The following is a 266,481-nucleotide window of genomic DNA, read 5'->3' as shown; positions in this document are numbered from 1 at the left end:
TTTTATTTATTTTACTTGTTTTTCTTTTTCCTTTATTGTGTGATGGCTAAGGCTGAATGACTGATAGCACTCTGATAATTTTTGATTTTAATTTAATTTTTTAATTTTTGATTTTTGATAATTTTATTTATTTATTTATTTTACTGATGACCTCGATGACCTCCTGCTAAAGGCTGACAGACAATGGGTCATCAGCAAACTCTCAAAATGTTCTTTTTTTATATAGTCTCTGGTAATCAACACATGTAGAAATCTGCTTACTCTCCATCTGACGGAGAAATAACCCCAGATAAGAAGGCTGACGTCATTCTGCTGTCTCCCCCTGCTTTCAATCTTGTCGCTATCTGCAGTATTACATTTAAAGAACAAATGTGAGCAGAATATGGCGTTCAACTCCTCATCTAACTAAGCATATTTACAGAAATGTTTAACCGCTGGAGGAGTGTTGCACTTTACAGTGAAAACTAAAAACACACTATAGTTGTAAAGGTGGTCCAATCAGATTTGAAATCATACTAAAAAAGAGAAATATGTCTGGCAGCAAGAACATTTGGCCAAATGCTGAGAAGACGAGATGTGTTTTAACCAATATCAGGTAAGTATCCTCCACCACTCTATTCATAACTCTAATAATAATGATGATGATATCTAAAAATATGGGTGAAGATTCATTGTGGTTTATCATAGCTGACTAAAGATTATTTGAAATACCTAAAAAAAAAGAGAGAGAGAGAGAGAGAGAGAGAGAGAGAGAGAGAGAGAGATACACACAGTCATCTGTGAATGTGTAAAAACTCATTACATGATAGATACATTTGTTTTTCTGCTCTTTCCCAACCTTCTCACGTCTTACGTCTTTGACCAGGCGCTTGGGAGTTTTGTGGTTCTTTTGATGTGGAAAAATTCCACCAGCCATCGTAGAATCGCTAGTTGTTTAGAGTTGCACAACAGCGGCTAAATCTGATATTTCCTAACTTCCCTGTGATGCAAGGAGAAGCTACGTCACCTACACCGCTTTGGCTGGATCCAACTTACTATCAGTTGACGCTGTCTGGAGAGGGAGGGGCCGGAGTAACAAGCACCGTCTGTGATTTCTATCCCACACGCTAAATGTGTATAGTATGATAAAGTACAGTCGAGGTGTTTTAAAAAAAATGTTTTTAAGAGTCTGAACTCCAAACGTGAGCAACCTTCACCTGAACAACCTTCAGTGTAATATATAAGCTTTTTATAGTCATTGTAGATTGAATCACATTAAATTTACTTACACAGTATCAACACTGCTTTGATGGGAGACATCTTGTATCCACCAGTTAAAGTCTTGAAACAAAAAAAAATCTATATTTCCAAAGTTTTCCAAAGGGACAAGGTACAGATGCAATTTTAAGAGTTTTAAACAAGGTTGTTGAACCTTTTTGTGGAAACATCACAGCAGACACAAATTGTTATTTAAAGAGAGTACAGTGTTGTTGTTGATTTTCCCTTTTTTTTTCAATTATATAATTATGTAAAAAGTAGCACATAGGCTGAAGACAACATGAAACATTATCAAAAACACTTCTAGATATTTTTTCTCAAAATATACTTGATTGGTATTAAGTGTAAACCAGGAAACCAAAATAAAAGAGTGACATTTTCACAGCAACATCCATTAAACCTAAATTTGAGATTGGTCAAACATAAACAAAAAAACAAGTCTCTTTATTTCTCTCAATACCTTCACAGGAAAGACACCAGGCACAAGAAACAACTGGTGTTGGGAGACAGAGACAGAGAGAGTAATGTAATCTTGAAAGAATTCAAGCAAAAGTCTTGACATTTTGGTAAATGCACTAACATACTTAAACAGTGACCTAGATTTAATCAGGCTACTCTTCTATTCTTTCTAAATGTTAATGGACCAAATAACTCATGATAGTGATACGGGTCATATTGTGAGGATTGTGACGCTCAAAAGAATGTATCCACTGCTGGTGTTTTCTGTTCTGTTACAACAGTTTCCGGCGCTGTCCTGATGTGAAACGTGATGTATTGCTTCAGATGCACATCACAGACGGGCTGCCTTGCCTGGGAAGTGCGAATGGGGTCAACTGGCAATTTTTAGCAGGTTGACCCACGTTTTAAAAACCTGTGTAGACCCACTTATTGTGGTGGAAAAGCAGTGGTACTAATGCTTTGGTAATGTAAGACAGGTCGGCCAGCTTTTCCCCAGTGTTTATTTATTACAAAAACAAACCTTTCTGAGCTTGAATGTCATTGCTTTGAATTTTGTTTTGTTTTTTTTTGTTTTTTTTCATTTTTTGGCATTAAGAAGAGAAGTAAGCTTTGAACCAGATCCAAATGTCCTTAAGGCAAGGCCATTTGTTTGTTCACTACTTTTCAAGAAATGACTTGTGAATATAATAGTTAGGGTGTGTTGTAACAACACGTTGTTGCTCTACCTCTGCGTGAGTCACTCTCCTCTAGATGCTGGCTTCAGCCGGATAGATTCAGAGTCGGAGCAGGACTTTCACATCCCATTAACGCCTTTGTTTTTTTCCATTTAACTTGAGGAAGTGCGCAAAAGTATAAAATGACACAACTGAGCTACAGAAATCAAAAAATCTATGAAGTTGTGTTATTCTAAAGTGCAAAGAAATGGTTTTGCTTTTATTGGCAAAACTCAGAATCCACCTCCACGAATAAGCGTAAACTGTCAGCATTCACACTGACTAGACTGGTGTAGTGTTGCTGCTTTTAATTTGCCTTCAGTTTAATGTTAGACTGAGAGGAGGCAGATCTATGTGGTCCCTTTAACGTGAGAGGAATATTAACATCAAAGTTTAAAAACTTTACATTTCCAAATTAGACTATGCAGTATGTTTTAAATAACACATCTGAAGCTTGACATATACTCAGTTTGTTGTAATTTATACTTTATTCAGATGTGAATGTAATTGGGCTGTGATTGAGTATTGTGACTTTCTTCTACTTCTACTCAACCATGTTCTAAAGAGAAATATTGTACTTTCCTGATCCTTGACATTGATATGATAACTGAACAATGATCATTTTACTTCCAAAATATATTAAACATGATTTATTACAATCATTGATAATTTACTGTATTGATAATAATACAAGAATATAACACTTTGACAAAGTGTGAGGACTTTACACATGGTGCTTCATGTGCATTTTACTTATATATAAGTTTGATTTTGCACTGAGGTGTTGCCCAATATTTCTTCCACAACTGCTCAGCTATCCTGCTAAGCCCCCTGTGGGAGTAATGGTGGATGTTATTTAATACAATAAGAAGAATGTGATGAGAGATTTCCAACCAACAAAACACTCCTCCTGACTTCCAGCAGGTTTCTACACTGAACACCACCCAGTTTAATAGACAGAAGAACATTTCATCAGATCCGGTGTAATTAGACACTATTGTTGTGCATGTTGTGTCTTTATCTTTTTTCCTTCAGCTGTGTCCACTTGACACCTGCGGAACATGTTTGACAAACAACATGCCCAGTGATGCAACCGGATAGGAGCAGCAGTTCTGGGAATTCTCAAGCACCAGGTTCAACTCACTTCCCCAACTGGCTGAATCTCACTTCCTTGTCCACTCCCATCACATATGAGTCCTAACCTGTTACACTGGCAGCATTGACAATAAGGACACATTTCATCATCATTTATTGTATGTATGTTAATGTGTCAAAGTGAATACTGCTTCAAAGAATTACACATACCAACAAGGCAGGAGGAAGGCAAAATGCCAGTGAATGACACAATTAGCTTAACACAAATTGTTTTATATCTCAAAAAGAAGGGTTCAAATGGTTCATTTAACACAAAATCAAGCTAATGGAGACTTATAGAGGTCGATAAGAGCAAAAATCCTACGAACCTGCCGCACCTTAAACAAATTAAACATTTCCCACCAACATGAGTCATTTGTGCTACTATAATTAAAATGTAAGCTAGGATAGGATTGAATATAGGATTCAGTTAATGTAAATGCCAATGAATCACTTAAAATTATTAGCAGGGAAACAATGTGTGAATCGAAACTTATGGAGGCCCGAAATGGACAAAATCAAATTAAAGATTTCAGCCATCAATAAATAATACAGAAAAAATGTACTTTTACTTTATGTTTGATAATAGGTCAGGGTGACATATATATCTTATTTTATATTTAATTGTCATTTTGAAGAGCAAAACACAATACAGTTAATCAAACGGAAAAATATCAAACGCTAAGAATGTCAAAGAATTCATCACTCTCGAAATGTTAATAAAATAATAATGGGTATTTTTTTTTTACTGAATATTCAGCGTGTTTGCTTGTTCATGTGTATATGTAGTCATTTGTTCATCATTCATTAATTTATATAGTATTTGTCCATTATCAGGCAACAGATGTTTTTGATGACCTTGTGTTTGGAATCATCGTGGAAGAGAGAAAAGTCCTCAGAAGAAACCAGAACAATCACAAAGGTCCATAGAGAAATATATCTCAGGTTTATTAATAACTTTCTTCATCTTCAAAACTCATTAAGACAGAATTATAAAACAGTATTTACACCTTGTTTCTCTGTTGTTGTTGTTTTTCTTTTTTAAGTTACAGCATGCCAGAGAGAATGAAGGACAATCAGTTTATTTCTTCACCCGACACCGGTCGCTCCATTCCCAGATTAACTTCAATGACCAAAAAAAAAAAAAAAAAAAGGTATGTTTTTTACCACAATTACTGACAGTGTTCTGAGGTACAAAATATAACCAGACTTGATTTACAGGCATTCACACACACACACACACATACATGAACCCCTAAGCACAATTTAAAACAGGTGGGGGCAGACAGGCACACACATAAACAAAAACACCAACAAAAACAATTTAACAACAATCTCTGCCATAAAAATCCACAAGATGAACAAAAAAAAACAGTCCTTTGAAATGGGAGTGTGTGTGTGTGTGTGTGTTTGTCAAAAACAATTCAGGAATGAGCACAAAAAAATAAGAAAAAGAAATCAGCACAGTCATTAAAAGATGAAGGCATCAGAACGGTGAGTCAGCGAGTTCCATAAGCTTTCAGTTTCTGAAGACATCAGACAGCTAAATTATTAGAAAAGCAGTGTCAGTGAAGAGATGATTATGAAATCCTGGTCAGTAACAGTATTGCGACAAAGCTACTGAGCCGGCAACTTTGGCAAATTTGTGGCCTTTGGGAAAATACTGCATTCCTCTGCTAAAGTGCTTCTATTTTTAGTCAAAGAGTCCAGACTGTTATAATTTTCTTTATTCCCAAGGAGAACAATGAGTTGTTGCTGTTTGAACGATATAAGCAGAAACTCATTTATCTTATGAGTATGGATATTTAACCACAGAAAAAAGCTGGCACTTTTGAAAATGAAAGGATCGCTATTTTAGTCATCAGGTGAGCTATCATGAACTCCACAGTCACCAGTGCATGAAAAAGGGAATCATGTTTTTTAAAAATATATCTAGAATAGATTTTTTTAATCTGTCACCATTTCCCATTTCAAAGAAAGTTTAATTTCGATTAAAAAAAAAGAAAAAGAAAACTGTATGGCTTTGCCCACTGAGGCTCAATCAATCAATCAATCAATCAGTATCACTAAAAGTTCAGCCTGCTGTGATTGTTGTATTGTGAAGCTCCACGCTGAAACATGTGTAACTGGTGACATTTCCCAGTCAAAAAAAACAATTGGACAGTACCACAATATAATAAACGATCAGGTTACCTGGACACCAGACTCAAACTGAAGGGTTTGTTAAGGCAGTGTGAGGCACACTGTTTTACATCGTAGTGTGAGTCAAGCTGGGAGAGACCCACGGCCTCCAAGGTTTAGGTTAAATACGCTGAATACAATATTGTTGGCATACTCTTGAAAACACCAGGACACTTCAGACACAATATGCATCATTCCAGAAAAACAACTTGCCTAACACATTTCTTAAAAGATCAAAGATTTCTAATAGTCTTTATAGTACTATCCATTCAGGACACGGGCTGCCTGCTTCAAATGCTATTCAAGTGTTGGTTTGTTTTTTTGGCAAAAACTCGTATCTCGTAATGTATATCTACTTTCATTCTGACATTCACTGACTCAAAAGAGCAGTGAGTTAGTCTTCTGTTTTTCCAAAGCACTTGTGACATTTAGGTTTCCAAAGTAATAACCACAAAATAACAAGGCATTCCAATTATTCAGAAAAAAAAACATAAATGAGATCACTTTGTAAAGTTTTAGTTTCAGATACACACTGAAAATGGAAATAAAAGTGCTCCATTATTCCTCTTTTAGGACAGGAGGAGTTTCTCTTGGAGAATGACTAATGCCACATGAACAGCTGTGAGTTTCACTGGCTTTACTTTAACATAACGTCACACTGCTTGTTCAGCGACAGAAAGGTAATATAGTGTTCTGGATATGTGTATCCTGATGCTGTTGATCTCAGGGGAGCAGCAACATTAAAGAAAAAAAAACAGAAATCTTCCATTTGTGAAGATCCGTTGAAATTATATTGTTTTTAGTGTACCCACCTCCCTTTAGTCCGTATCATCTACTCTTAACTCCAGATGTCCTACATTTCCCAGAATCCCTTTTTGTTTAGTGAGTAGATGAGAAGTGGTGGGATTCACCTGTGATTTATGTGTATTAAGTAGGGGGAAAAAACAATACGACAAGATGAGAGAAACAAGAGAGCAGTGCTGACTAAAAACACAGCTTTTCATGTGGTTGCTTTGCATTCTGGTACATGTATTTATTAATCAAGAAGTCAATCTCCACCTGTGTGAACGCTGAACATCTTTGCAGAAAAATCAAGACTAGAAGAGGCCCTTTCTCTTTGGTTTTCAAAACAAAAGCGTGACGTGTGATTTACTTACAAAATACCACTGTGGCTCTGACAGAATAAAAAAAGAAAGGAAAATCTGTCACATGACACAAAATTTGAGTTTGGCATACGTTTTTTTTTTTCCTTTAAAATCACCTCAAAATGTAGAGTTAAATATAACTGGAGTGTGTACATTGTGATAATCAGAAAATATACAACATTGTTTCCCATAAAATGAAAATTTGGCTGAAGACAGGGCTGAGCGGTGTGTTTGGCTGCAGAAAAACAAAAAACAGTAAATGTTATGGTCTGATGTTCACTATGAGAGAGCGACCCCCTTCCCCAGATCTGATTTACAATAAAGGAAACCCAAACATAACCACTGAACGCAAAGAAACACTAAACGTGTAAAAATCTCACAATGAAGCAAAATAAAAATCACATTTCCCTTCCCCCCATTGACAATGATATATACACATAAACAGACACACATTGAACTCAATAAATAAAGTCTCAGAAGTATTTTCTAGTCAGAATGTGATCAAGCTTCCCTCTTTTGGTTTCTGTTCCCATCTAGTCTGGTGATGGCCTTTTTGGTCGCACAAACGCACACAAACGCACATACGCACAGTCAACTCACCCTCGCTGAGAAGGCAGGAAAGGACTCGCCTCGTCTCATTGATCTCAAACACCTTCCACCTTTGTGAAGGCTGATTAATACACGACCGGATTCATCTGAAACTTCCCATCACGCGTTGTTTCAGATCTGTCGTTTGACAGCGAGGAGGGCTGTTTGAAGAGCGGGGCGGAGACAGTTAACGTACCCTACACATTTAATTTAACACATTCATTATAATCATATTGATTGTCTTACTCACGATACAGACTGGCTGTCTATCGCATCTAAATCTCTTAACAACTCTGGAATAAAGGCTCTGGGCAACTTACTGCTTCTATCAAGGAAACAAGAAGGAAAATTATATATATATATATATATATATATATATATATATATATATATATATATATATATATATATATATATATATATATATATATATATATATATATATATATATACACACATATTTTTTTATACATATGTATATAGAAATCCACCCCAAACCCTCCCGAAGAAAAGAGTTTTGTGTGTCCGTCTCACACTGAATCCATCAATAAATATCTTGCTATAAATTTCTACGGAACATATATTACTTTGTTTGAACTCTGCTGACATGCTCGGGTCGTCTTTGTCTTCTAGCTGTATGGATGGTGAGGAGGGGATGCAGGCTGCTACACATGCGGCGGTGGGTTGGTTCACGGCTTTCGAAACCACACACGTATGTACATCGGCAGGGGAGGGGGGGCAGGGGAGGGGGGGCCGGGACGGGGGGGCAGGGAGGGGAGGGGTTAGGGGAGGGCGGAGTCTCCCTGAGTCTCTGATTGGGAACAGTGAATTGGGAGCAACTCTCACGCACACACATTTAAAAACACACACACAGAGGAAGAAACTCGCCTCTGATCGCCAATAACCCAGACGGGCGAGAGAGGAAGAGCTCTCTGGTCCAGACAAGCAGGTCCTTCAGATCTTTGTTGTCAGTTAATCCACTAAGGAGAATGAATGAATGAATACACACACACACACACAGACACACACACACATTTCTGTCGATTAACTATGGTTTGGTATGCCTGCACTTGTGTGTTTCGTTTGCATATCTACACAATATGCATGCACATGGCTTGTCTCTTTATGCCTCGTCAGCTGTGCAAAGGCATGTGTCTGCATACCCACTCACTCACACACACACAAAAACAGATACAAACGTGCGCGCGCGCACACACACACACACACACACACACACACACTCCTCCCATCCTCAGCATACATTCGAGCGTAGTAGTGCATGCGTGCAAACGTAAGAGTTATAGAGGGGGTGTCAAATGCTGTTTTCCAATTGGCTGTGGTGGTTGGCTGTGTGTGGCGAGTTCTGCTCGTTGAGGAGGAGGAGCGTTGTTTCATCCGGCCCGTTCTCCGTAGGGGTGGAGTCCGCTCCCAGGTCCGTGATGGTGGTGTTGGCGGTGGCGGGGGGAGTGTTCTGATCCATGCGAACCATGTTGTGTCCGCTCTCTGGGGACTGGGGTGTGCTGTCCAGACGAGATGCCATCAGGCCGTTCTGGTACTGGGCCCGAGTGATCTAAAACAAAAGGCAGACGAAGGTGAAATTCAAACCGATGAGCTCAGAGTACAGCTTAAAGGAACAGATTACAATCAAAGTGCGCTTGCTTTTTTGCTGAATGCCAAACTTATGTCTGAACGAATATGATGTTAGTTGTCTCCATCTCCATCTCTCTGTCTGAGAATAAAAGATCCCCCAAAATGTCAACCAATTCCTTCCAAAGGGATGAATAATTACTGCCATAACAATGTCAGTGAGCATTTATTTTATAAACTGAAAAAAGACAGATGGATTGTTACACAGACAAACAGCAAAGTCATCCTTGAAAACAGTTTGAAAGGCCCTTTAAAAAAAAAACAAAACTTGGCAGTTGATTGGACGACTACCACCGTCTAACTTATCTTTATTATACTTTGTGATCTTCAATATAATGCTGGTTTAACTGTTAGTATGAGCTGTGATATAAATTCTTTCCCTTCTGAATATACTATGACTGTCTGGTTTACACACTACAACCAACCTTGACAAACTGCAGGTCGCTGAGCGCTCGGACGTAGAAGTCTGGCGTGTACTGCTGCAAGGGGATGCTGTTGTTGAGCTGGCTGTTGCTGCCGCTGATGGAAAGTGAGTCATTCCGGTCGGCTCCGCTCAGAGAGGCCGTACGGTTCAACCCACTGAGGTGGGATGGCGAACGAAACTCTGCACGCGCACACACAGACACACACACACACAAAGAGGGGGGAAAGGTTATTAACAGTCTCTGTTATTAATTAAAAAGAAAGAACTGTGCAAAAAAGATGTCGTCCTGCATACATACATAAAACAGGAGACAGTGTTTATCACTACTGAGAGCCGCGGTGTCGGCTTCACTCTACCATCTCAAAGCCATTCATGAATTAGAGGCTCTATGATGCAAATATAAAGTGGTAGTAGTAGACCTCGAGAGGACAAGATGCAATGTACGTTCAAATGCAGGTTAATATTGATGATATGAATGTATAACACTAACTAGTGACACACAAGGTATGACAAACGTACAATACGATAACGGACAATGGAATCAGAGGGGGCTAAAACAATGGGTTATGGTTCAGTTATGTCACACAAACTCATGACTGTCTCTACTGTACATACCCTTTGTTTCACTATTACGGCAGCAAAATTGGGCCTATCTCACACCCAAAGGCAATGACACACAAAATTTTCCAGTAGCATAACAAGCAGTGACTCAATTTGTGTTTGTAAGGATGCCTCACACCGGCCAAATTTGTCATCCACTCAGATATAAGAAAATGACTGAATACTAGGAAGTGCAGGATGCAGACTAACGTGGCTTATCAAAGGAGACATATTGTGCATTTTAAATTTGTTCTTCCCCCTCAGTGTATTATATATGTTCTTGTTAATGTAAAGGATCTTGGCTGTTAACAAGGAAGATGTCCACACCAACAGAAGCTCCCCTCTCCCACAGAAAACACTGCTCCTGAAACGCCTCGCCAGAATTCCCGCCTTTAATTCTGTGACTTTGTGACATCAGACTAAGTCACACATTCACATTATTCCTGCCTAGCAGCGAATTTGGCTTGTGATAATTGATTTGGCATGGCTGCTCTGTTGCGGTGCTGGCTCAGGCATGTGTCAGCTGACCAATCAGAGCAGACAGGAGCTAAAACAGAGTGTTTCAGACAGAGAGGGGCTACAGTGCTACTGCACTGGACAGTGCGAGAGAACAGATGTGTTTTATTAAGTTTTAAGCTTGTAAAATGATTCTCAAAGTAGCCCAAAATAAAATGATGAACCTGAAAATGAGCATCATATGTCTCCTTTAAAAGATGTGGAATTCAATCCTGTAATTCCTCTAAAGGAAGGAAAGGAGCACCGCTATTTAGCATTTATCAGCAGAACGTTTGATAAATGACACACTTATAACACACTAGAATGTAGTTGTCAGCAGATCTAAGTGTTTATCAATATATTTAACATAGATTACAACTCCTCCTGTGGGCTGATGTATAAATAGATAATTAATAATAACACAGTTGTAATAGTATTAATAGGAGATGTTACAATTTCTGAGGAATATTTTATATCAATAAACACTTAAAAATGTACTTTTATCTGCTTATAACTATAATATTGTGTGTTATAAACCATTTTTTTAATGTTTACAGAGTGCTTATAAAAGTTACAGCTAAGTGTTACCATAAGTACTCATGAGTTAACTTATTTCATTCAGGTTCTTGCAGGAGTGATTAATTAATTTTGCAAGTGCAAACATGTATATCTGTCAAATTTAGATCCACTTGAGAGGAGAGCATTAATAAGAATTAATACTGAACCAAATACAGATCAAGGCAACAAAAGGTCAATTTTTCAGTCAGCTCTAAGCAACTGGAACTACTTCCAGCTGGTTAGGTCCGTTACTGTACAACTCTTAGTCATAGTCATTTGGTTTCTTAACAATACCATTTAATAACCAGGGAAAGACTTCCTTTGGTTTGTTAATTTCCACTCCCTGGTGACTCACACCATGTGTGTCATCCTGCAGACAGTTTAGATTTCGTGGGGCATGCTGGTTTCATCCAAACAAAGCTATGGCCTCCAATTTGTCACACACACTTCACACGCATGCTCTTTACCAGCTGTGTATTATTACCAGTAGCAGTGAGTCTTCCAGCGGGGGGCCTCAGTGAGTCATAGGAAACTGTTTTACCTGGACACGTCAACTGCATTAGTGTTCAGGGAATTAGGCTAGCTAGTTAATCTTGGATATCTACAGCTAATGTTCAGGTTAGTGGTTAGATTTCACTTAGTCAAGAGACGGTCTTTATTATGTGAATACACAAGACAGTCGCTTTTAAGATCCAGAAGGCAACTTTTCTTTGTTTACATCTTCCCGATAGGCTTGAAGGCTTTTAGCATTCCTGTGACAAAATGACTGTGTCTTATCCTGTAAACGTTAGATAAATAAGATGTAGGAGAATCTAAATATTTATATATTATTTATAGTGGAATTTGCCATTGACGTCACTCTGACAGTAAAGTTGTTTACATCGTGCAAAAACACGACGTAGGCTTTCTTGATTATCCATTTTCTAAGCTAAAGTCACATTGTCATGCAATACAAGCTGATGTAGCTGAAGGTTTATTACTAACAGACATTTCATGATGGCTACAGCTGCACCATGTCCATTTCAAAGGCACACAATTCAGTTTTTATTTGGAAACACGGACAACGCACTCTCAGCATCGAGCTCAGAGAGCTCCCAAAATATCTGTATGAAATTGCTTTGAACTCTTAACACTCACAGAAAAAAAAGTGACCTACTGGATCTTCAACACTTTCTAAAAATCAGTCAAGGTTTTACAGCAACCAAACGTCTACATGTGACCTGGTGATGGCAGAATGAGTTAGTGTTTAAAATTAAAGTGGACCAGTGATGGACCCAGTTCCACATGACCATCCTCAGCCCTGTTCTAATCCCACATCTCATTAAGAGGCAATGATCTAAATACTTTCATTCATAATTACAAGACTGAGCAAGTACTGGGATTACATTTGGAAGTGGGCATTTGTGATTAATTCAAAGATACTTAATCAAAGAGAAGACAATGGCTGCAGGTTTAATGAGTTTACTAAAAACTCAGTGATGTTCACTAAAGACTGTCTATTAATGCTCTTTAGTCTTGAAAACTACAGTTTGAACTACAGCACAAAAGTGAGGGATAGGACAACAATAACCAAATAAAACAAAAGAAAAAAAACATGTATTTAAAAATCCTAGGCTGCATCTCAATAGCTTCACATTCTCCTCTTCATTCAGTGATCTTACACGTCTGTGCTGACAGGAAACAAACGGAGTAAGAAACCATCTGAAGCTATTAAGATGCATCCAGAACAGCTTTAGCGCTCCAGGGGCTCAAGTCCCATCTGGCCATCTTGTGATGTTGTCCTATCCGTCTCCATTTTGTCTTAGGATGTGCCGTGTGATCATGGCCTGTCCCCAAGTGTCCTGTCAATTCAACGGCTGTGCTGACATTTTGGCAGATGTGCTCTTTGATCAACTTTCGCACTTACCAGAGAGTGCATCTTTAAATACAGGCGGAAGTTTCAATTTAATTCACAATAACAGAATCAAGTCTTTCTCAGTCTGGAATCTTCTCAACCTGTCTCCGCAGAATCACATTTTTTGTCACGATTTACTCTAATGTTCTTTCGTACAACTAATGCCTACTCCATTTCCTCAAATGTTTTATCTCTGATGCCTGCATACACATTCGTAGCTCTGGAATTTTCAAAAAGCTGTTACCAATCCTTGTTGGTGATTGAATATGATCAGGTATCTAAATATCTTATGCGTGCATTGACTGATTGAGTGGAGACAAACAACAGAAAATGTCTCCACAATAGTCAGAAATGGCAACACATTTAAATTATATTGTTTTTTGTTTTTAAAAAAAATATTTTTAAATATATTTTACATAAATACATCAAATACAAAAAGTCTTTAAAATAAAATATCCTAATTGATTTTTTGGGGTGTTACATTTTGTGACATCATGACATTATGTACTCAGGCTGCAAGATTATATGGACTTGGGCATGCCTATACTTTTACGTTTGTTGTTTGTTAATGGCCAACATATTAACTATGCTGTATGAAGCAACATTATTAAATATAAACATTCAATACAAAATGGGAGAAACCAAAAAGCAGAGCATTTTCGCTTACTTTCCTAGAGTTTGCGCAAACGAACATCTTCGTGACAACGCAAACTTTGATCCGTGCTGCAGGGTGACATGAACGCTGACCTACACCTACATGTGTTATCTACGAATAGATGAACTCATCACCTCCTCACTGCCTCCCACTCCTAGTCACGCAGCTAAAAAGGTAACTGAATAAAACTAGGTCTAAATGAGATTGTTTGGATTAAACAAAGAGCTGATTTGCCAAAGAAGTAGCTGTCATTCTGTAAACTGTGTGCAAGCCTTAAAAGGGTGCATCTACGTTAAATCACACAGGCAAGAAAACTGCTGCAAGACTGAGTGAGTCATGGCAGTTATTTTGATATTATAAACATCACTGATTGGGGTGTATACAGGACTGCATCCCATGATTTATTGTTTCGACCCTTAAAGAGCTGCGCGAGAGCAATTTTCTGCCCTTTGTGATCAGGTGTTAATTCACCCATCAACATATTTTCTGAAGGTAATGTACAAAAATTTCAAATCCACACCTGGCGAAACATGAGCCAGGTCAGCCCACCCACCCCTAAGCCCCATTCTCGGTGTTAAAGGACCCAGACATGCCGGAGTTTACCTGGCAACCGAGAGAACAGAGAAAACCTCTTAAAGGAGAGGAGGCGGGGACGAGGTGCAGCCACTGAGAGGAGAGACAGGAGGGAGGAGGTGATCGATGGGACAGAGGGAGGAGGGGGGGGGATGTAGGGGAGGGAGGGAGAGTGAGTGAGACAGTGGGAGACAGAGAGACAGATCTGCGTCCAGACGTGACAAGGAGCATGCAAAACCACAGAGAAACTCTACTCCGGGAACATCAAACGTCAGAATTTGGGGCTGAGGATTGCTGAAAATGGGTGAAAGAGGCTGACGCTGATGAAAAGGAAGGAAGGAAGGTTGCAAAATTAGGAAATGATGCCTCACAAATGCTGCCATTATGTCCCACATGACATGTACAGGTGGTCAGGGCCCCTTTTCTCTTCCACCATGTTTAAATTTGCGCACCAGCTAACTCATGCTGTTATTTATCAGCATCATTTGGGTTTAAAATCAATAAATCATAATAAGGAATCAATAACTTCCAGTATGTGATAGCTGGCAGTGCTAAAGAGAAATGTCAGTCTGCCCCATATAAGTATTTCACTTTGAAACCCTTTTAGTCAGAGGTCGTCAAACACAGGAGAAAGAAAGCTGTAAGACTCTTGACATGCTCCGTCTTTTTGCGTGAGGATAGAAAAGACTGTAAGAAGAGTAACAGACAGTGGTTTGGAGGGAAAAGGGGAAACGGAACACTAGACAGAAACATGAATGGAAAGATGAAACTGACAAGTACACAGGAAAAGCTGAACAACAGAAACATGAAAAAAACAGCCCAACTGGCAGAGGGATGACAGGTAAAAGTGACATTTTGTTATTAAGGGAGTGAAAAGTCATGACAGGTGTTGCCTCTTGCATTACTTGCATTTTTTGGGTAAACTGCAATTATTTCTTATAATGGATTATTCATTATGTACTGCTTATAATTAAAATGATTATTGAGGCTCCTAAAATAGAAGAAACAAGGTTAATACAAATGTCTTCATCAACTATAAATTTAACTCTCCACTTCACATTTATGCCACAAAAACAAGTTCTCGTATCTCACCACCAGGTGGCAGTAGAGGCATTTAAACTGGAGGAGAGGAGAGGAGAGGAGAGGAGAGGAGAGGAGAGGTTTGGGACTCACCCAGTGTTGGAGCACTGAGTGCCATGACGCCATAGAATGAGAAAGGTCCCGTCTCAAACTTCATGTTCTCGTTGCCAGCCTCAACCTCCACTCGTCCCTGTGTGGAGACACAGTAAGAACAAACACAGATGATGTGAGAGAATTACAGATGTGATGTCAACAATTACTCTGCAAACTGCAGCTCGTCATTACTGTCTCAGCTATTTTTAGTTAGTATTTGGATGTTTGCACCACATTATCTCAGTTAGTTTGCAAAATCTCAGAAGTACTGACAGACGTGGTAGTACGAAACATTGGTGGGTTTTTGTGCTACAAATTTATTTAAAAGTTGATCTTTTTCAAAGGTGCAAACATTTTCCTGGACTATTACACTGTTATTCTTTCTGAAAGGGAAAGACCACTGAAACATCATGTGACGCCACAAAAACAAGTGACTGAAAAGTCATGTGAATTTTTTACATTTTTTGGCAGCTTATCAGCTCCTTAGGATTCCAGAAGCTGTTGACTGATCACATTATACCTCCACTTCCATCATACCAGAACTAAGGCTGCAACAAATGTTTATTTCCATGAGTAACTGATTAGCAGTTGTATATCCTGTCAGTGAAGCTATCCTTTCCTTGTTGATGTTTTGTTGAACAACCACTAGTTAAAAAATCCTACAGGATATTCACTTTATGATCATGTATGACAAAGAAAATTGTTGATGTCTGACATTTCAGAATCTGAAACCAGCAATATTTGGGGTAATTTTACTTGAAAAAAGAAGATCCCACACACTGAAGAGCGTTAGTTGTTATTGAACAGGAAAAAGGTCCAGAGGTGCTGAAAGGTGCAGGATAATACTGTTAATTGAAAATGATTATGAAGACTTGCACTGCCTTGTCACCCTGACTTTCAGTTTCATGAAATTACAGTTTTTGGCCTCTAGAGGGCGTTGCGATCACAGGTTAAAAAACAAAACAAAAGGCAGTATACAGTAATTACTGGTGACTGTCCTCCGGAGAGGCTCTGGAGTCTCATTTGTGGGGAAGAAACCCTGTTTTCTCTGTCGTTGATTACACACTCGTACGCAATCTACGGATCAGGATTCACAAACTTGAAAAGAGATGTGACCGGAGGGAGAGGATGTGATGCTAATGAGGAGGGGACGGGAGGAGGCCGAGCTGCAAGGGTGTCTTAGTCGAATTAAAATCAAGGTTGCACAGATGTGGGATGAAGACATTAGCTCCAGAGGGGGAGACGAGGAGGTGAGTGAGAGAGCAGAGGGGTGTTAAGGAGGCCTCTGTGTTGGTACAGTGAGTTGGCTTGAATCGGCCGGCTGGAATGTGTGAACTGCAGCAACAACACAGCACAGTTAATCCACACTGTCATCCCTCCTTCCCTCCATCCCTCCGTCACCCCATCCCCCCACACAGCGACCGGGCTGATGAAAGCAGAACAGGTGGTGAAATAAAAGGGAGACCGAGAGAAAGGACAAACAAGACAGTGCGGAGCGCTCGCTGTGAGTAGCAGCGACGACTCAATTCGGAAAGCCAGTTTAAGAACTTTTATTCGGAGGTACAATTCCATTTCAGCAAGAGGTATTTCTCTGCAGAGATCTGACGTGTGGAGTATAAAACTACGGTTGGGGTCAGTTTTACAGTACCTTGTGCTGCCAAGCATTTCCCCGAACCAAAATCTGACTTCAACTGAAAAGCTCGACTGGATTTTCCAAATGTCAAATATGTCCGAATGATCCTTGGTGGTTTAAACTTAAAGCGATGTGCAAAACATTAACAAGAGTCATTTCTTTTTGAGCTTACAGCACAGCTATAAAAATCACATTTTAGGGTTAATGATTCACTCAGTCTGAGCGTCGCTGGAATAAGCATGAATAGAATACAACTTTAATGGTCTGATGTCCCAGGGCGCAAAATGTTTTAAGTTTAAGGGAGAAATGAGGTGTACAAGGTTGGGTTCGTTTGACTCAACTGTACATAACATAACTGACCCACAGATGAGCAGCAAACCAAAAGTCCTCCAACTTAACATCAACAAGAAGTAAGTGTAATAAACATAAACGGGACAGTCAACTCAAACCCTGATTCAATTCAGCGTCCATTTTCTATTTAAAGCCTCCTGGAATGAGCTGCTGTGACAGTGAGCGACCATTAACAAACATAAACAATCTGATATAACCATCGCTCGTGCTATTTTAGGGTGCATGCCAATTTAGAAACCGGGCTCTGGGTATTAGAGGAGAGGCTGGTGCTGAAGTTAACAGGTCGTCTGCTCCCGTAACAAACGCAACTGATGTCAGCGTCCTTCCTTACTCTCTCTAGGCATGCAACATATATTATATGTTACACGTTATTATAACTTAAGACATTCACTGATAGCAGTGGCCGATGTTTATCTATTGTGTTGCATCAGCCTGTATAGCTCACTTGGTCCCATGTGTGCAGCGGCCTGGGCTTGATTCCGGTCTGTGGCCCTTCATGTCCTCGCCCCTCACTCACCTGCTATCCTGTCTAATTCAATGAGGTGTACCATCTGAAATAAAGGCCAATAGTGTCATGATTGTTTTTATATTGAAGACTGCTTTGTCTCCCTGGCAAAAGAAGGGTAATAAATGGCAAAAAAAGGTAAACTGTCAAAATCAACCAAGTTCTCTATCTAGTGGAGCAAAAGAGCGAGGTAGTCCTCAAGTAACTGATATTATAATAAAAATAAAACAAACGAGAAGTTAAAATACTGGGTGCAAACTGGACATGTTTGAGTGTCCAATCGTGTGTGTCTAAGCAAAAAAATGTGGACTGTTATACCTTTAGGCTGGTATTTAATCAAGCATGCACATGCCTCACAACGCTGTTTGTTCACATGTCTTCTTTGCGTTTCATGAACACGCTTCAAAGTTCAAAAACAGATTTGATCCTTCAGCTGCACTTTGTGCAGAAGGTGAAGACAAAGCTCCGTAATGAGGACAATCCCTCCAGCTGTCAACACTCAGCTCGTGGTGTGTGGGGATGCTCGTTTTTTTTTCCCCCTTTCATTTTGGAAAGGTAAATTCACTGGGCATGAATGTCTTTGCCGCGACGCACTGACCTGAATTCGTCCAGTCACACCTGCTCCGTGTGACCACAGGCTTCTACCTTTTGGCTGCTGAATAATCGGAGGTCAAATTCTTTGCTCAAGGACATTTACAGCCGACCTCTTCTGGCTTATTCCCTTTATTGGAATGGTAGACCGTAAAGAAGAATCAACCACCAGGGTTATTTGGCCAACTGATGTGTCTTTCATAATCCTGCGCCGCTCCACCGTCTATTACTCTGTTGTGTGACTTGTTCACTTGACACTTGATGCAAAGGTTAAACCTCGGTGGCTCCATCACCAGCTCTCTACCACTTAAAGTATATCAGCAGATTTGGAAAGATGCGAATCACCTGTCGACATACGGTCAACTTTGCGTGTATGCGACCGTCAGCTGGGGTCAAATACTTGGCCTGCGACATGTGCCCATACACAAAATAAACAGCTCGCACATGCCTCACGAGTTTGCAGAGAGGGGGCTGACTCCGGGCGATTTGCAGCCGTCCGCACTGCTGCATGGCTGGTGTTTAATTTAAAGGGAGGCACTGGGGGAGGGTGGAGGGAAAGAATAGAAACAGAGAGAGGCGGAGGACAGGAGGAGGGAGAGGTGTAAAGCCTGCCGGTGCTCCTGTCAAACCAGTTTTCCTAGATCTGCGCAGACAGCACAGCCTGTCAACACTTAGAATAATGTACCGCATCTACATTGGGCAGTTATTTAAAAAAAAAAAAACAGGCCTTGAGCAGGTCACTGTGGTCCACAGAGAACCAACCCAGGTCAGCCCATTTCTCTGATAGGAGTAATAAATGTGGAGTCTCTGTTTGTAACAGGTTCAATAAAACTTGCTGCAGAATCCAATTAAAAAGGCTGATAAAACCAATTTAACTTCCATGTGTCAAAGGGCAGACTAATGAAGTCTGACGCACGTTTGACGATGTAAGACGATAAACAAGCGTGTGCAGGCAGGTGGCTGCAGAAGACAATGGATTGCGCAATAACTGCTGAGCAGCAACAATGTGGATTTTATCATTATAAGAAACAACAGACAATGTTCTGAAGCAACACTAACTGAATGTTTCACTGGATAGTATACTACATGCAAAGCTATGATAACCTTTCTCTGATATAACACAATTTTTAACACAAGTTTTATTCATCATTTTCTAAATAATTATTATTTTTTTAATTGTGTTATTTACTCATGAATATTAAATCACATAGAAAATAAACTGCTTAATTTGCCTGAATTTGAACTCAATAAAGGCCCTGAAACACAGTTTGTTTTGGCTGATGTCCGACATGAACACAAAATGATCTGCCAAAGTTGGAAATGTTCACCTGAGATTTCTGTACTCGTGTGTTTGTCCCTGTGTGTGTTCTTCACTGGTGTGAAGTGGACGAGGCTTAACCAGAGATGTCACATACTGTGCTTTCGAAATGCAAATCACGGTTAAGAAATATTTGAATGAAAATCCGATGTCAACATCATATACCTTCAGTGAAGAACTAGAACAAGATGCCACAGAATATAAACAGCACTGTCAGACAATGTAGAATAATACCATTTTTCAAAACCTTTCAGCTACTTGAAGTCTAAAAAAGGGTGGAAATCTCTGACCGCGGGGTTCATCTATGATTATCTACATGCCTTTCCAAAAAGACTTCTTTATTTTCTATGGAAAATCTGTTTTCCAGCAGCGCTTTTTAGTCCTTATCATCTGCCATCAAAGTCCACAGCTCTATCACACTGAGAATACACGCACAACCTCAACACTACTAGTTTTTAAAGGGAACAATAAAAAAAATTCCATGCATGAGTTTGATAATAAACCTCAGAGGACATGACACTTTGACTTCATTACACAATGTCTCATTTTTAACTCTGAGCGGCTTCAGCTTAAAGTTCAACAGGAGTGAGAGTTCCTGGTTGTGTGTTTTTGCTCAGACATGTGCAGGAGCTGCTCTGTAGGTGGGTCTTGGCCAAAGTTCAAGTCGGCGCATTATGACTAATCGACAACGTGAGCGAGAACTTTGTGTCTCCATCCATCAAACTGACACACATCGAGGCGCTGATGTATGTTATCCCAACAAGTCTCAGACACAGCCCGCTTTGTGACCTTGAGTGATGGTTTATTACCGGTCTGTGGCGGCTAAACAGCAGGCGGGCGCCCAAGGAGTTTTCTATTTCAGGGATGAACCCAAAACAAGGTCAGCGAAAGCAGAGAGGTTAAGTCACGAAAAAGGTAGAGACAGCGGAAGAATTATAACAGAGTGGTTATAGTGACTACAAGGTATCTAAACAATTACAGAAATCTGAGATGCCACTATGACGCTGTTCATCCAGAGCCCCCGCAACACACAAACAAAAAACTCAAACGGAGAAATCAGATGATAAGACACATTGTAAACAAGCTGACAGTGCAGACAGATACTCTAAACCTCTGAGGCAAAACAGACAGTTGTTCTGTAAACTACTATCTACACACTCACAACACAACACAGCAAAACGTGGTCGTTTTAACAATAAATCTTACAAGTGCTGTGGAATAACACCAGGCTGTGATGATGCCCCCAGAAGAGGTCTAATGAATCACTGCTCTTGGTTTGTTAATTAAAAAAAAAAACAGTATGTGGCCCCCTGAAACCACACACACACACACATGCGCACACACACGTGGGCACACACACTTGCTCACATACACACGTACCTCCTGACAGTGTTGGTGAGATTGTGGTAGTGTGTGTGCTATCAGCCCTTGTGTTTAGTGGTTTGTGGCCGTGTGTTTGTCATAAAATGAACCACTGACTTCAGTTTACAGCTGATGTCCAACTGAACAGTTTCCTCCAACAGTCTTTGCAAAGTCACTGAGTCATTTATTCTATGACACACGCGCGCGCATGGATTTCTTCACCGACAAGTAACTGTGTGAGTCACTGTAAACGTACATCGTCTCCACAGCTCAGATTCTCGAGCACCAAGGGTGTGATGTCACTGTCACACACACATACACACACACACACACACACACAAACACACACACACTGCTTTTTAAGTCTGGGAATATTTCTTATTCTCACAGGACAGACATTTTTCCAGCGCTCGTCCACAACAGGAAGAGTTGCTCACAAATATGTTGTGACCAAATTATCCTGGAATGTGAAGTACAACAACAACAGAGTTTAGCTGATCGACCAGTTACAGTGATTATGTTCATCTCTTATTCTAAAAGAGGAAAACTTTAGGGTTCTTTTTCTATTGACGTCCACTGTTTCAGAGCACTCAGTCACTCCAGACAATAAAGCTTATGGTTGAACTGTATAATATTGGCCGATATAACAACACTAGGCTTCCCTCAGTGTTCCTCGTGCTACATGGTGGTCGGGCACACACTGAATGTGTTACTTGCCCAATGCCTCCACTGTCGTTTTGCTATTTCAACAAATAAATATTAGTCAGATGGCAGATGCTGCAATTAGAAAACAGAGTTGCAGGAGTCACATTTCTCCCATTAAGAAAAAAATAATCAAATAAAAAATGTCATTAGCTGGAGCACTGCACAACATCAGAACAACATAGTGATAAAAAGGAAAATGATCCTGACTTTTACCTGCATACAGGTCCACTAATAAACTCACTTCAGACCTTTAATTTGCAGATTTGACTTGTCTACACAATATATTGAGCTTGGTACTGAAATGGAAATGTGATGTTAATGTCACCCAGGAGACTTACAACAACAACAACAACAACAACAAGTTAAGAAGTGTAGCGAAGGCTGATAACCTAAAAATAACGTATTTCCTGTGTAAGACTAAATAACAACAACAACACAGCCAGTTCCAGACGTAGGCTAAACATCACTCCTTCCTTTCATTCAGACTTTGTTTAATCAAAACATTTTTCAAGGTCTTGAAATGCCCAACTTCGAACGTCGACACTTCTCCAGAAGGCTGAATGAACCTCGTGAACACAGCAGTGACCTGACTCTGCCCATTCAGACTGACTCTGTTCTGTGAGAATCACAGAGCGTCTTCATAGACACATGAATCATGCTGCTCATAAACAAGCAGCTCGTCTGCTGACACAGAGGAACACTGCCACACACACACACACAAACAAACAAACGTACACATGCTATAAAAGGAGTGGAACAAGGACAGTGAATTATCTGTGTCTGAGGTTTTTAGTTCTCATGAGTCTAGCGGACTCCCACACATCACACGTACATACTAATGTTATTATCAGCATCGATGTGGTTTCTAAGAAGCACATAGGCCTGGCCAGTATATAAGATATCTATCATTCTTGTGATACGAGACTATGTACCATCTCAGATTTTGCATATTGTTGTATCTTGAAATGGTGTAGGTTTAACTTCTTTAACAACATGTGAGAGTTTTAGCTGAAAAGATTTAAGAAACTAAAGTGATCAAGAAAATGTGAAAATCAGCAGTTTTATCACAGAGATATCTAATGAGGCTAGCAAACTAACAAAGCTAGCCTTGAGCTGTCTGGTCTGAAGCACCTGTGCTAACACCAACTCTCCCCTGGTGCCCTCAGTCCCCACTGCTAGACGCACGGCTCACCAAGCTGAATCGCTAACAGCAACAATAGCTATCAGCAGTTAGCGGTTACTCTGTCAACATGCTGCCCCCTAGTATGAATTCTATAGGTGGACAATTCTTACATATTGCCCCTTTAAAGGCTACATGATAACAAAGTGGTGTAACTGTCTAAATCTGGCAGACCTTTTACTTGTTCTTGTTGATAGCACTCTTGTTCATTATAACATTTCCAGATGTATGTTATGTATCCTGATATAGCCTAAAATATAGTCATGTTATTGTTAGGGCCATATCAAGCCAATCTTAGGAGTACATCATACTTTTTCTTGCTCTCAAACTTGAACAAATTTGCAGGTACTCCCTTCAAACTACCACTTTATCAAAGAAATGTTGTTTTTTTTTATTTTTTTTAATTCAATAAATTGTTGTCACACACTCAAAATAACTAGCGTTGAATTAAAATAATCTCTCTCCATCTTTCTCTCCATTCTCTCTCTATAATCGCCAGAAATAAGTGCTGGTGGAATGCGAGAGAATAATTTTGTTTACAGGACAAACACCAACCGCACCAACTCACACACAAGCTATTCCCAGACTCCTCAGAGGAACTAGGTATTAATAATTCATTAAATAGTCTGCAGTGCATCTGTAATTACCGAAATAAAATATTCATCAGCACAGGATCTAATTAAAATTGTCCTTTATCTATTCTAGGTTGAGTCATTAAATAGTTGTACAGGACCCTGAACTTAATATTGTTTTACCTGCATTTGACATTAACTGAGAAACACTTCTGATTGAGAGACAAATAAAAAAATAGCAAAAACAGTATTCTGAGTAAAGACAGAAGACATCAGAGGAGTGAAATATTCTTTTCTACAGAGTCACCCTCATCATCCAGAACTGTTTACCACTCCTGGCTCCAGCTGTATTTTTTTCTATCCAGAAGGCGACGGTGGAAAATTCCCTCGCTGGCATGCTGGCACTAAATGCCGCCCTCTCTAAATGGGTCTCAGCGGATTATTCCACATGTGGGGTCTATCCACAACAACCTTGATATCCGGCCTCCCACGGGGGAAAATCTCACCGAGACGAGCGGTGGGGAGAAAGTCAAAGTGATCCCCTGGCTTACTGGACCCGGCTAATGACTGTTTAGGGACAATGACATTACCGAGGTGTGGGAAATAAATGTGTGTGAAAGAGTGAGATTAAGACAACGAAGCATCGTTTTCCCACCCTGTGGGATCTGAGTGCGCGTGTACATGTACACAGAGTGGAAACAGCAGAAGAGCAAAAGCTGTGGAGTTTTTTGCGTGTGTTTACAGAGTGCAAGCAGGCAGATGGAGGCACAGATTCTCATGCTGTAGAGTGTTTGTGCGTCGACCGCGGACTGACAACAGGTGAAAATGGCGTCCTCCCCCCAGAACTACCATCTTATATAACGCGGATCAATTAGTGAAGAGCATGTCCTTTGGGACCAGCGACACCGCTCTCCTCTCGTCTCTCGTCTGTCCAAGGTCACAGCTGCCTGATCCCTCATTTACCTTTTTTTAACTTCCTACTGGCTTCACTTGAGGCCTTGATGCAGCATGGCTGGCTTCATCTACATGTAGAAGTGATGCCATTCAGGTCGCCCCATTCAGACAAGACAACACATTTATGAAAAGAGCTGCTTTCAAACAGCAGTGAGTCAGGCTCCATCACTGATGGATTCTTTCACACTTGACACCGATTTTGTTCATGCAAGAGATGCTCACAGTGTCAGACCAAGATACATCACTGTAGCGACTGTTATGTAAAAACAACCCTGGTTGTTATTCAGACTGGAGACCACATACGGTAATGGGTGCAGGTCTGAAACAAGCTTTTTAATGTTGCATATCATAAATTGAAAGCGAGTCAAAGTGATGATTATTTCTATCATAGATGAATCTGTCATCTGACTACTTTCTATTACATAATTATTACTGCATATTTCTAATTACCCAAAGCTAAAAGTCATGTTTATCTTTCTGTATGAATTCTTCTGTATTGTTAATCAACCAGTTAGTTGTTGGTGAATCTTTTTGAGAAGTTACATTAAAGCGAAACTCTCGCCCAAATGCAACCTATGCCAGGTGGACCGCTCCTAAAGCTTAGTTCCATATAAATGCACGGATAATTCATTGTTTTGTCAATAGCAAAAAACAATATTGTCCTTCATGCTATTGTAAAAGTGCCCATAGCACACCATCGAAAATGAGTTTGACCTTAAAACAAAAATACGGTAAATTTTAAAAGTGCCTCTTCCATCGTAATTATGCTTTGACACAAAGGTTGGACTCGGGTACATTCACAAAGAAAGCCTAGGTTGCATTTTGTCGAGAGTTGGGCTTTAAAAATAAGTTAGTATTTTGTTACCAGATATCCTGATCATCCCTGAGCAGAATAGTACAGAGTCTCTTCGTCTGATACAAACAGTATGTGAGCCAGAGCACACCGTAATGTCCCTGGTTTGATTTACCCTTTTCAAAGCTGTACTTCACCTAAAATCAGCTCTTTTTCACTATTCTCCATGACGGACGGAATTACGAATATTTCTAAAGCCATCACTGAGGTCTAGAGTTGGTGAGTGTTTGTGTAGACCTCCTGCAGCCTGGCACTCTGCCAAATCGGGCCCTTAAAACCCTTAAACAGAACCTTAGACAGAACTAATCTCCTTGTAGAGTTAATTGACTTTGGAGCAGTTGTGACTGCCACACTGTTGCTGTTGTCATAACAACACGTGGGTTTGCACAGATTTTTTGATATTTGTTTCAATGTCTCTCTCTACTCTCCATCACTACAGTTAAATGAAACTGTCACTTCTGCCGTGTGCTTTCTTGTGCCTAATTGCTGTCAGCAGTACTCTGTGTCTTGACAACCCAAAATCAAATACTCAAATCCACTGCCTGGGGAACAGAAGGGCTCAGAAGCTTTAGCAGGGATCCAGTCATAAATTAACAATATTATTTCCTTTACTGTTTTTATTTAACAGCAACTACCTGGCAAAGAAGAGGCAAACATTAAAAAGGACAGATTTAGGAGGGAAAAACAAACTATAACTCAAGACGTGGTGAAAGATTCTGGGCCCGTTTCTTCAAATTACAACAAATCTACGGTGGAATGTTCCGTCATACTTGTTCAGTGACTCGTCTTAACTTTGAGTGCTTTTAAACGTGCAAACAAAAAAAACCTAGGCAAACACCAACACACTCTGCTTTATCAACAGTTTCGGGACCCCTGTCGGGTCGGGGCTGCGTGCGACGCCTACTGCCATCTGTCGCAAGCTGGAGCTTACAGACACGCTTAACAGGAAGGCGGATCGTTCAACGCAGCCAAGCTAAAGATGCACTAAGAGATGGGAGGACACGACAGGTGGAGAGAAGAAGAGAAGGAGGACGACATAAGGGTCCAGGAAAGAAAGAGTAAGAGCATGTGCGGAAGGTCAGTCTCATAATCCAAACTGCACCACTTTCATCTGGGCACTCGGCAGCGCGACATTTAGAGGCGGGATGTGTTCATTACTGTGAGTCACAGGGCTGTTACCCACACAGTGTGTATGCGGTCTTTTAAAGGAAATGCATATTAAGACGGCATCATCTAAATTATCATCTTATTTTCAAGTTCAAACTTCGCAAAATTACATTAAGACTGTAGTCTGATTTTGTTAAAGGACTCTCTAAATTAAAAGGAGGTTTAGATTTATCTCACTTCTTGTACTGGTTGATGAGAAAGCAGCCATGTGGAATTATGGACACAACACATTGAGAATTATTGACAGGTAAATCATAATCGAAAGACTCACACATTCAATAACGATGCATAATACGTGATGCTTAAAAAACAAAATGTGACTCTCATGGGGGCGCTGGAGAATAATTCACTATTAGACCACAACCATGAATGCCTGAACTTAATTTCAAGACAAGGTATTTCTGCCCTTACTTACACGTACGACAAGCCTTTTAACTGATCAGTAACAATGCCCGTTTGAAAATGTACATTTCCATTACAACTAAGCAAACTCCATCTACTGAAGGTGATCATGTGATAGGATGAAAAATTCCAGGAGGCGGTCCTGCGCTCATGTGACCACATTCATTCAGCAGTGTGCACTGATGTGTCCTGGGCCACCTCAGGCTACAACCATCCTCCACATTACAATAAGCAGAAGCCGCAACCATAGTGGATCCAGTGATGTCTGATTTCAGTGTAATTCACTGTGATGCAATCCCGTGTTTGGGCTCTCTTATCCAGCCAATGTTAGCAGCAGATGTCTGTTTCAACTGATCCAACCACTGAACTAGCAACGGCAATATCACCGGAGTCCTTTACAAATCGTGTGATTTCTAAGAGTTACCGCATGAGGAGAAAGTAACGCTTAGAGATGGCTACAGTAAATTCTAAATGATTTGGACCCTTCGCCTAGATTTAAGTGAGCTGCGGCTTCATTGGTAAAGGATTAATTAAAATGTAGATGCTGTGTACATTCAATATCCAACAACGTTCACATTTGCACGTGACAAAACAACACAACAACCCAAAATGCCGAACAAATACTACAGTTGAATCTGACTGTCGAAACAGAGTTATGCGAGAGCTGAAATGAAACTAGATATTGTGTGTGGGAGAACACATGAGTGTGGGAGGATGTGAAGATAAAAGATTTCGAAAAGAGCAAGAACTCCTATCGAACTGCCTGTGAAGGTCAGGCAGCAGTGTGAGCAACTTCTCGACGTCAGACCGGCTATTTCACCCACACTGAAGCAACAAGCAGCAACAGACCCAAGTCACACTTCACCCCCTCTTCCCTGGATCACCGTTTACCTGCAGGATGAGAACAAAGTAGTCGACGGGCTTGCCCCTCTGGTAGACGTAGTGATGGGGCGAGCGCTTCTCGCTTTCGCTGAACTTGATCTCCTGGATCACGTCGGGGTGGCGCAGGATTCGTAGCAGCACCTTGTCCGAGATCTGAGATGGGCTGAACAAGCTCACCTCTGCAGAGGGAATGGAGGAGAAGTAAAGACAGATTTATGATGAGGATGTTGATTTACTTTGACCATGACACATATCTGGACATCTATTTAGCTCAAGACGTGCACATGTAAGACTCTAAATAAATTCTAGAGATGCGCTGACAGAAATGAGCAGACGTTAACTCCCTCGTGTGAACCAATCTGTTGACATCGCTGATCCAAGTGCTTATTAAATTAGACACACATGCTTTTGTACTGTTTGGGTGTGCCAAGTACAGTGCAGTAAACAGTAACTAATACAGGCTACTTCTTTGTCGCCTGTGGAGAAAATCCCCAGACTCCCTTTAATAAAATGCTCAATTTTGAGTCTTTATAAACTCAAATTTGGCAAATGTAATACATGAAGATAAAGCAAGTAACACATTTACAGCCATAAACTTTGCTCTGACATACTGAAATAATCAAAAGGCTCACAAGGACCGAGTATCAAGTGATCAAACAAGTGATGAATTAGTATCAGTTAGAGCATCCAAATGCAATCACATGACGATCAGCTCCCCGTCAGGCATATTCAAACACAATGAACTATGTAATGGTTTGCTCTGATGCAAGGGAAGGATTGTTCTTTTACAGGATGCTAGCATTTGAGCATTTATTGATTGCAGATTTGTTTATTGCAGATTTGTCAATTACTCAATTAGTCGACTGACAGGAAAATAAATCAGCAGCTACTTTGAGAATTTCATGATGGTTTTAGTCATTTATTTGATAGTAACAAGTGAAGAGGCAGACTCTAAACAGCAAGAGAGAGGGATGTGGCTGGATGAGAACTGGTGATAGTTGGGCTCAAGTAACCAACGTGACGCTCTGCTGCCAAGGAGGTCCCAATGCCAAATACATGCTGGTTGTAGCTTCTAAAATGTAAGGATTTTCTTGTGTGCATTGTTCCAACACCGCATTGTGAATATCTTCAACAAATCTGAGGATCATTCTTATTCAAAATTAATTGTTTCATGTTGCATATGTTTATACCTTTTAATGCATTACATAAAGCACTTTGAATTGCCTTTATGTAAGAAATTGATTATATTATATATATAAAAAACTTCCTCTTAGTTTTATTGGCATATCTGTGATTTTGTTTTCATAGATATAAAATAATGGGCAGAATATTCACTTATTATTTGCAGCCCCAAAAACATTTGATTATTTTACAATTTAGCATCACTACCAGTGGTGAACTTCACAAGCCCTCTGGCTAACACTAGCACATTCACAGTGATGTTGGTTAATGTGCATTGTCCTTGTTATAAAAGAAATAACTGGTGAAAAGCATTCGGTTTCCCTGTCATTTTTCAACTGTCGTTGGACAGTCTGTTGCAATCACAGCTCCACCAAGTACCTTCGACCCCACCCAAAGAGTGAACAAAGAAACAGCCCGCCCTGCAAACAAAGTCAGTGCTATACACAGTGAGAGGTGAGGCATATATGACCAACGTTGGCATTCATCTTCTAAAAGGCAAACAAACTCCTTCCACTCTGGTTTACATATTAAGTTAACAAGTTCATCTGGTTTCCCTGCTGGGGCTCAGATTAAATGTTCCATGACTTTTCAATGATTTTCAAGTCAGAACACTTTCACAGCCCGTTAATTTTATATCTTCCTGGTTTGTTAATTTTGTTTTTTTTCTCCGCTCCCAATAAACCAAAGACTGGCTGTTGCAAAACACAGAAGCTCTTAAAGTTATGTAATAAAGCATTGCATTAGTTTGTTATAACGCACTCATAAACTCTGTGATAATCCCTGACTTTCCCTGTGTGGAATACATCTTTCAAGTCGCACTCCAGATATCCAATGTCAGGTAACGATAGCAATGGAGATCAGACACAATCTTAAAAGAGCTGGTTAATGATCGCTGATGTGATCAAGAAAAAAGGAGGAAAAGAAAACAAAAACAGAACCTCTCGAGAAATTAATAAGCTAAATTCTGTGCACTGAATCGAGAAAGAAAAATGAAACCAACGTCCCGAGTGGACAGCAAACACCAAACAGAGCCAGCACACACTGACATTATGCCTGCAGAGGAGCAGACTCTGGCATGCTCCTGCACCACAGTGTCTGTGAGATGAGGAAGTGCTACGTCATGCTAGCAGCAGCTACTGCTAACTGCTTCTGGCAGAGCCCATCGACTAACGCTGGCTAACCAGACACATTGCAACATGTTCTCAAGTGATTTGTAGCAGCAGTGAGGCATCGCATCCAGCTGGCCAAAGTCCAGAGTCTTCTTGTGGTGGTAAGCAGAGGAAGGCACACCGCTTGGATCATAAATAGATCCTCCAAGTAAATAAACACATTAAACCTCCTCCAAGCATGTGCTGACCTGCCTCGCTTGTCAGATGGCAAGATGACAGAATTAGCCTTCTAAGGATAATCACACTGTGGCTACATATTAAAAACACATGTTCACATGTACGTTTGTTCACAAGTTATAAATGATCTACACGCTGTGTCTTAGTAACATTGTGATAAGTGACTGTTCACGTCTCTGATGTGTGCATGTTCGCATTAGTTCCTTCCCCACCTGTAGCCAAGAAGCGATGGGCAGCTAGCAGCAGCTGAGGAGAGACCTTCACTTTTGATTCGCTCTCATGTTTGAAGGCGGAGAAGTCTCTCTTATTCTTATTGGGCGCCACCTTTTTCCTAGTGCGGTTATCAGCTGAGAAGAGAGAAAAAGTTAAACAATGTAAAAAGTCAAAGGACAAAAGGGCAAAAATCATCTTAGCCGCTAAATGCTTATTTGTGTAAAACTAAATCAAAGTCTAAATATCTGAAAATAGTCTGCTTACATTTATGTCAAAGATAGAAGAATAAAGTAGTGAACTAAGTTAGATCTGACTGCACTGACAGTAACAGAGTGGTAGCAAATCAAAGAGCGAAGCTGAACTCACTGTAAAGGTCTGATTCATCCAGAATCTCAGATTTTATTATCTCCTCGATCACGTCTTCAAGAGTGACCAACCCCAACACCTCGTAGAAAGGATCCCCCTCGCCCTCGTTGTTCACCTTCTGGACAATGGCCAGGTGGGATTTTCCTGAATGGTAGAAAGAAAATTAACATTAGCGGAATTTACAGATGAACATCACATCCATTTATCAAATCCCTCTGATCAACTACACAGGAAGTAGAGCTGCAAGACGAGGGCCAAAATGTTTTCCCTGATTATTTTCTAGGTGCTGTGAGCGAGACAATTTGCATCAACACCCAGAGAAGCAACACAGCTGTTAACTAAGGAATTCACATCATATCGGACACATTCAGATCTGACTTCTACACATATCCATGCCACACACAATACGGTGATGTGACGTACATCTCTGCTGAGTGCAGATGGCACTGTGTGACAGCTGGTCGAAGTAATGCACCATGAAAGTGAGCAACGCATTATTAAACAGCAGAACGGGACAAGCAAGTCATTAAACAATGCAGCACCCTTAAGACGCTTTCTGAAATTGAAATCTTGTGGCTTGGAGTCAATGTGCAGGCGCTGATGCAGCTTATTTAACAGCCTTGCACCTACGTAACAGGCACATTTAAAAGAACCGAGGAGGATTTTTGGTATGACTTTTGTATCAACATGCTGAAATACTTAACTGGGTTAACTGAAAATAGATATTTCATTCATTCATTTCATTGTTGACGTGCTATTAATTCATCATTCACGCACACAGCTCAATTATCTCTTTAATTTCTCCTCTTCAGCACTCCGCTGCAGCAGTCTGTATTACTACAGTAACCTGACATGGCGTCGGCAGAGGCACACACAGGACAAGCGGGGAGGAGGATCAGGAAAAAGATCAGCCAGCATACTTGGAGGAATCAGAGCCAGATGGTGTCACCCGAAAGAAAAAATAACACCGAAGAATGTCCCGGTGGCGAGGGCGAGAGTGCTATTACCTCAGTGACATTTCTGATCAATAATCGTCAGTAACATAGATATAATGACTAAGTAGGTGAAGGCAGTATGAGAACAAACAGAACAGTAACAAACAGAACAGTAAACTAAAACAGAAAAGTGGTTATAGATTCTCATTGTTTCTGTTATAACTGTAGAAAACTATATGATACTGTGAAAACAGTCACGTCTTGCTCATTTCGAGCTGTCAGCCTTGTCTTGTCTTCATCCTACATCCAATTCAAAATAAAACAGCATGCAACTTGAGCAGAAAGAATATAATTACATTCCTATCATGATTTGAGTTTGATAGCGGCTCTGCTTCAACATTAACCCATCAGCCAACTCCCTCTGCTTGCATCACAAATAGCCTGACAATGTGTACATGTCGTTACAGCAGGGGTTGGGCCTGGACTTTGGCCAGGAGCGTTACCATACAACACAAAGCCCCACAGGTACACCAAAAGACACACACACACACACACACACCCTGCTGAACTCTTCACATAACAAACTGTTAAAAGTGCATACAATCTTCCGGAGACAACCCCAGTGATGCTCTGAATTATTAATGACACTGCCAAAGTGAAGCACTCAGAGGATATCTTGGGGTCTGGTCCCGGATGGATAATTTCCCCCAGCCAGTCAAATATATGAGGGTACACATGTAAGCAGCTGGTTTAAACTACCTTCTGTCTCACACACTAACGCGCACACAGACACACCGTTAAGTGACTGGAGTGATTCAGGAGGCTGAGGGCGAGTGAGACAATTTGATCCCTAAATATAGGAGGATTTTATTCTCACTCTCCCCAAAACCTCCAAGTTATGATGTCACTGTAAAGGATAAAAGGGAGGGAGGGAAGAGGTCGAGACAGCGAGAAATCACAAAGGCCAAACGACTGTCTCCTGTTCTTAAAAAGAGTGCCGCAGATCAATGGGATTTACAAAGAGCTCATATGACCAGCAATTAAAAGAGGACCAAAGACTGGAAGTGTTTTTGTCTGTGTGTGTGTGTGTCCTTGATGTCTGCCTGCATGTCCTGGCAAAGTGGGCGCTGCTGGCACAACGACATCAACACACTCACACACATTCTCAGCTTTGACCTTGCCTGGTTTTACTATGTGAATAGAGCTGCGGGACTTTGAGGAATCCATTTCCAGCAAGGCCAGCTTTGCTGCGGGGGGCGGGGAGGGTCTGTGATGTCAAGACATGAGATGGCGGGGTGGGCGGGTGATGTACTGTATATTTAGTCTGGACACTGGACAGTCATCGTTGGCTGAGTTACAAGGTACAGACAGTCAAAACAGTTTGTATGACAACGTGAAGACTGATGGGATGATTTCAGGTTCATGTATCCCGGAACACAAGATCCCGGAACAAACTAAATGTTTTCAAGCTGCTGATTTTGTCTCACAAAATGGTGTTACATTTTCAAGAAAAGAAGAAAACCAGATTTGAGGTAGAGAAGCTGTGAGCAGCAACATTTGTTACTAAATGAATGACTTGTGGGTCAATGACATGAAGCTAATTTTGTCTTGTCCAAATGGTTTAGTTTAATTTAAAAGGCTTGAAATCTGTAAATGAACCTACAAATTACTTGTGTACATTAGTTTTTTGAGGACTTAGTCTAAAAACCTGCTTTAAAAAGGTAAGATTCTCAATAAAACATCCTATATAGTAGTTGGGCGTGAGATTATATTACAGCTATGTAATACAAAAAAAAGTTGAATATTAATTGCTGCGTATTGTTAAACATGGGGTTCAGTTTGCTTGCTCAAGCACACTTCCTCAATCCCTTGACATATGTTTGAGTCAGCCATCCATTTACACATTTCACAACTGCCACATTGATGCAGTTTTTGGATATAAGACATAGAAAATTGAAAAGTTGAAAATTGAAAGTTGAAAAAATGAGCATCTTTCTGACAATTTAGAAACTAACACAATGATGTGAGAACTAATTGGTGAAATAGAGCCTCTGCTGATCACTCTAAATTCATTTTACACAACTTACAGAGTGATCAGCAGAGGCTCTTTTTCACTAAACTGTCCAGAGTCTGTCCTGGGGAACTGTTTCGGATTTGGATTTGATCTGTATTACCAGATCAAATGCAGATCCTCCCTTGTTGTACACTTCTGTATACGTTTCGTCCACTTAAGCATGCTATTGCATTATGCCTGTGAAAATCAGATGGTGGGGATGGCCAAAGGTTATTTACTCTGAAAGCCAAATAAGCTGTTATCTCTCTTCTTTCTATCATATTAGCAAAGAACACTGAATATTTTCAGCCGCTGCAAACCGTCACTTTCAACGATTACAAACTCTGGTCACATCAGATGTTGCTAACTGACGCTAAGGAGTCAAATTCTCCCAGTTAAACTTCATGTGAATAATTTAAGATGATCAGTTTTGAAACAGAACTTTCAGTATCTAGATTAAGTTGCTCCTAAATCATAATGAGCACAATTACAACTAAAGTTGTTATTAATTTATTTGAAGCCGAGCTCACATAACTGGATTTTCTACTCTCCCACAGTTTTTGATGATCTCCACAAAAAGCCCCCCGGATCATACAAATCGGCACTCGCAAATTTTAGATTTGGATTTAAAATGTCTGATTATAAGAAAGAAAGCCTGTGAACACAACAGCAATCTGATGACTCTGAAAGTCATGTAATGTGGCCGAGGCATAAGGTGCGATTTGGTCAGGATGGAGAGCATTAGTCAACAGTGTCCCACGGTAAGAAAGCCTCAGAGTACATTCATTAGCTGATCGTTGTTCATTCCACACGATATCACTGTAGCAACGAAAATAGAGACATCATGTAATGGAAAAGGCACTCTGTGTGTGTGTGTGTGTGTGTGTGTGTGTGTGTGTGTGTGTGTGTGTGTGTGTGTGTGTGTGTGTGACCTCTCCCTGTGGTGCTGAGTCAATATTTCAGAGGAAGTAGGACCCCGGGGGACATACTTACCCCCAGTTACTGGAGAGTCACTTGAGCGTCTTCTCCAGAACACACACACACAAACACACACAATCACACACACACACACAGTGTACAAGGGAGTTCAGCCAAGCACAGACTGCTTCATGCGTTCAGTGTCTGACCTGTGTCAGCTGAGTCTACAATTAAAAAAACCCACAAAGTCTCCGAGCTCCTGTGTGTCTGCAGCTGCTGATTTTCTGGCGAGATGTGTGTTTGTCAGTGCAGCACGCTCACCTCAGGCTGGCACAGAAATACAAACAGCTGTCACTTATCAAATGAGAATATAACATGACAGGAGGGTGTTTTTTTTTTGGTAGGAAAAAAAAAATCCAGCCCTCCAGTGCTCATCCTCACTATAGACTATAAACTGAGGTGATACTGATTGCTATCGTTGCCCTTTAACTTTGTAAAATGTTGAGACTGGTCAGCTCGGAAGTCACTCAAAACTCACTTTTTCACATTGAACTGGCTTCAGTGTACTAATCCTTTATTAACTCCTCTCAGTGTGTGTTTTCCAGCTCAAATTGGCTCGGAACTCAACTTGAGGTGAATTTGAAAGTCAACTTAAAGACAGAAATTGCCATGGACTCAATGTTATTGTTTTGCAATGTGCCTTTCATTCAGCCTCCATACATATCTACAAAACAAACGCAAGGAGCTGACTTAACCATCCGGAGTGACTGGAGTATAGTGCATGTCATAGATTTGATTATTGTACGATGCCCAATCTGCTGAGCCACATATGTGACAAAATCAGGTCATTTCAGACTGAAAAACTGTGATTCAAACTGAAACTACAAGAAAAATAACTGATTATCATCTGTTGTTATCATCTGACCAACAGTCTAAACCCAAAGATATTCAGTTCACCAGCGTGTATGACAAATATGTCACAAATCAAAATTGAGAGGGTCGGACTAGGAAATGTTTGCTTGATTCTAAATCCACCCATCTACTTTACTGTCACAATTATTATAACTATTCTATTACCTTTTACATTTCCTGTTCTTAAGGTTGTTCATGACTGTCGCAGGTAAACTGTGCTATAAAAAAAAAAGATTTTCTCAAAATTGAAGACACAGCAGATTACGTGAGAGCAGAGGGAGAAGAACAATTCACCAAAACAGGAACTGAGAAACAAATTGACCTTTGTCACAAACGCTAAACTGTGCTGAGCGACAGGCTGCAGCTTCTTGTTTTTTTTTGACTGAACATTTCACAACATTAGCAAGACAGTGAACATCTTTCCACACATACGCCTCAGCATGTGAGGGTTCAGTTTTCTGAGTGACGAGCAGTCTTTAGCAGCCTTCATTGTGTGAAGATTTTTTGTTTTTGTTTTTTGCTGTTCTCAGTTTTACTTTGTCGTTAATTGAACTGAATCCGGTCATCACTGAACATCTTTTGCGCACATAGATATTCCCAGCAGGGCGGACGACCTTCCAGTCCGTTTCTCTGCCCTCTGGCTCTTCCGTCACCAGCCTGCGAACTGGCCTGCTTGTTGACATGAAACACCGGCTACAAAAGGACACGGGGGGAGCGCGATGTGTCTGTATGGGAAAGGAATGCCACACGCATACCGCCCACGCACAAAACACGACCGGCCGGCCACATATCAGCCGCACTGACCACCGCTACCGACTGCAAAACATGCACGCTGTGAGGGCATGAAACAAAAATGCATGGCTGCAAATACGCGTGCAGATACAGAAACACACACTTCTGTAAATACAGTACACACTCTCTCTCTCCCTCTCACACACACACACACAAAGGCTTGTTGTGCTGGACAGGTCAAGCTCTTCTAACCTGTTTTTCCAGCTTACACTGTGCAGACAGATCTTCTCTGATGTTAAGGGACAGTAGGGCCGCAAAGCAACGACTGAAATTGATGGATTTTTGTTTTTTTAGATTAGTTGTATTGCTGATTGTTTTGGAAACAAAACCACCTCAGTGCATCTCATCACGAGACGCAAACCACTTTTGGCTACAACAGAGACGGTGCCATGTTAACGTGGAATTCCGGTGTTTTAGACCTCGGCACTGTGTTTACAGGTTTTGGTGTGTAAATGATCACAGCTGTTGCGTCATCCAGATTGCTGAAATCTGATAAATATTCAGCCATGCTTTTAGAACTAAATTCTAAACAATACTAACTATAACCATAATATGCCCATTCAATCTCAAACTAAAACACCTCCAGCCCAATCTGTTCATCCAAAATAGTTTTTAGAATGAGAGGAGTCCTACTACTAAGTACGTAATAGGTTCTGTGTTACGTAATGTGATGTGTAGCAAAACCTCAGCTCAAACAAGCCGACACGAAGCGGTGTGTGTCGTGTTTGGGAGATCCAGTCATTTCTGCTGAGCTGCTCCTTCTTCACGCTGACTGATATCATTATGGCGCACGGTCTGGAAGTGGTGAAGTGACACACACACTAAGTTGAAGTAGAGAGGACTGCAACTGCACCGTCAGCACTTCAAGTTGCAACAGTGACACAGGAAGAGAGAGAGAGAGCGAAGCAGCAGGCGGCTGATAAGGACGTAGAGAGAATCAGAGAGACAACTGGCTGCTACCGATTACCAGCTGCTGTTCGCACTGAGCGTTGATGAAGGATTGTGTAGTCCAGCTCCACACACATCTGATGTCTGCACCAGTTCCACAAAGCACTGATACATCCGAGGCTGCGCGTGATGACCATTGCGGTGTAATATAGACATGATTATCATCTTAAGGGTACAAATGCTTTTTAAGCCGGCGTGCTCAAGAAGTCCTTAAAGAGAATCTCCATCGCTGAGAACTCCATCAGGTGAATAATCAACATAATCATTGTCACTGTATTATTTATTATAAAAAAAATATATACATTGTTATATATTTGTTTTATAATTGTCTTCAACATTTTAGGAGTTTTAAATCAGAACCATGTAAAAGTTAGAAAGAATACGCTATGATAAAAACACACTTCTTGTAGAAAGAAACATATTCTTTGTCGCCTAAAAATAGTAACAACGAGGGAGTATACAGTATGTTCTGGGCTGGCACTTAATCATTTCAAAAGATTAAAAAAAAAAAAAAAAGATCAGTCTGTTTAGCTGACACAGAGAGATTCAGCATATTTTTAAGAGACGTGTTTCTAGTTTTGGCATACGCAAGTGTGAGAAAATGAAACCTAATCAATCATCCAGTTTTTATCTCCCGCAAAAAAAAAAAAATCAGAGCACTACAGGCAGTAAAGTCAGCTGACGAGGGTGTGTTAACACTGTGTGACACCTGAGGTGTTGTCTCTTAAAAATAGAAAGTCAAATATTCATTCGCACTCATAACTTCCTGCAGAGAAAAAGAGATGGCAGAGGATTCTTTCGAGAGCTGGCTGGCAGGTGAGTTGGCAGGTAAGTATTCTGGAAAAAAAAGGCAGCAGCTAGTTCTTCTAACCCAAACACAACAATCAAGTTCATTTCAGTTCAAGATCAACACCACTTTAGCCATTTTAGACTGATAGACTTCATTTCCTTTACTGATGCCAATTTGACCTAAAGCTAATGTTTTAAAGACAAACAGAGGCACAACAAAAAAAAAAAAAAGATACCACACCCACCTCTACACTTCTCCATCTCTGTTTGTGTCCAACACAGCACTTAAGATCCTGTTGTTTGAAATGATAACCCTCACCTTAAAGTCAAAGTTGTATTATTTATATTATTATAAATTCAATTCCTCAACAAAGCACACATGCACAGATAGCACAGGTGTCCAGATCAGACTGTGTTCAACACATTTGATGAGTTTCAAGTCAAAACTGAAAACAATGTCCCTTGTATCATGGTTCTCACATTGAAAACATCTCATCTCCCAGCAGGAATTTAGCTGTTAAAATAAAATTACTGCCAAATAGGGTTGTTTGGTTTGTATGACAATGACAATGAAGATGGGGAATAACAAGTAAAACAAAATGGAAAGACTGAAAGGCTTCTGATGTTTGCCTGCTGGAGAGGCTACCATCGGTGTTCCCCTGCCAGAGAAGCTTACATCGATGTAAGCCTTAAATTTCCCAGATCATGTTTTAATAATCTTTAATAATATGTATCCTCTCTTCCAACAATACAATTAATGCCTCTGACTCATCAGAGCTAAGTGAGCCAGCCGTCTTCTAGGACACAGGCAGTCTCCTGCACCTATTCCTGTTCAAAAAGCCAGTGTATACTTGAACTGAATGCTGAATGCATGGCGAAGACTCTACGTAGGCAAGCCATTGTATGAGATATTCACAGCAAAACACCCATTTCAGAAAATATAATGTTACAAAAATTAGGAATATCAGTTATAATGTCCCTTAAACGGAATGAAAATGGAGGATTTTCTTGGTTGAACAAACACGGTGCGCCTTGAAACAAGTGTACCACTGCAACCCGAGTCATGACTTAGACATGATCTTTCCTGTCTTTGAAATTTTAACCTCTGTAATAAGGCCCATACCCATTTTGTTGAAAGTCATAAACACAATAACATTAACACAGCCTCATACAGAGCCAATGAGCAAATATGGGGAGTGGATAAGAGCTCTCTGAACTCCTGAACTTAACAACAAAACAAAGCAAGGTGGACTGTCAGTATTTCATCGCATTCGATCAGAGCTAATGAAATTGCTCTGTTCTAGAGAGTCAAAACAAAAAGGGAAGAACGAGGACAGATGGCTGCAGAGAAACAGGATATCTGGGGGCAAAGATGGAAGAGAAAAGGAGAGAAAGAGAGACACACCCATTACACAAAAGGAGGAGTGGACATTCAGGTCTGCCCTGTGACAACCTCCTTATCAGACTGAGATTGGGTAATCTAATACTCAACGTTGTAAAACTATGTTCTTTTAACAAAACGGAGGCAGCCAGAATAAATATTGGTGGTCTTAAAGCTCTTAGGGGTCAGATTCACCGATAAAACTGAGATTTGGTTTAGGTTAGAGTTCAGGCAAGGGTCTGAGTAAGGAATGTGGTGAACAAATGCGTTCAGATGTATGTACAGGTGGAGTGTCACAAGAATGAGTGCAGAGGTGTGCTTGAATGTGTGTGTGTGTTGTACTTGACACATAGTGAGGACTGAAAGTTTTTAACCACAGAGAGAACACAATTGGAAAAGTGAGGACATTTTTTTACTTACATTAAGGGTATTCAGCAGACGCTTTTGTCCAAAGCGATTTATGGTAAATTAAACATACATTCATATCCTAACCAGCAGTGACTGCCATGCAAGGTGCTGACCAGCACATCAGGAGCAGTTTGGGGTTCAGTAACTTGCCAAAGGACACGTCGACATGCAGATCAGGGGAATCGAACCATGTATAATCCTATATCTTCCTTTGTCTCTGTTGAAGGGCTGACAAATAACAAGGACGTTCAATCAACCCTATATGGGTTAGGTTCAGGTGATAGGTCATTGTGATGCAAAGGTATCTACTTAAGTTAAGCATGCATCCCAGGTCCAAAGTTCCTTCAATAGCAGTGTAAACACCGACACTCCCCTGGTCCCTGAGGGATATACAGCACCATATATTGCACCTTTAAGGTAAAAGTATGGGGCGAGGCATCCGTTACGTGCATGAGGGTCCTCACAAGTGAAGAAGTACAAGTACGTACAAAGGTTTGTGAGGCCAGCCTGTGAGAACACGTGAAAAAGTGCCCACTTAAGACTTGCTTAAATAAAGACTAAACTGAAGTCAAAGCTGTTCTTCCATCGGCTCTACGGTGCAGTATTTCACTGCATATGAGTTCTGACACAACGGTGGGTATTCACTAAACTCCTCTGTCTTTCTAATTAGCAAAGCGCTGTGTACAAAACATCTAACGTAGCAGCTTGACATTTTTAGCCACCGCTGACAGTCAAGGTCACCTGTTAAAATGACAAAAGTTGCTGGCAGTGGGTCGGTTCAACCCGTGAGGAAGTTGATGACTGGCCGAATTACACTTGGCTGAAGCACAGCTAAGGTGCTCACTGCAAGTGTCTGCGTTCAGAATGGTTGGAAGAATGGTTGACAATCTTTCCCATGATAAATGACAACTACTTGACTGTCCACATTTTTGCCAGTACACTTTCTGTTTAATCAGTGTCCCTACAGCTGTCACTTCACGGTGTCTGGAAGGGCTGCTGTGAATTCCTCGATCTGCACTGAAAAGTCGAATCACTTGCTGGCTTGCTAAATTTCACTGAAACCTGTTGAGACGTTTTGTTTTAAGACATAACTGCTACCTCACAGAAAAACGGTCATTGCACACACAATCGGCTCTTAAAGGCTGGGTGGGGAGGTCAGATAAGTGCCCCAACACTGATAAACAAGCAGACAATGCAGACGGTCCGGTCCTGACAACCACAAACAAAACACGAGCTGGTTAATTTCCTGAGAGGCCCAAAGTGTTTGAGGTTCAACTGGAATGTTGTCTTTACCCTTAAAGTTCTAAATCTTGCCTCCGGACACACATCCAATATTTTGTAGCATCACAAATTATGATAGTAGTGCAGAAAAGTGCAGGAATTACTAAATTACAAGTGAAATCCCTCCCAAAATAATTCATTGTTTTCTGTCTTTTTCGGTTTTGATATTACATTACAAGTAAGACATTCAAGTCTTGTTACTTAAATAATATTATTTCTCCCTTACAAGAAGAAAATAAGCATTTACATCATGTCAAATCTCATAGTGGTATAAACAAAACAGCCCAGGTGCCACGTGAGTGTGTATTATGGTTACATGACCAGGTGTAGTGGAATAGTGGAAAGCAGCTGATTGTATACCTAATCAGACTTCATCCAGCTAAGGAGTGAGACATCTCACCTCTATCTCATCTCTGTTGAGAGCTGCACATGCACAGTACCTGGGCTTTTATTAGTAAGACGGGAGGCAATAAGAATAGTTACTTTTTTACTTCAGTCTTCTGTCAAATTGTCATTTGACACGTCAGGTAATGCCGATTGCACCCGTTCAAAGTGAAGCACAAAGCCAGATATTAGTGGGTGTTAGTGGGTTTTTTGACCCGTGTGTAAGGACAGTTACAGACATCCATTAGCCGTGTGTTCAACCCTGATGGTAAACGATATGTCCACCATCAAGAAATATCATTTTCTCAATGAATAGAATAATCTTTTCGGTCCATAAAATGTCAGCATAGAGAAAAGAAAGCCCATCACAATCTCTCAAAGCCCCACCAGCACAATTCAAATGACTTGTTTTGTCAAAAGAAAAAAAGAGCATCCAAAAACCAGAGGCAAGTGGTTCATATGATAGAAAGCCAAGAAAACCACCAAATATTAACATTTGAGAGGCCAGAATCTGTTAATTCTAAATGACTATCATGATGATTATCACAGTAGTTGCCAAATAATTCCTTTATGTTCAGTTCAGTGTTACTTTGCAAGTTTTAAAATGGCTAAAAATAGTCTGACAAAGGAATAAAATCGAAAAGGATGTTTTCAAGAGGACTGTGTTTTATCTGTTTATAACTTATTGTCTTTCAGCGAGGCAGACTCCCTGATGCCATAATGTAGGCTAATGTAACACACTACTTGAGGGTACAACATGTGACAGTCTGTTGACAGAGTGTAATGTGCCTCCAGTGAATTCATGGTTCACTTGTGTTTGTGTGTTTTCTAAATTATGCCTGAAGTCCAGTCTGCATAGATTCAAACCTAGATGAGAGGCAAACATTGGCACCGTCAACATTTCATGATCACTTTAATTTTTCATTTAACGACGAACCAGGAATCAACTGAGTAAATCTCAGTTTGTTTTACATCTTGAACTATTATTATCCACGATCCACACCCTCTTATATAAATAAACTTTCCTGACTTGCCTCCTTTTCTTTGATGTCTGCTGTTTCTATTTCCTGCACTGACAGTCAGCCTGTCATTAAAATTTTATCTGCTCTAATAAGGTCACCTCACAGACCATCGGAAAGGTCACATCTTGTTGACTGAAAAGGCTGCTGCACACTGTGAAGGAGAATGTCAGCGTAAACAGCATTGATAACATCCTTTGCTATCAATTCTGAAGGAAACTTGAGCTTAAATCTTTGGCTGACAGAATGCATTTGATTATACAAACCCGTGGGTACACACACCAACTCTGCTGGATGCCATCGCCATGGTAACCGATGCCAAGCGGCAAGTGAGAGGAACTTGAGATGTGAGCGGGGAGTCAGGTCAGCGAGGAAACGGGTCAGGCAAGCTGGAGGCTGAGCTGGTTGAAAGGAAGTGTTTGACAATCTCTGCGAATCAAGTACTCGTTACTGTCTTTTTAGCACTACTTGGAAGATTATCTGTCACTCATTCAGTGTCAGGAGAGCGATTACATTATATTTCCTGTGGATGTTCTTGTCTTTGCCTGTTTGCTAACAGACGTTGCTGCTAATCATTACAGTTTTATTTTGAAAAAATTAAATGATCATGATATCTCAATTTTAAGGTCTACAGGATGCTTGTTGATTATGTAGATGACAAATAGCGAGAAATAGACAAGATCCGCTTTCACATGCAACCAGCTAAGAGAGACTTCAAAGAGCCTCCACAGCTGCATATCAACCCTGTAATTCTTTACTCAATACTTTGCGCAGGCTCTCGTCTGTAAATAAAGTGCCACTCAAACTTGGAGGGATTCATTTCCACTGTTTCTGGGAGCGAGAACTAAAGTACAGATTCTGGATCTCTCCCCTCTTCCTCATTTCCAATCATTACGTATACTTAAAACGATCAAAGATTCTCTACCCATTCTTCTGATACGGAGAAATCTCCGGTACACTCATTCTTGAACAAATTCATTCTGCTTTAGAAGGAAAAGCCACGTTGTTCACAGCTTGGTCAGCCTCCTGGAGTACTGACCTGCAGATCTGAACATTTTACTTTTAAGGCGTCAGATTTCTTTGGAGTAGAAGCCACTTCACATGAAACATACAGTACTGGCTCTAAGTCTACCTGTAATTATTATTATCTGTTAAACTGGCAGAGACATTTAAAAAAAAAAAAAAAAATAGTGTAAAAGATTCCATAAACTGACTTCAAGTCAGGATGCTGACTAGATGGACTGCACTGATCCAACTGAAATTAACTGCTTGATTTTAGAGCGACTTCATTTTCTATCAGGCCTTATAAGAGAGGAGACTAAACACTTAGAGCATTTTGAATAAGAGGGTCCACAACGCCAGAGATGTTTGTTATATGACACCTATCCAGCCAATTTATACCAGGCAAACTGAATAAACATGTCGGCCAACTGTGTTGTTGCAGTGATGCAAGACCACAGTTGAGATTCAAGACTGTTTCAGACAATTTGATGTGGCTGCAGACAGACTATGCACAGTAAAGGAGGGTATCACACCAATGCACAGGAATACCAGGGAAGGTGAGGTTACTCATATCTTCAACATTAAACTCTCACATCTGTTATAGTGTTCTGGTGGGATGGGTTGATGACGTCACGTCAGGATCGAGCTTTTTGGGCTTTTTTTCTTAAATCATCACACTGGTGGTTGATGCAGTTTTATGTCCTGGCGACCACTGAAAGTGAAGTAACAGCTCTTTCCTGCCTGCTCCACACAGCACAGAAACAGAATAAGATGCTTCCAACACGTGATGTCACATCATCAGACTTTTCCCGCGATATTAAGCCTCGAGGTTAATTTTTCTGTCCTGTCTCACTGTTTATCTATGTGACAAGCTATGACAGTTCCGCTTGAGGGGAGTCCGTATGTCATGAAGCAGTTGCCCAAAGCTTTGTAAAATGCTGCAACAACTATGACAACTGCAGAGTCATTTGACCCGGGAATTGTGCCGATTGTTGCCTTTCATACTGATGACAAAAGCCAGATGTTAGTGGGGTTTTTGTCCAGTGTAAAAGGGGTATGTGTGTCATAACCACTTGCAGTAAATCTCTCTGCAAAGCTCTGAGCCATGTGGACTGGTTTCAACTCTGTGTGTGTGTGTGGGCACTACAGTTTGTTGCCAAACCCTCCCACCAAGCCTACGAAGACAAGCCGCAGAGCAGTTCCCTGGCCAAAAATGTCACAACGTACTGCGCGCCACCACTACAGTAACTCGAAAGTCAATTTACAGCGGCTGATCATAGATACTTTACAGTAACAGTGACAGAAGTGAATTAAGAGACTGGTGTTCTGTTCAGATGCATTTAGAGAGACAAAATCGTACTGGCTCAAACATGGTGCTGGTAGTACAAAGTTTAGTGAAGTTCTAACGTCTTACGGTCTAATACGTATGCTACTACGGACAGAAAGACAATCAGCCATTCCTCACTGTGCTGAGGTAGAGACACAGCAAGTGTGTGTGTGTGTGTCTACTGTCTGTGACCTTGAGACGAGATGCCTGTGAAAGGAAAAATACATCCCCGCAGGGGATGGCGTCAGTGTGTGTGCGTCCTCCTGAGAGCGGGAGTGAGTAAATGTGTGCGTATTTGTGTCCTGTGTGTGTGTGTGTGTGTGTGTGTGTGTGTGTGTGCGTGTATGGGCTGTAAGAGGAAACGCAGAAAGAGAGAAGCAAAACGGGGAAGTGTTTTTGATATCACCAATCAGAAATCTGACAGACGGTTACATCTGATTCCTAAAAAAGCCTCGTCATCATCATCAGCAGAGTACGGCTGCACGATGTGGTGCATGATGCTGTTATCTTGACAGATCCTGCGATATGATTCATGGGGGAATGACTAAAATGTCCACTAAAGAAACTAATAAAATCAAGATGATGTGACATTTGTTGAGGTTTGTGTCAAACAAGCATTTGGGGACAATCTAAGTTTCGTCACATATTTTCTCATCAAAAAGTTCTTCTGCGATTTGGATATTGCACTTCACCATAACGCATATTCAAAGTCGATAAACTGGACGGCCCCACAGCAGAGTCACTTGCACTGTGTTTCCTTACATTGTTAAGTGTAAATGGACTTTAGACTGTGAGAAACAAACATACCATCTCTGTGCTAACACTTGCCAGGGATGTCGATAGGCTAACAACGGCTTCAAACCAAAAACTAACACATCTTAGACATCAAGTATGTAACAACAACTAGGAGTCATCTAATGTTCGGAGATTCACTGCAGGACAGTCGACTTCATCCTGACACTCTGGATAACGGCATCAGCAGAATAACACAGGTTTCCCTTACTCATCCACTAACAATAGTAAACATTGAAGATGGACATGCTTTTTTATTGCTTGGCCTGCTACACAAAAGGAGTCAAAGGTCAAGCCCAGCTGCAGCCTCCTTGTTTGAACACAGCCTGACTGCTCACTATATCAGGAAAACAGGAGCAGCAGTTGTAACACACACACACACACACACACACACACACCACGACAAACTAAAGCCTCGAAAATCACCATCAAGTTCAGACAAAACCTCTGACAGTCTCATAAACAAACCAGCACTGTGAGCTCAGTAAGAAACATGTGAGACCGACTCTCTGGGCCACAGATCTCTGCTGCCTGTGTTGGACTTGTATCGTCATCATCAGCTCCCCACAAACCTTTCTTGAACTCCTCCAGCATGGAGTCCAGCTTGGTGTCGTGGAAGACAAAGTGCACCGGGTGGTTGTAGAACTTGGTGATGGTCTTGAGGGTGGTGCAGTCGTCCGGGTCCACGAAGGCCAGGTCCTTGACGAAGAGGATGTCCACGATGTTGGACCGCTCGTCCTCGTACACGGGGATCCTGGTGTATCCGCTCTCCATGATCTCGGACATGGTGTTGAAGTCCAGCACGGCGTCGCTGTGGATCATGAAGCAGTTGGAGATGGGGGTCATGACGTCCTCCACGGTTTTGCTGCGGAGCTCCAGCGCGCCTTGGATCATGTTGAGCTCCTCTTTCACCAGGTCGTTGTACGGCTCGGTGACTTTCAGCATCTCCACCAGCTTCTCCCGGTTGTACACGGTGCCGATCTCCTGGCCCAGGACGCAGTCGAGGATCTTGCTGATGGGCCACGACAGGGGGAAGGTTATCAGCATGAACAGCTTGGTGGCCAGGACGGTGTTCGCCCCGACAGCCAGGCCGTGCCGGGAGCACAGCGCCTGCGGGACGATCTCGCCGAAAATGACGATGCCGACGGTGGAGGCGATCACAGCGCCGACCCCGGACTTGGTGAGGTCGTCCAGGAGGGTGGTGAGGGTGGTGTTCACCAGGACGTTGCCGAGGAGCAGCGAGCACAGCAGGTAGTTACCCTTCCTGCGGATGGGCTCGATCTTCCGCGCGTACTTCTTCTCCTTCTCGGTGCCGCAGCTCTGCACGATGCGGAGCTCCATCGGGTCCAGCGCCATCAGCCCCAGGTTGAGCCCGCTGAACATGCCGGACAGCACAAGCAGGAAGGCGATGATGATCGCCTGCAGCCAGATGGGCAGCAGGGACTTCTCCTCCTCCACCACCCGCAGCCTGCCGTCAATGTCGTCCAGCATGGACCACACCGGCTCCCTGTCATCCTTGCCGCGGACGCACAAGCCGAACACCTTCACCACCTCGCTCTTTCGGAGCTGCTTGATCCTGACCTGGAGCAGCCCGGAGGTGTTCTCGTTGCTTACGTTCATGGACCCCGACACCACTATATCCTTCGTGAGCTCGGAGCAAGTCCTATTGACGTGGACCATGATTGCGCCGTACGTATCGTTCTCTATAACACTGGTGTAAAGTTCCGTGAAGCCGATGAGCTTGGAGCTGTCCGGGAACAAGTGGAGCCCGTAGAACCTGAGGAGGGTGTTGCTGCCCTCGGTCACCTGAATAACCCCTCTCTCGGTGGTCTCGGCCGGCAGGTCGCTCTTCTCCAGCCTCATGCCGAGTATCCGAGTGTTGCCCCTTGACTCCGGGGCCGCCGCTTCGGCCTGCCTGCCCGCGAAAACACAGGAAAGGACGAATAAAGTTAGCGTAAACCCCCGTCCACTCGACTCTATCGCCATGTTTGTTTCGCTCTCTGTGAACGGGGGAACTGACGTCACCTACTCGTTACCACGAGCCCGCCCTCTCATTTGCATGCCCGCATACCTCGAACATTCAGCCAATCAGCGGCGGAGACGTCACTCGACCGAGCCCCCTCAGTTTTAATTTTTAAGGTCGACTGGTATTGTCTTCTGTTAAGGTCGACTACGTGGAGGGATTTTATTCTGCAGGATCCTTTTTTTGTAAAACTTTTAAACAGAGGAGATCTTTGTTAACTGATGTTTAAATAAAAACAAACTCTTTTCACCCTCATGACTGAATGAAACAGAATAAACAAAATGACCTTAAAGGAAAATCCAATTTCATATTGTTTTACTTTGTCTGTATTTGGTGGACCCTGCCATCTGTCTAAAAAATACAGTGTGTTTATTTAGTTATGAAAAAAACGTCTTCTCATTGATATTGTAAATATCAAAATTCTGAGTTTGAATACCTTGAATTTTTTTCGTATTTCAAATTGAGAAGAAAACAAATAAAATAATGCAGTCTCTTGCTGTCACTTAAAAGATTCTTGTTATGGTGAAATGTCCAAGTGAGGTAGCCTGCTGAGGGAGACAATAACAATTACCTTCACAGTTAGTAAGATTACACTGGTCATATGACTATTTTACATCATTCATTATTGTTCAAATTAATTACATCCAAAATTAAATTGAAATACCTCTCTGTCAACTGTTTTTTATCATGGTCCCTCTTCTAACATGTCAGATCTGGATACAACTACAAACCACTGAAGACAAAGCACCACAAATATAACCTGGTAATCACTCCACTATTGTATGGTTCAGTGAATGAAGGATGCTCTGAGGTGAAGGCTTGTAAGTTACAAACAAGTGAGGAAGTACCTTTTCTTGCAGCTTTATTTGTGTGTTGTTGTTTGTTTGTTTTTTTATTATTATTATTTTCTCTGTACATTTCTGACCATGCTTTTAGATGTGACTGCCCTGTGGTGAAACATATGGGACTATATGAACCTGATACACAACCAAAGTGTGTATCAGCCAAAAATTAAGCAGAAACGCACAGAAAGGCTGACATGGAGGAAACAATCAGACATTGTGTAAACTCTTCTCTATGGCCCACACTCTGTCAGATAGGAAAGTCATTCAACCATTTTCCTTCGATGAGGACTGAACAGAAGATGGTAGTGGACAGACTGAACACCCACCTGCTCCATCTACATGGCCTTTGGCCATGCTGGCATCAAATGGAAACATACTCAATTGAGAAGCACTACAGCAAAGAATTTAAAAAAAAAAAAAAAAAAAACTGTCAGAGTGAAGAAGAATCACAGGAGTCACACTGCTGTGATTTAACACTCAAAGATCCTATGTTTTTTTCCTGTTGGGGCAACGTTGTACAGCAATTTGTCTTTACTGAGAAAAGAGCTCCATCTTGTGGTCACATCACTTTCAGTGCGGCCTGATGAGCAGCTGTGGAAACTGAAATAGGTGATTTCACATCTGCTTCCCCAAATACTAATATGAAGGTTCAAAATTGTTCTATATCCGGCGGATGCAGACCCAAACATGCAGTTGTCAGTTTGTTTTTTCTGAAAATAAAACCTGTCGCATAAAGGAAAATCTCCAAAAGACGATCCTGGGCTCAACTCGTCTCTGCGGGAACTGTCTGTCTCCTTTGCTGGGAGACAGAAATCTGGACCATTTAAAATGTTGTTGTTTTTTTTCTCATTTGCTTACATGTTTGTAAAATGCACGTCAGATGGATGCTGCGTCAAATAAATCATCAACAGTTTTGATTCAGAATGTTGTCTGAATGGTTGTTTCCTGTTTCTTTACATGCATCTATCATATTGTCAGGTAAATTAATGGACTTTAAAGGAAGACAAATAAAAAAAATACAATGAACGCAAAAACACTTAAACAACAAGCTAAAACAAATGATGAATTATCTAACAAATCCTAATCTAAAGTCTTTTATTTTTAACACATACGGGAAAACTGTTCAGTAACTTTTCCTTTTGTAAAGTCACTTGATCACTTAAACACTTGTATATTAAGCAAAGAGAATAAATCAATTAGAGGAGAGTTGTGCAGCTTCTTGTTTTTCTCACACTTTGTTCTTAAATAGAAATACAAACAAAGCTTTGCAGTTGTTGATCAACATCATCACCTCTTACCAGGAAAATATGTTGCTATGAATTGAGGGAAATATTCAACTGATTGACATCCTGACAGCTCCATCTGCTGGTGACAACACGACACGACATCATTTATTATGGTAATAATTTCACCCCGTGACAGAGGTGAAATGAAACGAAAGTAGATTTGACATTGTTGAACAGAGCTGAGACGCCATTACAGGGTGTGAGATCTCTGCTGGAAAACACACCGCTGGAGTATCTGAAGCAATAAAGACAAGAGACAGAAACTTGGTGAGTCCTGCTGTGAAAACTAACTTCAGGAACAAATGGCTGAGAAAATTACTCTTGTGGAAAGTTTCCTGAGCTGCCATGTGTGTTCAGAAACTTTCAGAGATCCTGTGTCTCTGAGCTGCAACCACAACTTCTGTTCAAGCTGCCTGAAAAAATTCTGGGAACAAGCTAAAAATAAAAACTGTCCCATTTGTAAAAGAAAATCCTCAAAGGATCATCCAAATGTGAACTTTGCACTGAAGGAACTGGCTGACTCCTTTGCTGGCAGACAGAAATCTGGATCATCTGAGGCAGAAAAAGAAGTGAAGAAGGTGGAGGTGGTGTGTAGTAAACATCCAGAAGAGACTAAATTGTTCTGTGAGGACGAGCAGAGAGCTGTGTGTCCTGTCTGTGAGTTTTCTCTCCACCAGAGTCACAAGGTGGATCCTGTAGAACAAACAGTCAGTGAGCTGAAGGAGCAGCTGAAATCTGACTTAAAGTCTCTACAGGACAAGAGGAACAAATACAAACAAGTGGAGAAAACATACAATGAAGTGATTCAACACTCCAAGAAGCAGCTGTTGTCCACAGAGAGGCAGATCAGAGCAGAGTTCAACAAGCTCCACCAGTTCCTGAAAGAGGAAGAGGAGTCCAGACTGGCAGCTCTGAGGGAGGAAGAGGAGCAGAAGGGGAAGACTGTCAGCAGAGAGATGAAGATGATTGAGGAGCAGCTCTCCTCTCTGTCAGACAGTATCTGTGCTGTTGAAGAAGAGCTGCAGAAGCACAACGTGCCATTCCTCAGCAGTTATAAAGCCACTCAGACCAGAGCCAGAGTCCAGTGCTCACTGTCAGATCCACAGCTGGTCTCAGGAGCGCTGATAGATGTGGCCAAACACCTGGGCAACCTGTCCTTCAGAGTCTGGGAGAAGATGAAGGACCAGGTCCACTTCAGTCCTGTCATTCTGGACCCAAACACTGCAAACCGCCGTCTCTATCTGTCTGATGATCTGACCAGTGTGAGACGTGGAGACACATATCAGCAGCTTCCTGACAATCCAGAGAGAAACACTAAGTATGCAGATGTTCATGGCTCTGAGGGCTTCAGCTCAGGGAAACACAGCTGGGAGGTGGAGGTGGGAGATCATCCTGACTGGGATGTAGGTTTAGTTAAAGAGTCAGTTGACAGGAATGGAAAGTTATTTGCTTCACCAAAATATGGAATCTGGTGTTTACGGCATGGTGATGGAAAATACAGTAATGGTGTTGGTGAGACTGTCAGAGTAGAGAAGAGTCTCCAGAGGATCAGAGTCCAGCTGGACTATGACAGGGGGGAGGTGTCCTTCTACGACCCTGAAGACATGACTCACATCTACACTCACAGAGACACTTTCACTGAGAAACTCTTCCCATATTTCAGTATTGGACAGGCTGGTGATGCTAAAACTGCTGATATCAAAATCTGCCAGACTGATATTTCTCTGTCATGTTCTGGAATGTGAATTAATTGTTTAGACTTGTACCTTTAATGTCACTGTATCATGATTAAAATCATCATCACACTTATTATTAAGTCTGAAAGAGGTCGGATTTGATGTTGACGGTCACAGAAATGTTTTTTTCTCACTGTTTCTGTCATCTGACATGAAAGATCCAAAGTGGTTTTCATGACCAGAACTGAAAAAATGTAAACCTCACTGCTTTCAGTAACTTCAACTTTTTAAAGAAAGTTAAGATGCGACCTAGATGTTAAAAAATGTTTAGGTTACAGTTTTATCTTATCCATTCTTAAACATGATATAAATAACTTATTTTATATTATAACTGAATATCCTGCTCAGAAGCATCTTGCCTTTAATCAGACCACAATAAAACATAAACTGTATCCAATGAACCAAATATGTTGTGTGATGCTTTAACATTTTTTATCATCAGACATCAGTTTTTATTTGTCAGATTTTTTGATCTTCTGATGATTCTTTTAGTTTTCATCATGTTTAATTTCAGTTTTTACTCTTTACACTCAGAGTCTCAGTGGTTCAGAGGATCAACACACATTCTGACTCTGACTTATTGTTGAGAGCCACAGAAATGTTTTTTTTCCAGTGTCTCTTCTTGAGTGTCTTTTATATTCTTGTATTGTTTTCATAAAAAACTCACTGCAAAAATGTTTACTTAAATCACCTGTTTCTGAGTCATCAAGTGTTTAATTATATCATTCATCCATCAAAGGTGTGAACTGGTTTTGATATTCTCTTAACTTTTTCATGGATGTCAACAAAATATTTGTTTATGTTGTTTTGTAAATACATTGATTGCACTGATGATGTTTTCTTTTAATTTATAACAAATACATTTATGATGTAAGTTCTTCCACCTCTTAAAACTTTCTGTCAACGAGAAAATTTGTCAAAATACTGAGAGTGGACGAGATGATTCTTTTCAAATCACAGCTTACATGTTTATTAAATGTACGTCATGTGGATGCTGCATCAATTAAATCATTAACAGTTTTGATTCAGAATTTTGTCTGAATGGTTGTTTCCTGTTTCTTTACATACATCTGTCAGATAGTCAGGTAAATTTATGGACTTTAGAGGAAGACAAAAAAAAAAAGTAATACAATGAACACAAATCTTTAAAAACAATTATACAACAAGCTAAAACAAATTAAGTATTATCTAACAAATCCTCATCTAAAGTATTTTATTTCTAACACCTATGGGCAAACTGTTCATTAACTTTTCCTTTTCTAAAGTCACATGATCACTTAAACACATGTATATTAAGCAAATACATCATATTGGAGGAGAGTTGTGCAACTTCTTGTTTTTTTCATAATTAAACTTTGTTCTTAAAAAGAAACACAAACAGAAGCTTTGCAGTTGTTTATCAACAGCATCACCTCTTACCAGTCTACCAGTTTCTGGCAGATTTGAACAGAGTTACAGCCTTTTTTCTTTGTTTAGTGAAACAAAACATGATCATTATTTTCAGATGATACCCTTACTTTGTTGTATGAAAACACTGCCAATACAAGGAAAATGTTGCTATGAATTGAGGGAAAATATTCAATTCTGAATGACACCCTGACAGCTCCATCTGCTGGTGACAACATGACATGACAGTATTTATTATGGTAATAATTTAACCCTGTGTCAGAGGTGAAAGGAAATTGAAAGCAGATTTGATGTTGTTGAGCAGCACTGAGACGCCATTACAGAGTGTGAGCTCTCTGCTGGAAAACAATCAATTGGAGTGTTTAAAGCAATCAAGAGAAGAGACGGAAACTTGGTGAGTCCTGCAATGAAAAATAACTTCAATAACAAATGGCTGAGAAAAGTTCTACTCCTCTTGAAAGTTACCTGAGCTGCCATGTGTGTTCAGAGACTTTCAGAGATCCTGTGTCTCTGAGCTGCAACCACAGCTTCTGTTCAAGCTGCCTGAAAAAGTTCTGGGAACAAGCTGAAAACAAAAACTGTCCCATTTATAAAAGAAATGTGAATTTTACTCTGAAGGAACTGGATGACTTGTTTACTAGGAGACAGAAATCTGGATCATCTGAGGCAGAAAAAGGAGAGAAGAAGGTGGAGGTGGCGTGTAGTAAACATCCAGAAGACACACACACACACACACACACACACACACACACACACACACACACACACACACAAAAAAAAAACCTGTGTCCTGGATGATCCCACCACTGCCACCAATTGTCAGGCACCAAGCAGTAAGGAACAGAACACAGGAACAGTTTCAAAGATAAGGTGGGCTTTTGTTTTACCCCAAACAAACGGCAAAATCAAACTTACAACTCAACTCGAGATGTGAGCCCCTAAAAAACGTCAACTCAATATAACTACAAATGAACTGGCAAACAATAAGGTGCAACTGAATCAACAGACCTCTGCAAATGAGAGGCAGAGGGAACTTAGATAAGGGCTCAGGCAAATTAAATAAACCACCAAGGGATGAACAAAATGGGCAACACACTGAACTCATACAAACATCACATCAGGAGGTTTGGTCCCGTTGAGCTGATGGTGGTATACAGGTGCTGCTTGCCATTGGCCACGCCCCCTTTGCTCTCAGCAAGTCACCACCCCACCAGCCAGGTAACTCAGAAAGAACAAATGATAATTAACACAATGTTTAAATCCTACAGTATTGATGTGTGCACTTAATTCAAACAATGTAAGATTAAACAAAATAAACTTTTACAAATCCCAGTGATGCAAATTGGTTTAACTGAAACCAAATCAACTTAAAGAGAATGATTCATTGACTGAGGGTGTGGGCAGACATTACCCTGTGTGGATGCTGCTATCACAAAAGATCAGGCAGTAAAAAATGGCAACACCAGCTCCAAAGATAGTGAGAGCTGTAATCAGCAATAAACTGGAGCACTGACCAAATAAAAGTTTCTGAAAATGTCTTTATTTATAAAAACTGATCCAATCGAACCTGACTACACACAGAGACACACGGTTTATAATAATATCAAACAGGAGAGATCAGAGATCTTTTCATCAACAGTGTTTCCATCAGTGTTTATTTGTCTTCATTGTAACAAAATGTAGTTTTAATGTTATACATGAAACATCACACACAACTTCTTGATGAGCTCAAACTCTTCAACTTCCTGTTGGTGTTTGAAACTTAAGATTTCTCACACTGGTCAGATCATCACACAGAGAGAAACAGAGGTTTAAACATGTTTGACTCCAGGATGAACTTGGAAGTCTTCCAGGTGCTGAAGGGCAGCTTGTCAAGTATCCTGTTCTATCTGCTGGTGATAAAATGGCTGCATTTACTGCCAGTAATGATTAACTGATAAAAGACGTTGGTGACATTGAAAGAAATTCTGACATTGTTGAACGGAGCAACGAGGACAGCACACTGTGAGAGATCTCTACTGAACAATGAACATTCTGGGACTGAAAGAGTCAAACTGAGCAAAAGTTGGTGAGTCTTTGATTTATAAACAGTTTGGGAGTAAAGAAAGACATTTGAACTCTTTCTGTCATTTACTGACATGAATATTATGGATTTGAACAGATTTAAAAATCTGACATCCTCCTGAGAATGATCAGTCCTCACTGGAGGACTAAAGAAAAAAAGCTCCTCCTGTTTGTGGCGCAGATTTGAGGACTTGAGACTTACTTGACTAACACTGCTGAAAGACTCGACTTGACTTTGACTTGGCACTCATAGTTTGAGACTTGACTTAGACTTGACACAGATGACTCGAAAGTCTTGGTTTTTCTTTCTTTCTTTCTTTCTTTGCGCATATTGAGCCCTCAGCCACTGTTTGACGCGGTGCATGCAAGCCTGGGTGATTTTGGCCGCCTCCTCGGTTAAAGCGTCTTCAGTCCGCACAAAGCCAATAGTTTCAATGTAGGCGCTCACAACCCAACACCACACCGTACCGGAACACATTTGGTGCGACGCACTTGTTTTTTCGTGCACGTCTGTGACGGACGTGCTTCTCTCTCAGGTGTTGTGTCTGTGTCTCTCCTGCTGTTTCTCACGGAGCTCTGCCCCGTTTGGAAGCAGAAGGGCCCGTCTGTGTAAAGACGTCGTCTCCGGGGCTGATATTCATGTAATCTTATTCTTGTGTTCATGGGTTTGAAAAATGGGTTTGAAAAAAATATATAAAATTGATCAACTATGCAATTACATCATGTTATTGACTAACCACCCTCTTCTGTTTGCTGTGTCTACAGATATGAAGAATACATTCATACAAACTTCTTGTGACTTGTTTGACCTTAGCAGTGACTTGACTTGCTTGATTTTGATCACAGGAACTTGGGACTTGCTTGAGACTTGAAGGTTAAGACTTGAGACTTGCTCATGAGTTGCACGTATGTGACTTACTCCCACCTCTGGTTTGTATTCTTTGTTTTCTGAAGCAAAACACGAGGTCATCATTTTTTCACGTTACTTTTATTTTGTTGTAGGATAACAACTTCCAGGACAAGGAAATGTTCAGCTCTGAATGACATCCTGACAGCTCCATCTGCTGGTGACAGCCTGACACGACATCATTTATTATGGTAATAATTTCACCTGTGACAGCAGAGGTGAAAGGAAACGAAAGTAGATTTGACATTGTTGAACAGAGCTGAGACGCCATTACAGGGTGTGAGGTCTCTGCTGGAAAACACACTGCTGAAGTATTTGAAGCAATAAAGAAAAGAGACAGAAACTTGGTGAGTCCTGCTGTGAAAACTAACTTCAGGAACAAATGGCTGAGAAAATTACTCTTGTGGAAAGTTTCCTGAGCTGCCATGTGTGTTCAGAGACTTTCAGAGATCCTGTGTCGCTGAGCTGCAACCACAGCTTCTGTTCAAGCTGCCTGAAAAAATTCTGGGAACAAGCTAAAAATAAAAACTGTCCCATTTGTAAAAGAAAATCCTCAAAGGATGATCCAAATGTGAACTTTGCACTGAAGGAACTGGCGGACTCCTTTGCTGGCAGACAGAAATCTGGATCATCTGAGGCAGAAAAAGAAGTGAAGAAGGTGGAGGTGGTGTGTAGTAAACATCCAGAAGAGACTAAATTGTTCTGTGAGGACGAGCAGAGAGCTGTGTGTCCTGTCTGTGAGTTTTCTCTCCACCAGAGTCACAAGGTGGTTCCTGTAGAACAAGCAGTCAGTGAGCTGAAGGAGCAGCTGAAATCTGACTTAAAGTCTCTACAGGACAAGAGAAACAAATACAAACAAGTGGAGAAAACATACAATGAAGTGATTCAACACTCCAAGAAGCAGCTGTTGTCCACAGAGAGGCAGATCAGAGCAGAGTTCAACAAGCTCCACCAGTTCCTGAAAGAGGAAGAGGAGTCCAGACTGGCAGCTCTGAGGGAGGAAGAGGAGCAGAAGGGGAAGACTGTCAGCAGAGAGATGAAGATGATTGAGGAGCAGCTCTCCTCTCTGTCAGACAGTATCTGTGCTGTTGAAGAAGAGCTGCAGAAGCACAACGTGCCACTCCTCAGCAGTTATAAAGCCACTCAGACCAGAGCCAGAGTCCAGTGCTCACTGTCAGATCCACAGCTGGTCTCAGGAGCGCTGATAGATGTGGCCAAACACCTGGGCAACCTGTCCTTCAGAGTCTGGGAGAAGATGAAGGACCAGGTCCAATTCAGTCCTGTCATTCTGGACCCAAACACTGCAAACCGCTGTCTCTATCTGTCTGATGATCTGACCAGTGTGAGACAGGAAGACACAGACCAGCAGCTTCCTGACAATCCAGAGAGACACACTAAGTATGCCAATGTTTTTGGCTCTGAGGGCTTCAGCTCAGGGAAACACAGCTGGGAGGTGGAGGTGGGAGATCATCCTAGCTGGAATATAGGTTTGGTTAAAGAGTCAGTCGACAGGAAGGGAAAGACATTTGCTTCACCAAAATATGGAATCTGGTATTTATGGCATGGTGAGGGAAAATACACTAATGGTGATGATGAGACTGTCAGAGTAGAGAAGAGTCTCCAGAGGATCAGAGTCCAGCTGGACTATGACAGGGGGGAGGTGTCCTTCTACAACCCTGAAGACATGACTCACATCTGCACTTATAGAGACACTTTCACTGAGAAACTCTTCCCATATTTCAGTATTGGAAAGGCTGGTGATGCCAAAACTGCTGATATCAAAATCTGTCAGACTGATATTTCTCTGTCATGTTCAGGAATGTGAATTAATTGTTTAGACTTGTAACTTTAATGTCACTGTATCATGATTCAAATCATCATCACACTTATTATTAAGTCTGAAACAGATCTGATTTGATGTTGACGGTCACAGAAATGTTTTTTTCTCACTGTTTCTGTCATCGGACATTAAACCTCACTGCTTTCAGTAACTTCAACTTTTGAAAGAAAGTTAAGATTTTATGCCGACCTAGATGTTAAAAAATGTTTGGGTTACAGTTTTATATTATCCATTCTTCAACATGATATAAATTAATAAATCAATTATTTGAAATTATAACTGAATATCCTGCTCAGAAGCATCTTTTCTTTAATCAGACCACAATAAAACATAAACTGTATCCAATGAACCAAATATGTCGTGTGATGCTTTAACGTTTTTCATCATCAGACATCAGTTTTTATTTGTTGGATTTCTGGATCTTCTGTTGATTCTTTTAGTTTTCATCATGTTTAATTTCAGTTTTTACTCTTTACACTCAGAGTCTCAGTGGTTCAGAGGATCAACACACATTCTGACCACGACTTTTTTTTTTTTATTATTTATTGTTGAGAGCCACAGAAAGGTTTTGTTTCAGTGTCTCTTCTTGAGCGTCTTTTATATTCTTGTATTGCTTTCATAAAAAACTCACTGCAAAAATGTTTGCTTAAATCACCTGTTTCTGAGTCATCAACTGTTTAATTATATGTCATTCATCCATCAAAGGTGTGAACTGGTTTTGATATTCTCTTAACTTTTTCATGGATGTCAACAAATATTTGTTCATGTTGTTTTGTAAATACATTGATTGCACTGATGATGTTTTCTTTTAATTTATAACAAATAGATTTATGATGTAAGTTCTCTCACCTCTTAAAAGTTCTGTCAACAAGAAAATTAGTCAAAATACTGAGTGGACGAGACGATTCTTTTCAAATCACAGCTTACATGTTTATTAAATGTACGTCATGTGGATGCTGCATCAATTAAATCATCAACAGTTTTGATTTAGAATTTTGTCTGAATGGTTGTTTCTTGTTTCTTTACATACATCTGTCAGATAGTCAGGTAAATATATGGACTTTACAGGAAGACAAAAAAAAGAAATACAATGAACACAAATCTTTCAAAACAATTATACATCAAGCTAAAACAAATTAAGTATTATCTAACAAATCCTCATCTAAAGTATTTTATTTCTAACACCTATGGGCAAACTGTTCATTAACTTTTCCTTTTCTAAAGTCACATGATCACTTAAACACATGTATATTAAGCAAATAAATTATATTGGAGGAGAGTTGTGCAACTTCTTGTTTTTCTCATAATTAAACTTTGTTCTTAAAAAGAAACACAAACAGAAGCTTTGCAGTTGTTTATCAACAGCATCACCTCTTACCAGTTTACCAGTTTCTGGCAGATTTGAACAGAGTTAAAGCCTTTTTTCTTTGTTTAGTGAAACAAAACATGATCATTATTTTCAGATGATACCCTTACTTTGTTGTATGAAAACACTGCCAATACAAGGAAAATGTTGCTATGAATTGAGGGAAAATATTCAATTCTGAATGACACCCTGACAGCTCCATCTGCTGGTGACAACATGACATGACAGTATTTATTATGGTAATAATTTAACCCTGTGTCAGAGGTGAAAGGAAATTGAAAGCAGATTTGACGTTGTTGAGCAGCACTGAGACGCCATTACAGAGTGTGAGCTCTCTGCTGGAAAACAATCCATTGGAGTGTTTAAAGCAATCAAGAGAAAAGACAGAAACTTGGTGAGTCCTGCAATGAAAAATAACTTCAATAACAAATGGCTGAGAAAAGTTCTACTCCTCTTGAAAGTTTCCTGAGCTGCCATGTGTGTTCAGAGACTTTCAGAGATCCTGTGTCTCTGAGCTGCAACCACAGCTTCTGTTCAAGCTGCCTGAAAAAGTTCTGGGAACAAGCTGAAAACAAAAACTGTCCCATTTATAAAAGAAATGTGAACTTTACTCTGAAGGAATTGGATGACTTGTTTGCTGGGAGACAGAAATCTGGATCGTCTGAGGCAGAAAAAGGAGAGAAGAAGGTGGAAGTGGCGTGTAGTAAACATCCAGAAGACACACACACACACACACACACACACACACATACACAAAAAAAAAAAAACCTGTGTCCTGGATGATCCCACCACTGCCACCAATTGTCAGGCACCAAGCAGTAAGGAACAGAACACAGGAACAGTTTCAAAGATAAGGTGGGCTTTTGTTTTAACCCAAACAAACGGCAAAATCAAACTTACAACTCAACTCAAGATGTGAGCCCCTAAAAAACGTCAACTCAATATAACTACAAATGAACTGGCAAACAATAAGGTGCAACTGAATCAACAGACCTCTGTAAATGAGAGGCAGAGGGAACTTAGATAAGGGCTCGGGCAAATTAAATAAACCACCAAGGGATGAACAAAATGGGCAACACACTGAACTAATACAAACATCACTTCAGGAGGTTTGGTCCCCTTCAGCTGATGGTGGTATACAGGTGCTGCTTGCCATTGGCCACGCCCCCTTTGTTCTCAGCGAGTCACCACCCCACCAGCCAGGTAACTCAGAGAGAACAAATGATAATTAACACAATGTTTAAATCCTACAGTATTGATGTGTGCACTTAATTCAAACAATGTAAGATTAAACAAAATAAACTATTACAAATCCCAGTGATGCAAATTGGTTTAACTGAAACCAAATCAACTTAAAGAGAATGATTCATTGACTGAGGGTGTGGGCAGACATTACCCTGTGTGGATGCTGCTATCACAAAAGATCAGGCAATGAAAAACTGCAACACCAGCTCCAAAGATAGTGAGAGCTGTAATCAGCAATAAACTGGAGCACTGACCAAATAAAAGTTTCTGAAAATGTCTTCATTTATAAAAACTGATCCAATCGAACCTGACTACACACAGAGACACACGGTTTATAATAATATCAAACAGAAGAGATCAGAGATCTTTTCATCAACAGTGTTTCCGTCTGTGTTTATTTGTCTTCATTGTAACAAAATATAGTATATAGTTATATAGTATATAGTTTTAATGTTATACATGAAACATCACACACAACTTCTTGATGAGATCAAACTCTGCAACTTCCTGTTGGTGTTTGAAACTTAAGATTTCTCACACTGGTCAGATCATCACACAGAGAGAAACAGAGGTTTAAACATGTTTGACTCCAGGATGAACTTGGAAGTCTTCCAGGTGCTGAAGGGCAGCTTGTCAAGTATCCTGTTCTATCTGCTGGTGATAAAATGGCTGCATTTACTGCCAGTAATGATTAACTAATAAAAGATGTTGGTGACATTGAAAGAAATTCTGACAGTGTTGAACGGAGCAACGAGGACAGCACACTGTGAGAGATCTCTACTGAACAATGAACATTTCTGGGACTGAAAGAGTCAAACTGAGCAAAAGTTGGTAAGTCTTTGATTTATAAACAGTTTGGGAGTAAAGAAAGACATTTGAACTCTTTCTGTCATTTATTGACATGAATATTATGGATTTGAACAGATTTAAAAAATCTGACATCCTCCTGAGAATGATCAGTCCTCACTGGAGGACTAAAGAAAAAAAGCTCCTCCTGTTTGTGGCGCAGATTTGAGGACTTGAGACTTACTTGACTAACACTGCTGAAAGACTCGACTTGACTTTGACTTGGCACTCATAGTTTGAGACTTGACTTAGACTTGACACAGATGACTCGAAAGTCTTGGTTTTTCTTTCTTTCTTTCTTTCTTTGCGCATATTGAGTCCTCAGCCACTGTTTGACGCGGTGCATGCAAGCCTGGGAGATTTTGGCCGCCGCCTCGGTTAAAGCGTCTTCAGTCCGCACAAAGCCAATAGTTTCAATGTAGGCGCTCACAACCCAACACCACACCGTACCGGAACACATTCGGTGCGACGCACTTGTTTTTTCGTGCACGTCTGTGACGGACGTGCTTCTCTCTCAGGTGTTGTGTCCGTGTGTCTCCTGCTGTTTCTCACGGAGCTCTGCCCCGTTTGGAAGCAGAAGGGCCCGTCTGTGTAAAGCTGTCGCTTCCGGGGCTGATATTCATGTAATCTTATTCTTGTGTTCATGGGTTTGAAAAATGGGTTTGAAAAAAATATATAAAATTGATCAACTATGCAATTACATCATGTTATTGACTAACCACCCTCTTCTGTTTACTGTGTCTACAGATATGAAGAATACATTCATACAAACTTCTTGTGACTTGTTTGACCTTAGCAGTGACTTGACTTGCTTGATTTTGATCACAGGAACTTGGGACTTGCTTGAGACTTGAAGGTTAAGACTTGAGACTTGCTCATGAGTTGCACGTATGTGACTTACTCCCACCTCTGGTTTGTATTCTTTGTTTTGTGAAGCAAAACACGAGGTCATCATTTTTTCACGTTACTTTTATTTTGTTGTAGGATAACAACTTCCAGGACGAGGAAATGTTCAGCTCTGAATGACATCCTGACAGCTCCACCTGCTGGTGACAGCCTGACATGACATAATTTATTATGGTAATAATTTCACCCCGTGACAGAGGTGAAAGGAAACGAAAGTAGATTTGACATTGTTGAACAGAACTGAGACGCCATTACAGAGTGTGAGATCTCTGCTGGAAAACACACCGCTGGAGTATTTGAAGCAATAAGAAAAGAGACAGAAACTTGGTGAGTCCTGCTGTGAAAACTAACTTCAGGAACAAATGGCTGAGAAAATTACTCTTGTGGAAAGTTTCCTGAGCTGCCATGTGTGTTCAGAGACTTTCAGAGATCCTGTGTCTCTGAGCTGCAGCCACAGCTTCTGTTCAAGCTGCCTGAAAAAATTCTGGGAACAAGCTAAAAATAAAAACTGTCCCATTTGTAAAAGAAAATCCTCAAAGGATTCTCCACCAGTGAACTATTCTCTGAAGGAACTGGCTGACTCCTTTGCTGGCAGACAGAAATCTGTATCATCTGATGCAGAAAAAGGAGAGAAGAAGGTGGAGGTGGTGTGTAGTAAACATCAAGAGGAGCCTAAATTGTATTGTGAGGATGAGCAGAGAGCTGTGTGTCCTGTCTGTGAGTTTTCTCTCCATCAGAGTCACAAGGTGGTTCCTGTAGAACAAGCAGTCAGTGAGCTGAAGGAGCAGCTGAAATCTGACTTAAAGTCTCTACAGGACAAGAGAAACAAATACAAACAAGTGGAGAAAACATACAATGAAGTGATTCAACACTCCAAGAAGCAGCTGTTGTCCACAGAGAGGCAGATCAGAGCAGAGTTCAACAAGCTCCACCAGTTCCTGAAAGAGGAAGAGGAGTCCAGACTGGCAGCTCTGAGGGAGGAAGAGGAGCAGAAGGGGAAGACTGTCAGCAGAGAGATGAAGATGATTGAGGAGCAGCTCTCCTCTCTGTCAGACAGTATCTGTGCTGTTGAAGAAGAGCTGCAGAAACACAACGTGCCATTCCTCAGCAGTTATAAAGCCACTCAGACCAGAGCCAGAGTCCAGTGCTCACTGTCAGATCCACAGCTGGTCTCAGGAGCGCTGATAGATGTGGCCAAACACCTGGGCAACCTGTCCTTCAGAGTCTGGGAGAAGATGAAGGACCAGGTCCACTTCAGTCCTGTCATTCTGGACCCAAACACTGCAAACCGCTGTCTCTATCTGTCTGATGATCTGACCAGTGTGAGACATGGAGACACAAACCAGCAGCTTCCTGACAATCCAGAGAGAAATACTATGTATTCCACTGTTTTTGGTTCTGAGGGCTTCAGCTCAGGGAAACACAGCTGGGAGGTGGAGGTGGGAGATCATCCTGACTGGATTGTAGGTTTGGCTAAAGAGTCAGCTGACAGGAAAGGAAAGAGATTTGCTTCACCAGAATATGGAATCTGGTGTTTATGGCATGGTGAAGGAAAATACACTAATGGTGCTGGTGAGACTGTCAGAGTAGAGAAGAGTCTCCAGAGGATCAGAGTCCAGCTGGACTATGACAGGGGGGAGGTGTCCTTCTACAACCCTGAAGACATGACTCACATCTACACTTACAGAGACACTTTCACTGAGAGACTCTTCCCATATTTCAGTATTGGAAAGTCTGGTGATGCTAAAACTGCTGATATCAAAATCTGTCAGACTGATATTTCTCTGTGATGTTCAGGAATGTGAATTAATTGTTTAGACTTGTACCTTTAATGTCACTGTATCATGATTCTTTGAGGTTTGATAGTCTTTAAAATCATCATCACACTTATTATTGTGTCTGAAACTGATCTGATTTGATGTTGACGGTCACAGAAATGTTTTTTTCTCACTGTTTCTGTCATCTGACATGAAAGATCCAAAGTGCTTTTCATGAACAGAACTGAAAAAATTTAAACCTTTCAGTAACTTCAACTTTTGAAAGAAAGTTAAGATTTTACGCCAACCTAGATGTTAAAAAATGTTTGGGTTACAGTTTTATTTTATCCATTCTTAAACATGATATAAATAACTTATTTTATATTATAACTGAATATCCTGCTCAGAAGCATCTTTTCTTTAATCAGACCACAATAAAACATAAACTGTATCCAATGAACCAAATATGTTGTGTGATGCTTTAACGTTTTTCATCATCAGACATCAGTTTTTATTTGTCAGATTTCTGGATCTTCTGATGATTCTTTTAGTTTTCATCATGTTTAATTTCAGTTTTTACTCTTTACACTCAGAGTCTGAGTGGTTCAGAGGATCAACACACATTCTGACTCTGACTTATTGTTGAGAGCCACAGAAATGTTTTTTTTTTCAGTGTCTTTTCTGGAGCGTCTTTTATATTCTTGTATTGTTTTCATAAAAAACTCACTGCAGAAATGTTTACTTGAATCACCTGTTTCTGTTCGAGTCATCAAGTGTTTAATTATATTTCATTCATACAACAAAGGTGTGAACTCCTGCTTTTGATATTCTCTTAACTTTTTCATGGATGTCAACAAAATATTTGTTTATGTCGTTTTGTAAATACGTTGATTGCCCCGATGATGTTTTCTTTGGTTTATAACAAGATTTTATGATTTAAGTTCTTCCACCTCTTAAAAGTTCTGTCTATGAGAAAATTAGTCAAAATTCTGAAACTGGACGAGATGATTCTTTTCAAATCACAGCTGTTTATTTTCCTTGTTGTTATTGTCTTGTTTTGAGTCTAACAGCATCATGTCATTAGCTTAATAATTTATTTCAGTTTTGGATCAGTTGGATTTTTTTCTGAGAAAACTTTTAAATTGGTTCAGTTTTAATTCAGTCTCTAACTCTCGCAGTGCTCCTTCATGCTGTATGTGACATCTGTTGTAGTGTAAACATGATCAATAACATGAATGATAAATATCCAGTTTATGCTCAATACGGAATAAGGAAATTCCATCAGTACAGTTTAGTTTAATCTGTTATTTTATTCCTGTATGAACTTTACATTAATAAAATGTAACTCAGACAATGCAGCTTCACATGATGTGTCATTAAATCACAGCTTTGGTATAAAATTGTGTCATAAGGTTGTTTCCATTTCCTTGACACACGTCTGTCAAATGATGTGTGAAAAACTACAAATTACAATAAACACAAATCACAAAAGAAAATTATAAATCAACTATACCAAGAATCCAGTGTTACATCTGAACTAATTTAATCAGAACAACAAATTCTTCTGTGAAACTCTGCAACATCAACATTTATGGATGGACCAACTCATTTAATTCATTTCTCTCCGTAAAGTCACATGACTCATGAACTGATTGTATGTAAAGAAACCTGAATCAGACTCAAACCACCCTGATAAAGCTGAACAGCTGAAAACGTGAAGAATAAAACATGTCATAGTGGAGAAGTGTTGTGCAGCTTCTTTAATATTGATGGAGTTTTATTGATTGTCACACTAGTCTTTCATTTAATATTTTAACGAAAAAAACAGCAGTAGAAACTCCAATTTTCCAGTTGTATTAAACTGTGTCCAGTGAAGCTGTGACAGTGTGTTGGTCCTCAGCTCTGTTACAAACAGCCTCATTGAAGAGAGGAAGTACTGAGGCTTGTACAGACACAGATGTGGTGATGCTGTCTGACATTATTTGCTCTGAAGGAGAATTCAGATTGTCACTAAAGATTTGCTTATTTAAATGTGCATGTGCATGATGTCATCAACATTATTGAATGTAACGCATGTATACAGGAAGTGACTGCATGGGCACATTCCTCTTCCTGTTAACGCCACAAGATGGAGACAAAGAAGGCATTTTGTTCACAGCCTGCTCATTTTGAAGTCTGAACAGTTTTTACTCTTATTGACATGAATATTATTGTTAGCTGCACAGCTTGATCAACAGCACCACATCTTATCAGTTTCTTATGGATGTTTACATCCTTCACAAAGATCCCACTCTATGTGTTGGACATACTGTATGTCAGGCTCCCTGAGAAACTCATCACTGCTGTGTCACTTCATCTGACACCAGTTCAGTCAAACCCTCTCAAAAACATCATTCAGACTGAAATATATTTTTTTAGTTTGTGCTGTTTATTAATTCAATTTAGCACAAGTCAAGCTCAACTAGTTCTGAACGTCAACAAATACTTGACACCACGAAACGCTCCTCAGTTAGAATACAGATCAGTGACGTCATCAACAGCGTGGTAATTACCTCTAGGAACCACGTGACCCGCGTGCTATCTCTTGCTAAAACAGTTGAGTTACAACTAAAAGGAGGAGGGAGAGGTGGAGAAAAGAGACGAGGAGGGTGGGGAGCATGAGAGAGGGAGGGGAGCCGAGAGGCGGGTAGTGGGAAGCCCAGGAGGGAAACACTGGCCCTCCTCTCCTCTCGTAGTTGAGAGATTTTTCTTGTTTATCCGCAGGAGCCGCTGGCGACGCACGGCGCAGCGCACGGAGCCAGCCCGGGACGCACGGTAAGAAGACGCGCCGCCGCTCTGCGTTTTTACTGACCGTGGAGGAGTCGAGGAGGAGCGGGGAGCGGGCGTACATGCTGGGATGGATTTGTTTTGTTTTGTGGAGAGGCGGGGGAGGGAAGAGAAGAGATGGAGGAGGAAGATAGAAACAGGCAGACAGGAAGCTGAAGTGAACGGGCTCCTCACTCTCCCTGTCCCCGTCTACCGCCGCCCTCCAGGGAGCCCTGAGACCCAGAAAGTAACGGGAAGACGGAGGAGAAAAACACTCAGCTTCACTTTTATTCGCTTTGGTCGCTTTGCGTGGGTGTTTGGTTCAACAGAGCTGCTGTTCGAAACTTCAACAAAACTTCTTACACGCAACATGTTTCACCTAAACACTCATTGGCGAGATAACCAGGGTGTGTTTGGTTGTTCTTTTTTGTTGTTGTTGTTGTTCTTCACATGGAGGCACACTTGTTAGTGGGAGTGTTGACGATGATGGTGATGATTATAAACAGTGTGATCGATGGGTGTACGCACACCGCCGTTGTCCGTAAATGCTGTGATGAATGATGAGTAATCTGTGCAGCGGAAGATAGTGAAGCACTCATTCATATCCTGTCTTGGTGTTGGGGCAGACAGTTTAGAGTTCAGGGCCAGACAGTAAGGTGTGCGAGTGTGTTGGCCCTCAGCTGTAAATGTAACACATGGGCCTGGTGTAAACAAAAGAAGTCAGGGGCTCCTGAACCCTCTGAAATACTAAACATTTGATTAAACTAGGGCAGGAAGCTTGGGTGGAGGGTGAGACCCTGTAAACGTTCGGTGCCGATCCAGAAAAAGGGACGGATCCGGGATTTGTTCGCCGATGTCATTAATTTCAAGGGAATATTGTGTGAATCTTGATGACAGAAATCAGGCGCATTTAGTTGGTCAGTGTCCATGAGTCACATATGTTTTATATGTTATTGATTTAGGATTGACTGAGTGGAAAGGCACTGTTGAGCGGAGATATACGCTCTGTTATTTTAAATTATGAAATCAAGTTCCAAGCCCACAATGTTGAGGGAAATGTACACTGTAGGTGTATCACAGCAGAAAAAAGTGAACCGACTGCTTAATTGGACAGAAATAGCCTAGACATGTAAATTACTGTAGGAACTGGAATGCGACTGAACCTCAGCTGCTTCATCTAAACTGGCGCGAGCTCTAAAAGGGTCATGTGAGGTAATACCTCGAATTTGATCTCGATAACTTCTTGACGTGCACAAATTAATTTCACGCGGGCCAGAATCCAAGTTTGTGTCACAGCTTGACGGCGGTTCATTGTTGGACGACGGCGCGTCTGCCAGAGTGGCTGAGTCTGGAGCGTAGAGGAGATTATTAAATTTAAAAGGTCAATCAAAATGTCAGGGTTTTATCAGGTAAGATGAGAGGAGGAGTGGCTCCGTGGCCTGAGAGGTCAGGTGAATTATTCAGAGGTTGATTGTCCGGGTCTTCTCGATGCAGCGCTGGGGGCTCGATGCTGTATTGTGCCCTCGTGTCATAACTGCATCTCACTTTTCCGTTCTTGCTTTGTTAAATGTTTATCGCCGGTGGACAAAAAAGACTGGACGGGCGATAGGCTTTCATGTGTTCGTGCATCGTCTGTTCACACATGCAGAGTCACAAATCAGTTCAGTTTTTAACATCCTCAGAGGCGGACATCTCTACGAGCGGTGGTGTTATTTTTGCTCATGCCTCATTTTCTTCACTTTCAGACGTGAGTCAAAGAAAAATGAGAAACTCCCCCATTCCCTCTCAGTCGGATCTACTGAGGAAACTGTCATTAATTAGTAAACAAAAACACTAATCCTAAACAAAACACTGTCAGTATGTTACCTTCTATTCATTTATTCAGCCTAGGTGTCGGTCAGAGTGAGATCTGTCAGTGCCATTGACAGATAGGAGGGAAAAGGACATCTGATAAAAGGGAAATGAACAAACAGTAGTCAGGAGCAGGCGTCACTGCGGCTGCCTGGCTGTTAAGTAAAAGTACCAATTTTTATAACAATGTGAAAATACTCCATTCCAAGTAAAAGCTGTGCATTCAAAAGTAAAAGTAAATGGCCCTGTGACTGATGAATTGTCACAGATCACATCATTAGATTGATTAGTTAATATTTGTTTAGATTTTAACAACACTTAAGAATTTTTGTCCTGGGTAGGCTGACGAAAAATAACATTTCACGCCATGATTATACTGTCCAATATAATTGCGAATCACGATGTGATCGCTGTATTCATTGAAACTTCTTAAAACTTCAAAATGAAAACAAAAAAGTTCACTGAAACATGCTAGGATCACTTACATAATGTGAGAAAATGTGATCATGAAAATTCATGGCGATCAACTTATTGTGAGTGTTTTTAATCACTAACTACTATAACAAATACTTTTCCCGTCCCATCCCTAGTCCAGGGGTTCCCAGCCTAGAGGTCGCAAAGAAATCAGAAGGCTCATGAGATGACTGATGGGAGATTAAAGAAGTAAAAACGATCAACTGATCAAGATCAACTGCACAAATCGATTATTTAGAACAATGCAAGCATTTCAAATGTTAATCAGATCCTGGTGTCAAACATGTAGCCGCAGCTATCAATGAATGTTGTAGTTGAAAAAATAAAACATTTACTTCTGAGTTGTAGAGAAGTACGATGTGGCATGAAATGGAGATATTCAGATACAGTATGTGAGTAAATGTACTTAGTTGGGCTACTTAGTTGGGAAAACAGTGTATTGCTCTTCTCTGGTGGTTTTATTTACTGGTGATTTATGGATAAAAAACTAGTTAAAATATTCGCAGGCTGCAACTATAGAATTACACTGACATACATGTACATGCCACAGAGACTTCGTCTATTGGTTTTGGAAGTTGATGTGCTTTGTCTTCTGTGGTCATGGTTGCTATCTGAGGCACAGAATGAGCGGAAAACCAACAAGTAAAAACAAACATGGTCTGTGTGGTTCAGTGACACAGAAAACGGTGAAACAAAAGGGACTATGAGCGCCCACCCAGGACGCCAAAACCCAAAGCCATGCCTACGAGATGTTCACCATTTAAAACAATGTAAATGATTGGTGAAGGACAATCAGTTAAATTAAGTGCATCTTTGAATCTTGTGCACAAGTATTAGTGAAGATGTGATGACTTCCTATTTGTGGTGAGGTAGAGTCAAATTACAGCAGGTTTAGGCTCACTTCCTGAGTACAAACTTCTGACGTCTGTTAAAGTCATTGTACCATCACTTTGTGTTAAGAACTTTGTCTGAATAAAATAGTAAAAATGAATGATTGATTAGCATTAAATGCCACCTTTCGGGACTTGGTAACTTTTGTTTTTGAGCACAAAGTGTATTGAGACACATTCTGGTTGGTACGTAAAAGACCCGAGGTGTGAACTCTGGCCCTGCAACTGACCAGTATCTATTTTGGATTTGCAGGAGCCATGTGGTTTATATTTTTGTGTAGTGGAGCAGACAATCTAGCCATGTTACTGCTTCATTTAAAAATTCTGTTTTAGTGGTGTGTTCTTTAATGGGGGAAAGTTCTGACATTGAAGATATAAGAGTCTTCAGTCGAATTTCAAGCTTTTCAACTTCCAGGAAGTTAGCCTGTGAAGTTAATGCTCAGCTTGTCTTTGCTTCCAGACACAGGCCCAGTCCCAACTAAAGGTGTTTGCAGAAAGCGAAGTGAATTTCCACCTAACACCGGTCTTGACCACTGGGCTGTTTGTGTTTACTTGCTCCAAACATTCGACGTACCAGCTCTACGTTAGCAGTAAGCTAACATTAGCTAGCAGCAGATGCATCAAACAGGCTCAGCCTCTGACTGAGCTCAGTAAACTCTTCTGAATTTCACCTCACTCTAAATATATTTATACTGACAAATGAAACAGGGACTATATTATTCACCCACACAGAAGATATTCAGCAGCAGTTAGCATGCACTCTGCAAAACGTGGGCTTTGTACAAACAGTGACAACTGTACAGACCTCCACCACAGGCCCATGGCCCCGGGCTCAGGGGTCCACGAATGTAGGTTTCGATTCCACTGTGGTTCAACTGTGGGTAGGTGAAATCCAGTTCTCTCTGCAATGTCAATGTTGCACTGTACTTAATGTGAGACTTAAGGAGCCCTTAAATCACTGATCATCCTTAATGTGCCTACAGGTTGAAAAACAAATTCACATCATATGTTTGGAGTGTTTTCTGCGGCCACAAATAGCCAACATGCCGACTGTACAGACGTCATAGTAACATTCGTAACTGCACTGTCCAATGATCAATGCAATTAGATTGGCAGATTGATACGTATCAAAAGTAAACATCACTTCAGATCAGTAGCACAGTTTGACGTTCGTAATGACTGTGCGAAGGGCTTGGAGACGGAGTAGCTGCATGAAAGTTGTATGCTAGTCTAAAACATTGTTTCAGGATACCTCTGAGTTGGTTCACGGCCCTCTTAATGGAACACAGGCCTTGTTTCCTACAGAATAAGCTGTTAGGGGGAATAAGCAAGAACTTGTTATCACTGCTACTTCCTCCTATTGTTGTGTTACTGTAAAAGATTTCTGGACTGAAACCTGAAGACAGATATGGTGAAACAACAGAGACGCCCAATTTAAGTATTTGCAAAATCAACAGTTGCAGGTGTTTTTTTTCACACAGTGGGTTTCCTTGTAGAGAGTGATTGTTAAATAATTAACTTAACGACCAGTTGGAACTTGAGTTTTTGATTTGGTGCTACTGTACAACATTTCCTCCCTGGCCTTCCTTGGAATAGCGGTATTAGTTGCATTGGATAATGATCTGAAGTATTCAGTAACAATACAGGATGTTCTTTGTTATCCACAGAGAGACACTGTCCAGGACATTCTTGAATGGCTAACACAATAACGACGAAGGTGAAATAAGTCTGCCCTTCCTCTGGGCTCTTTTAATCGTTGATTTATTGATTGAATCATTGATTGATTGGTCTATAAAACATGAGAGAACAGGAAAAATGCCCTCACAGTTTCCGGGCACTCGAAGTGACTCATCAGATGTCCTGTTTTGACTGACTAACAGTCAGAATTCCAAAGACATCTCTACTTTGACAAGCTATTGTTCTGCATTTTTTACTTAGATTATCTATTGATCGTCAAAAAAAGTTGTAGATTATATTCTATCAACTGACTTTTGTTGCAGCTCTTCTTCCGTCTGCAGAGGGCTTTATTGCTCTCAGTGGATGTGCTCTGAAAAATACAGTGTGGTATGTCAGCTATTATTAGCTAGAAGCCTGATTAGACAAGTACCTGTTGACAGAGATGCAACAGAAAACTTAGGCTGCTGGGTTTTGGAATGCAGACGACTCCAAAAGAAACCAAAGCAGGACTCACTGTACGTTAGGAACAAGACCAACCTGTGTTTGAAATGACATCTCTTGTAATATGGAATATCCCAAAGCTCAGCTGAAGGAAGGGCTGTCCCAACAGATAACAAAGAGATTTCTACGGAGGGTTGCCAAACAGCCAGGTAGTATATGCAAAAGAACTAAAAAAGAAAACAAAACAGCTAGACTATAAGGTGACACAAAACAGCTTGGAAGAAGCACAAACAATGCAAAGTGACTGCAAGGAGGTGCAAAACAGCTACAAAGAGACACATCACAGCTACAAAGAAACAAAAATGATCATGAAGGGATGCAAAACAACCACAGCCTGATGAAAGCAGATGCACAGCAACTACAAAGAGACGCAAAACAGCTACAAAGACACAGAACGTCCACAAAGAGTTGCAAAACAACCACACAGCGATTACAAGGTGACACAAAATAGCTATGAAGAGACACAAAAACACAAAGCGACTACAAGGAAATGCAAATACAAAAACAGCTACAAAGAGACACATTGCAACCACAAAGACACAACAGTGACCACAAAGGCACGCACAACAACTGCCAAGTGACTGCAAGGAGACACAAAACAGCTAGGAAGAGACACAAAAAAACACAAAGTGACTACAAGGAGATGCAGAACATCTACAAAGACACAAAACATCTACAAAGGGTTGCCAAACAATTGTGCAGTGACTACAAGGCGACACAAAGCGGCTAGAAAGAGACACAAACAACCCCACAAAGAAACAAAAATGACCACAAAACACAAAACCCCCCACTCCACCACTAAGACACTCAAAACAGCTCCTATCATTTTATGTCTCTTTCAGACTGGGAGTCTTGCCCTTCTATCTGATGGGTGGGAGCCTTTAACTTGTCTGTGCCCTTAGTCTGCTCGTGCTGATGATGTTTGTAGCCTGAGAAGCTCCTAATGTTTCCCTAAAGCTCTTTGTTTATTCTGAGAGAACAAGATGTCTCGCAGCCACGAGGAGCCTCTCCGCTCTAACAACTTTCAGAAAGTTACGCCCCGTCGACTCCCCTCCTCGCGTCAAACCTGCTCGCTGTTTCTCCTCTTTGCACCTTTTTCTCTCCTCCTCCTCGAAAGTAGACCTCATTTATCCAGAGCTGTGTTTGCTGTTAGACAAAACACACACGCACACACACACACACAGGAAAACATGCTGAGGCCTCTGAAAACACACCAGCTGAGCTTGTCGGCTTATCTTTTACCGTGACCATCATCGTGTGATTGGTTGAACTGCGGAGACTATTATGCAACGACTCATATCTACTGTATATATCTTTTCCCTCATTGTTTCAAGTATTTGTGGCCTTGTTCAAGTCAGACGCAACACTCAACACTCTGTACATATTGTGGGTACAGAACAGTTTTCCTTTCTGCGGGGGACGTGTGTGTTTCACATCATTGTACAGGTGTGATTTTTGATAAGACCAGTAGTCTGGGCGTTGGTCACGATGGATTTAAACTTGGCTCTGGAGATGTGGCAGGACTGCATCATGTGTCAAGGGAGATAGAACACTTAAGTCATTAATGATGGTTACAAGGGTACCAATGTGCATCAACTACAAGGAATCGCTCAGCCTTTTCGTTTCCTTTCCAAGAGCTCATGCCTTAAGTACAGGGCTGGAGCCAGGTGGCTGTTAGCCTAAATTAGCATAAAGATAGCCAGAGTGAAGAGGCAAACATTAGCCAGGAGTTAATGTGTCAGTGAAGGAGCCACCGTCAACTGTTAGAGAGGGGATGGTGACGGCGATAGCGAAAATGTTCTACCTGTGTTTGTGTAAGAGAGAGAGAGAGAGAGAGAGAGAACACACATGCGTTGATACGAATAATGTTGGATTGTGGAGGGAACATACACTGGACCTTTTCAGGGGCCCAACCTTTTTCCGTAGGTGGGCCTGGATACTCAGGCATCTGTCTACACACACACACACACACACACATACACACACAGAGCAAACGCTTCTGTCTTTCAGCTGCAAACAAGAGTTTTTGAGAATAGTGTACTGTTCAGTTGAGAAACCAGAGATCACTAATCAGACAAGACACTCATTCATCCGTGTGACCTCTGACCTGTTGAGCCAGTCACAGGTGAATGTGACACTGGGATACTGTAACCCACTTTTGTTTGCCTGGAATAACATTAATTCTAGTGTTTGTTTCCTGCACTCAAAAAGTTAAAGGTTTCACTGAAGCCTTTGTGTGTGTGTGTCTGTGTGTGACTGTGTGTATGTGTGTGTGTGTATGTGGGTGTGTGGGAGAAAGCAGAGCGAGATAAGTAGGGCATCTCCAAGTCACCACTGCATGTCACAGGTAAAGGCGGTTTAAGCTGAACCACAGCATGCTCTGATTAAACCTCCCCCAGGCCCACATTTTTCCATTGTGGCTTTAAAGCTAAATGTTTTATTTTGCACACCTGAATAGAGCTTTGACGCAAACCCATCCACAAAATCTGCAGAATTTGAATAAATAACAGTTTGGACATTATGAAGTCTATGTATTGTGTTGCAGAGACATTTACTGAAGTTAGCATGCGAACTGGCTAGCCCCAGTCGGTCCCGGTCCCAGTCCAAAGCTCCCTTGCTGGCTATGCTTCAATTTTGACTTCATGGGAACATCAAGATATGAATTAGAGTATCACTTAAAACAATGGCAGCCTCATATAATCTGGTAAATTGTCTCCAGTGATTTCACTCGGTGGCTAAGTTGCATTGTGGGTAATGTGGGCACCAGGTTTTGAAAAGCAGTCCAGTGGTCAAGCACCGCACTCCTTTAACGCTACTGAACTGGTGATGGGCAAAAATTCACTCGACCGAACAGAGATATTACCATATCTTTTAAAATCCTGCCACCTTCATTACCCACAATGCAAGTTAGCCACTGAGTGAAATCACTGGAGGCAAGTGATGTAACTTCTTCTGGAGCCACAAAAGGCTTTGTACTACTGCCCATGCAGCCATACTCCTCAAGACCTGTAAACGCATTTTAAAGTGTAAAATTGGTGCTCACACTTCAAGAGAAATAAACTGTGGTAATGCAGTGGTCATTGTAAAAAATGTCCCAATTCAACAATGTGGCTCTTTGTTTTTGTAAGTGTTTGTATGGTAGTGGTTAAAGATTAAATTGTAGATTTAGTTCAAAGATCACAATCCTTGACTTAGATACAGGTGTTAAAAAAAAGGCTACACACAGACAAAGAATGTGATTTTAGAATAAATTTGGTTTTACTTGACAGCTGTGTTATTCTTCCCACCATCTCCTTAACTCATCCTCTGAAGCCAGTTGTGTCTCGATGGTGTGTCAGCACTGTTGCAAAGCCTGGAAAGTCAGAGTACCTCTGCCAAGAGTATGAAAATCCAAAACAACTCCCCAACATTTAACAGTCCACACCTTCTGACATTCAAAGTTAAGCCTTGTTAAATGTTCACGATGACTGCAGTGAGTTTAAATGTCACTTTTTCACATGTTTGGCTGCAGAACGAAGCAGCTGGTTAATTGAGTGGAGTGAATGAATAGGAGGACTGTTTGCTTTTTGGGGTTTTATAGTGGGATTCTGTTAAAGAGAGTGGTATGTGGTGGATGGTTACAAGTGTGTGTTTGTGTGCGTTTACTCTCCATACACAGTTGTGTTAATATTTTCACATAATGGAGGAACACGCATTAAAAAAAAAAGTTGCATGCAAACACACGTGTCGTGGCATGGGTGTGTGTGTTTTCCAGATCTTTTGGCATTCCATGTTGAAACACACACATTCCTCTACAAACACATGTGCGTGATATTTATAGCCCCAGCACTGACGTCACCTTGGCAACCTATGCCGGGGGGCGGGATCTAAAAAAAAAACACTGCTTCCTGTCTGGGAACCATCAACACACAGACTTTTTCCCCCCACTTATGGGCACATTTGCACTTCACTGAATTATTTTCTCTGGTGAGTTTTGTCATACAGTATATGGTTTTCTACTGTAGTTTTCTGTGTTTTTTGATTTTTGAGATCACATGTCTGCACAGACGCTCCCGGTTGCATATGCAAGCCTGCGGATGATTTGTTTAGGTTGTTTAATCCTGCTGGACGATGGATTTCTTCGTGAAGGACTCAGATAGTGGAGGTCAGATTTTCTAGGTGTCACTTAATGGACGTTCTCGAGTGGGCCGTCTCAGTGAGCAACAGCTAATGTTAGTTGAATCAAGACAGAGACGAGCGAACAAAACAAAGGAAATGTTTATTACAGCAGATTAAACATATAATACGATAATGAGTCTTGTCAGAACGAAGAAGCAAGCAGCAAGAAGAATCCCCCTGTTGAGTCTGGACACTGGTGGTGTTGATGGAGGATGAGTCTTATGAGACAGATAGGGCTGAAGAAACAATGAAGATGGTGAATCTGTGAAGACTGGGCAGTGACAGGGAGGCAGAGGGCGCGTGAACTAGAGTCAGGAGACAATCCTATTGAAAACGACAGCAGCGAGACGATACACTCACATTGGAAAGATGTACCATGTAAAAGATGGTATGAGAGATAAACTAAGGACGAAGCATGGAAAAGGTAGTCTTCCTGTCTGAACTTCAGCTTGAGCTTCATTTTAGAAAAGGAGTCAGCAAACATAAACCAGTAACTTTAAGCACAACATAAGTTACACACAGTCCCTTTGAAAGGTCAAATTAGATTGAGAAGCCACTCAGAATCAACTGACAGCTTCTGTTCAACATCATCATCTGATTCAGCACTGTGATTGACAGAGTCACGGTGCCAGTCATCCTACTACTACTACTACTACTACTACTAATACTAATACTGCTAAGAACTACGGTTGACTTCTTCTGGTGATTGATGGCTTGGTGTGTCAGAGCTGTAAGAAAGTAGCCACTAAAGCAACAACGGCAAGCTTTTCGGTCTCACCATCACTCGGCTGAGACGGACCACAGGGTCAGACATGGCTCTGGATTTTGAACACTTACCGGCAGAAGGAGTGGAAGTGTGGCCTGAGAGGGGAGCCTCCCTCTGAGTCACTCTGCCCTACATGGGAAAAACATTAAGAGGCTGGAGGGCTGAAGTAAGAACCTGAAGTAAGACGTTTTGGACTGAAAGGGGAAGTGAAGGCAGGACTCTCTCTCTCAAAACTGGACCCTCCTTTCTCTTCCGCACATGTAGCCCTCACCCTAATCCCTCATGTGTGTTTGTTTATCATGTTCCCTTTACACTGACCACTTCCTTACACATATACACTGATACACACAGGGTACACCTGCGACAGCAAATGTCTCTACCGTTTATATCTTCTTCACTTGGTGGCAGAACCTTTTCCAGTACAGGGAAGCCTTTTCCAGTACCGGGACACCTTGTTTAAGCTTGGTTTTTAAAAGCCGTGCGGAATGATTACCTCATAGTGCACATTATGGAAAATGCCCTGATGGCAGCTGGCGGGTACTTCGTCATTCTCACTTTTACAGCAGGGATGTTTAAACTGGAGTTTCCAGGAGAAAGCTGACGTTTGACTTGAAAAGTCTGGGGCGTATGTGTATGGAGGTTTAGTTCCTGGTAATGAAGATATTGGGGTGACTCAGATCTGTCCTTTCTTTTGTCAAAGTGTAACAGCTTTCTCTCTCTCCCCTCAGGCTGGTGTGATGGATAGATAGCAGGAGGAGGACGAGGAATAGAAGATGTCGTTCTTTGGCATGGACTGCGTCAGGAAGAAAGAGAGAGGTGAGCTCTAATCACAACCCTGGTCTTTGGCAGTTTACTTGACAAAACTACGAGGTATCTACATTGAAACATGAATTTTATAACAACATTTTTAAATAAAAAAAATTGCATGATCATACATTCTGGTATTTTAAATGAGTGAGTGTGAGTGTTAAATATATATATATATATATATATAATATTTAAGGGTTTTTATGTGATAATTAACTTTTTGTTTCTTGCAGAAACCACGTCAGACACACATTGGCGAATCATGATATATTCCTTAACACATATGTGGAACTTTAAGGCCATGATATCAGTACACACGTTTAAATTCATATAAACTAACAATCATAGTTTCGCTGTCTCTTTATGTCAGAGGTGGAGAGGAAACTCCGAGCCAACGACCGCGACTACAACCTCTCCTTCAAATATGCAGTAAGTATTAATGTGTTATTGTTGGTCAGTCTTCCACTCACATGGTTCAACAATGTGACTTGAATCCACTTAACGTTTAGACAAAACAGCCTACTTCCTTATTTTGTCAGATATTTACTCTAAAACTCCCCCGCGGGGCGTGTGTTGCTGCTTGACTGTCCGGTCTGTAAGCATTTAGCAGAATGCATTTTGGTGTTTCTGGATTTGTTCTTGGAGGGTTACAGCCTGCTACATATAGAGGACAGTTTTCATCACACAGGGGATAGGAATAAATGTAAATAAATTGCTATTTTGCTTATCAGGATGATAAGATGCCTAAAAAGTAGAAAAGAAAATTCATGAATTGATGTTGTGAGATGGGGATTTATGTAAAAAAAAAAATAAGAAACTTCTTCACTTGAAAAAAAAAGTTTTGCCTCATAAGACAATATATACTCTGAAATTTTACATATGTAAGTTTTGTACACCTACATACAAAGACACAGTTATATTGCATCTCAATCTCAATCAGTGATAAAGAACACCTAAAAAAAAACATGAAATGGAAAAGATGGAATTGAACGGAAAAATGATTCATTTTATTTTGTTCCCTCACTCTTATTTATTATACTTCTTGTTAAAAATCCCCCTCCACACAACTCTGAAGAGATAAAACTAATGGAAAATTCCAAAAATGGTGCAAAGATGAATTGCCCCTGCTTGTGTATTTAAACATTTACATTCAGAACAGAATCTGTGCTCTGTGGACGGTGTTGTTAGTAAGGAGATCCAGTGATTGAGGGAAACTCGGAGTCACCGTCCGGCTGGCCAGAACTTTCAGCCTCCTGATAAGATCCACCTGGCAGAGAGCGAAAGCCTCCCACCAGATTACACTCTCATAAAGTCAGACATCTGCAGAAGAACCCCCAAGGATCCTTCACAAATCCTGAGACCTACTCACGGGTTTAATGAACAAATATTACAACAGATTAGCAAAGCTGTAACCCAGAGATGTGTGCAATTCTTTGCTTGTGCAATGAGAGGGGAAATGTAGTTAGTTTTAGTTAGCATTAGCTAACGCTGTGTGAACAGAGTGCTGACCACACAGCTAATAATACGATTATAATACGTTGTGGGTGATAAAAGCGCAACGCTCTCCAGCAACCTTCAGGCTGCAGACAATCTCCTTACGCAAACTGACTGTTTTTGGTCTCTGTTGTAAGAGTTTCTGACTGGTAAAGCTCAGGAGAGACACACACAGCCAGAACAAGGGTGTCCTCCATTGTGTTGGTTACTGGGGGTGAAGGGTGGCGAGTTCCATCCCATTCAATACATGATTGGTTTCTTGAAAAATCGTGAAGGTGACGACACTGAAAAGTTGGGAAAAAGGAGCGGTCTGAAAAGTTGCCTCTCACTGTGTGCCATGTGGAACCCTATTTCGAAATAAAATCCAATCCAAATGTTTAAATAGATACAATAATTGTGCCATCAAAAGACAAAAACTGCTTTACAACACTTTCTGGTTATACAACAGCTGGAGGCCAAATGCAGAAATTAAAGGGGAGGAGGATTAATGACTTGATTAATGACTAAATTGTCTTATTCAGAGGGAACGTGAGTGCAAAATCCACTTTTTGTATTTTTCTACTATCCTTTTTAAGGCCGTATGTGTTTACTTGTAATGTGGCTAATTTAGCAATTTCACACCGAATAACTCAGGCTTAAAAACAAATTGTGAAGTCTTATTTTCTGAAGTGGAGGAAGCCTATAAATTTAGTATGGTTGTTTATCCTATAAGGACACCATAAGCCTGGACCATTTGGTTTAAGGAAGGCCTCTGTTTTATGGCATCTGTTCTGCCTGCAGATCGATTTGATTAGGCCTTTTGTCTTCTGTCTTCTGTTCCACCATATCTACCATCTGTCTGTCTGTACATTTTTTATGACAGTTTGGCCTTTGAGTATCCACAGGACCACAAACACAGGCAAATATCTGTTCAAGTCATGAATTTGATTACCTACCATGCATCTGTCTTACCATTCTGGATGCATAAAGTCAGATTTCCATTTTTTAAAAAAAACATAAAGGTTTTATGGATTCACGTAAATGTAGTCCGAAGAATAACACATGCTGCACACACTAAACTAACATTTTAGAGGACCAGACTTTATTTTCCCACTGGAGGTTTTTCTCAGAAAGCGTGTTGTTGTGTTTTAAGGACAAGATATCCCAGAAGATACTCTAAATGATCCTTCTGTCTTCTTCTTCTTCTTCTGACCAAATCTCATGATCGAGAAGTTTTGCTTCCCTTTTTAATGGCTGGATGACCTCATGAGTGAACCAGTGAGATGCAGCTCTTAAAGTTTCTTGGAAAAGGTCAATATGTGTATTTGATTCAAGGAATCGCTGCATTTTCTTGAAACCCTCAACCCTGTGTATTTCAGTCTTAATCCCACACTGATGTAACACTGAATCTTGTTTGGCTTTTAATTGTCCTCCTTCCCTTCACAACTCTTTCAGACGAACGCCATCAAGACCTCCAAGTACAACCCCTTCACCTTCCTACCTCTTAACCTGTTTGAGCAGTTCCAGAGGATTGCTAACGCCTACTTCCTGTTTCTGCTGGTGCTCCAGGTGAGGAAAACCAGCGCACGCATGTCGGGACACATGCAGATGAGACGACCATCCAACTGTCTAGCTAATTTTACTAGCGGTCAAGCTAAACAGTCAGTTTCATCAGGAACACTGGGGCAAAACAGAACTATACGAGCTGACAAAGAGAGAGGGGAAGACGAGGGCTTAAATACACAGAGGGCGATTCACTGATGGCACACAGGTGAACACAGAAAAGGGGCGGGAAAACAGACGAAGGGAGGAAGTGGAAAGTGAAACAAGACACAAGGATAGAACTTCAAAATTATACAGGAATTAACTGAACCACAAACCATGACAGTTACCGAACAAGCACACAGCTGCTGGTGCATGTACTAACTTTAATCCGAGAACAAATCGCTGCTTTGCCTCTGTAGAGAGCTTCTCTCTCTACATCTGTATACTTGTACTTTATAGTAGATTGATGATGTGCGACTGACCGATGATCGCTGACAGTGACAGTTACTAGGCCTGCTCTTTCTTTCAAAAATGAATGCCCCAGAATACCCTTCCATTCCCACTCCTGGACGCCAAGCCCCCAGGAACAGCGCCAGGCTTTGAATCCAGCTTTTGTAGTGGCCAAACCATGTAATTACATCCTCACGTGATGCACTGGGGCCCAAAACTACTTTTTCCCAAAAAGCTTACGTTGTGAAATAAGCGCCTGTAAAGCGGTGGAAACATTTTTTTGAGCATCACAACCCCTGCGAAATGAGTCGTTTCACCCATAATTTTAGCCATTAGGTCCAATAAAAGTTGGAGAATTGGGGCTCTACCTCCATTGCTTTGTCCAGATTTAATATAATGTCGTTGCTGGACCCCCTAACTAAAAGGTATTGAATTTAATTATGTTGGATCGGAGATTATAGTGGGGGAACTGCAACATAAAATTCATCAGTTGATATATTGATGGCTTGGATTAAGAGTTGCGTCGAGCTCACATAAGCCCTCCATACACTAACTGTGTTGTGTTAAGAGGGTAAATGTAGAAATGTTTTGATTTGCAAAGAAGATCACGCAGATCATCTTTAGATCAAAGCGAAATTAAGCAATTCATAATATTTCCGGAAGCATCTGAAACTGTCATGAGACTGCTGAGAATCCATGTGAGTCAAACGTACAGTAGCACAGAGTCGAGCGCGACACGTCCTCAGCGAGACAACCGTCCTCTCTCATAGTGAAGCTGTGTGTTAACCAAACAGGATGTGGACAAATCAAGCGCAACGAGATTAAGGAAGTGTAATATCCAGCCCAGGAAATTGCCTCATCGTGTGCAAAACAGTTGTGTTGCACCACGAGGCCGTCTGCAGTAGCTGCTCTGCTGACAGCTGATGAATAAATAAATGATGTGCAACGCTTTTTTTAATATATATATATTATCCAGTGCCTATGAATCAACGTCAGTGGGCCCTGTCCATGCGTCATACTCTGTCAGGGTTTGAGACTTCATGACGATGGCTAAAAAAAATTCCTATTTGGTTTCATCATGTACATTTACATCAGTGGCTAAATTTGCACGTCATTCCAACTGTGTGCTGTTCTTCTACTTCATTTCGACAGTACTGAAGTTTCTTTACATTCCTCTGTGTCATGCACACAGTTTTCCACTCTATGTCCTCTCACTGTTACCAGTTTTCTGCAGCTGCTGTATCCAAAACTAAACAGTTTTTCTTGTGTGTGTGTGTCCTTCAGGTGATTCCTCAGATCTCCTCCCTGTCCTGGTTCACCACAGTCGTGCCTCTGATTCTCGTGCTGTCAGTCACTGCTCTCAAGGATGCCACTGATGATATTGTGAGCGCACTTGAAAACATTTTTAGTCCTAACTATTAGTTAAGTTCAGCCTCAAAATACACATACCGGTAGAGAAAAGTCATGCATTACATGCACCAGATTTTATTTTGCAGATTTCTCTTTGCAGTCTTTACAGCCTGTGACGAGACTGTTATAACCAGGAAATATGAGTGCGCTGGAATTTTGAGATTTAAACGCAGTAACACTGATATATTTAATATGGTAATTGTTAACCCTGACGTGGATTATCCAAAGTGATCACAAGTTGAGGTGCTTCACGCTCTGTCTGTGAGCTCATTGTCTGTGACAGTGATTAAATAACTGATCTCTCTGTGTTTTCGCTGCCCTTAGAACAGCATTTTAGTCCTGTGTTTGTTTGACCCATCCATGACGAGGAAGGCTACTTGACCTCATCCTTTCCTGCATGTCCAAAAACTCATAAAATGTAGTAACAGACTGAATGTTCTTAACAACGGCGTGCTATTTACAAACTATCCCATGAGATCATGTTGTCTTCTCAGTTTGACATCCACTGGATTAAAACGTTTAACGAATCTCAAAGGAATCTCTTCTAGGATCTTTAACTAACCATGTCCAAGTGGCCTCCCAAACTAAACCACACCTTTAAAGGTTTAAGATACAAAAAGAACTTAGTCATTTACAGTAGGTATGAGTAAAATTAGTAGACTTGACTCCTCTTGTCTGTCATGTGAGAGTGAAGCGAAGATAAGATAATGAATCAGGGAGGAATTTCCACAGAATCTTAAATAAAGTTGGTGATATGTAGTTTTAATGATCCCCATCACCACATAAAATACAAACAACCTAAAGGCCCAAATCTTTTTCTCACAGGCATGGTAGTGGTTAGTGTGCTTATCTCATCCTGCTGATAATAACCGTTTACTCTCTGACTTTGGGAAAAACAGTTTCACTAACATCTGCAGTCTCATATACAAAACACTCACTGCACATAACTCGTGGTATCATTTTCCTTGCTCTCTGTCAAACATAACGCACATTTGTTCGCTGGCACAAACAGTCTGCTCAGTGTCAAATTAAGGTCGCAGCGACGACTCTGTCACCGCTTGATGTTGATCCAAGCAGACTTTGACCTCGTTTGACCTCAGGCTAACGTTTCTCTTCCATTCTTTCAGGGAGCTTCTTGGCAAATAGAAACCTCACACTTCATTCACTTTGCGATTAAAAGGATTGGGCCCTTGTTGTTAAATGATTGATCAGTAGACGGTGTCACCAGTGCAGTGTGTGAAAATGTTGTGACGTATTTCTGCATTACTGATGAAAAAGGGCGTCATATGGCGGAGGAGGTTGATTAAGCAAGAACAAAAATTCCCCTCTATCGAGTCCCACGCCCTCATCACAGCTGACCTTTTTTGGTTTTCAGTCGTCAAAATGATTTCTTTTACTGTCATTGCTGTGCGGGAACCGAAACAGGACAAAAACTTCCTCCGAGGCAAAGAAAGGAAAATTACGTCTCAGCTGTCAAGGTCAACCAAACATTTCTGTACGTGTGTGTGGCACCCTATCACCTAATGCCAAACCACCGAGAGGAAGTTAATGTTGTCATGGGTTAAATATTAGCTCCAGGAGAAAGAACAAGAGGCTTTTTGTTTGGGAAATCTTGAACAGTCCAGGCTGCCGGTACCCATCTGTTCCTATAGTGAAGTCATCGTTTTCAGGCTTGATTTGATCTTAGCACGTACACAGCAACTCCAACCTGACCATGTATGGCGAGGCAGATGACCTTGCAGAACAACTCTGAAATAACTGTTTGCAATGTTATTGCAATGTTTACCAGCCACCGCCCCTCCGAGTTGTATCAATGTTCCAATTCAGTAGATATGTATTGTGTTTTTGATGTTTTTGTTCAGATTTTAGTTTAAAAACATAAAAAGAAAAGTACCAACACAATTTAAAGAGATTACAGCTTTGTCTATATGTTGTGTTACGGGGATAGCAGGCTAACCAGCTAGCCCCAGCCAGTTCCAGTCCAATTCTCCCTTGCTAGCGCTGTAAAAACCATCATTAGATCAATGCTTTGAGCTCCAAGTACAGACTTCCAGCTGCATTGCTAACTGAGCTAAATAGCTAGAGGCATCAACAGGTAGCAGCAGTTAGCAGGTACTCTCTAACGTGATATGCTATAAATTTTTTATGAGTATGAATGAATACGAATATGAATTTAGCAGGTCGGCAATTTTTAAATATTGCACTTTTAATTATGATGATATTTTGGGGAATTTTGGACTCTCCCTGTTTGAGACCAATGACCAATCTCATTTGGTGGCTTCATATTGGTGTCATAGTAAAAGCCTTTAAATTACTAAATAGCAGGGTGTTTTTATTGTGAAGAAGTTAGGGTATATGAAATGTGTTTGTAACTGATTAAGCGGAGCCACTTTGTTAGCAGTGATTCTTCGATACTACTGCAGGGATCGGGACAAGAGCATCATTGGTTTAAGACTCACTTTCTAGCGGGCAGCCCAGTTGTGGTGGAAATGTAAAATCCTGGCCACACCAAGCCATACGAGCCAGGATAGTTGATGTGCTCGGAAACAGCACTAGTCAACCAGATTTCAAAGAAATCAAAATTTGTTTAAGAATCAACAATCAACTATCTGTCTCTGGAAATGCCTTTACAGCCTTGAAACCCCAAACAGAAATAAGTGCAAGAGCTTCTTTTATGGGAAAAATTACTTACTAGCTAACTCTGAATAGCTGACCTGTGCAATGGTGATGATTAAAACACTTTTAGTAAATTGTGTAAGGATGAAGCCTAACTTGTCCATCAAAGTTGTTTGGGCAATAACAAAAGGGAAACCACCCGTCAGCCCTGTCTGTCTCTGTAGTCGCCTCTGTGTCTCACTCACAGTAATAAATAGTGATCAGGGACTTCACCTGAAACAAAAACACAAAGGAGGTGTCATCATGGTGGAGTATAATTAGTTGTTAGAAGGGCAGTTGAAGTTTCCAGAAGGATCTAATTAAGCTGAAATCTTCAATGAAATCTCGATTGAAAGTTCCCGTACGATATTACGAAACTATATTAGACTGCGTATTTCCTCACATGCGTCGGCAGCTCTTTATTTGCATACGCCTGTTGTTGACACAAAACTTTCACAAGATTTTACATCAGAGCTCATCAGCGATTCAGTGTCGAAATTCAGTTTCCTGTAAACTTCTATGAAACAGCATTATTTCATAGTGTGTGTGTGTGTGTGTTATCTTTCCAGAATCGCCACCGGAGTGACAATCAAGTCAACAACAGAAAAGTTCAAGTCCTTATCGATAGAAAGTAAGTTAATGTGTGTGTGGATGCAAGTTTGTTCATTTGCTATGTGTGATGGGAAATACACCTGTGCTCAGGTATCCAAAGGATGAGTATGAGCGTATTTGCAGACGCACCATCACTTCTGGATGTGTTGATGGTCCTCGAGAAGCCTTCTCAGGGGCCCTGTAGCATTATTACGAAGAACTATCAGGAGAAAAAAAAGTATTTGGTTGTGTCAAGGGTTCAATAATGGCATCAGGTCTCATGAGCAAATCAAGCATTGCTCACATATTTGAAATAGCAGACGCCCGGTCAACAGGACGCAAAACAAGCACTCCTGACCATCCTGCAGCTGCTTCCTTTGGCTGTACTAGAAGGATCTTTTGAAAACAAGGAAATACAGGAATATGCAATAAAGATACAAGTTAGGTCCAAATTATCCTGTGAGTTTGTCGACAAACAGAAGAATTGAAAGTCATGCAAATGTGAAAGAATGCATTATTGGGTGACGAGGCAAGGACAAAATTGGAAATAGATATAGAATATAGGAAAATAGATTTTGTATCTGAAACACACCAGAATCATGTGCAATCTGTGCCTGTTTGTGATATGAGTGTATATGAGTGTATAGTCCCCAAATTTCAAGAAACAATACTGAGTGCATGAGCTCAGTCTCCTCAATTACGACTACAACCCCCTCTGAAGTGATGTTGAAATGCAATGGAAACAGTTACTGATTGAAAAATGTTGAAGAATCAATCAATGAATTCTGTTCAATCAGTTAATTGCCTCAGCTTTTCTGTACAGGCAGTAAAACAAAAAAAACTGCACAATGTCAACAAGTTATGAGTTGTGGATGAGCCTTTAGTCTACATAACACTGTGAGTAGTCCCCAACTTTACCCTGAATATTTGGGATATGTTTTCCACTCTAGGCGCCAACTCTGTTTTCAGATATTTATGGTGCACTGGATAGAAATATTTACATGAATTTCTGTGTCTTCCCTCCTGGGTAACCACTTCAAGATGCTCTGTGCCCACTTGTTTAGGGCGCCGCGGGAAGCAGCTGCAGAATGGCAGGAAGAGTCTGTTTTCTTCCTGATGACTCGATGTCTCAGTTTGTTTGAAAAGCTTAAAAACAACGTGCGTTTAATGTGAATACATTTTCTGAACATTGAATGAAGCAGATTTTCCAGCAGCAAAGACTGTGGATGTGAGTATTGTTACCTGCAGAAATGCAGGTTTGGCATTTAAATGGCTGATGGAGGGTTCAATTTTATTTTTCATTACAGTAATTGAAAATAGGATGGGGCTAGGAAGTGCGGTAACTTGAGCAAAGAAGACAAAATGTAAAATAAATAAATAAATAAATGAATACTCATGGACAGTCATTAACATTTAGCTATGAACGCTAAAATAAACAATGTCTACTGCTCTCATTTGAACTACTGCCAGCCTGGAAACTGGAAAACATGTAATGGAAAACGCTAAAAGGCATCAAATATTTGTATTCCTGCCAAGCCTTAAAAAACTTTCACATTGGCAGACAGATAATACAGGAAACTGGCAGGAACATGCAGTGAAGGAAAATGGCTAAAATTAGGATGACCTTGGTGTCCAACGCTTATTTTTGGACCCTCAGGCAGTTTATTTCCTGACAGTCCTCGACGAAAAGGGACAAGAATACCTTTCCCTGGAACGTCACATTCAAACCAGTCTCCACACACACACACACACACACACACACACAGTCCGAACATCCATCACCAGCCCGTTTCCTGTTCTCAGACTGCGGAGCGAGAAATGGATGGACGTCCAGGTCGGAGACATCATCAAGCTGGAAAACAACCAGTTTGTCACCGTGAGTAAACCAGTGGAACATATAATCTTCTTCTTCCATTTTATTCTGCATTCCCCAACAGCCCTCATGTTTAATATATATTTTATCCCATTCTGATGGCCGCATTCTGACAACAGTGATGAATCCCTCTGTGATTTCAGGCGGACCTCCTGTTGCTCTCCAGCAGTGAACCTCTCAACCTGGTGTACATCGAGACAGCAGAACTGGATGGGTTAGTCTCTGTTTTTGTGTAACATTGATGTGAGCTTGTTTAACGTAGAAATAGAGCATCAACAGGTGAGCACACTGTAATTCCTCCTCCATCTCATCCCTAATCCTCCCTGCTCATCTACTCTTCCTCGATGTTGTCTGTTTCCTCCCTCTCCCCTTCCTCCTCACCACTTTCTCTGCCTTCCTCTCATTGTGTCTATTCCTGTGTTTTCTTCACTTTCTCTCTTGTCTCCCCCTCAGAGAGACCAACTTGAAGGTGAGACAGGCTCTGACCGTGACAGGAGACCTGGGAGACGATATCGAAAAACTGGCAGATTTCAACGGTAAGAAGACAAACTAGAGGAAAACTGTTGGTTTCTAAAATTAGCAGCATGCGCCGTATGCAGACATTCGCACGCAGTGATGCAGTTGGTGCCTTTGCCTGGAGAAGCTGCGCAGTCACAAATATTACTGTGTCTAGCGCTTTGCACATTGAAGCAACAATTTTTGAATTGTTTCCAATGAGGAGCAAGCCTCTGCAGCAGCAGGCAGCCGCCCTAGCACTTTCTCAGAAAGGTGCTTTTGATCTCACCATTGATCTTTTTCTTTTTCCTGGCCCAGGCGATAACATTCACCACATTTGTGTCTCATGTCATGCACCAACACCCTCCTTGCTCAGATGTTCTGATAGCAAATAAAGAAAAAAAACAGATAGTAAACCACAAAGGGGCAATGTTGATCGTAGAGTGACTTTTGTGTCATAGAGACAAGGCTGTGTTTTTTTTCCCTCAGCACACAAACGCATCATCCGCTGTTTTAAGTATATTCTATGTGGTACTATAACCATCTCCCTGTCAAACCCAGGAACAGTATGATGAATAGGTTGAAAGCAACACAAAGGCACTCCGCTTTCACTAATGAAAATCAGTTTTTTATAAAATGCTTTAATGGTTGTTTGTCATTGTGAGCACGACCTCAAACCTGCCATGTCACCTCCCTCTCCCTCAAGGCGAGGTACTCTGCGAACCCCCCAACAACCGCCTGGACCGCTTCACGGGAACGCTAACCTACGCCGGTCAGAAATACCCGCTGGACAACGAGAAGATCCTGCTGCGTGGCTGCACCCTGAGGAACACGGAGTGGTGCTTTGGACTGGTGCTGTTCGGAGGTGGGAAGGACACGAATTAATGGGGAATTAGTGGAAACTGTCAACCTTGTTAACCTTGAGGGAGGGATGCGAAAAACCAATTCACAGATTTGATATGAGATCTTTTGAGGTCAACATGTTTCTGTTACTCCTCATCAGGTCCAGAGACGAAGCTGATGCAAAACTGTGGAAAGACCACATTCAAGAGGACCAGTATAGACCGTCTGATGAATTTCCTAGTCATTTGTGTGAGTTCTCAAATTATTCACCTCTCAGTCCATTATTCAACCTCCATCAGTTTTCTCAATCTGTCCAGAGCTTCAGCTCTTTATCCCCCCTCTGTCTGAAACGCTGTGTTTTATTTAGACCAGATCGAGATATAAGGTATACGAGATATAAGATATACTAGATTTGCGGGTCTAGTGTTCTATACGGACCTGTGGATTGGAAAATAATCGGATAGACCTACAGTGTATACATCACCACACCTCTCTCTCTCTCCGCACCAGTATCCCACCTTTATCTGCAGCTTTCAGTCATTCTTGAGAATGTTGTCCCTTTTCTGTATTAGCTCACCTTTTCTTACATCCTTTCCATTCAGATTTTTGCCTTCCTGGCCTTCATGTGCATCATCTTGGCAATAGGAAACTACGTCTGGGAGCTGAACGAAGGCTCACACTTCACAGTTTTCCTGCCCAGACAAGATGACAACGCTGCCGGCTTCTCCGCCTTCCTCACATTCTGGTCCTACGTCATCATCCTCAACACTGTGGTGCCCATCTCTCTCTATGTTAGGTAAGAACGGGCGATGAAGGGCTATTAGCTTAAATGGAAACAAAATGCGGGCGGTATATGAGCTTATATCTGCTTCTTGTCAATTGCTGTACCTACATCTGTCGGCAGTGTGGAGATCATCCGGCTGGGGAACAGCTTCTACATCGAATGGGACAGGAAGATGTACTACGCACGGAAAGACACCCCCGCCGAGGCGCGTACCACCACACTGAACGAGGAGCTGGGCCAAATCAAGTACATCTTCAGCGACAAAACAGGGACGCTCACCCAGAACATCATGATCTTCAACAAGTGCTCCATCAACGGCAAATCTTACGGTAAGATTGAAGACGTTAACCCGCAGCTCTGAGGCTGGTTCCAAGGACCTCTGGGTATCTGAATACAGGCAGAGACGAGGGGTTAGAGGGAGCTATCCTTATGAACGTGAGCACTCAGGGCTCATGAGCTCTCTGATGAGGAGCTCCTCTGGGAATATTCTCAAATACAAATTTAAAATATGACAGCCAGACTCCTTACAAAAAAACAGGGAAAGAGTGCACATTACTCAAATTTTAATGACTTGATTTCTTTTATTTTAAGATTTCGCTTTTTACTCTTAAAGCCTTTTATGGCCTGGCCCCAGATTACGTATCTGAGCTGCTGTCCCCTGAGATCATCAGGCAGGAACCGTGTGACTGTTTCCCATTCACGTTTAAAGCAACAAAGTGTAACCTCCTGGAGAGAGAAAGTTTTGATTGTTGAGTCTTTTTCTCAGGTCGTCCAGTGCTTATGCTTGGGGTCAGCAGCCTGGGCTGTACTCAGCTAATTTATCGTGTGTTTGAATGCGCATTCAGCACAAGTTTCATCTATTTTCTTTTTGTTCTTTTCAGGGGACGTGTATGATTACATGGGTCAAAGACTGGAAATAAATGAGGTGAGTTGAACTTGGTGGCATACATTCAGCAAGTCCTCGTTCTTGAATGGCATATTCAGTCAGGTGTAGATGCTTTTATGGTTTGCATTTCTTTCAACAGCTTCCCTTTCTGTGTGCAGCGGTGTGTCTAAATTATCTGAGAATCCATGGATTAAATCAACACTACAGTTATTCAACCAAAATTAAAGCGTCTGGGCAAAAATAAGATTTTCTGTCTCTCACTCAACAGCACACAGATACGGTGGACTTCTCCTTCAACCCGCTGGCCGACCCGCGCTTCATGTTCCACGACCACGCCCTGGTGGAGGCGGTGAAGCTGGAGAACCCAGAGGTCCACGCCTTCTTCAGGCTGCTGGCACTCTGCCACACCGTCATGGCCGAGGAGAAGAAAGAAGGTGAGGAAGCCTCCGTCTAATCAACACATGAATGCAAATCTCATGTCAGGAAAATTAAAGATTTGCAAACATATCAGTCGCGGTAATAGTAATAACAAATAAAATGACCTTTTTTTTCGCACTTTCAGGAGAGATTTTCTACCAGGCCCAGTCTCCAGATGAGGGAGCGTTGGTAACGGCGGCCAGAAACTTTGGATTTGTCTTCCGCTCGCGTACACCAGACAGCGTATCCATCGTGGAGATGGGACGGCAGCGCAGCTATGAGCTCCTCGCCATCCTGGACTTCAACAACGTCCGCAAGAGGATGTCCGTCATAGGTACCAAATCCACTGAACACAGATTGTTAAAGATTAGATTGTTAAAAGGTTCCTATTTTGTGCGAAGCGACTATTTGCTCTCATGTTCGTTCTGTGTATGTTTTTGTCTATTTGTGCGTACAGTACGGAGTCCAGAGGGGAAACTCTCTCTCTACTGTAAAGGTGCAGACACGATCATCTATGAGAGGCTGCATCAGTCCTGCAGCAAGCTGATGGACGTCACGACAGAGCACCTTAACGTCAGTCATTTTCCTGTCTGTTCATTACACAGAAAGAGAAGAAAGAATGTTTCTTTAGATTTGATTTTCGTTCCTAATGCAAGTTCTCCTGATTCTTTTTCTGCTTTTTTTTCTTTTTCCTTTTTGCTGGATCTTTGTGTGCCTGTGTGCCGGGTCTTTCATCATGTGTCAAGTGTGTTTGTGTGTGTTTATGCATAAAGATTTAATCCCCATGTGAATGTACGCCAGCAAGCTATAAACACAAAGTTGGATGAAATCCACAAAGAGGTCCTCCAAACACATTCTTGCTGTCCTGGAAGCATAAATTATTAATTTACGTGCTTGGATGTGAACTTTCATTTGTTTAGCACTTTTGAATTGCCTCAAATGTTTCATGCAATACAAAGAAAAACAGGTATGTACTTTGAAGATGATCCAAATAAGAGTTAAAATGACAGAACAGGGGAAGATTACTTGCAGAAATGAAAATGAAATTTTGAAATAAGTTTTCCTTTGGTTTAAAACAGTTACATTTGATGAATACAGACTGTCACAGTAGCAAAATGATGGGGATCCAAATGCAGATACGGGACAGACAGATTGAAAACAAAAGCAACCTTTAATGAAGCTGAAAGACAATTACAAAAGTATGAAATAAAAAAATTAAAAAGGGAAACAACAAAGACACGCAGAGAACCAGAAGTACCAAAAGGCAAAAGCAGGCAGTCAAAATCAGCAACAAAACCAGAAATCAACAAGTGGTTAATAATAAACAAACCATGGGAACACAGGGACCATGAGCTAAACTTTACAGGGCTTTAAAAGTAATGAGTATAACCTTCAAATCAACTTAATCTGAATTTACTGCAGAGATTTAAAAAAAAAAAAAGTGGATTACATTTTGATATAAGACATCTGACTGTCAGCCCTAAAATCATCGATTCCTACTGAAGACATAAATACATGTCGCAAACAGGCTCTGGGATCAACAAACGGGATAATGTAATTAGGATACACAGAAAAGGTAATAATATTCTGTTAAAGTTACAAGAAAAAGGGTACAAGTAGATTATGGATACATTCAGTGAAAAGGGGGGGGGATCACTAACAGGATTACAATTTTTAAATAAAGAATGATATACTTGCAAAATTTACACAGCTGGGCAGCTTTTCCTTCACTTTATATCTTCGGATACACTCAGCTTATGTGTCCAACCAACAGGAGTTTGCTGGCGATGGCCTTCGGACTCTGGCGCTGGCCTATAAGGATTTAGATGAGGAGTATTTCAACCAGTGGAAACAGCGCCACCATGAGGCCAGCACGGAGATGGACGACCGAGAGAGCAAACTGGACCAGCTGTACGAGGAGATAGAGAAGGATCTGCTGGTAGGAAAACAAGGGAGGGAAAAGTCATGTTTCAGTGAAGCTCACACAGTAAAAGCATAACTGAGTATTTGCCAAATGCATGACAAATGATTATGTGTCTGAATGTGTGTGTGTGTGTGTGTGTGTGTGTGTGTGTGTGTGTGTGTGTGTGTGTGTGTGTGTGTGTGTGTGTGTGTGTGTGTGTGTGTGTGTGTGTGTGTGTGTGTGCAGCTGCTTGGAGCAACAGCCATAGAAGACAAGCTGCAAGACGGAGTACCTCAGACGATTGAGCAGCTGTCCAAAGCCGACATCAAAATCTGGGTTTTGACTGGTGACAAGCAAGGTACATATCAGCTCATTCTTTGATTTTGGGTGTTTACTAGAAAATGTTTTTGTGCTTTAATGCTGAAGAAACTCAAGATTTTTCTCATGCTGCTGCAGTACCTCTATCCACATAACCTCACTGAGTAGCAGATCACAGGGTCATTTGAGAAGAAAAGGTTTTAATTAAATAGAATGTGATGTGTTTTTTTTTTTTAGATATCTACTTACTGATATTGTGTTGATGTTGTCGTGTTCCAGAAACTGCAGAAAACATTGGTTACTCATGCAACTTGTTGCGGGAGGAAATGAACGATGTCTTCATCGTTTCGGGCAACTCGTCTGAGGATGTCAGACAGGAACTGAGGTCAGAGGAAGTTTTGGTTGTGATAATTCAAATTCCAACCGAGCAATTGTCGTTTTCACACGCTGATTATGAAACCTCTCCGTGCTTCCGTCCATGTTTTATTCTCTTGTGGAGCAGGAATGCGCGGACCTCCATGAAACCGGACGTGGTGGAGGATTCAGTGTTTCTGTCAGAGAGGACGCTGGGTAAAAGTGTGAAAGTGGTGACGGACGAGGTGGCCAACGGAGAGTACGGCCTGGTGATCAACGGGCACAGCCTGGTACGATGAGAAGTTTCATCATTACAGTGCGCTGTTACAACTGCTCGCTGTATGGTTAACTAGACTAACAGCAGCTACAGTTGGCAGCAGTTAGCGGTCACTCTGAAGCTATGCTGCCTCTTTTTGTTTTCCCTTTTTAACATTTCTTACATGTTGCATCCCTTTGAGATTTTTCTTGCTTATCATTTAAATTCACGAGGGAATAAGTTATTTTTCTGATCACATGAAGAACTTCAAAAATCCACTAAGGAATATAAAATATGGAACTGTATTTTGTGTAGAAAGGTCTACAAACCCACAGCCAAGTTGTAAAATTCTCAGTTGTTGCACTCTGTTATTTCCCCCACGCTCTCTCAGGCCTACGCCCTTGAACGCAGCACGGAGCTGGAGTTCCTGAAGACAGCGTGCATGTGTAAGGCAGTGATCTGCTGCAGGGTCACTCCTCTGCAGAAGGCTCAGGTGGTCGAGCTGGTCAAGAAGTACAAGCAGGCAGTCACACTGGCCATCGGAGATGGAGCCAACGATGTCAGCATGATCAAAGGTATCAGCAGGGCGGCGGAAAGTGTTGAAGATCATGGTGTTTTTCATCCTACATAGCAAATCTGCATGGGAAGATACGCAGACAAAATACAAGGTTGCAAGTGATCTTTTAGGTCAAAAAAGCTTTGAGAAGCTGACAAGAGATGAAATGCAGAGTTGATTAGTAGAAGATCCTCATAAAGTTAATTAAAAGTTAAAAATCAATAAATGGTTTCAGACATCTTGGAAACAGAAGAGACAAACATCTGCTTTTGCAGAACCTCAGAACTGAGTATTTGCTGCTTTTTTCCTGCTGATTGTAGATTGTTGCTTTAGCAAAACAAGCAATTTGTAGAGATCACCTCAGGGATTTTCCTTTTTTTCATTTGCTCAAGAAAATAAACCACAAATTAATCGAGGATGAAAATAAGAATTAGTTACATGCCTGACACTGACTGTATGCACAACTTGAAGGCTGCCAATCTTTTTTACAAATCAAGGTTGAGTGATTAAAAAATTACAGTCAGTGTGCAGGATGTCCATGTTGCACAAGTGACAAGTTTAGTGACCAGTGGTCTGCAAACTAGAGTTGAGTGGAGCTGAGCCTGCAGCCTGCAGAGGAATTCAAACACCCCTTTCTTCTGCCTCTATTTGTCCACCCAGCGGCACATATAGGTGTGGGCATCTCAGGCCAGGAGGGGATGCAGGCCGTGCTGTCCAGCGACTACTCTTTCGCCCAGTTCCGCTTCCTTGAGCGCCTCCTGCTGGTGCACGGCCGCTGGTCCTACCTGCGCATGTGCAAGTTCCTGCGCTACTTCTTTTACAAGAACTTCACCTTCACCTTCGTTCACTTCTGGTACGCCTTCTTCTGCGGCTTCTCTGCACAGGTGAGAGAGTCAAGTAAGATGGAGGGAGGGAGGGAGGGAGGAGGGTGGACGGCTGACAGCTGTGTGTGGGTGGAGGGAGTCTGTTCTCCTGTATTTCATATGAGTTGGAGAAGTTGTTCAAAGAGTTTCTGCGTTTGATTCTGCCTTTCAGACGGTGTATGATGAGTGGTTCATAACACTCTACAACCTGATGTACACAGCACTACCTGTCCTGGGGATGAGCCTGTTTGATCAGGTAACTATGTGACGTGTGTCTGTATGAGCTCATGTGTGTTTGTGCCAGAGGATGAACGAGGTGACGGATTTGTCAATAAAGTCTGATACTGACACTTTGTGTCTCTGTCTGTTTACCAATCCAAAGTGTCAGTACGCCAATTTGACAATCTGACAACCTGAGAATGAGACTCAGCAATCAATGGTCTTTTTTCATAATTGTCTTATTTAGCTTTAACTAAAAGAATGCATGTATAATCTGGAAAACTGTTCTGTGGAAGACTGTTACACATTTCTATATAATGTCTAAACCATTATAATTAATATGATATTTTATTATTATTATTATTATTACTACAGTTGCAGGATGTTACTGTAATTGGTTAGGATGGATTTGTTATGTCCAACTCACACTTCACACCTTAAAAATATTAAAGATTAATTTAAATGATTCAAAGGAAAAGCAGCAAATTCTTTCATACGTGAAGCTGAAACGCGACAAACAACTATCAGAATCATTTTCTAAAACTCAGCTGATGGACTAATAGATTCAACTGTACATGTTTAAATTGTTGGGTTTACTATATTAATGAGGTTATGATACAAACTCAGAAATATTCATTTTTTCAATAACTGAATAAACAAGCTGTTCTCAGAGCAAAATAAGGTCCCCAGAAAACAGTTTGAAGCTAGAAAGTTGGCAGGGTCCGCCACATATAAACATACTGTGACACAGTATGACATAATGTTGTCCTTTAAGGTCAGTTTGTTTGTTCAGTCATGAAAACTTAGAGTCTGTTAGTTTGTTTGTTTGGGCAATGAAGATCTTTCTCTTCTGATTCCTCTTCTTTCCCAAAACTACATAGTGCACCTTTAATTTAATTCAAGACATCATATTTTATATGCTCTTCATACGCTCACTAGTACTTCAGGCTCAAGGTGTTTTAGCAGAGAAACAGGAAAGATGAACACACTCACACCAGGACCTCATGTCTTTATGTCTCCCTGGTGGCCAGGATGTGAACGACGTATGGAGCTTCCAGCATCCTCAACTCTACGTCCCCGGTCAACTCAACCTCTACTTCAGCAAGAAGGCCTTCTTCAAGTGTGCCCTCCACAGTGGCTACAGCTCCATGGTGCTCTTCTTCATCCCCTACGCAGCCATGTACGACACCGTGAGGGACGACGGGAAGGACGTCGCTGACTACCAGTCCTTCGCCCTCCTCACCCAGACGTGTCTGCTGTTTGCCGTCAGCATCCAGGCATGGGGAAACCTTTTCTTTTGGAATAATCTTGTCTTATACATTTTTCAAGTTTAGAATAAAAGAGTAACGTGTTTTCTCTGTGTCCGTAGTTGGGGTTCGAGATGTCTTACTGGACGGCGGTGAATACTTTCTTCGTGTTGGGCAGTCTGGCCATGTACTTCGCCGTCACGTTCACCATGTACAGTAACGGCATGTTTCTCGCGCTGCCCTCGGCCTTCCCTTTCATAGGTGACTGTTAAACTCATCAACTCACCAAACACAGTGGCTGGCTGAAGGTCACTGAATTTCTGTGAGAATTTCCAGATTTCTGTCACTGATAAGCATGTCTGCTGCGAAGGGGAAGCTTTGTTCGGTCCTTTACACAAGGCTCTTCCAGAGAAAAGGTGGCAGTATAATTCAAACGAGTTGAGTCATTCTGCCAGGTGCAGTGTCTGAACTGTGTCTGGTATGTTTGCACAGGCAAAATGTCTGGTTTACAACTAAACTCAACACCAAAACTGGCTTGGATCTCTGCAATGTGAGCAGTTGCCCAACCACTCCTGTTTTTAGTTTCATCTGAGTATTTAAGGTGCAATATGTAAGAATTTTATTTGAAAACTCTTAAATTGACTTAAATCATCAAGAGATTGAAAAGAAAAAACCATTATTACGATATGACATCTGTGTGTTGTGTTGCGGAGATATCCCCTGAAGTTAGCAGCTAGCCCTGGCTCATTCCGGTCAAAGGCTCCTTTGCTAGAACAGTTAACATTAACACACACTCCTGCACTCTTAACCCTTAGCCTGGACTGCTAGCTGCATGGCTAACTAAACTGAGCTAACTAGCTAACGGTAGCTACAGTTAGCAGCAGTCAGTTGTAAAGGTGAAACAGTGCCCCCCATTTGTTTTGAGTTTGAATGAAATTCTTACATATTGCAGCTTTTAATTCATCAAGTTAAGCAGTTAGGAGTACTGTCCATAAATGAGTCAACAGAAGATCCTGTGTGTGTGTGTGTGTGATCGTCCAGGAACAGCCCGAAACTCTCTGAACCAGCCCAACATCTGGCTGACGATCCTCCTCACCTCAATCCTGTGTGTCCTTCCTGTGGTTACCTACCGCTTCCTGTTGATTCAGCTCTGCCCCAGCATCAATGACAAGGTACAGCTGGAACTGAAGTAAACTGAAGTAAAACACTTGCATGTTGCACGATTATCCACCAAATAGAAGTAAGAGACAGCAATTGTTTGCATAAGTCCGTCTTTATCAGACATGTTGACTTTGTCGCAATTTGCCCAAACTTTCAGGTGATGTTCAAGGTGAGACAGGCCAAAGCAGCACCTCCCCCTCCAACACGACGAACCCGCATCCGCCGCACCAGCTCCCGCCGTTCAGGCTACGCCTTCTCGCACGCGCAGGGCTACGGGGACCTGGTGACGTCAGGCCGGTTCCTGCGGCGTCCCGCTGTGCGATCTTCAGGTTTCACTCACGTGGGTCGCACCACCACGGGCTTCAGTCCCATGGGACGATCGGCAGGGTACAGCCCGACAGGACGCCCCCAGACTGCCAAGGTCCCAGATGTGGAGGTGACATCGCTGCAGATGTACAGGACTATCAGAGATCCTGCCCTCTGACGGAAGGAGAAATAATGCCAACTGCACAGCTGCATGCGGCTGGCAGTCAGAGGTGTTTGAGGCTCTCATTTTTTCTTGTGTTACCATGAGGAATCGAAGATTTTTCAAGATCCATCTCTGATTTGCTCAGTAGCCTAAGGCAAGGGTTGAAAAATGCATGACGTTTGCTCTAAGCCTTGTATTTTGTAATGTAAGTTTTATCAAAGGGAACTACAGCAAAATGTGTTGCCACTTGTGATTGGATACTTCCCTCAGACTGTGAGTGTTCATGTAAAACATGCCTCATGCAGAGGTAACACAAGAGGTTTGACTAATGAAGTCTTTCTGACACTAGAAACAGTAACAGGGTGATTCATCTTCAAACAGGAGCTACCACAGAATGACAAAGTGTCATCATGTTTACAGACTACCTGGATGTTCTTCACTCTGGGAGTCCAGATGCACAGCAGGCTTTGCACAGAGGATAGAACCAGCAAAGCCATTTTGATTGAAGTACAAATTTGAAAGATTCTTAAAGTGTTTGTTTTAAAGCATTATATTTCCCTTTCTTGAAAGCTGTACCAGCAGTTAGCACTTCAGCACACGGCAGTGGGAGATCACTGAAAGTTTAGAATATCGTGATTATGTCGCTCCCAGCAGTTGTCTTCACAGTTGGTCGGGGGAGGAGAAGAGTGAGGAAACGTGTTTTTTGCAGCAGCAGCAGGATTCAGCATTCTGAGCCATCTGGCTTTTGTTAGACATTTGTATGTTGCGTTACCACTTTCTGCGTGCTTGAAGAAGTTTCTGCAACCTAAATTCATTTGGGAAAAATGAAGAAAATCCCCAGGGTCGTTATTTGGCCAAAGACGAGTCTGTGACGCAGAATATTTTTGGATTTAAACTCAGAAGACAAGGCCATTTAATTACAATCTTCAGTACCACTGTGCAATGAGACACAATTTATACTTCAAAGGGTTTATACGTTCTAAGTAATAGTGTTAGTGTTAGTCAGAACATGATGCATTTTTGCTTCACAGATAAGAAATAGGCTACCAACAAGAGCAATGTTTGGACCGACAGGTTGCGAAAAGCTCCAAGTCATGAAGCATTTTTCTCACTATGCTTTCAGACGTTAGTTTAGACAGTGATTATTAATACTAAGTAAGTATTGTTTGTAAGAGGTTGTTACACTACAGTAATCCATCAAATATGCCATCCATTGAACTACTCTTAAATTGAATTCTGGTTGTGCTGAAGGAGGATATACATTATCCATCCATCCATCATCTACACCCACTCATCCTGTCCCAGCATGCACTGGGCGGGAGGAGGGGCTCACCCCAGACAGGTTGACACTCACAACCTACAGGCAATCCAGAGTCGCCAGTCAGTCTGACTGTGGAAGGAACCCAGCCAATGTTTCACAACCTCACAACCCAAAAGTTGCTCTTCCGATGGGTTATTATTTATCTGTCTATTAGCTGTCTCTAAAGCTTGTAGTTATTACTAATAAACAATAAAGAATGCCTCATGACAATGTGGTACCAGATTTTCTACAGTGCAGCTATATAGGAGCATAACATATATAGAATAAGTCTCTGCAAGAAAATATGAGGCCAGTATTGTTCGTGGACATCAGATCACGTTTATATCCAGTGAAGAGGGATCTTTCTCCTATAGTTTGTGTCTGCGGCTGCTGGAAAAACTAAACCAACTGCACATTTTCATCTCATCAAGCAGCAACTACATGTCTTGAATACAGAATTCAAAAAGTTGTTGTTTGCTGGAGGAAAGTCGACCATATCTTTCTCTGTTGGAAGGGTTATCGTACACACGCTACAGTGTCCACATGTCCTCAGCTAGCTGGTTTTCTTTTGTGGTGCAGTTTTTGGTGCGTTCCCTCCTGGAATATTCTAATGGGCTTTTAATCATTACGATTTGTATCTCATTTTGAAATCAGTTTATAAGATATAGCACTGCAGTGACAATTCTGTATTCACTGTATAAATGTTGTTATCTGGCTTGTTTCCAACATCTCTCTCCCTCAGTCTTGTATCAGCTTACTGTGTGTATATGTATATTTACATAATAATACTTAACTTCAGAAGAAACAGAGAAGCTGCCCTTATATTTAAAGCAAAGAAAATTCCTGCATCTTGAGAAACAGAAACAGTTGTGACAAGAATATTTGCAGGAGGATAGAGATGTTCAGAAATCAGTTTTGAGCAGCTACAGTCGGGAGGTTTCTGAAATGTCATGTTTGTTATTTCAACAGGAAGATGACTTCTGTAGGTATCTGGGATCAATCTTAATTTATTATGTGGTGCGTGAAGGTTTAAAGAACCGTTCAGATGGAATTGTTTCAATACTTGTACAATCATATTATTTACCGGCTCTTTCTTTCCTGTATCTCATGGATCCATGATTGTGTTTTTTGAACTTGTATGTTTTTCGTCCGCAGTTGATTATAAACCATGAAGACGACTGATGGATGCCTTGAAATCATAAACCTGGTGAATCAAGTGTATTGTTTGTATCTGATCATCTGCTACCACAATGTGTCTCAGTCAGTTGTTTGCCCGGATTTGAATGTACTAACACGTAACCTGCTGGTGAACCAAAGACTTATTCAAGGCCTTGTCAGACCTGGTTTCCTCTAAAGTAAAATTGATGCTCATCAAAAACAAAAAAATCTGATGCTGGAGGTCAGGGTGGTGACGCTGGTTTGTGCCACTGACAGCACAGTTATTGTTTACTGTACATTTACTGTATGGAAATATTTCAAAGCTTGAATATGCAGAGGAAACATTAACGGCATGTTTGTAAAACTGTTGCTAATATTCGATCTTTGCCTCAATTAAGATCAAAGTCTCGTTCTGTTAAATCTTTTCACTCAGTGGTCTGATAGCTTGTCTAGTTTTGTGCAAGATGTGACCATTTTAGTTATACTGGGGCAATTGTCATTATACTGGGGCCAGTTTCACACAGATGTCAGTTGTTAATAGCAGATACATGTGCAGGGCTCCTGTATGCGGATGTTTGGGTGACAACTGTCTCAAAGTGAAATATCAAAGTGAAATATAGGAGCTAGAGGACATGAGCTCATGTTGCATGTTGCATTTTGCAAATTTGGAGAATTCAAACAACAGAGCTGACATTTAAATTCTGACTAAATTCATGGAGAAATCAGTCAGAACCACCCACTAATGTATTGCGTGTATTATTTTTTTTTCAGTATTTTTTCGGTACTGTAATTAAAATAAAGTGTAGCCTCAATGAAAAGTTAAGATATTTATCAATATATTACTATTAATGTATCTTCATCCCTGAAGACTGAAATTGTATCAACATAAGGGATTTTTGATCATTTCTCTTCCTCAAACTTGACTAAAGAAATCTTGCTCTTTTCTGATAAGCATTTTGTATTATTTTTTTACTTAAAAGAGTTTTTACTGCAATAAAAACGTAAAATATCAACATGTCTTACCTGTGCAGTTGTGCTTTTTTACAGTCTGAAGAAGATTTTTGTGTGTCAGTGTGATGATTTGTAACCAGTAGATTGTTGATATTGGTATAGTAGCATACTATTTTTTGAAAATGTAAACTTTGTTACTGACTAAAAAATGTTCTGTAAATGTATGTAGGTGTAGACTTTGATACTGAGTTAATTTGTATGATATCTGCAAATAGAGAATCAGTGTGGACATGCAGATGCAGGAGGCACTGGACAAGTCCTGGCCTCTCTGCATCTCCAGCATAGATAAACAACAGTAGAATAGACCAAAAAAATAGAGTGTAAAATAACAAATGACTGCATATCTTTCATGTATCAGTGTATGAGGGGCCATTTTCTCTTAATGCAACTATATGTTCCTGTCTCACTGAGTTGAACATAGAACCAGAACATCATCCTGAAGGTGAAGTTATACTACTATGTGAAATAAATTATGGACAGAGCTTTTTCTTGTCAGGCACAATCTTTGTCTGATACAGCCAGAAAAACGAGCAAAGTGACTCTGCTGTCAGAGATAAATGCTGGTCTGACCAGCAGATGGTGTAATAATCCAGTTTACATCCCTGCCGAACCACACAACACCAGCCTGATGTTTCCCTTCATTGCGCAACACTGGAAGAATATCTGGAGCGCAACAACTGCAGGAATTTATTATGGCTGAAACAGCACATGTCCTGTTTACTATTATCGTGCACTCGCAGTAATATGTGCAGTGTGTAATATAACATGATTTATGAGACAGCTCTGCGCTGCCCATCAGGCTAACAGTCCGGGCTCATGGAGGCTATTTATGATGTTGTTGCTGTAAATGAAAGCCATGTATCACTACAAAGCTCTGGCTGTGCTCTCTGTGAGGGCCAAAAGAGCACATTTATGATCATAAAGAAGATTAAAATGAAAAGAGTGTGGTGCAAAGGCGGAGCTTCATGTTTGTTGTTTGATCATGCTGTGAAATCTGAGGTGGGGACCCACACATTATAACTTCTCATGTGAAATAAAAAAGATAGAATACACGAGGAACTAAATCCCGCAGAACATAAAGGGAAGATGTTGGAGCTATAACTGTGGATGAATTCATTAAATGGATATTATCTCCCATATATGATGCCTGACGAATGCATTACTTGATGCAGCTACTGTTCCCTTTGGAGCAGCTCACTGTGTGGTTGTTACTCTGATGGTACTTGTATTTTTTTTGTCTTGTGATTTCAGTCTGGTGCTGATGGAGGGGACAAACATTTACAAGAGGTCGCAGGACTAAATTAACTTAGTCATCCAGAGACACCAAATGATCACAGAATGATGGAAAACTGACCAGACAGTGAAAGCAGAAGACGAAATAGGTTATCTCAGTCAGTACGTTTTGTCTTGTGAGGACCATGAATGTCTGTACAAAATATCACGGTAATCCACTCAGTAGTTGTTAAGGTAGTTCAGTCTGGACCTGCATGGCTGAAACCCATCTGTCCCCCCGGTTGTGATTAAAATCTGTCACCGCAGAGCTCATATCATTCACTTTCTCTTCTCTTTCGGCTTTCTTTACCAAGTGCAAAATTATGTGGATCTGCTGCTCCACTGAAGTGGATGGACAAATTATTCCAGCTCTAAAAGCCCTGTGTGAATCTCAACATCGCAGCCCATTCAGAGCCGGGTGTGTTTACTCCCCTAAACTGACAATTCTACTGGAATTAAATCACAAATGTCATTTCAAGGCAAACGCCTCTCACTTAGCACGATTTCCCCTGCTAGAGTGCTATGTGTTAACATAACTGATCAAGTCTTTGAGTTAAACAAGCAGAAAGATTGGCTGCTTTTATCACATAATATACATAATATATTTACATCAGGGGTGGAATATGTAAGTGCATTTACTCAGCACTGTACTTGAAGGGTAACTCCACCTATTTTACAGATTAACATGACAGATCTTTGGGAGTACTACAGCACATGTGAAAAAAGTTGTATAAAGCGCTTCGTGGCGCTAGAGGAAGCTACATGTAGTCTAATGTATTGCCTCTAGTGATGTCACAGCAGCCAAGTGGCTAATATTGAAAAGCAACCACTGGTCTAACTTTGCACTCCTGTAACACATTACGAGAAAGTTTAAAAAAACAAATGATCCAAATGGTCACAACAGAACCAGTGACTTCGCCTTTTTTATTTCATGCATTCTTCTTCTCCTTAAAAACCTGTCGCCGAAATTACCCACAATGCAACTTAGCCACTGAGACATCAATGGGGGCAATACATCAGATTACATGCAGCTTCCTCTGGAGCTACAAAAGGCTTTATACTACTTCTGTCATGTATGTAGTTGTACTACCCAAGACCTGTGAACACACATTAATGTATAAAATTAGTGGGGTTACCCTTTAACAACAAGTCTGAGATACTATACTTTTTCTTTTCTTGCTACTTCTCCTCCACATGTCAGAGATACATATTGTACATTTTACACCGAGTTACATCACAGATTAAGATTTCACTTACAAAACAACGTTTAAAAAATATGGTACATGGGTACAGATAACATTTTGATATAAACATTTTATATCTGTTTTCCTCCACCACCAGTCATCAAGGCTCTCAGAACTTGTGATGCAGCATTTCTATTGATATTCTGACATTTTATTGACAAATCATGAAGGATTAATGATTTAGACAAACAATAATTTGAGTGACAGCTCTCGATGCCACCATAGAGCTAATATCTTTACAGTGTGCCATCTGAAGGGGAGCAGAACCGATCAGATACGATGGTCACACAGTTTCACACTTCACCTCGACCGGGCATGTACAATACAAATCAAAGTCATAATATGTCTCAGAGAATGAGAGGTCAGCAGGGGCCTCCTGGTCTAATTGTAAAGTTTGTTTCTCAGTAAATTGACCAGGGTGTAGCCTGCCTCTTTCTCAGTGCATGCTGAGATTGGCTCCAGCCCCCCGCAGCCCTGAAGGGGGTTTATCAATGACCCAAAAGATAAACAGATTGATGGTTTCTCTGTGAGTCATTTATTCTCACAGTCTGAGATCACTGGAGTTGATGGTGATTTCTTTCCCACCAAACTATGATCATGTTTAGTCCAAGAAAGGAACACCTGGGTCGCATGTGTCTTTACAGCTTGCTTATAGTTTTGTCAGTGGAAGCCACAGAAAACGGATGTTATGGACCTCAAACTGCGGCTGGTGGACTTTGAATTTAAATCTGATAGCTTCCAGTAATGTACGATAATGATTTACTTACAAAACAGACTCAGCCTCAGAATCGTTTTACTTATTTCAAGTTGTTTTGTTGTTGTTTTTTTTTTAAATGATATGACACCTACAAAACACGCTGAAAGCACATAGATGTTCAGAGACATTGTACATTATATCCTCATAAAGATGGAGAATACTGCAGATTCCACAGACGTCTCAGCTGGTCTACATGTGAACTTGATTAACTCCTCACAACAACATCATGTTGCAACAGAGAACTCTGGATTGTTGATAGACAAAAAACACTCAAAACTCTACATCACAGCTTTTTTTCTTATCAAAAAAACGATTTCATTCAAACTTATATTTTATTGATAGAAAAGTGAAATAATCTGCTAAAATGTGATTAAAGTAAAAGTGAAAGCTCTGCTGCCCTCCTGCGAGAGAAGCGGCTACTCCAGCTTCCACACACCGATGACGCATTCAAAACACGTGAAAAATAAGGACATTACGCCTTTCTCGTTGAAAAATAGCGTTTTGCCAGCGCTTTTGGTGGCGAGCAAACTTCGGTTTTGGAGCGTTTGGATATGTCAATAAGGAGCAACAATTTGCTTTTTAAAAAACAAACAAACAAAACAAAAACGTGATTGCCTGGTGGTATTGCCGTGCCGTTTCAACTGCCGGAGCACGCGACATTCTAGGAACTCGGCACCCTCTAATGTTCATTCCCACATTTCCCACAGGCTCTGAACGCACCGCCAGTACCAGGCTGCCTTACATTGTTAACGTTGATTTCTCCTGCTCCAGTCAGCCGTTTTGTCTTCCGTGAGCCAAAAACCGGGGTCACACGCTCCCGGAAAAAAAAAAAAAAAACCGCATGAAATCTCGGCTACGTTTGGCAGCGGGACACACACACCGGCAAACTGTAAGATACTTTACAGCGTATTCATACGATTTGACTCAGTTTTAGCAGCAATGTGAAAAAAAGCCAGTGACGCTCGCTTTCAAACACACAAGCTAACGATAATGTTCACGATTCTTGAACATTTCACAATGCGGAGGAATATAACAGGGTTTTAAATTTTACTGTGCGGCTTGGGAATTCTATATATTTTTTTTTAACGGTTTTGACTTTTTAAGCACGCCGTTGGACTGGGTGAAACACCTGTCCGGGCGCCCTCGGGTCATTATTTACAGGAGATAGGCTAACGATATCACTACTCAGCAGTCATTTTTCGAGGAGGGGGAGGAGGAGGCTAGCGTGTTTCCCATGGCTACACCAAGCTTTCATAGGAGGGGGTTATTTGCATTCCTAACCAGCCGGTGGTGACACACTAATGGTTACTTCGCTATCATCTTAAAAAACAAACAAACTGGCAGCTGTTAAAGCCCGACATTTCAAACGGCTGCCCGGGAAAATGGTAGAGATAGCCGGGGCTGGGAGGACAGATCAGCTCCAGGAGTCGTGACGTCGCCCTGGAGGTGCAGGTTCATTGCTCAGTCAGTTTGGTCTCCTTTTGTTGACTGGACGCACACCCCTCTCTCTCTCTCTCTCTCTCTCTCGCTCTCTCTCTCTCTCTCCCCCACACCCCTCCTCCTCCTCCTCCTCATCAGCTGCAGTCAGGTTTCTCCGTCGAGGTCTAAATGTTTTTTTCTTTCTTGATCTTTTCACTCGGGTTGGAAGCTCTAACATGAGGAGGACCGTTGCCTGTAACCCTGCCCAGACCGGAGGCTGCTGGTAGGGATGGTGCCGCTGTGAAGAAGCCCGGAGGGGGTGGACGTTTCGGAGGACATGCCTGTGGTCGGGGGAAGAGGGAGGAAGTGCCCGGACAACATGACTGTTTTCAGCCAGGAAAACGTCGAGGAGTTTTATGAAATTGGAGACGAGCTGGGGAGGTGAGTTTTGCCGAGATCTGTGCTTATTCCTCCTGCGTATGAACTTCCTCTTCTCGTGGTGGAGTTGTGAGAGGGAGGGTGGGAAAATACCCCTGTTTTCAGTTGTGATTTTAGAAGATCTTGATATGCAGGTGCAGCATCATAACTCACCCATAGTCAAAAATGTGTGTTGCCATAACATTCTGCATTCATACATTTGCATGCATATGGGTTTAGTCAATAAACAACACACACACACTAATGCATGCACTCACTCAAGCAAGCATGCCTGCACACGTACACTGCCGGTGAGGTGTTTGCAGGACAAGCATCCCCCCACTACGAATGTGTCTGATTAATGCAGTCCATAATGCATCTGTGTCAGTGATGAAGAGGTTTGCGTCTGTTACTGCAGATTTATTGGAAGAGGGGGGCTGACAGCATCTTTGCAGTGGGAGGATTTACATTGTGGCACAGCCAGGATTCATTTCATCCGGACTGTGTTTGGTCAAAGGTGAACGCTTGATCATGGGGATACAGAGGGTGAATGCAGACGAAACAATCTGGCAAGACGGGGGTTTGTCTGGAAAGTTGTTTGAACAACAGAGAAGGATGAAGAGTGAGTGATATGCTTAAATGCTGTGCAGTCCTGTTGAATATGAAAACAGCTTAACTATACTGCTGCACAGGTCAAAAAGTACATGACGTAATGGTAAAGGTAGAAATGACACAAGCAAGGGTGCATTTACCCCCACAATGGATGATAGATGCCTTCTCAGATCTTTGTCAGAAACATGGATCACTGTGGGTTTCTGGTTATCAAAGAGACACATGCGTTTTGGTAATAATCAACCAATTGTTTTCTACTCTCAGGGGCCTGTCTGGTAACACTGCTTCTCCTTTTAGCGCTCACCTTCCCGCACTGTGGGGGAGAGCTGGAGTTACTCTTGCTGCTTTACTATGCTGCTTTGGTAATAGAGACGATTGGGGAGCTTTGTGTAATGGGATTGAGTTTCTGGCTGGAGGTAAAGAGACAGCTATGCAAGTGTGATAAGTCTCATTTTGTTGTCGCTCTACCAGCAAAGTCCATTCTTTGTTGTGTAAATATTTGAAATATGGTTGTCCACCATCATGATCATAATCATGACTTCTCGGACATTTGGAGAAATGAACATGTGAGACGTCTGCTTTTCTTGCAAAAATCATTGCCGTTCTGTAATCAAGGCATGAAAGCTTTTATTTGGAGTGTGACCCCATGGAAACAAGCTCAGATAGAGTATTGCACAAGTCTGCATTTCTTTATGAGGCAGAAGAGTTATGTCTGACTTTGGAGAAGCTCAAGGCTATTGCATAATATGAAAAAATAAATCCAGCATACTTTATTATCAGCCTGGTTAATCTATAAAACTAAATTAATGCCGACACAGTTCATAGTTAGTATCAGCCTACTTTTGAATCCACACCTGATAATATCTACTCACTTTTTGCATTGCTTGTTGCTCTCCTACCCGCAAGTCTTAATGAAACTAGTAAGACAGGCTTGGGACAAGAATACGTAAATGTTTTTGCATGAAGCCCAATAACTGTGAATACCACCCAGTGTTTTACAAACATTTTTCACATGTTTGACTTGTTGGTTTAGCCACAGTTAGTTTACGATGAAAACCACTGAATCCATCTTTTCATCGGCTAGATTGCAGCGGCATGACCTGCACTGTGATGCCTCACACACTTAAAGACAGAGAGGCTTTTGATCTGACTGTACCCAAGGCTTGACTCTGGCTTGAATTGGAATGAGGCCCATTTGGTTTGGCGAAATGGGAAATCACCCAAGCAGTGACGTTATTCTTTCACTGACACTGACACTGTCTGCTTTGGTGTGCATGCATAGCAGACCCGCATCCCGGCGAAGCCAAGCATCTAACCTTCATTAGTATCTAGGCACAGTGAGCATGCAGGCAGTATAATGAGAGGCAGCCAAATTCAGTACATACAGCCAGAGGAGATGTATAACCCTCATTTTAGGGTCAAGTGTGCTTTCTGTGTATCTAGCCACAGGGATCGCCTGCCGAAGCCTTTCAAGTCTTCACCATCCAGAATGATTTATTCATCATGTATAATTTAACCACCTTATTACCTGGACCCGTCTGTCTCAGCCTTGTCAGTTGGTGTGTATGTGTGTGGGATAACCAACTAGGGGTACCCTGCAGGGGTGTCCAGAGAGGGGTGCAAAACGATCTTTCATTCAGAGAATAGCTGAAGTCACAGAAAGTTTGCTTTAAAGCTTCCATGCAAAGAATCAGATTGTTACCCACAAAGGTGCCCAAACAACATCAAATTCACCCCTTTGAACTGGATCCAGAAGCCGTCTAGTTTGTCTGTGTGTTTTTTTTAAAGGGCCACTTATGGAAAATGCCACTGCTGCTTGTCTCCTCCAAACCCTCTCATCTAATAAGTCAAGCTCTGGCCACATCTGTGCTCAGTTGATCTCTCTAATTGCCTCACCAATTGGCAGAAAATTCTCACTTCATGCCTGAGCTCAGCAGGGGATTACTGAAGACTTTACAGCTACTGGCATCTCAAAGGATCTCCTATTTCAGACCTCCTCAAAATGATGGTTGAGTGAAGAGGGAAGCATTATTGAAGTGTTTAAGGGAGTCACAGTGGCAATTTGTGGCAGTAAACTGAAACATACTTCCTAGATTCTAATGTGGACAAGCAACTCTCAGATTACTTTCTCCTGTGTTTTTGGGGTTGGGGGAAATCTGGGACACTCTACAGCCTTTACAATCAGGAGTATTTTTCCGTTGCTGCTAACACATTTGAGGAACCCTCGTCACGTCAGTGAGAGACAACACTGACTGGCTGATATCTGATCTTTTAAACGAGGTTGGTATCAGCCTAGAATATTAGCAAACCTTTATATTGGTCTGATCAAAGTGTGCAGTCATTTAAGGCTATCTCAGCTGGATTCTTCTTCACCAAAGTCGAGCAGCATCCAAGTCTGCACGAAGAAATAAGCAGAGCAGAATTATGGTTTGGGTCATGAAAGTTGAGGTGATTCTTTTTTTCTGTCAGTTTCCATGTTGTCATTTGTTTAGAGACCCACTGACTCAGCCATTTTCTGGCTAAATGGGAGACACGCTGATGAACTAAAACATTAGCTGACTGTGGAAGGCATTTTGTGTGTGCCTTTCATCTGGTCCACAGGGCAGTTTTACACTTTGCATATTTTTGCAGTGCCCTGCCTCCGTCATTAGTCTTTATTAATGTGACCGCTGTGTGGCTGTCCACCAATTGCCCCTTTTGTGTGTGTGTGTGTGTGTGTGTGTGTGTGTGTGTGTGTGTGTGTGTGTGTGTGTGTGTGTGTGTGTGTGTGTGGTTGCCATTTACAGAAGAGGAGGGGTCCGTGTATTTCAGCAGAGATTTTGCAATGCAAATGAACATTAAAAAAAGCATTAAACTGGGTCTGCATTTGGGTTATTTTTCTGCAAAAATTCCCCCAAAGCCAAATTTCAATGAATACAAAATAAGATTATATGCAAGACATCCACTTGGGCTCCTGTATTAAATGATGTAGAATTTCTTTTTGCCTTCAGAAAACTTCCAGTCCTTATGCAGACCATTAAAAATAAATCTACTAAATATTCACTACAACAAACTGAGACATCCTTTTTTCAGACACACCAGCACCAGCTTATGCCATGCATGCACTCGGTGCAGACTGTGCCCCAGCTACTGACCTAGATTTACCCCCTACCCTGGGTTATTGGGTGGAGGGGCAGTCTGGGTAGCAGGAGTGGCCTTGATGAGGCCTGCCACTCACTCGAACCCACCCCCCAACCCACCCCTCTCGACCTGAGGGAGCGGCAGTGCTGACACATAAATGCAACGTTGACACCTTTTGGCTGAGTTTTGAGTTTTGATGTCTTTTAGGATATTATATTGTTTATTGATTACATTTATATTGACTAATGCTTACAATGCTTTTTGATCTGAGGTAGCTTTATAAAGTCAGGCACTGGAAAAGGAGGAAATACAGAGTTTACTCAGTGTGACTGAATAATGTCATGATTGTCTGTAATGATTGTCCCCTTATGTCCCACCAGATATGGATTTAATAGCAATACTATTTAACCTGTACCCACTTCATGAAAGTTTGTTGATTATATCACAATTTTAGGCATAATCTTGTAAGCTCACAGGAGGCAGTTTCCTTACGTGTTTTTCTTTATTGCATTTTAAATCAAAAGGCATGGGTGGTGATGTTACTGAATATCCAGACAAATGAGGATGTAGTGCAAAAACCTTACAACAACATATCTGCTTGTTGTTTATCGTTGGCTACAGATGTGGGGTCTAAAGGTTAAATTCATAATGAACAAGATGGAAGGATTTCTTGATAGAGAAGACACATGTTTCTTTGGTTGCCAAATTTCTGAATTTACATTTTAATCATTTAGCTGACACACTTATCTACAACACTGAGTACATTGAGTGCAAAGGCACACTAAGCTTCAGTCTGTGTTGCCAACACTATCTAGCAGTAGTACGGAGTGTATGTGTCAGAGAGGCCTGCTGATATTCCTGTGACGGAGAGATCATCATCTAAGAGAGAAGTGCCAGAAAAAGAAAAGTGAGGAGATGAGAACAGTATGTGGTTTGTTTGACTTGAAGATTGTGGTTCTGACATTATTCCTTTAGGGTTCAGGTTTGAAGTCAGACTCTCGTTGTTTTAACTGCACTCTGTCTATGTCTCCAAGGCAAGCCTGTCCATCTTTGCCCGGGTGGTTTAAGTCTTGTGACCGTTCCAGTCAGACGTCTGCAAATTGCGGTCAGCTCACCAGTCAAATTGAAATCTGACTCATTTGGAATGTCCTCGAGGAGTGTAATGAGTTATTTTCAATTAATCTCTGCAGTCAATGGAGGATAATTGGATCCCTGCCAACTGTGTTAGCGGGTGAATGGCAGGGGTGTCATGCTGTGTGTGTGTGTGTGTGTGTGTGTGTGTGTGTGTGTGTGTGTGTGTGTGTGTGCGTGTGTGTGCGTGCGTGCGTGCGTGCGTGCGTGCGTGCGCGCGCACACATGTGTGTGGGGGGTGGTGGGGGAGCAACCCCTTGTGGTCAATTAGGAGAGATTTGCAGGCAGTCACGCATGGAAACTGAGGAACTGTAATCATCAGGGAAAGTCAACTGTTCTCTTTTCTGTCTTTCATCCTCCTTGTAGTACTTTTGCATTCTTGCTTATACTGTCACAAGATGGTCTCCTCTGCAAATAACACTAATGAATCTCATGACTGTACAAAAGTAAACTGTACGTACTGTACAATAAGTCTATGACCTGTACATAATAGCCAACAACATTCGAAAATGGATTAGTTGACCAGAAGAAAAACAGTGAAAAAAGTATTATTTTCGAAAGGAGTAGTGTAAACATATATTTTATTACAGTCAAAAGATGCAGGTTTGTTATGTAATACTCCTTCCGATGAGAGATTTTTTGGAACATCTATTCTCTTATCACACATGCTCACCCACTTAAGTCCAAGACATTTCTCTGGGAGGATGCAGCACTTGTTGTTGGACTATATTCACTTGCAAACATGAAACTGTCTCAGTGATTTTTTTACTATCAAACCCAACCTACCTAAAGTTATAACTAATTAAATTATAAATGAATACAGTAGGTAATTTTCTGTTTGCTGTTGTTGATTGGTATTTTTGCTGTTAATCATTCACCCTCTGATGCATTGAGGGTTACTAGAAAGCACCATTATTTGTTTAGAATAAATACGAAAAGTTTTGGGTAGTTAGCATGAGCACTGATAGTGACTTTAGCTAAGCAAGCAAGAACACGTGTCATTAAAAAATTGACTGTAAAAGTAATCGTTCAAACTCTAGTGATGGATGTGTGCTGTGTGTGTGCTTGTCTGTATTCATGCATCAGAAAGTCCATGTGGGTTTGTTATGGGGTGTTAAATGTCAAAGCAGTGGTCATCTGTCAACAGTGTTTGTCCTGCAAGCAAATTTACCTTTCAGTTAGGACATGCAAGTACTCAAGACCACAAGACATATGCAGCTTTTAGACTAACACACAGCTGAATATACTATAACACCTCACATGTCATTGTTTGGGTGTTCACAACAGGATGATCAAGGAAGGAGTGCAGTCACATTTTCTACACATGCATTAATGTACATTCATTCCGACACACTGACCATTTCTTTGTTGGAGGACTGTGCACCATTTCTAAAAATGTGTCTTCATTTTAACACTTAGAAAAGCCTGTTTGCTGCCGCTAAACCTTGCCTCTCTGATGGATGAAATGTTCCTCTTTTTTTGCACTATTAAAATATCACCCGCCCCCAGAGAGGTTGAAGATCATTGTTGAAAAAATATTCTGGAGGCTTTTCAGTATGACTGTTGCTTGAGCCTCAGTGTGGCTGAAGATTGCCTGGCTGGAGGAGCAGTGCAGACTGAGTGACTGATTCTGCTTGATGTGTGGTTGTTTCAAAAACTACAGCAGATAAAAAGCCAGAGTTTCCAACCTGGAGCTCAGTCAAATAACAATGTCTGTACTGAGCATCAGGTTTTAGCCAAGCCTCGGGAAAAGAAAACATTCAACTGGGATTAGAATTGTAATTTTAACTTCAAAGTGTGACCTTTGCACGTGGCAATGGTCCGGTTAGCTGCCGAGAGCCTCGCTGCTTATTCAAGTAAAGGAACCAAGTTCTTTGCATTCACCATCTGTGTTTGGGGCAGGTTTTCCTAACTTTCCATCACCAATCTGTTTCTTTGTCGTCTGGCCCTGTTTGGGGCTGTTTCTTCCATTTAGTAGTCAAACAAGGCTTCATGTTGCCAGTAGTCTCTGTCTGACTTTCAATATAACATCATTAATGATAAGAAAACAAAATCAACTAGTGTGTTCAGTCAACTTGGTTGCTTAACTAACTACTTACAGTATCTACACAATATTAAGAGTTTGTTTTAAGCAATGTTTTTTTTTGTATATTCTCGTATTAAATAGTCAAAGTTTCTATTCTCATCACATATCTCTTATATCACTCAAAACCCTACCTCACTGAAGGGAGTGCCTCTCAGTTTGGGCTGGACAGTGTATCGATATTCTGTCATTATCCTCAAAACAGAGTTTATGAGGGGTCGACTGATATGGCCACACCGATATTATTAGAAATCAAGGACACAGATAATCCGTATTTGGGACCAATATTGATTTGCTGTAAAAAATGAAACTCTAAAAAAGTTTGGTGAAATTGTATAATTTACTCAAGCATTGTTCTTAAGTAAAATTTTCACTACTTTATACTTCTACATTTACTTGATAACTTTAATGATTAAATACAATGCAGATTCAATTATTCAGTGTTTAAAGGAAATTAATTGTGACTTGTGACAAATCATAGTGTTATGGCTTGGACACATGACAGGATGCTGCATCAGTGCCAAACTAGCGCATTTTTAAATTTCTTGTTTGGAAAAAAAACTTTGATATAGGGATTTGATGACTACAAGGAGTGTTTTATGTGCTGCTCAAGAGTTTTATCACTCTCACACTCTTATAGATTCATCTGGAAGTCAGATTGAATAGTACTGAATGTCAACAACACTAAATTATGTTCTAATGCGTTATATAAACAGGTATTTATCTGAAACTGGGATTTTCTGCTCCTGTTAGTCCTCAAACTCTTTTGGCCAATCGTTTTCTGTTGCTTGTTTCTAGGTGGATCATTTTTGTTGTTCCGCGTTGCCTTAGCAATATTCATACTCTTACACTCTGTAATGTTTGGTTCCCTTGAACATGCTTTCCTCAAGGATCAGCCTTTTGTGTTGTCTGTAATGTGTTTCTGCTCTGAGATCATCAAAAGAAAGGGCAGGGGCTTTCATAACTCCACTCAGTTTTTAATTAATGTCAACAAGGTCAGACTGAAGGTTAGGAAAGTCAACTCTTTTTATATCGCAGTCATTACCATAAATAAAGTGCAGTCCTCTTATGTCATTTGATTGTCATATCGTGCAGACTAGTCATTTTATAGATTTCCTCATAACACCAGGGTCACATCAGCACACAGCACAGTGCTTTGCGAAACCTACAAAACCAGTCTGCATGTCTGCTGGTTTTCCCTGAGTCATGACAGAGTTAACCATCTCGAAACCTGCTGAATGTCAGTTTCACCAGACATATAGGGGCCCTGGTTTAAAGAGCAAGCACAAAATAAAACAGGAGACGATAGATGGGCCAGCTGAAACACAGGCAGCCCCCCTCACCATCTCCTGCCACCATCTCCTTGGTTGTCAGAACAACGGTATTGCACCTCTCTCAATTTGTATGCACAGCCTGATATCAAGTTGGTTTCTGTATTTTGTCTGTGTCTTACTGAGCGCCCCTGTTCAGCTAACTGAGCACGTTGGTATCTACAGACGACAGGTAACACCAAAGCTTTTCCCAGCTCTGTGAGATCTGTCTGAGAAATCCCTAACCAGTGTGTTAAAATATCAGATTCAGTGCCAACTTGGAAGAATGTTGTTGTGGTTGGCATTGTGCTGTTCAGATGATCGAGGAAATGTTATTCAGCTAAATAGATTCAGATCAAAATATTACAATTGAGGTAAGGTAATGTAACTCAGTTTTCATCTATATTTTCATCAGACACCTTAACCTTATTTGGTTAAGACAGCCATGTCTTTACAGGATGAATTATAATGACCTTGATGCTTTTCTGACTATTTCCTTTACCATTAGGTCAAAAATATAGTTTGCTCACTACTTGGATTTTTGACCAAATACCCACAAAGCAAATGACATTCCCATCAGCTTTAACAATACACATGGTAATGTTAAACTTGCCAAACAGCTGCATGGTAGAATTGACATTGTGCGCTTTTTAACAAGCTGTTGTTAGCATTTAGCTCATTGTTTTGCCATGAAGATACAAAGATTTTGGTTCCCTATGTTCAGAGAAAAGCATTTTTCAGGAGTATCTTGCTAATGAAGAGAAACATTGGTGTCATTGTCGCACTAGTTTTTGAAAAGTGTTAAAAAATGTTTCTGGCCATATTAGAATGATATTGACCTGGCTTGTCACTGTGGTCCAGCTGTCCATGAGAAAAGGTGACTAAATGATTTCACTCTTTGACTTCATTGTCAGCAGGGTGTAAAATCTGCAGTGATGTGTGCCTCAATCTGTCTCAAATGATTCTTATCAATCCTATAGGAATATCTTCATGGGCTGCAACAAATAATTAGTTTTTACCCTAGACCTATTTTAACTATTGTCAGCCTTTGAATAAGCAGGGAGTATAATCGAGAGCTTCACAGTTCATCAACTCATTGCATTGTTTCACATTTAATGTTTAATCAGGCTTTCCCAATTATCTTCCCATGATTAGTTGATTCTCAAGGAACACTGTTTGAGGAGGTGGCACAGTTATGACTATTGTTCATTACACTTGTCCAGATCAGTCTTTCTAAAACTAGCACAGGGATCATTAGAGAGTACAAGAATGATTTTCTTCTAATACTGGCTACAGTATATTTTTAAATCCACACATGTTTCTGTAATGAATTATACCAAATCAAATATGTGGGATCAGAATAATGTTGTCCTTAGGCTTGAGGAATCTGTTCAGTTGCTCTTGGCAGTGAAAATGTTTGGGAACCATGGTGGCTGTAGATCATAACAACCCTGAAGATGGTAGAGGGAACCTTTCCCCTCTCTTTACCTCTAAGCACAATGTATCCATTGTTGGGGCTGTCTTAAAACCTTGGAGCTGGGGGAGGTGAATGACATTCCTCGACATGTTGAATGGCTTTTCACTGTGGCCACTAGACAAGGGCAAATACTGCCTGCTGCTCATTTAGCTGTCTGTCAGTGATCTGTCAGTGCTGTCGCTTATAGTTTTTGAAACTGCAACTAGCACCCCTCCCTCCTGTGTTCACATTGGCTACCAGACTGTAAAATATTCTATACACACCTGTAGAAAGATCTCAAGTGATAGAAGGTCCCAGTTCATGTCAGAGGTGTTGACAGCAATATCTATATTTCAGATTAATGACTCATTTAGATATTTGGCATAAATATTTTAAAAAATGTCAATTTTCCTGATACCTCTTAAAACTTTTGGAGCTAGAGCTTTGATGATTAGTGAGTTTCTCTAGTGAGGGTCAGCAGGTAATGTGACATAAATTACAGAGGCCCACCTGTGTTCACCTTTAGTGTTTTACAGTTTATCTTCAGCTAGTGAGCTAGTGGTGACCTGGTGGTTGATGAGTTTAAGATACTGACCATTTAATATTGAGCAAAATATTTAGCTTATAAGGAAAAAGGAAAATATGTATCACAATGATTAATTTTGTGTTTAATTTTCATGGGCTACAAACCAAAAGTAGAATGTAATTAACAGAAAGCTTAACTCTTGAGTCTCATTTGTATACATTTATATAAATCTTGCAGAACCGAGAGTCTGTCGCTCTGTTAAACTTATTCTATTGAAGCCTTCGTTTTTTTTTTAAATATGTATTTGCACCATATCTTTTACATGTACATATTTTTTGGTTGTCTTTAGGGATGTCAGACCAATACATTATCAGCATGATTCTGGGAAATGTATTTATGGGTATTGGTTTGATTAGAGCCGATAATATGAAGAACTAGAACTGAAGGAACTATGGTCTCCCAGGACAGCCTGAATGTAATTTAGCCAATCAGAGACCAGTCATGGCATTATTCATATTAAGTACCTCAAATGGGGTGTGGGCTCGGAGAAAAATCTCCATCCGGACTTCCTTGCAAAATCCATATCCGTACACTCATACACACTGTTTATGGCCAATAAGGACTATCTACCACACTCTTCCTTCCTCCAACCAGCACTAGTTCCTCTGCTCAGTCTCTGAATCCTGTTGCTGTGGTTACCCTTCCGCTGTACACAATAGCATGGTGGTTGCATAATGTTTTTCTGCTGGTGCAGTTTGTGGCCCACACTACAGCTGAGTGGGCAGGGAGCACTCTGAGGCACCCTCCCACACTTCGCTCTGTGCTAATGAAAAGCTTGGCCTCACCGGGGAGTTTTCACACTGAATCATATCGGACAGCAGAGAGCCTCAGAGCCTGCGGTTGATGCCCTGCTGCAAAGGCAACGTCCTTTTGACTTCTCTGCCATTGGTTGAACCGCATTCGAAAGTGGTTAGTTTGATGTTCTCATCTGAATTTGATGGGATGCAACTTGCTATGGAAAATAGACCTGAAATTATGTGGAAAATGTGCATGAAATGGATGAAAAAGGGTGAAACAGTGTGGAATCACACTAAAGGTCTCTGACTGAATTAGGATTGATACCCATCATTCTGCAGGAATTGGACAGATGCTTAAGGAAGATTGCAACTTGTTATTACGAAGGACCAACATCTGTAATTCCAGGACCAATATTAAAATAAGGATTCTGATGTTGCACTTTTGAAATACATTAATTATTTACTATGTGAACCCCACCAGACACACAGCAACATTCAGTAACACAGACAATGAAAAGCAGTAGAATCTCTCAACTGAGAAGCTGGAGCTAATGAATATTTGGCATTTTTAATAGAAATATAATTTCTGAGTAATGATCTGTCGATCAACTTGTCTAATTTAGTGGTAACTTTGATTTTACGGCATGTTAAATAACCTATTTTGTCAGTTGAGAGTGTTAAAAAGTTGCACTTGTCAGCAGAATGCAGTTTCTGTTCTGTTTTTATCTGCTGTGTCATCTACATATACCATTTCCTTTCACACATAAACACTCAAGAGGTATCAAATGAGCTGTTCTAAGGGAGTAGACTGAGCTGGTGAATTTGGCCACTGACAAAGGATGGTGTGTGCAGTGACCTGGGACTTTGTTCATCCCCCATGAGCCAAAGACAATTTGATTAACTAGAGAAGCAGAACTGTAATTGTAGTGACCAGGCAGCTCACACAAAAACAAAGATTGTTGATTTCTTTTCATGTGCAGATGTGGTTGGAAGATGACCCAAATTCTAATTGGGGTTTTTGGTTTAGGAATTGAACATAAAACAAAGAAGCGACCAGATATCGAAGTTAAATCAGCAAAAAAACGTAGTAAGATCTACGATGCACATTTAAGCCATTTCTCACTCTCACAGTTGTACGACTCCATTTCTCTCACTCTCACTTTGTCTCGAGTTTTTGCTCTCCTGAGCAATTTGCCAAGCAATTTGGCATTGATGCAGATCCTGTTTAAACATCAGGTTCATCATCAAATCCATTAAAGCTGGTAGCTGCTGTCTTTTCCATTATATATTTGGACAGATGACTTTGACTGTGTTGCTTCTTGTATCAGTATAGAAACACTTAGTGAGTCATTCCCTGCAAAGTGGAAAGACAACAAACTTAATGGACTGACTGGACTCATACTCTAAATGCTAATTAAAGTGGGGGTCAATTATATATTTCAGTTTACATGAATAACCTTGCAAACTGTTTCACTTATGCACGCTGATGTGTTAAAGTTGTAGCACATACTGTATGGTGACTGTTCATTATGTACATTCAGATTTGTGTTTTACATTGTTAGGGTTGTATGATAACCTTAAAACAACATCTACATTTTCTGTCCATCACCTAATGAAACAATCCTTTCAAGTAAGCACTAGTGAGTTTGCTAATTTTCTTTAGAACACACATATTGATTTGCTGAGGCTTGGGTGTTGTTGGAGTGCTGCAAACTTGGTGTGAGTGGGCACATTTAAGCACTTCAGCCTGAAATAAGTTGAATAAGGGCAGTGCAGGCAGCTGAAAGAGAGGTTAGTGCTGTATCTCTGTGTGTACTCCACTCACCTGGATCTCTAAGCTCTAATGTATACTGGGACTGATATTATTTTAAGAGAACAATTTTAACTCCTGCAGGAATGGCTTGGATCAGATGTAAAATGTGTATCCCACTCACTTAACCAGGGTTTACTTTGTGATATATTGGTCTTTTCGGGACCTACGTAAATCCTGCTGCACTTGACCGCCCTTTCCCAGACTGACATGGTGATGACTGATCCCATCATCCAATCACTGGGCTGCATAAAAGCTGCTTTGTCACAAAGCTGACATGGATCAAGACTCGTGCCAGATTACAGCACCTCTCTTTTATCAGATGGCTGCATTATCCAACCTGAGATGTAGACCTGTATTTAATGGCATCAAATCCTCTTCAGTACACCATTTCCAGAAAGTGTGTCAGATTTGAGAGGCAGATGTGAGGCAGCAGTATAGATTAGATATTTGCTGATATTACCACAGGGATAACCACAAGGTATGCAAGAAATAGCCTACCTAACCCAGTAATAAAAGGCAGTTGAGCAGACTAATAACAGTATGTTTCATTATTTTGTAAATAGTCTGTCTAATGTTGGTGAGTACTTGTTGAACAACATATCAAATATAGAGAATACTGATATTTTTCAGGGGTTAATTTTGCATCTCTACGTTTTTTACTCCTTTTTAAGAGGTAAAATCAACTATAATCAATAGTTTTCTGATAATGCTTCAAATAGCAAATGGCCAACCAATAGTGTGACTTTGTGAAAGGGGTCACCTGTGTTACCTGGATCTGTAGCTCCACTCAGCTTATGGGGAGCTTTATAGTGAGTCTCAGCTCATTATTTAGCAAGCTCACAACTTTACAGTTTAGGTTCACTTTCGCTGCGACATTGTCAGCAGCATCAGGCAGCTGTTGTCAGTGAAAAAGCAATAAAAACCCACTGTACCCAACCTGTTCAGCACCAAACAGCAGACAGACACAATCAGAGTAGATGATGAACACAGTATAGCATTTAGCAGCTAAAGAGTGAGATATTTTCCGAAGCAGTTGGTCGGATGCAAAAACAGCATTCGCCAGAAACAAGTTTCCAGATATATGGTAATGTTGCTCTGTCACTTCTGGTTGTGTGATTTTTTTATTTTTGCGAACAACTTGATGATTCACAATGATGATACATCAGTGTTATTTTCACAACTTGTTTCTGCTTCTCCCAAGTGACATCAGAATAAGTTATTGCAGATTTAACCAAAGTCATATGAGTTTACAGCCTATGACTTGCAGTTTGTGTTGCTTGGGCAGCATAAACCAAAATGAACAAAGTCTTGCAAAAACAAAAAAAAAATCAGCAAAGCAAGCTTCCTCTGTGGTTCACACCAAAGGAGACCAAACTGTAGGTGAGATCACACTGATTGTGTTCCCACTTGTTTGTCATCCTCCATCACTCGATGTGCATCAGTATCAGATTTGACAGAGAAGCTTTGTGTGTGCGATGTGTGCCTTCCCAGAGCATTGCTAGCCTGCCTGCTATTGTACTTAACACTTTTCAGCGTTTCAGCACCCTCTCCTATTTCACAGTAGTAGTACACAGAGGCAATCAATAGCTGGCTCACAGTAGTGGAAGGGAGATGATACACAATGTAATACTGGCCTCTATAGCACAAGGGCAGAGCTACTTATCCTTGGAAGCTAATTCAGATATACTGTCGGTACCTTGAAGTGCTGCTATTATTAGGAATTGTCTTGTTTTATGATGTGCGGTATTAGCCACTGTTTTTGAGATGAGTGAGGCAAAGAAATCTGCCATCACAAACCTGATGGTCAAGTAGTTCTGGAGGTTATAATTTTACCTGTGTCTATTTCTTTGTTCTGTGGTCTAACTACAATTTGGGTAGAAGATGGGTCTTGGCCCATATCAAGCTTTAATGTGGATCCAGAAAAAGGGACTGATCCAGGAAACGTTTTCTCACTTTCTTTAACACTGCGAGATAGGGCAAAGTTATGGTTTCGCAGGTGGAGAGGGTTACAAACTTAGAGTCACACAGCACCACTGAATTTGATAATAAGATGACGCTTGATTGAATTCAAGGGGACTGTTGGACATCAGCGGAGGTATGTGCTCTACTGAGTGCATTTGTAGTATTTGACAAAGATTTATTAAAGAGCAGTCAGTTGATTTGTATGTGAAATAAAGGAGATGCAAAATTTGGAGATTAAATCACGAACATGGCGGCTTCTGAGGCTTTAATCAGTGAAATGATGGATGCATGGTGATGTAGTATTCTATTAGAGTTGGTAATGGCCTTTGAAAAATCACTCATGTAATGGTTTGCACTTGACAGGCACTCTCACTGTAGGGGAAAGATAACACAAGGAAAGAGATGCATGCGTTTCATGTCATTATCTCACAGAAACAGTGTCTATGCACTGTGTTTAATATTGTGCAGTTGATCTGTTGCAAGTAAGGCTTATATTTTATCCCTATACAGCATGAGGGTTATGTTTTTGGGGTGTGTGGGCATAGCAGTCTTAAAATGTCATGATATACATGACATTATACTCCCACGAGTGTAGGCTGTATTTAGCAGGCTGTGATGTATAGATGGATTAAGGCAGGATTGAGACTAAAGATTAGAAGGATGAGTAACATAGTTCCCTTTTTACAGTTAAATCTCCCTAGGAATGACTTGCATATTAGATCATTATGCAGGAAATGATTTACATTTAATACTCTCCAGACAAGCATAAGCTTGGTTTTGGAGAGAGCCTGGTCATGCACCGTCTGGCTGGGGAAAAAATGCCTCTGTTGGTGAAACACCAGGTTTATTTTGTTCATATTCGTATCCGGTGTGCAGATGCATGAAGATATCAAGCAGATTTCTCCCTGCCTCCGAGACCATAAAGCTAACTCAAGGGACTTTCAAGGCAAGTAGTGATTTTTGTGTGTGTGTGTGTGTGTGTGTGTGTGTGTGTGTGTGTGTGTGTGTAAAGTAGCTTTACGTGTGTCATCTTCAGCTGCTATCCGCCCAAGCTGTGCCAGACACCCTGCGATGATGACTTGAGCTTCAGACTGAGCCTGTTATCACCTCATTCTCACTCAGGATATTGCCTTTTCAACACAACCCTGTGTCCACTTCTAAAGTATATAAATACATATAAGATAAATAAAATGACTGATCAAAGTACACGTGTAAAATACGCAAATAATGATAATTCAGAAATTGGTGGTTGTAGATTGGTACATTTAATCATAGCCCACCAGAAATTCTGAGACACAGGTCTGCTCCCCATTGAAAAGACAGCATATGTATAACTGAACTTTTTGCAGTCTTATATTTGATTGTGACCTTGCAACTATAATAAGCTACTTTCTATTCTCTGCTTGAGGTGTCATAAATCAATGTTTCTTGGTGGAATCAGTGAATGCTGCAGAGGATACTTGGTGTAAGTGTCAACGGAAATGATAAACCATTGTAATAACATTGATTGTCATTCAGTGCTTTTTGACCCTGAGGGGAAAGTCTCTCTCAAGCTTCAGAAAACAGACTTGAAGCTATGCTGTCTTTTTTCTTATATAGTGTCAGACATATAATTAATCTATGTTTAAGTATTGGATTGAACTCTGTATTGGCAGCTACCAAATATTAAAGGGCTTGGATCGAGACATCCCTACCTCCGGGTTATTTTCCTTTTGTCTACCTTGTGATCTTTTATATTGAAATGATAAAAAGCTGCTTCTGCCTCTGGGTTTGTCTGTATTTCCCATGATGGTTCACACAATGAAAATAAACATCTACAGCTGCTTGTTTTATCCAGACTGTTTCATGCATTGCACATTACACACCGACCACACTTGGTGTTGTGTTGCCCACTCCTGCTTCACTGATTTTTGTTTACAAGGCTGTTCTGCTGCTCATTACCACCAAGCATTGTTTTTTCCAGGGCTGCCTCATCTTGACAAGGCCAGACTCCCAGTCAGAGCAGCGACCTCGAACTAACAGCAGCCAGTCACCCAGGCGAGGCTACACTGATTTGACAGCTCACTACTGTCCAGTGCTCAAGCTTCTTACTGAGTGGATACAAGACTGTGCTATCACAGCTCAATCTGTATTATTTATAGGAAAGTCTACCCTGTAAACACATTTTTTTTTAAAATTTAGTTGTCTTTTATTTCTAAAACAACATCAAAAAAGCATTGCAGTGTGTTTGACCATAAGAGATGATGATCCTGAGACAAAGAAAAGCAGCAACTCCTTGGCATTTTGGTGTTTCTGACCATTTCACAAAATACTTGGAAGTTTTTTTGTTGGTTGACTAATTCATTATTTTACTTGTCATTTTCATCTCTACATTACATTCATTTAGCGTTTATGATAAACATAACGAGTTACTTGATTTACATAGTGTGTTTCCAGCATTAGAGCAGTGTCATGAAGGCCTGTCTTCAGCTGGAGCTTTGAAGCAAGACATCTAATCAAATTTGCTGTGTTTGCTCTGGCTGAACTGATTATCTTAGCCTGGCCTCTGTGTGACTGTTTGCATGTAAATTGACTGAGATCAGGTCTGTTTTATGAGGCAGAGTCAGTTACTTTGCACTTTGTACATGCAACCATCCTCACCTGTGTGTATATTCAACAAGCAGGACTGTATATAGTAAACCATCAGGCATCAGTTGATGAATGCGGAGTACTGAATTGTCTCTGTCAAACAGACCTTCTCATTATCAAGGGTAAGGAGAAGCGTGCAGTAATACATCTGGTAACGCTCGCAGTACATTTCCACAGATAAACACTCCAGCCAGCAGTGTTGGGTAATGCAAGGCTCTGCGAGGCATTGTCACACACCCAGGCAGCTCTGATAGACACAAACAAACCTCTCCTCGTCTTTCCCAACCAGCTTCTTTCCCATTTTCCCCTCCCCTCCAGTTGCTTTAGAGAGACAAGTAGGCCAAAAGTGGGAAGCCTTGTCTCTGCTTTAAGCGCAACAAAGGGAACCAAGCAATTTGATCCTGCAGACTATCTGAGGTTTTGCACTGCACAGGGTTGAGGAGGAGAGCTGTGCTTGAAAAACAATTTCCTTGCATCTGTTTGTGAGTGATTCCCAGGAAGGATTTTTCTTCCCTGTCTGCTCATTATTTCCTCCCCATCTTTGTGCTTATTCAGCAGCAGTAGTGCAAGTCAGTGCTATCCTTCGACTTCCCTGGAGGATGAGAGGGATTTCCCATCTAGATTTTGCTAGTCAGGGAAGGGTCTTACATACAGGGGGAATCCACCACATTAACTCCTGTTACCTTAGCTCTTAGCTAGCTTTTCAAGAGCATAGTCTCGGGTCTCAGAAAGAGAAACTCTACCAGGGAAAGGGTGTTTGATTTTCACAGCAGCAGTGGGTTTTGGTTTCCCTCCACTACCTCACCAAGGGAAGAAAGCTCAGTTGAACCACTGCCATTTTCCCCTTGTTTGTATGTGCAGCTGGTGTTGTTAACAAAGGGTGGGCTCACTTTCCCCTCTCTTTATGTGTGTACAGTGGGAGCGCTATGGAAATAACAGAAGTGTGGAGTTTGATTCCCACAGGCTACATGCCATCACTGTAAATATGTAGTTGTTTTTCTGACACACTTTTTAGCTATGTTATTGTCACCTGTATTGTCTCATTTATCTAGAGAGTAAACTGTTTCTTAATGAAAGAGTCAACCAGTATTTATATTGAAATTTCTGCTCAACCATCACAGATATGGACTAATGCTGATTTACTAATGCAGATAGCAAATGCAGTTATTTAACTACACTTGTAAATAAACCAGTTTGCAGCACTGCACATTTTGATCCATTCTTGTGCTCAGTTTTTTTGCCATTAATCTGTTTTCAAGCTGGGTTTTATGTAGCACACCATAACTTGATTTGGACTTCCCGAGCCATCTTGCTGTGTAGCCGACAATAAAGACAAGAAAGTACATTACAAACATCAGTGTATTCGTTGAGTGTTGCCAAAATCTCATCACACTTGAATTGTTGTACTATCAGTCACAGCATCAAAAAGTTCCAACCTTGGAAAACTGCGACAAAATGAAGTAATTATTGTTTGAAACATTTGCTTCAATTTTATGCTGAAAGTGAACGAAAAAGGAGAGCATGAAATTATTTCTTCACTTTGTTTTGTCATTCCAAAGCTTCTATGTTCACCCCACCCCTGGCCCGTATTACTGTAACCACCCTCTTAACTAATGGCTTCCTAAGTAAATAGCATTGCTGTGTCCCAACCAGAGATGCAACTCCAGTTCATTTTCCCTTGTCATAAAGCAAATCTCTAGAGTCACTGTTATGATTTGCTGCAGTCTTTGTCAGAGCATGCTCAACCTGATACCTAACAGGTGCTTTAACACAAGAGTCCATGTAACTAAGTCTTAACTGACACAGTGTATTTATCCAACAGACATAACGTTTGTTTTTCTCCAGTGGTTTCAGTAGTTTGAGATCACTATCTAAAATTCTTCTTCTTGCTGTTGTATGAAGTCCTGGGAAATTAAAAAAGATTGATATCTACTAATCTAGGTATTCATGGAGCAAAGGAACAAGCATGACATGACCATAGCAAATCACAAAATCACTGATGTTTAACACTCTCAATTACTTTAAAGGCATTCTCTACAGATGTGAATTAAACCCTTTGTAAGGACTCAAGATCGCTGCACTGATTAGACGAGTAAATGTGAAAAGAGAATAACATTTGGAGCGTCACAGGATGTCTTCAACACTGCACAGATGGTGTATAATCAAGAACAGGAAATCAGTTGTGTTTTCCTTCTCATCCTTAACTGTATTTTCACACCAAGTCCCACGGCTTCACACTTCAGACTTTTCCTCTGCATGAACTTTCAGCATTGGAAAGTTTGACAGCTCTGGAATGGGCTGAAGGATGTCCAGTGAAAGCTGCATGCTTTTGTTGCAGTTCTGTTTACTGTTGGCATTTCAGTTGATTAATTTGCCTGTACTACTTTTCTAGTTTTGGTGGTTGAATTTGCAGTTTACTGTCTGTTCACCTGAATGTGTGAAAAACTACACACACTTTACCATTTAGGTATTACTTGTACTATTTATTGATAATGTTAATTATAAATTATTGCCAGTGAATATTAATTTAGGTACGATAGTATGCTTAGTTGTTTACTGTGGTTTTACCCTGTCAGGCAGGTGTGTTGCAGGTGGTCGGTCATTTGAATGCTGATGGTGTGAACATGTATGTGAACAGATAATATCCTGATGTTTCCATCCCCTCTGTCTACACAAAGGAAGCCTGACTGACAAGAGGTGGGACCCACAATATTGAGTGGGGGTCGAAGTGTCATTAACATGAGAAAGACATCATGCTCAGCTTTCTTTTCCTCTTCACATTATCTGCATCGTTTCTCTGGCTCAGTCACAGGACAAGTCACTTCCTTAAAGAGATATCATTCCCCCGAGTTGGTCTGTAGTTTAGTTGTCCGCAAACAATCTTTTAACTGTCAGAGGAATCGGAATCAATTTACTTTATATTAAATGTCACTGCAATTTGGTTGGAAATATACATCTTGAGCCTTGTGGGAGACAACAATTTATGACCTCCAAATCTGCCTATAATTGCTAATTTTGTGTTTCAGTAAAGTGAGTTTCACATTACAAGTGTCAGTGAAAGACATTATTGTTATTGTATAAGATATTATGTGACAAAGAAAAACAGTATGTTGTCACAAGTTAGAGGCTGGACCTAGAATTGATGTGTTTATGAAGTTGTCAATTCTTTTTCTTTTCACTGACTGGATTGTGGCAGATTTAACTGAAATTAGTTTTGACTAGCTTCAGGCTTTGTCATATTAGCATTTACAAAGGAAATCATTTATTTCAAAGGCACTTGCTGCAATTAATGGATTTACTTGTGGATGTGGTACTCTTGCATAGAGATACACCTTGTCTGGTCTTGCAAATTAGCACAATAGACCAATTGTAAACCATCTTGCTGACTTTTGAGGAAACAGAACTAGACAGTCAGAAATAGAGGAAGCTGTGTTGATGTGCAGTTTAATTTAATACCGTGTGACCCTGTTCTGCTAATTGAGCGCCGCCAATAGAACTTCCCTCACATGTAAGAAGCTGTAACTGTTGAATGTTTGACATTTTGTCTTAAAAAATATATAATAATATGTTTATATTATTCGACTAAATAGCATCATCAGATGTGTCCACATGAACGTGGACATGGCCACAGACATCACCGACCTGATGTACACCCGATGTATTCAAGTGACATACTGCAGCTACAGATCAGAGCAGGTTGCCGTTTTTTGTTACTGATAGTCTGGAGAGAATTCACTCTTGCCTTATTTCTTCTTTCTTTTAAAGCTCCTCTGCAGCTAGTAGTATTGTAGTCTCGATTTGCATTTACTCATCAAATATTGGGAGACCCATTGTGGAGAGAGGATTAAGCCGACAATATATATAGCTAAATTACTAAACTGCTTCCTGACAACAGTGCAGTCCAGTCTTGGCACTGGAGTCAGATGACAGTGCAGGGCTCTCTCTCTTTTTTTGCCAAGGCAGAGGAAGGTATTGCCAGATAGCATCCTCTCTTCCATAAAGCTGGGTGAAAATCTGGACATGGAAATTTTAAAAAATTGAGACAGAATGTGGCACTCTTCCTCTCGTTTTCTCTCACCCCCCACTCTCTTGTTCTCTTCCTCCCTCTGTGGGTGTTTGGTACACTAAGTGCCTCATGATTGCCAGGGCCGTGAGGAGGCACAATCGGCGGAGGCGTCAACAGCCCTCAGCCAAGTGTCCTTGCTTCCTCAAGTGGTTATTCTGGCAGTGTTTTGGTCAAGTGACAGTGGAGTCAGCGTTATCCAGTCAGATAACAGTGTTCAATAACAGTGCTGCATAGCAACATGGTGAAGGATTTCCATAACAACTCCTGTGTTTTTCATACATAGAGTAAATTTTCACACCAAAATGTCACACAGGCTGGCCACATTTGGTTTGCCCAGACAGTAGGTGTTTAAGTGCTTATGTGTGCATTTTAGCAATCTGGCTGGAAGGGCGCATGTTTTTTCTTTGTGTAACTTAGCTCGGAGCATGTGTGCAGCACCCTGTGAACCCTGTAAACTATAGGTGGACAACACCTGGGCTGGAAAGAGAGCTCACATGTGTGCTCAGGAACTTATTTAAAAAAAATGTAAAATATTTCTCATTTGGATCAAAATCATGGTCAAATCTGGACAAAACCTATATTTGCTGCTAAAACTGAATATCCAAGACAGGAAACATTTAGTCATATTGCTGCTTTATGTAGAGTCTCTGTTACAGTCTTAACTAATCTTATCTATAACCCCCAAAATATTCCCTTCATTTTCACAAACAATGACGATAAACCGGGAAATATTCCAATTTGAAAGAGAAATTTTGTATTTTTAATCTGAAAATACCTAAAATAATCATCTGAATGGTTGCAATTAAACTGATCTATGAAGTCATTGTTTCAGCTCTAGATTTAACCAATAGTTGTTGTAGAATGTCTGGAAAATGTAAATAATAGATGTGGTCATATGTAAGGGTTGATTGAAAAAGAATTTACACAGTTTCTGAAAGCGTGATTTTGTTTAGATCCAGGAACTAAACGTTTTATAATTGTATTTGTGGGTAAACATGCAGATGCAGCTGAAACATCATATAAACACAGCAAACTTCAGCACTCAATCTTGTATTTAATGTAAGGTCATTTGAACAGCAGAGGTACACGTTTTTATTCTGTTAGATATTAACAGCTTTAGTTCCCCCTGTACAAAATATTAATATTCTGAGACTGACATGTTTTTGTAACTCGGTTGTAGTGAATGGTGTGTTATGCAGTGAAGGTCTTTGCTTTCTTCTGAAATAAGTCTATAGTGTGTGTGGTATAGGATTACTGGTTAGATGTTTGTCAGTTGTGTTGATGTTGTGTTGAGCTGTGATTCTTATCAGTGTGCTGCTGACAGTGTGTGAGAGCTGTGCTGCCTGTCTATAATTTACACACTGTTGTCAAACTGATGATGATATGGGGTTGTGGAGGGTGAAGGCAAGTGTGTTTTTGTACTCTGTTGGGATGCACTGCACATTCAGTTGACATGTTTTCTGCTTTAAGTTAGAGATGGATCTGGGAATCAAAAGAGGAAACAAGAAAAGACAGATGGATTATCATTTTATATATTTAATGGACAAACTGATTTTGATATTGGCGTAAGTCTCTGAAACACCTCTAAACGTCTGAGCTGATCTGATGTTGGATCCAAATACAAACTGGTCTCTTTATTCAGCATTCAATTCTATTTCTGTATCCAGGCAGCTTTGGCTATGATGCACCAGCCAGTTATTAATTAAAGATTTTTCTGATCAACAGTTTTATTGCCTTATAATCCCGCCCACCCCTTTTTGGCTCAGATGTCTGTGTTTACCACTTTGAAACTGATACATATATGGCCAAAGTCTGTTTTTTAATGTATTTGTGCACGGTAGTAAACCCCTTGGGAATGAAACACTTGAGCCTCAGAGTCCTAGCAGCTGATTGATGCATTGTCTATTTCTGTTACACTTCTCTATTGTCTGTTGTTCATTTTGACAGTTTCTATTGTGTGCTCATCACTATTTGTCATCAAATTCTGCTGTCTATACATTGTATTTTGTTTCTTTGTTTGCGATCATTGTGTAGACGGGTGTTAGTCATGGTTCAGTCTTGTTTATGGTAGAAATGTAATATTAACCTGACAGTGTTTAAGGAGTAGTTTGACATTTTGGGAAATGCACTTACTAGCCTTCTTGCAGAGAGTTGGATGAGAATATTGAGACCAATCTCATCAATCAGTATGGTAATGTGTATCTCTAGCCAGAAAATAGTCAGCTTAGTTCAGCAACTGGAAACAGGGGGGAAACAGCCAGTTTGGCTCTGTACAAATGTAACAAAATCTGCCAACCAGCACCTATTGTGTTGTAGATTAAATGAGTGAGATGGAACATGTTAATTAGTGAGCTTTGGAGATGTTCTTGGGTAGTTTTTTTTTTTGGTTTTACTGTGTTAAGGCTAGATGCACCTTTGACCCCTCTGTTCTTCTCCCCTTGCTAGCGGTCAGTTTGCTGTGGTCAGAAGATGCCGGCACAGGAGTACAGGTGTGGAGTACGCCGCCAAATTCATCAAGAAGCGACGCAGCAAGTCAAGTCGACGAGGGGTGACGAGGGAGGACATCGAGCGCGAGGTGAACATCCTCAAGGAGATCCAGCACCCCAACATCATCACGCTCCATGAGGTCTTTGAAAACAAGGCAGAGGTCATCCTGATCCTGGAGCTGTGAGTTGCTTTGTCATCTTTTATTCTTCTGTGCTCATTGCAAGTGGGGAAACTGAATATATAAGTATTATAAGTAAGTTATAAGTATTATGGCCTTGAAGGTATTCAGCTTAAAAATGATTGTACCCTTTAGTCCTTTTTGCTTCCTATAAGAACAGTGACTATCATGGAATTGTTCTCTTTACAGTTCAGATTTCAAATTCAAAGGGTACTCCAGTCATTGCACTTCTAAAAAAGTCACAAAAAAGTATGGAAAACTGCAGAAGCCAAGATATCTTTTAATAACAGAATAATTTTGAATATTGTGTATGTAGTAAGCTCCAGAAAAGTTACACCCCCCTTTATACCATGATTCAGTTTTTCATCAGACCCTTGCTCCCTTCTGTTAAAGAGCTTAAGTTTCAGAATCAATAAGGGGAAATACAAGAAAGCATAAACAAACTTGTTTTTAACTATTTTTCAAACTAAATCAGTCAGGCGGTGAAGTCCTCATAGTTGCCAGTTTTCAGGGTAGCTTGTAATAAAGCCTGACTGTAACTCGTCAGAGGTGTTGTGTAAGGCCCCTTTTTCTCTGGCACCTGTTGGACCAGTTTTACCAGGTTACATGGAACTCTGCTGCAAGATCTTTTATGTTTACATTACAAGTATCCAGCTGACAACACGCTTATTCTGAACAAATGAGCACCAAAGCACGATACACTATACCTCCATTGGTAGGTCACCTTACAGCCAGCAGTAATGAGTGTAATACTGAGAGCTGCAGTTGCTGGACAGCATTCCTGACCGGTGATCATATATGATAGAATTGCAAGGAAGAAACAACGAATGCAGAATCAGTCAAGGCCCACATTACAACGCGTGTGTGAATACTGTTACAAGTCAATGGCTCATTTCCAGGTCAGCACAGTAAACTTGTTGAACACTTGACTGTGGCTGAAAATAACATCTCAGTGTTTTTAAAGCTTGATTGAATGCTTTTTAAGAGAATTTTTATTGTCAGAATCAAAATAGACACTGTGCAAACTTCAGTGAATACCACTGGCTTTTCACAGGGCAGTCCAGAAATGTGGTTATTTATCATCATTAAGCTTTTGAAATTATGTTTCGACGACAAAGAATTTATATTGACATTCAAAAAATGCAGTTACTGGATAGATGGCTGTACAGCACTGCAGCATCCAAAGCGTGTACCCATTAAAACAAGATGTTTCCGTAAGTACTTCTGTGAACTTGTTATCGTTCTTTCAAATATTTGTAGAATTGATCTAATCTTTCCTCATTCCAAAAGCTCAGAACATATGCTGTTGTTCCAAGAGACATCAACGCGAACCCTTCCTGCTAGATAAATACACTTTTCTGGTCTGTTAAGTTTTACTTTCAAACTGTAAAAACATGAATAACCGCTCCCATTTCCATATGATAACCGCTGCAGTTACCAGTCAGGGTTGAGCCTCAGAGTTTTAAGCCTTCAGGGTTTAAATTAGCGCTTCTGAGATTTGAATGGAAGGCAAGGATATAAAAATAGTCCAGAGCATCAACAACCACATGTACAGTTCAACCATATAGTGCTTTCTATTTGCAGTCGTGCCCAATGCACGTCAATGCTATCAATACTGTCTGATTAGTGACAGTAAAAAAGGAGCTTTTTTTGGTGTGGTAAGGCAATCAACTAAATATTACCCATGAATTTCATGATACATACTGTACATAACAACATATCTTGTATGAATCTCCGAACTACTGTGACGTAGGTGAATGAATCCATTTGAACACAGTTGCTTAAGAACTGACAGTTTTCAGTCCTCTGCTGAAACTGTATCTTTCATCCCCTCAGGGAGGATCCATCGATTATCTTTTCTTTTGAGTTGATCTTTGTCTTTTTTGGGTAGAATGAACCCAGATAATATAGAAATGGACTTGTGAAGGTTGCCAGTTTACAGGTTTGGGGAAATGTGGCTGAGAAAATTCCAATTACCACTGAGGTCCATTTAAAGCAAAGGCATTAAAGCCAATAGGTCCTGCAAAGAGCAAGTATTCTGAGTCACTTCTTCTACAATAAAGGTCAATGGGAACGAGAAAGCCATCACTTTACAGAGCATTGAACACTTTCTATCTATTTCATAAGGTATTTGATTGTTATTTGTGACCTTCTGTTAATGGTTTTATGTTTGGTATGAGAATTGTCCTTAAAGCAACATTATATAGAAATGTGTGCGATTTGGCACAGCCACAGTTTCTGAGTGCAACACCACTGTTGTATATGCCAGGTCTGTAACATATTTTCAGGAATAATGTTGATGCTTAAGACAAACAAAGCTCATTAAGGCATAACAGTGTTATGTCTTGTGACAACATTCACCCTGTTTCAAGACAAAAAGTTACATAATGTCAGATCATTAAAACAATAAAAGGTTGTACATTTTGAGGAAGCAGCTTGTGACTGGATGACCCAAATGACAAGGGTTGCATGCAAATCTGCAATTTTGTTTTCAAATCAGAGCTGAAAGACTAGTATTTGTGTTATTCAAGTGATCAGAACCGATTTTTGGGGCCAGACATCACAAACATATCTGTATGGGTTGCTATGACTAGGTAGTCGTCAGTAACTCTGTATGCCAGTGATGTGACTTTCCAGCATGGAAGCATGATCGACCATCTTGCTCTTAGAAACAGTCACACTGTCAAGTTGCGGTGCTGTGTATTTCAGTGTGAATCCACAGACTGTTGTTCTCTGTGTTGTCAGGACCGCCCTGCTAGTAGCATCATGGATTCTGCTAATCTGCTTCAAAGCGCATCTGTCTCTCTGAATTTGACAATGTCATCGTGTGTTGTGCTGCCAGTGACACAAAAGATACTTTGAAATCCAATTGAAATGTCCAGGGCAGCCAGACTGAGATGCATCAGTAGAAGTCCAACTTAAATCACATGTTTTGATGATTTGCAAAAAACACATTTCACATGTTTTTTTGCTATCCGGATTTCCTCAAATCAATCTGAATACAATCTTGATATGTCAAAAAAACACATTTGGGTTGGAAGTCCAAACATAGCCTGAGATTTCTGTGTGGATTGGTCTAAGTTATCACAGCTGTTTTTTGGTGTTGGGATGGTCAGACTCAAACATCTCACTAAAGTCATCAGTCTGCATGGACCATAAAGCCTGTATAATACTGGCCCATTTACGCTCCCCCTCTTCCAGCTGGCATCCATCATGTATGTTGTTTGGCTTATTTTGGCTCCATGCAACACCTCCACAGCAGCACATACTTTACCTCACATATTCAAGCTTTGTTCTCACTGATCATTCTCACTTCTACACTGCATTATTAAATTGTGTCAAGTCAAATTTAAATAAAGGGTTTTTTGTAATTAACTTCTTGCAGGACTCCCTTTCTCTTGCACTCCCTGAGCTGTTTTCTGACAAGGGACACTGGGCCTTACACAGTGGTTCATTCTCCCTTTCCCCACTGCTAATATGTTGCTTGGTTTGAAAGAGTAGAGCACACATCTGTCTTAAAGTTTTGATGGCTGCATGTCCAAAGTTGAGGCAAATATCTGAATGGTGAGGGTTTACATATAGTAATGGCATGATAATTATGATGACATTATAATCATGGCTTCTGTTCTGGGCTGTGGATACACAGTTTTATTTCCTTGGGTGTCATGGTGATTTATTACTTTAATTTAGTGTGTATTATTTGATTTATTCATTGCTATTTACTCATGAATTCCCAAATGTATCTGGGTCAAGCACTCCTTGAAATATGTACTCTGAGCCACTAACAGCCATTTGATAAGATCATCTAAGGAACTCATACAACCAGATATTTGTCATTGTTGTCAGTCATGCTTGGTTGTGTGGGCATGTTGATATGGGATACTGATAGACAATGAAATATGAACAAGGAAGTACAGTCTCAAGACACTCGCAATCCATAATTCCTTGATTGCCATGTTTGATTGAAGAACTATTTTGAAGCTGGCACAACCATAGACATAATATACATAGACGCCTCATGGCGTGCTGGAACATAATCCCGCAACGCCATCTTGGTTGGGTCCCCTCACTGTAGGCTAGCACCAGAGTCAATTGGAATCAACGGAGAGTGAGCAACTATGACCGTATTTTGTGCAGTTTATGGTTGCAATAACCGGCGCAGCGTTGTTACCAGGTCGCAGGAGATTACCTTTCACAAGAAAGATTTTTTTATTTTTTTTAATAATCTTTGTGACAGCGCCCTGTGTCATAACTAAATCTCTGCTGTTTGTAACCATGTGAAAATCCGGTAAAAATTCGGGAGGTTATGATTATTGTAGTTGTGGATACACCTTCCTCAGTAGAAATAAATGCAGGGGGGGTGTGCATTGGAGACCCATCCAAGATGGCGGCCGCGCTAATACGTCAGCTCCAATAGGCAACGTCAGTCTATGAGGCGTCTATGTATATTATGTCTATGGGCACAACAGCCTTGATTATCTCCGCTCCTTGATGCTACAAGGCCCAGGCTACAAGTCCTTCAACCTGTTATGATTTCTTACATATTTGACTGTCCAGTACAGTTCTGTGTAGAACCAGAACAGACTTTTTGGCTGGACAACGCTGTCTGTAATGGCCTGAACCCCCTACTGTGGCACCCCCCATGTACTATTATTAGCTTAAAATCAGGGTTCATGAGTTAAGGAGATTGTATTTTGTTGATCATATTTCAGCTAGCAGCTGATGACTCAGTGATGAATCCAAGCTTATATCACTAATGCTCTGTGTCTTCTGACACACAACAGACGATATTTTTTCTAATAATGGACTGAGAGTTGTGACAGGTTGTGACACTACAGCTTACAAAGAGCCAAAGCTGTGGGAATTTGTATTGAAGAGTTGATTTAAAGCTACTTCAGGGATCTACAACATTTAGTGTCAGACCACACTACTAGACTGCAGAGCAGCTTCTTTCCTCAGGTTGTGAGATTCCTCAGCTAATCCTCATCACGCTGTCATGAAAAATAGTTTTCATTTTGTGATTTATTCAATATGCATAAATCAAAATCCAACCCAGTGAAAGGCAATAAGAACAGAACAGAACAGCTCTTGTTCGCATATGTAGGTCACAGGCATCATTGTTATGTTTTTATATTACATTGTATTGTTTGAAAACCAGTTAAAGATTACTTGTAGTGTTTTTAAGGTAATCTTTTGGAGGAGAGGGTAAAGGTTGGCTTAAATAGCAAATCATTTTAATCAATTTGCACATCATGGTATAGTTGATAACACCAGAAATACGTCCCTGGTTTTGCATAAATCACAATCAGCATTCTAAGCTGGTAGGATGACAGAATACAGTGTTTTATTTTTTTCCAGCCCAGGGCAGGTAAAACAAGTTAGATGCAAATGCTAAAAATATTAGGCTTCATGTTGTGCCCCTTTGTCCTCCACATCCTTTCCTCCTGCACTCCCGGTAAATGCAACAGTGACAGCGACTGTCCTTTGGTATAACACATTGAACGACCAGTGCTAAAAGAGGCAGAGGTGGCATGTTCGGGCAGAAACCATCTTTCCTGTCTGTGAGTGTGCGTTTACACCCTGTTAACCACCGAAGCAGATGATGAAGTAAACATCAGAGATATACTGTAGAGTGGGTGTTTGGTGACAGGAGGGGTGGGGTTCCCAGCTGTGCAGCTGGTCTGGTGTTTCCTCCCTGAAGGGGAGTGTGTGTGTGTGTGTGTGTGTGTGTGTGTGTGTGTGTGTGTGTGTGTGTGTGTGTGTGTGTGTGTGTGTGTGTGTGTGTGCGCGTGTGCGTGCGTGTAATAATTCTTCACATACTATATACTGTGCAAACACGTGTTTTGATGTGTGTTTGGCTGAGTGAACGCTTGACGACTGGATAAGCATGGCTGTAATTACAATTATCTGCACATTTGCTCTTCTTCTGCTTTCTCTGTCTAAATGAGTGCTAAATGCTGAATCATGCTCTGGTTTTATTGAAAGACCTTTACTTCTGATCTGAAATTGACACGAACAGACCTTCATAAATTTTGTTAGATAAAATGGTGGTTAATGTCTTGGCAGTGATGAGCAAGCACTGATAGTGATATTAATGGGCTTAAAAAGTGGATTTTTATGAGAAGCAGTTTAATTAAATCCTTATCGGAGAAAATAGCCATGATACCAAGAACTGAATTAATATTAAATCATTTTCAGTATTTTGTTGAGTCCCACTTGTGCAAAAGAGAAAAACTGGCCTGGGTTAGCATCATTCATTAAACATCATGGATCAAAGTGATATTTAGTCCTAATATTTTGCTGTCTGTGTGTCATTATAAGCTTAATTTAGACAAACGGTGTTGATTTTGATTTGATAAACAAGTAAATGTTTTTCATGATTCAGTATAATGTTTCCTTTCTTTCTCCTGTTAATGTCATGCATACCCTGACTATCATCCTTGTGAGGTCTTTTTATTCATTTTAAGATCACATATTAGTGAGACTAAAACAAACGTTAAATGTTCCAATAAAACAATGTTAGCTGAAACTTTAAGGCATATTCATTTTTCTATATCCTCCTTTGCATTTAATGGAGAGTTTTCCTCATTTAAACAGTGCTGGTTAAAATGCACTCTGGATGTGTAAATTGGTCGCGCTCTAATGCACCGGGATGATTAGATTACATCAGCTCAGCTCCACTAAGCAGGGATTTGTAGCTGGCTCTGATCTGAGAAATCTCGCATTTTAATTCCCTCCCTCTTTCTCTCTCTCTCCTCGTCCAGTGTGGCCGGCGGTGAGCTCTTCGACTTCCTGGCAGAGAAGGAGTCGCTGAGCGAGGAGGAAGCCACTCAGTTCCTCAAGCAGATCTTGGACGGAGTCTTCTACCTGCACTGCAAACAAATCGCTCACTTTGACCTTAAGGTACTGCCGCAACTAAAGATGGAAGAAGTCATCCCTGTATCCTGTCTGGTCATGTAGTCCAAACAGGAGTTTGTTCAACTTTTTGACATATTGTCCATTTTGTCAGCTTGTATTAAATACAGTGGTATTGTAATTTACACCTACAGTGTCCCAATTCTGTATCATACTAGTGCTACAAGGATTTTGAGGATGTAGTACGTTGACAGTGAAAAAAAGAGTTTGAAGAGCTTCAGAAATAAAATAAGTAGCTGATTATTTGATGAATACACTGACTAAAATGACACTTATTTTGATAATTGATTAATTACTTCAGTCTTTCATTATCTCCAAAATTTCTCATGTCCCAGCTTCTTAAATGTGAGGATTTGCCACTTTTTTGCCTTTTGATAATGCAGATATGATAGAAAACTTAATATCTTGCTAGTCTGGACTGATGGTAAAACAAGGAATTTGGAGATGCTACCTTGGGCTCTTGGAAATAATGTTGTAATCAATACTTTCAGATATTTTATAGACAGAATGATCAGCCTAAAAAACACTCAGCAGATTAGTTGATAAAGAAAACTGAGTTAGTTGCAGCCCATTGAGTATATGCCTAAAAGACAGTGTGCATTGATTATAAGTGTGCTGTTGGAGACCCTATTGTCCGAAAAAGACATTTTGGCTTCTGATAGAAGTGACGTTCTCTTCAGGTTCCCCAGTAAACCATAAACGCGTGACAGTGAGTCAGCATGCACAATTGTAGAACCCTGAAACTGAAGCAGCTGACTGGAATTCAGACATCATTAACCTGCTCCTGCTGTGACCTGTCAAAATGTCAGCTTTGTAATTCCTAATGTAAATGAAAATAACTACTTGGAGTTGTCAAACATTGAAAGAATTTGCTCATGCAGGAGGTCTTGACATATTTCACTTTCAGTTCCATTGACAGTGGCATCCCATGGTCAAAGTTTGATTGACATCTGTTGCGTCACTGTGTTTTCATGCAAAATTATTAAACGTTGTACATCGACACTAAACTCACATGTGTCCTTCATAGACCTTCCACCAGTTCCAACAAATGAAAATTGGACTTTTGAAGTGATGAGTTGGAGCAATGTCCTCAAAATGAACCAAAACAGAAATTATGAAAAGAAGAGCTGCACTGTTGTGATGATTGTGAGGTATCCATGAAAACACTTTGGGCGCAGTCATGTTCACACGGTCAAGGTCATGTTAGGTTTAGAAAACACAGCCCAGTGTTTTCTTTGAAAAGACTCCTGTATATATGCCGGACAAAAGCCCCAAATATTTCACTCTTATCAGAGGTCACAGTAAAGTGTTGCTTGTTGTACAGCCCCCCAGAGTAGTTCACATTCATTATCCTGAAGCTCAGTGGAGAACTCGATTTGAAGCATTATATGAATGTGATTCTTTTTTTTCCATCATCCAGCCTCTTTTGGACCTCTCATTTCTATCCATGTTTTTATGTTTAAGGATAATTATCTTGACTTATTTGTTTTGGCTTATTTTTGAATTCTCTACCTTTTAATCATGGAGCGAGCGTGTAGTTTGGAGGGAGAAATGAGTAAAGGTCACGGTGAACTCACAGCACACCAGCGCAGACACTCTATATGTGAGGTTCTTGGACATTCAACTTGTATTGTTCTGATACTTGTTTACTCAAATCTCAGTCAATATCATTGATCAGTTGCCCACTTACTGCTACACACATGGCGTCTCTAGAAGAAATGGTCCAGACTGACTCCTCCACTTACACAATAATCTAACTGAAGAGTCATACATTAAGCCTTCAGGTTTGCAGAAAATAATAACCTTTGTGCCCAGCCAGCCACTTCTGATCAATGCCACAGCTTGTACCACACACTGCAGCCTCCGCTTTGGATATTAGCTGCTGTTATTCACTGTTAAGCAGTGACTCAGATTAAGGCGTCATTGGTTTAGTTGAATGACTTTACAGTCCTACAGTAATCAACTCAAAAGGGTAGAGGTTCATTGTCTTCATTTGCTATCTTCGCCCATTTTCTTCATAGCGTCTCGTCTTTGTTAACATGTTTTTTCTTGTGCTTGGCATCATTTAGAAGACATGTCATCAAGTATAGTTCAAAGCTATTTAAACAGCTTTTTATGTGGATATTGTGGAGCCATAATAAAACAATGACAGCAGGAGTAGATTCAGGGACAGAAATTAAAGCACCCCAGATGTTCTCTCTAACCTCTTTAATTGTCGTTACACCATTTAGAATGTAATTGCCTGACTGAACAAGGCAGTTTTCAGCAAATTATTTTCTTTTTAGAGTCAAATCAATTTTGCAGAGACAGTAATATTGCCAATCGATGTGCTTATTATACTCAAGAGGCCTATATGTTGGGCAGGATAGACTAATGATGTATGACTCATTGCCAGTCATCTTATATGCAATTTGTATCTGGACTGAAAGACCAAAATGATTTAAAGTCATCTCTTCTTTAATGGAAAACAGTTAGAAATACCCAGTTTGTAAATATCCCCAAACTCCAATCTTATGCTCTAATCCTTGTGATTTTCGTTGCCATGGAGAAATCTCAGGGGAATCATGTTTCTGTTTATTGCCTGCTGTAAAATTCCTATTTTGCTTATGCCTTAAGTAATGGTGGGAGATGTCTCCAGATCTGCTGATAGTAAAAGTACTAATACCATAGTGTAAAAATACTGTTACAATTAAAAGTCATGCATTGAGAATTTTACCCAAGAAAATGTCATTAAAATATAAAAAGTACTGCAGAAAAATGTGCCCTGGGACTGTAATACTATTATGTACTTATGTACTGTATTATATTGTTAGATCATTACTATTGTAATGTAAAAGCAGGAGTTTACTCTTGTAGTTGGTTGAGGTGGAGTGGAGTTTTAAAAGGACTGCAACTCATGATTATTTTCATTATGCTTAATTTCTCTATGATTTGATTGATGGCTTGGGTTGTAAAAATCTACTCTTTCATTCTAGTATTAACTTGAGCTTATGAATGTTTACAAAGCAGGGAACAAAACCACTGAGCTGAGCTGGAGTTTGATGGTATTTTCTCAGCTCCCCCTGTTGCTGCCCACAGCCAATCTGCTCCTATTCCTTCTCAAACTAAATCCTCAAGCTCGAGTCATAGTCTGGCTGAAAGGATGAGGTTTGGAGGGAAGATGGCTTCGTCTAAAAGAGGCATTGTGTCCTTAGGAATGTCCGGCTTCTGTTGTTTGGCTTTGCTTAAAGCGCATCTTTGCCGTCCTTTCCTCTCTCCCACTTCCTCGAGAGGTTTTAACTCGTGTTTTGCATGGGATTTCCATGGCTGATGAGCCTCCTTCCTGCCAGCCTGTTCCTGGTTTTGTGTCTGACTATGCTGCTCGCTCTGTTTACACAGAGTTTGAGTCATACACAGATAGTTTAGGGTACAGTTTTTCAATATTCTTCTATTAATTTCTCTCTGCGCATCATATACTGTATGTTCCTCATTTAAATCGCAATGCTTTATAAAAATGTCCAGGTTGTCATTTGACCTCTCCCTGCTTCATGTCTGTTTTACATGTCTTCATGTCTGTCTACTCTTTCCATCTCCATCTCACTTTTTTAACTGTCTGTCTTTTTATTCTTTTTCTAGCCGGAGAACATCATGCTGCTGAACCGCTCAGTGCCTCACCCTCGCATAAAGATAATTGACTTTGGACTGGCCCACAAGATTGATTTTGGCAATGATTTTAAAAACATTTTTGGAACTCCAGAATTTGTTGGTCAGTATCTCTTTGTCTTTGTGTGTTTTTGAAAATTCAAGCTCCGTTTCGTCCTTCCTGATTTTCTTGTTCTGCAAATATCTGGTGTTTTGTTGAACACATTCTGCTCCAATGAGTTTGCACAAATATCTCTCTAATGTACGCAACACACATAAGCAAACAATCACCACACCACCCTGTTTTCCTGGCTTTATCCCAGGGGTTGCGTATTGTGAGAGCAGGTGCCAACTGTGCCATAGGGACTAAGTAAGAAAGACCTGATAATAGACTGGAGATTATCAGAACTGCTCCTTTTTGCCAACACAAACACACTCACACACTCGTAGACACATCTCTGGCTCTTTCCCATCTCCCCTCACCTACCCTTCTGCCCGGAGCAGCTGCCAACACTCCCAGTCCCCCTCGGCCTGACGCCATTGCCCATCTACCAGCATCATCCAGGCCAAAGCCAGAGCTCGTTCCCAGTTCAGCAGGGTGGCAGTGAGCAAATGGTCTAAATAAAGATCATGTGGCAGAAAGCCGAAATCATGATTTGAATAGTTGCTGGAAAACCGGCCTAACCACACTGAAATTCTTCAGGTGTGACTAAAATTAAAGGATTCCGAAAATAAATCCTCATTAATGTAAATTTTGCTTTAATGAGTTCTGCTTTTCAAAATTACACTCTCTCTCCGGGTCATAATGCAAAATAAACTTATTAACATTTGTTTAGATATAGAGGCTATAAGTATCTCTATTCATTGCAAAGAACACTTTTATTTCTTTAGTGTTCTTCAGTGTCATTGTAATCCTGTGTTATTTATCTGTACAGCAATTGCTGCACTGCAAACAGGAAGTGCTGTAAGCTAATTAAGCTTACTTTTAATAGTCCCAATTTTCTGAAATGTAAACAAATACATGCTAAAGTGATTTGCCACATTATGCTTACTGTTTATATTCCCCTGAGCCCCCAACCTTATGGGAATTGTATTTTCAACACTTGGAGCTTGAATATCTCATAAAGGGAAGTAAGACAAAGAATAATCAGACTGACAGAATTAATTGATATTAACATAAAACGTATGATATGTTGATATATGTTGGTCCAGTTTGATCTGACAGGTGCATCCAGTCCTGTTTTGTTAAATTTGAGTAAAAATGAATGTACTGATTCACTGCTAATTATTCACACATCTGACAAGAAAAGAAGAAAAATAATCACAGTCCTAGCGGGTGTGATTTAAAAAAACAGTCGCTTTTGCAGTACAACAACAACACCTCTAAAGGAACAACAACAAAAAAAAATCTGTGAACCTAACAGATTGCAATAACACACTCCTCAAGAAGGCATTGCATTAAGAGAAATAAGTAAATTGATTTGTAAGGGAAAGAAATAAGAGAAATTCAAGGGAAAGGTAAAATGTGTGTGTTCTGTGTGCTGTTAGCATGTTGACCTGAATATTAATAGTGTTCTGTTTTCTGCATTTGCCTCACAGCTCCAGAAGTAGTCAACTATGAACCTTTGGGCTTAGAGGCAGACATGTGGTGAGTAAATAAAAAAACTCTATCCTGCCCATCACTGAGCATGATCTCCATATGCTGTTTGTGTTTGTTCGTATTTCTGAAGAGCAGCTGCTGTTAAATAAACTTATGTTTTGCTTGATGCTCTGCTGTCAAGCTGTTTTGAGTCGAGATGAACTGTTTGGTGTTAAGAATCTCTCCTCTTTCTCTGACTCTCCTCAGGAGTGTCGGTGTGATAACCTACATCCTGTAAGTATCTGACATGCCACCAGTGATTATAGATAAAATGAAATGTAAATCATTTATGTAGGAAATATGCGCCAGCGCAGGGTTTATACAACAGTGTCCATCATGTTTGTGTTCGCATTTATTTGCAACCCCCAGGGCGTCTTCACTCACTGACATGACAGAATGTTTGTCAGGGTTACTGGCTGTTCTTTGAACTCTGTGTCATTTAACCAGCTGAGGTGTTATGCTGCTTGTTTTGAATAACGAAGCAGCCTGTAGCAGGGACTGTCGAGCATATTCAAACAGCATTTTCAGTGCACGGATTCAACACGGATTTGTTTCAGCAGTTGCATGAATTTTGTGGGTTTCGTTTCATTTCAATAGGTCCTGTTTCACTGATTAGACTGAAATGAACGTCCTATTAAATATCCAAAATGTGTGAGTCAATATTGACTACACTATAGAGGCTCCTTCCTGACCATAATTACTGAGTTATTTGAACAGTAGTATGTTGTTTTTCTGCCTCTTGAGGCCAGCGGGGAAAGTGTATTTACAAGTATTATACTTCAGAAATAGTGTACTTTTACTACCCTTGACTACAGTGTTTTAATTTCCAAAGGAAGACCGACACAACAGATCTATCTAACACCACACCATGTCCATTACCATCAACTCAAGTAACGTCCTTGTCTACGCTCCGCTCTGTGTCTGTGTGGACCCACATTGAAACACAAACACCCACAGAGACAGGCTCACCGGCCAGTCGCCGGTCATGTCCGGTCAGGCCTAAAACCAGCCAAATCCAGTCGATAAATGCACCTCTTATATAAACCCTTTTGCTACAGATTCATCAATACAAAATATAAAGTTCAAAAACAGTATGATGTATCATTATTGATTAAAATACTCAACAGATGTTTATTATTGGCCATTTTCCTTCTTTATCAAGCTGTTTACCCTTAAAAGTTGTAACATTTCCCACTACAGCAGTTCAGTTTAGTTTTCCTCTTGCACGGTTGACGGCTGAGAATCTGCTTCTCGTAATTGAATGGGGGAAAATGTAAATGTTTCGGCTGCCTTAGGCTAGATTAACTAGTTGACTCTGGACTCTGGACTCCAAGGTCTGGTAAGTCTTCTTTGTTTTTGTCAGCATTTAATGAAGGTGTTGTGACCTCAGAACAAAAGCCCTGATAAGAAATTCCCCCTTTGAATCACAATCTGTAGATACAACTCACTGTGAACTGCAACAGCCATACTACCTCAGAGGCCGTTACAAAGTTTTACAAATGTGGCCTTGAAATGTTTCACGTGTGGCATATTTACTTATAATACAGTTAACCAATTGATCTATAAAAAAACAACTTCATCTTCTACAGCCAAGGGCTTTCATTGAACTAGTGAGTGTTCTTCAAGCAGCCATCTGCAGACATGTCAGCACAGTTTAATTCAACAGCGAGAGAAAAGTTCATGCCCTTGGCGACCCACAGCTTAACTGCTTTTGTGCTCGTGATGATGCTGTCCTCCTCTCTTTATACCCAGCTGAGCTCCCACACACCTTTATCCTTCAGAGAGACACCTACACAAGGCCAAACAGAAAAGTTGTGCACAAAACTGCACATTAGGTGCATTTGCCCACACAAACATGTGGAGAGCTCTCATCAAAACACAGTGAGGTAAATAAAGAGAAACTCAAGGTAAATGTCAGCACGAATGTTATCTAATTTTTACGTAATAAGGACCTATAAATGTTACACTCTTAATTTTAGGATAGTGATACGATGATCCATTATTTTGTCTCTATATTTCATGAACATGTATGTCTGCACACATACACCCTGTACACGTGCACACAGTCTTCCTTCATGCTGTCCACCCACACAGCTGTCACAGCTCTGCATGGCAAGGTAGAAAATAGATTGTTCAGTGCCTATTATCACAGCCGAGCAAAAGTGAGGTGCACTCACTGCTCATCTCCTATTGCAAAAGAGAAAAACAACACGAGGGGGGGAATAATTGGCTGTGAATAATTAAATAAACAATTTGGGATTTTTGGGGAGCATCTCCAAACTCTTAATGGGAGTATTCTGCATGAGTGATGACCTGTTGTTCACTGTGAAAAGAGCTGCACAAAAAGCTCCATTAGGAAACTCCAAGTAGTTGCAAAAGATGCTGCTGTACTGTTTCTGTATTTGAGTATTTCAAAGACTTCACATGTCTATGATAATGTAATCTGAAATCATTTGAGTAAATGTGGTGAATCAGCGAGCTGTGGTGTGACCTTCTGCTCTGCTGGAGCCATGATTTGGGTTGTAGATTTTAAGAAGGGCGTGACTCAGCATTAAATTGCACATACTGCCTCTTTAAATCTCATTTGGGAAGCATTTCAGAATATAGTGTTTAAAATGTTGCCCCAGAATCCTGACTTAACACTTTCTTGTTGGTTTTACTGCCTGGCTTGGTATAGAAATGTCTTAATTACTTGTTTTGTTGCGAGCAGCTGCACCTTACACAGTCGATAAATTCATACATTTCCACTCAACTTGAGCTTGACCCGCCCCACCTCCATGTCTGTCCCAGCTGGCATGTTAATTAGCGGCTGGTGCTGACGAGCTGAAGAGGTTGCAGCAGAAAAGTGAAGGCCAGGAACTGCCTCAGCATGCATGACCGCTCAGCCCTGTTTATGTGTGTCTTGAGTTGTCTATTAAGACATGTTTTTCTCTCATGCTGCTGTGCACATTATTTCCTTGTTTAATCTGCTTTCACTGATGTGTACATTCAATTAAAAGGTGTGAAGGTGGGTTAGAATATCTGCACTCAAACCCTTTGCACATTCAGTGGATCTGAGAGCCGTCCAGGTGGCATCCCTGCAGTGGTGTTTGACTAGCACACCACATACTTGAGTTTGATTGCAAGGCTTGACTAATGAGTCACCATTAGTTTCTACATGGCTCTGTAATCACATTCCACGCATTAGCAAGTAGTAAGGTCTCAGTTTCGGTTTGAGGGCCAAGGCTAATCAGCCCCGGGTGAATTAGTGTTTGAACTGAAATCCAGTGCCTTCCTTGTTCCCTTTGGTTACAAGAACCATTGGGACAAGTTAGCTGATGAGAGAGCCTCACAGTTGTTTAGAATATATTGGATTAGAGGTTTCGAAGTTGTTGCCTAAAGCATAAATGTGGTGCTTAACATTCAATTAAAATGATTTCTGTAAATTCTTTGATTATCATATATTCAAAACAAGTGTCTGACTGTATTGTCTTCCTCATCTCTTTTCTAAACGATAGTCAGTGTGTGCATCTCTAACCTTATTGTTAACCTCTGTTCTATCATCTAGTCTGAGTGGGGCCTCTCCCTTCCTGGGTGACAACAAGCAGGAGACTCTGGCTAACGTGTCGGCCGTGGACTATACGTTTGACGAGGAGTTCTTCAGCAACACCAGCGTCCTGGCCAAAGACTTCATAGCAAGGCTGCTTGTCAAAGACCCAAAGTATGTATGATCTCGCTTCCTGACATTTAAGACAGGGATGTAACCTGTTATTCTTGTCACTATAGGAAACAACAACAGCAACCAATTTTAATGACAGGGCTCGCCTTCCTGTGTGTAAAACAAGTGCCCCTGACTCTATTTAGCTGGGGCCCCTTTGCTGCATCCTGACTTTGGCCCCACCTGAGATGATTGTGATCGTCCAGAGCATTTTTTCCCCCGTAGCAGAACATTAATCGATACAGCTGGACTTTTCTGCACTGCTGTGATTATACAGTAGTTCTTGCTATGCAAAACTAGAAAAGTGTGAACTACGGATGCAAATAATGGTTGTTTTCATGATTTATTATTTTGTTGATTATTTTTCTATGATTTATTAAGTTGATGAAATGTAAAAAAAAAAAAAAAAAAGTCAAAATTGGCCATCAGAATATCCTACAGTCACTTGTTTTGTCCAGTCAGTCCTCCATAGAATGTCTGGCATTTTTGCTTGATGACTGCATTGAAGATTTTTCAAGATTTCATCTCCATTGCAAACAATCAATTTGTTGACTTTTGATCACAGAGATGTTAATCAGAGCTCTGGCAACACTCGGACATTTTTTTAGTTTGTTATTTGCATCATCTCATTGTTTTGTAAAATTTGCTTGATTGACACCTTGAATGACTGGTTGGCATTTTCTGTCAGTGGATTAGCTGGTATCAGATCATCTTTTCAGCACAATGAACCAATCAGTCAGTTCAACCCTGAGTAAAATGCCCCGATTCTCAGATTATAGATTCAGATTATTCCAAGTTTTTGATTCAAGCATCCATACATCCATTTTGGGGCATTACAATCTGAAGTTCATGTTTAAGAGTACATCTGTAAAAAGAGTGTTAATATGGGTCTTCAAATTAAAAAGACAGCAGCTGTTTGATTGATAGATTGTGATGTTATTCAGCATTAAATAGTGCATACTGTTCCTTTAAGTCTCAGTTCTTCATAGCTCCATCACCGTATAAAATCTATAGTAATTTACTATAGAATACATAATTCTGAATATTTTCTTTTGTATTTGTCACAAATTTTAAAAGTCTAAAATGCTGACAAGAAAATTTAATAGACCAGCTGCAGTCATGTATATAATATAATCAAACTCCTTTGTCACTTGAGAGGATATGGTAACTAAAACTTTGAACGTCTCTTAATTATAATAGTGTTGCTCTAGCAACAAGTGAATGTCTGCAGCTACACTTCAAAGACAGTTCATGCCATCAAAACTCTTATTCTTACTTTTTCATTAGAACAATGGAGCGAGAGTGAGGGGGCTGAATAATTATAGGTGTGGAAATGATTACATTTAGACAGGATAAAGTGAGAAAAGGCACGGGCTGACAGTGGGCGAAAGAGGAGACTGACTTTACAAACTTGAAATAATGGGGCTTTTAGAAATCCCAGAGTGAGTGAATCAAGATGGAACAGCTTTTAATTGATCTACACAGTGAGCAGGCATGAATCCACTCGGCTGGCAGGAAGATTAATGAAGACTCCCTTAAAGAAGACGCGAGTAACTGTTTAATAATGCTCACCATGACACTGAAGTGCACCAGCATAGTCACTGTGAATGTCAATCTGTAACTGTCCATTTTTTCACACTATCAACCCCCTGTCAGTGGATTGAAGGTTTGTTGATTTTTACTACGTGTGTGTTAGCACGTCGTGGCCTCGCTTAGAAACAGGGATGCGGTAGTGACGCGAGGAAGTCGTGTGTACTGGACTATAGCAGTTTCCCTAAAGGTCATGTTGACTTGGTGAAAAAAACAATGCCTTGTTGTTTTCATAGTGAGTTTAGAGCAGGTGTGATTCAGGATGTGGCAGTGAGGGACTAAAGGAAGTTGCATCTGTACTCTCAACCACACCAGTTCCCTTAAAGAGTGGCTTGACTTTTACTGAATGTCAGATAGAAATGATAAACTATTGACTTCAGAGCAGTATTAATGCAGTGTTAATTGAATAAAATATGTATGAGTCCTGACTTTACATCTTTAAAAACATATTCTAGGTTTCGTATTTGTTAAAATATTGTTTTGTTTCCATGGATGTTCCCAAGTTTGTCTCAGAACCATATTTGAGGTGTTGTACGAAGAGTTTCAAAGAGGAAATGATTTGTTTTAGGTCAACAAAGAGTGAAGATGAGTTGGGAGGAAATTAAGTAAATTACCCATTACTCTTTGCAAGGATGCAGCTGACTGATAAAATGATCTTCATTATCAAATAATATCAGAGATCAGATGTGTTTACTTGACTAACCGACAGTTTGAAACCCAAAGATTATCAGTTAGTAATGCTTAAAAACCTCTGAAGGGAGAAAAGTGAATTCTTTGGTAATTATTGCTTGAAAAATGACCTTAATGAATAATCCACTCTGAAAATGGTTGCCGTTGCCATAATTTTCTCTCACCAGCCACATAATTAATTGACCAGTCCTTTTATCTTTGTATTCTATAGATTTTCCCCATAACACATTTTCACATGTTAGGGTGGATAATGATAATTTTATACCATGGTGGGATGTTAGTACCTCACAACTGTATTATGATTACATCCTTACAGCTAAATGGGAGTGACACTGTCTTCAATCCATCTGCACACAGCTGTGTTTGCTGTCTGTGTTAATGTAATCCCCAGTTCAATTTATCCACGGCTTTTTTGGACTGTTTCAAGCAATCAGTGTCTCTGACTCAGTCAGGGAGACGGCTGCCTTCATTACAGTTTTGCAGATATTATGCACGTAGCAGTGCTTATGGTGTCTCTTACAACCACTGGTTCTATTGAAGGGGATAAGAAGAACAGTCATTTTAAAGAGACAGAAATTTGCTCTCATCCATGCGTGGGTCGTGGCATATAAAATCCAACCCTAGTTAGTTTTCAACACACAATGACTGTGTGTCAAGACACCATGAGGAACACAAGATGCTTCCTGGTGTATTTTTATCATCTACAAGTCCATGTTTATTAATGGCTTTATTTAGTTTTTACCACCCACTTCAGTGCCTGAAGGTGGATTTTTAAGCTACATATCACCTATGAATGAGGGCATGTTTTCTTCTCTTTGAAATTGAAATAGTTTACATTAATTTATGATACAGTTAAAGGTGAAGTCTGCTCATATCTCTGTGTTGCTTTGAGCATTAAAATTCTGCATCACACTAGAAAGCACTGAATGAGCCTGTTAGCCATCAACTCTGGAGCTACTAAAAACGTTACCTAAAAATGCTCAAATCTCTCTATAATCTTTATGTATATTCTCTCCACAGAAAGAGAATGACAATTCAGGACAGCCTCCAGCACCCCTGGATCAAGGTTGGACTCTTTCGCTAACAGATTTTATATAGAGCGTTTTCTGTAAAATTTCAAATGTTCTGTTTTGATTTTCTGACATGTTTTGTGCAAGCCTCAGCTAATTGATTCTGTACTAAATTTATCTTTGCCAAAAAAAATCTCATAAGATTTCTTTATCAGTACATGTGTTGTGTTTGTGAAATTAGCCAAAAGACACTCAACAAGCACTGAGCAGAAAGGAGTCAGCTGTCAACATGGAGAAGTTCAAGAAGTTTGCAGCCCGAAGAAAATGGAAGGTAAGCACCTTTCTTTAATATTGTCTTGTCTCTATAGTCAAATTTCAAGCAACAGGAAGGAGAAATTAGTGCACACTCACTACTTAACTTACCCAGTAACTCCTGAAATACTCTGAACACTGCACGTGGATAGCTTCTTGCCAAAATCCCCTCCTCAGACGTCAGTGCTGCAGGCTCTCCATAACCATCTGACTTACTGCAAGTGCTGCTTTAGTGGTCGTCTCCTTGTCTGTTTTGGTTCGTCACGGCTGACCCAGCACTGCTCCCGGCCTGCAAGAAACGCAGTGATTGTTTATCTGTGGTGGTTTGGCGGTGCTGTCATGCCATGTCTCTGTCATCTGCTCAGGCTGCCACTAAGAGTTTGGAACACTGGCAGCTTCTGGCTTTTCAGTAACCGTGATTTCACTAGAGGTCCATGTATTTCCACTCATAAAACGGACGAGGCATGTACAGTAGATACAGTTTGTGACATTATGAAATATCCCTATATGCATTTTAAAACGACTGGGAGAAAATAGAAAACAGCTAGAGTCATGTCAGATTCTGTTGATTTTAGTCCAAAAGAAAATAGAGCCTTGTAGGGACATTTTGTAATAAAAGTTGTCAGCCTAATTTCCCCTTTTTGTGTATAAATCTGTATATATTCAACTTTGCTTATTTGCTTCTTTACATTTATTTGGCAAAAGGGCAAGCCGTGGACAAGTGCCAGTAACCTCAGATCTAAAATTATTGAAAACACAGATCCCTTGCACAGTTCCATACTGAAGTCTTCACTTTTTATACTTGTCGACATAATGTGCTTTAAGGCAGTACATTTTTTTTGGCAGCCACAGATTGGCCACTGCCATTTATCCTTGTGTACATCACCATGAATTAATATTTTGTGTGGATTTTGTCTTTTTTGCTTACTTTTGCCACTCAACATGCATTTTACCAATGCATAATAGAACAGCATTAAGGACAGCAGGTTATCAGGGAGTGAATTTTGATGAGCATAATAAGTGACATTTGTTTAAAAAGAGCAGAAAATTGCTTTATGTCTACACCTTGCCTGCCTGTTCATGATCCCCTTAACGTGACAACGCACGTGGCATTAACTTGTTCTAGTTCGACTCATTCATGAACCGCCATTCTTCTCTTTTCCAGCAATCCGTCCGACTTATCTCCTTATGCAACCGTCTGTCCCGCTCCTTCCTGTCCAGAAGCAACATAAGTGTGGCACGCAGTGATGACACGTTGGTAAGTCCTGGAGATTTGATTCTGTGTTGTGCTTAGACTGATGGACAAAATGTCTGAACAAGTACAAACAGACGTTATAGCATGGGGCAGCCAAGATCCTGATTCAGATTAATTTAGTTGATTGGGTTTGCTGCTATTAACACCATCAAGACTTTCAAATTGCACTTGGGTGAAACTTCAACGATCTACAAAAGAACCATTGCTTTTGTCTCAGCAGGCCTATCCAGACTTTAATACAAGCCAACTAAATCCTACTGACAGGAGACTGGCATCTTAATGAGTTTCAGACTGCTGTTATTGAACTGCATTTTAGTATTAGGACCCCGACTCTTTTGTTACAGCTCTGGTATTTCTATCTCAACAATCTCTGTGAGAATCTTGAGCTTGTACATGTAATTGATCCTCCCTCATTTCCCCCAAGTGCCACAGGTCAGGTGTTGGTAGAATTGTTGGAATTTCGTCACGTGTAACCGTAACACCAGGTTGCGCTAACAGGAATGTGCCTCCAGAGAAGGAAACTGTTGGAAACACAATTCTGCTCGTATGAATTTGCTCACAATTAGTGATACATAAGTAAGCCTCTATGTTATTTGTGTGTCTATTGATACCGACAAGCCTGTGTGATGTAAACACTGCACCCTCGGTGAGAGAGGCTTAATCATTTACAAAGAACTGCAAGCAGGCCAAGGCCAGGTCTGTTTCCTCATCAAAGGATTACACAGCGACTTCCTTGTGTCACAGGTGAGCTGGCAGGTAGAGCTACACATTTGCTGATGTTGCGGCCCCTGCAGTCCACAAGTGGAACTGTGGCAGTTGACATTTACAGTACAAGCTTTCTAATAGGTCTTATTTGGCTGCACAGTACCAGGGTTAGGTGCTTTACTTTAAGACTCAAAGGTGGGCTTTAGCGCAGCCAGTAAAATTTCAACCAAGAAGTTGTTTTTGTTCTGTGTCAGAGGCTCTCTGTGAGGGAGAAGGTAAGTCGGTCAAGGGGGTATGAGAGGTGAGAAAGGATTAGCAGTAAGGCTGAAACTAATGATTGTTTTCATGACTGCTTTAATCTGTAAATCATTTTTGATTAATGGTTTAATCTTTAAAATGTGCCAAAGTAGATTTGTGAAGTGGGATGAGACCCTGGTTACAGAAGTAATATCATTGACACAAAAGGACTAAATCTTGTGACAAAGCTAGAGAATGTAAAACATTTGATCAGGCAAAGCACAATCAGTGACTTAAAATGTGGATTAACTGATTCAGGTTGAATTAAAGGCAAAATAGGAAATGAGTTGAGACGATTTGCGTTTGATGATAAATCATGCAATCAGTTCTGACACTTGCTGGTTATTATAAGTATGTCAGTCGACCACTCAATCAGTTGTTCCTTGCTACACATGTTAATTGCAAGGGAAACTTGGAGATAAAACACAGATAGCTGTGGCTTAAGATGTCCCAATAAAATATTTTTTGGATAGTTAGCTTGCCAAGGTAACAAGCATTTGAGGTTCATCCACCTGTACATATACCGCAGAAATAACTTTTTGAGGCACAGAAGAGCATCACTCATTTCCACTGTCATCCCCACTTTCCCCAGTGTGTCCAGGAGTTGAACATTTAGCTACATTGTCAAATTAGAGAAAAGCACAGCATATATTGTTCTTTATGTTGGAGAGCTTTTCTAGCAGCTTAAAACAGAAACTTACTGTGGAGCTGGGGGGGAAAAAAATCTAAATTCTGTGACATGACATCACAGTTTTTTTCGGAGGTAAAAATCAAAATACAACTGTGTTGAAGTAAATCCCCAGCAGGCAGTTTGCTGCTCGTGTTGGTGTAGTCATGGCTTCCCCAGCAGGGAGGTTATGTTGAGGAATGTAGCTGGAGTGTCACGCTTGGCCGAACAAACGCCACATCAGCCTCGCCTCCCTCTCTCCCCTCGCCTCCTCACCTCCCTGCCTCTCTCCTCCTCGTCTCTTTGTGCACTAGAGCATCACAGGCAGCTGATTTCTGTGCCATGCAGCTGGAGGTTATTGGGTCACATGTCACGGACAGAAAAGAAAAAGTCTTGATATATTCTAAACCATCAAATCCAGATGCAAAAGAAAAGTCTGTTTGTTTCTGTGTGTTTGTGCATGAGAGAAAGATGAAAGAGAGACTTAGGAGGGGCATGTGACAGAAGGAATTTCACAGGATCAATGTTCACAAGATCAGATCATCCTGTGAACAGCAGAGGAATAACTGTCATTCCTACCCATTTAGGATGAGGAAGACTCTTTTGTAATGAAGGCCATCATCCACGCCATAAACGATGACAACGTCCCTGGTCTGCAGCACCTGCTCGGCTCCTTGAACAGTTATGATGTCAACCAGCCCAACAAGGTGACCAACACAGACACTGTACTTTACTTACAGCTCAAGTTCTTTGAAACATGTTTTTTATATAAAATTGTATTACTTGGTTGTTGTGCATGGATGTCAATGTATTTTAAGTTTCAGTTGAATAGGTGATGGTTCTTATGCTGATGTGTTCTGATTTTTTTCGATCAGTTTTATTTAAAGCTGCAACTAGTGCACTACACACAAGGTCCACCTGGTCCAAAGTCAAAACAAACAGAACAAAACAAAAGAAAACTCCAAACAGATTTTAACATATTTAAACCCGCTCCCAGTTATTCTCAAAAATTCCGACTTCACAACTTTAGCAACACGTTTAGTGAAGAAACCATTTCGTCTATATACTGCATGAAAATAGACTTTTGGCAATGGCCATTTTAAGCGGAAAACATCTCTGAGCAGCCAAAAAGAAACAATTAGTAATTTACACCTTTGTCCATCTATCTCTCTAATAGCAAAAAAAAGACATTGAAGACTCAGAAATGAAAAAACAAATAGATGTTTGAGGTGGAGGTGGAGGACAGGGCTAAATAGGTCACAAATCTGAGTTTTCTTAAACAGTAATGTTAAAGATATGCACTGACAAGTTCAATAATGGCAGTATCCATGTATTTAGATATGTATATTTTATTCATAGAAAAAAGAAAAGAAACAAAGCAGAGCTTAAAAAGGGCCCACAGATGCATACACTTTTTGACAAACAAATAGTTTCTTTTTTCATACAACAACCTGATACTTCATATCCAGGCTTAACAACTCCCTCCCATTCTGCTTGCTTTTTCAATGGAGAAGAGATGCAGTTTGATGGGAGATGGGGGGACGTGATGTTATTAAACTCAGTGGGGTGTTGAGGAAAAGAGGAGACACTAGCGCTAGCACTACATTTTGTCTAGCATACTGTTAATTGCCAGACTTCGTTCCCTGTATGAACTCAGCTGGTTCAGAAAAGGCCATCTTGCTATTTTCTGCCATCCTCTTTCCTTCTTCACTGTTAACTCAGCTTGTATTTCCATCACAATGTGGATGTTTTAAGGCAGTTAAGAGCTCAGTGCCATCTAAAACCTGAGAAACCATCCAGTTTTATTTCCTGAATACTTACTGAACTTGAACAAAAAAAATGCGCTTCCCCCTCCATGTTCTTCACATGTCATTAATTGCCGACAGATTGAGGCTCATAGCTCCATCTGTAGCACACACTTAAGAGACATAAATCATGGATGCTGAAAACTGAAAATTGCAATTTGTGTGCATTGCAGCACGGGACTCCTCCCCTCCTGATTGCAGCCGGCTGTGGCAACATTCAGATCATTGAAGTGCTGATGAGAAAGGGTGCGGAGATCCAGACCCATGACAAGGTAAAGATTTTGCTTGCAGTAATCAGTGTGGTGCTGACAGCCAGCTGTAGAGTTTAACAGACAAGATGCAGAACGGGCGCCGGAGCTGCAGTAATGAGGAATGTGACAGACTGTCATTTGTATTATGATGGGGGCTATCTATATAAATTGTAGCCATGAACTCATTGCACTCGGCAGCACAAGGACCTGGAGAGAATGGCTATGCTATACTGATATGTTTTAGATAGACTGATAGATTTGACCCGTACATGCAGGACAGCTTCAATGCATAAAGAAAAAGAACTTACAAAACCAACCTTTTTGCACAGTCTGGTCTGCTGGCCACTGAGCAGCTACACGGGGGTGGTTGGGGATAAGTGCCTTGCTAAATGGCACTTAAGTGAAAGTAATGAGGGAGCGCTGCCTTTCACTTTCCCCACCCAGATTTGTCCTACTGAACTGGGTGGGGAAAGTAAAAGGTAGCGCTCTTTCGCTCTTTCAAGGCATCTGAACTGGCAGCTAGAGCCCTTACGTACTTTGCTGTCACTGTTTCATAGTTTTCGCTTAAGAACATGAATTCAAAATTTGGGGCTCTTAAACAATTCAGTATTATTGGCAATCACATTTGGAATCAGGCTAACTTGAGGCTAACTGCATTATCTAAAAAAAAAGCCAAACAAATGTAAACTTACATTCAAACTGATAGAACTTCAAGTCAGCATTTGTTAAACTAATTACCGGTAATCTCACACCTGTTGTACATCTGGAATTGTTTTGTGTATTGTAAAACATCTCAAAGCAGTCAGGATAAAAATCAACAGTATGTTAAATAACTGACACTATGTCAGCAGATTTCAAGTAAATCCTGTTTTAAACTGTTTAAACAGATTAGCTGACATTCAACAACAACAGGTGGGTTTTGCAGTTCCATATATCAGGAATAGTTGAACAGGCAGGATGCCAGCACATCCTCAAATAGCTCCTAGTTCTTTGTCAGAAATATTCTGTGCAGTATTTAGAAGGATGTGTTCGTATCATCTGGCTGCAGGCACAGTCCCAGAGAGCATGATTTTGTAGTAAAGGTCAGGGATAAATCCTGGAATTTTCTTCTCTTGAACTGTCAGAGTGGAGCCAACGCTATCTACTATGCAGCGAGACATGGCCATGTGGAGACCCTGAAATTCCTCCATGAAAAGAAATGCCCTCTGGATGTCCAAGATAAGGTGAAACAAGTGCCTCCTTTTCATTTCTCTGCATGCGTCTCACATACAAACATACACAAACACTCTCATGTCCACAAACACACACGTATGCACTACTACTCATCAATCTCAGTTATCTCTCAGCAATTATTGCAACAATCCTGCCCCCCCCATCGAACCTCTTGAGAAGCATTGCTTTGAGTCTCCAAAATGCCACACACACATGCACACAAATTCACACTTCCACACTTGCCAGAGTGAGCACCTGGGGAGAAAACCAGTTACTCTGACATTTTATCAGCTTATTTGCTGTTGCTATAGAAACAGGTCTTGCTGAGGAAGATTTTGTGTGTGTGCGCGCCTGTGTGTGTTTGTGTTTGATGCTGGTGTAGCCTCGATCACAGAGCTTGCTTGGGCAGCTGAAATCCCTAAAGCATTTACCAATCTCCTCCATCACCTTACCCACTGGTGTTGCCCTCTTCTGGCAGTCCTACTGCACCAGACCAGAGCTAATCTGCACTCCAGGCACTTTTCCTCATTATTATCTAGTTCCTGTCCAAAGATCATTAAAGTTTCATCTCACTTTATTACACTATAACCCTGAACTCACAAGCTGAGGTGTCTGTCTGGAACCAAGTAATTGTCTTATGAGAAAGGAGTAGTCATCAGACCTTTTCAGCGCCTTTTTAACAAGGTGAATCTTTTCTATCCTCTGTGTTTTTATGTAATTGCCCTAATTGAATGTACCTGTGAAGTTTCTTTATCTGCAGTATAAATCTCTTCCTGGCTATTTATAAGTTCACTTTCCCACCTGTAAGTGAACCTGGCATCTCAGGTGCCATTTCACATAAGCAGCTTCTCAGCTAACGAGCGTGAGCATGAAGTTAAAGCTGATGGATCGATTTTTAGTGACTCGGTTGTCTGCACATGTACAGGAAAATAAAATCTGATTGCATTGTTTAAGTGGAATTATCTGAAAGTTGCTGACTCAGCATGACTCAACAGGAATACGGGTTTCAGTTGTCGTATACTTCAGCGTATGAAGGATTCATTTGCTTTAAAATGATTTCCCTACATGAAAGTATGCGATAAACTCAGTTAATCTTTGTTATCTCTTCCAGTCCGGGGAGACTGCTCTTCATGTGGCGGCTCGTTACGGCAACGTGGATGTGGTGAGCTACCTGTGCAGCATCAGGGCCAACCCAGACCTAGCCGACAGGGTAAGCACACATGCATGGAGCAAAATGTCCCTGGTGTTTTTTTCAAGAGACCTTTCTTCAACCAATACTTTTTTCCATTCCACAACTCCGTATACAGGAGCAGGAGACTCCACTGCATTGTGCTGCGTGGCACGGATACTCTCCAGTAGCACGAGCACTCTGCCAGGCAGGCTGCCATGTGGACGCAAAGAACCGCGAGGGAGAGAGTCCACTGTTGACGGCATCTGCTCGGGGCTTTGTGGACATCGTTGAGTGCCTGGTGGAGCACAGGGCCGATCTAGAAGCAACTGACAAGGTAATCAGCTCCAAACACTTCAGCTCAGCATGGCTCCTAATGGAAGATTTATTTTGGCATAACATAACTTAACTCTTAACATTTTATTACAACACAGTGATTTATTTACAGTTTTATTCTTGAGTTTTGCATAAGAAAGAAACATGAGTTGACAGTTGAGCAGTTTATTCTTGGATATCTGTCTTACTGCTGATTTTTGTAATGTGTATAAATGCAGACAGTGCACCCCAAAAAAAAAACATATTTGTTAAAGAAGGCTGATGAAAAAATGATACATATGATGAAAACCTCAAGGTATGATTCACCTCTCAGAACATCACAGACTGATTGAATACCTACATTTCTGCATTGCTCTTACCTTGCTGTTAGCTTGCTGTTAGCCAGCTATTAGCTGGCTGCTAGTTTGAACCTGAACAGACACACAATATATGACATTTGAGGATTCACACTGTGTGTCTCTCCAGGACGGCCACACAGCCCTCCACCTGGCCGTGCGGAGGTGTCAGGTGGAGGTGGTACGCTGCCTCCTCAGACACCACTGCCACCTGGATCAGCAGGATCGCCATGGTAACACACCGCTCCACATTGCCTGCAAAGACGGAAACCTGCCTGTTGTCACGGCGATCTGCAGCGCCAAAGCCAGCCTCGACCTCCCAAACAAGGTGAGGACAATCACTTCCCACCACACTGCATGCTCTTTTAGCGTAAGAGCAGCAGCCCGGCTTCCAAAAACTGGTCTAATATCAGGGTGAAATATCAGCAGCAGGTAAAAGGTAAGTTCACTACTTAAATGTAGTGGTAAAGCTCCATAAAATAAACTTCAAACCACATTTTTATGAAGTGAAGCTTGCTTGTGGGGAATAATTTGGGATTTAGAGTCTTGCTCAAGGACATTTAGGCAAGTAGGCACGAGGAATCAGGGATCAAATCATCAACCCTTTTCTTTAGGCTTATCCAGATCGTCCCCAGCGGTCCTTGTGTGCTTCGGGCTCAGTCATAATATGCCTTGATCTAAACTGGATGAATTGATCCTTATTTTTCATGTTGTGTAAACTAGTAATTATTTGAACAAATGCTGCTCGTAGCATTGCGAATGAACAGCTATCAAGTCAAAGTGCATGTTTATGTGTGTGTTATTGGCATATTCAGATCCAGATTTTAATGTGGCGACACCAGTAACATTTCTATCTTCTGTCTTCATCAATGTTCCTGTTATACGCTATGAGTAATTTTGACATCTTACATAACCTCCAAAGACAGTGATTGTTGTACAGCTGCCAGCTGCTCACTGGCAGTGTTATGTGATCACCTCCTTGATGAGTCAGCTCAAAAATTGTTGTATGTAAGTATGTGGGCACCCCTGTACATTTCACACTACTATACATGGTTTCTGCTTCCAATGAAGGGAAATGTTGAGGTTGCAATGATTTTAGAAGCAAGTGCGCTTTCAATAGCCACATGAGGGAATGGTTTAGTCCTTGTCAGGCCTTATACATCACTGCTGGACCTCACTAATGCTCTTTTGTGTTATAGTTGTATATTCAAGTGTTATTGAAGAGTGTTTTAGCTGCATATTAATAGATTAGAAATTAGCTGTTATTAACAGATGCTCAGTTGTCCACATACTTATGGCCATGTAGTGTTGCTGTTCTATCCCCACTACCCACTACACAGAGGTTTATCACAAGCCAAACGGATAAATAAACACAGAAAGCAAACATATTATAGGGATTAAAGGGATTTCTGTGAGTATAAATGCAGGCACCCTGCGGATTTTTGCTGTGTGAGCTAAACTAATGGGCTCATAAATCTGACATTCAGTATATTACTTGTAATAATATTGCATTAAGGTCTGCTTATTGTGGTAATAGTTGACATTCAGAACTCATTTAGCATTACTTTTGTTTTATTGTGAGCATTTTGTTGCCCTAAAATGGTCTTGGTTCTGTACATTTTGGGGAAAAAAAGCTTTTATTTTATTCAAGCGACTGAAGATCCTATCCTGCTTTGCTTCTCTGCCAGGCACGACTTCCCACATACTTCTGCCTTTGGTGATTTCACATTCTATTTTGACAGCTTCCATTTTAATATATTCTGCGATGGGATTGCTTTTCCCAGACACTGGTAGCCCCCCTCTTTTTCACGTTTGGAAACATTTATTTTTTTCTCACAGTAGTTCAAGGAAGTGAGGTGCATCAAGAGCAGACAGCACTGCTGGATGTGGTGTTTTATTCATTATATTCTGTTTCTGCATTTTCTAAGAGCTTATCTAAGACAGCATACCACACATAGCTGAGTCTGTGCATGTATTTGTCTACCCTGTCAGCTTTAGACACTGGGGAGAGAAATGAGAGGGGTGGAATTGAAAATGTCTCATGTTCTGTATATAGTAGGATAGAACAGGATGATTGCTTCCTCTTTTTTCCAGTTGTGACAAACACGAATTGATTGAAATGCTGCTATTCATGATGTTTCTGCAGCAGGTATTGATATTTTCCCAAGGTTTTCTTTTATCTTCCTGCAGAGAAATCTGTTTCGGTATGTTTAGTGCAAAGATGAATGCCATTACAGGATTTCCACTTTTCTTGTACTTGTACTGTACTCTTAACCCCATTGAATCACCTTCTACTTGTCAATAAGAGGCATCTGGACCAACCAGACTCCTTATATGTTTACCTGTAGCTATCAAGGCATTTGCTTGCTATGCTAACAGTAGACAGTAAACAACTAAAGCTCAGCCATGTGAGTGTTGAGCTAAGCTGCAATGTTGCAAGAGAACAAACGAGAAATGATGCACTTTAGGAGAGAAAAGAAAAAATATTTTGGCCACGCTGCAACGATCTGTGTCACATGATATCATAACCACCCTTTAACCTATCGTCAGTGATGATTCATATTTGTGCAAGCTGCGAAATGTGAACATATCTGTGTATCAAGACAGTCACCATGTGCGCACTCAATGTTCAGTGCAAGATATAAGCCCCAAATTACCCTGTTCATATCCATATGGCCATGTCTTTGAGGATCCCTTTACACACATCTGCGCTGACATGGGCAGATGATTAAATTCCTGACACGCTGCCCCTCACAGTCATGTGGAAGCAGACAGTGTGACTTGGGCTTTCGTGTCCATACACATATGTATATCCCTCCCTTGTGGTAGTCACAGAAACTCTTCTCTCTTCTCTTCTCTCTCTCATCCTGCAGATTTATTTAGATCCACTTGTCAACAAACAAATTTAAACTTACAAAACAAAATCTTCTGCCGAGTAATGTCTGTTAAATCCAGATTTTTATAGTTTATTGAATATTAGACTGCAGATTTTAAAACCTTTGAACATTTGAAATGTTTTGTATTACATTTCTTGAGGTCAAGATTCATTATGTCCTATACATAAAGGTGTATGGGTAGTTATATTATCACATGTCACCCTGTGTTGACTGAAAACTAATCTGTGAAATTAATCTGTGTTTATCCAGTATGGCAGAACTCCACTCCACCTGGCTGCTAACAACGGGAGCCTTGAGGTGGTCCGTCACCTCTGCCTGCATGGAGCGAACATTGACGCCGTCACCAATGTAAGTCACACTCGGCTTTCTCCTTTTCACTGTTTTCTTTCACTCTTCAGTCGCTGCAGCCTCACATTGCTCATGATGCAGTGTAGCGAGAGGATATCTCAGGCACTGAAGGCAGTGCAAAAAAAATGTCACCATTTCAGTAAATTTGAGGCGAGCATTTTGGCATTTTGATTAATTATACTGTTTTATACATGAACACTGCTGCTCTCGGTAGAGCTGAATACATCAGTATGTAGAGCGCATTTGCCACGATGACAGACTGTACTGCATCTTCTGAGGGATGTTACAATAGCTCAGTGAACCAGATGGCATGTGTCACATACAAGCCTATGTAGTCCAAACTAAAGACTTCTCTGTCTCTATTTGTTTAAAATGGCTTATTTGTTCATGAGTTCTTGATATTTTGCTTGAGCTGCAGAGAAAGTCAATGCCCACCTCTTACACACATTTCTTAATAAAAGTAGAAACGGCAGCTTTTTAACCCAAAATGGATTTAATCTGTAGAAATTCGTTATTTATAGTGCTGCCCTCTTTAATACTCTGCGGCACTGCCTTTTTTCCACAATCTCTTCCTCTGTGGGCTTAAAGCTTAAAAATTTTAATTTGTTCCCTCCTTTTTATTATTGAAATGAATTAAACCCGTTGAACCCTGATACTTGACTTAAATTATTTAAGTAGCTCCAAAGTTTTGACAAAAGTTTTTCCTCACAGTTCATTAGCAGCTTTTATGCACAACACTTTCCGTCTTTCAAGGTCTATATCATTTGTCCGCTGGCAATGTTCAAACCCAATGTCTCCCAAAGTTTTAGGGCTTTGTTGGCTTGTTCGTAATTTTATTCAAATATTGAATATAGTGTAATTTAGTCAAGAATATGGGAGTGGGAGTGAAAATGAACCAATATGATGTATACCAACAAAGCTGAGATGTGTAACATGCACCTCAATAGATTTTACCACCTGTGAGAGTTAAAGGAAGGAAGATTGTAGCAGCTTGGATAAGTTGTAGATGACGAAAAATGGTTTGAATAACATCCTGACAAATGAAATGTTAAATGTAAACTTTGTTTAAAAATCAAAACTGTTAATTAGACAGTCAGTACACAGAACATTTGTATTGTGAAAATACTTTGTCGCAATATTTTTCTAAGAACTAGATATCTATTTTGAATAGATAGTTTCCTAAGAAACTGATATTTCCAGGTTAAAAATAACAGTAATTATATATTGTACAGATGTTATTCCCTCATTATTTTCTAACATTTGTTATGAAGTTTCCTGGAAAAAATGGAAATAATAATAACTATTCAAGTTTAATTTAGTTAGGTCACCAGAGCTGATTTTTAGAGGAATTTCATTGAAAGAATTACTTATCAGAGTAAATATAAATGTTATTTTAGTTAACTGTCATCTTTAGCGACAGTGAATTTTATGCTAAATTTAGTATTTTTATGTCCTGCTGAGCATTAAATGTGAATGAATGAATCAGAAGCGTTGAGGTCTCTGCCCTCTAAAATTAGTACCAACTTACAAAGTTATTTCCACTAAATGACTGGACAGTAATTACAGATCTTTACCAAAGTTACTTTTCAGGACATATATTCAGAGGATGTATTTTGATGTCAGTGCATCTGCTGTACTTATTAGTATGTGTCTCTAAATTAACTTGTATCAACCAAATTTACAATGGATTTCTCAAACTCAGGTAAACTATTGTACAAAGAAGTAGTGAATGAGATGTCAGTCATGCAAAACAGGTTAATTATTGTGCAGAAAAGAGACTTGTACTTTTCATGACTTCATTGAGTTGTTTTTGCAGTGTGTGAACAGCAGGTAAGGTGTTCGGCACCCCAACAGCCGCAGGCTGACAGCTTATCAAACTGTTCAGGATCAAATAGCGAGCATGTTGTTGCTGTAGGTGTTCTGGCCTGATTCACACATTTTATCTGGATGGGAGGGTTTAACCTCTGAGATACTGCAGGTGGGAGTTCATGTCCAATGATTTTTAGATTCTGTACATAAAATACTGTCCTTCCCTTAACCATTATCTCCCCTTACTGTGATGGTATTATATACTCATTGACAACAACAAAAAAGAATGTTGAATAACCGCACATAAAGTGTCAGAATCTGCATCAGGAGATGAAAAACAGTTGTGTCTTTATTTGCTTTCTTGACATCAATTGTTTTTTAAATGTTTAATTTGGACAATCAGATGTTAGAAGGCTTATAACTGACATTCTCTAAGAGGCTTCACTACGGGATGTTCCACTCTGAGGTTCCTTGTTCTCTCTCTCTGCATTCTCTAGCTGTTAATATTGTATAACAGCTGATGTGCTATGCATGTTTAATCTGGAAAGCACATACTGACATGTATAATTCATTGTCCAGTGGCCCGCGGTCAATGGTTTGATGTTGAGCAGCTGGGGAGAGATACAGGAAGCTCGATACTCGATTTATATGATTTTAGTCCTTTTTATTTGCCTTTGGAGAGTAAAATAATACATTTATTACTTCACACAGTCAGCTACATGGAACAATTCACATCTGACAGTTTGAGTTTGAATTAAATATTCAGCCTCTGTTGTATGTCCTCATTCTCCTCTACAGTTGCCTCTGTTGCAGACACTTCTGGACAAACCAAACAGATTTTAGTCTGAAAAAATAAATAAATAAAAATACTACAGAGGATTTTATATTCCAATTTTGGGGCAAAGATAATACCTGCAGGATCATATCCTCTACAATAGAAGCATTCATGACACCCTGAAAAGAATGAGTCCCATGAATTATCTCACAAGTAAATCCCACTAAGTGGTCAGTTTTTGCTTCGTGCTGCAGTTCATTTACATTCACATTTCTGACATTTAGCCAATCCAAGCAACTTAAAGGTCAGTGTTCTCATGTGCTCTTATGATATTATGTGACCTTATCAGAGAGGCATTATAGAGGGAAAAAAATACTCAAAGCAAGAGCTTCAGATTAAAATGGTGAGTAGTCTATATTCTTGATTAAACAATCAGTGATCAGTATATTCTCATAACAAACCCTATTGAACATCCTTTGCTCTCATGGTGTTTAGAGGTAGGAAGTGCTTTGTGGGCGTTTCACGCTTGTTAGGCAGTTTTTCCCTGCGGAGCAGCAGCCAGAGCCGGACAGTGACAGATGGCTGTGTGAAAGTGAGAGAGACGAAATTTGTCGGGACTTAGAAGCTTTTGTGTCAGTGTGTTCAAGGGAAAATAAAGAGCGTAACAAATCAGGGCAGTTCTGGAGCTGGACGGAGAGAAAGAATGAGTGCACATACTGTATGTACTCTGTGTGTGTGTGTCATTGTCGTTAATCTACTGGAATCAACTCAGTGTAGTATTCTAAGGGTAACTCACTAAACCTTAATGATTTTTGGGGGGAATATGCATATGATAAAATAAATGTCATGTAAGCGACTCAAGTGATTGTAACAGTGGTCCAAAATGTAGTGTTTTTAGTATTATGTGTGGAATAAAGACTACAGTATCAGTGGTTCTGTGCTAAGTTGGCGTACTACCTTTCAAAATGTGTGAGCATCTGAAAGAATGAGGTTGTTAGAGGTTAGTTCAGTAATTTTACTTGTAGATTAGTGTTTTAATTAAAACCTGCACTGGTGGCTTAAAATGGATTAGTCTGAACGGAACAGTCAATCTCACCTGTTTTCATGTCTCTCTTTTGTGGATGTTTTGTTGGTCTTATGTTGAAATAAGTGATCAGGATTTTCCATCATGATTTAGCAAGGATACTTGAATCTGAACAACCTGCTTGAACCACATGATTTTCAAGAGAGCTGGAGCAAACACAGTGAAAATAAAAAGATGGACAGAAGCTGTGTTGCACACTAATCGATGTGCAGTAGTAGTAGAGCCTTTTTCTAAAAATGACCGGACTTAAAATCCATGAGACGTTATGCTTCTTCCATGAAATGTCAACAAAAATAAACAAAATGTGGGGGATTATCTGTTTCTGCAAGACTGCTCATGCATATACTTATCCCTTCGTCTTTCTCTCTTCGCTTCTCTCTCAGGATGGGAAGACAGCAGAGGATTTGGCTTATGCTGATCAACATGAACTCATCGTCGCGTTGTTGGGCAAGCTTAAAAAGGTAAAAAGTGACATGCAGTGTGAGAAGTTAAGCCTGTGATGTCTTTATGACGTCGCTGTTTAGATCTAATCAAGGGGAAACTCTGCAAGATGGAAAGCCGGGTTTCAAAAACACTCCTCACACTTTCAGGTCTATTTCAGTTCAGAGGTGTGGAGAGAGACATCTCCAACAGGAAGGTGTTAGATTTTATCATCCCACCCCATCTCTTTGGCATTTTTAGACTGTGTGGCAGCACTTAACACAACACATACAGTTAGTTGTGATGGGGGGTTTTTTTTGTTGTTTTGAGCAGCTGCTTTTGACATTCACACATCTAGTAGCTTTTTGAACATCAGAGCAAAGCTTTAAAACGTTGTAATGCTTTGTTTATGTTATCATGATACAGTTTAGCCATTTTTATACAAAATGGTTTCCGCTTTTTGAATGTATTGAATGAACTGGCCGGGCATCCACACAACAAGACACAGGCCACCTTCTGTTCAGGGGAATGAGGAGTTTGGTCCAGTTTTCCCAGTCTGACGAGAGTCACATCCACCAGATCACTTTACGTTTTTTCAAAAGCTAACTGTTATCAACTTTTCCTCCAATGCATTTTTTTTTCCAAGAAACCTGCTGAGATTCAGTGCAGAGCGTGAAAACATGACAGCAGCAACTGTGAAAACAGTCATCGTCTGCATATGCTGGGCTAAATTAAGACACTTTCAAACCTGTCTTCAGTGTGTTAAAGAAAGACTGACTGCCCAAGAAAAAAAAAAACAAAAAACAGCCTGTTCCCTATAACTTCAGAAGAGCACACGACACATTCAAAATGATATATTTTTTTAAACAAGAAGTTGTATTCAGCCCAGATGTGAATCACAACTATTGAAATGAGAAGCTTTATTTATTGAATGTGTTAACATAACCTTGGTGGGTGTAGGGAGTCATTTTAAGATCCCACACAACCACTCCACTGATTTGATGTCTGACTCAGCTTTTGGATGATTAAAAAAGTGCCTTGCATGTTAACAAAAGTTGAACTGGCAGAATTACCACAGGGTACAGAGGAGCCAGCCGTCTTCGGAAATGGCTCCAGCTGTTTATTTATCGGAGTGTACAGCGTGCCCTATTTCTTTACAAATAGAGACTTTGTGTGTTAGTTGGTGGATCATTTCAACTTGAATGTCAAAAAATGCAAATAATTCATTTTGGCATTCACTCATTGCCCAAGAAAGTGTGAGACTTTACAACCTAAAAAACAAAATCCTATTCAGTTTGAATCGGCCTATTGATAATTTTTTCATCATGAAAAATGCCAAGGAGGTATTCTCCTACTTTGTCAGGTGTTTTTGTAAGAGGGGTGCATGGTATGTGGAACAAACTCTGATGAACTGAAGCCTGTCATCTGACTTTTGAGGCTCCCTGAAATGAAACCGTGTGGGAGTTGCCGTACAGTAGATGAACATTTATCTTCATGGGACCTGAACTGTCAGTTGTTTTAATGAATCCTTCCTCTCTGTGGTCATTTTTTGGGGGTCAGGACAATCACAAACTGAGCTACATCCAGCAGCTGCGGCCAACTCAGACTGTCCAGCCCAGGATCAAGCTGAAGCTGTTTGGACACACTGGAGCTGGAAAGAGCAGCCTGCTGGAGTCTCTGAAATGTGGCATCCTGCGCAGCTTCTTCAGGAGGAGGAGGACGACACGCATGACCAACACGGCCCGCCACCCCAACTCCCCCATCAACTCCAAACCCCCTGGTAGGTGACAGACTGCTCTGGTGAAGCTGGGATAATCCTTCACAAGATTAAGCTTTCACCTGCCAGGGAACAGAATGATTTATTCTCCCAAAACAGGCCAGAATAATTAGTTTGCTGTTATATTCGTTGTATAGCATAGTGATTATTTAATGCTTTGTCCTCTTCTCAGACACTTCATCATTTATCAGGTTCATCTTGAAATGCACTGCTACAGATTTGCAAAGCATGAAAACAACGATTCCAGTTTACCAAACCTTGTTTGTCTTTTTTTTTTCTCTTTGTATAAGTTTGGCCCCTCTGTTCTGTAATTTTCTACATTTAACTCACAAAATTCAGCACTCAAAATGAATAAGATGACAGATAGGGCATGTTGGTGAGTAAAGTGTTGTCATAACTAGTAGGAACGGTGACCAAAACTGGAGTTATCATTTAAGTAATCTTTAAGTATGAAAGATGTGAAGCTGGAAGAGCATCTGCAAACATTTAGCTGCTGTTGTTTGTGTCAAGCCAATATAACAAACCTGCCAATCAGAAGCCTGTTTAGAGTGATCTCCTACTTTGATCGAACCCATGTATTTATGCACTAAAGACGCACTTCACCGGCAATAACCTGAAAGAAATCTGGTGTGGATGTAAACACACTCTTCACAAAAGAAACCAAACCACACAAGTGCACTCAAACTGTAAAGCACCAACGCAAACAGTGCCCTGCTTCTCACCCCCGTTCACTAAACAATTAACCAGCGACCCCTCATCACAAGTTAAGTAACCCTTGATATTAACTCCAATAACCCCCACTGTAGTCTAACAGTAGAAGCAATCTATTTTTTTCTTTTGCTCCAGGTCTTCTGAAAAAAGCTTTTTAGTGTAGATCTGTTCTGTACACGGCGAGCGGCCTGTGGTAATGTGACATGTTCACTGTAGTGTAATAAAACGTGAGTGAGCACACACTCACCCACACTCATGTTTCTTCAGTCTCCCTGTTTGCACTCTGTCCGCCCTCACTCACACACATACTCACACACACACACACCATTGTGTTTCCTTTTAAGCGCTCTATTTTGCGGCGCTCAGAGCCATTACCTCCCAGACAGGCACGATGCTCGCTCCGATAATGGTCAGTTACGTGAGGCGTATAGTGTTACCGATCCCATCCTCTATACTATCTGGAAATCTGTAGCTTGTGTTGGACCTGAGGGGAGTTTGAAAGAGTTTTTTTTTTCTTGTTTTTTCAACTCTAGCTGAATTCAGTGACAGTCCTTATTGACTGTGTGTTATATATGCAGTGATACGTGACATGAGTCAACAGAAACACAAAGAAGCTGGACTGAGAGGGAACAAGTGCCATCATGGTGTCCATTTGTCTACTTTGTAGATTTTGTATTCAAACTAAATCAATACAATCATCCATTTTGTTCTTTTGTAAGCCTGTTTAAAGCCAAAGTGTGGCACACTAAATGTGTATTTGCCTTCGTCTAGTGTCGGTTCCTAATGATGCCATTGGCTACAAAACTCACCGTGACACCTCAAAGTATTCTGCACTCTGGCCATTCAGGTTGCTCTTGCTTCAGTTATTTGAGAGGGACTGATCTTCTTTTATTAATTCACTTTGTAAATCTTTTTTGTCATGAATAAATCATGCTTTCTTATAAGAAACTTTGTGAGAGTTGGCAACTAACACAGATTTATGAGCAGTTTTGCATCCCTGAATTCCAAATCTACAGCAGCCGTCGTTATTTCAAAAGCTGCCTGACCTAAAACCAGAAACCAAACATGGCATCAAGTCCATTTTGCATCGACTGTAACAGACTTCTTACCTTACCCGTGATTAATGCCCTCGCAAAAAACTAGTTCAGCTAATTTTACTAAAGCTGATGTGGAAACACAACAATAAATCTATGTTTTTTTTTCTCTATTATGAGGCACTCCAAATTTGAGAAAATATATCAAACAAGGAAGGAAATAATAAAAAAGCCTTTGTCATGATGGCTAAACTATTGAATGGCCAATGGCCCTGATTCTGACTTAGTGGTCAAAACATGTTAGCAAAAATGCAGCAAAAAAATAAGTATCTTTTACAGGATTCAAGACCTTAGAAAACTAACTGTAGGTGTGGTCTCATAGAGTGTCAAAGAAATCCAAATACTCTGTCTGCATAGTGGATTTATTTGCAATAAAATAGCACCACCGTGTGTTAGAAAGTGTAATTACTGGGTAAAAAGGCTACTCAATACTTAGAGTAGAGAGAAGTCAGAAACACTCGTGTTTCACTGTCGTACAGAACTAAATTGTAATAATATGAAATATTTCAATGCTCAAGTGTTCATGATTGATTGTCTTGATCATACACTTTTACTATTTATTGGTGCTTGCATTATATTGGATCAATGGAAAATGAATAATATATCTAAGCTACTTTTTCTTCAGGTTGTTTTAGTCAGACGTTGTGGTATATTGCAGTGCTTTACTCCTCCATGCAAGTTTCTTAAAATAAAAACAAGCTTTTAGAAAACAATTTTAATGATAGACACCAATGCATGTTGGTCTTACAGATTTTAAAAAGTTTTTTTTACTGTACTCTGAGCACAGTGGAAATGCCTCCAAATGAGCACTTTGCCAAAATTTGACCGTGCCGTAGGCATCAATTAACAGTTCACCTTCTTCCTGTGTCTTTTCCTCTGTGTTTAGTGTCAGTGAGCATTTCCAACTTGTACCCGGGCTGTGAGAATGTGAGCGTGCGGAGTCGGAGCATGATGTTTGAACCCAGCCTGACCAAAGGTGTCCTTGAGGTGTTCTCGCCCGTCCACAACGCCCTCTCCACAGCTGACGAGCAGGCCACAAAGGCCATCGACATCCAGCATGCCAACATTCACGGTGAGAACCCAAAATGCTTAGATTAAACTTGTTTAGTTTTTTTGGCTTTAAGGTGTGAAAGTTCATGGTTACATTTACAACCTATAACCTCTACTGACTGTCCCTTATTTTCCCTCTGTGTAGGTGTTGGAGATTTCAGCGTGTGGGAGTTTTCGGGGAACCCAGTTTATTACTGCTCCTACGACTACTTTGCAGCCAATGACGCCACAGCGATCCACCTGGTTCTGTTCAGCCTGGAGGAGCCGTACGAGACCCAGCTCAGCCACATCACCTACTGGCTGAACCTCCTGAAAGCCCTCACCCTGCCACAGGACAACATCGGTGAGGAGAAGGATGATTACATGTTTTTACCATGATTGCATCAACTGACAGATAGAAAATGTTCAACATATGCTATTTAACGTGTAATTAGTCAAAAGCAATTGAGCAAAACACCTGTTATGTCATGATTATATTAGTGCTTCTAATTGGACTTGACTATAATCTTAGTAGATCACTGTTGATTGAATGTAAAACCTTGAACAATTTGACATGTTTTTTAAAAGATGTTTTAACTTTGTGTGTGTTTGTCTGTGTCTTCCCCCCTTAATCCAGCTTTTGGAGGTCGGATTCAGCAACCTCTGATTGTTGTCCTCGTGGCGACACACGCTGACCTCGCTGACCTCCCCAGAGCTTTCTCCGGAGAGTTCAGCTACGATAAGGAGAAAGTGCTGCTCAAGGAAGTCAGGAACAGGTTGGGATTCAAACCATGTAGCACCTGATTTTCGCCCATGTCCTTCTTATCTCTCAGTACCCCTGCCCAAGAGGTTTCAGTTTGTTAAGATGTGTTGCTCTTTTTTTTTTTTTTAAAGGTTTGGGCTCGACCTGCAAATCAGTGACAAAGTGTTTGTGATGGATGCTGGAGCCTCAAACTCCAGAGACGTGAAGCTGCTGAGGAGTCACCTGCAGGAACTCCGCGCCAACATCATCTCTGTGAGCACTGCAGACAAATAACAAATTACTTTGACTTAATTTTTCCTCTAAGAGCCTGTTGGCACAATACATTTAATAGATCAAATACAGAGTTTTTTTCAATCAAAATTCTGTATTTACCTGGTGAAAGTAAAACAATTTAATAACCTTGCTTATTAATTCATTGTGTCTTTATGTACAAGAATGCTTAACATATGAACAAAAAGGATGCCGAATTCTAGCAACTAAATCTGTAACAAACCCACTTATTCACCATCCTTGCAGAGTTGTAGTCCCATGACGCTGCTGTCGGAGCGTTTGCTGACCACCCTGCCGGCCTGGAGGAAACTGAGTGGACCCAACCAGCTGACATCGTGGCAGCAGTTTGTCAGCGACGTCCAGGAGCACATCAACCCTCTGGTCAGCCAGGATCACCTCCGCTCGCTGGCCCTGCAGCTCCACAGCATGGGGGAGGTGCGTGTTTGTTTATCGGCTTCAAATAGAACTGTATGCAGCCACAGGAAAATAGAATAATGATAAAGTTCTTTAGAACAACGGACGCTTCAGCAGACTGTCAGTTCACACCACTACCACCAGGGTGCACTATTTGTTAATGAATGGATAAACACAAAAATATGCAGTCTTCTGTAAGCAATTACTCAATGACTCTCAAGTAGGAACATGTTGTTTCTGTTTGTTTATGAAAATGACTCAGTTCAGAAAGCCATGTAAAGAATCATGCTGTGATGTGTTTGTTGTTTGCGTTGTTGTTTATCTCAAATTGGGCACACTCGGCGACGTACTTTGCTGTCATTTGAATCCTTTTTTGGATGTCTATTCATCGTATTTTCTTTTAAATCTTTGTCAATACTTACTTTACTTCATTTGATTTTCTTTTCTAATTGTCCTCAATACTTTTCTGATTTTTCTATTTTTCTCATTTTATTTGTTTATTGATGCTTGGTTCCTTCTAATTACTTTCTTTCATTGTGTTTCTCTATGTGTATGTTACTGTCAATTTGTTTTCTCTGTGACCATCTCTTCTCCTCCTCTTACAGATCAACATCATGCAGAGTGAGACAGTGCAGGATGTTGTTCTGCTTGAGCCTCGTTGGCTCTGCAGCAATGTCCTCGGAAAGCTGCTCTCCGTGGAGACGCCGAAGGCCATCCACCACTACAGGGGGCGCTACAGGACAGAGGAGGTGCAGGCTCTGGCTCCTGAAAGCGACGTGGATGAGCTGCTGCAGATCCTGGACGCCATGGACGTCTGTGCCCGTGATGCCACCAACCCCTCCATGGTAGATGTTCCTGCCCTCATCAAGACAAACGGCCTCCACCGCTCCTGGACCGAGGAGGAGGAAGAGGAGTTGCTGCTCTACGGCGGGGTACGACTTGTCCCTGCGGAGCACCTTACCCCCTTCCCCTGTGGCCTGTTTCACAAACTGCAAGTGAACCTGTGTCGCTGGAGCCACCAGCACAAGCCCGAGGAGGAGAATGGGGATGATTTTGATGGAGATATCCACCTGTGGACCAACGGAGCCAAGGTGAGCCAGGCAGGCGTCGAGGCTATGATCCTGCTGGTCAACCACGGCCAGGGGGTGGAGATTCAGGTGCGTGGGCACGACTCAGAACGGGCCAAGTGCTACACCCTGTTGGACACCATCTGTAGTATAACAGAGAACCTGCTGGCCTCCACACTCCCCGGACTGCTCACAGCCAAATATTACTTGAGTCCTCAGCAGCTGCGGGAACACCACGCCCCCATCATGATCTACCAACCTAAAGATTTCTTCCGGGCCCAGGTCCAGAGGGAATCCTCACTCACTAATACCATGGGCGGCTACCGAGAGAGCTTCAGCAGCATCCTGTCTTTTGGCTGCGCTGAAGTTTACCAGCAGGGGACTCTGGGGAAAGACATCCACATATCAGATGTCCCCCTTCTGGCTCGCAGGAAACTCTGCCGCATGCTGGACCCCCCTGACGCTCTGGGGAAAGACTGGTGCCTACTAGCCATGAACCTCGGCCTCACGGAATTGGTGGCAAAACACAGCAACGGGACTCCCAACGGCACACCTCAGCTGAACACGGACCCAGACTCGCAGCAGGCCGCGCTGCAGCCCAGCCCAACAGCGGCGCTGCTGCAGGAGTGGAGCGGGCGAGCTGACAGCACAGTGGGTGTGCTGATGGCCAAACTGAGGGAGCTCGGCCGCCGAGACGCCGCCGACTTCCTGCTCAAAGCTTCTCCTGTTTTCAGGGTCAACATGGAAGCGCTGGTAGGGGCTGCCAATGGCTACCCCCCCACCTGCAACGGTGGCACATCGTATAACTCCATCAGCTCCGTCATATCCCGCTGAACAGAACGAGTTCGGCTTTCTGTCGTCGCCAACCACCACCTAGATGTGACATTTCCCCTGAAACAGGACAGTCACAGACTTGTGTGTGAATGAACATGAAGTGCAATCGTTACAAGAGTCCAGCTGCTCATTCCTCAACCTTTCCATTAAGTTGGCATATGAACCAGATGTTGTGTTTGTGCTCTCCACACCTGTTCAGCTGAGCTTTCCCTCCACGATGAATGTTGTGAAAGAGCCGCTTGTCCTGAGCTCCAAAGAGGAATCCAGTGCTTTTTTTATTCTGTTCTTAATCTTGTTGTGCTGCTTTTTAAAATCTCTCCTTAATCTACTGCAAGTCGCACTCATCTTATAGCTAAAAGACAGGAAGTTAAAAAGATGGTTGCCTCATGATTGGACCTTTTTCTCACCCATCCTCAAGTGAAAAACTGAGGGCTTAAATTTATTAGCGAACGTGTCAGAGGCTGCCATCTTTGCTCACCCAGCCATCACAGTTACAATATTCTCTTCCCTCCTTTGCTTCTGTTTTACTGATGTGACATTTGACCAGTCAGCTTGATGTCTGATAAATTGAGAGCATTTTTCAGAGTGCCTTTGTGGCCTTCTACCTCCCTAAAGAGCACAAATAGTCTTTGCAACTGAAGAACTGTGCCTTGTTGACGCTAACCGTAAAATGATATTTCAATCAAGTCTATTGAGGAAAATGCCATCATATGTGTAAGACAGGAAAAGGTTGATGAAAAAAAGAAACCGGAGAAGAAAGGCTTAGGCTCATGTAACAAGTTTTTGAAAAAAATAAATATTACTGGAAAATAAACAAACACAAAGATGAAACCAGAGATTTATTTTTCTGCTGTGTTGTTTAGTGAGTCAGGAGATAAACCTGTTTGATATTCTCTCATATTAGAGTCAGTGTGGAAGTCAAAAGGAAACAGTCATTCACATTTAATCTGTGTATTTGTTGGTTTATGCACATTTCTTCTTGATCGATCCAACGACACCTTGATCGCTTATTAATTTTTTTGGTGACACTTTATTTCACTGGTTTCCTCAGAAGATTCTTCTAAAAATATGAACTATAGGGAGACAATATCGTGAGACATTCAGTTACTTATGTTGAGTCTCTCTGCTGGAAATTCTTGAAAAGAACTGCTAAAATGTTGAGGACAAAAAAATCTAAGGAGTTGAATGGATCAGTATGTCATGATCATTTTTATCTAACTGTGGGACCTGTGGAATAAAGTGTCACTAGAATTGGTATCACTTATTAACTCATTTTCTATTCACTCAAAGGGACCTTTGGCCATTTTAACAGAAGTTGTTTTTTCCCCAAAGTACAGTGTCTTATTGAAGGGTGATTGTCCTTTCAGCTCCAGATTTTCTACAGAGGGTCACACAAGTTAAATAAAAAGTATGTGATGTTACAGGTCATCAGGGCAGACAGGGTGGAGCTCATGCTGCTGAGCTTCAGGGTCCAACTGTGACCCTCAGATTGTGTACTCACTTAATAGTGACTTTGAATAGAAAGTGGCACCAAAAATGATTAAAAAGTAACTTTAAAATGTTTACCTTTTTCTGCTAAGCTAAAAGTAAATAAATGACATCCAGAGCCATCAGTTAGAGTAAACTCTGCACCTTTTCAACGCTTCCTCAGCAGGTTCTCTGCATTAACAACCAGACGTCAACAGTCAAGTTACCGTCCACAGTGTCAGATTTTAACACAGTGGCATTGATGCAGCTTCTGTCAAGCTAAATTTGAACTGCTGTCAGTGTTGGCCGGCCACGCGTGGCTTCACCTTCTTCTTTCACTTTTTGTATTTTTATATCATGAAGCTGCCGTCCGGCTCACTCAGCAGGAGCAGGGAAGAGATGGCATGAAGTTAGTAGTGTTAGCTGAAAAAAAGGCCAAAGGCTGCTGGTGGAAGAAATGTTCCAAGAAAAAGCATTTTCACTTTGTGTAAGCTGGTACCTTATAATGTTTGCAAACCAGAAAAATTTTCTTTTTCACTACGTGTGTTGATGTTTGGAAAAGAGTCTTTGATCCCTATAAAGTTTGTCCTTTGTGGATGTAAAGGGCCTTTTTTTAAGACACAGTCTGAGAGACAAAGATGAGCTGAGTGCAGTATTTCCTGTCTGCTTTACTTCCCCAGTGTTACCTTCTGAGATAAAGATAAATAAATAAATAAATGAAAAAAATGTAATGCTCTACTTTTCTCGCTAGTTTTGTCTCAGGCTGAACTTGCCAATTGACGCAGCAGACTTCTAGCTGTGGTGTAAATACTCCTGTTGAGTCTTGTCTCCTCGACTTCATCCTCAACTTTTCTGTTAGTTTTCCGCTCACTCAAAGCTTCCTTTTTTTGCCCAAATGTTAAAAAAACTTTTGATTCCAACCAGGCAAAATGAATGTACTGCACATCTTTCCTAAGAATATGGTTACAAGTAAAAAAAAAAATCCCCCCAAAAAATCAAAGAAATGATAAAACATGATGAAATTAGATGTTCCAAACTGGTCAGAAACATCATTTTATTTTTCTTGCATTATCGAAGCTTTTGTTGAGGTCATGTAAAAGCATTGCCAATGTTGTGTGCCTACAACACACTCAGTCATTCCTCTATTATCGCCTTGTACAGTACACAAGCTGAGACGTGATGTTGCAGAAAGGGAAGTGCATATTTTGTGTCTGTTGTTGCAGAAGAAGAGGCACATTTGTTTTGTAAAAGCTGGGAATCACTGATATTATAATTATCAAGTTTGTCTCTGCTGGGTGTCTCTGTTTGTTTGTTTTTTTTCTGGACGGTCCTGACAGCGACCGAAAGAAGCGGATTTAAAGGTGTTCTCCTAAATATTTTCTGTTTGTATCTGTTTGATGAGGAAAGACATACTCAATATTACTTTTGGGTGAATTTTCTCTCTCCGAGACTCCGATCTAATCGCCACATTGCACAAGGTTTTTTTCTTTTTTTTGGTCGCTATTTATGTTACATTATTTTAGCATGTCTTGGAATGCCATGTTCTTAGTACTTCTGACACTTTATAGTGTAATACATTTTATAATAAATTCTTTACCTTATGTCACTGTCTTTGTCCTCATTGAAGGTGCAGGGTTATTTTGGATATCTTAAAGCGGCCGTTCGCCCAAGCATCAGTGTTGAGTCATCATCTGCTCACCCTCGTCATGCTGATGGGAAGTCATGTGAAGTTTTGAAGTCTGCACAACATTTCTGGAGCTTCACAGCAAAACAGCGCTGCAACATTCTCCTGAACAACTGAAGGAGACGAGAACTTGTAATAAAACATTTTTTTAAAAAAACACATCCAGGAAAAGATCCCAGATTGATTTGAAAAGACAATGGTGCCGTCGAGCTCGTGCAACCACTTCAGATGGGCTACATGCTAATGCTTTTCAGCTTAGGTGAAGATTTTCATTGTACACTAGGCAACTTTTTTACAGGCCTCTCAACGAACTGAGGCTGACCACTTAAAATGGAATAGCAGTTTGCATAAGTATCAAAATGTATTTTAAAGCCTGTAGGATCGTATATGAACTCTGTGGTGAAAAAGTTCAACACAACATCAACATGGTTCTTAATAAGCTCCTTTTACTGTTGACCGCTATGGTTGTTTTTCTGATGAAGACAGGTTGAAAAAGAAAAAAAAAAGAAATGTTGAATAACTTTACAAATCAAATTGAAAGCCATTTCAGCCATTCAAGAGAATCTCCAGAAGCTCAGGAGCTGTGGTGCCGACCGTGACACTTGACCCGACCTTCTAGCAGCCTGGAGGTGGGTGGACAATGACTGAATTTCATTCATTTTTGGGTGAACTGTTCCTTTAAAGATTCCTGAGTTGGTAAAGTCACAGAAAATAATAATTCTACAGACAATTGTAGATTTTTTGTTGTCTGTCTTTTTCCTCTGTAAATAACGCAGTTCCAAAAAAACAAGGATGAAAAAAATCCATCTTTGGTTGAGCGGGTCGCAGTACTCTGTAAAAACATATACAGCATGTATACTAAAAACTAGTGCTTTACAGCACAGAAAAAGAGGGTGTTGTTAACACGTTAATGACAGGAGGGTGAGGAGAGTGTTGGAGTGAGGAGATCTGGGTGAAATGTTGTCTGCATTTTTTGAAAATCACCACAGTTTAATTAACTTGACACAGGATTGTGTGTGTTGGAAAAGGGTGAAATTATTTAATCCTCCATTTTTCAAAATAATTTGGGATTACGTCAAATCTAAAATCATGTTGGCGTGGAAAAATAATACCCATTCCTTTACGGTCCCTTTGTGTTAAGAGTGTTACTTGAAAAAAAACACGTTAAATGGTTGAAGTTTTGACAGCAGTGTTGATTTAAAGGAAGGTCTCAACACTTATCAGACATGATGTGTTTGGTAAATCAGGGTCAGACGGGTGTCTTCTGGGTGAGTATTTGTCCTCCACCAGATTCCTGGCTGTGTTATTCACACTTCTCTGGGTTCATTGTGGAGCGGCGGAGCTGCAGCGTCCCTCCACCCACGCAGTCACATGACCTCTCTGCTGCCTGAAGCACTCCGTGTTTGTCTTAACACGTCCCAACTCCTGCTGATGGTGTTGACTGACATCAAGAATATTTATAGGGAAAGGTTGATGGAGCAGAACTCGTGATGTTAGAACCACGTGGATCTGAATCTGACACACCTGTTTTGCACATCAGGATTTAAAAGTTAGATTTGTTTTTGCAAGTTTTTTTGACTTTTAAGAATGATTCAAATTGGGTTAAACAGTTTAAATAGACAGCATGTCTGAGGTCTTCACCTTCACACTCACCTTTTGTTAATTCAACATCTCTGTAATGTGGTTTCTCACCATTTGGAGAAATGTTTTCAACAGAAATAAGTTAATAAATATACCTAAAATTAAGATGGTTAATCTCAAATAACTTCTGAAAACAAGATTATGAGAGGTAGAGTGATTCTTTCTGAAGTTTTCCCTTTAAGTTACATGACAGTCTCAGCAATTCAGTTTGCACAGTTTACGATCTAATTTTCACACATTGACTTTTAAGATGTGCCTCATAATAATTACAGGTCAACAGTATGTACATTGCATTGCATTTTTAAACAGTAGAAGAGTTATGTTAGTATATGTATGTTTGTAAAGTACATGTTCTGCCCCCCAAAATTACTCAATTACACTCTGAATTGATGAGTTAGCAAGCTTGCTAACATGCTAGCAGTTCCTGTACATAGAAGCACTGATGCTAAAATAGCTATCAAACACATGCTAAGGAGAACAATGTTGGCCTCCATGCTAACAACTAAAGCTATCTTTATAAAGCCTGTAACAATAATGGATTTTCATCAGGTGCCTGATGCTTTAACATGTGAACATTTAGTTAATGTGGCAGTTTACACAATGTGCTGAGCTAATGTTAGCTTTTGTTTGCATTAGCAGTGCTTGGAACGGAATTCCAACAGAAGACATCAAAGCACAACTGACGCTAACAAGGTCCAACGAAACCTGACGAGCTGAATCTAAGATTGTTGAGAACACACCCAAAAAAGTGGTAGATGTTTGGAGCTTTCAGTCAAATCATATGACCTTCATCAGCAGATTAAATCTGTCCATTCGTTGGGCAATCGTTGACATTTCTACTTCAGTTTCGGGGCTCACCTCTCCTCCACAATGTCCACAAGTTGAAGTTGATTGATTATTCTTTTATTTTACACAGCAGCTGAGGATTTAATCCCCTCCACACTGTCCTTTGTGTAACTGTTGGGGTAAATCTTATCAAGTTATCTTCATTATCTCCTGCATCTGTTGCCACCTTCAGAACAAACTGAGATCTGACATTTAAGTGTTCCTGTGTGTGAACAGTCGGCCTGTTAACATCCTCACGGGACCATTAACGCCTGTTGTTGCGCTACCTAATCGAAGGCTTCCTGGATCAATAATGTTAAAAAACACTTGAGACTGTAAACAACTTGTAGGAGCGTCTGCAGACGTGTTCATCACCTTGGCTCTGTTAACCTTTGTGTCTGGACGGAATGGGACGAGCAGACCAGCGGCTGATAACCGCCATGCCGTGTTGGCCGTGATGCATGCTAATCTGAGGAATGCATAAATGTTGATAATGGTTCACAGAGTACATTAACGGGACGTTTCACAACAGCCTGTTACAATGAAAATTAACTGAGCATTCATCACATTTACAGATTACAGAATCATGCGCTCACAGGCACTGGATCTCAATTCTCCACACCGTGACGGCCGTGGCCTTCAGTATAAAGACATTTAAAAGAAGTTATGAGAGGAGAAATAACAGTCATAGATTGAAGATGTCTTCTAACAATGTGAATACACCCTAACCCTTCACAAATTGTCAAACTTTTCCTTTAAAGTTAAATAACATAGAAGCAGACAGCATATTCTGTTATTTGCACAAGATAAAGTCTTTTATTTTGACGCTCAAACACATTTGGCTGGTAAAACTTTTGCGCTGTTGTGTTTTTTAGCAACAGATATGAATACTTCCTTGGCAGCAAGCAATGTTTACTCAATATGGTAAAGCCAACTGCAGTAATACTGTTTTAGATGGATATGGTAACCAACCGCGCCTGCATGCTCACACAGGATGTCAACCATTGTCACGTGTCCCTGTGCTTGAGCAACACGGTCCAGTCACACACGAGCCGCTGAGGCTGCAGTCTGCCTTCTGATTTCTGCAAATGTAGGAACATGATGCGTTTGTAAGGCGCACTGCAGGGTACGCATGATGCCATGCTAACTGTCGCACAGAGGAAATTTAGGATCATCACTCATCCCGCAGCATGTGACAACACAAAGACATGACACATGGGACAGATGTAGATGAATCACGTCACAAAATGTTGAGGATGAGGTGAATGAGTAGTTTATATTCTATATCTAAAAACAGACATATGGTGGGTACTTGATTGGTTGGCTCAAGTATTTTCAAACGCAGTTCAACATTTTGGGAAAGCGGCTAAACCCTGTTGATCACATCTGTGTACAATCTGAAGGACAGAAATTAAAGGAGGAGTCTGTAAGAACTGGCCGCCTGTCAACCTATGCAAAACAGCTTATCTCCAGATGCTAACTGTAACAGATGTTAGCAAGTTAGCTCAGTTAATGGTGAAGTTAGTGGCTGCATTAGCTGACTCTGCCTCAGAAACAATTACTATAATCTTTCGGTGCAACGTGGCTAGGGGAAAGCTAGTTAGCATGCCAAGGTCAGTAGATACCACTGTAAAACGACACAAAGACATCTTTGAAGTAACATCAAACCCATAGACATAATATACGTGAACACCTCATAGACTGACGCTGCCTATTGGAGCCGACGTGTCAGCGTGGCTGCCATCTTGGATTGGTCTCCAGTGAGCCCCCCGCATTTATTTCTGCTGAGGAAGGTGTATTCCCAACTACAATAATCATAACCTCCCGAATTTTTACCAGATTTTCACACGGTTACAAACCGTGGCGGCGACACGGCATTACGTTCCAGCACGCCATGATGCGTCTACGTATATTATGTTTATGCATCAAACCTATTACTTGTTCAGATTCTATTGAGGAAATAAGTTAGTTCTGGAATGTTTTAAAATAAAATTCTTACATATTGCACCTTTAAAGCAACATTATGTAGCTTTTCTCCCTAAAATAACAGCTAAAAGAAAAATTATTTTTTTTTAAATATTTGAACTTCTCATGCACCTCCACATCAGTGATCAAGTGCTCCTCTGTTGCAGAAACACTCCACCACCTTCAAATGTTCAAGTGTCATAAACTAACGATAAATTGACGAATACTTGATTAAATGTGCACAGTTGACTTTTACACCACTGACGTCAGACGAACAATATCACAAACTAAGCAGTGGCATAAACAACTCTACCTGTCCAGAGTTTCACAGTCTTATCAATCACATGAGCATCGACCCTGATTAACTCAGACTTTGTGCCGGCAGTTCCAGGAAGTGCTGGTGCATATTCATATCCTCCCACCGCTTTGTTGTGTCAACAGTGGCCACCACTGTTAGTATGATACATGTTTTATGTCCTTTATAGACATCTCTGGTCAACTGAACGTATCTCCGTTTAAAGATTGGACAGTGTAGACAGTGTTCTGGCAGTGTTTTAACTCCCCCGTCTCGTCGTCTACAGAGCAAACCAGAAACAAATATGCTCTCACCTGGGTGTTTCCAGAAACTGAAAAGTAAACTGAAAATGGACAGTGTGTGTTTTTCAGCAGCATTTTGCAGGTTTTGCTTCAGTTTAGAGGTAAAAATGTGTTCACGCTGGAGATGTAGATTGACAAGTAATGTTTTGGCTTACCGGGGCCATCTTGACCCTGTGTAGCTTGTGGACCTGTGCCCAGTGTGCCTGTTCAGTAAACGCATCCATCCAATGCACCTGCAACCACCGGTGGGCCCATAAATTGCATATTGTTGACCCACATTATCTTATGTGTGAAAGCCGTTCACATGCACATAAGAAACCAGGTTGCTCTTAGAATTTAAGTTAGGTCAGCCAACATGTTTACATGCCTTGCTGAACCAGGCTCACCTAAAACTGCATTTGTAGTTTTTCAAATGGGGAAATGCCGGAGGTAGAAAGCAATTTCTTTAGATTAGTAATGGCTACCTTGTACAACTTATCTCCTCGGTGCATTTAATGGTCTTTCCTTTAATCTGTGCTGTCCCAGCAGGCACTTGCAGGTGGTTACATGCTACCAGGGGCTCCCAAATTCGTATTATTTTGCACAGTCAACATCTCTTTGACCACTTAAAAAAACGGTCTATCTTCACAACACCTGTCTTTAAATCAGCTGAGCAGTACTTTCACAGCCACTGTGAATACCTTAAGGTGAGTCTTTCACATGGAACAAGTGATTTAAGTTAATTAAATGTGCCTTTTTGTGTGTTTTAGCAGCAACAATCCTGCAAAAAAAAAAACATCTTGTCCTACTTGTTGTTCCAGAGGGAGGGAATCACGTGCCTCCGTGATGAGGTCACACGCCAGGGGCGGGCCTAACCATGATAAACAAGGAGTGGACCAATCAGAGAGCTCGATGGGCCGTCACTCAGCGGCCAGTCGGGCCTTTATAAACTTTGTGTATCTCCGCACAGAGCATCTGTTTTCGCCCTCCTCGCCTTCAGCAGTGACGTTAGAGATTTACAGTAAGTCTGACTATTGCTCAACTTGTCTGCTTTCTCATGCTAAAAACCATACTTGACACCTAAATTTGGCGTTGTAAGCATAACAATGCAGGGTAATTGTGTTTCTTCGGGATTTTTTCGTCATTTAAGCCAAGAATAAACACCCAAGTGACCGTTAAAAAAACGTCTATTTGAGCGGTTTTGTTATTTTTATGGCTTTGTTAAGTTATAAATGTTCTCATTTCTCTTGTTATCCGCCAGAACTAGCCATCTTTGTTCATTCGGCTCTCTTTGTCGTCGTCTCCCCTTCTGCGGCTCAAAGCAGCCATTGCTAGTTTCTTTCCCTCGGCTTAAATTAAGAAATAAATATCCAGCTAATATCCAGCAACAGTAGCTCAGGTTGAATAGACCGCCTTTTGGTAGCAGCCGGTGAAAGTTTTGGTTTTCTTTTCGGTTTTTCCTGGTTGCAGTTTCGATGTCCAGGCCGGGTTCTTGGCTCAGCGCCGCAGATCCCGTGACCCGGGAACAAAACAACAACAGGCTCGGTGTACTGTCTGGATCTGGCTAAATGTCTGCAGCCCCACTGGCTGGAAAACAGCCTTTAACCTACAACCACCTGTCTTTTTCTGTTGGCACACATCGAACATAACATATCCATCGTCTTATTTCGCTTGTTGACCAGTCGCTGAATGACTGTACCGTCGGGAATGTGTACTGCAGCTTTGATGCGGATCCCATTTTTGCCTGAGTCACGGGAGTGAACAGGCTGTTGTTAAATGATCTGTTTGCATGACAGGCATTTTGGTTATGTCTACGCCTTTCGTAAGAAGTCCGTGTCTTCTGTGGAAAAATTGAGTCCTCACTTGTTGTCCTGTTGTTGTTTTTTCCCAGTAGGAAGCAACAATGCTGCCTCTAGCCGTAATGGCCGTGTGCCTCAGTGCCGCCCTCTCAGCCCCCAGCCTGGACCCACAGTTGGATGACCACTGGGACCTGTGGAAGAGCTGGCATACAAAGAAATATCATGAGGTGATTTGTGTTTTATTTATTTTTTTACTCCCTCTTCTGTAAGCTGCTACGGTCTGCCAAATTTGAAAAGGGGGGGAAAAAAGTCTGACTCCTGGTTTCTTTTTCTTTTCTGTTTTAGAAAGAGGAGGGCTGGAGGAGAATGGTGTGGGAGAAGAACCTGAAGAAGATTGAGCTGCACAACCTGGAGCACTCCTTGGGCAAACACACCTACCGCCTGGGCATGAATCACTTTGGAGACATGGTAAGCCCACATGACCCATATCTCACTTGGAAAATGCATATCAAGGTGTTGAAACCACAGAAGGAACAGGAGAATGGATTTGATAACTGGCAATGGGGGTGAAAGGGGTCATGACATGTACGTTCAGATTCAGCTAAAAACAGACATTAGTCCCTCACAATTGTAAACCACAGGCACTCATTGCCCCTTTTGTCTTGTCAGGTGTTGTGGGTAAAACAAGCAGTTCACATCACTCAGTCATCTTCACTTTGTCCTTCCACAGACGCACGAGGAGTTCAGGCAGGTCATGAACGGCTACAAGCGCAAAACAGAGAGGAAGTTCAGGGGATCCCTTTTCATGGAGCCCAACTTCCTGGAGGCCCCACGTTCCGTGGACTGGAGGGATAAGGGATACGTCACCCCCGTCAAGGACCAGGTAACGGCCCTTTAATGTCACATGTAGCCCCAGGCCTCCGAGACAGCCACACCCAGTGAATTACCAAGGTGTGGTTAAACGTGTTGGTAATTCCTGGTAGGACTGATGAGGTCAAATGCAGGCACAGTGGAAGGAGAAGATGTTGGTGGGGACATTTTGTATCTTTAATGATCAGGACAAGCATTTCAAATATACTTTCTAAATGCATGTAAAGCGCATAAATAACCCACTCTTAATCGTCTCAAGAAAGTTGTTTTTTTTTTTTTTTTTTTTTTTACCCCAGAAGCAGCTTTACTGTTAACACTGTATAAGACCACTAGCTCTTAATTTAGCAGCTTGGGAGATACAAAGACATGACCTTGTACCAGCTGTTGAAGAAACTTTGTAAACAAGATCACGAGCACTTTAAAGACTTGCATCGTTCCAGATGAGTTTATTCGAAGCAACAAGGGTGCTTCTAGGATCCACTGAAGTATATGTTTTACATGAACAGGAGGATAAGATGGCTGCTAGCAGGTTTCTTTGTTATCTATGTGCTACACACACACACACACACACTCTCATACACTCCTCCTCCTGCCTGGGTGCACAGTCTGTTCTCTCCACCCTCATGGCATGCTGTACATTAACGCCCTGTAAGCTGAAACCAGTCCGACCATCTCAGTGTAAACTAGGCCACAGTGCAGCAAACACTGTTGTATACATTAGGCCAAAGTCCAATGTACTTTTATTTATAGAAGCAAGGGGCTTTTCCGGAATTGGGAGGACAAAGTGCGAAAAAACAAGATACAGGATGTCATGGCAACAACCTACTTAAAGGGCTACGATAACAACTTTAAGACACAAAGAAATGAAATATTGATGGGATTTGTCAAGATAAAGGAGCCAAATACAATGACAAAAAGGTGTTAGGAAGAGAGCCAAGAGCGAGCTAGAAAAGTCCAGTATGGAAACGACAGCGTGTCGTTATGCAAACAGCATAACTACTACTGATGGTATAAAATGTATTTGAGACAGGGTTTAAAAACAAACAGTGTCAGCAGGACACATGCTGATAACGGGAACAAAATGGCCGACATTAGAAGACCATGAAAAAATAAACAATAACTTGTACAAAAATCAGCCGTTAACTGGATGGATTATGAACGTGAATAGTCACAGAACACTGGCTCTTTATTGGTTGGAAAAAAGCATTTGATAATGTCTTATTCTGCATGACCATATTCTTCAACCACTAGGCTGTTTTTTAATTCCTGCTTATTGATCGAAATACGTGTACCTAAAGTGTAACCTGCTTATCTTGCTGTAATCATTGAAAGTGATCCTACATTATGATCAAGATGAAGTGATGTTTTCAGGATCGTGATCTTGAGGAAATGCACATTTTTTAGCTCCATGATTTCTTCGTCACTCTTAACAAAACCTTCCCCTCTCTCTCTTCCTCAGGGTCAGTGTGGCTCTTGCTGGGCCTTCAGCACCACCGGAGCTATGGAGGGTCAGCAGTTCAGGAAGACGGGCAAACTGGTGTCGCTGAGCGAGCAGAACCTGGTGGACTGCTCCAGACCTGAGGGCAATGAGGGCTGCAACGGTGGGCTGATGGACCAGGCCTTCCAGTACATCAAGGACAACCAGGGCCTGGACTCTGAGGACGCTTATCCTTACCTGGGAACGGTATGTATCACAGGAAGGGGTAACTTGAAGGACTTCAGTGGGCTTGAATAAAGTAAAAGATGGTGTTTTATTTATCTTGAATCATTGATCTTATGTTGACTGTTTTGGTAGATCTCTCTACCATCTCCATCATCATTGGTATAGGCAAGGTGTTTAAAACTAAACATGCAATCGTCTTTAATGGCTCTAACATTCTGCTTATCGTCGTCTTTTTCATCATGTCGTCTTCCAGGATGACCAGCCATGTCACTATGACCCCAACTACAACTCTGCCAACGACACCGGATTCGTTGACATCCCAAGTGGCAAGGAGCGCGCTCTGATGAAGGCCGTGGCTGCCGTGGGACCCGTCTCAGTAGCCATTGACGCCGGACACGAGTCTTTCCAGTTTTACCAATCAGGTCAGTTGCTAGTTTTGTGTAGAAACGCAATTGAAGGGATGTTACCTGTTTTTAAGAGTTTATATGTAACCGAATGGCGTTTTTCAGGAATCTACTACGAGAAGGAATGCAGCAGCGAGGAGCTTGACCACGGCGTGCTGGTGGTGGGTTATGGCTTCCAGGGACAAGATGTGGACGGAAAGAAGTACTGGATCGTGAAGAACAGGTGAGTGAAGTGGAGAGCCTGTTATCTCCAGTCTGCCATGTTTTTGTAGTCCCTGAAAAGATAGTTGCTCATATTTTCAATAGAATAAAGTAGTTTTGAAGGGATTGTCAGGCCCTAAAGAGACATTAAAACCAGTTTTCTCTCCTGAAATGTCAAAATGTATCGGCCTGAAAAACGGCAGGGTGACTTTATTGAAAATAGGATTTACATTTATATTAAAGGGTTAATTCAACAAATGTTGTGTAAATGGTAAGCCAGTTTACAGGCTGGCCCTGTTTGAGCTTTCACGAAATTCTCAAACAGCAGACACCCAAATGTATAATTCATGTCCTGACCTTTTTCATTGTTTTGTCTCCTTGCAGCTGGAGTGAGAAGTGGGGAGACAAAGGCTACATCTTGATGGCTAAAGACAGGAAGAACCACTGCGGAATTGCGACAGCAGCCAGTTATCCTCTCGTCTAATGTCTGCACTGCTCCGCTCTGAAGCACCATAGTTTTTTTTTATTGCAATAGTCTGGCTGAAGACGGGAGGCGAGGCTTCAGTCAGGGCGACGCATTGACAGGAGATTCTGCAATGTTTGTTTTTAAAGAGGAGACACACTGTTGTTTTTAGGGAAATGCCGCCATTTTGTTTTGGCTGATTTTGGGCCACTTTATGAAAATATTTTAGTTTAGTGTTTTATTCTCTGTAAATACGTGTATGCTGCTTGGTGAGTGGAACGTAACACTTGCTTCGGTCATTGTAAATGATTTTTTTTCTACTTTTACTGTGATCAATTAAAGTTGTGAAACACTAGTTTGGTGTTACGGGGTATTTTTGACCACTTGACTCTTGTGAAAACTACAATCTCAAATGTCAACTTTTTCATGAGCAAAGAGCAACATTGTTATTTCTGTGAGGGAGTATTTTTCTGGCAGTGTTAAGATTTTTTATTTATATTTTGATGTTTTTTAATCACCAAATACGGAGATGCAAGTTTTTCACTTAACAGTGAAGGTATACATTACATGAAATATTCTAACAATTGTTTAATAATCACATTATGATGTACAAATAAATCTTTATTGCATTATTTCATGGCAAAGTGCTGTTTTTGATAGCTGTGAAACAACTTGACAGACTTGACAGAGCGTTATTGATTAAGGGTTGTTTGTTTCATAGGATTAAATTTGTTTCTTCAGCTCCTCATTGAGACATCTTATGGAATCACTATCCGTGTATAACAGCTGCTATAGATGAACACACTTGATAAATCACATCTGTTTTTATTTCTTAAAGGGGATGAAACTCAACATTTCATGATAACTTTTGGTACTCGGAGCACTAAATGAGGCTTTAATTGTAATATCACATGCTGGTTTGACATGCAGAGTAAAGACTGGGTCATGTGATGTCACGTACAAGCAGCTGTACTTCCCGACGTCTGGTACTGAGCTCTTACAGGATTATTGATCGCTTTAACAATGCTGCTGATTCATAAGGAAACAGTCGGCCCTTTACTGCACTTGTCAATTCACATGAGATCCAAAGGTTTAAGGTGTTAGAACTAAGAATGTAATGTATGTTACTTCTATTGTTGATTAATTTAGGTTTGCATAAACTTAATGAACATTCTGTAAAATGTCAAAATGGTGAAAAAAAGTTCTCGGAGTCAGAGTGAACAAGCTGAGGGGACACGTTTTATCTGACAATCCAAAGCCAATGTAAACAATTTAACGTAATTGATGAAAAATTATGAAATGTAGCATGTTTTTTAAAATTTATATACGTTTGTTGTTTGTCCATCTACAAAACATTGCTGCACTGTGATTTCTGCCAAATCAATCATAATTAAAGGTTGGTTTAGAAAAACAATAAAAGGAAATGCTACTTTTTTTGTATGGATGAGTTAAGAACAAATTCAGTGACTATATTTTAGCAAAAGCTGTATATTATACTTTAAAGTAACATCACATCTCATCTGAACATAGTTTCCCACTTTATTTTGATTCAAATGTATTGATATTTACAACGTGACACTACCAGTGTATACATTCAGGTCATTTGTTTTTCAAAGTAAAATGTAGCACAGATTGTCGCATTTGTGTGTGAGTCTTGTTTACTTACACAGGAGAAACATGTTAAAGGTTTAATATGAGTTATGATGAGTTTATAGCAAGATTTGAATATTAACACATCATGTATCTGAATGCAAAGTTCCAGTTTGCCTCTTTGAAGATGTATTAAAGTATCAGTCAGCTTCTATTTTCTACTTTTTCCCCTTGGTTTTCTGCTATTTCAATGTCTTTTTTTTCTTTTTTCTTAATTCATGTTAAACAGAATAAATTAACAATTTTGAGTGCAGCCCAATGAAGCTTTCTTTTTCAGCAAGTTATTTCCGGTCAGTTGCGGCATGCTGACTGACCCAAATACCCATGATATTAAAAATGTCCTGTTTAACAGTAAAGCCCGTCAGGTTTGGGGTGCGTACGTTTGTTTCTGTAACATATTGACGTCACCTCAGAGTTCAGTCTGGGCTGATACACAGAGCCAACAGTAAGAGCAGTTAGAGGAATGTGTTGTGAAACCTGAAAAAAAGGAAACAGAGGCAAAGTTATTAAAGGGTCAGTTCACCTAATCACAGCAAAAACAGAAACATATTTCCAAATTACCCTTAGTAGTGTTAGATATGTTGTGTTCACAGCAGTGAAAAACAACAAACTGGATTCTTCCTCTTTCTTCTGATGGTAAACACTTATCATAGACTGGTTGCAAAAAAAAAAAACGCCACAAGTCAAGGAATCCAGAAACATTTACCAGTTTCTTTTACAACAATATATTGTCATCATGTTGTTGCACTTTGAAAAATATCAAAACAACAATCATTTGTTTTTGAAAAATGTTCTTTTAATGACTTTGAAATGTTGACCTTAATGAAACGCTGTGCGTCTAATTCAGCTCTAACAAAGACAAGCTGAAATGTACAGGAAGCTGAGGAGGACAGACTTGTCATGACTGTATTTTTGAGGTTTTGTTTGCCTATCAGTGATAAATAACATCTTTTTTTCTGTGTAGTATAATTTTTCCTGAGATCTTACCAAAATTTCAGTAATCTTTAAGTGTTGACAACTCAAACATTCATAGTAGTTGCAAAACAATTATCCTCTGAGCTCTTCATTTCACAACTATTACACAAAGATTCAAAGACAACTACAAATATATAGAAATATCCGGAGAATCCTGATGTAGCTGCTGCAGCTTTACTGGTACTTCTTGACAAAGGACAGGTACTCATTGATGTCATCAGGGGAGCCGACCACGAAGGGAACCCGCTGGTGGAGCGCTTCAGGCTGAACGTCCAGTATCCTCTGAGTGCCGGTGGTGGCGAGGCCTCCCGCCTGCTCGATGAGGAAAGCGATGGGGTTGCACTCGTAGAGCAACCTCAGCTTTATGGGAAAGGATTTAAAGAAAAAAGGCATTGTTATGTTTTGTTTTGTTCAAAGGGGCACTATGTAGTCTTGGGGAATACAATTCAAAATCAGAATTCAAATATTTACAATATTAATGAGGTAATAATACAACTAAGATTTGTTTTCCATTCCATAACTGAATAAAGAAGCTCAATGCCTGTGTTGGACAAACACCACAAACACTACATGTCTTTTGCAGTTTTGCAGAAGCTGGAGATAATATCAGAATGTCAATTAACTGCTGAATACCACATCTTTACTATGCTTCAGCATCGAGACGTCACCAAAGATACACAGTATACATTTAATACAGTAAATAGTGAAAACATTTATGGCAGTCCTGTAAGGAAATGAGACCTGGTTGTGGAGGAGCTTTGGTTGTTTTGCTTCCTAAAAACATGTTGTCAAGTTAGCCGCGTTTGAACAGTTTCTCTTCCCAGTAAGCTGATTGACATTCGTGTTGAAACTGGAGCTAAATGTGGCTGAAATGTGAAAGTTTGGGGGTTTTACAGGCAACAGTTTCATGTCAGAGACTGCACTTTACCAGTAACTAATCCCATTTCAATGCTCTAAATGTGTGTTTTCATTCTGTTTTAGTGATTATTTGCAGCTAATAGATTATTTTGAACATCCACTGTGTTTAAAACGGGCTGTAAACATAAACTGCCTTGTCTTACTTACAGTGCGTGTCTAATATTTAACACAGACGTTGAAAGGTTAGTAATTATGATCTGGATCATAATTCCTGTAATGTTGTTTTCAGGAGCATTGAGGTCAGAGATAACTCGGCATCGGAGGCTGTGGATCGAGCTGTTATTCATTTGAATGTTTTGTAATTTGAGCACGTTAATAATAAAACACTGCAGAGAGATGTAAATAGTAACAGAGTGTCATGTGTCACAGAGTCGAGCTGCCCTGGAAGAAAATGAGTGAGAGGTTGTCATTTGTTCTTATGTCCAGCCTCTACTGTCTCTGAGCTTTATATATCACAGGAGGAGGAAAACACCTCCAACCTCAGGTCACACTGAGACCCACTGTACAGTTTGTCATTGAGACTGTGAGTAAACAAGAACCAGCACTTTGTTTTGTAGAGGTTTGGAATCAGGCTGGTGATCTGGACTTGGATTGTGCTAGTATCAAGTCAAAAGTTTGCCTCAAATCTGTTGGTTTTCATGTATTTTTCTTCATGCGGTGGAATTGCATCATGAAGTAGTTGTAGTCTAGAAGGCTTACTCTGTTGATTGTTTTTTAAGCACTATTCGTCCCACAAAAACATATTTTCTGCGTCAAAATATTGTGTTTTTTCTTTTTTTGTTGCTGTTGGAGGAAATCACAACGTCTGACAATCTTGTGATGATTTGGTCAGAATCAATCTGTACCTTTCCTTTGGGGCTCTTCTCGTTGGCGGGGTACATGAAGATCCCTCCGTAGGCGATGGTGCGGTGAACATCTGACACCATGGAGCCCACATAACGAGCTCCGTAGGGGGAGCTGCCATCCTGCAGGAGGCGAGAGGCACAGTTTACATATTAACACGTGACTGTGGCAAAGGTCTGGTCTGCCCCCCTGTTGAACAATCTTCCAAGAGCTGGACTGGTTCGTGATCTCATTCAAAGGTTTAACTTGAGATTTCTTTAAAGCAGCGTCAGGGTACTTTTACTCATGAGTTGAATTTATTCCCAAATTAAAAACTTCACCATATGTCAATCCTGATCCAGTCAAAGCCTTTTCAGTGATCATGATACTTAGACCAGTGATTATTTAAAGGCACTTGTTATTTACAGTTATGCTTAAATTCCCGCAGATTAACATTGTCAAATGTTCTTTCTGGAGCTCACCAGAGACAAACAAGGGAGGACACTACACGAAAACTATCTTTCTGTCGAGAGCGCTTTGATAACTTGCTTTTCATTTGCCTTTGTAATTTCCATTAAAGTGGATTAATCATAGGCTTTAAGACTCTTTGAGATACGCCAGAAGGTATAAAACACCCACTAATTATTTAAAAGAAAAAAAAGAGCCCCATCCCACAGGTCAGAGTCCCGGCCTCAAAGCTTTGCTGATACCGCTCTCTCATTTTTTTGAGTTACAAAGTATAGTTTTGGAAATGTCGTGACTTTTACCACAAACATTTCTGAATGGTTAAAATCCATCTGCAGGACATGAAACATAGGGGTTTTTTTTTTTGTTTTAAAGTTTCCAATGTCTTCCCATACAGTTACACTACAGTATAATTTAAAGTGTAATATATGAACAGGTCAGTCAGGCAGCTCAACAGATCTGCTTCATCCAGAGATCTGAAAACTAAACAACAAACAGCAGGCAGGTCAAAGTCCACCTGCAGTAGACTGACAATACATGACTGCATTTACACACACTGACTAGAACGGGCTGTTTCAACATCACATTTTGGTTCAACAAGTGGGCTCACAAAGTGTGAACAGTCCAGTTTGTGGAAGTTTTATTTGTGAAAGTGTACCTTTAATTTACTGCAATACATCAAGTGCGACACTTTAAATTTCAGCGCACCACAAATGAAAACAGCACGCTGTTGCCCTGACAAGAGCTTCACGCTAAGACCGGCACAATGTGATGCAGAGTCATGTGGCTGCTGAGTCACATCCCAGTCATCATGAGGGTGTGTGTGTGTGTGTGTGTGTATATGCATAGTATTTCCCAAAAACAGACCAACTCACAATGCGTAACCCTCGCAAACACACACTCTCATGGAACACATCCAGCTGGCCTCAGCTGAGGCGACGTGAAACCTCCTAAAATAAGTGAAGAGAAAATGAAAAAGACAAGAGGAAGTAGTGAGGGAGCGTGGGAAAGTTTTTGAGGGTAAAAACGATCTTCAAAATTAAGATGGTGTTCAGGTGGTGTTAGCCCGACTTTGCGAGCAGAGTTTTCCCCCTGACATTTGGATAAGTGTGTCTGCTTAAATGACATCTGTGTCATGTCTGCGGTAGATGGTTTAGGAAGTTATTTGTGGACTTGAAAGAAAACACCTATTCCAGACATCGTAACGACTAGTACTGCAGACGTCAAATTTGAAATCATTGTGCACTTGAACCCTGTGATCCTGAGTTACCTCCAGAGTTTTGTTTCAACAGCTGACAAGATGTCAGAGTCCCTGCTTTAGAGCACACCTGGTTTACAAGGGCAAGTGATCGATACCAATACAGAGAAATTTCTAAAAAATTACAGGAGACTGAAACTTCCCTGTGCATGTTTCCGACAACATTTGCAGTTTTTGCTGTTTCGTCATGCAACGCACACACATCAGTGAGGAACGGCGCGGTCACTGCTGCATTGTGCTGGGTCATGATGGTTATGTGAAGTGTGGTATGATGATAAGAGTTCAGATAATCAAGGGTTTCAGCTTGGTGACAATACGCTGTGGCACAACTGATGTTCAATCCTAAAATATTCGTTTCTAAAAAAAAAAACAACACAGACCACTACATTTTTTACCAGCCGTGACGATGTGTGTGTCGTCATGACAAGATGCGGGCACGGAGACACCTTTCATCTTCAGCAAAGTGATTCTGAGGACTTTTTGAATTGATCACCTCGATAGTGTCACAACTGTGAAAAAGAGCAGTCAGACAAACTCCACAGGTGTGCAGCAGAGACTGAAATGAAGGCAGAGTTGGTAGATAAGTGTGGTCTGAGCAAGAGGGCCAGAAGAAGAAATCCCCTCCGACCTACATTTGTTTTGCATTGCAGGTCACTGAATCCCAGTTGCAATCATTCCCATCCGGTCTAAGATCATAGGCTTAAAAAGACACCATCCTATACAATATATTGGGGTCTATGGTGGACTTTGACGAAACAGGTGAATCGCACTCTTCCTTGTATCAGACGAGGGAATATTTCAGAAAAGCAACACTAACATAGGTTGAAAGTTGACCATGCAAGGATGGGTTGGCATCTTACGTAAAACTGGCAACTTGATATTTCGTAAAAGTGCAGATTATCAACGAACCTGTCGCTGCTGAAAGAATGCTGATGTCCAAACAGACTTTGCACTCATGTTTGTGACCGTGCTGGAGAAGTGCTGAGTTCGCGTGTGTGGAGATCAGAGTTTCCAGATGACACGCTGCAGCTTCCTGAGGAACAACATGTTTCCTGCAGTAACTCTGTCAGCATCCTGCAGCTCAGCTGACCGCGCTGCCGCCCTTCATCCTGCCTAATCGAAGTGTCACACTCCACTGACTGTCAATCACATGTTTGCGTCGAGATGACAGCTCTTGCCTACTCTGCCTGTGGTGGCTGGTTGCATGAAGCATTTTTATTGTAATGATTTAAACTCAAGATTTTCGCATTTGATTCTCTTAAACTGACACACACATATGTCCAATTGGTTTGTTCCAGCAATAAAGCTGTAAGACACACTTCAACTGTGTCCTTATTAAGCATTTCATTTCAATGTCTAATTGTAAAGTATATGATCAGTTATTAATCTACCTGTCACACAGTCTATTTGAGCTACAGCGAACCATGAGATCATTCAGGGCAAATGACTTCACCTGATTTTTCTTTTGTACAATAAAATGATGTGAAAGTAAAAGAGGCAAACTCCAAGGAGGAAAAGGTGTAAAAAAAAAAAAGTCGCTTTTCCTCTTTAGGCTTAGATACTTTGCAAATGTTTATTATTTCTGCAATTCTGAAAAATTAATTAAAAAAAAAAAAATGGACTGATCTGCTGATGCCCTTTGAAACACACAGATTTTCTTGTGCTGCCAAGCAAAAAGACCTCATGTAAAGTCATTCTACCAGAGCAAACGCTGGGTCAGGATTCACATGATGAGCGCGAGAGGCCGCTGGTGTTTGAAATCCGGCCTCCGGCCTGAGCATGAGTGTAGCTGCGCGTCAGCAAAATAACTGATCTGAGAGGAAACATTTTTGTTGTGCAGCTTCGGTTAGAGGTGTCACATTCAACACAACAAACACAAAGTGGAACTGATCCATGTCAAAACTTTGGCTCAAATTTAAAGGGAGGTTGTGAATGTTTTAATGTTTCAGTAAGCTCTCACCTCTGGGTACTTCTTGTGCTTGAGGTACTCGTTGATGGAGGGGTGGAAGTACTTGGCGTAGCCCTCGTTAAGACTGTAGATCTTCCCCTTCTGCTTGATCTTCACGTTCCTCTCAATCAGGATGAACTCACCGACGGCCTGAGGGACACGAACATAACATTAAAGTGGGATAATCCCCGCTGGAGCATGCCACAAGACTGCATTCACTGAAATAGCTCATTGGGCAGAGAATTTAAATTTAATTAATTACAGCTGGATTTGATTTAAATGAAAATGGAGCGAAAGAGAGGATTGTAAAAGATGTTAAAAGGACGCCAGAGGAGTCAAACTAACAGGGCAAAACATTGCCATTATTTTAATCTGCATATCAAGACATTAAAATGCTAAAATCATTATCTAAATTTACAGGGAAAGAACAACCCAGATCTACTTTGGAGAGAGTTCAGTCTGCAAAATACATGTTCCTCACTATCACATGAGTTCCTGGTTGGTGAACTGTCTGCTTGAAAAACAGTACAGTGTTACAGGTGACACAGATCTGGTTTTCTTAGGTTCCTGGATTCATAACAACAAATACGCTCACTTACAAAGCACATTAATCCCTTTTATGCTATAATAAATAAAGCTGCTTTTCCAAAGGCAAATCCCTGATGATCTGTTGTTGCCTCTGAGCCAAAAAAGAATGTTGTTTTCTCCTTGTAGATTTCCATGTGTGGATACAATAACTTTATACTATAATGAGTTATCCACTTTCTAATGGGTTTATACAAGGGTAGTTAAGATGGCTCACTTTCTGCCAAATAAAAAAGGATTTATGTGTGTTTACAGTCCCCCTACACCCCTGATTGCTCGGTGGAGGAGCTCTGTTCTGCACAGATAAATGGCTGACGGGATAATGTGTTTACCCAAATAAAAGCAGCTCTATGGAGCAATAAAAACATATACCAGTAAAGCGTTTAAGCAAGTGCAGAATTCTGAATGAGGAAAACAGCAGTGGACGTCTGAGACTATCTCACCTCCTGTCAGTTCCTCACAACAGACTGCCCTTACGGGAGATCTATAATTGAAGTGAGTGTGATGTACTCACTGGGTCCAGCATGAAGAAGTTGAGGCCGGCGCCGGTGCTGAGGGCCACCAGGGTGGCGCTGCCATACAGGGCGTAGCCTGCACAAACAATATTCTTCCCTGGCTGCAGCGCATCTTTCTCGACGGGCTCCCCCTCTGATTCCTGAAATACCCGATGGGAGAAATAACACCATCAAAGAAGAAATCAGTGGTATCCTACAGACTTCAGTACCTCAGACTGCTATGACCCGGTAGTGGACTGTTTTAAAGACTGTATGCAAAACCTTAGAGCAAAGAGGGTTCAATCATCAGCAATAGAGAGAGTGATACATGAGAACAATAATATTAAGAGCTATAACTTAATTACACTTGTGTACTGTTTCAACCTGTCTGAGAAAGTTGCATTTGTTGCATGGTGTCTCTGCTTCTCAGGCCAACAAAACTCTATAACTCTGCAAGTGATTAAATGACTCCCTCTGGATGCAGTTCAGTGACCAGTATCTGGATTAGCTAGACAACAGTGACCCCTCGTGTCCTCAGAGCATTACTGCATATTCAAACTGAATCCGTCAAATTAAGTGTGACGGATGCAGTTATGAGTCATGATTGTTTCTAAATAACAGTCAGGGCTGGGCGATATGGCCTTATTGCAATATTTTTAGGGGATATCACGACTCACAATACATATCTTGATATTTTGAAATCTACTCGAAAGCCCTTCATGAAAGCTAGGACTGGCCGGTGCTACAACTTTTTAAACTGAGATGTCGAAAATCGAAGGCGTATAGAGCTCTCATCATCATAACAATATAATAACATATTTCCCAGTGATGAACACAAAATATTTGTTTGATGCTTGTTTTTCTAAATGTATTGACAATTTTAGTTTGAAGTGTCAAACTGCATAACATGTGACTAATCCTTCTTAATGAAATTAAAAAATAACAATCCTAAAATCAGTTCACAAGCAACATTAAAAACAGTCAAGTACATGACTCATTTGTGTCTCAGTTTTTCTGCAGGGTTTTTGTATATCTTCCTTTTTACAATACATGCTTTACCCGATCATTACAGTTAATATGAACACACTGTGGTTTCCGAATATTCCCTCCAATCCCTGCCTGGTTTGTGTATGTTCGCAGAGGTCAGACTCACCCGTTTGTAGATGGCAAATATGGTGCCGATTGAAGCCAAGCAGTCGATGTTACTGGAGCCGTCCAGAGGGTCGAAACAGACCACGTACTTCCCCTGTGACAAAACAAAATCAAGAACTAAATTGAGAACTGGTTTAGAAAAAAGAACACTCTCTCCATTTGAACTGAAAAATGAAACAAGGTACTGGAAATATCCTCTTACAAGAGTCTGTCTCAGATCTTTATAATCCAACATTTATCATGTCCTTTTATTGACAATGGAAATCATCATCACTGTCAGGCTCTACACAGAGATAGATGGCTGGCAAGAAGAATTTACACTGCTTCCAGTTATTAGTTGTGGCTGTGGATCAGATACTAATTTACAAGACTCAAGTCTGAATAATTTATGGGCTGTCTAGTCCACAAGCAGCCAGGAGTGTCATTCAGTATGCAATATTTATTTAAAAGCAACAAGAGGGCAGTGTGATGACATATCAGGGCAGAAATCAAGTCTAAGTAAACTGTTTGATACAACAGAATTGAAAAAGAGTTTGGTAATAAATTAAACAATCACAGATTGGGGCAGAACTGAGGTAACATGGCTGCACTGATTAAACAGACAGAAAACAGGTGTGGGGGGAAAAATCAGGAAACACACACAGGAGACACACACAGACATGCATTGAAACTAAAATGACAGGACCGTGGTGGAGATCGTGTCGTGTGTTAATCTGTTTGTGGGTTCTTTCAGCAGCATCGTGAACTCACAGTTTGGTGGCATCATGGGAGAAAAAAGATTGAACTGTTTCAAATTCTGAAGGTCTTTAGGACTTCGTTACCTAGAGATCATCAGTAAATTGAGCTTTCGACACCCTTTATCTTCTCAGCAGATTTAGTTAAAGGCACAGTTCATCGATAAAATCAAAATTCAGTCCTTATCTACTCACTCTCATGCTGAGGAAAAAATCAGCAACACAGAACACTGTTTTGCTGCACTACAAAACTTACGCCCGACTTTCCATTGGCACGAGGTTGAGTAGATCAGCTGGTGAATTAAAGGTGTTTTCCTACACAAATTCCTGCCTGATGCCACATGAAACATGAAATAAAAACCCAGCATCCATCATCCTGCAGTGCTGTTGTCTTCCTCAGCACACGACCGCTGTGCACCACTCACCCTCTTGTCTTTGGGAGTGATGATGAGCTCCTTGTTCTCCTCGGACACCATGCAGCAGGTGCCGTAGGAGGCCTGCAGCATGTTGATGACCAGGTCATTGGACAGCACATCCAGCTTCTTCACATCGTCTCCTGTCACGTTCACCGCGCCTGCCAAGCCCTGCCTGTGTGGACCAATCAGTCAGCAGCACACACACATAAATCTTTGATTGGAGACATTGATAGCTACCATTGCGAGGATGTCTGCAGCCACTTGTGACCATCAGTTACCTTCATTTAGTCCCAAACAACGCTGACAATGCTGATGTTCCCTTATTTAGCGTTAACATATAAAACATACTTTATAACACTATAAGGCGGTCGTGTGTAAAGTGTAGTGGCACTACATGGTCTTTAAAGGGACAGTTCAGCCCAAACTCAAAGACACATATTTTTCTTAACTCTCTTAGCTGTAGTGGTACTAATCCATCTAGTTTGTTTTGGTCTGAGTTGTTTTGGTCGTTTAAATATCTGCCTTCCCTCGAGGATAATCCACTGACCTTTTTATGAGGAGTTTCGTGAAGCAACTATTTTCTACAAGGCCTAAACGTATCACCGCTCAGAGGGAATCGTGCATCTACTCACAGACGAGGGGCTCGTTCTCGTGACAGCAAAAGGGATGTAAATATTAAAAGCGTCCTGTTCGGCTGATCTGTAATGTAGATGTAGATGTACATAGCTTGGTTAGCTTAGTTAGCTAGCCTCTTGTCCATGAGTAGGTGTAGTAAACAGTGTGTGGGTTTAATTCAGCAGAAAGAAAATACACTTACATGAAATTCCACAAGTAGAGTGCCATCTAGGTGCATCATATGTAGGAGAAGGCAGGCAAAATCTTCAAAATTTGGCAACTATCATCATAGTAATATAGACGGATAAACAGCACTACAGATAAGAGGGGAAATATTTATTTATAGTTTCAGGATGATGTCCCTTTAAGGGCTGGTGCCTTCCACTTTTTTCATTCACCTCAACAGCAGAATTTACTTACTGTATTTCCAGTGTTTTGTTGTGCAAGACTCAATTTTGGTACAGGGCTGTGCAAAGATATCAAGATTTGTATGCAGCCTAACAGGCAGTTCTGCTAAAAAGCCCTGACTCCAGTGAGTCAGAAATCTCACACATTGGCCTCTCACTTAATTCATATAATCCTCCAGAGCACTGGCTCCCCTCCAAGATCAATACCTCTAAACAAAGAGCTGGTCATTGTGTTAACGCTGAACAAATCAAAGAGGTGGTGCAATCACAATTCTACTATGTTATCTCCTGCTGGACATGACACTGAAAAAAAGCTGCATAATCCTGTATCACTTCCAGATTAGAGTGTTGAAATGTACCAAAAATCACTCAAAGCTCAGTGTCTTTCTCATAATACAGAAGCACGAAACAATCAACCATATCAGCGGTATCGGCTCTGTAGCTCACTGCCTCAACGAGTGTGTGCGTGAGTGCTGAAATTTGACAACTTCTACCCTCGAGTCACTCTTGGCTCCTAAATCTACTGTGGCAGTGAGGCAAAATGTCAGACGGCCACCTTCGGCATGGCATTGAATTCCTGAACCTGCTGCTCTGCAGCTCACCTTGACCTCTGACCTCTCCATGGAGGGATTCAAGCAACAGAAGTCTTACAAAGTTCAATTAGATATCATCAGATTATTGTTTGTATAAAAGATCAAATCTGGTCATTAGTCGGTTTAATCACAGAAATCTATCAATATGTATGAGCCAGTAATGTAGACGTGGATATCTGCTGTGTACTGTTTACCAATAAGCCTATTCCAGTACTTACAGGTGGACCAGGCCTGCCTTCCGCACAGCAGAGGAGATGGCTTTGATGGCAGTCAGCATGGCATTGATGAGCTGGGTCAGCTCACCGGTCGCCCCCTTAGCCTGGCGGCCGGTCTCGATGACAAACCGGGTCAGGGTCCATACGTCCGTGTCAAACGCCGACTGGTCCGACATGCTGAGTTCTGTTCCTCCTGGTGGGCAGCAGATCCGGCAGAGGACAGAGAGCAAGTGAGCGACCTCATTACCAGCCAAGTCCTTTTCATACCCAGAGCAATGAAGGCAAGCCAGGCGATCTATTTGTGTGTGCAGTCGAGTGGAAGAGGGTGTGTGTGTGTGTGTGTGTAGAGATGAGTCGGGGGGTGTCAGGTGTCAGCTGTAGAGACCTGGCATCCTGCACTAGACAAGCACTGTTATTCACCGAGTCAAAAGATCACAACATGTAACTCAAATCGTAGGGAACAGCAGAGCTTTGCGCATGAACCTGACAGCAGTCTGGGGTTATGACAAAAGAGTCTTTTGTATATAACACCTTTTGTATGTAAGTTCATTTGGTGAAAATTTAGAAAAAAAAAGCATTAGTTTAGTCAAACATCCTACAGAAATGTTTTGATGTTTGAAAGACCTAAGCATAGGTATGTGCATATAATGAATTTAATCTACTTAATAAATATGCTTTATGTCACCTAGTATGATTTAGTTTAAAGCTTGTTTTGATTTAGTCTTTTATGTTTCTGCACTATAGTAAGTCCCTTTGGTTTAAGACTGAAGGAGAAGGGGATGTGAACTTAATATCAAGAGAGGAGAAGAACAGTTGGTGCTACATGTGGGTTTCAGCACAAGAGCAGCTCGAGTGAGCTTTAAATGTCATTTGGGCTCTGTGAGCTTCCACTGACCTTTAGCTGAAAGGTCAGCTGCTCTGAATAAAGTATCTCCTAACTGAAGACGGTATATCTTCCAACTTTTTATACATTTAATATAAGTCTTCAAGTATTTGCATATTCCATCCACACACTTAAAATGCTGCATGATTGCTCACTTTCCTGTTAAATGCTAATGTTTCCACCAATAACAAAAATGACAGCCAATGGTCACAAAATATAAGAACTAAATATTAGCAAAAAATTTGACACTTTTAGCCACTTATTTCAAAATTAAGAAAAAAAAACCACTGATTTTTTTTGTCTTCGTAGACTCATGTCGATTTATTGAGACACTTCATCAATCCAGACAGCAGTTGTTCACATAATATAAGGCATCGGGTGTTTTTGCATAGAGGTCTGCATTTGGTCCTTCATGTGTGCAGAATGTATTTCTATTCATGCACAACTGGAGGTAATGACTTCAGGTTTAGTGCAGTTTTCTTTGGCACACTTTTGGTTTTTGGTCATTTTCTGTGGAATGCGTGGATTTTGTTGTGCGTTATTCAGCTCCATGTTTCCACTGAGCCACATTCTTTCTATTATTCATCAGCTTTCTACAAATAGTACATGCTTATAACTGGTATGACATGAAAAAACCTTGTAACTCTCACGTTGTTGGGCTTAAGTAACCATTTCAACCACCACAAGACATTACTGAAAATGCATTTGCATCAAGTTCAAAATGAGGCAGACGTCCTTAGTCTCATGAAAGTGGATAGTTTCGAGATACAAGGTTTGTCACTGCACAGTGACGGTTGTGAGAGTCTTTCGGTGTGGTCTCACTTCTTGGCATGCTTCTTGTAGATGGCGACATACTCCAGCACATCCTCGGGGGAGCCCATAGCCACAGGAGACCGCTGATGGATACTCTTGGGCTGGATGTCCAGGATATTCTCGAGGCCAGTGGAGGCCATGCCTCCTGCCTGCTCCATGATGTAGGCCATGGGGTTGCCTTCGTACAGCAGGCGCAGCTGTGAGGAAGAGGCAGAGTTTAGTTTCTGAATATTCTCAGTTAAAATGTGCAATATTTTCTTTATTCCCAGCTGCTGCCTCAGGTTATAAAACACTACAGCATCATTATTAAAAATGTTTTCCAAAGTTTATTTGAGGCTTTGGCAGCCTGAGTTAGACAGATCAAGTGGGTATTTTATACAGTCTTTTTAGTCTTAATAATTCCCTTTCTCAGCATCCCTCCACTCCACACTCAGAAAAATGTCCAGGAAAACATAAAATAGCATTTCAGACTATAATGACAATATATTTGAAAGATACCCACTTGATAGGTTTAGCTCAGACTTGTTTCAGACAAACTTTTACACGAAATAAAGATGTCAATTTTGTACCATTTCACATCCCAAAATTATGCATTGCATGGGGTTTTACATCTGACTGCCTGGTTTTTCATTTTAACATTTTTGGTTTACATAAGCAGTAGTGTCGATGAAAAAACAACAGCAGTTAAAATGAAACATATTCTGATCTTTCAAGACTTTTTACAAACCCTGTTTTTTGTAATTAAATATTTTATGTATAGTACAGGCACTGTTTTTGTTTGAGTTACTAAACTAAGTCGCTTACTCACTGCAAGCTGGTAGCATGGAATCATAACGTTAAACAATGAAAGTCAGCTGCTTTTTTAAAACATGACAACATCATGTTTGGCTCAGTCTTGCACAAACTGGAAGGATGTGAGGAGTGAAGACACAACATTGTGACACTTTCTTCAGTATGGTTTCATGTAACAAGGGACACTGAACATTTTTTTTAATGGAATTCTCCCCTGAAAATAGCTTCATGAAAACTTTCCAATGGAATTTAGAACAACTTACATTCCCTTAATGGTTATTTAATATACTTAATATAAAATAATCCTATAAAAAGACCACAACAAATGAAAATTATCCTATTAAAGTATGTCTGTGAAGCCAAATCTTGATATGTCTTATTACTCTGTGTCATAGAAGTCTGTTAAACTGTAACAAACACATCAGTGAGTCACTGCTGCACTGGGTGACATGTTCATTCATTATGATGAATGTGACACTGTAGTTTATTTTGAGTATATCCCATATATCTATACGGTCCTGCTGCTGTTAATACTCTGGCTGAAAATAACCCAGTGCTCAAGGTTCTTGAAAAGTACAGTGCACAGCAGCTTAAAATAATTGTTTAGCCTTTTATAAATTAAATGGTGTAATCGAACACGTATATTTAAAAACATACTTACAAGGAAAGAAAAAGAAAAGAAAAACACTTGGAAACCCTGGAATATCACCAGCCTGATCTTTTAAACTTGTCGACATGAACTTAAACTACAGGAAGAAGAACCCCCTTTGTTACTTTAACAAAAGAAGTGTATGTCTTTATACCATATCCACATACTTCTGCAATTGTATTCACTGAGTGTGTACCGCTCACTTTGTTTACAGAACATTTGAGACAGAAAAATGTATTTGGTCTTTAAAATGTTTAATTCTCTCAACAGTGGACCTTACCTTTCCGTCTGGGCTCTTCACATTTCCTGGGTATAAAAAGATTCCTCCATACATCAGTGTTCGGTGAACATCTGCCACCATGGAACCGATGTAACGTGCGTTGTAGGGCTCAGTGCCATCCTACAGTAATGTAAAATGATGCATCAGACGTTTAAGCCACAGATAAAAATGATCCAATCTTGGCAAACACTGGATTGTCTACATTTTAATGTACTGTATGATGAGTAACGTCCACCACAAACCCCACAAACTGTTTCAGCTACGTGGCTGCAAACCATTTATTTTACATTTTATGTTAAAGATTTAAAAAATGTAAAAGACTCTGCTGATGTCAGCGTTACCTCAGGGAACTTCTTTTTCTGCAGGTACTCCAGAACGGCGGGTTCAAAATACTTTGCATAACCTTCATTCAAGCTGAAAATCTTGCCTCGCTTCTTGATCCTCACATCACGATCGACCAGGATGAATTCACCAATTGACTGATGAGCAAAAAGTAGAAGACGTCATCAATAACCTCAGCACCATTGGTTCTGGACATAATCAGTTTGCAAGTTCTTTTAATTGCAACAAACAAAGGCCTTCAAGAGAGAACTTACTGGGTCGAGCATGAAGCCGTTGACCCCCTGGCCGGTGGAGATAACCATCATGGTGGCGCTGCCGTAGAGGGCGTAGCCTGCCGCCACAAGGTTCCTCCCAGGCTGCAGGGCGTCCCTCTCGCAGGGTTCATCATCTGTGGTCTGAGGGAAACAGTATAAACTAACGTCAACGTTCATTTATCATATAGGAGAGTCAAAGCTACTTTGAACAGAAAAGAATGGACTATCTGCTGCTGATGTATTTAGTCTTTGACCAAACTGACGAAACTGTTTATAGACTGATAAGTTGGGTCACTTTATCATAAGCTTACATACAATCTGAATTATTTTTTAAACCAGTGGTGTCACCCCCTGCTTTGCCATATGAAATAATGAGAATAACTAATAATAACTTACTATAAAAATATCAACATCATATCATTCTGCCATCACTTTATGTTCATAACACAAGGACTAATAGACTTGCTCATGGTAGTTTTAAACTGTGTTAGTACCTTTCTGTAGATGGCAAAGATGGTTCCGATGGAGACGAGACAGTCGATGTTGGAGGAACCGTCCAAAGGGTCAAAGCACACAATGTATTTGCCCTGGAAAGGAAGGGAGAGTGTGAAAAATATCTAACCAGTATGACATCTCCTGTGTTACTCAACAAAACACACTGTATGAGTCCCGGAATTCAAATAGTGCTACTAAATGTCTCCACGGGGAGCCTTGAACTGTGCCAGATAGTGACAGTATTACATGGCTGGTCAAGGTGTCGATCTGAAACTAAGTTTGAATAACAATTATTTTGAAAGGGCCTGAAGGCTTTTTTCAGGTGAACCGGTTGTATGAGATAAGCTCCCACAATGAAAAGATCTGAAAACAGACATTTCCATTAACCCAGACCGGCAAAACTACATGAACCCGTTTTAATCTGCAGACAGGTCCGACGAAACCTTAAACATTAGCTTCACTCACACCGCTATTACAGATCCCTTGCTTTGTTTTAGCATCTAAATCACAGTGTATCCTCACAGCATTACAGACCAACTTACCCTCTGTTCGGGCTCTATGATGATGGCTTTTTCATTCTCTTCAGATATCAGCACACAGGAGGTGAAAGAGGACTTGATCATGTTGATGACCAGATCATTCGACAGGATGTCCAGCTTCTTCACCTGGTCACCTGTCACATTGGTGCTGCCAGCTATGCCATAACTGACAGAACATAAAAAAACAAAACCAGTGAGAGTGAGGGGTGAAAACTAACTACTCTGAAAACTGCATTTCACCAAGAATGATTTCACTTCTTTATGCACAGAAAAGCAGATCATCCATGTTAAAGTGTGCACTAACAAATCTGTTCTGCTTTTGTAATACTTGCGTCTGAGATTCTGTGGTTGTTTCAACAGTGTTTCCTCTGCATGTACAAAAATGGTATTTAAACAGCTGGACAGCTTAGTATTGACAGATGTTTGATTGGGATTAAAACTGTTGTAATTAGTCTCCAGTTTAGATGGACAGCAATACATTTTGCAGTTGATGCATGACACAGCACTTTTAAACTGCTGAGTTTAGTTGGTGACTGAGGTAAACAGTGCATGGGGAGAAGTCTGAATCAGCCACAGAAAGTACACAACAGATAATTGTAAAATGTACACTAAAGAAACTATATTTAAGGAGTGACGATAATATGCACAAATGCAAGATATTGTGACACAACAGTTTACAAATGACAAGACAAACAAAAACTGGATGAGGAAATAAAAAGGTAGTACTGCAGATATGCATTGATTTATCTTGCACATGCTTTTCTCATGGTTCATAAGGCTGCACAACAAACACGATATAGGTATAAGATTTGTGTTTTTTGAAATAAATATTTTCACGTAGGTGTAATCAAATGACAGTGGGAGTGGTAGCTTCAAGGTATGCGCTTCCTGATTGGCTCACAGAGAACCTGAACGTCCAGCTCAATCTGTGCCAACGTGGATGTGCGAGGCTGAAACTAGAGTCGCTTGAGTACTTTTTAACACCCAACTATCTGCGTGTGCAACACGTGCAAACATTGTTAATTTCTAAAACAGTATCTGCTTCTCAGTGATGATCGTTTACTCACAGGTGGGCAATGCCAGCTTTGCGCACAGCGCAGGAGATCGCCTTCACCGCCGTGCATATAGAGTTCAGCAGCGTCGTCAGCTCCCCGGTGCCTTTCGCCTTCCTGCCCTCCTCGATGACGAACCGGGTGATGGTGACCACGTTGGTGTCGAAGGCTCCTCGGTCGGACATGGTGACGGCTGGTCTCCCGAAACCTGAGACTAGAAGTTGGAGGAAACGCTGGAGGACTTTAATGCTCCGCAACGCGGAACTCAGTGGAGGGAGTGAAAACGCACGGGCCAATCCAGAGCAGGGGGAGAGGTGTGGCCCCGCTGGAAACACAAGCGCTTTGTCCCAAACACAACTGTGATGAAATGATAACGTTACCAATAGACGGATGTGACCGGATGAATGCACGCTGTGCACATATGAAAGCACCCTGGCGTTGCCTAAGACGGGTCGTGTACTTTTCAGCAGGTTCGAGACTGATAGTGTGAATGAACAGTTTCATAATTCTTTTCCTCTGATAGTGTGCAGTCACACTGGACAGTTTTAGTTTTCAGATTTTTCTTATCTATCTATCTATCTATCTATCTATCTATCTATCTATCTATCTATCTATCTATCTATCTATCTATCTATCTATCTATCTACCAGGAAACAGATGTTTACAATGCCTAAGCAAGTGAAAGAAACAACAAAGTAAAAAGTGTATTAATTGATGTAGATTAAAGTAGATTGCCAAAATAAGTTTGAAATAAAATTTAAAAAATACAGGCTACATAAACATAAGAAACATGGGTGTGAAGATGTACAGACAGTGCAGGATGGTGCCAACATTATTAGACAGTGCAAAAAAGAAATTGTTAAGATGGTGCAACGTTGAAAGACTGCTATAACTGGTTAAACTGCTGTAGTAAACATCCACTACTCTACAAGCATCTGTCCATCCATCCATCCATCCATCCTCTTAACTACACATTCATCAGTTTAAAAAAAACAAACAAAACAGATATGTTTTTCTCAACAGCCCTCTAATGAAAAGAGGAATTGAACCCCAATGAAACTTTGACCTGGTTTAATAAATAAGATGGAAAGAAGAGAGCACCAGCCAAACCAAGGCCACATCCTTTAAATTGGCTTACTGTTAAGGCTCATGGTAATCCATCGCAACAATACAAAGCTGCTTTCGGTCCATACAGTCTCAACCAACCTCTGTGTAATCAAAGTCATTGCTTCCAGAAAAGAGTAAATTAAACACATAGTCTACATTTTATTTTAATTAATTGAGTTCTATGTGAAAAAGCTAACCTGTCGCTAACAAGTGTCCAACAGCCGCTAAAAGGCTTTTTGCTTTCCCAACATCTTTTTGATTAAATTATCTTTAAAAGGCCTCTTCTGCACCCAGTCTAGAAATGTAACAAGTAAAAGCCCTGAAGATGTACTCATCTTAAGTATTATCCTTAAAATACACTACTCAAAATTAGTTAGGGATATGGGTGCATATATGCATGTGCATGAGTCAAATTAAATGTCTCATTATTTTTGAAAAGAAGGGAGAGAGTGAAGTCTAACCAGTGTGACATCTCCTGTGTTACTCAACAAAACACTCTGTATTATTCCTGGAATTTAAATATTCCTACTAGATGTCTCCACAGGGAGCCTTGAACTGTGTTGAATAGTGACAGTATTACATGATTGATCATTGAAGTGGCACATGTCGGTCTGAAAGTAAGTAAGTTTCCATAACAATTATTTTGAAAGGACCTGAAGTCTTTTCCAGGTGAACCGGTTGTTCTAGATAAGATCCTACAATGAAATGATCTGAAAACAGACATTTCCATTAACCCAGACTGGCAAAACTAGATGATCCTGATTTAATCTGCAGACATGTCCAAAGGAACCTCAAATATTTGCTTCACTCACACTGCTATTACAGATCCCTTACTTTGTGTATCTCACAGCGACACAGACCCACTTACCCTCTGTTGTGGCTCTGTCACGATGGCTTTTTCATTCTCTTCAGATGTCAGCAGACAGGAGGTGAAAGAGGACTTGATCATGTTGATGATCAGATCACTCGCCAGGATGTCCAGCTTCTTCACCTGGTTACCTGTCACATTGGTGCTGCCTGCTATGCCATAACTGACAGGACATTAAAAAAAAAAAAAAAAAAAAAAAAGAGAGAAACCCAGTGAGAGTGAGGGATGAAAACTAACTACACTGAAATCTGGCAGGGAAGACATTTCACCAAGAAGGGTTTCACTTCTCTATACACACAAAACCAGATCATCCATGTTAAAGTTCCGCATTGCAGAGCATTTTTGTCCTCCAGTGTTTCCTCCAGTATCTACTAATGAATGAGTGACTTCAGGAGACCAGCCGTCACCATGTAAGACCGAGCAGCCTTTGACACCAAAGTGGTCACCATGACCTGGTCCGTCATGGAGGTGGGCAGGATCAGTACCGATTTAACATGGATGATCTGGCTTTGTGTGTATTAAGAAGTGAAATCAATAACAAATCAGTTCTACTTTTGCCATTTATTGCATATGTGGTTGTTTCAACAGTGTTTTCTATGCATGTACAAAAATTTAATTTTACAGCTGTACAGTTTATTATTGAGAGAAGTTTGACTGGGATTACAAATGTTGTGATTAGTCTCCAGTTTAGTTGGACAAAAAAAAACCAACCCAAAACTGCTGAGGTTAGTTGGTGATTGAGGGAAGCAACACATTAGCCACTGGAGAGAGGTCTGAATCTGTGTCTCATCACCTATCATAAACTGGAAACAGTATGTCTTGGAAGCAAATATTGTACTTTTCATTCCACTGCATTTTTGTGATGACTTTGGTTACTAGTTACTTTAAAGATTACATGCAGCATCAAAGCAAAAGTAGCACAAAAAACCACTGATTCTGATTATCAGAAAAATACTGAATATGGAATCGTATAGTCTAATCATCCAGAGTAATAATCAGTCAACCCTGAATAGATGGTCCCCAATTACCTCATATTTTAATGATTGAAATGATTCTTGATGTGATTGATGAGGATTTTTCTTCCCCCTGTCTTTCAACTATGAGTAATGAATGTGTGTGTACTGTATGTTCATCCTCTCACTCAGTGAATGAAGATTACTGCCCAATTTTAATTATGGACATTGTTAGGATGTCAAAATCCATAGACTACCTCTACCCCATTCACACCTGTGTTATATCCTTGAATGTATGAATGTATAAGACTGCACCTGATAAAGGGAAATAAAAAGAAGTTAAAAAAAAAAAAAAAAATCAGTCAACCCATAAAGTATTAGTATACAGTATATAAGTCTAAATAACTTTATTATTAACTTTTACTTGTACAAACAAAATTACTCTGGAGACTTGACACTTAATTCAGTGTCAGATACTTTTAAGGTGCGCTATGTAGTTTTGAGGAAGACATTTTAAGAGAAGAGATGAATGAGTGACTGAATAAACTGAATAAAGTAACTCTGTTATAAAGGACTGCATATTGTTTTTATTTGTTTTTGTTAGCAGGACCAATATAAATAGCTACTTGCAAGCATCAAAAAGTGACCTTAGAGAACAACTTTTTTTCTGAGTTTGTATTATTACCATACTAATATAGCGAATATTAACTTTCTTAAATTTGGTTCTGACTTTAAATGCATTGCTTGAGTAAATGTACGTACTTGGTTACCAACACTGCTGGCAAGTGCAGTTAAACCACAAGGAGACTTAAGTTATATCTAATGCTGTTACAACAAACCGCCATCAGATGGCGGGCTTGGCCAGTTAGTCAACGTCTTGTAGCGTGCTGTTTGCTCTGTCCCAAGCACTTTAAGTGTATCATGCTAGACTAGAATTCTAATTAATAATCTAGCCTATTATCACATATCTTTACATTTATGTTGTCTCTAGATTGTACCGCATGTTTTAAGGTATTAACTGACAGATACCCTAAAAACTTGCCCCTTAACCGCACTTCACTTTTCACACAACCATAAAGTTCCATATTAATGCGCCAGATGAAACATCCCATTTAGGATAGTTAGACCGGGGGACTATATTGTTACGCGTGAGATAAACACCCAGCTAAAGTCCATAAAGAAACTTTAACTGACGTCTGTTTTTTTTTTTGTTTTTTTTCTCGTGAAACTCCTTTACCTTTTCCCGCGGAGTGAGCATTCTGCTTATTTAGCCCTGTTGTGGCTCGGACAGTGGAAGTAGGCCAACCTTGCGGCAGGTAAACTACACCTGCAGCTCTGTCCGACCTTCATCCCAGACTCAGCTCGTCCGGGCATCGACTGCGCATGTCCGCGGGGTAACAACTCGCTGCTGAGGCGGACAAGTACAAAGAGGCTGCTGGTGGTGCAAACGGGACGTGTCGTGCAACACGGGGCGAAGAAGTATAACCTCGTTGAGTTTAACGTGAAATTACCGGGTTTTTTGTTTCTTTTGTTATGTTTTTGTTTTTTTTAACGACTCCGAGAACAAGCAGTTGATTCAACAGCGAGAAGGGGTTGCATTCAAGTCCAGTAAAAAAAGAAGCTTGGGACACTTGGCGTCGGGTAAGTTAAACGCTTTTTTTTGAGTCGCTTTTCAGTTCTGATAAATGCAAAAGATGTATGAATGTAATCGTCCTGCAAGTATTAACGCGTTTGAGAACATGTTTGTGCTGACACGAGCACGCGCAAGGTTTTAATTCCCGTGATGAGTTCAATGTGTCCTCGGTGCACGGTGTGGGTCAGGTGGTCCTGCGGCGACCAGACGAGACAATCCCGTGAAGCGCTGCTGGTTAAGCAGGATTATGTTTAAAGTCGTATGGTGTTTGTTGCACCAGCACGTTGTCTTAATTTACTGCTTCTTATTCCCTCCGTCTGACTAAACGAAGCGTGTTCGCGCCAGACAGGTGTCATGGAAGTGCTGGGAAGTGTCCCACATGCTGCAGTAACGTGGGGCTGAACTTTGAGCTCCAAGGACGAGGGGAAAAGTCCGTTTTATTCATTAAAGATTTAACTTTTGAGCCTTATACTGGTGGTTACTTTCTGCCCTTGAAACAGTTTTCCATGCTCTGACCTTTCCCTCTCATGTGATCAGTATTATATGACCCACACTGACTCATCGCTGCCATGCATTTAAGAGCTTCATACCCCAGCATCCTCACCTCAAGCCCCTAAGAGAGTAATTTCTTTTACTTTGCTCTTCTTATACCCTGAAACACAGAAGAGTGTTGGTAGCAGCTGCTCTCCTCTTCTGATTTGGCATGCCATTACCTATTTTCTCACTGTCAGAGTGGTTGAGGCAGGCAGATGGAAGCTGTGCACAAGTTGTGGGGAGCTAAAGCATGTTAGGATCAGGATAAAGTGGATATAGACCTGGATGGTGGTCCCTTTTGTGTCGACGAGGAGCCGGGATCAAATAGAGGGCGCTTCGTCTTCTGCTGGGCTCAGAGGCTTTCCCACTTTTTCTTTACAGAGATAAAGCGCAGAATTGATATGTCAAGGGGAAGAATATGAGCTCTGTGACAGCGCTTTTAATGAAATTCTTTGGCTTCCAGTGTGGCACTTCTGGCATATCCCCGAATCCATTTTTCTACACTTGGGTATAATAAGAATAGAGATTACAAACAGTGCTTTCATCCGGAGGTCCAAACAAAGCATTCCTTCAGACATGAAAGTACCAACCTGGTGCGTCTCTGGTGAACCTGCTGATCTTTTGTACCGTCACTTTAGTAAAAAAAAAAAAAAAGAATCTGTTCAGCTAAACGTCATAAGGCAATATTTTAAGGTTATGTTTAATTAGCAAACATTTAAATCACATTTTGGCCATTCTCATCAAACAAAGTAAGATATAAAAATTAATCTCCTGACCTTGGTATGTAAATCTTTAGCTCTATGAGTCAACAAGACATGTGTGACACCACTGTTGTAGGTCTGTAAGTTTGTCAGACATAATGCAGGTGCTGACTGCAAACAAAACTCATTTCATCATAACAATGTGTAAAAACTTGTATTTTGAAGCAAACATGTAATGCTGTTATCCTACCCTCTAAAACACTGAGATGAAGACACCATACAGCATCTGATTCTTCACACGAAATGACACTGAACACATGTAGAGAGACATATTTTCACAGGTCAGTAAAAGTATTGGAAACTCGTCCCCATAAAACATAAAGCCAATCAAATGCAGCGAATACTACAAGATTCAAAACATCTCGCTCACTTTCAACAAGAAGTGAACGTTCAAATCTCTATGAAGTTTTTTTTTTTTCTGCACGGATATTAGATTGCATTACGTTTAGGTAAGTGTACCTAATAAATGGGCAATTTATGTATATTAATCTTATTAAGGGCCCTGAGTGGTTAACTTGGCTGGAAATTGTTTTCTTTTCAGCTCAGCAGTGCTTAACAGTACAGCCAAAACTGTAGCTGCAGCACAGTCTTATGTTTTGTACTGTCATCATGGTACACCGTATACAGAAGGTTATGTTCTCCAGATGTTGTCTAGCTGTTTACCCATCTGCCTCTGGAGAACCACAAAATTACTTGCTTCATACATCTGTTTAAGTGTCTTTCATGTAGCATCATTCTACATAATAAGGAAACACTGTTTTTCTTTGCCATGAATTGATGGCATAATTTAAAATGGTTATTATGGCCACTTAAAGGCAGGATGGGCAATTCTGGTAAAAGATAGTTGATTGTCGAGTCTCATTCCCAGGTCAGCAAGTACAGTCAGTTTTTCCCCCGAAATTCTAATCCAAAATGTTGGTATTTAATGATCTAGGAACTATTTTTCTCAAGAATCGCCCACCCTACCTTTGTAACACTGTATAGGCTGACTAATATGTGTTTTTATAAATGCATCACACTGATTTCATTGTGTCGGCTCATGTGCCTCTTGTTTGTTTTCACTGACATTTCTGAGCTAAGAGTGGTTCAAACTGTAACAAGCTTAGTGTTAAATCTGTACATTGTTCATGTCCTCCAGCGATACCCAGAGCATTCCGCTGGTTTGCTTCACTCACACGTGAGCAGATCGGATGCAAGTACAGCCTGGCGTCGGTTGGTACATCAGGCTTAGCGACACTCTTGAGTCCACATCATCAGGCTGGTCGTTCAGCCTCTGCGGCACATATGGCACAGGGTCTCTCAATTAACACCTTAGTGAGACGACCCTTCCATCCACATGATCAAAGCCGGGCCTCCTCCTGCACAGAAGTGTCACCCCCGGCCTCCACCTCCCTGTGATTATGACTCCCACCCCTCCTGTGTTTGTTTGGAGAAAATGACTTCCACTACGCTGCCCCGTCTGAGCGAGTTGCACGTCAAATCTGGTGCTGCTTTTCTTGCAGCTGTGCAGTTTTTGTGGAATCCCTGCAGTGGTGTTTGCTCTGTAATTTTATGCAGAGGGGGTGCTGAGTTGTAATTTTAGGTTTGGTAGAACATCTGTGAATGCTTCTGTCCCATTTGTGCATGTTTTAGCTCTTAAAATACTGCGCTGTTGGCCTGAAAATATGATTTTTTTTTTTTTTTGTACCCATCTGTACGCATATTGGTTTTTGTGTGAGAGCTGGCCTCAGTGTTTGATTGTGGAAGGGGAAGGGAGTTGATACAGCTGTTTGGGTCTTAAAGTGTGGGATGAAGACCTACATGAGGCTCAGAGATTGCCCTGTTATTACAAGATCAAACCTTCTTTGAATAGTAGATCCACCAAAACGAAACAATCACAGCTCCCCTGCCAAAACCAAAAACCAAGCCTTACCAACAAATATATATAAAAGTGTTTGATGAAGGCCAAATCGATTTTGTGAGATGTCAGGTTAGGTTAGAGATCACCTAAGAAACTCTAGAGGCATAAACACGTAAATCTAAAATAACAAGACCAGCACAGTAGATTTTAAACACAAGACTTGTTGAATGTAATGAAAACAAAAAAGAAAAGTCGAGCTTTGGGAATCCTCAAAGATTTTCAGGGTCCTGGGGCAGCCGCCAGGTCAGCCGCACATTGTTTGCAAATTTGCTTGGAAGTCATTACTGGACTGATCAAAGCTCTGGCAGAACTGCATGAAAATCCTCTTAAATTGGTGCAGAGAGGCTTAACAGAGTTCGAAATGGCCTGAGATGGATTGGGAGACTTTTGTGATGGCTGTTGGCTTTTTCATGCAGTCAAGTATATTTCGATTTAAAGGTCAGATGTGATGTAGCTATAGGGGAAAAAGGCTGCCAAGCCAGTGACCGCAGTTCAGGCCTGCATTTCAGCATTTATAAGTGAGAAACCATTGCATATTTTATTAAAGAAAGACCTTGGGGTTGCATCATTTTTATGCATTACACCACTCATTTTTATGGAGATGTCAAGGCAAATTCCATTGTGTTTGTGGCGATAAAAAATAGATATTATCTACAACCATGACTGTGGCAACCAACATGTATTTTTAGCAGAACATGATTTTTTCCTGACCTCAACCAAGTGGTGTTTGTGAATAAACCAAACCAGATCATAAGCACAGCATTATGACAATATCAGATTGAAGCTAATGAATCATGAAGTTGCAACATGAAGAAATCACAATTTTCCATATATCTGTGGTTTGCAGAAATGCACAGGCCCTCAGGCCTGTTCCAAAAATGAAAATTGAATATTGATATTATCTGTTTTTCCACCTTGTTAAGTCATTGTTAATAATTATTGTGAGAAATCATTAACGTGATCAGTGTCTTCACATAGATGAGTATCATTAAGCAATAATAATCATATATAACTAAAATCAAACTAGGCAAATTTGTTATTTCAGAAGAGTGAATCAAACTGGTAGCCCTTTGTATGACTCAGTACCCATGAATTAGCTCTCAGTTTCAAAAAGGTTGGTGACCCCTGCTCTAAACCAAAGTTTATTCCACAAACTTTCAAACTTCTCCCTTCAACTTTTTTTACTTAGCTGGCATTGTGGCCTCTATTAGGAGACATTTTAAGACTGTGTGAACCAGTTAGATTTATTGTCAAAGACATGAAGTGTGATATAGCACGATCTACAGTGAGGAAATGTGCATTTTAAGAACCCAGTTGTCAAACTACCAAGCTGCTCACTCTGTCCGAGAACAGCTTGATGAGAGGAAGCGGTTGTCTTGCTGATGGCAGACTTGATAACCTCTTTTGCCTTTAAGGCCTGTTGAGCCCAAGTCCCCCAGTCAGTGGCATCTACTGAGGTTGTGAACTGAGTTAATTGAAATTCTTAGAAACTTGCATGTCAGCTGGTGCATTACAAAAGAACAAACACCTGAGGAAAAACTGTAAGCTCACAAAACTATCACATTACATATTCCTCTTTTCTTGATTGAATTGTTCCCTTGTCATAACCTGGATATACCGTCGTCTTGTTGAGGTTCTAGTTGTTTTTACCATATGGAGAATTGTTGGATGATTCGAGTCCTGCGTGTTTCAGCTTGTGCGAGATTTTGGTCAACATGAATGAGTGAAGGTATTTCTCTGTGTGGCTCGGATTAACCCTGGGTAAACCTTTAAGTGTGTTTCACAAAGATGTTTTGTTTCCTGCTATGTTAATCCCTTTCTTTCATTCATGCCTCCTCTCAGTCATCATGTGCTCTTTATAATAGAGATGAACAGTAGCAATATTGCCATTTCCCATTTTCCAAATAAATTTAGTTAAATGAGATTTTTTTCCATTTCCCTTAAGCCATGTCTTCTACTTTTGCAATTCTCATTAATACCTATTTGGATAGTTGATGGATATTATTGTGACTTAAACTTTCATTTAACATTACTTTGAAAACCTTCTACTCAATCATACCGCTACCAGTTTGAAACAGATCTGATTTAAATATTTGTTTGAGTTGTACAGATAAACAGTTAATGATTAATGATCCTATATGATGGGCGATCAGTGTCAAGGCTGACACTGATCAGCCTTCATACATGATCATTAATTTTAGGTCTCTGTTAGATGTTACTTCTTGCTTTAGTCTCTGCTTGGGCTAATGGGTTGATCCTTAGAATTAGATTAATTACACACTGAGATGCCCTGAAGTGAAGGCCTGATGAAGCTTGGGTAAATGACTGTTTTGATTTTTGACCACAACAGGAGGAGTGGCAGAAAAAACAGACTGTGTGGTGAGGCAGGCAACTCCAGAACACTTAATTAACTTTTACCTTCGCCCTGCCCATGCATCAAGGAAAATGCAGATGCTTTTCACTTTTCTTCATTGCTGAAATTATCTGTATTATCAAACTGAGTTCAGGATTGGCTGATGTACATTGTATATCGTAGGTAGTAGTATAGTAAGGGTATGTCGCAGTTGCAGGGAGTATGGAGAAGTGAAGGCAGTTTTAAAGTCTAAACGGCAACAATTGTTTTCAATAAATATTTTTGACACTGCAACTTTCTACTTTTCAAATACCGTTTGTACAATAAAATCAAACCATAAAAATGAAATCAGAATTCAACAAAACACTAGTTGAGATCTTCTCCTATAAGTTACACTAATTGAGTTTTCAAAAATGAAATTTTAAACCGGTTTGAGATGCCAGACAGTCAATGAGACATTTAACTTGCGACTCGGCATGCGATGAGAGTGCTATGCAGGGGTGCCACTGATCACATAACTAATGGTTCGGTTTGTATCACAGTTTTGAGTTCCAGATCAGATGTTTTTTTTCCTCAGATCTGCTAGGAAGCAAAAGGTTAGGCTAACTTTAACATTGCACTTTGATGGCGCCACCTCTCTCTGTCTGTAGTCTCATTCAGTGTCCCTACCACAGAACTGTCTTATCGGTTACATGTCACAAGAAATGGTGTATTAATGCTGTAAGCTCAAAGCACAGCCTGGATGTGGTTCTGTGAGCGAGCGAGGCTCTGCAACAAGGCAGAAGATATTGGCAGAACAGTTCTGTTTCTGTAATGACATGCATGCCCAGTTTTCCGGTTAACAGGGTTTTTCAGTGACTTGTTGAGTCATAAACCTATGCTGTCTCACTCAATGGAGAGAGAAAAGCATTTTTTGAATAAGTCGCTCATCACTACTTAATCATTATACTTGAGAATCACAGATGGTGATCGCCGATCGGATTAGTCTCCCTGCTAAAGGTATGGAGCGTCATCCCAAGGTGCCAGAATACTTACAGCATTCTCGAACTGTCTAGATACAGTGAGTGACCTCAGTGGATCTGAAGTGCTACAACAAACAAAAGCTAGTATTTATAAATCTTCCATGGCTGCCTATGTCAGAAGGAAGTGCTGGTTTATAGAAGCAACAGTCTCTCAGCTTGTCATGATCCTTCCAGAGATACTTGTGAATGAAAGGCAACTTGTCATAAAAAAGGGAGGAGTGAAAAATCCCGCCTGTTTCTTGTACTTTAAACAGGACAAGGCAGGTGCAATGGGAATTCAGGGCTCAGTTGATACTGTGATAATCCCTCAACTATGCAGACATGTACAGACCTCACCTGTCAAGTTGAAGCATTTCACAAGTAGGCAGTCTGATTGAATTTAGCCAGAACTTGATGCAGCCACCCAGCTGTGGCCATGCTCCCTAAGCATGGCCACAGCTCAGCGCTTGCTTGTCATGTTGACTTTTCAGACTTTGGAGTTGGGGATGGAATGGAAAGTGCCATGACCTTTGACTGGGTGTCTGGTTTGATTAACATCATTCAGGAATCCCATTTGAACGTTGTGTACAATTATTAGTAAAGCTCCAGCACCTCTCAAAAGTTTAAGGCTGTTGGTGTTGTTATACGGTGAGCAATCGAAGGAGGCAAGACATCAGCCAGTGTTTATTCCACACTGCCTCTAAAGTATCAAAGGTCCAGTAGACAAGCGAGCCACCACTTGGAGCAGAATTGCTACCTTGCAGGGAAGATTTGTATTTATGTATCATGTTAGTGCAGCCATGCAGAGGTTTTGAGACTAATTAAGCATCTTATCCTTTCATGAAAAACATCCATTATTGGATTCCTTTCAGTGTGAATCAGTTGAGCCATGAAGGTGGTGTGTTTTCATTCTCAATAGATTTTGGGTGGAGTATCACTTTAATGAGAGGTAAAGTGTCCTTTTAACTGCACATCTTGCCTCGTGCAACTTTTTACCTGAAGGCTACTGGAAACTCCCTCTATTTCTCCACACTCCCATCATGTTGCATGCCACAAAACGAGCGGCTGAATTTGTCTTCTGCCAGGGATGCCACTGTTTACGGCTGAGAGAACCCCACAGCCCCGGCCCGCTAGTCACCAGGCTGCTCATATTACAGCCTCCCTCGCTGGCTGCCATTGTCAGGTTACACTGTGTGTGTGTTTGGTGTCTGAGCGGCTGTGTTGTGATTGGCTCGTGCTCTGCAGTGTGAGACAGTGCCGGGTGAAGTCTCCATGTTAATCCTTCATTTCTCTCTGGGATCTTTCCTCTGTGGTTGTACTGGGAGCTGTACGTGAGGTGCAGCTGATGGAAATGCACGCCAAAATTTACTTGGAGACTTTTGAGACCTGACAAAGGTGAGTGGTAAATAGGTTTTGGAATTGGTAAGGCAAGTCTGCAGTTTATAACACAACTGGTGCATTGTTTTCTGAAGATGTTGTCAGTGTTTGAGCCACATATTTGGATTCATATTACCTGCTGCTGCCAGCATGTTTTTGTTTTATTCATAGTCTACATGCTCAGCGCCGTGACTGAATGCAGTGTTGAACTTTTATCTCTGTGAGAGAGTTCAAGAGAACACAGGAAAATGCACTTACTGTATGTCGTATACATCTTGTTGTTTCTTCCCTCATAATATTATGAATTATGAACATAAAAGTAGTATCTTTTTGAATAAGATGACATCAAATATTGTTGCCTGAAGTATTGTTGTGATTACGTGTATGTGGGGGAAACACTGAGGAGACAGACCTGCACAGTTGCAATCTGTGAGATGGTGTGAGTTTGTTCCTGGGTCTTGTCAGGGTTTTGGGGGGTCTGAGATGTCTGTTGTGTCTACAGCTGCTGCTCTGCACACTCCCAGTGAAGACACACTCACTCTGACCTCAAGGCTGGCTGGGGATCCAACCTTTTGACTTTATGTGCAGTATAGACAATAATATGCTGTAGACTGTTTCAACAAAGATGCTGGTTTTCAACCAATATCTTACCTGTTTCATGCTGTTCGAGCAAACTCTGATGTGTCAGCCCCTATGGTTCAGTGTGTGTTGGCTGTCAGCTGAGCTCAGGTTCTGGTTTTTCAGGTGTTCTTTTGAGATTAACCACATGATTGCATGATGGTAAATATGTGATTTCAGCAAGGGTTTTAAAGCTAAACTACCATTATTAAGCCTGCCATAATGTTATGGTACAAGATGCCTCTTTTTCATTATGTTTCTACCTGTAATTTCCATAACCTGTGGTTGAGTTGCAATTTAGATGAAAAATGTCTGAAATATCAGAGAACATAAGATCATGTAAGACTCTATGAAATGCTCCATATGACTGCATGTTTATCAATAGGTCCACTTATAGAAAGTCAGTGTGAGCATGAAACAGAGCATGAACTATGAGCATGAACTAATTGAATAGAGCACTGACAACTGAGCACGTCTTCCCATGCTGGTAACATCGAGACAATCAAGCTGCGCCTACTTTTTGTGACTATATCACTGGCTGGCTACTCAGCGCGAGACAAACAATACGCCTTATGTCATGTTAAAATCTGAAAAGAGCACAGTTTTTTTGCAATGATCACCTTCAGTTTGGTGATCAAACACTTGTGGCAAAAATATGTAAGAGACACAGAAGTTCAACGGTTAACGCCATTGTCTAAAATGACAGCAGTGGAATGAAACTGTAAACTTCACTTGAAATGCAATAATTTTCAGTCACCCCAAGCACAATTTTCTGTACTGTGTTCTTTTAAACTAAGAAGTTTTTTTTTGTTTGCTAACGACATATATAGCGATACCAGTGTATGTTTGAAAGGTCAATATCGGCCAAACAGTATGTCAGTCGAGCTCTCCTCACAGCTACAGTTAATGGTGCGAATAGAGCTAACGGAGGTCAACACACAGCAGGACAGTGTTTCACTTGGTTCATGAAGTGTTGAACAGTGAACTGCAGTTAAAGTTTGCTGTAGCCAAAATAAATCTACTGACGTACCTCAGCTTAGCACAGTTTAGAGGTAAACGTACTTTGAACAAACAACTTAACATGTGTTGTTGGCATATCATCACGGAAACACAAACAAAATCTAGCATTACACAAACAAAAGTTTTCCTTTATTCCAAGGTAAACAGCAGAGAAGGGACATGAAATGAGTGGAAAGAGAGGGAGGGTGGAATTGACAACCACTGCTGGACCTTGTGGTCATTACTAGGTTATTCAGGGGTCAGGTTATATCAGATATAATGTAATTGCAAGCTGAGAAAGAAAGTTGATGTCCTTGTGGAAGTTATTAGCTGGCTAGTCTGGGGTTTTTTCCCTTGTGGTATCACAAATCATGGTGGTTTCAACACAATTATGATCTTAATTATACCTGCATTATTTCTGTTTTAAAGAAGAAGGTGACGTCAGTTCACTCAACTTTAAAGCAGTTTTAAGATAAAGTCATGAAATTTTTTTATCTCTAATTAAAATTATCTCCCTTTTTTATCGTCAATGTGACAAACTAATAGGAAAATACTATAAAAATATGAGGAAGACTACAGTACTTTCTCAAATCAGAGGCAAAGCCGTTTTCCATTCAGAGGTCTTTCATAAAACCTGTCTATGGCCACATGCCTTTGATTCTGTGCATAAAAGTCTTCCCAAAGAAGATTTCGGGCGTTTCTCAGTAAACTGTTAAAGTGCTGCAGTAAATGATTTCCTCTTGTGGTCAGTGGGGCTTTGTTTACAGTGGAGATTGACTCCCTGGTGACACCAGTGATCTTATCTGCTGCGGTTAAAGCTACTGTGCACATGAAGGCCTGCTGTCAGCACACCACATGTAGAGCGTTTTAATGAGGCTGTATTTGCAGGAGGCCGCATTTATACATCCCATTTTAATTATAGGGAATAAATTCACGTGTGTGTTCTGTAATCAACATGTAGATGACTAAGTAAATGTGTAATGATTTGCTGTTGGTTTTTTTGTCACAATTAAAGTTTTTGTTGATGCTTTAATGTGTTTCCTTTAGTTTGATGTATGAAAATGAGCGAGCAATGGGCCACAGTGTTGTTGCTGTGTGACTTCACTCCTCATCACTGCGCTGTGGTAAAGTCAGCTTCACAATGGCGCCACACCTTCTCATGTTTCAGTTTCCACAAAGTGAGGGGCTGATTGCCATGGCAACAATGGCCAGTTTCACCAGCCTATCCCCAATTCTGCCTCTGAGGACAAGGTCGCAAGACAAAATATCCAAAGAATTGTTTTTGAATGTTTTTAAAAAGTGTATTGGTGTATTTTTATCACTATTGGTGTATTTATCGCAGCAGTCATGAGCACCGCTTTCATCACCTGTTTAATCATTTCATCAGGTGTCATACACAGTGACATCCTTATTTCTAGTCAGATCATAAGATGACCATGTGTTACTTTGATGTTATATCAGCAAACCAGTTTAACAGGCTGTTGAAAGTCTGCCTGTTTTGTGTATTCAAATTAGAGCTTGTGTTTGCTCTTTTAATAACTGCGTTAACATTTGAGTTGTCAGGACACGAAGCAGCAGCATGATCTGTAGTTGCCATAGGCCCACTGTCACAGGTGATAGATGGATCCCAAAAGAAATATTTGTGAGAGATATTAAATGACAATGAAATCAATAAAAATAATTGTTAAAAACAGAATTAAACATATGACCAAATCACCACCCAACAACCTTCGCGTAACAGTAGTGACCTTGTTGCTCTTAGCAGGCTCAAACTGCTACCAGTTAGTTTCATTCAAGCAAGCACAATAATGTGCATAGTGTTATAATGTTGTGCATAGATGCCCTTCAGCTGAAATAAGTAGCCTCTGTCACTACCTGATGTGAGTAGCTCCCCAATCTGAGTGGTGCCGAGCGCATCTGCCATCTTGGACAGCTAGGTGTGGCAGCACCATTTGGAGAGCCATATGCAGACCAGCACAACACCGTAAAACCACTAATTTGTTACGTTTAGTTATGGTTATGATAATTAATATTTTGGACAAGTTGGCAGACACAGACTGGGGAAAGGCCTCTCCAAAACAGACTTTTTTAAAAGGGGATTTTTAAAGTAAACATGTATGATTACATGAAAATACCACGTCAACCCTAACAAATCCCTGTTACTGTGAGAACATATTTATTATGGTATATATTGATATATACAGTGTATCACATGTGGTAGTGTCACCTCCTGACTCATCTGAAAATGTAAATCTTGCATAAAGAATTATTTTATATATTTAATGTTTTGAATTTGCAGATTGAAGGGGATCACTTTTCCAAAGAGCTCATATTTTGAGGATGATTTGAAACACAAACAGGACATAGCTGTAAAAGTGTAATGTGTCCTTGCCAGGGATCCACCACAGATGTAATAACTTATTTGACAGTACCAGTTTATCAGTTGTTCATTGTTGATACAGCTACCCTGTTTTCCTCTCTGGTATTGCTTTTTTGCATATTCAGGGACATCTGCCACCAGACCTCTCCACCGGCAAATACTGATTGTTCCTGTTCTCCAGCATTGCTGAAATAATGGCAGAGCACGGGTCACCATTCATGTCAATATTTGTTCATGGACAGCGCCTTGTGGGCAGGGGCTGTCTGTTTATTAGAGAAAGTTAACAAAGGACCAAAGTGCCCTAAGGCCAGTTTTAAGTGTTTAACTGAAGGCACAAAATGTCAAAAATAAGTTCAAAATATTAAAAGGTTATGGAAGGATATTTATATTTATATTTTATGTAGTAGTGAAAGTGTGGGAATCTGGAGCTCCTTGAATGTTTGGTTCCTGTTTAAATATCAACTTAAGCTTCAGAAAACACTATTGCCTAACAAAACACAAGTTTTTATGAATGATAAAAGCGATGCTGAATAATTTTGACAGCACAGAAAGAATTGTTTTTCTTTCCCCCCCTTCCTCTGAATCTTTCCCAAAGGTGACATTGAAAATTCCCAGAATACCTTGGGAGTTAATCCCTTTGTTTGGCGGGAGGATCCCCACTTCCACCAAAACAGAGGGCAGCCATAATGCCACAGTGTTTCCAGTGGAATGTTACTGCTATTGTCAACCGGGATGACTCCCACTGGGAAGACACCCCCCTCCTCACCCCCCCACCCTTCACTGCCAACACAATACAGTGTGTTGCATTCTACCTATGAAGGCATGCTACTGTTTTCGTAGCCTATGACCCTGTGACCGCGAGCCGAGGCCAAGATAATGAAAAGGATGACACGGAAGTCATTAGTTAGTCCCACAGTTAGTACAGCTTCCTCTGCTCAACAACGGCTGGGAATCCTCACTTTCACTTTTTCAAACACCGAGCGTACCGGAGCGAATATTTAGTAGAAGAAGTTGAAGTAAAAATGAACAAAAATGTTTTAATTTTGACAAATGTAATTTATTTACTCACTATAATACTTAGTGAGACTTCTGTTCCCACTTTTATATAAAAGAGGTGGACAAAACAATAATAATTTGACTTTTTCCTTCGAATTCTTTATGAATTTTCTGAAGATTGAACATTGTAAAGAGAGAAAAACATGAGAAATCAATATGAACTCTTAGGCTGTACTTGGATAGAAGCTATTGATATAATTGTTTACAAAAAATGGATATTATATTACTTGAACAAAAGCACTCTACACAAATAAGTTAGTGTTTGAGGAACTTAAACAACATATTGGCATCACTGCTTATGTAAAACAAGAAATGTTCCAGTGTCATCTGGATCTTCTGTTTTTCATTTTATGCTCTTTCCTGTTGTCTTTCTTCACCTGAAGTAGCTCGGCCTCTCTGAACCAAACACTTTAGTTTTAACGACTTCCTGAAGCTGTTGAAGTTTACTGTATGAGGAGCAGGCAGCTCTTTGTTGTTTTTCTAGGAGGATGGAAACTGTCCAGGTGTCTGTTGGCAGGCTGTCAGTGTTGAAGGACACGCCTGTCAGGGATTGCCTGAATGTGCCGTTTGTGTTTAAAGCCGCGTTTTTCCATGTGTACATGCAGGTTGAATAATTCCTGAGCAAGGTCTATCGGCACTTTTATCAAATAACTGACATTAAATCAAACTCCTACTTTGGCTTTTGGCTTTTGTAAGAGGGGTTCCAGAGATGAACATGTCAGTAGTTTTGTCCCCACTTGTTGTTTATCAGATTTGCTTTTAATCTTAAATGTTTGCGCCAAGGGAAGCTTAGATACTTTTTTTAAACTTGAACTTAATTTATCTTTTTTGGGTCATGGTGTGGTGACTGAATTTGGCGTGTCACCAGCTCAGTCCGCTCTGTCTGTCTTTGTTCTAATATTTCCTTGTTGCTTCCCCCCATGGGAATAAATTAGACTTTCAAATTTGGGCTAAAGTGGCGTGTGGACAGCTCTAAGCACTGACAATGAGGAGGCCCAGGGCTCCGAACAGGAAGAGAAGAAGAGAACAGTTTCCTTTTTGGAAGAGGTTTGTGCCTCATCGCTACTGTCACCCCTCCAAAACACTCACCCCTTCCTCCCCCACACACCTTTTTATCATCCCTTCTCCCAGTGGAACAAATCATTTAGCTCCCACCCTAATGGGATTAGTCCTCACTCTCTGCCTCCCTCTCTCCGTTCCTCTCTTTCACATGTGGTTCAACTCAATGAAAAGCTTCAGAGAGGGAAATCTGTGAATGGATAAGGAGTAGGTTGAGGATTGTAGAGCTTCAGTCACCTCATTTGGCCTGTTACTGTTTACTGAATCTGTCACTAATATTTCCATTGGTGGGATCTCATGGATAAGGAGACCTTTATCTGTGCGGAGTGCTGCTTTAACTCCAAATGAACTCTTAATCGCTGCAGTTTGGTGTCTTTATCGTGACAAGGTGTCCCAGTGGCTGAGTAGGGATAGCAGCGAGCACCCACAGATTAGCATGCTTGACATCCTCAGTGACGAATGACATTGAAGCCCGTTAATCAGGCCTAACCACTGATGTCACCACATTAAGCAGTTTGGTCCTGACGTCGCCGTGATAAACAATAAGGCCAGCTGAGAGCTCGATGAGAGGATCACAAAAGCCAAGCAGCGTCAGGGCCAGCTGGGTACGAGGTACTCAACAGATGGACATGAATATATTTAACATTAAGTTTAAATGACATGTTTTTCTACTGAGCTTTTTTTTTTTTTTTTTTGAACAGAGCACCCTATGATAAAGCAACAGTTGCAAATAAGGTCATTATAAAACAATACCGCCGAATAACGCTTGAAAGCGGCACAGCAGAGTTCAGGCCCTTTGACCAAAACTCAAAAATCAACGATCTTTATTCAGAATGGCTTTGATCATATAATCTGTTATGTTTTTACACCCGTGATTCCGTTGTTTCTTAACATCGGGTGAGCCGCGTGTAGAGAGGCTTGTTTTTGGTGATGTAGCTGATCAAGACAAACGTGCATCGAATGACGGTGCCCTTACAAGTTTTTAAAAAAATTTTTTATGTGTTTGGCAGTCACATCACCTCGGTTACCTGAGATTTTGATCAATTTTAATACCAGCTGCTTTCAGAAGCCAAGCAGTTTAATGGTTCAGATAAAATGTTCAATGGGAAACATCTTATCTTTTGCAGGCTGCCTCATGCTCATCTTGTGGTTGAAAGCCTCTGAGGCTGGCAGGTTGTCGTTCCTGATGCTTGGTCGTCTTTTGTTCCCAGGACCTGGACCATGGCACAGCTGGGACTGCAGCCCAGAGAGATGGAAAACTGGCTCCTGAGGGAGTGCTGCTGATTGATTTTGAATGAAAGCTCCAAATAAACATATCGTCATTCTGTTTTCAATGGAGTGGCTGCAGCATCTCGGTGATGGTTGCACCCCTTCTTCATGGGCGTGTGGACCAGTTCCTCTGTTGATATAGAAATAATGGCTTGGAGTATTTGGAGGGGGAGCGAAATTTAGTATTAATTCCATGGTTCTCCCCAGAAATTTTTAGTGTAGGGGCACTCCATCATCCAGGGTGGGGAGGTGGGGGAGGTACTGATGCCTCAAAAAACAGCCACCCAAAAAACAGATTGTGTATATATATTTATATTGTATAGTTATATTTTCTACTTTTTAAAATAGTTTATATTGTTAATTTGTTATATTTTCTACTTTTTAAAATAGTTTATATTGTTAATTTGTTATATTTTCTATTCTTTAAAGTTATTTGATGCATGCACCAATATCACCACAACAAATTCCTTGTATGTGTAACATCGTACTTGGCAATAAAGCTTTTTCTGATTCTGATTCTGATTCTCTACATGGGCTACATAAGCAAACAAGCCCTTCAGTGAAAATAATGGCCATTTCTATATATTTACTTTGCCAAGGAGGTTTTAGCTTGTATCCAAGGGTAGTAGGCAGGATGCAGGATGGGTCTCTGTCCAGAATAGATCCCATTAACATTTTGTGCAGATTTGTCCATGTGACAGTATGAAGGACGATTCCTAGATTTTTTTTTTCTCACTCTTTTTAATATTGCAAGATATTAATAATATCTCAATCTGCAAAATAACTAGGTATTTCTAATGCAAGGAAGACATATTATACACAAATTCAGAAAAAGTTGATTATTGAGTCTCATAGGTTATATTCATAGGTCCGTCAATTACCAATGCTTTGGGCTGACTAGTGCCCTGGTGGTTAACCCAAAGCGTCAGTATTTGATGAGCTGTGAATGAGACTCGATAGTCAGCTATCTTTCTCCATAATTGTCTACTACAGCTTTGGTAAAGTGAAGGAAAGAGTAAATATATTCTCTGTGAAATGTAGTGGAGTTGAAATGTAAGTAATATAAAATATTAAAGTTCAAGTTACTTAATATTATACTTTTTAGTATAAAAGTATTTGCCACTGTAGTTGCACCTGACAGGGTCATGCTGTACCTTGATTTCCTCTCATTGACAGCCATGTCACAGAATGTAACACTGATTTCCTCAGCTGTACGTAGTGCAACAGTTTGCCCTGACTGGATAAATACGGACACACAACAATTTGCAGGACATCAGGATGCATGCTTGCGTGACAACTTGATGCAAAAGGACGTGTCCCCACGTTAAAATGGCTTCCCCCCTCCCATCATGTCTGTGCAGGGTTTGATCATTATATGTCCCAGAGCAGCATCTCCGAATGAGTGTGACACCTCGTCCTCCGCCTTCCCCTGGCTTGAATCCAGCACTGCATGGCCTGTGGCTCATTAACAACATAATTGGACCAGCAGCTCAAGTGTTTATGTCGGGCCGAGCAAAAAAGTCTGATCAAGACAGACGAGGCTTGTCTGCCTCTAAACATTCCTGACACAGTTATCTGTTCGACTAGCAGGATGCCAGTGTTAGAGACGTGTAACCGTCAATCGCTGCTGTCATCAGATGCCAATCTAACAGAGTAGATACAAAGGTGAAAATGTAAAATTTAACTTGATTCACTCCATAGAAATGCGTTGTATGAGCCATTTATTTCTCTTTAAGGTTTTTGATTAAATGTTTTTTTTCAGTGTTTTTAGGGTCAGTTTGGTGAAAGAGCCTCCTTTCCCCCCTCCATGCTGTCATCAGTTTAATTAGCTTGTTGGTCATTGTCTGGCTGCTGTCAGAGGAGAAGGGCAGCAGAGGACGCAGCCGTGGATCTCATTGGTCCGTCTCCAAAAGGTCAGCAGAGTGGGCTCTCTTGGCACAAAAGCAAACATGGGAGCACTTAAGATGGGGAATTTCTCCCACAATGCCTCTTTGAGAGAGCTGACAACAGAGGTGAAAGCTTTGGGAGTGACAGTCTCTCTCTGGAGTCACAGACTTCATCTGGAGTGGTGAAGAGACTTTAATCTGATCACTCCATAATTTGATTATTTTGTCTTATTATGACTTTATTTGACTGTCATTGAAGATACGTACAGTAAACAAGGAGGATGGGGAGAGGCAGTGGTAGAAAGCATGTTTACAGTACATTTACCAGAGAACTTTGTGCAGGTGCAATTGTGTTTTTCCACTCCACTGCTATTTAGAAGGAAATATTGTACTTTTTATTTCACCAAATGTATTTAGTAACTTTGGTGATCCAGATGATGCAAACCATGATCATTAAAGTATTCATTAAACACTACTGTTCAAGAGTTTGGGGTCACTTAGAAATGCCTGTAATTTTTAAAGAAAAGCCAGCAGCATTTATTTTTCAATTTGAAAAATTGAGGGAATACATTCTAGACATTATTAAAGTGGCAAATGACTATTCTAGCTGGAAATGGCTGATTTGTATTGTTATGTGTATAAAGGACAATTTTCAGCATCCGTCGCTCCTTAATGAGCAATAAGACTGGCATACCTTTGGCTTGTTGGGTATCTTGGGCATCAGCATTTGTTGTTTTGATTGTAGTATCAAAATGGTCAGAAGAATATAAGTTTCTTAATCTATTCAGTCTAAGACATAAAGCCTATGCCATGTATGAAATATAATGGTATAGAAAGTTACTCAACCATCGTTCACTGCGATTGCAGTTTGGTTCAACATGACAGACAGCAGGGACATTTGGAGTCTAGTTTGCATGGCGCCCCACTGAGGAGGGTCCCCCTGTATGGGGGTGGGGGGTGGGGGGGATGAGTGGTGGGTGGTGTTCACCAACCCACAGCTCCCCTCCTCCGCCTTAGTGGCTCTACTCAAGAGCTAAACAAATATGTGGCTCCAGCCTGTCCTTGGTCAAGTGCAGAACAGACAGAGGAGGGTCGGGGAGGGGCCAGAGAGGGGGGCGTGGGGGGAGAATAAAGAGGGAGGATATGAACACAGACTGGTCAGAGCGGTCCAAACTAGAACAAGATTAACTGCACAAGAACTAAGAAGATGAACTATTGGTTTAATCGTCAGAGGATATTTCATATTTATGATTCTGCCGTATGGAAACTAGCTCTATATTCAAGTATCTTGGTTTTGCCTTTTGAAAGGTTTTGAGCTCGTTGAAGGTGCAACAGGAAGTTTGACGCAGAGGGCAAATCAATAAATGTTGGATCAGCTGCCTTTTCATCTGGACTAGAGCTAAAATGAGCACTCAATTAATCTCTCAGTGCACTGACAGATGCACCTTTCTACCTCAACCAAGATGGTAATGTTTTCACCCATGTGATTGTGAGTTGGTTTGTCAGTATGATTACACAAAAAATACTGAACAGTTTTCCATGAAACTTGGAGGATGGGTCTCGGCCTCAAATAGACCCCATTAACATCTTGTGCGGATCCAGACAAAGTGATGGATCTAGGAATTATTTTCTCACTTTCCTTAATATTGCAAGATTCTGGGTTTTTCAACATTATCTTTTATTTCTCATGGAGTAATGCATGGATCTTGATCGGAATTAAAATCCAGATCTAGCAGATTAAGATATGTTTCCTTTGATATTTGATTAGGCTTGACTGAATTAAAGGGGACTGTTTGTTTTTACGTTTTTAAAAAGAGATTGATATAGACATGGATCATTGAAAGTGCTTGCATTTATGTGTTTTATTGCTTGAATAGAAATTGAATTTTCAAACTTTGTTTTTTTTTCTTTTTTAAAAACCTAAACATTTCTGACTCGTTTAAATGTTGTTAGAATAACTGCATTTTACTGCAGGATCTGAGCCATCTTTTTCCTCTAGGGGGTGCTGTTGTTATCGGAAGGAATCACTGTGTTCCGAGGAGAAAAAGGTTTCAGAAGAAATATGTGTCCTGAACAGAGGGTGGGTGCAGTCCTAAAGCTCTGCTCGGGGCAACTTCATGCTGCAGTGAGCTGAATAGGCTGATTAATGATGTTCCACAGTCTGTAAGGTAAAGGGTAAAGTTGAAGTCAGGCATTTGTGAAACAATGAGTGAAAAAGTTGAAAACAATACTTGGAAGTCTTGATGAGGATTGATTATTACCTAAAAGACAGAGCGGTGGGTAACCTTTCTTGATTTCAATGATGCATTGATGCATTCTGAGGTTGTTTTTGGTAAAGAGCAGATGAAAGTGATGTTGAAATCAATCATCTTCATCCTCCAAACATAATGTCTGATGCAGATAAGTTTCACTTTGTTTTATTTGTTGCAAATTATGTGTAATTATCTCAAACAAGCTGAAGGCAAACTTTAATTGAACTGTTTAAAACTTGGCAAAAACGTAATGGCTGTAGCAGAATGGTACCCAGAAGCAGCTGATTGTCTGTTTTGCTGCAGGCAAACAAAGTAAATGACTTGGTAAGAAATCGTAGGTGGAGCACGGCGCTTGGATGAGTCTGCCAGATTTTTGTTATGCGACCAACCTCCTTGGGCTGTCATCCAGCACAGTAAATCATATGTCAGGGCAATCATAACCACATTTTCAAAGAGCTTGCACGAATACGAATGTTTTCTTTTCCTATATTTTATTGCAGCCTTTGACATTTTTTTTTTTTTTGGTTGTTGTAACCTTCTGGTTAAAGATGGAGAGTGAATCCTGTTAAACCTGCTGAGATGCTGCTTTTGTTTACTTTTGATGGTTCCTGAACCAAATCCTCACAAGGGGCCAGTGAACCTCTGGAGAGCAGCTGTCAGGATAAGTGGTTGAAGCAGATTCCTAAAATAGAGGCACAGAAATCAAACACACCTTTCCAAAGTGTGTTCTTCTATCCAGGGAGTTATTAAGAGGAAGCCCAACAGCAATTTTGGTGTTATCGCACAGACCAAAGAGAAGCGTAAAGTATTCTTTCATAACAGATTGCTGCTTCTCATAGCATTCATTGCCTTCTCCCATCAGCCGTGCTTTGTACCTATACAGGCTCTAATATGTAAAACAACTAAAGACTATGAAATGTGCAAGATTGGCACACTTATGTGTGTTGTCCTTGCTGAATACAGCTGATTTGTGTATAAATGTGTTGTGAATTGAGTGTTTTTTCTGGCAAACTCACTGGTTTTGTCGACTTTTTATGCCATCTGTTTGTTTCACTCTTAGACATGACCACTAATGCTTGAATAAATGGTCTGCTTTTCCCTTTTAATACACTGTAGACTCGGATTCAGCTGGGTTTAGATATCTCTGCATGTGTCTCACAGATGGTCCAATCTGTGGAGCTGCTCTGTAATTTACAATCCTCATTCCTATAGTCGCTTTTATGATACACTGATTCTGAGGTTTGAAGTCCTATCTTGAAATAACGCACAAAAAACATTTTTAGGCGTCTTTTCTCTTGATACACTTTGTACAAGTCGTCTGAAAGTGATATAATGGTAGAACTGGTCAGACAGAGGAATGAACATAATGACGGGGACGCATGTATAATTTTATTTGATTTCCATAATTGAGCTTGTCATCCTCTGATGCTATGTTTATCCTGTGCACAAGGCCTGCCCTCCACTGGAGGAAGAATAGCAGGGAGTTGAAAGTGATGGAACCAGAAATAGCTTGATGTGTGATTATACAGCAACAGGACTGACCAGAGGTTGACTCATCCTCTCTCTTTATGGACAACTGGACTGTTCTTTTTTCGCGGTACTTGTGATCAAACACTTGTGAGATCAAGGTTTGGGTCAGGATTTCACTTTTGGAGAGCTGTCATTTTATTAGTAAGTAGTTTCAGTTTTCTGACGGAAGACCAGCCTCGCTGAACCCACCTGTAAAGGTACAGTGCTTGTTTTCAACAATTTGAGTGCAAGATATGAACTTTTGGAGTGTGTCTTTCATACATCAAATCAAATTGCAGATATTTACCTTCTGTTTTTGGATAAGCACAATCTGTTTGATGCACTATTAAGAGAAAAATAAGAGTTCTTAAGACAATTACAGGGATATTCCGAATCCTACTGACTTTACGATCCCCCAACCTTTCCTTTAGACCGACATTTGTGTTTTTTTTTTTTATCTCTCACTACAGGATGAACTGCAAAAACTTTGGTTATACCTCAACTTTTCCTCTAGTATCATCGTCATCACTGGGTTTGGACCAGATGCCCTTAAAAACAATATAGATGAGGTTGATGGGAATGTGATTTTTTTTTTATGATAAGCCTGCTAACATGCTAAGCTAAGATTGTGAACATGATGAACTTTATACCTGTTAAACATCAGCATGATTACATTGTCATTGTGGGCATATTAGCATGGTGTTGTAGCATTTACAGCCTAACAGAGCTTCTAGCATGGCTGGAAACTAAATGATTCTCCGTTTTCATGAATTTTCATCAATGTTTTTGGATTCATTGTCCGCAGAGGTTAGTATATGATCCCCTACTGTGGCTTCAGAAAACGCCTCCTCATCCTCCTGGAGATGGGATGCCATTACTTTTAGCTACCTGGATGTATGCCTCGCTGTAAGTGTTTTCTTCCGCTGAACTTGTGACATTACACCTATAAAAAAGACGACCAAATCCCACCGGCCCTCTTTTCATTCCTGTAAGTTTCTCCCTCCTTGCCGGGATAATTGAAAGGCTTTGAGGGTTGAGCTCAGCAGGCTCACGCAGGACATCAAAGGGAAACGAACAGTTGGACAGCACAAGCTGGGGTCAATACCAAGGCTAGCGCTGCCAAACGGTAGTGCATGTCAGCACCGAGGCGTCTGGCCTCCTCACCCGGCCCGAATCTTCTCCATAGTTGGCACAGCAGCTTCTCTTGCAAAGCTTCAAAGGCATTTCCTAATGAGGGCCAGATGCAGAGCTGAGACGGCAAGTAGCCTCTGCTCAGTCTGCAATTATGCCGACACATACATCACACACATTAGCACTTGTCCCGAAAACATACAGTATTGTCTAGTTTCTTGGAGCTGTAGTTGTCTGTTTTTTATTCTGAGAGAGATGCCCCTGAAGAAGACACCTGCACACAATCACGTCCATTATCCAGAGAGATAAAATGCTCTACATGCTGCTGCACACACGCAGTTTGTGTGTTTGTGGCTTTTCTGATGCTCTGAACAGAAATATCCCAGTTTCTCTGAAGGCTTTTTCCCTCCATTAAAGCTGTTGCTTCAGCTTTTATTAGGGGAAAAACAAGTCTGTTGAATATTCAGCACAGCGGGTTTGCGACCTTAACAGCCCTCTCTCCCCTTTTAAATCATGCTGTTTACTGTTGACACACAAGTTACTGATCTCGACCTTTTTTCATTGGAAAAAGACTTTAGTGATTTCTCGGAAGCTGGTCCCGACACACCGAATGACACTTAGACCTGCGTGAATGTTTCCACAATAACACCACTGATTGAAACATTGTGGACATTTTTGATTCCTGGTTTGATTGGGTTCATTTTTTGGATTGCTCTCTCCCTCAAATGAACCATTTCTGCATTTCGGTTGATGATTACCATTCAGTCAATAGTTTATCTGCGAGATCAAGCTCAGATCAAGCACATACTATAGAGCTGCAACTATCATTTTTAATGGTCAATTGATCTGAGTATTGTTTGTTTTAATAGTGGTTCAGTCCATGATTATGTTCTTTTTGTGTGTGTGTGTGTGTGTGTGTGTTATTTAATCCTTTGTACTGTGTGTCTATATATTTTTTTGTATGGACCTTGAGTCTGAAAATAAAGCCTATCGATCGATCGAGGTTCGCCCAGGGTATAATGCAGGCTAGGACTGGTACTTGTCCTTAGCCCTAAGAACTGGGGAGCTTGAAGTAGCTAGATTTTGCTTGTAAAATAACTTAAGTAAGAAACAGATTATAGAAATAGTTGCAAACAATTGACTTATCAATAAATCAACTTGAAGATGGCTTTGTTAATAGATTAATTCATGGGAACTGTTACTATTTAGTGGAGAACATGCTATCTGAGAAGATATCTCTCCTCACTGGGCTCTTTGATTTCCACAGTTTCACCGTGACAACCAAGAAAACCCTGATATGTGATATGTGATATATTTGTTTTCATGTTAGTTTACATCTGTTTTTGTTTGTCTTGCCTTTTGGGCCCCATATCGCACACCTCCCTGTGAAGAGGAACCTGACCTGAGTCACTTTAGATCTGTTGACACGCACCTGCAGCTCCTGTCACACCTCTATGTAGCTTTAAGTGCCTCATGCGTCGTATTTATGTAACAGCGCAAGAGGAACAAAACAAGAAGTTCTGGTTTGTGTTGACTATCAGTCGTTTCACGCTCAGGACTCCTACTGGGATGAGAGCCGACTGATTATGACTCTGTTTTCTCTGCTCAGGAAAGGTTGAGTCTCGGTGAGTTTTTTTTTAAATCTTATTTTTGTCCAAACTAAATGGAAAGATCGAGTTAAGGTCTTGGGGACCAATTGATGGTTTCAATGCATCCATAGAACAAACAAACTAAATAATTTAAAAGCTGGCTGATAACTTTGTCATGCTAGGAACCAGAGAGAAAAGCTGCTATGATACTGAGTAGTCACCGAGGCCACTTACTACAGTACAAGGTGGGAAAGATACTGTTGAGGAATTGTAGGCGGTTTGGTAGGTACATGTTGGTAGCTTAGTTCTACTCAGCATTACACAACATTGTCTAACATTTGGAGCATTTGCAGACTCCACCAGATGATACAGCTTGGCACGCCAGCTAGCCACTCTGTTAAGTATTGTTTGTTTTGCTTTTGTCATGGAGCATGTTTATTAATTTTCAGCAGCACTAGTGTTTGTTAAGCAATGAAGACAAAGATTCTCATGAATTCACACTACTTCGGCAAAGTGCCCACTTTGCTATTATTTTGATCGAGAGTGTCAGAAATTGCAAACTGTTCAAAAAATCCAGCATCAGATTTAATGATCACTCCAGTAATTATTTAGTCGTGTTACTGTTTGAAAAGTAAAAAGAAATGTCAAAAAATCATAAGACGTGTTTTGGCATCAAGCCTTCGTCAGGGAGTGAAAGGGTTTGACACCATGACTAAGGCTTGGTGCCAAAACACGTCGGACTTGAAGGGCTAACATGACCATGTCATGACATCAGATGTATTTCAACCATTTAAAGGGACTGCACTTGAGTTTCCTTATGATTTTTAAGTCTATATATCTCTATCCAAAGAGCAACTCTAACAAACTGAATTTGGGTACAGGAAGTGTTCCTACCTGTTTGTTACATTTTTTGTTGACCAAAAACTCTGAAATTAACTAAAAAAAAACAAAGAAATTAAGCAAATTTGCTTCATCGACCAATTGGTGAAGCTCTTGTAAATGCTTTTGTAATTGATTATCAGTATTTGTAGCACAGTATCCAACAAATTGTTAAACATTTTACTTTAAGTGCACAAGAGGTTTACATTGTCATGTAGCTAAATGTGTACTTCTATTATTGCGACAATAATCAAATGCTAAAACCTGATTAATGCATCTTTTCTTTTGAAAGCTCATTTCTGATTGTCCCAAATGAGGCGTCCTCAGCTCAGCTCTGTTAAGATCAGGTCCAAATGGCTCTTTGTTTAGCCCGTCTTCACCTTCCGCTGCTGAGCGCGAATGGTAGACACTGCTTTGCTAGTTAATATGTAAACCTGCATGAAAAGTCTTTCCATTACGCTCTATTGTCTGCCTCATTAGCTGTTCTTCAGCTACGAGTTGAAGGTCGGCGCCAGCTGAAGAATGACCAGAGGTTGTTAACCGCATTAGCTCGTCATGCGCTTCACCTGGAGGCCCAGCGGAGGGGTCACTTCTACCCAAACAGCCTAAAGTCCTGTTTCCTCTTATAGGACACAGATCGCTTGGCTGTCATCTGAGGAAGTCGTCTAATCTTAGCAGTGAAACCTACCCCTCTCACTCTGAGGACTGCTTGGTATAGGCTCGTTGTCGGGGGGCTTGCGGTCTCAGTCGTGTTTGCTACCTGCGTGCTGTGGGAGGAAGTTAGAATGAGAGTCACAGGTAAGCTGCATGAGCAGATTGTTAGCCTGTTGCAGATCTCGGTGTTGATGAAGGTTAACATGTAGCCAAACAAATGTGTGACCACGTAGCTTTTGGTACAGTCTGCTGTAAGTGTGAGTCTGCATCCTGCAGCATTACTGTGTTCAACATGACACAATTACACCTTGTTTTCACTCTTAATCTCACATGATCCCAAGGACACAAATGCTGAAAAATTGGTGGAGTCAATTCCTCAAATCTGTTGGATAAAAGGTCCAGAACTGTAAAGTGATAAGCCTCAATGCCTGCTTCAAACCAGGTGCAGGTCATGCATGTCACATTTAAGTCTTCAAAAAATGAAAAAGGTTTACTTTCAAGTGAGTCCACTCAGTTTTAATATTATGCAACAAACTGAAAGCTAAATTTTTCTTGAGGGTATTCATAGAAATACCGAAAGTGAACAGAGTTGTAAATTATGAGTAGAAATGTGAGTTCTTCCACATGTTGATCATTAACTGATTGTCATGCTGTTGTGCTGTAGAGGGACAGAAAAGAGGGAGATAAAGTGCAGATCAGCCCTTTAAAATTCTAGTAGGACATGAAGGTTTCTGACTAATTTTCTCTCTTCGTCTCTAGTTGGCCATGCTTTATTCACCAAGCTGTTGTGGCTGTCATTCCTTCAGGGAAGTTTCCAGTTTCCCTACATACAGTCCATTAATCACACATGTGGTTTGTAGATTACCATACATGTACAAAACAACCGTCAAATCATCATCTTAAAATATCTTCACACAGTACAATATTCACTCCTCGTGGTTACAGGAATTCACAAGATAAATAACAATGGCCATAAATCAAGACTTGCTCAAGAGTTGATGATAGTTGTTATGAGGATGACAGAATTTCCTGCTCCTTCCTTTAGGTTTGCATTCTTGCAGCTCATGGAACAGGACACTTGGGAGATGTTTGGTCAGTCTAATGCTTGTTTTTTTTTATATATATGTGTTGTTGTTCATAATGAATTTGCATGAAGTTGGCAAGACTAGCTTGTATTTTAGGTTGAGGTTCAAATTTTAAAGCTACATGTGCACGTCACCACAGGGTCAACATGAAACATTTTCACTTGTTTGTTTAACTGAGATTATGCTTGTGTGAAGATGAAGAGAGGCATCTTGACTGAAAAAAAGTTTCTTGAAATATTTAAACAGGAAGCATCTCTCCACCTGTATTTGTCCATTAGTAATTTCCACAAACCTCATTGTTTCCAAGTGCTGCTTTAGTCAAAGGAACAACATGGCTGTCTTCCTTTTTTATCATCATCTCTGTGGCGTTGTCCAACTGTACACACACCCATCACATTCTTATGGATGCACTATGTCACAAACAACTTCAGTGAATTCAAATTTGGCACAAATGTAGTCAAAGATGAACTCATTAGAATCTGGTGGTTAAAATTACTGTGACCTCACAAAACATGGTTTTAGCCAGTTCATACGATAGTAATGATTAAATGTTGGGAAGAGCGGGTTGCCTAATAATCGAAAAGTCGCTGGTTCAAATCCCCAGCTCATGCCAAAGTGTCCTTGAGCAAGATACTGATCCCCCAAATTGCTCCTGATGAGCAGTTGGCACCTCATGTGTATGACTGTATGTGAATGGGTGAATGTGACGAGTGACGTAGAAGTGCTTTGAGCACTCTGTAGACTGGAAATGCAAGTCTATGTACCATTTTATATCCAAAGGGACAGAAGTCTTCTTTACTCTGTGCACCACCCTGAAAGATTATTGATCTCCTCCCGATATGAACTCTCATTGATATTTATAATGTGGCTGATGATGGTGTTGTCGTCCCCATATGTAAATAGAGGTCTCATGTTGGTGAGTGTGGTCATTGGTGTCAACAGGAGGGGGCTGAGCACACAAGCGTACCAGAGGTGCCACTGCCATTCTGAACTCTGAAGTCTGCTTGTGAGGTGGTCCAACAATATCCAGTTTTCCAATCAGCTTATGGGTGAGATTGTGTTGAATGCTGAGCTGAAGTCAACAAACACCATCTAATATAGCGGTTCTTATTCTCCAGGTGTGTGAAAACTGACTGATGGGCAGTAGAAGTGGCATCCTCTGTGGATATGTTGGTTCTGGTTCCCAGTAAGCTACTACAATATCCATTCTCATACACCAGAATGCTTCCTGTTACTGCACATACACTGCATTTTAAATGTGAGGGAGAGTAGCTCAGAGGAGGAGGGTCTTCAGACTTTTGAGCAACATGTCTATGATTACGGTCTATTTGGGTGCTGGACCAGTCCTGTGTGCTCCGTAACGGTTTGTTCATATCTCTTTCCTCTGATTCAGAGCTATAGTTGGTCCTGTGGATGACGGACAGATAGGATTTAGACCCATCAACTTAATGACATGGTTGCGCTGCTTTATTTTGGTACGTACTGTAAACAAGGAGCCACATGCGCTGCAGATGAGTGAAAGCTCACCTGCAGGCTAACAGTGACCTTTCAGATTTTCCCTCAGAAGACTGCTATGGTGTGCAGTCTGTTGTGCCTCACAGATAGGTTTGAAGTTTATACACATGAATGCAATTTTGAGGTGAGATCTTGCTAATATGTTTCTTTGATTAATAACTTTATGTAAGGCCATTGTTGGCTATGTGAATAAGATTCAAAGTACTTTTATTTACTTGTATTTTCCGCTGTAGACTGCATTAGTTTTAGCAAGGTGTACCCAATTAACTAAGTTTATATTGATTTTCTCTGATTATTATGGCTAACAAAAAGAAATCTTTCCAGTAGGATATATTGAAGATTTAACCCAGGGTCCATCCTAAAACAATTAATGTGAGAAGTCACTGATCCCTGAGGTTTTTTTGACATTGACATGGTTATAAAATCCTTCCAGTAATACAGAAAACAAGCAAATGAGCTATGATTTCTTAAGTGTGTGTGCACTCTAGAATGTCTTCTGTAACATGTTTGGGAAAAAAGTGAATTTGATAGTTGAATTTTGGAGGTCTGCAGAACTTTGCTGAGGACATTTAAGGACCCTCTTAAAGACCACTAGGGGGCTTAGATCCCACTGTGTTAACCACTGATCAACAGTGCAAAGATCTGAGGTCAGTCGTGTTGCTGGTAAATAGAGTCTGAGGTCATAGAGTGTCTAAAAAGAGCCTCGCCGCCTGCATCTCTACTCCTCCAGATGCTCATTTAACAAACCAGCCTTCTCTGCAGCCCGTGGAGTCGACTTTTTCCCCCTCATGTTGGCTCCTTTTTATTAGCAGAGAAAAGCTCTTTTGTTCCTGCTCATAATGTATCCATTGATGATGACCAGGCTGGTGCACACAGGACCTCTTATGTTCATAAATGTCAGATGCAAACACACCTGTGAAAAAGCAGAGGTCAGTGCCATAGATCACATTAAGTGGGCTCAGCTTTCACTAAGAAAGGCCTTTGTGTTAACTAGACATGTAATACATTACAAGTGGAGACCTCTCGTGTGCTCTTGAGAAAAGTTGTATCTCTCTGTTATACTTTCAACAGGTAAGGTTGCCGTGAAAGTCCAAGGTCAAATCGGCTGTCATAGTGATAAATCGGCAGTTTGATTGACAGGACTCAAAGTGTTTGTCCTGAGATTTCTTACGCTTTTATGTTATTTATATTCATGATGACAATGCGGTCATGCTTGACCTTTAGAGCTTGTGTTAACTCATCTGTTCGGATTGATCTCTTTACAACTAAATGTGTGATTGAACTTTTCGTTTTTGTGTTTTGTTCTCAGGTTGCAGGTTGCATGGTAATCTGGACTTGATGCATGGCAGTTGCATGACCGCAGTGGGTCTTGTTGTGGGACTGAGAGCACACAGCTGCAGCCATGGCTCAAACCATGCATGTGAATGGCAATGGCCCAGGTAACCAACCCTTTTCATTCATATTTATTTTATCAGATGAGGTTCAATCTTGATTGTGCATGTATTGATACATGTTGTATTTCTGTCTTTTTTGTGAGAAATTAGTAGTTTTAATAGCAGCTTTGTCAATCAGACGGAATCATCACGGCCATATTGTTAGTGGGATTGAGGAGGATATAGTTTGTCACACCAACATGACAAAAGATAGTCTCCTGTAGGAAGCTGTTGGTTAATAGTAATATAATTCTACATGTCAAATGATTCTTGGCTGCCTCATGAACAATATGTGGTCATGCTTACCAAATTAAACCTGTCTGGATAAACACAGTGTGGCTAAATGTAGATTAGGTGTCCAGTTTCAGGCTTGTGTCAGGCCTGTATATTTAACTGCTCAGCTCCTGCATCATATTTTACACAAAATTATCTGCTTTTTCATTTAGAATTGAAAATAAGCTTTAAGACATTAAGTATTTTTTCAGGCATTGAAATATTAATTTATATAATTGAAAACTGGTTAATTTCGTGTACAACATTTGAAGATGTATACCTTCTTGCTAACATGCAAGTGCTAATTGTAATATAATACTGCAGATATGAATATATGATACAAACACCTGATATCTCAGCTTTTAAATACATTGAAACTTTATTTAGTCATTTGTATTTGTGTGATTTAGCACCCCTCCAGTTTCAGAGAGCAGCACAACTGTGGTCAATCCAAATCCCAGCATTAAGTAATAATGTTTCAGATGTAATGAAACCTTAAGTGCCAACAACGACCAAAACTCAGCACATCATGATACGGTTTCTCCAAAATCAAAAATAGTTGTTGCTGTGTGTGATGTTCTGCCATGACGTGCTATGCACTGTGATGTTACCCTCTCACTGAAAGCATTGAAACAAGGGATAGGAGGGCAGGGTAGCTGAGGCAAAGACAAGTCACTGTAAAATTTAAAATGATTTATTAGATATATTTTAAGGTAAAATAGTTGCATAATATTGCTTTAATTGATAGTATTAATTCTGATTAAAAAAGAAGATATAGGTTTGATATATGAGGACACATTTAATATGTCAATAAATAACAAAAAATATTGCTTGTGTTGTCTTTTTAGTTTGAGTAATACATTTTAGTCAATATAATAGTCAAACTTAATTCAACAGAATTCAATTCAAGTTGCACAAAGAAATATATCTCTTAAGAATGTTTTATCATTTGCTGTATATATTTGTTTACATACTCTATTCACAGCTATCCCACATACTTGCAGGAATGTTAAACATTAGCTTACAGTAGACATAAAAAAAATCACTTTGCACACATTTATTCACTCCTCTGGGAGTTATTTCTGCATCTGAGACTTCTGAAACACACTGAGGTTGGTGTGTGTTCACACAGTGCACATGTAGAGACGATTTCCGCGCTTTAGTGTGAAATAAGTGCTGTCAGCCAAGGCATAGAGCTGAACACACACCTGCAGACGGCTCACATTCCTGACCAGACTAACAGGAGAGAGTGAGGCTTCTTACTTCCAAATCCCCCCAGGAATGCACAACATGCTGTGCAGATGCTTTTTAGGACGCTTGCACGCCATCTTCAGCGTCTCTCTGCCACAGCTAAATGACTCTGGGATATGATACCTTATTCATTTTTATAGTATGTAGATCTAGTGGACTCACTTCAAAGTGAGAGTGCTTTTATTGTCTACTTTTGCAGAATGTAAAAAATGCTGAGGAATGCTACACTCACACTGCTAACCTCCTCCTCCTGCAAACTGTAAAAATAGCTTCTCCACAGTGTTGGCAGTTAACATGCCAATGTGGTCACCTGCTGCACCGAAATAATTTCAAGAAGACAGCAAAACTTAAGTTGTTGATCAGATGGTTGGCTAGTATCATGAGGAATAGCTAAACAGATGTTGATTTCTGTGTAAATTTGTCATTGGCCATAAATGTGAAAATATGAGCAGTTGTGAGGCTTCCATTTCGTTTGCAGTATCCACTTTATTTAAAGGGACTTTTCACAGATTGAAGTGAAACAGTAACTTGTTTGAGTCCCCCACAACCAGAATGCAAGACTTTCGTCTTTTTTTTTCTTTTTTTTTTGGGTTACACACATGATTATAGGTGGTTTGAACCTCCATACAAAACAATACGGCTTGCTTCCAGTTTGTGCAATCGGGCTTCTCTCAGATTAAATAACTTCCAAATGTGGGATGCGGAACGCCTCAGTGTATTGAGCAACAAAGCATTGAGAACATATTTCAAATAAAACCTCAGCTGGTCCCGATGTAAGTTGAGTAATATTCGCAACAGTCGAAAAATAAAATAATAATCCTGAAATTGTAAGTAGACATGGTCAGAAGCAACCTGATTTAAAGGTCACTGATACAAGTCATTATGCTGATATCCCTTAAAATGTTGAGATCTTGGCGAGACGATTACAAATGACTATCTGGCTGCTGAATCAACATTTAAAAAAGAAATGCCACAGCACCAAAGCCTTCCTGGCTCGTGCAGTGAAACCCTGGTTTGTCTGAAATAAATGCCCCTCAGCGGCTGAGTCATGGCTCAGAGGAGACCATGATGGCTTTGGCCTGACTTGAATGCCACCAGTCTGTTGTGGACAGAAAACCCAGTGAGCAGCGGTCAGAGTCGGCTTGATGGGTCGAACCCCCCCTGCAAGCTCTTTCAAACCCACCGAAGTGGTTTTGTTTCAGACCCAGCTGCCACTTGAAATACCCCGTGGTACTGTTTTCTTACTGTGCCCCATTAGTCACTTTCCTATTGCTGTTTGTGTGTGTTCATGCAGGGTGCTGTGACTTTGTGAACTGAACAGGATCATTGTTTTATTCACTGCTCCAGATGGCTCCGGACACTTGGTGTCTTTACACAACAGCGTCTGATGAATGGATGTGGACTGTATCTCAGTGTGCATTAATCCGTTCATTGTCATGATTTGAAAGGTGCCTTCTGCAACCAGTAGAGCTGAACGCTGTGTTATTTCAGCATGATTGATGAATAAATACATGTACAGTACAGTCTGAGCAAGAGATGTAATGTAGTGAGCCAACCAGACTAAGCTAAAATAAATAGCCACATGTTGCGTAGAACAACTAGTGGATAATCTCCACCTTTTCTTTGGTTTCTTTAACTGTGGTATTATTATTTTTTCCTCCAGCCTGAATACTCACATGAATACTCACGTCTGATTGTTTTGCTTGACCATCTATGAGAAAAGGCCGAGATGGGCACAGTGTTTCAAACTGCCTCAATGTTTGCAGAGGAAGCCCAAACATTTCCTCCAGTCTGCATCATCATGTACAGAGTTAAGTTGTTGAATTTGGCAGCAGAATCTGGCATGGCCCTGTGAGTCTCTAGAAGAGGCTAATAGATCACAGTCAGGGGCTCTGCTCTGTCTGTCCTGCCTGTGTTCGATTTGAAAAGGGCAGGAATGTGCAGCTTTAATGTACTTATTGTTTGGTTTTTGTTTTGTTTTTTTTTGTTTCCTGGTTTTTATGTGAACGGATGTGTCTCGCTGTTCTTGGTGTTGAGCTGCAGCAGTATGAGGTGTTGATCAAACGTTTGCTCTACTTTTCTTATGAGTAATTAGGCGTATAGAGCTCACAGGCAGAGCCAGGAAATACCAGGCACTGTGTGTGTGTGTTTGTGTGTGTGTGTGTGTTGGACCACTAGAGTCCCCTCCACCCAGGCACTTGCATCATGCTTTGCTCTCAGTATAGTGCACAGTACAAGTACTGCACTGTATTATTCCACTCTGCAGCTGTTTGTATGGGACCAGTACAACTCTACTGTTTGTTCATGTGAGGTAATATCTGTTGATGATCTCTGCTCAGAGGTGCAGTTTTTCACTTTTTAGTGTTGTTTTGATGAGTTTTCTGTGATGAAATGAGGCAAAATCCAGCATGTGACCAGAATGTGTCTCACTAAGTTGTTGGGCCACCACAAACCTCCAGAACGGCGTCATCACCCTCCTTCTAAGAGATACTTGATGTCGTCATCATCAACTGGTGGTGGAGAGTTGTTCCATAATATCCCACAGGTGTTCACCTTGGTTGATCTCTGCAACTGTCAAGGCCATAACATATGACTCACATCAGTTTTGCACTTTATTCTCACACGGACTGCTTGTGTTCTGTATTGTGGTGTCTTTTTGGTACCTTTCTCCACTCATCGTATTCAAGTTTACAGGGATAGTTTGCCTTATAAGATGCATGAAAAAACACAGCAGATTAAATATAGTATAGTTACTTACTTATGCACATTTGAAATATTGCTTTCTCAGAGTGCTGGTAGAGTGGAATAATAGATCAATGATAAATAATTTTAAGCTGTATTGTGCAAGAATTTTAGCTAAAAAACATTCAGAACTTTACTGAAATCAACAACAGAATGTGAATAATGGTAATGTGTTGCAAATATATGCAATATACTGAAGTTAGCATGCTAACATCCCCGATTCAATGACCTCCTAGTCTGGACTGTTTGCTGCAAGGCCAACTGAGCTAACTAGCTGATAGCAGTTTGTAGCAGTTAGCGGTCAATCTGGTAATATGCTGTCCGCATTGTTTTGAGTAGAACATTTTGTTTCTCTCCTTTCTTCACTCAGGCAGACAAGAATAACATCAGAGGAATCTAACATCAAAATAATTATCAAATGTCACCTTTCCAAACTAAATGACGATGACCATCAGCAAATTAAAGCGGTTAAATTTCTGTTAGACCAGTGATTTCACACCAACAGATTTCACTTGCTCCCGCTGAATAACAAACAACTGGCAGACAGATCTAGACCCGTAGCCTAATTTACTCTGTCTCTGAGGACACTGTGAATGTTAAATGGCTTTTGTCAGCTCTAAGTTTAAACTTTTACAGAGCCAGTGTAAAATAAGCCAAGCCCTGCTTGTATATTTTCCCTCACAGATTAACATCAAGGCCTGAGGTGGCCTTCAGCACAGTGTTTTAAGAGCAAACACAGGGAGGGAGTTCATGGACTGAAAGTCATTGAAAAGATCTCGTGTGCAGCAGATGAATTAATAATGGTGCCAGGAAATGTACAAAAAGCAAACAAAATATCTTTATATCTCAAGTACTGAGAGGTCGAGAAGCCCCAAAGCTTGGATGCATTTTAAAGGGTTTTTATGCAGAGCACATGTTGGTTAAACTGGAAATGGCTAAAACATGTGTGACCCACTGGTGTCACATCAGTGTATGTCGGTGAATTTCGCTACAAAGTGAAATGTGAGTAATTAGACTGTAGCTCCTCTGGATATCAATGTATTCGGGTTAATTTAAAGAACAACTGTGTTCAGTCAGCACATGGTTTCTGTTAGAGACTCTGGCCTGGAATTTATCTGTAAAAGAAAAGCAAGTAGCTCCTGGAAACATTTGAGTGAGAACTTTTAACAACAACATTTTGTCTGTGATCACTTCAGAGCACAATATGTTGTGGGATTGAATCTACAGCTAATGTTGGATAATTGGCCTGAAATATGTTGATAACCCAGTTGAGGAAAGCAGGGCACAGTTGGGAAGCTGTGTGCCAAGCTCTCAATGCTATTTTTAAGTTGTTGACTTGGCACTTGCATAACGTTTTTGGTTTTAAAAAGTCTCTGTTGGTCAATTTTCTTGACTCCTGTGGACCAAAAAAGGTAATGGTCTATGTAGATTTGTGTTTTATGTGACATTGATTGCAGTTGGGTTATAAAACAACACTTGTAGATAAACTCATCATGTACCTATCAATTATGTTCATTATCTATCAAGTGTGTTGATTAGTTTTACATTCAATTGATTTTTTGTCTGCAAAATGTTAAAATATCACGATAAAGTAACTTCACGAGGCCCAAAGCCATTTGCACATCGTTTTGTTTTTTAGTCCAAAGTCCAAACTTATTCATTGAAAATAAAACCTTGATTCAAAAGTAAGGATGAAGCGAGGATCACCATTTGATGAAACACTTGAATAAAAGATATTGCTAGTGCTGGAGGACAGTTTGTGTGAAATGTTACAGAATCACATTCAAACAGGCTCAAGTCACTGACAACAGTTTTACAGTGTCCCAGCTTCTTTGGAATTGTGATTGTACAAAACAGAGAAACGTAAGTTTGATGTTTTGATAAATGACGATAATTCAAATATCAGGATTGTAGGAAATAGATTTTCTGTTCGACATTTTGGCTCTAAACCTTAACGTCATGATGTCAGTGTGATAGACTGTAGCTCCTCTGCATCTTTCATTGACTTTGCATGTAATCTAGACTTGCAAATTATTCTTCTTGCGTTCGTTCTGAATGCCCCATCAAGCATAAAATATGCAAAATGGATTATGAGTTGTCAGTACTGCTATTCCAAAAATAATTTCTTACAGTGCGAAATGCAAAATACTACAGTCACTACTACTTTAGTAGTACTATGTACTGACTATGGTGTCAGAGATGCTATATTGGCAGTCATGTTACGTGTTATATCCCAAAATCTTGAGTTTAAATGTGAAGAAATTGAAAATTGATGACCAAAATTTGTGATGCGTTTTTCAGCTGTGCTGCATATTATCACGTTGTCATTTGTTTCGGGAGGTATTGTGCTAAAACATAGTATATTATTGCACCACAGTTCACAGCTCATCTCTTCAGTTTTATTCATCAAAACTTTTTTCACGCTCTTGGTTGTGTGAGAGAGGAGTGGTGTTTTAAAGCTTAACTGAGAGAATTTATGGAGGAAATTTTGAAGTTACAGCTTTAATAAACTAAGGCGAGGCGGAGGTCCCTTGAAAGTTCCTTAAATGCTCGCAGTGTTTCGTCACGTTGGTGGAGCTCGATTGGAGGGAACATGTTTAGCACATTTTTTGCAGATGAAGTGATACCCTGAAACCTCTCCAGTCACTGGTTATGCAAACAGTTTTAGGCAAGGTTGGTACAGAAGAAGAAAATACTGCATCTCATATCCAGCAACGAATGATAACCACATTTTAAGAGCAGTGAAAAGAGCTGTTCTATAGTGTGCTGTCTCTTACTGCTGGCTGGCTAACTGTTGTGTAATCCCTGTCAAATTGACAATGTAACAGCTGCTGATTACTGGAGCAGACTCCCGGGCACTCAGTGTCACTGTTGGCTCCCTGATGCTGGAGCGTGACCCTTTCAGTTGTCTCGTGTTGATGAGGTCATCGCTCAGCTGTTCGGGGTCTCTGCAGTACCAGAGGGCTGCCTGTCACTCCTGTGTGTGACAGTGCATGTCTGTGTGTTTGTGTGTGGCATGGCTGGTCAGCACACTGTATCTTGTGCCAGAGAGAGTCGTCAAAACCAGACAGCACAAGACCGCGACTGTGCTGCCTCACCGAGATTATTTATACCAGACAATAAAAACAGGATGTGCTTATTTGAGGGCAGCACAGAAGAAAACACAACCCAGGCTTTGTCTAAAAGGTACGCTTGGTGAAAAGCATGATGAAAAATGGAAGGTTACTTTCTAAAAACAAAGGGAAAGACTTTTATTTATGCCCAAACTGGCATGAATACTGAAATTAACTTTTGTTCAAAAAGAAAAGCAGTGCAGAAAGCTTTTGGAAAAGAAAACTTGAATCAGAAAACATCTGGCATTATTGGTTGGACAGTAATGTCTTTAAACCTTAAACAATTTAATTACAATGTGGTTTGGAAAAAAAAAAGCAGAAAATCTTTAAGTGAGATGTTCAGACAAGTGTGTCTGAGATTTTTGCTTGATAAATGACTTAAACAATGACTGGATCATCAAAATAGTCGATAATATCTAATTCATTTTCTTGCTGATTGAACATTTGATTCATCATTTGATAATTTAAACTCCAATTTAGCTTAAAAAGAAACAGGTTTTTATAATTAGTGGTGAAACAATGAACTGATCATTGATTATTATTTTCCAACACCTGTTTCAAATGCAATTGATTTGCTTCCTTTTTAATTGTATTTTAGTTAATTAATTCATTTAAGAAAATTGATACTTTTTGGGTTTTAAATAGTTGGGAAATTGTCACAGCCTTTTTTTTTTTTTTTTTCCAACGATATGGACTTAAAATGATTTAAATGATAAAAAAAAATAAGCCAGTTTTGGCCTGTCCTCAGATGAAACTGGAAGATTATTGCTAAAAACTGATGGTCAGCTGTATCAAGAGTTTTTATGCCATATGAACTGTCCTTAATACAGGGAAAGTTGACATGGACTTGTAAGTAACACTGTATTTGGTAAAAGCCTGTGCTGCAAAGTTACAGTATAAATATTAACCAGAATAGAAAAGTTTGACATGAACAGTAGCTAAGCTATTCGTCTCAACAGCAGGCTGTTATTGTCAGGAGTTCACCTCCCCTCCAATGAATAACAGGACTTTTATTTGGGTAGGGAAGAGCTGGGCTCAGAGCCCCACAGGATTGGACGACGCAGCTGTCCAATAGTGCGCCAGAGCAGTGCTGTGCTTAGTTTACACCAATAGTGGAACTTTTTTTCCCCCTATGGAGAGAGGATTGAGAAAGAGTGCACAGAGTGAAGAGAAACAGCAGTCCTGTAGCTCAAACAGCCTGATCTCAGTACAGTTATCCTGTCCTCTGAAGCAGCCAGCAGGGAGAGGGAGTGAAAAGGAAAAAGGGAAATATGGAGAGAGTGCTGTTGGTATGAGGTGAGTGAAGCTTGAACGACAAGGTGGTGAGGTTTTAGCAACAGGCTTAGCCTTGTAATTCCCTCCTCTGTTTGAGCTGAATGGAAAGGATTGACGGGAGACGTTGCCGGAGCTGGGTGGACTGGAAAGGAAGAGCAGGGCTGTTTATTTCAAGCCTGTGTTTGCTTTAGTCGGCGAGAGTTCCAGGCATACCAAGAACAAGACGCTGTATTTAGCCGACACAGTGTGACTGTAGTGGAGTCTACTAATGTCCTGCAAAGCTGAATAGCTCTAAAGACCCATTTTCAGCTGGATGTGTGGAGTTTGGACTTTGATTTAAGCAGCCTTGATTGATTTGTACAAGGTTTCTAAACTTATATAAGTTATTATTACTTATCTAAATTTATTGTACGTTGTTTTTGTTTTATTTGTCATTAACTATGTGCACAAATTGATTAGGGGTCATTTGGGATCTGTAAAAACTCAACGTTGACACGAGGGGATGGATTTTGGACTAGAAAATATTGACATTGCCTGTTTTTCTGAGTCACTGACCCATTTGGCTCTTCTCTTATCCAAGCTTTGTACACAGCAGCCTATTTATCTGTCACAAGATTTCCACTTGTACATTTACAAAATCTCACCAGGCTAAATAACAAACACATAGTAATAACATCTCACATAGTTTTGGGCTCACTTAAACCACCCCTTGCCAAAATGATTATCACTCATGCTTATCCAGCAAAGAGGTGCTAAACTTGAGACATGTTTGTACTTGTGCTGTCAAATTATGCATATTGTCAGTGGCCAAGGAAACACTCATTACCTTTACTGACACTCAGGCTGTTTGAGAGGCTCCAAAAGGGTCACTTTAAACAAAAGATACATGCTTTTAAATTCAAGTGATTCTTTACAAGTCACTGTCTTTACAGCTACAGACATGCCACGAAAAATGATTAAGTGGCAAATTTTTTGATATCAGCGAAACTAAAATCAGAACTCTTAACTAATACTATGTTTCTGTCGTCTCTATTTCAGAAAAAGGACAAAGATGCCCAAGCACAGAAGACGAGAAGGACTCTGTGGCCCCCTACTATGTTGAAACCCCCTATGGTTATCAGCTAGACCTGGACTTCCTCAAATATGTCGATGACATTGAGAGGGGCAACACAATTAAGAAGCTGAGTATCCAGAGGAAGCCTAAAGTGGCCAAACCCTTGTCCGTGCCTCGGGGCAGCACTGGCGGGGGCAGCACTCAGGCTGAATGGACCTCCACAGACTCCCTGTCCTCCTCCAACAGCGACGACAAGCAGTCCCCAGTCTTCTTCAACTCCAGGTCCCAGGTCTCTGCGCCACTGACCCCAACCCTCTCCAGAGCAACAGGTGAAGCCCCGCTGCAACAATCCTACTTGAACATCACAGAGCAGAAACAGCTCCTGCCACCTCCTTCACCAAGGTTTGCCCCTCGTCACAACCCCCAAGTGGAGAGGACCCTGATGGAGACGCGTCTTCGGCTCGAACAGGAGCGTCTGATCATGCAGCCACACAGCGAGCCTCCGATGCCCCGCCGCCGTCTCGCCAGCTTTGGTGGCATGGGCTCCAGTAGCTCTTTGTCCTCATACTCGGGCTCCGTAACTGCAAGCCAGATCTCTCCCAGCACCCATCAGCCTCTCCTTATCAACGGTCACCTCCCCAATGGAGAGTATAACCCCTACTACCCGCCGTCGATGGGTAGTTCAATTCGCCACAGCCCCATGAGCTCTGGTATGGCCACACCTGTGACAAATGTCAGCCCGTTACACCTTCACCAAATTCGGGAACAGATGGTCGTGGCTCTCAAAAGGCTGAAGGAGCTAGAGGAGCAGGTGAAAACCATTCCCATCTTACAGGTTAAAATTGCTGTTCTTCAGGAAGAGAAAAGACAGTTGGCTGCTCAGTCCAAAAATCAAGGGCCTGTTGGCTTCCGCAAGCGCTCCTACAGTGTAGGCAGTGCTGACCAAATGGAGAACCCAGGCCCCATCCAAAAGGAAACTGAGTTGCACATTATGGAGCCCGAAGCCCAGGAACAGAATGCTCAGCGGCTGGAAGAGTTCCGACGCCTAGCTGCTGAGGTCCAAGCTCTGGAGAAGACGACCCTGGACAATAATGCAAGTGATGCTCAGCCTCGTAAGGTCACGCATAACCAGGCCCACCAAAAGTCCATTGGCATAGTTACTGATGAAAACATGAACAACCTTCCTGTCACTCAGAGGAAGTTGACAAATGAACATTGTTTCCGGGATGTGGGAGTATGGACGGGGCGGCAGGAAACGCGCAGCGCAGCTGTTGGCGTGACCGAGGCCATGCTGGGCATGACCACTGAAGCTGAGAAGGAGATTGAGCTCCAGCAGCAGACAATCGAGGCACTGAAGGAGAAGATCTACCGCTTGGAGGTTCAGCTCAAAGAAAGTACTCACGAAATAGAGATGGGAAAGCTTAAACTGGAGCTCCAAGCGGCTGGTGGGTCAAACAAGAAGAAAGCGGACAAAGGTTCGATGGCCAGGCCTGAGATGTACAACGCCTGTGTGGAGGCCAAAGTCCAGATGCGCAACCAGGGAGTGGGTGACCACCTGGAATTCAGCCATGCTAACACAGCTAAAACTCTACAAAGCCACACTATAGGAGTATCCTGCCAACCCAGTGTGCAGAATGTTGCCACAGGCCCAGAGATCCCTATGGACCGGTGGGTGGTGCATGAGCGTGTGGAGGTAAATGACCAGTGTGTAGGGAGACACGTGGAGATGTGCCACCAGCAGGTAGGCATGGAGCTGAATGTTTGTGAAGTCGGAGTTAACACAGAGGAATCCGTAGACAGCTTGGCTCTCTGCAAACCCATGACGGAGTTGAGCAAAGAGTCGAGATCAGTTGGCTGCGGCGATTGTTCAGTGGAAGTGATCGTTAGTCCAATCAAGATGCTGGTGTCACAAGGAACTGACCCAGATTTTGTTTGTAAAGTGGATTCTGGTGTCTTGGCTGTTCCTGAGTCAGTAACTCAGCAGACCAATACGGAGATAAAGGTTTCTAGCAAATCCACAAACACAAAAACAGCTGTCCTGACTGACTCTTTCACTGATATGGCGTTGGTCACTTGTGACAAGCAAACCAACACGACTGTTACTGAAATGAGGACGGTTGCTGCTGGGGAAGGACTTGTCAAAGATCACTCAACAGCAAAGATGCGTTCAGTTGCTGTTGGAACCACCACAGATGTGGAGTCATTCCTTGGCAAATCAGGCTCTACTAAAACCAAAGAATGTGGGGTGGGACCAGCTAGTATCCATGAGAACTTCCTGGTAGGCCTTAAAACCAGGAACATAGCATGTGGCCCATCCCAGCCAGCTGAATCTGTCACAAGCAGCAGAAGCGAGACTGTGGAAGTTGAAACAGAGGCTGCACCACTACAAGCTCAGGCCCAGGGGGGTGCCGGACTAGACCATTACATCGAGAGGGTGCAGAAGCTGCTGCAGGAACAACAAATGCTGCTAGCAGAGAACTATACCGAGCTTGCAGATGCTTTTGGTCAGCCCCAGTCTCAGTTTGGATCCATCAATAGTCAGCTGGTCAGCACGCTCTCATCCATCAACTCGGTCATGAAGTACGGAAGCGCTGAGGACATCCTCAAGCTGCAGTCAGAGTCTGCAAGCCTAAACCAAGGTGAGAGTTTTACTGAGGATGCTAATGACTCCACATGCGCACAAGTGTTGGAAAAAAAAAACATAATTGGTACTAAGTCATTCCAGGTAATCAACATGTAGTCAGACGTGATTATAGGAACATGATCAAAGCATAGTATCAAGGGCAGACAACAGAAAATATACACACAGACACACACACACACAATGCCTTGCTCAAGCAAAATAGAAGGTAGTCATGTATTTAGTGCTGAAGGCGCCATTGTAGAGATTTATTTCCTCTTGTTTCTTCCATTGTTGCACAATAGATTAAACTAGTCTCTTGTTACACAATTGACCAATTTTTAAATGAAAAAATCTTCAGTTTTAGTACTTATAAATCAGTGCACATTCTCTCTTGGACCAGAGCAAATACTTAAATTACCCCCTTACCAGAAGTGCCTCTTTAGAGTTTTAAGAGTTGCAGCTTAATGTTTCCCTTCAGAGTCTCTCTGCATTGCTTACAATTTACAAACTGGAGATGATGACCCATTGGGTTCGGAATTAAGTTAATTCATTTCAATTAATGGTGGGAAAAAATCAGAAAAACTGACATTTAGCGTGGATTGGCGGAACAACATCTAGCAAGAACGATGGTATAAGTTATACAGTAAGAGAGGTAAATTGGAATGTTTGTTGCATAAATTCAACTGTTGTTTCTCACTGTTTAAGTGTTTGGATTTGAAACATGAGACTTTAAACTTTTCTTTGAAACATGAGACTTTAAACTTTTCGAAATTGTCAGGCATTCTGTGAAATGTAAATTAAATTCGCTGCAGTTTAGCAGAGCTATTCAGTGGGTAATAAAACTGCAGTAGTGACAATGTAGAGATAATGTTGTGGCAAAGTAAGATGTAGTTTAGCACAGCTTCAGTTGTGCTTAGAGGATCTAGTACGGTGTGTGTGCATGTGTGTGTGTGGACTGTTCACACACTGTTTAAAGAGAATCCTGATTGGATCGGACAGGCCAAAGTTATCTCTGACCCTGAAAAATGCGGCGGGGGGCTTTGGACATGAACCAACAATGAGCTCATTTCGTCGCACCAATCGGCCACTTGTTGTTTTTTGCGGGCCGCCCTGCCTTCACTAACACCTCGCTGTAGATGCTGATTCATGGCTCCTTCTGAGTTACATAACATGCATTCATGCTGGCTGGCACATGAATGCAGGGCAATTGTCTGGGTTGTGTGCAAGCTTGTTTCTGGTCAGTTGCTGGCCTCTTTTGGAATGTGGAGTTACTCGCCAGATGTAGTTCCTGTTCACGTAACTGATGTCAGTATGATTTATAAGTAGGAAAATCTACTAAAAAGTGTCTGTTAAGCCCTTCATATCAGTGGGTGAAGTTGAATTTCTGTGTAAAATAAGGTTAGATAAAAGTGGAGGCAACTTTCTCCAAGTGTGTTGGTCGTGTTTTATGACTGCTGCCAAGGAGGCGTTTTGTTGTGTTGTTTTTCAGGATTACGTAAAAAGAGCCAAATGGATTTCTCCGAAACTTTCATGGAGGATGGGTCTCGGCCCGAAATAGACCCATTAACCTTTGGTGTAGATCCAGTAAAAAGACAGGTCCAGGAATTGTTCCTTTCACATTTTGAGACAGGCTGTTTTTTGACATTTATTTATTCATTTCTCAGGTAATAATGCAGGGAAGTTGATGGGGAAAAAAATCAGGCACATTAAGGGGGCTGGTATTTATGAGTGAGTACAATTTGATGTAGATAAATAGGACTGTTAACCCATGGCAGAGGTATGCACTCTACTCAGTGTCATTCTAGTCTAGGAGTTCTTTTGTCAAGAACCTGAAGATGTAACAGAGTTCAGCGCACTATAACATTCAACTAATGATTTCAAATATGTCTGTCAGGTGGCTGTTATAAAGCTTTTTGTTTTTCTGGGTTGAATATAGTTTTATTCTCTATACTTCTCACACATTTCCTCATTAAAGAATGGCCAATGCCAATAATGGTAGGTTTTGAAAATTAAGAAGAATGTGTGGAATAAAAAAAGGTGATCTTTCTGGTCCTGCTGTATTTATTATATACGTATTATAAGAGTACAGTGGTTGGACAGTGGACTTCAGTGGGCTTCTACAATGCAGCCCTGCCACTTAATAACATCACCGGAGGCATTATATCAGTATTACAAAGCACCAAAAGGTTTTATATTACTTTTTCCTCATATGCAGTAGTCTTCCCCAGTACCTGTAAACACACTTTTTAATGTGTAAAATGGATGATTTTGCCCTTTAACATTCAACAAATCTGTTTCATCAGAATGTATGTTTTATGGTTTGACCATGGCTGGACAACATTCAAACAAACCCACAACTGTCATCAGATTATGATTCTTGCTAACTGTTATTAGTGCCCTGCCTCTCCCCTACCTGTGCACTTAGACGCTGACTTTGGTTCACCTCTCCTCCTGTTTCAGAGAGCAGTCAGCAGCTCTGCAGCCAGTCACTGTCTGTTCGGACGGAGAAGTCACAGATGGAAAAGACTTCATCAGGCCTGACTCCTGCAGAAAAAGCTGCCAACGCACCCGTACAGCAGCAGATCAGTGCAGCAGAGCAGAAGAGCCGCATGGACCTGCAGATGTCTACAGCGCTACATGGTGCGGTTGCCTTCACACACCCGCCAGAACAAGACACCACCAGCACTCATATTGTTGTTGTTTGTTTTCCTGTTTCACGTTTTCACTCAGCCTGATCCTTTCTGAACCAACATGATGGAGTCAACCAGTATGTTAAGAAATAGGAAACATGACTGATGCTTTTGAGGGTCAGTTCAGTTATGAAGTCTTTAGAAAGGTTTAGATTGATCATCAGTGTAAGAAGTAAGAATTGCAGCTTGAATAGGAGCATTTTGTCTGTTAATTTAGTCAAAATTTAGTGAAAAGTGTGTGACAGCGATCCATTAAGCACCCAGTCATTACAGTACAAGTCGCCCCCTTTTAATCCTATATCAACTTGTTAGTCATTATTCAGATGTGGTAAATTTGAAGTCTGATCCTGCTTATAATCTGTTATAATTTCTCTGTGAGCTCTTGTGACACCAAAGAACATGAATATTTCAGAAGCATGTCACTCACAGCAGTTGGATCAGGAAGGGACACAGATGACTTGTTGATTTAACAATTTTGGCAATTGGCACTAAATTAGAAAGGCAGCTGAGTAAAAGCCACAGTTAGTTGAACGTAATTGCTCTGATAGTGTGATTTATTTGATGTTTTGGCTCTGCACTCCAGCATATTAGATCTTAAATGAAACAGCAGGGTCAAAGTGCTGAATGTTTGCCTGAGATGAAAAGTTAGAAGTGCATCATTAGGATTTAGTTCTTCAGCTTTAGAGGACACAAAGTAATTGGACAGGTCAACTCAAATGAAGCCATGATTATTTGATATTTTGCATCAAATTCCATGTAGTCAGTGACCATCTGATATATTTGAGCCACAGACATTGAAGAAACTAGAGCAAAGAAAAACATTCAAAAGTGCAACCACACCAACATTTAAACACCACTGTGTCCTAATCACAGTCAGAATGGACAAACACATCAGGCAAAATACATTTACAGTCGACCGGGAACAGGTGTTTATTTGTTATTTTGTATCTGATTCAGCAGAATTTCAAATCTCAATCAAATTTCAAAAGGCCCGTATTTCTATCTTCACATCTCTGGGAAGATTTTTAATTATTTTTTTGGGCCTTTATATGGCTTTATTGATAGAACAGCTGAAGATGCGACAGGAAACAGGATAAGAGAGAGGGGGAGTGACCCACAGCAAAGAGCCCCAGGCCAGGACTCGAACCTGGGGCTGCTGCAGCGTGGACGCTCAGGGGACGCTCGCTCTACCAACTGAGCTCAACGGCGCCCCATTTCTGGGAAGGTTTTTGCCTTCAGTCTGGTCCTCAGCAGTCAAACACATGATTGGCCACTTGAGGATAATTGTCCTGCTGCTTTATTGTATAACTGCTCATCGCTGGATCAATTGATCCCTGTACTGATGATCCATAAAATGATAAACACTGACTGACCCGGGGGTTTTATAGTAAGGGAGTGATCGATATCAAACCAGATCACTATGCTATAGTTAGCTCACTAGAAATGATATCTTTAAACATAAAATTGGCAAGTTTCATCAGTAGTGAAGTGATAATATTGCAGGTGGGTTTGAAATCGCAGCAGAATTTCATGGTTATTTTTTAATATAGCTGCTAAAAGAAGCCATTGTTTTTGTACAGGTTTCACACATACTTCATATGAACCAGGCAACAGGCAAAACATGGCCTCAAACATCATCATCACTACTCACGCTCCCACCTGTCAAAACACAGGAAACGTGCTGAATGGCTCTGTTGCTTCTGAGCGTGCACATGTCAGTGTATACATATGCAACTGCATACATGTTGATACATGAGTGTGTGCGCGCACACACACACACACACACACACACACACACACACACACACACACACACATACATACACTCTCTCTCTCTCTCTCAGCTGTCCCCTGCAGCAGTGAAAGAGGCCCCTCCATCAGGGCAAGTCTTGGCAGATGTGCTGAGTGTTCTGGCTCTCGGCTGGTATTTTGGTTTTGGAGGCCTATATTTAAAATGACTGAGATACTTCAGGGTTTGGAGAAACTTCCAGCGTCTCGCTGACAGATTTCTCTGGAGAAAGAACATGAGACGGACACTTAACTGCTGCTTTCCTCTGCCAAAGCTCATGATCATGACAGAGAGCTTTAGTGCATCATTCAGGCCTTATCAGCAGTAGCTGAATGTAACTGAATACCTTTTACTGGAGCCTGACTGACATGATTTTATAGGCTGATGCTCAGCAGTCATTCCTCAAATACGGTGATTAAACAGTGATGTAACAGATGTAGTGTATTTTACATTTTAACAGTAAACTGTCATCTAAAATGACACCAGTGCAACTTACTGGGCATTTAATAATTATAAATGAACTGTATCTATCTACAACATAATTTTTGTGCAGATATGGGTAACAGAAAAGCCAATATTAGTCCATAATATCGGCTTGTCTATATATCGGTCAGGCTTAAGTACAGATTCCAAACGTTTCTGCTGAGTATTTCGATTTTATCCAACTATATACTTCTACACTGCTGTACTTCTTACTCCAGTACATTAACTTGACAGCTTTAGTAACAGGTTACTTTTCAGGTGACAGTTTTTCACATCACAACAATGCATTTGTTAGTATGAGCTCACCTATCTACAGCAGAAAATGCAAAATACACATGAATGCAGCAGTACTATTATTCCATAAAAATATCAGATAAAAGAGTAAAACACTAACGGGGAACATTTTACTGCCTAATAGATAATTATTTTTGATCATTTAAGTACATTTCGCTGATAACACTCCATAAGGCTCTGAATTCAGGACTTGCAGGGGATTATTTTCAGTGTGGTAAGAATCCAAATGCTTCTTCTGCTGCTAGTTATCAGACTTTTATAATGAGAAGAGAGTAAGGGAGAGTTTTTTCCAGAATTATGGTAAAAATCTATCTAAAAATACATGAAAACTAAATATTTTTTTGTTTTAGGTACAGGATTGAACCAAATCAGAAGATGTCTGAAAAGCCTCATCATTAAGAACATTATAGAAGAAATTAACAGATCTGATTATGTTATGATCCATAAATGGCAGATAAACCTTTACTTGGTTGTTGATCTTCTCGTCTAAGTGAGTCTGCCGTGTTCCCTTTCCTCTTCTTCAGGGCAGCCGTGCAGCCAGAACACCCTGAAATCCATCATGAAGAAGAAAGATGGCCGACCTGACTCCAACGGTACCAAGAAGAACCTGCAGTTCGTCGGGGTGAACGGAGGGTGAGCCGGAAAACATATTCAGAAGCTCTCGTGTTTGAACTTGTATTTAATCACGATCATGAACTTTAAGTAGATCATCACTCACTTTGCCTTTGAAGACACCTGTAAGATGTTTTTATCCTGGTGATTTTGTCTTGCGTTAATGTTTGTAAGTACCCTAAGTGAGGTTGAAGGTGCTGTTCTATCTTTACAAGGATGTTCTCTGCTTTCCTGTTAACATCCACCTGCACCCTGAGCATGTTGCACCCACGTCTTTAAGTTCCTGTGCTTTTGTCGCCACCTTGTGGCCCCAGGTATGAGACTACGTCAAGCGACGACTCCAGCTCAGAGGACAGCAGCTCCTCTGGGTCGGACGAAGAGGAAGAAGATGAGGAGAAGGAGTATGAGGGAAAGGAGGGATACAAGAACGTGGAGGGGAAGAACACCAGGGAGGAGTTCCAGCCTGAGGGAGCCGAGGATGTGGATAAGAAGGACGAGGAGGAAAGTTCAGAGAAGAAGGAGATGAGAGAGAGGTGGGTTAGAGAAAATAATGACGATATTTTAAAACTTAACTGAATGTGAATAATGGGTTCAAATGCCATATGAGAGAGAGCCACATCCTAAAGTAAGAGCGTCTTAATTCTGCAAGTGATCAGAAAAGTTACAAATTACAAAGAGTTTAGAATTGTTTGTAGGAGTTGTTTTCTTTTTCTGGCTCTCTGTTTTGCTTTGGTTTTTACAAAGAACTATGAACCCATCAGGTTCAGACATGCATGTAGCTTCTGTTAAGTATAAGCATGCACCAGGGACGATGCTCTATCAGAGCAAGAGAGCCGGCAGGAGCCATGCTCACTGTCTGTCCTTGCAGGAAATTAAAACATGTATAGAAAACATTTTTTTTTTTTTCAACCTGCATGCAGTTTCTACCCATGCTACATCAACTGGCAAGATTAGAAGCTCAGCAGCAGTAGTTATCCTAAAAGTGTATGTAAAGGGGAAACTACTGACCGTATCTGGAATAGAATAAAACTTTATTATCCAACCAGAGCAGAGAAGAAGCTGAATAGTAATGTTGGAATATTGAAATAATGTTTGTCTACACAGGTATGAGCTAAGTGAAAAGATGCTGGCTGCGTGCAACGTTCTCAAAACTCACCTCAGTGACACAAAGGCTGTGAGCAGTAAAGACGTGGTGAGTTTATCTTAGTCTGTTGTGGCCAGTCCGGTAATCTGCTGCGTTTTATTCTACATAAAGATGGGAAGGTAACATTTAACAACATACAACACATACAACATCTCATGGAATTAGACTGGTTGTCACCAATCACCTGTAGTAACTGTCATGAACTCCCACTGGTTATTATTATGACTGGTTATTTCTGGGGTTTTCATATTTTTTACTGTAAACCAGTTCACTATATTTTTTTAACTCAGTGTTCTGTGTTATGCAAAATACTTTCTTAAATTACCCTAAAATGCTATGAATAGGATTTAATGGACAATACCTCGAAGAAGAAGAAGATGCTGCTGTTTGATACAGAATGATAATTTTTCAAAAGTTTATGATTTAGAAATTATTTTAAACAAACACTTCACAACATGTTTCAGCAGCATACACTCCTGTGTGCTATACACTGAGGCATGGACCTGCATGCTAACACTACGCAGATGCTGTGTGTATTAAGCACTAACAAGTTCCCCTGTTCTGCCTCCCCAGAGAGCTTGTCTGAACACGGTGCAGCACGAGTGGTTTCGTGTGTCCAGCCAGAAGGCGGCGATGGCGGCCATGGTGGAGGACTACCTGGGGGCCTTCGGGGCCGTCTCACCGGCCGTCCTGCGCCACATCGTCAACATGGCCGACGGCAATGGCAACACAGCGCTGCACTACAGCGTGTCGCACTCCAACTTTCAGGTGGTGAAGAAGCTGCTGGACGCAGGTGAGAGTCGACACGAGTTGATAAAAAGTTAGCATAGCATCGCTCATCTTCATGTGGACGCAGAGTTTAGGTTGAAATGGATCCCTGTTTTTAGGTGTTTCTTTGATATTTCAAAAAACCTCTCCAATCCATCAAAATCCTGAGATCACCTTTTAAATTCCTCGCTTCATCAGACAGCAAAATCTTTTCGGTTCCTGAACGCTCCACACTGCTCAGCACACACCTCCTCCTCCTCCTCCTGCTTCTTTTCATCCTTATCTTTATCCTTAAGATATCAGGTTACTGCAGAAAGTACTAAAAGACACCTAAGTACATTGATTTCCTCTCATCCTCCTTTTCTTCTGTCTGTGTTGGGCAGCTCCTCCCTCGCCTATTCAGAGTGATCCAGAGTCGCAAATTGTTGCAATTTACTCTCAAACATAACATGCACATGTAGCATTGGTACTTTCACTCCAAGTAAAGGGTCTGAATACTTCCTCCACCACTGCCACACCGTAATCTCTGAAGGCTCAATAGACTGTGATGAGGTCCCGGCCACTCGCTGCTCTAAAAGCCTTTTGTTTCCTCGGCCTTTTGTGTCCTTGTGCTCTCTGACAGCACATCCACCCCCCTGTCCCCCATTGTAGCCTTTGTCCTCACATCGTCCCAGTTCCTTAGACCTCTTCTCCCCTCAGTGGCAGGGCAGCCACCCTCATACCCGCCTCTCTCCCATCTGGGCTCTGATGTCTTGTCTCTGTGAAAGGCTTCAGGTCTAAAAGGGCCGCTGGCAGAAAGTTTAAAGGATGAGTTCTTTTAAGATTCGGACAATGAATAACAGTCTCAGGACTTTCGTCAAGGAGGAGAAGTGACACAAGTCCTTGTACATTAGCGTGTCGTTGACTGACAGGCAGCGACGGTGACAAGTCAATCACAGTCATCACATACTAGACCACCCACACTGAAGAAATACTCCCTCAAGCTACTGCAGTACTTTCAACAGGGTGTGTATGTGTGTTTCAGATGTGTGTAACGTGAACCAGCAGAACAAGGCGGGATACACACCGATCATGCTGGCCGCGCTGGCCGCAGTGGAGACGCCCAAGGAAATGCATATTGTGGAGGAGCTCTTCAGCAAGGGCGACGTCAACGCTCGAGCCAGCCAGGTCAGTGACCGGGGGTCAGGGGTCAGAAGGCAGCAGCAGGGCACCAACAGACACCACACATCCACATATAAAGCAGGGCAATGAGCAGGGCAATGAAGGTTGTGGTGACAAATCAAGGACAGAGTCTTTGTTTAGAAAGTAAGCCGGTTAAAGATGGCAGGAGACTGGAAGCGTATCTGACTGACGTCACAGTGATTATTTAAAAGATATTTAATCAACAAATTGTACTCTTTTTGTAAATCATGGACACGCAAAGACAATTTCTGCACAGGAGTCTTGGTTGAAAATCTAACAGCAGCACACTTTAGCAGAAAACTTATTGTCAGACATACCTGTTGTCGGTGGAAGGAAAAATTGTACTTTAGTGACACCAAGTGGTGAAAGAAGGTAAGTGTTTGTATTTTGTGAGTTTTGACTTGCACATACCTATAGGAGGACACAGTTTGTTTTATTTATATTTTCAATATACTTCTCTGGAGGGAGAAGATTCCCTGCCCGTTTCTATGAAACGGGAATTTCATGAGGCAAAATCAGTGTCTAAACTCTGTGCATGGGACACTTTTCACTGCTGGAGCCATAATTTTAATCTCAAAGCAGTGCAGCATTTTTATTAGGGCTCCAACGAAAGGTTGCAATGATCCCAAAAAACAGTCTGTGTGTTCCTCTTGTACAGGTGCATGTGGATGCTTAATTTCATACTTTTTATCTCTTATTTCTACTCTCTCTTACATCCTTTGTTGGCATCTTTAATGTCACAGAGCTTAACGTTTTCTAGAAAATTCCCATCCATCATTCATATTGGCAAATTACACTGCTAACACATTTTTTATCCATTCTGTATGATTATTTGAGTAACAATAACCCTTGGCAAAAACGTTGACAAATTCACTTTGAGGTTACTAAGGTCAAGCTGTCGCCTTCAATTTGTTTCTGTCAAAAGCGAGATAAGCAGCCAATCCTCACAACTGATGGGCTGGAATCTGTGATGTTTTTATTTTATTTTATAAATGACTCAAATGTTCAGTGGAAGGCAGAAACAATGTCTTGATAGATAAAACTTATTAGGCATTTGTTTTGATATTTGATTAAAGTAATTTTATTGTCCAAAATACTGATTCTGTGGTCCCAAATCGGATGCTTTTCTTTATCACATGGTAAAATTTATATTTTTTGGATGACTTTTATTTTTCATTATTTTCTGATACAGGTAACACAATCACAAATGAATCCATCCTGTTTTTTGCAGCCCTCATTTACCACAATTGTTAATTTTCAGGCTATTGGCTTCTTAAGTAATTGTTACTGCATCACTATGTAGGCTTTTAAGTTTATGCCCAGTACAGCTTTAACTAAAACTATGTTAAACGGTGCGAGAATAGATGGATGTGAGTGCAGAAGTACTGACGTTATCAGTTGACTTAGCCTTTTGCAGTTATATCAGGATCTGCTTACACTCTGTTTGACATATGCTGATATGAAAACTATTTTTAGACATGATAATGCAGAAAAACGTGCTTTGGGTGATTAAGAACTATTAAATTCCAAGTGTTTACTGTTTCAGTGCACTGATGTTACTGATGTCACTGATGTTAGACAATAAAGTCTCAGTAACTATAGCATTTCCTGCCTCCTTTATGTAAATATATTTTGTGTGCATCGACCGCAAAAATCAAGCATCAGTCAGACTCTAGTGTCTAGCTTGTAAAATGTGTCAGCTCATCATTGCTTGCTGTCGTCCCCGTTGCAGGCTGGTCAGACGGGACTGATGCTGGCGGTCAGTCACGGCAGGATGGACATGGTTCGGGCCCTGCTGGCTCATGGGGCCGACGTAAACATCCAGGACGACGAGGGCTCCACGGCGCTGATGTGCGCCAGCGAACATGGACATGTCGAGATTGTCAAACTGCTGCTGGCTCAACCTGGCTGTGATGCCACGCTGAGTGACAGCGTGAGTAACACATGAAGGGATACTTAAGTTGGATACTTGTATATTTCTGCTTACGTGCTTTACTTGAGATTTTGTTTTCATGCTACTTTCAACTTGTACTTCTCTTTATTTCAGATTTTATTTTTAGTGTTTCTAGCTGATCTTTTTGTTTGTTTTCTTCCTCCTCTTTTTGTCTTTTCATCCATGTCGTCTTCTGTCTCTTCCTTCAGGATGAGAGCAATGCCCTGTCCATCGCTCTGGAGGCAGGACACAAGGACATTGCAGTGTTGCTTTATGCACACGTCAACTTCTCCAAAGCCCAGTCTCCAGTACGTCCTCCTGAACTAACCTACTCTTCTGATTTCACCTTTGCTTACATGTTACATGAAGCCTTTACACACCTTTAAATCTGTGTTCTAGGGGACGCCTCGACTTGGCAGGAAGATGTCACCAAGTCCCACTCGGAGGGGCATGTTTGATTAGACGGCCCGCCTCTCACCACAAACCCTGCGCTGCTATTGGTTCACGCTGAACGATGCCTTACCCACAGCTGGATGAGGGACTTTCATCCCAAGCACCAACCAACCAATGAGATTTCTGGAAATGTTCTTTATTTACATGAACACTTGCTTCTATGAAGAGCCCAAAGTGTCCTTTTGAATATGAATGTAACCAGCTGGTGCCTCAAGTCCCGTCACATTCTGGCAGAAACTTCTGAAATAATCAGCAAACCAACTCGGACACAAATTTACCTACTAAATGCCATTTTGTTCCATTTTTTTTTTTTTTCATTTTCTTTTTGCAATTTGACAACCTTTCTTCTTTTTTTTTTATTATTTCTAAAGCTCAATGTTGATCATTCAAGAGCACCAAAACAACATTTTTGATCAAGTTTTCTTTTTTCACCCACAATCCACCCACATCTTAGAGCAAATACTTCCTGTATATTTTGTTTTCCTTGACATCACGGTCTCAAACACGTGTGCCCGTCTCTACAGTACACGTGCAACTCGTGTGGATGACTGCATCGATGAATAGATGTGACCTAGACTGGAGAAATTGTACTTTTATACAAATCCTTTGTATCTATTTAAGAAGAAGAATCACAGTATTTTGAATATTTCCTATTACTACGTAACGACCCATGAAGTTATATATTTATCAAAGTATAGTTTTAAATGCAGATTTATGTATTTCATTGTACATACGGTGGTCATTAGAGTTTAGTTCTCCTTTTTGTCTTCATGTCCAGTTTATTTCTGTCTCTCGTGTGTAATATAAGCTGTCTGTCCTCCTCTAGTATTCATCAAGGTACTGACTTTCATCCTCAAATGAGAATTGAAGTGCCTGAGACTTTGCCATATAACAATAAACATCAATTAAAGAATATCTATCAGTGTTTCATCTTCATTAATTGCCCACACAGCTCAGGTAAGTAGATCTGCCTGATAGGAAAATATTTCTATAGATTTTTGTCATTAGTCTGTGCTGGGACAGCTTGGTTCTAAATGCTCCTCTGTATATGGAAAAAAAAAATGTTCAAAAAGCTATAAAAAAGGTGCTGATGCAAAAGAAACTGAGAAACAATGATAACCAAAATCAAAATGAGACAAAACATGGCAGTTCACCTGGAGGCATAAGCGTAAAGCAACAAAACAAAACAAAAAAAGTAGCCCTAGACATGGCTGTGAAGTTCAGGGCATAGGGCTGTGTATGGATTAGAAATGTTGTTTTTATGGAGCTGTTATCTGTTGATACCTGAGTCTTTTGTTTTATCGCGTGTCACACAATAATTTGTGGGCTGAACATACAAAATACTTTTGCATGCATTTTGCTATTGTGTCATGATAAACTGAATAATTTTACGATTATTGTTAACCTGCATCAGGCCTTTGCACTACGCTGTTGGAAAATGTTCCGTTAAATAGTTGATGTTTTTGAACACAATGTACAACTAATTTAGATTTACGCAAGTTCCTCTAACACAGCCTGGTGTTGATGGGTTGTTAGGACAGTTTAACGTACACACAGAGGAACAAACAACAGCTCCACTTAACTGTTCAAGAATTATGAAATGCAGCCT

The 266,481-nt window shown here is 40.8% G+C and overlaps 10 protein-coding genes across 14 annotated transcripts; 7 read left to right on the top strand and 3 right to left on the bottom strand.

The window, feature by feature from the left end:
• Positions 1–8,274: 8,274 nt before the first annotated feature.
• On the bottom strand, positions 8,275–48,206 carry LOC119019445 (metal transporter CNNM4). The gene is made up of 7 exons (XM_037098009.1): positions 46,592–48,206; positions 31,079–31,222; positions 30,712–30,846; positions 27,981–28,150; positions 15,497–15,593; positions 9,550–9,728; positions 8,275–9,047 (listed from the first exon to the last, which is right to left on the bottom strand). The coding sequence occupies exons 1-7, from the start codon at positions 48,003–48,005 to the stop codon at positions 8,790–8,792; spliced, it is 2,397 nt and encodes a 798-aa protein (XP_036953904.1). The 5' UTR covers positions 48,006–48,206; the 3' UTR covers positions 8,275–8,789.
• Positions 48,207–50,251: 2,045 nt separating this feature from the next.
• Positions 50,252–52,978, top strand: LOC119019877 (nuclear factor 7, brain-like). The gene has a single exon (XM_037098819.1). The coding sequence runs from the start codon at positions 50,476–50,478 to the stop codon at positions 51,916–51,918; it is 1,443 nt and encodes a 480-aa protein (XP_036954714.1). The 5' UTR covers positions 50,252–50,475; the 3' UTR covers positions 51,919–52,978.
• A 2,285-nt stretch (positions 52,979–55,263) lies between these two features.
• On the top strand, positions 55,264–59,391 carry LOC119019876 (zinc-binding protein A33-like). Of its 2 annotated transcripts, XR_005075177.1 has the most exons (3): positions 55,264–55,384; positions 56,383–58,223; positions 58,262–59,391. XR_005075177.1 is itself a non-coding variant. In XM_037098818.1 (2 exons), exon 2 carries the CDS (start codon positions 56,670–56,672, stop codon positions 58,110–58,112), a length of 1,443 nt encoding a protein of 480 aa, XP_036954713.1. In that variant the 5' UTR covers positions 55,264–55,384; positions 56,383–56,669; the 3' UTR covers positions 58,113–59,390. The 2 variants fall into 2 exon arrangements, 1 of the variants encoding a protein (XP_036954713.1); XM_037098818.1 differs by having other exon boundaries at positions 56,383–59,390.
• Positions 59,392–61,475: 2,084 nt separating this feature from the next.
• LOC119019878 (nuclear factor 7, brain-like) lies at positions 61,476–65,611 on the top strand. The gene is made up of 2 exons (XM_037098821.1): positions 61,476–61,569; positions 62,569–65,611. Exon 2 carries the CDS (start codon positions 62,853–62,855, stop codon positions 64,278–64,280), a length of 1,428 nt encoding a protein of 475 aa, XP_036954716.1. The 5' UTR covers positions 61,476–61,569; positions 62,569–62,852; the 3' UTR covers positions 64,281–65,611.
• Positions 65,612–66,904: 1,293 nt separating this feature from the next.
• LOC119019481 (phospholipid-transporting ATPase ID-like) lies at positions 66,905–102,421 on the top strand. The gene is made up of 28 exons (XM_037098115.1): positions 66,905–67,061; positions 78,098–78,185; positions 78,547–78,605; positions 81,105–81,218; positions 82,929–83,027; positions 86,279–86,340; positions 88,104–88,176; positions 88,317–88,387; positions 88,627–88,709; positions 89,375–89,533; positions 89,672–89,760; positions 90,114–90,307; positions 90,416–90,624; positions 91,177–91,220; positions 91,450–91,615; positions 91,744–91,932; positions 92,056–92,171; positions 93,373–93,537; positions 93,748–93,859; positions 94,099–94,204; positions 94,322–94,463; positions 94,821–95,004; positions 95,646–95,869; positions 96,021–96,104; positions 97,099–97,344; positions 97,437–97,575; positions 98,356–98,486; positions 98,633–102,421. The coding sequence occupies exons 2-28, from the start codon at positions 78,143–78,145 to the stop codon at positions 98,957–98,959; spliced, it is 3,630 nt and encodes a 1,209-aa protein (XP_036954010.1). The 5' UTR covers positions 66,905–67,061; positions 78,098–78,142; the 3' UTR covers positions 98,960–102,421.
• Positions 102,422–106,394: 3,973 nt separating this feature from the next.
• dapk1 (death-associated protein kinase 1) lies at positions 106,395–177,556 on the top strand. 3 transcript variants are annotated; one of them, XM_037097568.1, is made up of 26 exons: positions 106,395–106,575; positions 107,335–107,546; positions 131,472–131,693; positions 138,456–138,594; positions 142,222–142,351; positions 143,827–143,875; positions 144,074–144,100; positions 147,414–147,566; positions 150,864–150,909; positions 151,095–151,184; positions 152,331–152,423; positions 154,677–154,796; positions 156,068–156,166; positions 157,270–157,368; positions 158,469–158,567; positions 158,665–158,862; positions 159,327–159,524; positions 162,343–162,441; positions 166,493–166,570; positions 168,090–168,309; positions 170,998–171,183; positions 171,307–171,504; positions 171,778–171,916; positions 172,035–172,155; positions 172,420–172,608; positions 173,193–177,556. In XM_037097568.1, exons 2-26 carry the CDS (start codon positions 107,443–107,445, stop codon positions 174,486–174,488), a joined length of 4,392 nt encoding a protein of 1,463 aa, XP_036953463.1. In that variant the 5' UTR covers positions 106,395–106,575; positions 107,335–107,442; the 3' UTR covers positions 174,489–177,556. The 3 variants fall into 3 exon arrangements, with proteins under 3 accessions (XP_036953463.1, XP_036953464.1, XP_036953465.1); XM_037097569.1 differs by lacking the exon at positions 106,395–106,575 and adding an exon at positions 106,645–107,132; XM_037097570.1 differs by lacking the exon at positions 106,395–106,575 and adding an exon at positions 106,645–107,138.
• A 5,955-nt stretch (positions 177,557–183,511) lies between these two features.
• On the top strand, positions 183,512–188,678 carry ctsla (cathepsin La). Its single transcript, XM_037097575.1, has 8 exons — positions 183,512–183,667; positions 184,538–184,672; positions 184,791–184,913; positions 185,176–185,328; positions 186,775–186,999; positions 187,232–187,400; positions 187,488–187,605; positions 187,968–188,678. Exons 2-8 carry the CDS (start codon positions 184,550–184,552, stop codon positions 188,065–188,067), a joined length of 1,011 nt encoding a protein of 336 aa, XP_036953470.1. The 5' UTR covers positions 183,512–183,667; positions 184,538–184,549; the 3' UTR covers positions 188,068–188,678.
• A 1,792-nt stretch (positions 188,679–190,470) lies between these two features.
• On the bottom strand, positions 190,471–209,502 carry fbp2 (fructose-1,6-bisphosphatase 2). Of its 2 annotated transcripts, XM_037097574.1 has the most exons (8): positions 209,368–209,502; positions 201,297–201,486; positions 199,473–199,635; positions 198,315–198,407; positions 197,182–197,322; positions 196,095–196,232; positions 192,435–192,554; positions 190,471–191,031 (listed from the first exon to the last, which is right to left on the bottom strand). In XM_037097574.1, exons 2-8 carry the CDS (start codon positions 201,467–201,469, stop codon positions 190,846–190,848), a joined length of 1,014 nt encoding a protein of 337 aa, XP_036953469.1. In that variant the 5' UTR covers positions 201,470–201,486; positions 209,368–209,502; the 3' UTR covers positions 190,471–190,845. The 2 variants fall into 2 exon arrangements, with proteins under 2 accessions (XP_036953469.1, XP_036953468.1); XM_037097573.1 differs by lacking the exon at positions 209,368–209,502 and having other exon boundaries at positions 201,297–201,580.
• LOC119019197 (fructose-1,6-bisphosphatase 1-like) lies at positions 202,468–209,507 on the bottom strand. Its single transcript, XM_037097572.1, has 8 exons — positions 209,368–209,507; positions 207,408–207,749; positions 206,344–206,506; positions 205,801–205,893; positions 205,307–205,447; positions 205,052–205,189; positions 204,711–204,830; positions 202,468–203,186 (listed from the first exon to the last, which is right to left on the bottom strand). Exons 2-8 carry the CDS (start codon positions 207,575–207,577, stop codon positions 202,995–202,997), a joined length of 1,017 nt encoding a protein of 338 aa, XP_036953467.1. The 5' UTR covers positions 207,578–207,749; positions 209,368–209,507; the 3' UTR covers positions 202,468–202,994.
• Positions 209,508–211,729: 2,222 nt separating this feature from the next.
• kank1a (KN motif and ankyrin repeat domains 1a) lies at positions 211,730–265,787 on the top strand. The gene is made up of 12 exons (XM_037097571.1): positions 211,730–211,961; positions 241,070–241,199; positions 250,886–253,540; positions 255,985–256,164; positions 259,305–259,413; positions 259,707–259,925; positions 260,497–260,584; positions 261,110–261,329; positions 262,329–262,471; positions 264,219–264,419; positions 264,629–264,727; positions 264,819–265,787. Exons 2-12 carry the CDS (start codon positions 241,163–241,165, stop codon positions 264,879–264,881), a joined length of 4,014 nt encoding a protein of 1,337 aa, XP_036953466.1. The 5' UTR covers positions 211,730–211,961; positions 241,070–241,162; the 3' UTR covers positions 264,882–265,787.
• Positions 265,788–266,481: the final 694 nt, after the last annotated feature.

The sequence above is a fragment of the Acanthopagrus latus genome, chromosome 5, assembly GCF_904848185.1.
Source record: "Acanthopagrus latus isolate v.2019 chromosome 5, fAcaLat1.1, whole genome shotgun sequence".
Classification (NCBI taxonomy): domain Eukaryota; kingdom Metazoa; phylum Chordata; class Actinopteri; order Spariformes; family Sparidae; genus Acanthopagrus; species Acanthopagrus latus.
The sequence above is the reverse complement of the archived record's forward strand: the minus strand, read 5'-3'. Positions and strand labels throughout refer to the sequence as shown.

What these genes read in the sequence shown, in the direction of transcription:
- LOC119019445 (XM_037098009.1), bottom strand. Translation starts at nt 48,005, where the DNA reads ATGGCGATAGAGTCGAGTGGACGGGGGTTTACGCTAACTTTATTCGTC. An exon ending in GGATGAATCAGACCTTTACA is followed by an intron (nt 30,847 to 31,078) that starts GTGAGTTCAGCT and finishes CTCTCTTCTCAG; the next exon opens with CTGATAACCGCACTAGGAAA. An exon ending in GCGACCTGCAGTTTGTCAAG is followed by an intron (nt 9,048 to 9,549) that starts GTTGGTTGTAGT and finishes CTTTTGTTTTAG; the next exon opens with ATCACTCGGGCCCAGTACCA.
- LOC119019877 (XM_037098819.1), top strand. Translation starts at nt 50,476, where the DNA reads ATGGCTGAGAAAATTACTCTTGTGGAAAGTTTCCTGAGCTGCCATGTG.
- LOC119019876 (XM_037098818.1), top strand. Translation starts at nt 56,670, where the DNA reads ATGGCTGAGAAAATTACTCTTGTGGAAAGTTTCCTGAGCTGCCATGTG.
- LOC119019878 (XM_037098821.1), top strand. Translation starts at nt 62,853, where the DNA reads ATGGCTGAGAAAATTACTCTTGTGGAAAGTTTCCTGAGCTGCCATGTG.
- LOC119019481 (XM_037098115.1), top strand. Translation starts at nt 78,143, where the DNA reads ATGTCGTTCTTTGGCATGGACTGCGTCAGGAAGAAAGAGAGAG. An exon ending in AAAGACTGGAAATAAATGAG is followed by an intron (nt 91,221 to 91,449) that starts GTGAGTTGAACT and finishes CTCACTCAACAG; the next exon opens with CACACAGATACGGTGGACTT. An exon ending in CGATGTCAGCATGATCAAAG is followed by an intron (nt 95,005 to 95,645) that starts GTATCAGCAGGG and finishes TTGTCCACCCAG; the next exon opens with CGGCACATATAGGTGTGGGC.
- dapk1 (XM_037097568.1), top strand. Translation starts at nt 107,443, where the DNA reads ATGCCTGTGGTCGGGGGAAGAGGGAGGAAGTGCCCGGACAACATGACT. An exon ending in CAGCCCGAAGAAAATGGAAG is followed by an intron (nt 151,185 to 152,330) that starts GTAAGCACCTTT and finishes TCTCTTTTCCAG; the next exon opens with CAATCCGTCCGACTTATCTC. An exon ending in CCTGCCACAGGACAACATCG is followed by an intron (nt 171,505 to 171,777) that starts GTGAGGAGAAGG and finishes CCCTTAATCCAG; the next exon opens with CTTTTGGAGGTCGGATTCAG.
- ctsla (XM_037097575.1), top strand. Translation starts at nt 184,550, where the DNA reads ATGCTGCCTCTAGCCGTAATGGCCGTGTGCCTCAGTGCCGCCCTCTCA. An exon ending in TGAATCACTTTGGAGACATG is followed by an intron (nt 184,914 to 185,175) that starts GTAAGCCCACAT and finishes GTCCTTCCACAG; the next exon opens with ACGCACGAGGAGTTCAGGCA. An exon ending in TCACCCCCGTCAAGGACCAG is followed by an intron (nt 185,329 to 186,774) that starts GTAACGGCCCTT and finishes TCTCTTCCTCAG; the next exon opens with GGTCAGTGTGGCTCTTGCTG.
- fbp2 (XM_037097574.1), bottom strand. Translation starts at nt 201,469, where the DNA reads ATGTCGGACCAGTCGGCGTTTGACACGGACGTATGGACCCTGACCCGG. An exon ending in AAGGCAGGCCTGGTCCACCT is followed by an intron (nt 199,636 to 201,296) that starts GTAAGTACTGGA and finishes TGGTCCACACAG; the next exon opens with GCAGGGCTTGGCAGGCGCGG. An exon ending in TATTTGCCATCTACAAACGG is followed by an intron (nt 197,323 to 198,314) that starts GTGAGTCTGACC and finishes CGGGTATTTCAG; the next exon opens with GAATCAGAGGGGGAGCCCGT.
- LOC119019197 (XM_037097572.1), bottom strand. Translation starts at nt 207,577, where the DNA reads ATGTCCGACCGAGGAGCCTTCGACACCAACGTGGTCACCATCACCCGG. An exon ending in AAAGCTGGCATTGCCCACCT is followed by an intron (nt 206,507 to 207,407) that starts GTGAGTAAACGA and finishes ATGTTCTGTCAG; the next exon opens with TTATGGCATAGCTGGCAGCA. An exon ending in TCATAGAGCCCGAACAGAGG is followed by an intron (nt 205,894 to 206,343) that starts GTAAGTTGGTCT and finishes CTTCCTTTCCAG; the next exon opens with GGCAAATACATTGTGTGCTT.
- kank1a (XM_037097571.1), top strand. Translation starts at nt 241,163, where the DNA reads ATGGCTCAAACCATGCATGTGAATGGCAATGGCCCAG. An exon ending in TGTGAATGGCAATGGCCCAG is followed by an intron (nt 241,200 to 250,885) that starts GTAACCAACCCT and finishes TCTCTATTTCAG; the next exon opens with AAAAAGGACAAAGATGCCCA. An exon ending in CTGTGAGCAGTAAAGACGTG is followed by an intron (nt 260,585 to 261,109) that starts GTGAGTTTATCT and finishes CTGCCTCCCCAG; the next exon opens with AGAGCTTGTCTGAACACGGT.